Source organism: Capricornis sumatraensis, chromosome 9, assembly GCF_032405125.1.
Source record: "Capricornis sumatraensis isolate serow.1 chromosome 9, serow.2, whole genome shotgun sequence".
NCBI lineage: Eukaryota > Metazoa > Chordata > Mammalia > Artiodactyla > Bovidae > Capricornis > Capricornis sumatraensis.
The window spans coordinates 100,983,901-101,226,330 of NC_091077.1; the positions used below are offsets into that span (position 1 = coordinate 100,983,901).

The window sequence follows — 242,430 nt, forward strand, 5'->3', positions numbered from 1 at the left end:
AGACACAGGTTTGATCTCTGGGTCACGAAGATCCCTTGGAGGAGGGCATGGCAACCCACTCCAGTATTCTTGCCTGGAGAATCTCATGGACAGAGGAGCCTGACGAACTATTCTCTGTGACCAACTATAGTCCATGGGGTCGCACAGAGCCGGACATGACTGAGCGACTGAACTGAACTGAGCTGATAGTCCATGGAGTCGCAAAGAGCCAGACACGACTGAGCGACTGAACTGAACTGAGCTGATAGTCCATAGGCTTGCAGAGAGTCAGAACAACTGAGCGACTGAACTGAACTGAACTGATAGTCCATGGGGTCACAAAGAGCCGGACACGACTGAGCGACTGAACTGAACTGAGCTGATAGTCCATAGGCTTGCAGAGAGTCGGACACAACTGAGTGACTGAATTGAACTGAACTGATAGCCCATGGGGTCACAAAGAGCCGGACACGACTGAGCGACTGAACTGAACTGAACTGATAGTCCATAGGCTTGCAGAGAGTTGGACACAACTGAAGTGACTTAGAAGGCAGGCAGGTGCTTTTAACAGATATTAGATCTCTCAGCTCAGTTCAGTTCAGTTCAGTTGCTCAGTCGTGTCCAACTCTTTGTGACTCCATGAATCTCAGCACACCAGGCCTCCCTGTCCATCACCATCTCCCAGAGTTGACTCAGACGTGATGCCATCCAGCCATCTCATCCTGGGTGGTCCCCTTCTCCTCCTGCCCCCAATCCCTCCCAGCATCAGAGTCTTTTCCAATGACTCAACTCTTCACATGAGGTGGCCAAAGTACTGGAGCTTCAGCTTTAGCATCATTCCTTCCAAAGAAATCCCAGGGTTGATCTCCTTCAGAATGGACTGGTTGGATCTCCTTGCAGTCCAAAGGACTCTCAAGAGTCTTCTCCAACACCACAGTTCAAAAGCATCAATTCTTCGGCACTCAGCCTTCACAGTCCAACTCTCACATCCATACATGACCACTGGAAAAACCATAGCCTTGACTAGACGGACCTTAGTCCGCAAAGTAATGTCTCTGCTTTTGAATATACTATCTAGGTTGGTCATAACTTTCCTTCCAAGGAGTAAATGTCTTTTAATTTCATGGCTGCAGTTACCATCTACAGTGATTTTGGAGCCCCAAAAAATAAAGTCTGCCACTGTTTCCACTGTTTCCCCATCTATTTCCCATGAAGTGATGGGACAAGATGCCATGATCTTCGTTTTCTGAATGTTGAGCTTCAAGCCAACTTTTTCACTCTCCACTTCTTTCATCAAGAGGCTTTTTAGTTCTTCACTTTCTGCCATAAGGGTGATGTCATCTGCATATCTGAGGTGATTGATATTTCTCCCGCCAATCTTGATTCTAGCTTGTGTTTCATCCAGTCCAGCGTTTCTCATGATGTACTCTGCCTATAAGTTAAATAAGCAGGGTGACAGTATACCACCTTGATGTACTCCTTTTCCTATTTGTAACCAGTCTGTTGTTCCAAGTCCAGTTCTAACTGTTGCTTCCTGACCTGCATATAGGTTTCTCAAGAGGCAGGATAGGTGGTCTGGTATTCCCATCTCTTTCATAATTGTCCACAGTTTATTGTGATCCACACAGTCAAAGTGCTGGCATAGTCAATAAAGCAGAAATAGATGTGGTTCTGGAACTCTCTTGCTTTTTCCATGATCCAGCAGATGTTGGAAATTTGATCTCTGGTTCCTCTGCCTTTTCTAAAACCAGCTTGAACATCAGGGAGTTCACGGTTCACGTATTGCTGAAGTCTGGCTTGGAGAATTTTGAGCATGACTTTACTAGCATGTGAGATGAGTGCAATTGTGCAGTAGTTTGAGCATTCTTTGGCATTGCCTTTCTTTGGGAGTGGAATGAAAACTGACCTTTTCCAGTCCTGTGGCCACTGCTGAGTTTTCCAAATTTGCTGGCATATTAAGTGCAGCACTTTCACAGCATCATCTTTCAGGATTTGAAACAGCTCAACTGGAATTCCATCACCTCCACTAGCTTTGTTCGTAGTGATGGTTTCTAAGGCCCACTTGACTTCACATTCCAAAATGTCTGGCTCTAGATTAGTGATCACATCATCATGATTATCTGGGTCGTGAATATCTTTTTTGTACAGTTCTTCCGTGTATTCTTGCCACCTCTTCTTAATATCTTCTGCTTGTTAGGTCCATACCATTTCTGTCCTTTATCGAGCCCATCTTTGCATGAAATGTTCCCTTGGTATCTCTAATTTTCTTGAAGAGGTCTCTAGTCTTTCCCATTCTGTTGTTTTCCTCTATTTCTTTGCATTGATCGCTGAAGAAGGCTTTCTTATCTCTTCTTGCTATTCTTTGGAACTCTGCATTCAGATGCTTATATCTTTCCTTTTCTCCTTTGCTTTTCACCTCTCTTCTTTTCACAGCTATTTGTAAGGCCTCCCCAGACAGCCATTTTGCTTTTTTGCATTTCTTTTCCTAGGGGATGGTCTTGATCCCTGTCTCCTGTACAGTGTCACAAGCCTCATTCCATAGTTCATCAGGCACTCTATCTATCAGATCTAGGCCCTTAAATCTATTTCTCACTTCCACTGTATAATCATAAGGGATTTTATTTAGGTCATACCTGAATGGTCTAGTGGTTTTCCCTACTTTCTTCAATTTAAGTCTGAATTTGGCAATAAAGAGTTCATGATCTGAGCCACAGTCAGCTCCTGGTCTTGTTTTTTGTTGACTGTATAGAGCTTCTCCATCTTTGGCTGCAAAGAATATAATCAATCTGGTTTGGTGTTGGCCATCTGGTGATGTCCATGTGTAGAGTCTTCTCTTGTGTTGTTGGAAGAGGGTGTTTGTTATGACCAGTGCATTTTCTTGGCGAATTAGATCTCTGACTCTGACTTTTTGGTAATCTGAGAGGGTTTGCAAAGTAACTCAGATGCAAGTAACTCTCTTGATTTATAGTTTAGAGAGAGTTCAGCACAGGTAACTTACTAGCCCAGGGATGGATAAGTTTCAACTTCCATGTCAGATATAATCAGTTGGGATTTGGACTTTTGGAAGCAATAGGCTTGATATTCTTCAATTGTATCAAGGTCACATAACTGATCTGTGGTAGTGTCTGAACTGAAATCTAGTTCTTTTGGTTTCTAATCTCATTTTCATTTCTCCTAGTCATTTTATTATAAACCTCATGAAAACCTTTATACTGAATACATTTTTATAACCTTGTAATCCATTGTGCAGGCATGAAAAGTTAAGACTCTGACATTTTTATTATATGCAAAGAAAGTGAAAATTATCTTGTTGAAAATATCATGGTTATTATTCAATTTGGAAAATGCAGAATTAATGTGAGAAAGAAAAATACAGTTTCATATGCACATCTTTTTAAGCATGACCCTTCATTATTAAGCTCTTTTTTTTACAAAATGTGCCATCAGCTTTTTAAAGGACACATTTCAACAAGGATTAAATCTTTGGGGAATTAGCCTGAATTATTTATAAGTACAGGCATTCCTCAGAGATACTGCAGATTCAGTTCCAGACCACCACAGTAAAGTGAATATCACAATAAGGTGAGTCACACAAACTTTTTTGTTTCCCAGTACATAAAAAGATGTTTACACTTTACTGAAGTCTATCAAGTGTGTGATAGCATTATGTCTTTAAAAAGTACATACTTAATTTAAAAAGTGCTATATTGCTAAAATATGGTAACCGTTATCTGAGTCTTCAATGAGTCTTGATCTTTTTGCTATGGTAACTCAAAGATCACTGATTGAATGAAGTAAGTCAGAAAGAGAAAACAAACGTTTATTAATGCAAAGCTATAGAATGCAGAAAAACGGTACTGAGGAACGTATTTGCTGGGGAGGAATAGAGAGACACAGACATAGACGACAGACTTGTAGGCACAGGCTGGGAAGGAGAGGGTGTGATGAATTGAAGTGAGTAGCACTGAAGCACTCGTTACCATGTGTAAAATAGATAGCTAGTGGGAATTTTCTTCATAACGTAAGGAGCTCAGTCTGTTGCTCTGTGACAAACTAGAGGGGTAGGATGGGGTGGAGGTGGGAGGTGGTTCAAGAAGGAGGGGACATGTATACCTGTGGCAGATTCATGCTGATGTATGGCAGAAACCAACACAGCATTGTAAAGCAAGTATCTTCCAATTAAAAATAAATTTTAAAAAATTGACAAGTTAAGGATATCAATTTAAATTTGAATTAAAGTTTTAAAGAACCTAATTCTTGCATCTTAAGCAATAATAAAAACATGAGTTTGATATGCTAAAAAAGATTACTGATCATAGATCATCACAACACATACAATAATTAATAATGAAAAGCTTGAAATATTACAAGAATGATTCCAATGTGACACAGACATGCAAAGTAAGCAAATGCTGTTGGAAAAATGGTGCTGATAGGTTTGCTGGATAGAGGGTTGCCACAAGCTTTCAATCTGTAAAAAATTATCTGCAAATCATGGTAAAACAAGGTAAGCCTATAATTGGCAAAATGCACATATATATGTGTGTGGATAGAAATATATTTATCAATACAGAAGAGAAATGTTTGTATTGTCATGTTATGTATAATACAACTGTATTTCATACCATTTTTAACCCTGTGGATATGGTTTGTGTGTTTCCCTGGATATCACTGTTGGCACACAGCAAATATCTAACGAAAATGATGACTCTTTTCCCATATCGTACTTCTCTTAAGTAGAAAAAATTTTCTGCAGCGCTCACGTGGTAGAATTTTTAAAATCTGTTAAGATGCTATGTGAATTTCATGGCATTCTGCTATGGTATTATCCTTCTTAAAATAGAACTAGTCTCTTCCTCACTGTCCCCCTCTCATATACTCTACACCTTCCTCCAGCCATTTGCCTTTCCTGAGACATACTCTGTTTTCATCTTAGTAACCAGAGGTACCAAAGTCCTACATCCCATTGAAACCCAGGCTTTATGATTATCAGCAGCTGTTCCCTCTTTTTTTGTGGTTCTCTGTAGCTTGAAAAATTGGGAAATGTCCAAATTAACCATGATCACGACTTTCCAAACTTTTCTGTGTCCTGGCATTTGAGTTCTACTTTGTGTCTAGCCCTGAGTTAATTATTTCAGGGATATACAGTAATTCCTTTTAAACAGGAATAGTAAGATATTATTGGAGCTAGCATCCTCTTAAGGCAGGCTTGACACTAACCCTTGCTCACACCTAGGACAAAGTCAAGCCACTGCTGCTAAGTCGCTTCAGTCGTGTCCAACTCTGTGCAACCCCATAGATGGCAGCCCACCAGGCTCCCCTGTCCCTGGGATTCTCCAGGCAAGAACACGAGTGGGTTGCCATTTCCTTCTCCAAAAGTCAAGCTAATCCAGTGTATTTTCAGGGGCTTTCATGTTCTCTTTGTTTCCAAATATTATCTCCAGTTTCTCTTATTCTAATATACTGCCCTTTATTCTGTAATTATATGCCAGCTTTCTTGTATGAACCAGTTGGAGTGCTAAGTCATGGGAAGCTCAATCATATAAAAGTGTATAAGCTGCCCAACTGGACATATAACCAGCTCTAGACAGGCAGGAGACAGAACAGGTACGGGACCAGGGACGTAGGCTTTGCGTCAGTCGGTCCTGACGTGAAGCCTTTTCTTTGAGACACTGTGTCACTGAACAAGTTAAAGTCACATCACTTCAATTAGGCCACTGTGTTCTCATCTATACAATGGAGGTAATACTGTCCCATCAACTGTATTGTCAGATTAAAACAAAAGTCTATGAAAAAAATTGAGCCACTTGCTTAGATTTTAGTCAGTGAGAATGTCAGTTAGTGTCACAACAAAATGGCAGCGCAGTGGAGGACAGGGGGCGGGAAGGTGAAGAAAGGAGCAGATGAGGACTCTGAAGGCAGATGTAACGGGATGGTACCTTTATGCGAAGTCCTTCCTGTTCACCTGCTGTTAGCGGAGGGAGCCTAGCAGCTCTGCCTGTTATTACACTCTGCGGGTGCCTGCAGCTTCCCTTCCCATTATTGATAAACATTTTAGCTTGTTTTTCTTTGATGATATTATAAACAGGGATTCATCCTTGTCAAATTAAGTATTTTTTTTCTTTTTTTTAGTTTTTTATTTTTTTAATTTTAAAATCTTTAATTCTTACATGCGTTCCCAAACATGAACCCCCCTCCCACCTCCCTCCCCATAACATCTCTGTGGGTCATCCCCATGCACCAGCCCCAAGCATGCTGTATCCTGCGTCAGACATAGACTGGCGATTCAATTCTTACATGATAGTATACATGTTAGAATGCCATTCTCCCGAATCATCCCACCCTCTCCCTCTCCCTCTGAGTCCAAAAGTCCGTTATACACATCTGTGTCTTTTTTCCTGTCTTGCATACAGGGTCGTCATTGCCATCTTTCTAAATTCCATATACATGTGTTAGTATACTGTATTGGTGTTTTTCTTTCTGGCTTACTTCACTCTGTATAATCGGCTCAAGTTTCATCCATCTCATCAGAACTGATTCAAATGAATTCTTTTTAACGGCTGAGTTAATACTTCATTGTGTATATGTACCACAGCTTTCTTATCCATTCATCTGCTGATGGACATCTAGGTTGTTTCCATATCCTGGCTATTATAAACAGTGCTGCGATGAACATTGGGGTACATGTGTCTCTTTCAATTCTGGTTTCCTCGGTGTGTATGCCCAGCAGTGGGATTGCTGGGTCATAAGGTAGTTCTATTTGCAATTTTTTAAGGAATCTCCACACTGTTCTCCAAAGTGGCTGTACTAGTTTGCATTCCCACCAACAGTGTAGGAGGGTTCCCTTTTCTCCACACCCTCTCCAGCATTTATTGCTTGCAGATTTTTGGATCGCAGACATTCTGACTGGTGTGAAGTGGTACCTCATTGTGGTTTTGATTTACATTTCTCTGATAATGAGTGATGTTGAGCGTCTTTTCATGTGTTTGTTAGCCATCTGTATGTCTTCTTTGGAGAAATGTCTATTTAGTTCTTTGGCCCATTTTTTGATTGGGTCGTTTATTTTTCTGGAATTGAGCTGCATAAGTTGCTTGTATATTTTTGAGATTAGTTGTTTGTCAGTTGCTTCATTTGCTATTATTTTCTCCCATTCAGAAGGCTGTCTTTTCACCTTGCTTATAGTTTCCTTTGTTGTGCAGAAGCTTTTAATTTTAATCAGATCCCATTTGTTTATTTTTGCTTTTATTTCCAGAATTCTGGGAGGTGGATCATAGAGGATCCTGCTGTGATTTATGTCTGAGAGTGTTTTGCCTATGTTCTCTTCTAGGAGTTTTATAGTTTCTGGTCTTACATTTAGATCTTTAATCCATTTTGAGTTTATTTTTGTGTGCGGTGTTAGAAAGTGATCTAGTTTCATTCTTTTACAAGTGGTTGACCAGTTTTCCCAGCACCACTTGTTAAAGAGATTGTCTTTACTCCATTGTATATTCTTGCCTCCTTTGTCAAAGATAAGGTGTCCATATGTGTGTGGATTTATCTCTGGGCTTTCTATTTTGTTCCATTGATCTATATGTCTGTCTTTGTGCCAGTACCATACTGTTTTGATGACTGTGGCTTTGTAGTAGAGCCTGAAGTCAGGCAAGTTGATTCCTCCAGTTCCATTCTTCTTTCTCAAGATTGCTTTGGCAATTCGACGTTTTTTGTATTTCCATACAAATCTTGAAATTATTTGTTCTAGTTCTGTGAAAAATATGGCTGGAAGCTTGATAGGGATTGCATTGAATTTGTAAATTACTTTGGGTAGTATACTCATTTTCACTATATTGATTCTTCTGATCCATGAACATGGTATATTTCTCCATCTATTAGTGTCCTCTTTGATTTCTTTCATCAGTGTTTTATAGTTTTCTATATATAGGTCTTTAGTTTTTTTAGGTAGATATATTCCTAAGTATTTTATTCTTTTCGTTGCAATGGTGAATGGAATTGTTTCCTTAATTTCTTTTTCTACTTTTTGATTATTAGTGTATAGGAATGCAAGGGATTTCTGTGTGTTGATTTTATATCCTGCAACTTTACTGTATTCATTGGTGAGCTCTAGTAATTTTCTGGTGGAGTCTTTAGGGTTTTCCATGTAGAGGATCATGTCATCTGCAAACAGTGAGAGTTTTACTTCTTCTTTTCCAATTTGCATTCCTTTTATTTCTTTTTCTGCTCTGATTGCTGTGGCCAAAACTTCCAGAACTATGTTGAATAGTAGCGGTGAAAGTGGACACCCTTGTCTTGTTCCTGACTTTAGGGGAAATGCTTTCAATTTTTCACCATTGAGGATAATGTTTGCTGTGGGTTTGTCATATATAGCTTTTCTTATGTTGAGGTATGTTCCTTCTATTCCTGCTTTCTGGAGAGTTTTTATCATAAATGGATGTTGAATTTTGTCAAAGGCCTTCTCTGCATCTATTGAGATAATCATATGGTTTTTATTTTTCAATTTGTTAATGTGGTGAATTACATTGATTGATTTGCGGATATTGAAGAATCCTTGCATCCCTGGGATAAAGCCCACTTGGTCGTGGTGTATGATCTTTTTAATGTGTTGTTGGATTCTGATTGCTAGAATTTTGTTGAGGATTTTTGCATCTATGTTCATCAGTGATACTGGCCTGTAGTTTTCTTTTTTTGTGACATCTTTGTCAGGTTTTGGTATTAGGGTGATGGTGGCCTCATAGAATGAGTTTGGAAGTTTCCCTTCCTCTGCAATTTTCTGGAAGAGTTTGAGTAGGATAGGTGTTAGCTCTTCTCGAAATTTTTGGTAGAATTCAGCTGTGAAGCCGTCTGGACCTGGGCTTTTGTTTGCTGGAAGATTTCTGATTACAGTTTCAATTTCCGTGCTTGTGATGGGTCTGTTAAGATTTTCTATTTCTTCCTGGTTCAGTTTTGGAAAATTGTACTTTTCTAAGAATTTGTCCATTTCTTCCACGTTGTCCATTTTATTGGCCTACAACTGCTGATAGTAGTCTCTTATGATCCTTTGTATTTCTGTGTTGTCTGTTGTGATCTCTCCATTTTCATTTCTAATTTTATTGATTTGATTTTTCTCTCTTTGCTTCTTGATGAGTCTGGCTAATGGTTTGTCAATTTTATTTATCCTTTCAAAGAACCAGCTTTTGGCCTTGTTGATTTTTGCTATGGTCTCTTTTGTTTCTTTAGCATTTATTTCTGCCCTAATTTTTAAGATTTCTTTCCTTCTACTAACTCTGGGGTTCTCCAATTCTTCCTTTTCTAGTTGCTTTAGGTGTAGAGTTAGGTTCTTTATTTGACTTTTTTCTTGTTTCTTGAGGTATACCTGTATTGCTATGAACTTTCCTCTTAGCACTGCTTTTATAGTGTCCCACAGGTTTTGGGTTGTTGTGTTTTCATTTTCATTAGTTTCTATGCATATTTTGATTTCTTTTTTGATTTCTTCTGTGATTTGTTGGTTGTTCAGAAGTGTGTTGTTCAACCTCCATATGTTGGAATTTTATTAATTGACGGTTTCTTCCCTCAAGGAGCTCTTAGGTAGAAATAATATGGACACACAGGAAATGAAGTACAGAGCTTGTTCTCGAAAGATTATCAGTGCTACAGGCTACTGGGGAAGGGAATGAACACACTGTGGAGATCAAACCTTGTACGAATGACAACTCTTTCTTTTCTTGATGTATCCATTGAAAGAAAATGGCATAAAAGTATTTTTGACATAAGGATTCAGTAAGTTTAATCCCGGAACAGCTACTATAGAAGTCATAATTTTGTCAGATCTTGTTTGTGAGATTTTGGTTTCATAGAAAAAAAAAATTTTTTTTTTAAGTGTTTGACTCATTTGCCATCAGTACTTGAAAGGCAGCTAGAGACTTGGCTTCTTCACATTCCAATGAGTGGAGCCCAGAACTATCAAGGTAAAGGCCTCCTGCTCTGGTCCCCCAGAAACCCACATTTTCTGGCAGCAGTTTCTGCCCGGAGCTATTTGTGATCATCTGAAAGTGAAGTCGCTCAGTCATGTTCGACTCTTTGCGACCCCATGGACGGTAACCTACCAGGCTCCGTGGTCCATAGGATTTTCCAGGCAAGAATAGTGGAGTGGGCTGCCATGTCCTTTCCAGGGGATCTTCCCAACCCAGGGATCAAACCCGGGTCTCCTGCATTTCAGACAGACGCTTTACCATCTACTAAGCAGTTATAATACAATGGCTAAAGTACAGTATTTATATGTGTAGGTGTTCATGGGACCAAAATGAAGAGGTACTGTTGTGTCCTTATTTTCATGACAATTCTGATTCCATAAAGAAGAGAATCAAAGGCATATATAACTAATTTAATTACTGAATGTGTTTGGCATTAAAGACTTCTTATTTTTGTTTTTGAAATTTTTGGTCAAAGACAGATTTGAAATCTATTCTTTAATTTCACATTGAGCATTTTGTTAAGCAAAAGATTTTTTGAATATGTGGAAACTCTCCTGAGTTTACTCAACTTACTGATTCACTAGGCATGTGATGATTTTTAAAAAAGAGAAACATCTCATTTCCATTCTACATTATTTAGGCAATCTTTTCCCCTTCGTTTAGGAACATTTGGCTTGAACCTGAGTTTAATAGAGTTTGCTAGAATATCATAGTGTTACTGACGACCTGCTATGTCCTGTGCTAAGTTTTAGAGGTATAATAGTGAATGAAACACAAAAAATCCCTGCTTGCATAGAGCTTCTAGTCAGAAATTAAGGCCTGTTTTTAAAATACTGCAATGAGACTAAGTATTTCGGAGCAGTGAAGGGAGATGGGGAGGCTGAAGCACAGGGCAGTGTGAGATGTGGAGGTCAGCGAAGACCTTGCAGAGAGGTGACAGTTGAACAAAGACCTGAAGGTGAACAAGAGCGGAAACCACTTGTGTGGGGAAAGTCCACGTGTGTGTGAAAGTCCCTCAGTCGTGTCCGACTCTTTGCAACCCCATGAACTATACAGTCCATGGAATTCTCCAGGCCAGAATACTGGGGAGGGTAGCTTTTCCCTTCTCCGGGGGATCTTCCCAACCCAGGGATCGAACCCAGGTCTCCCACATTACAGGTGGATTCTTTACCAGCTGAGCCACCAGGGAAGCCCACTTGGCTCCGTGCAGCAAGAATATTCTAGGCAGAGGAAGCAGCAAGTGCAGAGACCCTGAGCGTGACAGAACAGCAAGGGGCCAGCAAGTGTGGAGGCTGGTGGAGGAGAACCTGATTTTGTAGGGCCCTGCATGCTAGTGGCAACCCACTCCAATGCTCTTGCCTGGAGAATCCCAGGGATGGGGGAGCCTGGTGGGTTGCCGTCTGTGGGGTTGCACAGAGTCGGACATGACTGAAGCGACTTAGCAGCAGCAGCAGCAGCATGCCAGCGGAAGCGTGCTGGCTCTTACTCTGGCCCGAATGAGAGGCTCTGGGGGGTGTTAGGTGGAGGAGTGCTATGGACTGCTATAGCTTCAAAGGCTTACTGTGATTGCTGTGTGTTGAGAACAGATTGCAAGGTGGCAAGGGCAAAAGCAGTGAGATGAGTTACAAGGCAATTACAGTAACCGGGCACCAGAAGATGGTATCCGTCTACTCACCATGCATTTCCTGCTGTGGGTATTGTGTACAGACACTGGGGCAAGAGGCCAGTTTGGTTTACTTTTCAGCCTGTGTTTTTTTTTTTCCCCCTTGTAGTTCAGATCTTACATAAAAGGGAAAGAGAGGAATCAATGACTTCATTTTTCTTTTTTTTTTGGCTATTATTGGTAGTAATATGAATCTTGCATGTTTACGGCAATTGATCGTTTTCATGCCATCCTTATGAGTCTGGTGCTCACTGTGGCCTGTTGAATGGATGCCAGTTTCTAGGTTTATAAGACATGTCAGGGTCACCCAGCTGTCCCTTCTCTTTGGGGGTGTGCATGTTGACCTCAGTGAATACATACAAGCCAAGCAGTGACCATAATCATCTCTTCTAGCAGGATGGGACTCGGGTACATGTAATGAAGTTCAGTCAGCTGCTGCCTCATTAAAGAGTATACCTGTCGTTGGTGGTGGCTGGGTTGTCAAGCTAAAACAAGCTCTTTGTTATTGGAAATGAATCTATAAATTGTTCAAAGGAGATTCTTTATCAATGAGAACACTGATTTTAATTTTCTCCTTTTTAGTGTATCTTTTCTTTGAATAGGATTCACATCTCTAAAGATGAAATAGAAGTATAAGTGTACCCAAACTGGAAGAATATCCCCCCCAATGCAGGGGAATTATAATGCCAAAAGGTATTTAATTTTTGCTGACTAGCAACACTGGGTACAGTGTTTCCTTATATATGTCAACTGAAGATGGTTTTCTTATATGAAATTTAAATAATGAGGCTCATGACATTTTACTTTAACCCACATTGAATACAATTAAAATATTCAAGTTATATCAAAGAAAATGGCATAGATAACTTTCCTGTAATTTAAATTTAAAATGTGTTTTAAGTGTTTCAGAGAAGATGGGAGATTGTAGAAATTGCTATATGTTATGATAGTTGAGAAAGCAGAGTATGTATTTTGTATTCAGAAATATATCATGTACCAGCTGTTGCAAAATTTGAATGGAAAAAAAACTATACGGGCAAACATACCTTTGTAGTCAAAGGGAATAATATATCACTTGAATTGTGTTCTTGAATTACCATTTGTCTACAAGATTGAATTTTTGAATGTAACAGCAGTAAAATGCAAAAAAGGCAGGTTAATACAGCGATGTTTATGGAAAAAACTTTAGTGCTCAGGATAGGAATTTGAACTTATGGTTCACACAATAGTTCTCCATTCCTTTCTAACAAATATGATTATTGAACAGATTAATAGTTTATGTTGAAAACCCTACTTTTTGAATGAGCTCTCAATCATAATATTCCCCATAAAGATGTATTTATTTTTATTTCTTTTGGTTGAAATAGCAGTATGCATAAAGTACAGTTGATGTTCTGGCTTTCAATCTGACAAGCTTTTGCAGTATGTAGACTATGTGGCAACATAGTGCTTTCAAAATATTCTTTTTAAACTTCTGATCGGGAATGATTTCTGGGGCATCTGAGGGATTGGTACCATGGGGAACATTTGAGACGCTGGTTTATTGTTATTATTCTCTATTCCTGTTCATTTTTTTGTGGACCCCACTTCCTGCCCTCCTCTGTACTTTTCCTTTATCTTTTCTTGATGATTTAATTCCTCCTTTCAACTGTATTATCGAGTGCCTACCATATGCCGAGCATTATTCTAAGAGCTAGAAATACACCTCTCCACTCTCTAGAAACTTACTGTCTCATGAGGAGGCTGAACAATGTACAACTTAAATGAGGGAATGTGTTCATTGTGAATAGCTCAAGGCTTGGAGTGGTGACAGAGCAGTGCAATAATGTGTGTGTGTGTGTGTGTGTGTGTGTGTGTGTGTGTGTGTGTGTGTGTGTGCATGTGTGTGTGTGGACGTGTGCATGCTTATTCATGTCCAACTCTTTGTGACCCCATGGACTGTAGCCCACCAGGCTCCTCTGTCCATGGGATTTCCCAGACAAGAATACTGGAGTGGGTTGCCATTTCCTTCTCCAGTTGTACTGGGGGTGCTGGGGGCAGCACAAAGAGGACCACTGACTCCACACAGAAACTGAATCCTGAATGATAAGGAAGAGCAAGCTATTTTTTCCTTCTTGTGTTCTTTTTTTCCTTTACTCTGGCCCATAGATAGATGGGGAAACAATGGAAACAGTGACAGACTTTATTTTCTTGGGCTCCAAAACCACTGAAAATGGTGACTGCAGCCATGAAATTAAAAGATGCTTGCTCCTTGGACGAAAAGCTATGACAAACCTCAACAGCATATTAAAAAGCAGAGACTACTTTGCCAACAAAGGTCCATCGAGTCAAAGCTATGGTTTTTCCAGTAGTCATGTGTGGATGTGAGAGTTGGACCATAAAGAAGGCTGGGCACCAAATAATTGATGCTTTTGAACTGGTGTTGGAGAAGACTCTTGAGAGTCCCTTGGACTGCAGGGAGATCCCACCAGTCCATCCTAAAGGAAATCAGTCCTGGGTATTCATTGGAAGGACTGATGCTGAAAATGAAGCTCCAACACTTTGGCCACCTGATGCGAAGAACTGACTCATTAGAAAAGACCCTGATGCTGGGAAAGAGTGAAGGCAGGAGGAGAAGGGGACAACAGAGGATGAGATGGCTGGATGGCATCACCGACTCGATGAACATGAGTTTGAGTAAACACCCAGAGTTGGTGATGGACAGGGAGGCCTGACATGTTGCATTTCATGGGGTCGCGGAGAGTTGAACACGACTAAGGGGCTGAACTGAACTGAACTGAACCGGCCCCCAGACTCGCAATAGCCTGGCCTCATCCACGGTTTTCCATGTACCTAGAGTTGAGGCCAACGGCAAGCCAGCCCTCTTCTCTCTCCTCAGGGATGTGCTGTGGATACAGATGACTGACTGACTGCCCTTCCTTTATGCACCTTCACGCTCTTACTCCCCGTTAAGAATTCACTGATTATTCTGTATTTTAGAAGGTTGCTTACATCCTCTCCTTCCACTAGCCCCTTGCTCGATCCCCCTAGCAACCACGCAGCATGTTGAATTTGCCTCCGTTGTAGGCCTTCTCACATTGCCTTGTAATATTTGTTTTCCAACCCTTTCTAAAATGCCATCACCTCTTGCCCCATTAAAAACAAGGTAAGCATCACTTCTGTTCATCTTTGTTTTTTCAGAGGCTTACACAGTGTCTGAAACAAATAACATTCAAACGTTGTGTTTTTAACCAAATTAATAGTTTAATTTTATAGTGCTTCCTCTTATAACTTTAACCCACATATATATGCCTTTCCTTCCTAATACCTAGGTGATTAAATGAAAACAAAATGTAAGGGGCTAATTCAAGTAACTTAATGTATTCTTGTCAATTACATAAAATGTAAATGGGGTACCTTAATAACTAGTTTCTTGTCGTTTGCTATTTATATTTTCCTCAAAGAGAGTAGGATGCTGAACCACATTTAGAGTTAATCAGAACAAACATCAGAGACATGTAGAAAACAGCTTAATTACGATGCACTTTAGACTGCACAAGTGAAATTAGATAAGTCATTTGAAGATTTGTATGATTCATTATAATGCAGTTGATTATGTGGCTTACCTTAAGTTATAATGTGAAATGGAGAAGAATGCCATGACCTAAAGAAATCCTTTGTGTGGATAATGCCATCATGCATTTACAACAATCAGTATAGATATTTTCATAGAAAAATTTTGAAGTATTTTAAAGCAACATTTAACAAGAAAATACGGTTTGAGTATTTAGTTGGCCGTGCTTTTGTTTGTCTACTCCTAAGATGGAAAGAAATGAAATCACAAGTTCATTCTTCTGCGCCATCTTTTCCGTTACTTTAAAAAAGTACATGAGTATCAGCAGTTTACAGATTAGAAGTGGTTGCCTTTAAACAACATGGTGTTTTCCCAGTGTTTCTGGTAAAGTCTTACTACATTTGCATTTCATTTCGCTATTTTTAGCCATATAAGTCTTAAAGACTGAGTATTATGTTCTTTGGACCTGAATTGCTCCCTCAAAGGGGGAAGACATAGACAACACAAAGGCTTAAGTTTGTTTTTGTGTGAAAATTGCTACGTTTAAAGACCATTTTCATATTGTTCTTTCTAAAATGTCAGTTATTATTACTAGATACTAAAAAGTTGAATTCAAATGAATGTAATAGAAAAAAGGGAAGGAAGTATGTGAATATGATTTAATAATTTCCTAACTTCCATTTTCTTCATATATGACAACAAAGCTTACTTAAACGCCTAAGGTTTTGGTTGAAAATAATTCTTATTATTTAAAAGAGAAACATACACTATTGTAATTGTACTCTCAAGGTAAATGTCTGGTTTTCTTTTGTTTTTATTTTATTGTTACTTCAAAGAGAATGTTTGCTTAATAATGAATTTCTGTCTGTAAATAAGAGCAGTAAAGAAGAAGAAGAAAATAGTTTGGAGAGGCAGAGACTTGCAGTTTTTACCTCCTATTCTAATTCTTTAGTGATAATACATATATTATGAATGTCCTTTATTCGTGATTTAAAAATCTTGATTAAGATGGAATACTTTCTGATTTTTTACCTTTAAGTATTCTTTAAGATGAAAAGTTGACAGTGATGGATTGACTAATATGTAATAAATATAGAATCAGAGGTCTAGAATAATCCTTGAAATAATCAACTTCAACTCCTTGAATCTCAGAAGAACTACACCTGAGAATTTGAATTCCTAAAGATCTTTAAAGAAAATTCCATTACTTTTTAATTGTGATATATATCATACATACAGATGCACACAGAGAGCTTGGACAGTTTAAAGAATAGCTATAAACACCTATGGAACCACCATCCAGGCCGAGAAACGGAACTTCGCTAGTATCCCAGATACCTGCTCCATGGGAAATGCCACTCAGTTTCTATCAAAACTAGTTCCAGTTGTTTTCAGAGTTTATATTCAAGGATTCCACGTAGAATCACTGGGGTTTTTTTCCCTCTCCCCACTTTCAGAGATTTATCACTGAAAAGAGTTTGGTACATATACACAATGAAGTATTCCTCACCCATTAAAAAGAATACTTTTGAATCAGTTCTAATGAGGTGGATGAAACTGGAGCCAATTATACAGAGTGAAGTAAGCCAGAAAGAAAAACACCAATACAGTATACTAACACATATATATGGAATTTAGAAAGATGGTAATGATAACCCTGTATGCGAGACAGCAAAAGAGACACAGATGTATAGAACAGACTTTTGGACTCTGTGGGGGAGGGAGCGGGAGGGATGATTTGGGAGAATGGCATTGAAACATGTTTACTATCATGTAAGAAACAAATCGCCAGTCTAACTTCGATACAGGATGCAGGATGCTTGGGGCTGGTGCACTGGGATGACCGAGAGAGATGATATGGGGAGGGAGGTGGGGGGGGTGGGTCCAGGATTGGGAACTCATGTACACCCGTGGCGGATTCATGTCAGTGTATGGCAAAACCAATACAGTATTGTAAAGCAAAAAAAAAAAAAAAGAGTTAAATGCCATAGAAAGCCTGTCTAGGCAAGAGGTATTTCCACTCCTGCTTCTTTTGAAATGCGTGTAGTGGCTAAAAGTAAAACTGGGTCAGTTAGGTAATTGTGCTAGTTGATGCGTTTGGTTGGATAAGGTGGGAGAGAGCTTCTTTTTTTTCTGTCTTTAAAATGCAGAGGCTGAAGATGAAAAGCTACAGACGTTTGGGTGGATGGGGTGGAGAAGAGAGTCTTGGATTGACATGAATTAAATCCAAATTTCACGGTGATTTAACAAATCCTGTAGAACTACTATCAGTTGTTGAAATTGCAGAGAGGAAGACAGCTATATACTAGAAGGCAGTTTTCAATTAATCAGACATCAAACAAATGATGTCATAGTAACGCAATCAGGGTTTTTAGAAGGAAAAAATGCCCACTGCCATTCTTGACTAGACACTAGATCTTTAAATATACAGCTCAGTTGCTCAGTGCCCTGCCCATAAAGCATGTTGCTTTTGACAAATACTGCATTGTGTTCAAAACTTATTTCTTATTCTGCTTTCTCACACTGGGCCATTTGTTTGGTCTTCTTTTACTGTATTTTGAATTATTAATCACTGAGCAGATACTTTATTCCCATAAAAGGAATGATAAACATCATTGAAATGGTGCTAAGGATAAAAGAGCAGATGGGTGCTGGTTTTGCAGTTAAAAAAAAAAAAATTATTCCCCCAGGGAGAGCTGTTGGCAAAGTATAACAATCTGTAATTAGATTACTGGAACAGAAAGAAAAAAGGAAGGAAAGAAGTAAATTAGTCATATGCAGGTCTATGAAAATTTTTCTACCGAGAGAAAAAAACATTGCTTTTAAATATATGCATTTATTAAAATTACAGTGTAACCAGTTCTTCCCCTGTTAAATTTAAAATTATGCCACCCCCAAGTCGTTCTCTGTTTCCACTCTCCCTTGCTCACTGCTCTGACTCTGTAGCGGATCTATTTAATAATCATTGCTGCCAGGATAAAGCTGTCATCAGCCAGCGAGGTGACAGTTCACTAAGAGAGATGTTTCGGCATTCCAAGACTTAGAGGACATTAAATATGGTATTAGACAGAACAGGTCTTCTTTCTTTTGACCTATAAAACATAGATGCTATTGTGAAAAATAACACTTCACAAAATATCTTCAGCCAGGAGCTCTCGATAATATCCATCCTCAAGGTTGGTACTGTATTTCATGGCTGTATTTTTTGCCTCCTGTTCTTTACATTTGGAAAAGAGAACCAGGGGGATTCACTGGACTATATATCAATTTTGAAACAACTTGTCTGGCTTCACAGGGTGCTGAAGGAGGTGCTCCATTTTACTGTTGGAGTTCAGTTGCTAACCTGTTCAATAAAGGGTCAGGGGCGTTGCCATCACCTTGTCATCACATGGGGCGAAGAACAAGAACTAATCAGTATTTTTCCTGGTTCCCTCCCTGGATGTCTTACAACCCCATCTGTGTGTCTCTCCTTTACTTTCCCGGGGTGAGGTCTTTGGTTGTTAAATTCTCCCCCATCTCATACGCAATCTGTTAGCATATCCTATTGCTTCTATCTTCAAAATATATCAAGGTTTCAACCACTTGTTATTTTAACCATTCAGCTGTGACCACCTGGATTGCAGCAGAAAGCAATAATTTTACATACTTTCCTTGTCTAAGCAAGAAGGGCGTAAACCCTTCCCTGGCCCTTCCTTTGGATCTATTCTCAATAAAGGGGCTATTCAGTTCAGTTCAGTTCAGTCGCTCAGTCGTGTCCAACTCTTTGCGACCCCACGGACCGCAGCACGCCTTCCTGTCCCTCACCAACTCCCGGAGTTTACTCAAATTCATGTCCATTGAGTCGGTGATGCCATCAACCATCTCATCCTCTGTCGTCCCCTTCTCCTCCTGCCTTAACTCTTTCCCAGGATCAGGGTCTTTTCAAATGTCAGTTCTTTGAATCAGGTGGCCAAAGGACTGGAGTTTCAGCTTCAGCATCAGTCCTTCCAATGAATATCCAGGACTGATTTCCTTTAGGATGGACTGGTTGGATCTCCTTGTAGTCCAAGGGACTAGCAAGAGTCTTCTCCAACACCACAGTTCAAAAGCATCAATGCTTTGGTACTTAGCTTTCTTTCTCACATCCATACATGACTACTGAAAAAACCATAGCTTTGACTAGACGGACCTTAGTGGCCTTAAATGGATCTTAGGGGTCATAGTGAGCCTTTTAAAATGGAAATCCAGTCATGCCATTCTTCCCAGACTCTGCGGTGACTCTCCAGTTGACCCAGGGAACAAACTAAGGTCCTTGCAGAGTGGGTGACCTATGGGGACCTACAATACCTTCTCCATACCTGCCGGACCTGCTCCCCTTTCTTCTTTGACCGCAGTCACCTCCTCGTAGCTGCTTAGCTCCAGCTCTTTTATCTACCTGGAGACACCTGCAGATATCCACCGCGCACATTCCTTGCCTGCCTTTGAGTCTCAAACCGACGCCCCCCTTACCAGCCTGCAGTTTCCTCCTCACCCCGTGGACCCTCTCTCCATTGCCCTTCTTCCCATTTTCTTTTTCCCATGGAGGAGAGTCACCTTTTCACACACCGTGTTAGTGACTTATACGTGTTTAATGTCCATTTTCCTGCTGGCCTGTAAGCTGCACAAGGTCCAAGATCTTTATCTGTTTTGCCACTGATAGATTTTTATTGTTGTTATTTAGTTGCTAAGTATTGCCAGGTGCTTTTGCGACCCCATGGACTGTAGCCCACCCAGCTCCTCTGTCCATGAAGTTTTTCAGGCGAGAATACTGGAGTGGGTTGCCATTTCCTTCTCCAGGGGATCTTCCTGACCCAGGGATCAAACCCGCATCTCGTGCATTTGCAGGCGGATTCTTTACCACTGAGCCACCTGGGAAGCCCTTGGTACATTGTAAACCCCATAAGTTATTTATTGAATAAATGAACATGTATAGGATAAATGATGTCCTTCCCACTTCTGATTACTTTTCTACCTTCCAGAGTCTCACAGCCACCCTTATCTGTAACTGACAAATGAATCTACTGTCTTAGATGTGGCATTCTAAAGCACATACTGCACTGAAGCTTAGAAAGTAAACCTCAAGCATAAGTAACTTTTAACCATTTTAAGTGATCATGACAGCCTGTTTCTGTCTGTCAGAAATATCCACAAATCCTTCATTATCTCTTTTAGCTCCAAAAAGGAATTGCTAAAGGACAAGAAACATTTTCAGTTTAGACTTAATAGCCTTCTTGGTTTGTGTGCAACTCTTGCCTGGAAAATCCCATGGGGGCTGCAGTCCATGGGGTCGCTAAGGGTCGGACACGACTGAGCGACTTCACTTTGACTTTTCACTTTCATGCAGTGGAGAAGGAAATGGCAACCCACTCCAGTGTTCTTGCCTGGAGAATCCCAGGGACGGCGGAGCCTGGTGGGCTGCCGTCTATGGGGTCGCACAGAGTCGGAGACGACTGAAGTGACTTAGCAGCAGCAGCAGCAGCAGCAGCAGCAGTGTAATACAGGTCTCCTTTAAATTATAGATGGGAATGAGAATTTCAGAATAAATGCAAATAGTATAAGAAAATGGACTATAATCCTTTTGTTTCAGTCCAGTTGGTCTGCTACAATGTAATACCATTGATTATGTGGCTTATAAACAACAGAAATTTGTTTCTCACTGTTCTGGAGGCAAGAAGTCCAAGATCAAGGCTCCAGAAGATTTGCTGAGAACCAACTTCCTGATTATAGATGGCCTTCCTCACGTTGCAGCTCACCTGGAGGAAGGGGGGCGGGAGCTCTCTAGTGTGACTCTTTTATAAAAGAGCACTAATCTCATTCTGGGGGACTCTGCTCTCAGTTCAATTCAGTTCAGTCGCTCAGTTGTGTCCAACTCTTTGCGACCCCATGGACTGCAGCACGCCAGGCCTCCCTGTCCATCACCAACTCCCGGAGTTTACTCAAACTCATGTCCAGTGAGTCGGTGATGCCATCCAACCATCTCATCCTCTGTCTTCCCCTTCTCCTCCTGCCCCCAATCCCTCCCAGCATCAGGGTCTTTTCAAATGAGTCAGTTCCTCCCATCAGGTGGCCAAAGTATTGGAGTTTCAGCTTCAGCATCAGTCCTTTCAATGAACACCCAGGACTGATCTCTTTTAGGATGGACTGGTTGGATCTCCTTGCAGTCCAAGGGATTCTCAAGTCTTCTCCAACACCACCAAAAGCACCAATTCTTCGGCACTCAGCATTCTTTATAGTCCAACTCCCATATCCATACATGACTACTGGAAAAACCATAGCCTTGACTAGACGGACCTTTGCTGGCAAAGTAATATCCCTGCTTTTTTTTTTTTTAATATCCCTGCTTTTTAATATGCTGTCTAGGTTGGTCATAACTTTTCTTCCAAGGAGCTAGCATCCTTTAATGTCATGACGACAATCACCATTAGCAATGATTTTGAGTCCCTGAAAAATAAAGTCTGTCACTGTTTCCACTGTTTCCCCATCTATTTGCCATGAAATGATGGGACAAGATGCCATGATCTTAGTTATCTGAATGTTGAGTTTTAAGCCAACTTTTCACTCTCCTCTTTCACTTTCATCAAGAGGCTCTTTAGTTCTTCTTCACTTTCTGCCATAAGGGTGGTGTCATCTGCATATCTGAGGTTATTGATATTTCTCCTGGCAATCTTGATTCCAGCTTGTGCTTCATCCAGCCCAGCATTTCTCATGATGTTCTCTGCATATAAGTTAAAGAAGGAAGGTGACAATATACAGCCTTGACGTACTCCTTTCCCTACTTGGAACCAGTCTGTTGTTCCATGTCCAGTTCTAACTATTGCTTCCTGACCTGCATACAGATTTCTCAAGAGGCAGGTCAGGTGCTCTGGTATTCCCATCTCTTTCAGAATTTTCCACAGTTCATTGTGATCCACACAGTAAAAGGCTTTGGCAGAGTCTAGAAAGCAGAAGTAGATGTTTTTCTGGAACTCTGTTGCTTTTTCGATGATCCAGCAGATGTTGGCAATTTGATCTCTGGTTTCTCTGCCTTTTCTAACTCCAGCTTGAACATATTGAAGTTATTTACCTAGGGCCTCACCTTCAAAATACCATCACATTGGAGATTAGGATTGAAACATGAATTTTGAGGGAGAAAGATGTTTCTGTGTATAGTACCTTTCTATTTCATAGATTTGAAAATAAGATCACAGGATTAAAGAATGAAAGTTTTTAGGAGAGAGTTTGACATTAAGTAATGACCACGAAAATATGGAAAACTGGCCATTATGACAATATTTTTAAGAAAGCAGCAGTTCTATATATCATGGCATAGTTAAGAAGTGTTATTATTTGAGTCAATATACTAGAAGATTTTAAGTGAATTTGCATGATAACATTTGAAGACTGTAAGGATTCTAAATGAGTAAAGATCTCGTAAATTAATGAAAAGATATAGACCAACAGAAAAAATAGTGGATATATATGTTTGTATCCATGGGGGTCCTGAACCAATCCCCCATGGATTCTGAGGGACGACTGGATATTCTTTGTGTTCAGAAGTGTTGATATTGATGGATAAAACAAAGTCTAGAGAAAATCAATATTTTGTTGGAAATTTTAGACATAAAATATATTGACTTGAACATAGTGAATTTTTAAAACTGACAATTGAAGAAGAAATTTCTGTGCAAAGTAGTTTAATACCTGGGGTCTTTGATCTTACTGGACAGTGGTAGTGCTGTGTAATTTGGGATAGGGTTCAGCTGCATATAACAAAACATATGAACTGTCTTGAATAAGAGAGAACTTAATTGCTATCACAAATGAAAGAATTTTGGGGATAGAGTGGTATGGCTTTTCCTTCTGTTTATCAAGGCCCCAGACTCCTTCTGGCTTAGCATTCTTTAATCTTTACATTATAAACCCTGTCATTTTGGTCCAGAACAACTGTTAAGCCTCCAGTCAGCAGATGCTGCTTCTAACTAGCAAGAGTGGAGAAGGGGCAAAAAAGGACAGACAACCAGCAATCTGCCACATGGCTTTACCCATCTGTAGTTGAGGCTGGGGCATGCTGTCCTTTAATTGAGCATCAATACGGCAACTAAAAATTAGATTCTTGTGATGAAGCTGGCAGGGAGAAATGGATATTGTTAGGTTAGTGGTTTTTGTTACAGGAGGACATTTTCACTAAATAATTAAACTGGTTTAATTGTTGGAAAGTTAGAAGAAACACCTTCTTTGCTTGATTTTACCTTGTCCCTTTCAGTATAGGAATAGTGTGTCATTGAGCTGTTTTTAAAAATTATTTTTTAATTGAAGGATAATTGCTTTACAGAATTTTGTTATTTTCTTCCAAATATCAACGTGAATCAGTCTTGGGTATACATACGCCCCCTCCCGCTTAAACCTCCCTCTCATCTCCCTCCCCATCCCACCCACCCTAGGTTGTTTCAGAGAACCTTGTTTGAGACAATTTTGTCATTGTGAATAGTAAACAAACTAGGATAGAAATAAGAAATAACACACATAATAAGCTTCATTAAAATTCAGTTATTTAGAGTGAAATTACCTAATTCTTTCAGGCAACTCATGCTAGCAAATTGTACTTAGCATAATTGCAAGGTTAATACTATCTCTTTTTTTCTGGATTAAATGGCTTCAATTTGCATTTATTATGGCAGTTGTCCTCTGCACTTGGAGTAATAGCACACTACTTATTTATGTATTCTATGGCCCAGAATCGAGCCTTGTTTTCTCACTCTCCACCTGCTCACCGTCAACTCTTGCATGTGCACACACATACACACACACACACACACACACGTTGTTGTATATGTGTGTGTATGGGTGTTCATAATCAGAAACTCACTGGGATTGTGTTTTTGAACCTGAAAATAGAGACTTATTTATTTGTCTTGAAAAATAAACAGAAATAATAGTATGCAACAAAATATTAACAAATAAGACAAGGAGAACTTGAACTATCAGATATCTAAAGTTAAAATCTGATGTTAGAAAGGAGAGTTAAGTCAATGGAAAAGAATAAACATCTGGAAAATATGTTTAAATCTATATAGGTACATAGCATGTGTCAAGACTGTCTAGAAAGAATTTCATTCAGTTATACTCATAATTGAGTAATTATTTGGGATAAATAAAACTTGCCTCCTATTGCATGCAATACAGAAAAATATATTTCTGATGGATTCAAAAGTTATTGACAGAAATTAAATGATGATTCAACTAGCCTCAGGATGGAGGAAGGACTTAAAAATGAGAGGGAAAACATGAAAGCTAAAATATTGATAATTTGATTTCACAAAATACAACTGAAATTTTTCTATATGTGTATATGCATGTACACAAATGCATAGAAAGGAGACTGATGCAAATTTGTTAATAGAAATTACTTTATTTAAGTAAATGGGATTGATGTGGAATGTTGGGTCATGTGGTCTTTCACAGTTTACTCCAAGTATTGCTATGTTAAGTCAACAACAGTGTAATGAATTAATGCATTATTTATTAAATCAAAACAATTACAAATGTGAGAAAAAGCAAGCAATTAATTCACAGGCTTGTTGAATGACTTTTATGAGTCAGGCTCTGAGCCAGACATAATTTCTGCATCAGATCTGCACAGTGTTACCAGGTTTTTAAGTAGCTCTGGTTTCTAGAACTGTGGTTGCTTACATTTGATATGTATATTTAGTGTAATGACTTGATTTTTTTCTCTTTGCAAAGTTACTATTAAGTTGAGGGTGCATCTCAAAATGAATGGTCCAAGCAAATAGGCATTCAAAATTAGTAAAATTAAAAATCTAAACCTCACAGCTTATACAAAAATTAACTCAAAATGGATCACAGAGTTAAATAAAAAACATAAAACTATTAAACTTGGAAAAAACATAGGAGAAAGTCTTCAGCACCTAGGGCTAAGTCAAAAGTTCTTAGACTTGACATTAAAATCAGCATGCATAAAAGAAAAAATTGATACATTAGACCTCATCAAATCGGAGGACTTTTACTCCACACAAGTCCCTGTGAAGATGTAAAAACATACAAGAGACTGGAAGAAAATATCCGTAAACCACATTATCTGACAAGCTCTCGCAGTTGACAAAAGCTCACAAAATTGTTTGTGGTAAAACCAAGCAATCCAGTTAGAGAATGGACAAAAAGGTGTGAATGGACATTTCAGTTAAAAAGATAGATACTCAATTACCACATGAAGAGATACTTAAGAGCACCACCCACTTGGGAAATGCAAATTAAAAGCACAATGATAATTTTTTTTTTAAGGAATAAAAATTCCTACCTTTTTTTAAAAAAAAGCACAATGAGATAATATTACATACCTATCGCACTGGCTAAAACTAAAACTGACTGATAACACCAAATGTTGGCAGAGATGTAGACGACCGGATCCCTCACACTGCTACGGCAAATGCACAGAGGTGTAGCCACTCTGGAAGAGAGCAGGCCATTTGCTCAGCACTATCTTATGACCCTGGCATTCCATTCCTGAGCATTTATTCCAGAGAAATAGAAATTTATGTTCGCACAAAACCCTGTACGTGCCTATTCATAGCAGCATTGTTTGCAGGAGCCTGAAATGGGAAACAACGCAGATGTCCTTCAAAAAGTGAATAGTTGTACAAACTGTGGTACATCTATACTATGAATTAAGACTCAGCAGTTCCAAAGAATGAACTGTTGATACTTGACACAGCTTGGATGAATCCCAAGGGAATTATGCTAAGTGAAAAGCCCATCTCAGAAAATTACCCGCTATAAGATTCTGCTTTTATAACATGCTTGAAATAACAGACTTACAAGAGAGAGAACAGATTTCCTTGTTGTACTATCAGACTAGAGTTCTGCAAGATGTTACCGTCAGGGGAAACGAGGTGAAGGGTATGTGGAAATTTCGAATATGTGAGTCTACAATGATCTTAAAAAAAAAAAAAAGATGAAATCGTAATGGTTTCTTAGCTAAGGCAAGAGGGACAAAGGGTCCCAAGGCCTGTGAGTCACAGAGCTTAGATCTGAACTCAGGTCTCTCTGACTTTCAAGTTTGTCTGTGTTTTCACGGCACCTACCATCTTCCTGGAAAGTCCCACTTAGGGTAAATGGCAGTATTTTTACCTGCAGGCTTTGGAAGCCACTTCTCTAGACTAGCAAACAATTGAGATCAGGTCTTAGATTGTAGACAAACTTCTCAACTGTGTTTTACAAAAAATTTCTGGCAGTGCCTCTCAACACAAGACCACCTGGAGATCTTGATAAAATGCAGATTCTAATTCGGTCAGGCTTGGCTGGGACCTGAGACTGCCCATTTCTAATAAGCTCCCAGGTGATGCTTGAACTGTAATCCATGTTGTAATCCATGGACCACTCACTGAGCAGCAGGGATGAAAGGAGCTTCCATCATACCTATTTGTCACTAAAAGGATGCCTGACAACAAACAGCATTTCAGATGGGGTTAGGATGCTGCATTCCAGTGGCACATGGAGTGAGAGAGGAAAGAATCTATTGTCTGGGTGTAGCTTAGGCCTGGGGATCTCATCCATAAGTGAAGACAGTTGACAGGCGTTTTGCATGGGAAGAGAAAAACTTGAGTCAAAGTCACCCAAAGCGGTGCTTTGTGGTCAGCTGCAAGAATGACAGCAGTTTATTGTGCATGTGGTGTCTACTTTTTTCATTCACGTGGAAGAGAAATTACTGATAAGGTAGGCAGTTTATTGTGTCCACAGCCTAGACTGTCATCCGACCTGACAGCTCCATTTCCATCCGTTTAAGTATTTGGGGATTTGATTTGTTCTGTTATCTAAACTAATTAAGATCAGAACAGCCACAGCTTCCGTTTATTCAGGGGTACGCAGGTTTCCCTTTTGTATTAGTGAATAGAAGAAAAACATTGTACCAAAGAGGTTTCGATGCCCTTCTTTCAAAGTCGTCCTTTAATTATTAATGCTTTCATCAGGCTTTATGAAAGGTGCCATGTTTCCTGAAGTAACTAAAGCTTGATAGGGCTTTATGTTATGATGGGAAATTAATAAATGAGTGATGAGAATGGGGGAAATGAGGTGTGAAATTGCGTGGTATTTCACAGGGTGAGCTGCTTTTGTGATCTGTATTTTATCATGTCCTGGGTCCCATTTGGTGGAGGATTTGCTCCTGGATCAACGAGCCCTTGGGCTGTCATTGTTTCTCTAAAACAACAGGCATGAAGGGTGGAACACTGTCCAGCCCTGCCTCTAGCCAAACTCTCCTTTCTCAGAGGGTTGTGCTGCCTTGCTTCTTAAAGCCAAGTGGTTGCCATTTGCCTTTTCCTTCCCTTTGAATCGTCTCTGAGGGTGGAACAAAAGATACACAAAGCTCTCCTTGAGAAGCTCACTTTCTCTCTAGCCTCCGCCCTCCAGTCTTGTCCCCAGCCTCCTCCTTGTAGCCTCCACTATCACAGCCGGAATGATCTCCTACAACACACCTCTGATCCCATTAGCTACAGGATGCTCAGAGGTTAAAGCGTCTGCCTCCAATGCGGGAGACCTGGGTTCAATCCCTGGGTCAGGAAGATCAGAGAAGGAAATGGCAACCCACTCCAGTATTCTTGCCTGGAGAAAATCCCATGGACGGAGGAGCCTGGTAGGCTGCAGTCCACAGGATCGCAAAGAGTCGGACATGACTGAGCGACTTCACCATCACCACCATCACCAAGGGCTAAACAGCTTGCATGGACCGCATGTCCTTAGCATCCTCTTTTCAGCCTCATTCCCACCGCTTCCCCTTTCGGCGTTCCTGGCTGTCCTTGTAGTCCTTGGAACTCAGCTTTCTCCCGCCTCAAGATCGACCTGTAAGCTGCTTCCTCTGCTTGAGACGCTTCCTCTTCGTTGGCCACCTGGTGAACACCTGAGGTTTTAGCTCAGTTATCACTTCTTCCGTGAAGCTGCCTTAGTCAGAGCTGTTTGGTTTCAGGGGATAGGAACCCACTAAAATGATCACAAATAAAAACATTTACAGAAACGAAAGGGCAGGCCACTCCATGGACATTCCCGAATAAGGCAGCCAGTATAGCTAGGATTTGGGGGCTTCAAAGAGGACAGTCAGGAACCAAGGGTGCCTGTGCGGCGCTGCCTAGCCTCCTCCCGCGTCTGCTCCATTCTTTTGATTTGCAAAGTGATGTTTTGGCTTCTCTACCTTGTGTCGCTTTGGGTCTGATGCTACGTGAATTCCAACAAAGCGAACTTCTCCTTTTCCCAGTTTCAAATTTCCAGGGAGATTTGGATTGGCCCCTGTAGGTCAAGGGGCCAATTAGCTATGGCTTGGGAGTGGGGTCCCACCTCACACAGGGCTCATCTTTCAGAGGCGAAAGGTTTTATTTGGTTTTTCTACTGTGATTCCACCACGAGTAGAAACCTCCTTCTGTCAAGGCCCACTTTACTGAGCTTGTATGTACAGTTTTGCTCATCCTTCACTCAAAAGGTACAAGGTTCCCGGATTGAACGGCACAGCATCTCATTTCATGTGAGGAAGCCCTTCTCCAGATTCTGGGGTGGTTTTCCCTCTCAAGGTTTCCTTGCCGAGTAAGAAGAGCAAGTTGGAATCCCTGCTCTCACTGGGATTATTGTAAAATCTTTTTTTTTCCCCCTTTTGGTTGGTGCAGGGAACTCCATTCTTTGTTTATTTGGAGGAAACTTGCAATAAAATTGAAAGGGAAATTGGATTCTTTTTTATCCCTTGTGCTGTGAAATTTTATCTACTTGAGTAAGCTAAAGATAGTAAAATTACAGTTAGGCTAATATCATTCTGCTCTCTAAACTACTTCCTAAGACTATTCCAGTGAGAGTGCCTCAGATGATAAGGGGCCAGATTTTTCTAGGAAAACTTATTTAAGTAGAAATCCTAAAGAAACTCAATTAAAGCTGAAATCGGTTGGAGAATTATGGAGTTTTTTTTTTTTTTTCTTAAAATACATACCACATCTTACAAATTCTCTCATGATGCCCTATTTTAAGAGTTTATCTTGGAGAATACCAGTTCTGTAATAGGGAGAAGAAAACACAGTGAAGGTTTTTATTGATTATTACCAATGAAAAATACCATTTTTGAGGGGCCTACTCCAAACAGCCTGCATGATCCTCACAACAAACCTCTTATTTCATGCTGGAATTTGCATAACATATAGAGTGATTTCCTGCTGTGGGTGTCAAAAGAAAGCTATCTAGGAAAAAAGAAGAGCGGGATAGATTTTTTGAATTATCATCTCTTTCTCTCCACATAAGCTTTTCTCCTTCTTTTTTAATCTTTCAACCAGGAGCCACAGAAGTTGATTATGTTTACTTTTCCTGCTACAAGAAGATAATGCTGATATCTGTTATGCTTGCTGCTTATGATTATTTTGGGGAATCATGTGAATATACTTTATAAACTGTGGCATTTTAGAAAGATGAGACACTTTTGAGGCCTTGTATGTGCAGTGAAGGGAACAAAGGTGCCTGCCCAACACATGGGTCTCGTCCTAAAGGGTTAACCCTTAGCCTGGGAGTCAGACAGATCCAAGCTTCTTGCTGGGACATCCTGAGTCCAAAGATTTGGAGTAGGGGGATTGCTACTGTTTTAAGCACCCCACCCCCTTCCCCAGTTAATACTGGGCAAACTTGGGATATACAGACCAAAGATTTTACTTTCATTTTCATTTGTGAAATGGAGGATGAAACAAAATATGCCTATAGCCATTAGATCATGACAGGGTATTATGAGTAAGGCAATATTCCTGAATGTACCCACATGGAACTTGGAACTCAAAGTGTAATTAATAAACGGTAGGTCTCCTTCCTTTCAATAAAATGAAGAAGGCATTGACCAGACCCCAAGGGAAGTACTGGAGAAGGAAATGGCAACCCACTCCAGTATTCTTGCCTAGAGAATGCCGTGGACAGAGGAGCCTGGTGGGCTGCTGTCCATGGGGTCGCACAGAGTCGGACACGACTGAAGCTACTTAGCATGCATGCATGCATTGGAGATGGAAATGTCAACCCACTCCAGTGTTCTTGCCTGAAGGATCCCAGGGGCAGAGGAGCCTGGTGGGCTGCCGTCTATGGGGTCGAACAGGGTCGGGCAAGACTGAAGCAGCTTAGCAGCAGCAGCAGCAGCAAGGGAAGTACAAATAAAGTGTCCTGGGGGTTCAGAGCAGTAGGAAGAGGGCTTTCACTTGAGATGAGGAGAAGAGGTGTCCCCTCTGCTGGTCTATCCATGAGAAGTGGAGCGTATGGTGGGTTTAGGGGACTGACGCTGGCATTCTATAGAACTTGGTCCGGCTGTTTCATTTAATAGCCAAGTAACCTGGGAACACATCAGTTAGCCATGTATGCATCCGTTTTCTCATTTGGATAAAAAGGATGATAATCAAACCTAACTGATAGGATGTTGTCAGACAGTAAAGCACTCATCCATCCATCCATTCAACAAATATTTCTGAGGACCTGCTCTCTGTTTGACATTGTTCTGGATGCTGGGGAGATAGCAGCGAATAAAGCAGCAGCAGAGTATTACCATGTGGTCAGTGCTCAAGAAGTGAGAGGTGTTGTTATACTGTAATGAAAGTCTTCCAGTCCTGTAGTGTGATGTGTATGTTATAGCTAAGACAGAGATAGACATTTCTAGAGCTTTCGTTGTTTGACTGGAGCCACAGAATCATCACCAACTCAATGGACCTGAGTTTGAGCAAACTCCAGGAGATAGCAGGGGACAGAGGAGCCTGGAGGACTGCAGACCATGGGGTCACAGAGAGTCAGACACAACTTAGGGGCCACACAGCAACAGGAACAACAGAATGGAAGTCATAGGTCTTAGTTGGAAGGGACCCCAGGGCTCTTAGAGGATATTGTTGATGTTTCCCACTGTTTACACATTTGGCAGCTGTTCATACATAGGGTGTGCCTTTATTTGATTTTCTAGGCCATGGCTTTTAAGTTGATCTTCACCCAACCTGCAACGGAAAAGATGTATTCTAGAGTCTTCACCAAAGTTACTAAATCTGAATCTAACTATGTCCACTAAATGTGAACCCTGGAATCTGTGTTTTAAATTTTGGGTGATTCTAGAGTTGCAACATTGTGTTATGGGATTTCAGGAATTAAACTCAGATTTAGGAAGACCCAAATGGAGCTTCCCTGATAGCTCAGTTGGTAAAGAATCTGCCTGCAATGCAGGAGATCCCAGTTTAATTCCTGGGTGGGGAAGATCTGCTGGAGAAGGGATAGGCAACCCACTCCAGTATTCATGGGCTTCCCTTGTGGCCCAGCTGGTAAAGAATCTGCCTGCAATGTGGGAGACCTGGGTTCAACCCTGGGAAGATCCCCTGGAGAAGGGAAAGGCTACCCATTCCAGTATTCTGGTCTGGAGAATGCCTTGGACTGTATAGTCCATAGGGTCACAAAAGGTCGGATATGACTGAGCGGCTTTCACTTTCACTTTTTACTTTCAAAGTGACCTCAATCCTGAAGATGTTCTGCTATCAACAGCTTCCTGATTTTGCATCTGACCTGGCCCATCTAGACCTGAGCAGAGAGGCTTCAGAGGGAACAGCGACCTGGAGAGCAGAGGTTCTTCAACGCGAAAAACTTTAAAATCATGCATTTCTTGTCTTACTCCCATAGTTTAACTGAGAAGGTCTGGACTCAAGCATTGATATAAGATCTAAGTCAGAGGATTCTTGGGCTAAGAAGCTTTTGGATTTGCTTACCTAGTCTAATTTTGCTTCACAAACATCTTCCAAGATATTCCCATCTCCTAGTTTGCTTTTCAACCTTTCAAAAATGCTTTGGAGTAGCTCACCAGGTTTTGATACTGCAAGACTGCAGTGTGATGCGAGCTCAGTTGTATCCGACTCTTTGCAACCGCTTGGAAGGTAGCCCTGCCAGACTCCTCTGTCCACTGATTCTCCAGCTATGAATACTGGAGTGGGTTGCCATTTTCTTCTTCAGGGGATCTTTCTGACCCAGGAATCAAACCAGCATCTCCTGCACTGGCAGGTGGATTGATGCTACAGTATATTGGACTTTTTAGAGCAGTTTTTTTCTGATTGATCCTCACGGGACTAAGTTTTTGAATATGCAGGGCCCTTTCATGGTTATTGTCTTCCTTTGTCCTCCCAGAATCCCTTTGAGGTAAAGAGGACAAGGGTAGATTTTGTTGTTCTCCTTTAAAAATTTGTAATCAGAGGTAGTCCTGGAAAATCTGTGTCAGAACAAGCTTCAACATGATACACAGACTTGAATTAGCATGCTTCAAGGGGAAATTGAAGAATGTTTCTCTTTTTTTAATACAAATTTATTTATTTTAATTGGAGGTTAATTACCTTACAATATTGTATTGGTTTTGCCATACATTGACATGAATCCGCCACAGGTATACACGTGTTCCCCATCCTGAACCGCCCCCCCCCCCTCCCTGTACCATCCCTCTGGGTTGTCTCAGTGCACCAGCCCCAAGCATCCAGTATCATGCATCGAACCTGGATTGGCGATTCGTTTCATATATGATATTATACGTGTTTCAATGCCATTCTCCCAAATCATCCCACCCTTTCCCTCTCCCACAGAGTCCAAAAGACTGTTCTATACATCTGTGTCTCTTTTGCTGTCTCACATACAGGGTTATCATTACCATCTTTCTAAATTCCATATATATGTGTTAGTATACTGTATTGGTGTTTTTCTTTCTGGTTTATTTCACTGTGTATAATAGGCTCCAGTTTCATCCACCTCATTAGAAGTGATTCTAATGTATTCTTTTTAATGGCTGAGTAATACTCCATTGTGTATATATACCACAGCTTTCTTATCCATTCATCTGCTGATGGACATCTAGGTTGCTTCCATGTCCTGGCTATTATAAACAGTGCTGCGATGAACATTGGGGTACACGTGTCTCTTTCAATTCTGGTTTCCTCGGTGTGTATGCCCAGCAGTGGGATTGCTGGGTCATAAGGCAGTTCTGTTTCCAGTGTTTTAAGGAATCTCCACACTGTTCTCCATAGTGGCTGTACTAGTTTGCATTCCCACCAACAGTGTAAGAGAGTTCCCTTTCCTCCACACCCTCTCCAGCATTTATTGCTTGTAGACTTTTGGATCACAGCCATTCTGACTGGCATGAAGTGGTACCTCATTGTGGTCTTGATTTCCATTTCTCTGATAATGAGCGATGTTGAGCATCTTTTCATGTGTTTGTCTTCTTTGGAGAAATGTCTATTTAGTTCTTTGGCCCATTTTTTGATTGGGTCATTTATTTTTCTGGAATTGAGCTGCAGGAGTTGCTTGTATATTTTTGAGATTAGTTGTTTGTCAGTTGCTTCATTTGCTATTATTTTCTCCCATTCTGAAGGCTGTCTTTTCACCTTGCTTATAGTTTCCTTTGTTGTACAGAAGCTTTTAAGTTTAATTAGGTCCCATTTGTTTATTTTTGCTTTGATTTCCAATATTCTGGGAGGTGGATCATAGAGGATCCTGCTGTGATTTATGTCAGAGAGTGTTTTGCCTATGTTCTCCTCTAGGAGTTTTATAGTTTCTGGCCTTACATTTAGATCTTTAATCCATTTTGAGTTTATTTTTGTGTGTGGTGTTAGAAAGTGTTCTAGTTTCATTCTTTTATAAGTGGTTGACCAGTTTTCCCAGCACCACTTGTTAAAGAGATTGTCTTCTCCATTGTATATTCTTGCTTTTAAAAAATAGTGTCTTTTTTTGTTTTGTTTTTTGTTTTTGCAAAGTAATAGTAGGTTATAAAAGTGAAAATTAAAGGAGTAATAGAGGACTTAAAATTTTTAAAAAATAATAAAAAAGAATGATTGTAAAAATAGTAAAAATATGTCTAGGACTTTCTCTGGTGGTGTTGTGGGTTTTGTGGGGTCAGTTCATCTTCGGCTAGTTCCTTGGTCCGGCTTATATTTCTCCATATCTATAGCCCCCTTCCTGTGTAGTCGGTACTAACGACAGGGTTTTAATCTATTGCACCTGTCACTTCCAAGGCGGTTCCCTCTGTTTTAGCTTCTGTTTGCTGATCTCTTCAGTGTCTGATTTCCACCCTGACACTCAAAGGGGTCGTTGGTGGACACTTATTTTAGGCTCCCTAGTTCAGTTGTGCTGTGGGGAGGGAGAGATGCTGCAAACAAATACCACTGGCGTGTGCTCACAGTGTCTCAGCTGCACTGGGCCCACCCCCGCTCACAGCGCGTGTGCCCTCCCTGCCCACACTGCTCAGGCTCTAGGTTGGTCCGCCGGGAACCATCCGAGGCCGGCCCTGGGCTGCATACACCTCCCAGGTCTGAGCCGCTCAGGTTCAGGCACTCGGGTAGTCCTCAGAGGTGCATACTCAGTTGGGCCTGTGTTTTGAGCCTTTCCCAGGTCCGAGCAGCACAGGTGATGAGGTGTTTGGCGAGCGTGGTCGCTGAGACTTATCGCCTCCCCGGTCCCTGCCTCTCCGTTTTCTGGGTGTACAACTGGCACGCCTTCTCAGGCGGATGTTGACCGTCCAGAACCCCAAGAAGTCTTAGTTAGCAAAGAAGCCTGCTTATAGTTTTGTAGATAGTGTCTCTCTGGGGCTGCGATTGCCCCCTCCCGGCTCTGGCTTTCTGTCACCGGAGGGGGATGGTCTGCAGCCAGCTAGTTCTGTTCAATCCTTTGTTCTGTGCGCCGGCAGTGTCTTAGGGCTTTTCGCATGGTAGCTATCGCACAGTCTGGTTTGCTAGCCCAAGTTAGTTGGCTTAGATTACCCTCGGGGCATTCAGGCCTGGTCCTTACTCTAAGCAGTGCAGCCCGCGCCCCGCTGCCCAGCCCCCGCTTGCTAGTGGCGGGTGCAGGCGTCTGCGCTGCTTCTCTGCTGGGGGAGTTGCTGTTGGGCTCGTAATCTGTGGGTTTTAAGTATTTATTTATTTTTCCTCCCCGTTAAACGTTGCCTCTGTGCCTCCAAGGCTCGCCACAGACTCGGCAGTGAGAGTGTTTCCTGGTGTTTGGAAACTTCTCTCTTTTTAAGACTCCCTTTCCGGGTCGGAGCTCCGTCCCTACCTCTTTTGTCTCTTTTTTGTCTTTTATATTTTTTCCTACCTCCTTTCAAAGATGTCTCCTGCCAGCATTCAGAAGTTGTTTTGTGGAATTTACTCAGCGTTTAAATGTTCTTTGGCTGAATTTGTGGGGGAGAAAGTGGTCACCTGGTCCTATTCCCCCACCATCTTAGGACTGCCCCCCCGAATGTTTCTTGACCACTAGTTGAATCCACAGTTATGGGATACTCAGGTCTACTGCTATTACTAAAGCTAAAGGGATGTGAAAACTCTACCACTTTCCTCCTCTCAATTAAATTATAGTTTCATCAAAATACAGTCTAATTGTATTCTAGGTAACAGGGATTCCCATTGCAATTCTGAACAATTAGTTAAAGCACACATATTTAAATCTCTAAGCAGTCCTACAAGTTCAGTGGATTTAGATAAGCAAAAATCTGAAAGGGGATGTATGGAAATATTTTACCAAAGATTAAGTGTTTTTTATTTATGCCTCACTAATTGAAAGCATTGTTCTATTTTCAAATATCCAGTTATACTTTTATACTTCAGTTCAGTTCAGTTCAGTCGCGCAGTCGTGTCCGACTCTTTGCAACCCCTAGGAATCGTAGCACGCCAGGCCTCCCTGTCCATCACCAACTCCCAGAGTTCACTCAGACTAGCATCCATCAAGTCAGTGATGCCATCCAGCCTTCTCATCCTCTATCGTCCCCTTCTCCTCCTGCTCCTAATCGCTCCCAGCATCAGAGTCTTCTCCAATGAGTCAACTCTTCGCATGAGGTGGCCAAAGTACTGGAGTTTCAGCTTTAGCATCATTCCTTCCAAAGAAATCCCAGGGCTGATCTCCTTCAGAATGGACTTAGATTGACACAATTAAACAGAAACTAGCCCTTTTCCATTGAAAGAGATAGTGCATATGCCCAAGTCAGAAGCAGTGGCACTTTGCTGATACTTTACCTACAAAAGCTGCCCTGAAACACCAACAACAAAGATATGTGGTGCTGCGTTTTACCACTGTCATACTATTTATCGTTAAACATTTAACGATAACGTTGTTTTCCTAAGAAAGATGAGTATTGAAAACATTATTTTAAGCCTTTATTTGATATTAAAAGCTATTCCTTCCTGCCTTCTGCTTTCTTTTGGCAGATGACATGAAAGAAAAGTACCCAAATTGTGGGTGTTCTGGTGCCTTTCAGTTGAATTTTTAAAATCCTACCTCCCCTAGTCCTATTTTTGACCTCTAATTCCTGAGTTCTTAAACACAGTGTCCTCCCTAGAAATATTGAAGCTGAGTCATAAATTTCAAGTTGTATAGTCTGAAAATGGCCATCAGATAATATGGCTGTAATAAAAAACAAACAAATAAAAAACTATCCATTGATTCTACAATACAAACTTCAGAGAGTAAGAGTCAACGTATTTTATTGACTTGTACAGGTGGCAGAATCCAGAAGAGCGAGCGCTGATTCTGGTGGGCTGTGTGTCCGGGGCTCTTGTCAGAAGACTGGGTGGGAGAGGAACTCGTCGCAGAGGCAGTTTCTGCCTTTCATCAGAGCAGCCCTGGGGAAGGTCTCTGAGGTTGAACCATTGAGGTTGAACCATGAACCGTTGCCTCACAGTTCCCAACAAAGGTCCTCTGCCATCACTGCCCTTCATCACCCCTTATCTCGGGCTCCTGCCAAAAGATCACATACAAATCTCAGCTGCTCGTGATGCCTTGTGAAGTCATCCTAACCTTCAGGGACCTCCCCTTCTCTCAGCACTTGCTGCTTATTACTTCGACACACAGCCTTCAGTGTGTGTGCCTTTGGTTATGATTTCCTCTTCAATTATGTTATTCATGGATGGCTCAGTGGTGTATTTCTAGACTCTTATCCAGGACGCCAACAAAATGCTTTTCTCAGAAAGTGGTTATGTTGAGGGGATGTCCCTGGCATTTCCAGTGGTTAGGACTTCACCTTTCAATGCAGGGGGTGTGAGTTCAATCCCTGACCTGGGAGCAATGATCTCATATGTCTCGCAGCCAAAAAAAACCCCAACAAAACACAAACAATATGGTAACAAATTCAATAAAGCCTTTTAAAATCGCCCACATTTTAAAAAAATCTTAAAAGACATTATGTGGGGAGTCAAAGAAACACCTGACTGGTAGACAAGAGATGTGTTACCCCTGGCTCTGCTCTGAATTTGGAGAAGGACCTCTTGAGCGAAGCATTTAACCTAGCTTCATTTCTTTCCTTGGCTATGAAATGAGGAAACTGAACTAGATAATCTCCACGTAATCTACTTTGAAATTGTATTTCTTGGACTTCAGTTTCAATGCAGCAGGTCGAGAACATGATTTTTCATCTTCTTGGCCTCCCCAAATCCCTCCAAAAAGGATGGTAAAAGAGTTTTAAAAGTTATATACCCCTGGGAAGATAAAGGGAAGGGAGAGACTCCACAGCGAGTGAGAGATGAATACATTTTGGGAAAGCGGAGAGGAGAGGATTGATAACAAGCTTAGTATAAGAGAAGCTGTTTCATTTAAGTGCCCTGGAGAGGCAAGACCTGTGAGAAGCAAGCTGATCAACTTCAGCCACCACATGAAGGGCTCAAGCGTTAGTGATTCCAGTGCCATGGAGAGTAGGGATACCACGGGGGCTAAAATCAGGGCTTTAATATGAGAGTTTGCTCCGGGCTCCTCTCCCTGCCTTGCTCCCAGAACATTCACAATGTATTTCATTCTCCCAGAAGATGGCTGACTCTGCTCTAGAAAATTGAAACCCCCAGGGTTGATGGGGAGTTAGGGACATGTCTCACTGGAAAGGGAGAATTTTAAAGAAAAGGAATAAAAGGAAGTCAGCTGGAACAGTGTAGAAAGGAATAGAAAGTAGAAAAAGCTAAAACTAGAAAGTAGGAGAAGTTGAAAATTGAGGAAATCTCTAAGAAGGACAAAAACAGACAATAGAAAGGAAATGGTAGGAAAATTTGAGGGGCGTTCCAACAGGTCCAATATCCAAATAGAGGAATTCAAAAAAAGAGAGAGAGAGAGAGAACTCCGATAATTGAAGAAAAGAGATGGTCAAAGAATATTTAAGAGTATGTATCAATAGAGTAGTTCATAAGTCTTCAGGCTAAAATGACCTAGCAAGATGAATGAGGAGCACCCAGGGAAATGAATGAGAAAAAGACTCATTATACTAGGGAACGGCAATAACATTTCAGAACAGAAAGGTAAAGAGAAAAATTTTAAAGCTCCCAGACTTGGAAGTTATTTAGAGAGATTAATAAAGTATGAAAGATCAGAATGGTACCTGGTTTCTCAACAATAAGATTATAAGAAAGAAGATAGAGAAGTAATATCTTTTACATTTTTAGAAAAAATAATCTTTGTCTTGTAAATCTATATTCAGCCAAATACAATGAAGGATGAAGCTAAAGTAAAGATACTCTGTAGTATCTTACATGCTGTAGTTCCTGCACTGCACAAAAATAAAAAGATATATGAGAAAGTTAACAATCATAAAATAGTTACTTGGTTCAGTGGAGGAGAGTGTTTATATAGCTTTAGCAATTTAAATATTGATTTTACCAAAAATTATGACATGTGTGGAATGAGAAGGGGGCTATAATATCCCCTTCAATCCATATCTTCGAAAGTAGAAAGTCAATAGATAATGAATAGATGTCTCTGTAAACTGGTAAATGAGAACATCAGCACATTTGGAAAAATGAAGATAAATACCAGAATAGTCTGCTAAAAGAGTCCCAAAGTATTATAGCTGATGAGTAGGACTTGCGGTGGTTGGGCCAAAGACTGCTGTTATATTGCAGGTTTTTAGTACCATTTGACTCTTAACTATGTGAGCATACTGCTTTTATTTGAAATTTCTTCTTAAAAAGTTTATATTTTTTTCCTAAAACTTGATGTATATCCCAGTTTGGTATATAAAATTTTTCTTAAACTTGACTGTGAGACCCTGGAGAACTGTGTGATGTATTTCTTCGTATCCCTTGTTCACATTCATTTCCTTAAGGTACATTATGTCATGTTGAAACGGGTAAGATGATGCTTCAGTCTCACTGATTTCTTTTAAGATTTTTCTTACGTATTTTTGCCTGCACTGACTCTCTGTTGCTGAACACAGGCCACTCCCTAGTTGCAGTGCACAGACTTCTCGTAGTGGTGACTTCTCTTCCTGTGGAGCCCAGGCTCCAGTAGTTGTGTACAGGGGCTTAGATGTCTCTTGGCATGTGGGATCTTCCTGCACCAGGGATTGAACCTATGTCCTCTGCATTAGAGGTGGATTCTTAACCACTGGACCACTAGGAAAGCCCTGGATATGAATAAAAAGTAAAAAAGAGCTTTTTACGTAAGTGGAAATGAACATAACACCTTGAGTAGAAGTAGACTGGAGTGTATGTTGAAATTCACAACCTTTGTTCTCTGTAACTCATAAATTTCTTCATTGCCCCCCATCCTGCTGGGTAGCTGGGAAGTAACTAAATTTGCCCATGAGAGTTATGTGAATCTTCTGCTTTAACATTGTCTTTTCATATACATCTTTGGGCAAAAAAGATGAGCTTAAGCTTCTAAACTCAAGTCCCTATGAAGGGGACTCTTCCTTCTTTTGCCTTCTGCCTTCTTCAGGGAGTGTCTGGATTCAGGTGGATGGAAATAGTCTCTCCAAACATTACTGGCCACTGAGTAGAAGGCATAAGGGTAACATAGAAGGAAAATAGGGAAATAGTGTGGTTGAATTAGCAAATGGCTTTCGAAATGTCAGTATGGATTGATTGACGTAACTCACTTCTGTTCTTTCATTGGTTAAAGGAAGACATAGGGCCCTGGGTGCACAGGACTTCTGTACTACCCAGCTTGGGCAAGTGAGCTGTGTTTCTTTCACAACAGATACTGTACCCTACACGAATAATACTCGTGCAAAATTTTGATACGAAGAATAGAGAAAAGAGAAATGTATGGGTAGAAAGAAAAGCAAGAGTAACCACTGAATGCCATTAGTTCTCAGATGCAAATAAATTAGTTTGTGGGGAAAATGTGAGGGGTCAGAAAGCTCAAAATACCTGATTTCATTTGGGGAAAGCAAAAAGCAGAATAACGTACTGACTGCATTGGCGTGGAGCAGTTGGAATGTAGGACTGACAGAAACTGAATCAATGTGTGGGGAGAATTAATTCCCAGTAATCAGATGCTCTTTCCAGTTAGTTTAGGAAATACTACTTTCTGTGCATAGAAGTGTGATTTCCTCTCCTTAGAATTTTTCTGTCGTTTTCTTAAGGCTCACTTTCTCACTAGGAGGAAAATTCAGAAGGTTTCAGGAGTGAGTAAAATGCTTAGGTTGTGTGCATATGTATTTTGATTATGTATTAGAACACACTGAATAATTAAACTTAAATATTTTAATGATATCTCATTTGCTATATCCTTGGAGGATAATTGTAACTCAGAAAAGAATTTCCCCTCTAGTGTGTTCTGTTTTTACATAACAAAGGCTGCCTTAATGAACCTTTATCTACAATGTACCAATGGTAATGTTTTAAATATCAAAATGAAAGGGAGGATTTATCACAGTTTTATTCTTTTAAGCAAATTAATACTACTTAGTCCACTTGTTTTTCTGATTTTATTTTATTTATTTTTTCTTGTTTTTAAAAAATTTTTATTGAAGTATAGTTGATTTACAATGTTGTGTTACTTTCTACTATACAGTGAGGTGAATCCGACATACTTATACATATATCCAATCCTTCTTGACATTCGGTTAAGATAAAACTTACTGATAAAAGTTGATAGCAAACAGTTTTTTCTGATATTTTATTAAAAGAAGATGATATCATTACAAAGTTTCAGAAATAAAGATAGACCATCTTAAAGTCTAAATCAGAATGAAACAGTTAAAAGTATGTTTTTTAAATATCTTAAAACAACTCTGTGGTCTTATTCAAAACAAAGAGCATATGTGAGTACTCGACTATATTTATGGAGGAAAAAGTTTTATTTTTTTTTTACCTGAATTGATCAAAGAATTTAAAGCATATTTTTCTATTATACTGGTGGCTCAGATGGTAAAGAATCCGCCTGCGATGCAGGAGACCTGGGTTCAGTCCCTTAGTCGGGAAGATCCCCTGGAGAAGGAAATGGCAACCAACTCCAGTGTTCTTGCCTGGAGAATCCCAGGGACAAAGGGGCCTGGCGGGTTACAGTTCTGCGGAGTAACAGAGCCTGCGGAGTCACAGAGTCAGACAGACTGGGCGACGAACACTTCCTCACTTCACTTGTATTTAACACTATCATTCTTTCATCCCTGCCATTCAACTTTTCTTTTATCATAGATGAAGAAATCGTGACATAAAATACAACATCCACCATGCCAAAGGAGCGTAATTAGTCCAGTATTTTGCTAGATGTGAGCCAGGGTGACCAGTCTAGAAGCTGCCTTCCCGGTTGGTATCCATCCCTGAATCAGAGTGCTCGTGTGTCGACCATTATGATACTGAAAACGACCAGCCAGTCAAGCATGGGCCATTAATTTTGAATGCGTTGATAGAGACATAAATTTCCCCCAATCATTTTGAAAGATAAAATGGTCAGGTTCCTTAAGGATGTTTTGAAATACTTCCAGACTGGTTATGGGATCCACTGATGATTTTATAATTTTATTTTCTCAAAGGAATTTTAGAAGGTTTAGTGATGACCTTGATATATTTTTACGTAACAATGAATATGATCACTACTAAATCTACACCTTTGTACTTTTATAATAGTATATTTGAAGGCTTATGGTCCCATTTTTTCCTATTTTTACCAAATCTTTAGGAATATGTCACTTCAAAAGAGGCAACAGTCCTTTGGTAGAATTATTGGACTGGAAGTACATTGTTTTCTTTATCCACAGAATTTTGCATGTTGTCATGAAATTCTCATATCATGATCCAAGTTTTTGTATCTTTATGACTTCTTCACTGTTTGAGAGATGCAACTGTATGATAATAGAAAGTTGTCAAAATGTGAAAGAAAAATTTTAAAAATTAATGCATATATACTGACTTAAAAATTCCATTTCAAAAGCTAAACAAATTGCATTTCAAAAGAATCACCTTTCAATAAGGTAATTCACATAATCTGTTTAGAAATAAATATTAAATTCAGCCGAATCAAGTAAATAGCAGTAAGATTGATTACTCATTTAGCAGTTAGTACTTGTGTAATACTAAGTAGTCATATAGCATCTTTCATCTTTAAAATGCTTTAGCAGCAAAAAGTTAAATTTCTTGTCAATACTAATAAGAATCTGTCTCATTTCAGTCCCAGGCACCAAGTTGGGTCTGCCATTTTATATTTGTTTGTTCTCGGAAAATGTCTGGCTGCTTCTGGAATATAAATAGCCTGTTCTTTACCTCCAGGGCCTGGTTTCTTTGGGCTCTTGGTTCCACAGATCTGCCTCTGTGTAGTTTCCTTAAGTCCTGCTTCACAAACTCGAGCCGTGACATAAAGCACCCGTCAGTGCCAGCGTTCAGTAAATATTTCCTAATAATCTTGACGTCACAGTGGTAATTCCCTTAAAATATAAATTGTTATTCATAATAAGTAGTGTGCATTTCAAATGATTTAGGTTAAGAGTTTAGTTCTGTTTTTGCTGAATGACAGAGTTTCTGTTTTTGCTCTTACTTTCTGCATTAGAAAAAGTAAATTTGGGGCTTTTAGCCCTGTTTTTATTTTGTTGTTGTTGTTCCTTACCTATGGCTCAGTGGCACAGAATCTGCCTTCTAGTGCAAGAGATGCAGGTTTGATCCCTGGATCAAGAAGATGCCTTGCAAAAGGAAATGGCAACCCACTCCAGTGTTCTTGCCTGGAGAATCCCAGGGATGGTGGAGCCTGGTGGGCTGCCGTCTATGGGGTTGCACAGGGTTGGGCAAGACTGAAGCGACTCAGCAGCAGTAGCCAGTATTTTTGCCTGGAAAATTACATGGACAAAGAAGCAGGGGCTACAGTCAATAGGGTTGCAAAGAGTGGGGCATGACTGAGCATGCTTTTTTTTTTTTTCCTTGTTTTTCTTAACTCTTCAATGATAATTGTTACTAAAAATTCAACTTTTTGTTATGATATAAAGCAAGGTTAGGGCATATAATTTCAGTAATGGAGACAGAGGCGAATAAGATCAACTGGGCTTGCTTGGGCCTCACTTCCTTGGAGTGATACCCCTGGGATGGCACCCAGTGTCTCTCATGCCCAGAGGATCAGGGCCTCATCTTTTTTTCAGCTCTTATTTCATTTCCAGGGTGTAGTGCAAATCACTGTGGGAAACCTTGTAAAGAAGATTAAAAATGAGGAAGAGCAAGCTAGTCTATAAGCACCTTGTTAAAATAAACCACTTCTTCCTAACCTCAAGACAGCAAGAAACAGTTTAATAGCAGTGAAATAAATTCACCACCTGTTTGTGCAGCAGTATCAAAGACTTCTAGCAAACATAAGAATGCTTTGATCCTTTTCAGCCAGAAGAAAATTATGAAGCTCAGCATTGATAGTTCATGGGGAGTTTGGGGACACTGATCAAAGAAAACTGTTATTATTATAGATGAGAAATTAAAATATCTGAATATAAGCTACTTCAGTACATCATACTTCTTTCAATGGTGAATTTCATATTTAGAAATTCAAATAGTCTTATGATTAAGCTTTATTTTATTGCTTCTGTACCCCAAAATAAAAGACATTAAAATGTTTTTCAGCAATTGTGTTTCTTTTGTTAATGGCTTTCAAATTATATAGTTGAGATGGATTCAGGGGGCAATGTATAGTGTATATTTTATAGAAGCCTCTAGATTACTATAAGCTCAACTGAGCAGAATTATGTAAATGAAAGTTTTGACATTCTTTCATGATCTTTAAGAAAAATTCCAGTAAGTTTTTCGATTATATAATAGTATTATATGATTATAGATTCCACTTTAAGTATTATAATTGTATAGCTGAGAGGCTTAAAGGCAAAGATAACAAAACTTGTATAATAGCAAGGGGTAATTTATTGTAAGGATTTTAACATTTGAAGTGGAAAACATAAGAATCATTTGAAAATTTGTCTGCTATGGGAGAAAAAATGCTTCTGTGTAAATAGCACAAGAAGCAAAAGATAAAGTTAAGTGTTGTTTTTGAATGAAAACGTAGACATTTCCTGTAGTTTTTTTACTTATCAAGAATGAGAATACGGATTTTGTAACTGCGTGTTTTGGATCTGTGCCAGGTTCATGTGCAGTTAATAACCCTTGCCTCTGAAGTCATAGGGAGGCATTTAGCAAAATATGTATTGAAGTGCTGCAGGAAAAACTGTGGCTAAGGACATGGAGGCATAAACAGGAAAAAAACAATTCCTACAAAAAGAGGACATCTCATTTTTAAAATTTATGTTGATTAGTTGCAAGAAAAACCGAAGGAAAGACCGCTCGGCACCTTCTGACCACATCCGTCTAAGCCCAATGCCTGGCACTGAATATTTGCACTTAAATGTGACACCCTCCCACCCTTCATTCTATAGCAACTTCCTCTTAAAAGCAGGAGAAAATAATAATGCAAAAGCCCACAAAGGAAGCATTAACAAAGTAACGGAAAGATCTTTCAATTTTTACATTGGCCAATGACTCATACTTTACTGGAAAAAAAAGAAAAACCAACTTTTGAAATCTGGTAATGTCTTGGATATTTCAAACTAGTGCCTTAAAACCTTCACTGAAGAGGGTTTATTAGTTTTTGAATTGGCACGTTATGGAGACAGCCGATAAGTCCAGGCCCTCGTCCCTTGCTGTGAGTTAGGACAGAAATCCCCACCTTGCTCAGTGACTGTAGGACCGGGTTCCTGGTCTCCCCAGCCAAACAGGAATATTTAAAGGAAAAGTGTTTTGTGCTCTGCTTCTTACGCTGAATTCTTTTTTGCGTTCTGAGCTTATAAATAAGTAAGATATCTGGTGGGCAAATGCGCCTCGTGAAAGGAGCCCCTCTACTGCTCTGACATCGTGAGTTTTGCTCTCCTGTGCTGCGTGATAGTCTCCTGAAAACTTCCAAAGTGCATCCTTAGAACGAGAGGATGCGGGCTGCTGGGAACACAGGGATCTGTTTTCTCTTACATTAAAATATGCCAGCGCTGATTTTAGATACATGTGCTATGAAGTAACACTTGAATTAGTCAAAGCTGAGAAACTTAATTAAGAATAATGTCTCTTGTTTTTCCCCCCACGGAAATATTTACAGGCCTGAGCAATTGGATGACTAATGGACATATTTATAGGGCATCTGGTACAGATCATGGCAACCAAGAAATAAATAAATAAATAGAATTTGTTGCTGTTGGCAAGTTCTTATTGCAGTAGAATCATATGCTGAATGGTACCCTTGAGCTTGTTTAACATATATATTCTAATAGGTACCCAGCCAATTTTGACTTGCTGGAGGAGGATACTTCAAATTGGCTCACATTTTAGAAGAGATGAATTCCAAACAAACCCACAGGCAGAGAATGCCATTCAGTTTCATGTGCCTTGTTAATGAAGCTGGTGCTGTTTAGTTGCTAAGTCGTGTCTGACTCTGACCCCATGGACTGCAGCCCACCAGGCTCCTCTGTCCATGGGATTCTCCAGGCAAGAATCCTGGAGGGGGTTGCCAAGAGGGCCTTAAAAAAAAAATGAACAGAACCTTAACAAAGAAGGAAAAAGACAATTAAAAAAAGAAGAAGGAAAGGGAAAGCAAAAAGAAAGGAAGAAAGAAAAGAAGCAGTTATTTGGTATATCTAAGTGTGGCAAGTGTTACGCTATGTTATGTTATGTGAGAGTGAAGTTGATTTTCTTACGTGAAGAAAGGGTACACCTCTGGGGTCACAACACAAATGACTCTAGGGTAGTTAGTAATGTTAATGAGAAAAATTGGCCAGGTGTAAAAAAAACAAAAAAAACAAATGGACAGGCAGCAAGATTGCACCTCAGGGTTGAGTGGCTGTTAAAATAGCTACTCTTGGCCTTAGGATCTGAGAATAAAGAGGGCGCCGTGGGGACCGTGGGGACCGTGGAGAAGGAGACTCAGATTGCCGACTGTGCCGGGAAGGGAAGACGCTGGGTTTAGCTAACTGTTCCCATGTGGGAGCGCGGGTCCAGGGATGCCGGATTTTACAGCTCTTCAAGAGACACGCTTTATGTGGAATCTTTTCATTTTGAAATGTTTACTCAGAATTCAAATTCAGGGGAAGAGCTAGGAAAAATTCGCTCAAGCCAAACAAAACCTCTTTGGGCACCAGATTTGGACCTTTGTCACAGATCTTCCATTTGTCCTTTCTGAGTTAGCTAAATGAAGTATGTTTGTAAAGTTGTAGAGGAAATGTTCCTGCTTCCTAACATCTGAATTTAAAAAAAAAAAAAAAAAGGCTAGGTAACATTTATAGCTGAATGGCTGTGGCGTCAGATTGCCTGTGGGTTATATTTTGGCTGTGTACCCTGGACAAGTTTACCAGTTCTCTCCATCTCTAGTTTTCACTTTAGCAAAATGGGAATGATAACGGTACAGATTTAACAGAGCTTCTGTCAGGATTCAGATAAGCTCATCTTTATATAGTGCTTATTAGTACAGTGCCTGGCATATAGTAATGGCTCGAAGTCATTATTATTATTATGATGTCACAATAAAATGATATTCAGAGGATGTCCTTTCTGCTGTACTTGAAGAAAGCATCCTCTAGGAATGTGGAGAGGTAGTTTTATGTTAAAGAATATGAGTTAAGTCTGACATAAATCCCAGCAAGATCGTCTATGACCCACCTCCCAGAGTAATGGAAATAAAAACAAAAATAAACAAATGGGACCTAATTAAACTTAAGAAACTTTTGCACAATGAAGGAGACTATAAGCAAGGTGAAAAGACAGCCTTCAGAATGGGAGAAAATAATACCAAAGGAAACAACTGACAATTGATCTCTAAAATATATAAGTAGCTCATGCAACTCAATACCGGAAAAATGAACAGCCCAATCAAAAAGTGAGCCAAAGAACTAAACAGACATTTCTCCAAAGAAGACAAACAGATGGCTAATAAACACATGAAAAGATGCTTAACATCACTTGTTATCAGAGAAATACAAATCAAAGCCACAATGATGTACCATCTCGTGCCGGTCAGAATGCCTGCTATCAAAAAGTCTACAAACAGTAAATGCTGGAGAGAGTGCTGAGAAAAGGGAACCCTCTTACACTGTTGGTGGGAATGCAAACTAGTATAGCCACTATGGAGAACAGTGAGGAGATTCCTTAAAAAACTGGAAATAAAACTGCCATATGATCCAGCAATCCCACTGCTGGGTATACACACCAAGGAAACCAGAATTGAAAGAGACACGTGTACCCCAATGTTCATCGCAGCACTGTTTATAATAGCCAGGACATGGAAGCAACCTAGATGTCCATCAGCAGATGAATGGATAAGAAAGCTGTGGTACATATATACAATGGAATATTACTCAGCTATTAAAGAAAAATGCATTTGAGTCAGTTCTAATGAAGTGGATGAAACTGGAGCCTATTATACGGAGTGAATTAAGTCAGAAAGAAAAACACCGATACACTATATTAATGCATAGATACGGAATTTAGAAAGACAGTAATGACGACCCTGTATGCGAGACAGTGAAAGAGACAGATGTAAAAAACAGACTTTTGGACTCTCTAAGAGAAGGCAAGGGTGGGATGATTTGAGAGAATAACATTGAAACATGTATATTACCATATGTGAAATAGATGAGCAGTGCAAGTTCAATGCATGAAGCAGGGCACCCAAGGCCGGTGCTCTGGGACAACCTAGAGGGATGGGGTGGGAGGGAGGTGGGAGAGGCTTTCATGACGGGGGGACACATGTGCACCTGTGGCTGATTCATGTCGATGTATGGCAGAAACCACCACAATATTACAATATTGTAAAGTAATTAGCCTCCAATTAAAATAATCAATTTTTTAAAAAATGATGTGAGTTAAGAAGATAGATTCTGAAGTCTGCCAGCCAGGATTTGAATCCTTGTTCTACTGCAGTGTAACCAGAGCAAGTTAATTAATTTTCCTAAAGCTTTAGATCTCTTATCTATAAAATGGGAATAATAATTGGTACTTAAAAGTTATAAGAATTCAGTGAGATAATATGCATGAGGTCAGTGGCTCGTGTGTAATCGATAAATGTTACTTTCTGTTATGATTATTCTTTTCAAAATTATTGTATGAAAGGAAATGTATCACTTAAAAAAATTGAGGTGTAGTTGGAGAAGGCAATGGCAACCCACTTGCCTGGAAAATCCCATGGATGGAGGAGCCTGGTAGGGTGCAGTCCATGGGATCGCGAAGAGTCGGACACGACTGAGTGACTTCCCTTTCACTTTTCACTTTCATGCATTGGAGAAGGAAATGGCAACCCACTCCAGTGTTCTTGCCTGGAGAATCCCAGGGACGGGGGAGCCTGGTGGGCTGCTGTCTATGGGGTCACACAGAGTCGGACACAACTGAAGTGACTTAGCAGTAGCAGCAGCAGTTGATTTACAATGATTCAGGTGTAATTATATCATTTTATTTAAAATTAAGCTTTATCTTAATGAACCATTTTATAGCAGTTGTTTTCAACCCGGGTGATTTTTGATTTGACCTTCCAGAAGACATTTAGCAATGTCTGGAGACATTTTTGGTTGTCAGTACTGCAGGAAGTGCAACTGGAATCTAGCGGGTAGAGTCCTGAAATGCTGCTAAATGTCTCAGGATGCACACGACAGTCCCCTGCCACAAACAGTTATTCATTCCGAAATGTTGCTAATGCTGAGCTTGAGAAACTACATTACAGCTGTAACTACCATAAAATTTAGTTTGTAAAGTTCTTGCCAAGCAAAAGGAGTGCTAGTTGTATTTCAAAATATGGCCTAAACTCAGCAATTGACACATAAATTGAAATCTGTAGAATTACATTCAATATTTTAAATATAAATTTGTATGTATATAAATACCCCTATTTCCTTCTGGTTACAAAAATGATATAATCTTGTGAAAGTTAAAAGAATGCAAAAGCATATAAATGGGTAGTGAACAACCCCTCCTTGCCTTTTTTTTTTTTTTAAGTATGGTTAAAAAAAACCTATGATTGAAAACCATCAGAAATCTAATTGAGATATATTACTTCAGAATTTTATTTTAAACTTTTTATTTTGTATTGGGGTATAACTGATTAACAATGTTGTGATAGTTTCAGGTGAACAGTGAAGGGACTGAGCCATACATATGCATGTATCCATTTCCCCTCAAAGTCCCCTCCTATCCAGGCTGCCAAGTACCACTGAGCAGAGTTCCATGTGCTATACTGTAGGCCCTTGTTGGTTATCCATTTTAGACACAATGATGTGTACATGTCCATCCCAGATTCCCTAACTGTTCCTTCCCCCTCTTTAAGTCTACTTCAGCATTTTAAATACATGCGTATACTGTTCTATAATTAGATTTTTTAAAGGTAATATTTTACTTTCCTCTTCCTGAAAAATTCAGTCCTACAGCTGTTATGTGGGGCAGGCAAAGTAGGCATTCAGGACAGATGACCTGGCATGGGGTATAGAGTTCACCTGAAGTAAGGAGGAAATCAGTGTGTTGGAGCTGATGGCCTGGTTGGGGGGCCATGGCCGAACAGGCTGAGGAGGGCACCCATGTGTGTAGGCAGTCCAGTGTAAAGTATCAGCAAAGGCCAAGTGGAATGAAAAACACAAGGCGCTAGCCTAAAGGGGTCACAACTGAGGTAATTCAGGCATCAAAGTAAGTGATGTAAATAAAGTTAGTAACAGATTAAAGCCATTGAATAAAATAGGAAACTTTGTGTGCATTATGAATAACAAATAAATGAATATAATGAAAGTCTGATGAGAAATGGAATATTTGTAAGTCAAAAAATAACCTCTCCATCAAATAAGTATTAATTCAAAAGGAAAAAATGGTAACTTGATAGTGGAAAAGCCTGGAAGCCATCACCTTAATTATATGATCAAAGTTAACATGATCAGTAATGAGACAAATCACAATTGCAAGCCACATAATGAGATGCTCATCTAGTATTCATGCCCTGGAGTAGTCTTCATCCACAATGAGGTCAGCTGACTTGTAGAAGGGATAGCATATTACAGAAGTGGTGGTATGTGCCTTCTGATGTTAAGTCTCAAAAGGTATTGCTTACTTTGGGAGAAGTCATTGTAAAGGCACTCTAGTAGCCCTAGAGAGAGGGCCACATGGTGAGGAGATGTGGTTTTTACCATCATTCAATCAAATCCCCTCCAGCCCCACTCAAGCCTTCAGATGACTGCAGTCTGTGCTAACATCTTGCTTGCATCCTTGTGAGAGAATTACCCAGCTAAGCTACTTCTTCATCCAACGCACAGAAACTTTGCAAAAGAATGTTAATTGTTTTCAACGATTAAGGTTTGGGGTAATTTGATATGCCACAATGGGCAACTAATATAGATGCAGTGAGAAGAGTATAGCGTCACTTCCATGATATTCCTGCCAGAGATGCACAACCTGAATCTAGTCCTAATAAGCAGAAAACACTACTTGAGAGACCTTTTGCAAAATAACTACCCTGCAATCTTCAGTAGAGTCACACACAAAAAAGTTAAAGACAGAAACTGTCCTGGAGTGAAGGAGACGCTATAGAGACTTGACAACGTTACTTGCAATGCTTGATTCTGATCTTGATTCTTTCCCTATGAAAGTGAAAGTGAAGTTGCTCAGTCGTGTCCGACTCTTTGCGACCCCCATGGACTGTAGCCTATCAGGCTCCTCCGTCCATGGGATTTTCCAGGCAAGAGTGCTGGAGTGGATTGCCATTTCCTTCTCCAGGGGACCTTCCTGACCCAGGAATCGAACCCAGGTCTCCTGCATTGCAGGCAGACGCTTTACCGTCTGAGCCACCAGGGAAGCCCATTATTGGGACAGTTGACAAAGTTTGGAGATAAAGGAGCAGATGATAGTAATATGTCACTGTGAATACTTTGATGACTATTGTGGTTATACAGAGGATGTACTTTAGGAAATGTAGACACTAAAGAATTCAGGAGTGATAAGGCCTCAGGTTAGCAATTGATTACTCCCAAATGGTTAAGGAAAAAAAAAAAAAGCTTTTGTACTGTATTTGCAACATTTCGGTAAGTTTGAGATTGCTTAAACATTTTTTATTATGTAGAAAGAAAACAGTGTCATAGAATGTGACCTTGCCTATAAAAAATAGACTCATCTGTCCTTTTCAAAGGGATGTTACAACCCACCCCTCAAATTTTACCAATGTCCTATTGATGGACATTTAAATTGATTCCCGTTCTTTGCTATTATAAACATCCAGTTATCTGTTATTATAAACAATGCTAGTAAATATCCTTATAAATATATTTGTGCCCTTGGTTCAATATTTGCCCAAGAATAAATCTCTGGAGTTGAATTCCTAAGTGAATGGATATGCATACTTTAATCAGTTTAATGATAAGTCATTGTAGGAAACCACATAAAATCTCCTTAAAAGAAAACAAAATTTATAATTTGGTCATTATTTTCATTTGTTCTTCTCCCCACTAGAAAGTAATCTCTGTTGGAGGGGAAACTTTTATCTGTCTTGATTATCACCATTCCCACCATTAAGATAGTCCTAGGCATTAAATAAATGTTAATATTTTTTCCAACAAGAACAATAGCAAACGTTTATTGTGTGTCTGGCATTATTCTAAGGACATAAATTCATTTATTCCTTGTACCAAGCCTATGAGATAAATGGTAGGAGTATTCTCATTTTGCAGATGAGGAAACTGAGGCAAACAGAGGCTAAGTACTTGCCCAGTTTCACCAGGCTAGTCAGCAGTGGAGGCAAGAGTCCAGGCTGTGTTTCTTCAGTTTACAAGTTGTTGTTGTTGAGTCACTAGGTTGTGTCTGACTCTCTGTGACCCCATGAACTGCAGCACGCCAGTCCCATCCTTCACTATCTCCCAGAGTTAGCTCAAATTCCTCGATGATACTATCTGTTAGAGGCTGTTGGCCTCTATGCTGTAATGGTTCTCTCTAGTTGATAAATGAATCAATAAGTGAGTGGCCAATATTTTTATTTGATTCTTTGAACAATTACTCATTTAAACTATTGTTTTGGATTTTCTTTTCTTCGTTTCGAATAAAACTGGAAAAGAATGGACTGCTTACTTTGTAAAAGCCAAATTAGCCTTATGGTCCTCTGTACTAGGCTGTACTTACCACATAACAGTACTGTTCCTGGAATTAATATTTGTAGAAGTATAAACTATACATCATTCTTACTAAGAATTTATTTATAATGTGCAAACAGAATATTTGCTCTGTATTACAAATAAGATAGTAAATCTGGGTCTGCAGCTTAAGTCTAGGAGGCAGAACCTTTCCTACTTGCTTGTCAAATATTCCCTGCTCCCCACTGGAGCTCTGTGCACTGTTCATGAAGTACACACTCCCCATCTCCCATGGCATAAACCCAACCTCACTCCAAGCGCTTGGTCAGAACCACCCTCTTCCACCGAAGACTGTTTTACCTATCTCTTTTCTCCTACCATCCTCTTGAAGGTTGAATTGATCTTTCTTTCCTCAAAATTCTGAGTCTCTATTATAGTAGGGCTTCTCTGGTGGCTCAGATGGTAAAGCATCTGCCTGCAACTCAGGACACCCAGCTTTGATGCCTGGGTTGGGAAGATCTCCTGGAGAAGGGAATGGCAACTCACTCCAGTATTCTCACCTGGAGAATTCCATGGACAGAAGAGCATGGGGGGCTAGAGTCCATGGGGTTGCAAAGAGTTAGACACAACTGAGCGACAAACACTTTCACTTTTATACTACTCTCACAAGAATGCTACATTCTAACTATACTTTATATTATTTGTGTCAAGTCCTCATCTCCCTTCACGTAAGTTCAGTTGCTCAGTCGTGTCTAACTCTTCGCAACCCCATGGACTGCAGCACGCCAGGCCTCCCTGTCCATCACCAACTCCCAGAGTTGACTCAAACTCATGTCCATTGAGTCAAACTCATGTCCATTGAGTCGGTGATGCCATCCAACCATCTCATCCTCTGTCGTCCCCTTCTCCTCTTGCCTTCAATTTTTCCCAGCATCAGGGTCTTTTCAAATGAGTCAGTTCTTCGCATCAGGTGGCCAAAGCATTGGAGTTTCAGCTTCAGCATCAGTCCTTCCAATGAACATTCAGAATTGATTTCCTTTAGGATGGACTGGTTGGATCTCCTTGCAGTCCAAAGGACTCTCAAGAGTCTTCTCCAACACCACAGTTCAAAAGCATCAATTTTTCAGTGCTCAGCTTTCTTTATGGTTCAACTCTTACATCCATACATGATGACTGGAAAAACCATAGCTTTGACTGGACAGACCTTTGTCAGCAAAGTAACGTCTCTGCTGTTTAATATGCTGTCTAGGTTGGTCATAGCTTTTCTTATAAGGAGCAAGTGTGGTTTAATTTTATGGCTGCAGTCACCATCTGCAGTGATTTTGAAGCCCAAGAAAACAAAGGCTGTCACTGTTTCCATTGTTTCCCATCTATTTGCCATGAAGTGATGGGACCGGATGCCATGATCTTAGTTTTTTGAGTGTTGAGTTTTAAGCCATCTTTTTCACTCTCCTCTTTCACTTTCATCAAGAGGCTCTTTAGTTCATCTTCACTTTGTGCCATAAGGGTGATGTCATCTGCATATCTGAGGTTATTTATATTTCTCCCAGCAGTCTTGATTCCAGCTTGTGCTTCATCCAGCCTGGCATTTCGCATGATGTACTCTGCATATATGTTAAATAAGCAGGGTGACAATATATAGCCTTGATGTACTCCTCTTTTCCTATTTGGAACCAGTCTGTTGTTCCATGTTCAGTTCTAACTGTTACTTCTTGACCTGCATACACATTTCTCAGGAGACAAATCAAGTGGTTTGGTATTCCCATCTCTTGAAGAATTTTCGTTTGTTGTCATCCACACAGTCAAAGGCTTTAGCATAATCAGTGAAGCAGAAGTAGATGTAATTCTGGAATTCTCTTGCCTTTTCTATGATCCAAGGGATGGTGGCAACTTGAATTTTGGTTCCTCTGCCTTTCATAAATCCAGCTTGATCATTTGCAAGTCCTCGGTTCATACACTGTTGAAGCCTGGCTTGAAGAATTTTGAGCATTGCTTTGCTAGCGTGTGATGACAGAGGATGAGATGGTTGGATGGCATCACCGATTCAATGGACATGAGTTTGAGTAAACTCCGGGAGTTGGTGATGGACAGAGAGGCCTGGTGTGCTGCAGTACATGGTGTCACAAAGGGTTGGACACAACTGAGCAACTGAACTGAACTGAACTGACATAAGTGCAATTGTGCAGTAGTTTGAAGATTTTTTGGCATTGCCTTTCTTTGGGATTGGAATGAAAACTGACATTTTCCAGTCCTGTGGCCACTGCTGAGTTTTCCAAATTTGCTGGTATATTGAGCACAGCACTTTCACAGCATCATCTTTTAGGATTTGAAATAGCTCAGCTGGAATTGCATCACCTTCACTAGTTTTGTTTATAGTGATACTTCCTAAGGCCCACTTGACTTCACACTCCAGGATGCCTGGCTCTAAGTGAGTGATCACACGATTGTGGTTATCTGGGTCATTAAAATCTTTTTTGTATAGTTCTTCTGTGTATTCTTGCCACCTCTTCTAATATCTTCTGCTTCTTTTAGGTCCATACCATTTCTGTCCTTTATTATGCCCATCTTTGCATGAAATGTTCCCTTGACATCTAATTTTCTTCAAGAGATCTCTGGTCATTCCCATTCTATTATTTTCCTCTATTTCTTTGCATTGATCACTGAGGAAGGCTTTCTTATCTCTCTTTGCTGTTCTTTGGAACTTTGCATTCAGATGCTTCTATCTTTCCTTTTCTCCTTTGCCTTTTGCTTCTCTTTTCTCAGCTATTTGTAAGGCCTCCTCAGACAACCATTTTGCTTTTTTGCATTTCTTTTTCTTGGAGTTGGTTTTGATCACTGCCACCTGTACAATGTTATGAACCTCCATCCATAGTTCTTCAGGCACTCTGTCTATCAGATCTAATCCCTTGAATCTGTTTATCACTTTCACTGTATAATCGTCAGTGATTTGATTTAGGTCATACCTGAATGGTCTAGTAGTTTTCCCTATTTTCTTCAATTTAAGTCTGAATTTTGTAATAAGGAGTTCATGATCTGAGCCACAGTCATCCCCTGGTCTTGTTTTTGCTGACTTTAGAGAACTTCTTCATCTTCAGTTGCAAGGAATACAATTAACCTGACTTTGGTGTTGACCATCTGGTGATATCCATATGTAGAGTCATCACTTCTGTTGTTGGAAGAGGATGTTTGCTATGAATAGTGCATTCTCTTGGGAAAACTCTGTTAGCCTTTGCCCTGCTTACCTGTTACTCCATGTATCTCTTGACTTTTACTTTTGCATTCCAGTCCCTTTTGATGAAGAAGACATCTTTTTTGGGTGTTAGTTCTAGAAGGTCTTGTAGTTCATCATAGAACCATTCAACTGCAGCTTCTTCAGCATTACTGGTCAGGGCATAGACTTGGATTACCATGATATTGAATGGTTTGTCTTGGAAATGAACAGATATCATTTTGTCTTTTTGAGATTGCACCCAAGTACTGCATTTTGGACTCTTTTGTTGACTATAAGGGCTACTCCATTTCTTCTAAGAGATTCTTGCCTGCAGTAGTAAATATAGTGGTCACCTGAATTAAATCCACCCATTCCCATCCATTTTAGTTCACTGTTCCCTACAATGTCGATGTTCAATCTTGCCATCTCCTGTTTGACCACTTCCAATTTACCTTGAGTCATGGAGGTAACATTCAAGGTTCCTGTGCACTACTGTTCTTTACAATATCTGACTACTTCCATCACCAGTCACATCCACAACAGGATGTTGCTTTTGCTTTGGCTCTGTCTCTTCATTCTTTCTGGAGTTATTTCTCCACTGATATCCAGTAGCATATTGGGCACCTTCCAACCTGGGGAGTTCATCTATCAGTGTCATATCTTTTTTTTTTTTTTTTTAGTGTCATATCTTTTTGCCTTTTCATACCATTCATGGGGTTCTCAAGGCAAGAATGCTGAAGTGAATCATCTCCGTTAATAGAACATATTCTTCTTTAGTTTTATTCATTTTCGAAAACCCCAACATATACTATTTTGTACAAAAAATGAAATTAAAGCATTTTTTTGATTGTTGTTTAGTTGTTAAGTCACATCCATCTGTTTTGAGACCTGATAGACTGTAGCCCACTAGGCTTCTCTGTCCATGAGATATCCCAGGCAAGAATACTGGAGTGGATTGCCATTTCCTTTTCCAAGGGGTCTTCTGGACCCAGCAATCACACCCAAGTCTCCTGCATTGGCATGCAAGTTCTTTTCCAGTGAGCTACCTGGGAAGCCCCATGTTTTGATCAGAGAATGAATTATATCAAAGAACTCTATTTTGAATTTTTTTAATCCTAAAAATACTAGGATTTGAATATTATGTATTCATATATATATATTTGTTGTTGTTGATGATACATGCATACACACACACATACATTTCACAGTCATCAGGCATTGTAAAATAAGAAATAGAAAGATTAGACATGTTTTTCATATGATGATTTGTATTTTGTCTTTAGTTTACAAAATGTCAAGAACCAAGAAGCATAATTAGCTTTCATTTCTGTAAGACCTTTTTTTCCATTCATGGCTACCAATACCAACTTTGCTTTTACCCACAACTTCAGTTCCCTTTTCTTTCAGTGGGTGGTTCAGGGACATCAAAGGTAATAAAATCAAAGAGATAAGTGGAATCTTTTTTCAAACACTAGTAGTTAAGGATGTGTTTCTGCTAGAGAATGTTAATACTAAATTTGTTTTCAAGTGTTTGTATAATTCTATATCTCCCTGCCAACTAGAAGAAGGACTGTCCTTGAATCCTGTTCTGCATGAAATAGAAAAAATATAATCCCTTCTTCACATATATTTAAAGAGGAAAAGAACTTGGGGAATGTTAAGCATTGTCATTTCACAGGACTGTATTTCGTTGTAAACAAAAGCAATTGCATAGCCTTCAGGCAGTTGTTTCTCTTCTTTCCTTTACCCACAGGATTGGACAAAGCTAAAGGCTTTTGTTCTGAAAGCTCACACAGCAAGCCAAAGGGAAAGTTCAAACAAATATCATCAGTCTTTTAAAAATGTCATTGCTTATGTAAATTAACTGTGGTCATTGGTTGCTGGGGAGCCTCAAGCATCCTTGCATAGGTTGGATAGTCAATCATGTTTTATTTATAGTTTATGCAACCTATGTTTCTTCTAGAAAGCAATGACCGTGAACTCTTCTAATTTCAAGTTTAGGTCATACTTTCTGTTTGTCTTAGTTTACTTTTTGTTTGATTTTTTTGTTTGTTTTGTTTAGATTAGATTCAGTCTCTTGTGATTTCCAGGGAATGATTTAGATGCTAATTTATTATTGTGGAGCACTTCTGTATGATCTTACTGATTTTTTTTTTTTACCATTATTCATCTGGCCAGTGGATTTATTTGTGACTCAGAACTTTAAGAAATCTTATCCTTTAACGTATTTTCCTATAAAGTATCTTTATATTGTGAATGATACATTTTAAAATAACACCTTGCTAAAATATACATACTTGATACACAGTCTGAAATATATTCAGAATAAGAGTAAAGTCAAAACACACACCTTTTAAAATTTAGCCTAATAGAGTCCTCTTCACAAAATGTTGAGATATTGCATTAGTTCTGTATGGCCCGATGTTTATATTGTTTTAGATCATACTCTCTGTATATAAAATTCATGTGGGGGTCAGCTGAGATTCTCCTTACTGCTTCTAATTGCCTTGCACTGTAAGTCTCCAAACTTTATTCAGGAATGAATATCTTTTGGGAGGCATGCCTTCTAAGTAAGGAATTACTATTTGTATGTTAGATGCAGGATTTTTAAATAGGTGCTTACATTTCATATTTGGTGTTAGCTATAGATGATTTGTTTTAAAAAATGATTCTGAGAACTTCAGTGATTACTTCTGTGACGATCATTCTTGGCAGGGGTTATCTTTCTCCTCAGATCTGTGATGTGTATATATATATATATATATATATACATATATATATATATATGAACATGCCTTTGTTCTCAAAGTCTTCTGATTACTCTCGTATATAAACTCTGCTTTAGTTTCTTTCTTTTTTCTTTTCTTTTGCCTTAGCCTGTCATTTGTATGAAAAACTTCGTTACATTCAAGAACCAAGAAGCATAATTCGCTTTCATGTCTATAAGACCTTTTTCTCCATTCGTGGCTGCCAATAGCAACTTTGCTTTTACCCACAACTTCAGTTCCCTTTTCTTTTAGTGGGTGGTTCAGGGGCATCAAAAGAATACAATGAAAGAGGTATTAAGTGCAGATATTAAAACCAGCAGAGGTATCAAGTGCATTTTCCATTCTAGAAGGGAGTGAGTGACAGCAAGTGAAGAGAAGAAATCCGGAGGCAGGGGTGAATGTGAGGGGAAAGGCGGGGGGAACGAAGTCGCAGAGAAGAGGAGAAGAGCGGGTGTGAGAGAGGAGAAAGCAGGAAAAGGCAGAACTGGGGGGCTAAGGGGGTTTGTGAAATCTGAAGGAGGGCGGGTTTGGGGGCTGGGGGAGGTCAACAGACCCGCATTTTCACCAGGCTTGGGCTCAAGCTTGCGGAGCGACGAACGGATGAAAGCACCTCAGCTGGGATTTGCTGAGGGGACGCACGCCGTCATGTGTTTAGTCATCCATTATCTGCTTCTATTTTCTGCAGGTTCCGGACGATGACTGACGCGGGTTTGTGTGGGAGCCCTCCCCGCCCCTGTCCCGCCCGAGCGATAAGCATCCCGCGCGTCTAACTCGCCGCCCCCCGCCGCCGGCTCTGAGGGGAGGCGCGCTTCCGCTCGCGGACCTGACAGAAGTCCCGGCTTCCCGCGGGCGCTGAACGCGCGCGGCGCTGCTGTGTGGCTGCCGCGGGGACGCCCGCCGCGCCCCGGGCCATGAAGTAGTGGCTGCCGGCGGCGCCGCGGCCCGGTCCTCCCGGCGCTCCTCCCGCCCGCCCGGCGCCGCGCCGTCCGGTCCTGCCGGCCGGGCCGGAGCGCCGAGGACATGGCTGGCTTTCGGAGCCTGCTAGTTCTCCTCTTCGTGTTTCCCAGCGGCTGTGTGGGCTTCCGAAGCCCACTTTCTGTCTTTAAGAGGTGGGTGTTTGTTTTTTTGTTTTTGTTTATTTATTTCTAAACAGGCGACATGTGGTTTGGATGGTTTCTGTGCATGCTGTTGAAAAAAAAAAAAGGAAGAGTGTTGGAGAAATATACGTGGTTGATTCACTTGGCCGCAATCCTTGGGAATTTTGACACAGTTAAACTTCTTGTAAAAGTTCCCCCTTACAGAAAAAAAAAAAAAAAAGCCCCCTCGCCTCCACCCCCCTGTCCCGTATAGCCAAACTGTCCTGGCTTTCAGAACTCCCAATTAGAAGTTGTGATTTCCAGTACTCATCACTCCCTCTTGGGGAGAGAATTTGAGAAAGTATAATATTGTCATTTAGGCTGGAATGCCTTCTCGTTTGTAACGGCCTGAAGAATGAGATATAAAGGTAGGTAACTGGTGGGGAGAAGCAGATCACAGACTGTAAGAGCTCACAAGAAAGCATTGAGCTGTATGTACTCTTCATAATTACCGTGTTAAACATTTATGCACTTGTACATTTGTAATTCACATCACAGGCTACCCCCCCCCCCAGGACCTCCCGCCCCCCGCCGCCCCGCCATCATAAAACTCTGCCTTCTAGCGATGTTATTGTTGGTTTTTTTGTTTCTGATTAGTAATATCGGACACTCATAAAAGGAGTCACAAAATTTTTTACTGGCTTTTAGTAATATTTCTGCCTTGAGAAGATTGACAGGCCTATGATAATTCTGATTGACTAATACTGTACTTTCATTAACAGAAACATATATATTTTGACAGGTTTATATTGAATCAAGTTTTGAATGTAGCCTGCTTGGTTGCTTTGATTATGTTTTGCTCACAAGCTGGGTGCATGTTGCTCTTGGACTATATGATGCAATTCTGAGAATGTTATAGAATATTATGTGGTAATTACATCTTTTCATTGTGTCTAAGTCAACAATATTTAGTCTTAAAGTCATAGAATTCCTTTTTTTTCTCTTCCCATGTCCAGTTAAAATCCCATTGTGTTCAAGGATGTTGAAATTGTCTTCTTTTTTTAAGGTTTAAGGAAACTACCAGATCATTTTCCAATGAATGTCTTGGTACCACCAGACCAGTAATTCCTATTGATTCATCAGATTTTGCATTGGATATTCGCATGCCTGGGGTCACACCCAAACAGGTGAGAGGAAGTCTGTATTTCATTATTTGTGTGTTCTATATACAGACTGTAATTAAAACAAAGAAACTGCATTTACAGCAGGAGTAACTTCTTTGAAAAGTAGGCATTTTGTTTCAAGATTCCTCAAATAGGGCTAAAATAATTAAGTATTGTAAAGAGGACTAAATTTTTTAAGGTAAATCTTTCAGTTAAATTTCTTTTTAAAAATTTTACCTGTATTATTTGTGGTTTGAAATGGAACCTTGAAAATTTAAGTCTCAGTGGAGTAATCGCCTTGGTAATGCAGCATGTAAGTATGTATTAAAATATGAAAAAATATTCTAATAAAGGGAAATGATATTGAGCAGCTGCATCTAAGAGATTAAGTTGTTTAAATACCCCTCTATTGCAGCCACAAATTGAGAAATGAAATCATGTGTTTACTGCCAAGAATTTGGAAAATACATATTCCACACTTTTAAAAGTTAAAAAAAAAAAAAGCTGTTCATACAGGTGGCTGATTGTGAGTTTTCTTTAGCTTAATCTGCTTGTCATAGGAGAGATATCTGACGAAGTAGAAGCAAAACTACCATGGTGACTTACAGAGCATTTTGAGTAGAACTGGATTGTGGCTGTGGCTTTCCCTGTTTTGGGGATTCAGAGGATTCTCAAACCCACAGCTGTCATGTGTGCAAAGTGTTTCAGTAGGCATGAAAAGGCCAGAATTAATTACGCTTTTCAGCCAGGCAGCGCCGGGATTTATGTGTGTCATTAAAAGGTAGGCTTCGTTTATAAAGGGCTGCAGAGAAAGGGGAAGACCTGGGTGTTGTAGAGCTGCCATGGCTGATGACTCATTGCTGCAGATGACATTCTGGTTTTTTAATTTTCTTTCTATTTTAAAGTACAGAGAAAAGAAAAGTGTTCTACAGATTGGGGAGAATTCTTTTGAAATTGATGTTCAGAAGCTCTAAGAAAATACAGGAGGTCTTTTTTGGAGGACTGAGGATTAACGGTCGTTTATTTGAATACCTGTGTATGATTTAAGTATCTGTAAATAACTGCTGTTGTCAAATTGGCCCTCACCCTTCACCCTTGCCCATCCACAAGTGACCAGGCAGGTGACTTTTCTGTATGTTTAGTTATTAGCATCCTGGCCTTTAATTTGGTACGGTCTTTATTTAGTTAGTACTTAATAAAAAGAGATATCATCAGATTGGGAATAGGAGAGAACGGTGATATTTACTCACTTATGAAGTGTGCTTCTTCATGTCTGTTCTCACTTTCAAAAGTGATTTTCCCCCTATATTTGCTTAAAATGACTTTGTAATACTTTTTTAAAATACTCACTAATTAGTCTTTAAGCACTCTTTTCCTACAGGAATATCATTATTTTCTCAAATAATCACTTGTTGTAGTTCATTATTATTCTGTGTTTTTTTTCCTTCTCATTATTTTACAGTAAAAACATTTAAATTATTTAGCAGTAATAAAAATAGGTAACTGTTTGGAGTGAACATTCTCAGAAAGAGTTCCTAGAGGAATTGATTATAAAAGGATGAAAAGGAACTTGATTTGCATAAGATAAAATGTGTTATCTCAGTTTTTATAATCTTACAATTATCAAAATAACTGGAAAAAAAGAGCGTATATTAATGAGTAGAGGACAGCTTGTTATTTTGCACTGTCTGCATTCAGCTTCGCTGTCTGTGTGCAGTGAACATTTGCTGGTTGCCTTTCCAGCATACCATCCCTCATTGCTTCTTCTCTGAAATCATATCCTGCCTACCCAGGATCCAGAGATGGAGCACCTGGACTAGGATTAGCAGATCACTGCATTCCAGTTCCCCTTTCATGGTGACTGATTCAGAAGAAGGTGTGGGACCTAGACCAATCCAGTGAAACCTTAGGACTTTGGCTGGGAATGCATTTTTTTTGTTGCATGTAAGCAAAAGGCATCTATCTAGTCTTAGGGTCTGCTGAGTTCTTGAGAGGAGCCAGGTCTAGAGTAAAACTAACACCATAGATGGCAATGCAGGTTCTCAGTGACATTGCTACTTATGGAGTTATCCCTTGTGTAAGCCTTTTTCGTTTCAACCAGACTGAGTTGGATTTTCTGTGACTTTTAACTGAAACCACCTAGCTGGGCAACTGATTTGATTGTTCTGTTTGGTCAGCTCAGAACTGGTTGTTGACTGTTTCTTCAACTTTCCCTGGCCCTCTCTATTGACCACGTGCCACAAGTATTTACTGACTTGATCTGCCTGATATATATATAGGTCATATGCCTCATACACCTTCATGCGTGCGTGCATGTTAAGTTGTTTCAGTCATATCCGACTCTTTGTGACCCTAAGAACTGTAGCCCTCCTCTGTTCATGGCATTCTCCATGCAAGAACACTGGAGTGGGTTGCCATTTCCTTCTCATGGGATCTTCCTGACCCAGGGATCGAGCCCTTATCTCTTATGTCTCCTGCATTGACAGGCAGATTCTTTACCACTAGTGCCAGCAATGATAATTATACCCATATTGAGTATACCCAAGGAGAGATGGAAACAGAAATGCTTTTCTCCTAAACTTTGTGTTCTTAGTGAGAAAGATCTAGAATTGTGATGAGTACTTTTGGTGCAACAAGTATTCTTTTCTTAAAATGCAAATGAAACTTAATACAGATCCTTAAGAGGAAAGAGATAAGAAGGTGAAGAAAGAAAAAAAAAAGAAAAACTACTAGAGGATGGAAATAAACTATGAAGAGGAGTAAGAACAATTGGCCAAGATACATGGAGAAAATGATAAAGGACAAAAATAAAAGGAGAACGAAATCAAGAAAAACCATAGTATGAAGACTAGAACATACAAGAATCGTATAAGAAAAAATGAGTAAGAAAAATGTGGGAACAAAGAAGGGCCTTGAGAAGTTAAAATGTGTGTGTGTGTGTGTTTGTGTGTGTGTGTGTGTTAATGGCAGAAGATCAAGAAGAGCAACAAATGTTAAGGAAAGAAGAAACTGAGAAGCTAGAAACTGAGTTGGTAACTAGGCAGACCAGGTTGTTTGAAGAGATATATTCACCCAACAGATTTTTTTTTTAACAAAGAAAATCTTAAGTTTTGGCAATAACAAATGATGCATCAGTTAATCTGATTTGAGTGTTTTCCTTGGAGAACTTTAGATTGTTAGGCAGGTTTGGATAGAGAAACAAGCAGATATTGAGTAGAGATGGAAAGAACCTTAGCTATAATACAGGTAGCACATCTAATTAATTCTGTTGATGCAATACAGATCTAGATCAATGTCTTACTAAAGAATATCCAGTTATGTCAGACCTCTGAGATGCAGTCCATTCAACCATTCCAAAGACTTCAGAGCAGCCATAAAAGGCTTAAAAATAGCTTAAAAGGCTTAAAAATTGCTCCCATATAAACCAGCTTCAGAGAATCTAAGTAGTTTATTAGTTATTTCTATGTCAATTTTATATTCAAAGTGGGCTCACTATTTCTTTTTTATGACTTAAAATTTTAAAAAGTAATTTCTTTCTTCTTTAATAAACTTCTTGTTAATCAGTGTTTTTCAGGCATTGGCAAGATGAGGGAGATGAGCAACCAGCTACTAAGTAGCCTAGAACAGAGGTAAAGTGGGGCTTCCCTGATAGCTCACTTGGTAAAGAATCCACCTGCAGTGCAGGAGATCCCAGTTCGATTCCTGGGTTGGGATAATCCTCTGCAGAAGAGAATGGCTACCCACTCCAGTATTCTTGCCTAGACAATTCTATGGACAGAGGAGCCTGGGGGGCTACAGTTCTGTGGTGTCGCAGAGTCGGACACAACTGAGCGACTAACACTTTCAAGTAGAATCTGGTGTCTGATGTCACTGACTTCCAATCCAGATCCTTGAAGTGGTGGTATTTTGAGACTCTTTCTTTTAGCACATTTTCTTCTTCATTTGATTTTCTTTCTACCGAGGGATGCTGTGGGTTTTTGCTGTCACCAGCTCTCATATCAACAAACAAAACAGTTTGATAAACTGCCAGCTCATGATCACTGTAAGGTGCTATCATCAATTTGATGTGTTAACTCTCCCATGGCGGTTTGATTATAAAATAACTAAAGCATAATTACAGTGATTTTACATAAAGTATATCATCTCAATCTAAGCCAAATCTAGTTGGCTAAAATGTAGGCTTTGGAACCAGGCTGACAGCATTTTTGTTACAGCTCTTGTGGTGTCAGTTCAGGAATTTTCTTAACTAGCTGGTCCTGCCCCTTCTTCTATAGACACAATAATAATAGTACCTACCTAGGATAATTCTGAAGACTGAGCAAGGTTGTTCCAGTAGTATTGTTTAGTTGCCCTGTACATGCTAAGTTCTCCCAAAATATGAGTTCATTGTCATTGAAAGAACCTTAAGATGAGAAAGAAATTACCAGCCCTTATACTTCTAGTAATTGTTTCATAGGGTAGATAAGACATCATAATAATAAGAAAGGTGGCCAGTGAAGAAAAATAGGAGGTTTGAACCTGGGTGAGAGAAATCTGGGAAAATAAGCAAAGAAGTAAATCTTTCGGTGTGCTTATTCTTGAGTAATTTCCATTAAAAATGGCCCTTATGATCAGGGAATGAACACTGAGAATGGATGTTTTTCTCAAAGTTCTTATATATCTTTTATGCCTAGGAAAAAAGTTATCAAAAGCAGTTCATCAATATGAAACTTTAATTTTTTTCTGTATTTATTTGAAGTCAGCCTGGATTTCTTCACTCTGCCTGGAACTTTGTACATGGACCTCACTAAAAAATTACTCTTGTCTAAGTCCTTTCAGATCCTGTGTTTACATAGCATTTATTTAATTGTTGTTTGTGCTGCATAGGTTCTCTGAAGTCTTGGTTTAAGGATTCACAAATGTAAATTAATTTGTAAAAAAATATAATTTTATAAAAGTTAAATATTTTCTCTTGAACCTAATAACTCTAAATCATGTGATAATTGAATTTCTTTCCATCAGGATGTGTTAGGCTGTCATTTTCTTCCCTTATTTTGGGAGCGATTTGAGAACTATGAAGGAAAACAATTTTTCCTTTCTGAACTGCTTGCAAATTCTGGTCTCATTCTGTGTTTATCTTTTGAAGAGTCACAGATCATGCTTGAAAATGAGAAGATGGTCTTCCTCTGTGCTCCCGAGCACAAATATCTATCACCAGGAATGAAAGAAAACCAAAGAGTTCTGAATTTAAAAATCAGACACTCTAGAGCAACAAGTTGAAAAACTTGAAATTAGAGCCTTAAATTTTCACTTGTTTCAAAATAATGGTGAAAGAATGTAGTCATTCAAATGGAACCAGAATGAAGAAAATACTTCCTACAAAATTTTCTCAAGAGCTTCTCAAAATCCTTCTCTTTGTTTTTGCTTTTTTTCTCCCCTATGAACAACAAACATTAGAAAATGTTTACTAATATATTTTAACTTATTTATTTTCTAATGGAAGAAAGGAAAAATTTCCCTTGCTGCCACAAGGCATGTGCAATCACATGATAAGCACCTAGCTCTCATACGCTTTTCTTACTGTACTAGCTTAAGAAATCAGTTTTAAAATATCAAGCTGTTATCATAACATCACTTATAAACAGCATTTCCTAAGGATATGTGTTTATCAAAGAGGTAATACATAATACAAGGTAAATGCAGAATTGTGGTGCTTTCATTTTCTTATGTTGAGAATGCTGATTAAACTTTTTCATGTAAAGTCATTTAGTTGTACAGAAGTTTGGCTTATGACTGATTTGGGGGTATATTGTAATAGGTTAAATCTAGGTATTTTAAATTCAGTCATTATAGGGGAAAAGTTTCCCCAGCCAGAGCTTAAAATTGAGGACAAGATAGGAAAGGAGCCCAGAAAAATGAAGCTTTACTGGGATAATTTTTAGTTCTTTGGGGTTTGTAATTTACTTGTCTCCTTTCTAGTTATTATTATGTAATATTTGCATTAAAAAAATAAAAACTCTTGTTTTCTTTTGAGCACAAAAATAAAAGGAAGGGAGACACTCCACCCTTCTGTGTCTCCATTTTTCCCTCACAGGCCAGTTTGACTTTCAGATTAAGCCTTATTGCACAAAAGGAGAAAATTAACGTCAGCCTCTGGGCATCAGCCTTCGGTTAGCTGTTCTCACTGTAGAGAATGGATCCGAAGCAGCTGGGCAGCGCCCAGGGGCGATTCCCACCTGACTTGAGAGCTTGAACGTGCAACCCTGCCGTTGGTTTCCTGACCACCTCTGAGTGTTTGGCAGTCACGTTCCTTTCTACTTTCCATAGTCCTCTGACCTGCCCACCACTACACGGCATCCTCTTCTGACCTAGTCTGTACACTAGAACACACATGGCTGATGGGATTTGACTGAGAGAAGCTGTCTGGACAATATTAAGCATTGTGAGGCCAGGATTGTGAAACACCTCCAGTAGCCCGTCCTGCACCAGGGCATTTCTGTTGCAGTGAAGAAAAGACCATGGGTGAAAACTGGTTGCATTAAGTCATTGTCTTAAAATGAACAGTATTCTTGCCTTTTAGTGTTTCTTTTTCTTCTGTTCTTCGTTATTTCTCTCTTTATGAAAATCTAGAAGCATGGTGATCTTGCTATTGAAGAAGGGAAATCAAGAAATATCCAAATTCTGGACTAGTATGTGTTTTTTATTTAGAAAGACTTAGGCAATGTGTATAAAATGCCAAGATTTGGAAAAAGAGCAGCAAAAGAGATTAAAATGGTATGCCCTTCCCCTTCCCCAAACCAAGGAAGAACTATTACTTCTTTCACCAATAGACAAGCTAATGGCAAAGAAAATTTAGTGATTATTAGAAAGGAAGGTCACCAGGCCCTTGTTTTGTTTGCTTAGCTGTGTCATATTGTTTTTTTCCTCTTTCTTTTTTGGAAGTTCAGGATTGGTATCATGTAGGATGCTAATTGTCAAATTCTTAAATTGTATTTGGACTTCCCTGGTAGCTCAGACGGTAAAGCATCTGCCTACAATGTGGGAGACCTGGGTTCAGTCCCTTGGTCAGGAAGGTCTCTTGGAGAAGGAAATGGCAACCCACTCCAGGATTCTTGCCTGGAAAATCCCATGGACAGAGGAGCCTGGTAGTTATAGTCCATGGGGTTGCAAAGAGTTGGGCACAACTGAGCGACTTCACTTTTCACTTCACTTAAGTTGTATTTATTTATATAATTCACCTCATGCTTTATTAGCAAGCCTCAATTATACAGATAAATAGAATACAAAAAAATGGCTCTTGTAAACAGCTAAAGTCTCATATAGTTCATTCTAATTATGTAAGTTTAAAGTATGATGCTTCCTCCTTATTTTTACTAAAACCTATTTAATGTCCACTTAGGGAAGACTGAACTATTAATGAGGTTTGCTACCATGAAAATAATCTAAACATATCTGAGTTCAGTCTTATAAATATATATATAGATATATATATATACACACATATATATAGAGACAGAGACCATATTTTTTCCTTTTTTTATTAAAAATGAGAAACAGAAAGGAGACTTCTATTTTCAGTTAATGTTTGATATTTTCAAATTAACAGGATACCTTAGGATATTAGAAAAAATAGCTACTGTATAAGACTCTCCCTTATAATCACCTATTTTCTTAATAAGATTTAGAGTCCTTTTTTTTTATTGGTTAATTTTTTTAAAGAGAAAACATTTACTCAGTGCTCATTATGTAACACTACTGTATTAGTCATTTTACAAGCATTGTCTTACTAATTCTCATAAAAACTTTGTGTTCAGGGTACAAATATTCCAGTTCTTTTATATGAGAAATTGAAACTCAAGGAGATTAAATAAGCTGTCCATAGCCAAATAGCCTGTAAATTAAAGAACAAGGATTTAAATAGAGTTTTACTTGAATTTGAGATGCATGCTTGTTTCATAATTCTCTGTTGCTGATCTGTTAATGGCCTCTGTGTCTCTCAGAAAATGTTACCACTATGTATTTTTCTATGTGCATTCATGTGTACACACACGGACGTATTTTTTTATTACACATATATTATAAAATAAAAGCTTTCTTTAGTTAAAAACATCAAAATATAAATTACTGGCTCCATCCTAAATTGTTCAATAACTTTAAAAAAGTATTCTCATGTCTGTCTAGAAAGAAATGATGCTAATCTGAATTCTGATAAAATTCTGTTAAAATATTCCTGATAAAGGCTATTAAAAGACATATTGCCGTTAACCTAGTTCAGTTTAACACAATTTTGAATTATCCCTGTCTAAATCTAAGCCAGAGATTAGAAAATTATTTCTTAAAGTGTCAGATAGTAAATATTTTCAGCTTGCCAGTCAACCATAAGGTCCCAGTTGTAACCTCTGTAGTTAGAAAGCAGCCGCAGACAATATGTAAATGATTAGCTTGGCTTTGTTCCCATAAAAAACTTTATTTACTGAAGCAGGCAGCTACCCATAGACTCTTGTCCTTTGATCCCCGATCGAAACCACTACATATGCCATTTAGGCTAATAAATGGATTTAACCTTCGACATCTCATGAACTGTGTCTTCTGACTTAGAGAACATAGAGAATAAAAATACCGATGTATGGTTAACAGCACTATGATCTTTGTTCCATAGTTAGCTATTCAGTTTTTATAAGTAAATGGTCATAAACAAGAGTTCTCTTATTTGAAATACTGTGTATCTTACTTCTCCATCTCGCTAAGTGGCAATTCCTGTCTTACGGTTTCTCTAGACCGAATAGACTGGGGTCTTTCTTGGCTCCTCTTCCTCACACCACTTAAATCATGTGCCAGAAAATCCTGTTGGTTCTGCCTTCCAAATATGTCCAGAATCCAGCCCTTTGTCCCCATGCCCAGCTTTCCCACCCTGGCCCCTGCCCCAGCCTCTCATTTTTGGATCTTGAAGAGAGCTCTCCTAACTGACCAGCCTTGCGCTCTTATATCCTGAGAGCCTGTGCTCCTTCCTGCAGCCACAGGGATCTTATTAAAACAGAAATCAGACCACACTGCCCTTCTCCAAAGCTCTTTTAAGAGCTTCCCATACCCCTCACATTTAAAAACAAGACTTTATTTTGTTCAGTCGCTCACTCCTGTCTGACTCTTTGCGACCCCATGGACTGCAGCACACCAGGCTTGCTTGTCCATCACCATCTCCCAGAGCTTGCTCAAACTCATGTCCATTGAGTTGGTGATGGCATCCAACCACCTCATCCTGTCGTCCTCTTCTTCTCTTGCCTTCAGTATTTCCCGGCATCAAGAAATCTTTTCCAATAAGTCATCTCTTTGTAGGAGGTGGCCAAAGTATTTCAGCTTCAGCATCAGTCCCTCCAATGAGTATTTAGGGTTGATTTCCTTTAGGATGGACTGGTTTAATCTCCTTGCAGTCCAAGGGACTCTCAAGAGTCTGCTCCAACACCACAGTTCAAAAGCATCAGTTCTTTATGGCAACCTCCAAGGGCTTCCCTGATAGCTCAGTTGGTAAAGAATCCACCTGCAGTGCATAAGACCCTGGTTCGATTCCTGGGTTGGAAAGATCCCCTGGAAAAGGGAAAGGTTACCCACTCCAGTATTCTGGCCTGGAGAATGCAATGGACTGGACTGTATAGTCCATGGGGTTGCAAACAGTCAGACATGACTCAGCGACTTTTACTTTCCAAAGTTCTTTATTTCTCCTGCAGTCTTTTTCCACTCCTATGTCTCTTATCCCTTATTTCTGTTATAATTATTACGGGGATAAGACATGTAACAGAAATAAGGGATGAAAGACTAGAGCTAGATCATAACTCTAGCACTGCAGCTTGCAGCTTGCGAGATCTTAGGTGAGCTGCTTAACCTTTCATTTCAGTTCAGTTCAGTCGCTCAGTCGTGTCCGACTCTGCGACCCCATGAATCGCAGCACGCCAGGCCTTCCTGTCCATCACCAACTCCCAGGTTCACCCAAACTCGTGTCCATTGAGTTGGTGATGCCATCCAGCCATCTCATCCTCTGTGGTACCCTTCTCCTCCTGTCCCCAATCCCTCCCAGCATCAGAGTCTTTTCCAATGAGTCAACTCTTTGCATGAGGTGGCCAAAGTATTGGAGATTTAGCTTCAGTATCAGTCCTTCCAATGAACACCCAGGAATGATCTCCTTTAGGATGGACTGGTTGGATCTCCTTGCAGTCCAGGGACTCTCAAGAGTCTTCTCCAATGCCACAGTTCAAAAGCATCAATTCTTCGGTGCTCAGCTTTCTTCACAGTCCAACTCTCACATCCATACATGACCACAGGAAAAACCATAACCTTGGCTAGACGGACCTTTGTTGACAAAGTAATGTCTCTGCTTTTTAATATGCTGTCTAGGTTGATAATAACTTTCCTTCCAAGGAGTAAGCGTCTTTTAATTTCATGGCTGCAATCAACATCTGCAGTGATTATGGCGCCCCAAAAAATAAAGTCTGACACTGTTTCTACTGTTTCCCCATCTATTTCCCATGAAGTGATGGGACCGGATGCCATGATCTTCGTTTTCTGAATGTTGAGCTTTAAGCCAACTTTTTCACTCTCCACTTTCTCTTTCATCAAGAGGCTTTTTAGTTCCTCTTCACTTTCTGCCATAAGGGTGGTGTCATCTGCATACCTGAGGTTATTGATGTTTCCCCCGGCAATCTTAATTCCAGCTTGTGCCTCTTCCAGTCCAGCGTTTCTCATGATGTACTCTGCATATAAGTTAAATAAGCAGGGTGACAATATACAGCCTTGATGTACTCCTTTTCCTATTTGGAACCAGTCTGTTGTTCCATGTCCAGTTCTAACTGTTGCTTCCTGACCTGCATATAGGTTTCTCAAGAGGCAGGTCAGGTGGTCTGGTATTCCCATCTCTTTCAGAATTTTCCACAGTTTATTGTGATCCACACAGTCAAAGTGCTGGCATAGTCAATAAAGCAGAAATAGATGTGTTTCTGGAACTCTTTTCCTTTTTCCATGATCCAGCAGATGTTGGCAATATGATCTCTGGTTCCTCTGCCTTTTTGAAAACCAGCTTGAACATCAGGAAGTTCACGGTTCATATATTGCTGAAGCCTGGCTTGGAGAATTTTGAGCATTACTTTACTAGCATGTGAGATGAGTGCAGTTATGAGGTAGTTTGAGCATTCTTTGGCATTGCCTTTCTTTGGGATTGGAATGAAAACTGACCTTTTCCAGTCCTGTGGCCACTGCTGAGTTTTCCAAATTTGCTGGCATATTGAATGCAGCACTTTCACAGCATCATCTTTCAGGATTTGAAACAGCTCAACTGGAATTCCATCACCTCCACTAGCTTTGTTCATAGTGATGCTTCCTAAGGCCCACTTGACTTCACATTCTAGGATGTCTGGCTCTAGGTGAGTGATCACACCATCATGATTATCTATTTGGTACAGTTCTTCTGTGTATTCTTAATATCTTCTGCTTCTGTTAGGTCCATACCATTTCTGTCCTTTATCGAGCCCAGCTTTGCATGAAGTGTTCCCTTGGTATCTCTAATTTTCTTGAAGAGATCTCTAGTCTTTCCCATTCTGTCATTTTCCTGTATTTCTTTGCATTGATCACTGAGGAAGGCTTTCTTATCTTTCCTTGTTATTCTTTGGAACTCTGCATTCACATGCTTATATTTTTCCTTTTCTCCTTTGCTTTTCGCTTTTCTTCTTTTCACAGCTAATTGTAAGGCCTCCCCAGACAGCCATTTTGCTTTTTGGCATTTCTTTTCCATGGGGATGGTCTTAAAACCTGTCTCTTGTACAATATCATGAACCTCCATCCATAGTTCTATTTCTATCTATTTCTCACTTCCGCTGTATAATCATAAGAGATTTTTTTAGGTCATACCTGAAACTCCAGTACTTTGGCCACCTCATGCAAAGAGTTGACTCATTGGAAAAGACTCTGATGCTGGGAGGGATTGGGGGCAGGAGGAGAAGGGGACGACCAAGGATGAGATGGCTGGATGGCATCACTGACTCAATGGATGTGAGTTTGAGTGAACTCTGGGAGATGGTGATGGACAGGGAGGCCTGGCGTGCTGCGATTCATGGGGTCGCAAAGAGTCAGACACCACTGAGCGACTGAACTGACTGACTGACTGACTGAATGATCTAGTGGTTTTCCCCACTTTCTTCAGTTTAAGCCTGAATTTGGCAATAAGGAGTTCATGATCTGAGCCGCAGTTGACTCCCAGTCTTGTTTTTGCTGACTGTATAGATCTCCATCTTTGGCTGTGAAGAATATAAACAATCTGATTTTGGTGTTGACCATCTGGTGATGTACGTGTGTAGAGCCCTTCCTTGCATTGTTTGCTATGACCAATGTGTTCTCCTTGTAGAACTCTGTTAGCCTTTGCTCTGCTTCATTCCGTACTCCAAGGCCAAATTTGCCTGTTACTCTAGGTGTTTCTTGACTTCCTACTTAACCTTTAATGAGCTTCAATTTCCTCATCTTAAAATGGGGATAATAACAGTTCTCACCTGACAGGATTGTAGTTAAGTGAATTATCTGTAAAGCTTAATACCACTCAGGAAATTACTAGTTACTGTTACTTTTGCCCTAAATTATATTTACAGAAGATGAGTTAAGGCATGTTATCAAGTAATTACTGCAAGGCACCAAAGTACCTTAGAAGAGTTGAGATAAAGAATTACAAAGGATCAAGCTGAGCATGAAGAAGGTGATTGCAACAATACTTTAGTCAGGACAACAATTAAAATTTTCTAAACTATAGTATATAAACACATGTGTGCTAAGTCGCTTCAGTTATGTCTAACTCTTTGCACCCCTATGGACTGGACCTGCCAGGCTCCTCTGTCCATGTGATTCTCCAGGCAAGAATACTGGAGTGGGTTGCCATGCCCTCCTCCAGGGCATCTTCCTGACCCAGGAATGGAGTCCACGTCTCTTACATCTCCTGCATTTTCAGGGGGATTCTTTGCCACTGGCACCACCTGGGAAGCCCTATACATGCAGATAGAGTCTGCATTTCTTTCTTTCTTCTTCAGGAAATCTTTGTGGAGGTAGTAGAATTTGCAATGGCACCCCACTCCAGTACTCTTGCCTGGAAAATCCCAGGGACGGAGGAACCTGGCAGGCTGCAGTCCATGGGGTCGCTGAGAGTCCAGCATGACTGAGCAACTTCACTTTCCCTTTTCACTTTCATTCATTGGAGCAGGATATGGCAAACCCACTCCAGTATTCTTGCCTGGAGAATCCCAGGGACGGAGGAGCCTGGTAGGCTGCCATCTATGGTGTCGTACAGAGTCGGACACGACTGAAGCGACGCAGCAGCGACAACAGCAGTTCGTGAGTAGAGAGATTTGGAAAGAAACATTTGGAATCTCTATAAAAAGCACCACCCTAGAAATAGTGCTATAAACAGATGACATAATCAGAACGTCAACTTTTATAATTTTGTCTTTAAAAGAATCTGGTAGGTACAGTTTACTAAGAGAAGAGTTACATACCTTTAGGCACCAAAACCATCACTATCAATCATGTAAAACAAATATTCAAAATGAAATTGATCAAAATACATTTATAAAGGAATGTTTGATATATCAAATAGACTCCAAAGAGGAAATGTGTAAAGAAGTTGAATATTTTAGTCAATAGAATAATTTAATATATTTAACACATAGTAAATGTAATTTAACATATATATATATAATTTTACATTGTAGAAAGAGAATATACATTTCTGAATATATATAAAATATCCTAAAAATCACATAGCTAGAATTAAGAAACTTCAGCTTTCTACAGTAGAGTTTTATAGCTCTTATCCTCTCTGTGATAAGCTCTTATCCTCTCTGTGATAACCAATAAAACTAGAATAGACCATGGGGAGATGCTTTGGAAAACAGCTACTTAGAAATTAAGGACCATTATTCTATACAATCCATGAAAAAAGCAGAAAAACAAAACTAAAATTATAAATTATCTATAAAGTGTTGGCAAGGCAAATATTTTAATAACAAAACCCATGAGACCCAGCTAAAGCAGTATGAAGAGAAAAACTGATGGCCTTAAATTCTGCATTGGAGAAGGAAATGGCAACCCACTCCAGTGTTCTTGCCTGGAGAATCCCAGGGACGAGGGAGCCTGGTGGGCTGCCGTCTATGGGGTCGCACAGAGTCGGACACGACTGAAGCGACTTAGCAGCTGCAGCAGCAGCAGCATGAAAGTAAGTTTAAGTAGATAATTCAACTTAAAAAAAGAAAACAGCAGTTAAATCAGCAAAAAGAAAGATTAAAGATAGAAGCTGATATTTATAAAATAGGTCAAATAATAATATAAATGAAATAATAAACCACTTATTTGAATATTCATTAAAATGGATAAGCTCATGGCAAGCCTAACTAAAGACTAAAAACTACAAAAATTATATATTATTTGTAAGTATAAAGAAAACATTTTAGATATTATTTGTACCTCTGTTGGTATGTTTTATAATCTTGAGGAAATGGTGATTTTCTAGAAAATAATTAGCTATCCAGATTGACCTAAAATATATTTAAAAAACTGAACAGACCACTAACTATAGAAGACACTGCTGCTGCTGCTAAGTCGCTTCAGTTGTGTCCGACTGTGCGACCCCAGAGATGGCAGCCTACTAGGCTCTTCTGTCCCTGGGATTCTCCAGGCAAGAACACTGGAGTGGGTCGCCATTTCCTTCTCCAATGCATGAAAGTGAAAAGTGAAAGTGAAGTTGCTCAGTCGTGTCCGACTTCGCGATCCCATGGACTGCAGCCCACCAGGCTCCTCCATCCATGGGATTTTCCAAGCTAGAAAGGTAAAACAAAACAAAACAAACAGAAAAAAAAAAACATATATACATGCACACAAACTTTTAAAGGTAAGAATTATTTAACCAAGAATAGACTGAGAATGAGTAAAAACATGACAGAGAAAAGACTAATATGCCAAATACATAAAGCAGTCCCACAGACTACTGAGAAGGCAAGCCACCCGGAAGCAATGAAGGATATTAGTTTTAAATTAACAGAATGGAAAAGTCTTAAACCCTGTTAATCATCATAAAAAAGAATCATAAAAAACTAAAGAGAAGAAAATACCGTATTTTTTACTCATTAACATGGCAAAATATATTAAAAAAGAGCTATAATAGAGCTTATAAGGTTTAAAAGACATGGGTAGGCTCATACATTGTTGGTGGAGAATGCATTGCCACAATCTTTTTAATAAAATTATCTGGCATTATCTTTTAAAGTAAAAATATTTGTATCCTTATAATTGTGAGAGATCATTCTATAGAATATTATGCAGTAAAGGGAAGTGTTAGTCACTCAGTCGTGTCTGACTCTTTGCGACCCCGTGGACTACAGCCCGCCAGGCTCCTCTGTTCATGAGATTCTCCAGGTAAGAATACTAGAGTGGGTAACCGTTCCCTTCTCCAGGGGATCTTCCTGAGCCAGGGATCGAACCCATGTCTCCTGCACTGTGGGCAGATTCTTTACTGTCTGAGCCACCAGGGAAGCCCTTAGAATATTATGCATTAAGTGTAAAACTAAGATGGGTCTGTTGTCTTATCTTAGAAGAACTGTCATCGTGCATTAAGTGAGAGAAGCAAACTGCAGAGTCATGTGCAGAGTGTGACCCTGTCTTAATAAAAATGAATAATAAAATGTCTATATATATGGGTCTGTTTGGATATACGTTTTTGTACAAGCATGGAGGAAGTTGGAAAAAGGCACTGTAAGCTTGTAAACTCTGGTTCCCTTGGAGAGGCAGTGGAGGAGTCTGACAACAGATTTTTTAGTACATATCCAAATTATCTTATCATTAAGAGCACGTCTATTTTATAGTTGCTAAAATTTAACAGAGAAACAAACAATATCACCAGGAAAAAGAATGCCAACAAAAAGAATCATCTACTTTCTTGGTATAAACCCCTAATATTCCAGAAATCTCTAGAGGGGTTTTCCACACAATGCCTCTAATTGATAAATTTTTAATTCCTATTTCTCTGCTTTGCAACAGTGCTGTTAAGAGAGCCTGATTAATGAAAGAATTTAGGAAATTTGGTAGAAACGTTTAGAAACAAATAGAGCCAGATTTGTAGGGGGTCATTCTTCTATTATAGTCAGTCTGAAGATATTTGCGGAAAGCAACCATGCATATCTTTCCACATTAGCAAGAAAAGTGATGCTCTTTGCACTTATTAGCCCCCAGAAAAAATCCTCTTTCTTCACTTATTTTCAGATTTATGTAGTCTGAATTAATATTTCAGTAACCCTATTGAAGAGGAACATTTGGAGCCATTCCACATGAATGTTGTATTCTTTAAGCAGAAGTGCAGAACATACTCTTTCCAGGCACAGATTGCTTTTCACAGATAAGGTATTCTACTTAATCATGTATAAAGGGACAAATCTGATGTACACCTTTAAGGCATGGCTCTGTCTTAGCATGCAAAAGTCACCGCCTCCAACAAACCTCAGAGCATTTTTGAAGAGGAACATACATAAAAACAGGGAGTGCATTGGCTCTGTATGCTGCATCATCCTCCCAACTCAGCTCATACAGTATTAAATGAAAACACTGGCCATGGCAACGTCGATTTACAAAGGGCAAATGATGTTTCTGCAAGATTAGAGTATTTCCTCTCATGGATCTCAGAGGTGCACACAGTTAACACTTTAACACCCTTATTTAATAATTTTACATAAGACTGAAAAAACTTTACTAGATTATTTTTAAATATTTTAATTCAGAAATAGAATCCAAAACAGAACAACAAACTCTTAACAAAAGCTGAAGTCAAATTCAATGCAGGCAGAAAAATATCACTACAATATTTTAGCCTTTACTGTTTATGGAAATAAAAGTTTTTCATTTTGTGGTAAGCTGTACTGAACTATGGTTAATCATTTGCTTCCAGCTGAATTATTCTTTTGCTATGAGGATGCAAATTCTGTTTACCTTACTGTTTCTACAATTGATATTAGCTATAATATTTAGCTTCCCCATTTTGGACATGTTAAGATACAACCTTCTTTCCTTAATGTATTTTTCATAGATGCTAAGGCAGTATTCACAGATATTTTACTGTTGTGGTTTCATCTACTTGCCTTGGACTTTAAAGGCAGACACAGTAGATGCAAGAAAGAAGATACCGTGGTAGCCTGGGCAAATGCAAGAAAGAAGTGATTGTAGTGTGGTCAAACAAGTTTAGAAGTTAACAAATAGTCTCTGTATTGTTTTTCTGCAGTCATAACCGCTCCATAATACAAAATGGGGAAAATTGTGCTCAAGGGTGAGGAAATTAAGTTCCCGCCCTGAATAGTTCAGAGTTGAGAGTAAAAAATTTATCTTACTCAACATGAATTCAACATGAATTCTTTGACTCTGCTAGAAGTATATAGTGTTCTATCTTCTACCTAGAGTTTAGTTGATCAGCACAGTGAGCTTGGGTCTAGAAGCCCACGGCTGTTAGGCATAAGGGGACTTTTAGTCCTTCAATCAATTGTAGCAGGAGTCAGTTGAAATGAATAAGGTACTCCACACAGTTACTGGCCACAGTATTTTCTTTTCACTTCTGTTTGTGGTGACCTGAAAACCTTCTACAATAGCCAAAGAAATTTGAAGTGCCACTGCAGCAAGTAAAAGCCAAATCTAGCACTCTTTTAATGCTTCCACGTGTGCTGCCATTGGAAGACTCCATGTCACTTATTTCCTCACTTCCCACAACATGTATTCCCCAAGACTAAAAAAAAAAAACATGTCAGTTGTCCAAAAAAATTTGACAAATATATGAGTCCAAGCTCGTTTTCTTGTATTTTTAAAATAAAACGTCTAAAACCTATGTATTATGGTTTAATACATTTGCAAACCTGTGAATCACTATGTTATGAAGGAGGACATTAATTAAATTGAATGATTGAGAGTCTTCATTGTGATGTCAATTCAAGAAATCATTGATTTAGAATGAGTTTTTTAAAGTATATTTGAAGCTAATAATGAAATCCAAGCATATTATTGAAAATATATAAGTATTAGTAGAGTTAACTCAGACATATATAAAATTTTATAGAAATTTTGCTCAAATATTGAAATGTAAACAAGATTGAAATGATTTTTCCAACTCTTCCTTTTCTAAATATCTGTCTGCCAAACCATTTTCTGAGTTCGTTTTTAAACATAAAGTTTTATAAAATAATCTAACCAACATTTTATTATATTTTATAAAATAATCATTGTAATACTCATGTACAGCAGTCACTATAATGCACCTAACCTATTGTGTAATGCAAATGAATAAACGAGCCTTGTTAGCCAGCCATTATTTACAGTATTACTTTTGTGGGCCTGGGGGAGAAATCTGAATTCCATCTGACTATTAATCACTAGAGGAACAAATCTCCATTTCATGACTCTTCACTGAAACATCATCTCCACCTGCATCTTTCTTGAGATAGACTGTCAAGTTCCTTAAGAGGAAAGACTTACCTGTCTTGTTCATCATTCTGTTCCCTGAGCCTAAAAATGATGCTGTGTTCCAAAGATTATTTGATTAATTTTTTTAGAAAGGAGGGAAATTATCTTCGTATCAAGAGTGTTTCCTGTTCTGCCCCAGTATTCCTAAGCATGTGCTTGGACACACACACACACACACACACACCAGTGGCTGTAGCATTTTGGGTGTCTCCGCGTGCGCGCGCACACACACACACCAGTGGCTGTAGCATTTTGGGTGTCTCTGCACACACACACACACACACACACCAGTGGCTGTAGCATTTTGGGTGTCTACACACACACACACACACACACACACACACACACGTGGCTGTAGCCTTTTGGGTGTCTCCGCATGGATCATGACTTAGGAGTCCTCTGCTGCTGTGCTTTTCATATGGAAGAAATATTCTGAGGTTCAATGTTTTCATTTTAACTACTACCTAACTTTTTATTCCTGCATGGTATTTTCATTTCTGTCAGCTTATTTGAGATATAATTTACCTAAAAATTCACCAATTTTAAGTCTACAACTTGATGAATGCTGGCAAATAATATGCAGTTGTGTAACTGCCAGGAAGACATGATAAAGGACGTTTGTTTCACCCCAGGCGTCCCCTCATGCCCCGTCGTTCCCCCTCACATGCCTGTCCTCACCCCCTCCTGTATCCCCTGGGCACTGCTGATGGCCCCATCACTGGTTTAGCCTTTTATAGGCATGCATGTAGATGTAACGCAGCAGTGTGTTTGGTGTCTGGCTTCTCTCGCTTAGCATGCTGCTTTTGTGATTCACCCACGACATTGTGTTTATCAGTAGCTCATTTTTATTGCAAGTCATAGCTGTGGGGAAGTCTGGGCTCGAGTTCAGGCAAGACTGGCTCTAGATCTCGTGCTCTTAAACCATTCCATTATCTTATTGCTGTTTTTCATTCCATGCGATTTTCTTAATCGTCTCTGGTCATGCTGTTCTCCTATTTAGAAATCTTCAACAACTCCTTATTCTAATCAAATACATTTCCTAGTCCTTTTTTTTTTTTTTAAATTCTCTGCCCTGTGGTCCCCATCTGAATCACTTTTCTTCTTATTTCCTGCTTTTCTTTTTTCTGAGTTCCCTATTTTCTACCACACTCAGCCTATTTATTATTCCCACCAATAGATGCCTTTGAATCCCCTGACGTTATTCTTTCTGCTTATTGTAATTTGTTTGCCCTGAATCTTTCACCTATTTTTGTGTGTGTGTAATTTCCATTTTATTGTCCTTTCATAGTAACCAATATTTCTTTCAGTCTTTAAGGACTTGGATCCTTACATGGGCTTTGGTGGAGGACATGGGGCTGCACCCAGAGGTCTAAATCGGGGTGCAGGTGTTCGATCCTTCCGGGCTTCCGAAGAGCGATTCCTGACTACCTTGCTGTGAATGGCACAACTCAGGCAGTAATGTAATTTCACACACAGCTTGGGAAGCACACGGGCATCAAAAACACTCGCTTCAGAAATGTCCCTGATGGCTGCGGCTTCTACGATGTTCCTAATGAGGAACTTCTTAATGGCCCTATCCTTGGGCACGCGTCGGGCACAGCTGGTGCAGCAAGTAGGCTGCACATGGCCGTGGCCCTTTTTGGCATGACCTTTGTTCCTTCTTTTGTTGGTCATCTTGGGAGTGCAGAGGCGAGAGCGGCCTTCTTCACCTAGTGAAATCTTGCCCCATTAAAGTACAGAATCTGGGTCCCTTTCCCCATGAACCTGACTGATCTCCCACTAGAGATCTGGTCTAGTGCTACCATGATTTATACTGTTCTGATAAACCTATTGGATTGTCACTTGCCGTGATTCATTCTCATGTTTTAAATCTGTTCTGCTTAGAGAAAGGCTCTCTGAAACTAATGACTGCATCTGATTCAATCTTGGTGCATATTTTTGTCAGTTAATGCTCATGCTGAGCAAACAAATATAATCTACATTGAAATGAAGCCAGCTCATACCTCTCCTACAGACAAGGTATTATTTTCGCAGTGTTTTATATCATGTCTTGCACAGGAAAGGTACCCAGTGAATATCTGTTGATTAGTAGATCTTCCTTGAATCTGTACCTGTTTTCTTCTGCTCCTGGGGACACGTAGGAAAGCAAGTAGGGTGATGACTCCTATGATATACTAAGTGTTGTCTGCCTAGCTAAGGCTGTATGCCCAATTCCATGCAGAGTGCCTAATAAATATTTATGAAGAATGGGCTGTGTTCTTCAGTCAAGGCACAGAGCGCATTGGCAGGTACAGACTGATTTCGGTAGTTAAATATCTCATCTCCTTGCTTAAAATGGTTGGAACCACATTAGACTGTTTTACCTCCTTAATGGTCTGTATTCTAGGTATGTATGATTCTTTCCATTTCTTCTTTTGCTCTGTCTTCCAGATTTTTGCCTCTTTGTCCTGAGCCAGTGGCTTTCTTTATTCCCTGTCCTTCTCCATTCCTGGCTCCTTGCTGTGTCCTTGCCGTGCTCGCTCTCCCCTCCCTGTTTGCCCTGGGTAACGCCTTCCCAGATTTCAGATCTCAACCTAAGCCTCATTCTCTTGGAGAGCCTTTCCTAACCACCCCCTCTGTCTCCTCCCCACTCCTGCCTTTCAGAGAGCTGTCATAGCTCCCACAGCTCCTCCTGCCTCTGTTTCAGAATATCCTCACAACTGCGATTTTTACCTTTGCTCATGTCGTTATTCCATTCATTCTTTTCTTTCAGACTGAAGACTGTAAGAGAAGGAAACACATCTGTCTTTGCTCACCGTTGTATCCTCCAGGTCTCGTCCAGGTCACTAACGGAAGCCTCAGCATCCATTTGTGGGATAGATAGACTGTGAACGCGTGGCTGGAGAATGAGTGGATTTCCACTGCCACTCCCCCATGAACAGCTGCTGTCTAGTCCCTAAGTCGTGTCTGCCTCTTTTGTGACCTCATGGACTGTAACCCGCCAGGCTCCTCTTTCCATGGAATTTCCAAGGCAATAGTACTGGATCGGTTTGCCATTTTCTGCCCCGGGGGATTTTCCCAACCCAGGGATCGAACCTGCGTCTCCTGCATTGCAGATGGATTCTTTTGCTAGTGAGCCACCAGGGAAGCCCCTTCTTGTTACAGACTTTACCTGATTTGGTAGCAGCTATCTCCTGGTTTGGTTCCAGACTCCACTGGCATCCCCCTCCCACTGTATCCTCATTGCTCATCCTCAGTTCCATCAGTGTTCTTCCTAAATGACTACACTCATGGTTTTATGGCCCACATCTCAACTCATTCACCTTGACCGACGTCACATCTAAACAGATCAAATCTAAGTTCTCATCATCACCCAAGCTCTTTTATTATCTGGCTTAATTCAGATTTATCCAACTTCCTTTTCCAGAATTCCCTAAAATGTCACCTTTGTGCCTGTTTGTCCATTCACCAGCTTATTTCTGCTTCCACCACACTTACTCCCCTCTCTGGGTTTTGTTCAAACGCAATTTTTTTAGCTCAGGTCCTCTTCTTACCTTTGTTTATCTGACGTCTTCCCCTTTGGAGAGACTCTACTTCTCTGCCCAGGGCCTCTCAGATGCTAAGAGAAGACTTGGTCACTTCGTTTTGTTTCTGAGCTTCTGTTTGAGCATTTTTTAACGTGTTAAGAAATGCCGAAGCATGTGCATTGTATACTACATGCTCCACTGGCCTCTCTCAGTGTACTTTCCACTCTAGCCTCCTCCGGGCAACTGACCTTTATGGGTGCCACCCACAGGCTCCTTTGCTCTCTGGCTTCTAGCAGCCTTCAGTCAGTGGGAGGAACTGGCAAAAGATGGAAAAGCAATAGGATGACATCAGAGTATTTATTTTCTTGGTTCCTTTTCTTTATTTGATATTTATTTTTCTTTATTTATTTGTTTGGCTGTGCCTGGTCTTAGTGGTGGCATGTAGGATCTAGTTCCCTGACCAAGGATGGAACTGAGACACTCTGCTTTGACAGCGTGGAATCTTAGCCACTGGACCACCAGGAAAGTCCCCAGTTCCTTCTCTGTTGAGCAAGTGACTAGGGTTCTCTCCCTATGTCATAACTATGTCATCTCCTGCGGTAACAATTTCTGGATTTGGAGACTCTCCTTCTTCTTGACTCATACATCTTTGAGTGGTAACAGCTTCAGTTCAGTTCAGTCACTCAGTCGTGTCCGACTCTGCGACCCCGTGAATCACAGCACACCAGACCTCCCTGCCCATCACCAACTCCCAGAGTTCACCCAAACTCATGTGCATTGAGTCAGTGATGCAATCCAGCCATCTCATCCTGTGTTGTCCCCTTCTCCTCCTGCCCCCAATCCCTCCCAGCATCAGGGTCTTTCCCAATGAGTCAACTCTTCGCATGAGGTGGCCAGAGTATTGGAGTTTCAGCTTCAGCATCAGTCCTTCCAATGAACACCCAGGACTGGTCTCATTTAGGATGAACTAGTTGGATCTCCTTGCAGTCCAAGGGACTCTCAAGAGTCTTCTCCAACACCACAGTACAAAGGCATCAATTCTTCAGTGCTCAGTTTTCTTCACAGTCCAACTCTCACATCCAAACATGACCACTGAAAAAACCATAGCCTTGACTAGACGGACCTTTGTTGGCAAAGTAATCTCTCTGCTTTTTAATATGCTGTCTAGTTTGGTCATAACTTTCCTTCCAAGGAGTAAGCGTCTTTTGAATTTCATGGCTGCAATCACCATCTGCAGTGATTTTGGAGCCCCCAAAAATAAAGTCTGACACTGTTTCCACTGTTTCCCCATCTATTTCCCATGAAATGATGGGTAACAGCTTCAGTTCAGTTCAGTCACTCAATCGTGTCTGACTCTTTGTGACCCCATGAACTGCAGCACACCAGGCCTCCCAGTCCATCACCAACTCCCGGAGTTCACTCAAACTCATCCATCGAGTCGGTGATGCCATCTCATTCTCTGTCATTCTCTTCTCCTCCTGCCCCCAATCCCTCCCAGCATCAGAGTCTTTTCCAGTGAGTCAACTGTTTGCATCAGGTGGCCAGAGTATTGGAGTTTCAGCTTCAGCATCAGTTCTTCCAATGAACACCCAGGACTGGTCTCATTTAGAATGGACTAGCTGGATCTCCTTGCAGTCCCAGGGACTCGCAAGAGTCTTCTCCAGCAGCACAGTTCAAAGGCATCGATTCTTTGGCGCTCAGCTTTTTTCACAGTCCAACTCTCATATCCATACATGACCACTGGAAAAACCACAGCCTTGACTAGACAGACCTTTGTTGGCAAAGTAATATATCTGCTTTTTAATATGCTATCTAGGTTGGTCATAACTTTCCTTCCAAGGAGTAAGCGTCTTTTAATTTCATGGCTGCAATTACCATCTGCAGTGATTTTGGAGCCCCCAGAAATAAAGTCTGACACTGTTTCCACTCTTTCCCCATCTATTTGCCATGAAGTGATAGGACCAGATGCCATGATCTTCGTTTTCTGAATGTTTAACTTTAAGCCAACTTTTTCACTCTCCTCTTTCACGGTCATCAAGCTTAGTGCTTTATAAATCCTAGGGTATTTCAACCTACCTTACATACTTCTCTTCACCTAGCCAGCGGCTGTGTCCTTGGTTCTTTGGCTCTTCAGTTGCTCTCTTAATTTGTACCCTCTGTTTCCTAAGGGGATCTTGGCTGATATATCTTAAGTAGTAAACACAGAAAAGGAATACTTCCATTGTAGAAATGATGCCATGCCACCTGCCCTATACAGTGCCATTCACAAGAAAATGGCAAGATCTGTAAAATATTTTAAGTGTGTGCATTACAAGTGTTAAAATCTGAACATGAGTTAAAAGGTGTAAGATAAGTGTCCTCTTGTTATCTTGTCTGTATCCCCCACTTTCTGCTTAATCTTGTTAGTAGTGAGGAACCTCTCAGTATTAGGCCCAGCCAAGGGACCCATCTGGAACCAGATCGTCCTTTCTTTGAACTATTATCACTCATCAGCCCTTAACCCAAAGCTCAGTTCAGTTCATCACTCAGTCGTGTCCCACTCTTTGCGACCCCATGGACTGCTGCATGCCAGGCTTCCCTGTCCACACCAACTCCTGGAGTTTACTCAGCACTTCACCATTTCCTAGTGGTGAGCTTTGTTTCCTTCATTAGATTCTAAGAAAAGAGCTTTTCCTTTCAAATGTTATCTCCCAGGAGCAAAATATATAGAATCAGTTTGCTGGCTGTTACATTAATTGGTTGGTAGGTTGGTATCCAGGATTCTTGGGGACAAACTGTATCTTCTAGTTTTAAGCATTTAAATAGAAAATTTCTAATATATACAGAATTGTTGAGCTTGTATAATGCGTCCACATGTACCCATCAGTGGTTATCAGCACACGGTCATTCTTGTTTTATCCATAGTCCTCTACTTGATTCCTCCCCAATGTGCGTGCACACACACACACACACACACACACATACTCACACACACACACTGAATTATTTTCAGGTATCTCCTAGACATCATTTCATACTTTGTTATGTATTTTCAAAAGGTGAATACTTCATTTTTAAATGTAATCACAATCACCATTATTACCATTATATCACCAAGTATCTAGTCAGCATCAAGTTTCTTTGATGGTGTATATTTTTAAATGTAGGTTTGTTTGCATCAGAATTCAAATGTAGTCCACATGGTAAATCTTAATCCTGTCTCTTTTAGGAATCTTGAGATTCCATTTGTCTCTTTTTTTTCCTTTAGGGTGCTTGTCCTGAAGGGTTTCCTGCATTCTAGGATTTGCTGACTGCATCACTCAAGTATCATTTAACATGTCCCTCTGACTTTTGTTTGCTTATACTGATACAGCCAAAGGCTTGAGCAGATTTAGGTTAGGGTTTTGGCAAGAATATTTCATAGGTGATGTTATATAGTACCAACAGAAAGCATATAATGTCTGATTGTCCCTCTTCTTACGATGTTATTCTTATTAAGTTAGGAATGGTGAGATTGATTAATTCACTGTAAAGTTACCTATCAACTTTTCATCTATGGTTTTAGCAACCGTGGATATTTATCATTGCCTGGGTTCATTAGAAGTCACATATCATGAGTATTCTAATTCTGTCATTCCTCTGGAATTTGTCATTGGAATATTGCTATAAAAAGAAAGTTTACCCCGTAAACTATTTGATCACTCTTGAATTCAGTTTATATTGTTTATAGTTTATATTCTATAAACTGCTGGATACAGAAGATTAAGTTTTCCTTTCACATCAACTGAGGGCCACTGACTATATAAACCTAATTATACATTGATGATAATTTAGGGTTACTTAATTTTATTGTACTTATCATGCTGTATGTTTATATGAGTATGTGTATCTGAGAAAATATAAGAAAACAAAGCTGAATTTCATTGTAAAACATTGAATTTACTTTTTCATTTGTGTTAAGAAGTTTCCAAACTGGCTTAAAGAAGGATGCACTGAAGTGCTGTCTTTAGGTCTATAATGTAAAATGAACTTATGATAAGTAAAACCATATTTGGAAAATGGACATTTGCAGTTTCTACAGCTATTTGCTTCATTGTAATAATAAGCCCATTAGCTTTATGACAGGTGTTCACCCCAGGGAGTTTCAGTGCAAAGAGAAGTCAACCTTTGTAGCATCATTCCTTGTCTTGAATTAATATTGTCTCTCAATGGAAGTTGGAAAATTACAGTGGTTAAATTGGGTTCAAAAAAGCAGAAATAAAATTTTTGAAGGGAAAAAATGAGTCAATGCTCTGGATCTATTTTTGTAGAAATAGGTCCTTTATGAAAGGTTATTAGTGATGTAGCATGGCAAAATTCAACAAACTAATTCGGCCAACATTCGCTGCAGACCTAGTGCTAATGCCAGGTTGTCTTTGGGAATACAAATAAGAATAAGTCAGGGTTTCAGCTCTGAAACACAGTCCAATAGCAGGAGACAGACTAGCAAACAAGAAGCCTTATTGTAATGGCCTGATGTTGAAATAGATGTTTATGAAGTCAAAGGGAAAAGCAGAGAACATTCCAAAGAATATTTTTATATGTGATTATATAGTTCCTCTTAGCAGTTCAAGGCAAGGATGCAAATCTGTTGTGATGTTTTCTTTATGAGTTGTAAGTCTAAGGAAAATGAATAAGTCACGGAATTGCTACTTGGTGGGGAGAAGCAGAATGGCTTGATCGTTATATTTAAATATATGACTTCATCCATAAACATAAGTACCCTCCGCTGGTTATACCTGTTATTCTGAAGAAAGGAGTTCAGTTTTCAGAAGGCACAGTTGCCTTTATTTAATTTAGATTTGAACTGGCTTTCCATGTCTCATTTCCCTCGAGATCGTCAGGCTTGCCAAACTGGGAATTTGTATTTTATCCATTCGTGATCCCTATATCTAAATGCCTTGTCGCATCTAGTTAAGAGATGTAGCAGAAAATGTCCAATTGAAAATGCAGTTTTGACCTAGTTATTTTATTAGCCAGTAAGACAGGGTTCCAAATATTCTGAACCATTGCAGATTAATATGTTGAAATGGACCAAGTTGCCCACAGATGATCTACTTCTGGTTAAATTTAGAATTTTGAAGGCTTTGTTTTTGCTTTCAGAAATGTGTTTGTCAGGACATATTGGTTGCCTAGCCCACATACATCTCCTCCCTTTCTTGCTAACAGAACCCCAGTTTTGTTCCAGCATTGGCCTCCCTTAGCCCAGAAAATGAATCTTGATTAGGCTTCCTTGCAACCGATTGGTTTAGAGACGGGCCTGTGACACAGTTCTGGCCATTTAGATGTGAAGGGGCTTCTGCTGGAGGTGAAGTGCTTTGGGGAAAGTTTTGCTTTTGAAAAGGACTTTAAGGAAGAGATTCTCCCTCTGCTGGCCTTGGGGAACTGCTCTGTGAGACTGTGATACTGGAAGCTGCTGCAACCCTTCTTGTGACCATGAGGAAAGAATTTTACAGACAGAAAGCAATATATTGAATATGGCAAGGCTGGAAGATGGAAAGAACCTAGCTCCTGGATGATATTGTTGAGCTGCTGCATGAGATAACCATTCTTACATCTGTCCTACTTCTGGACTTAGTACGTGAAAGCCTACATCTCTGTTAGCTTAAGCCATTGGTCTTCTGTCATTTGCAGATTTATTCTTAGTGATGATTAGCATTTGATTAGACCTCCTACATATGACTCAGGTGGCATATATTTGATTTACTGTGACCTTTGTGATATGTCCTGATGACTGTATGCTCAGTTCACTCTAAGGGAAAAACGGTTTTCTCGTGTGTGTGTTGCCGTATTGCTTTCCTAAAAATCTTTGTACCAATTTTAAGTGCCACAATAAAATGAAAAAAACTAATCATCTTTCAGGCCAAAAATTCTGCTGATAGGTAGCATGAGTACATAAAAATACTTGAGCTTTATAAGATAATTTGCATATTTTACATCTTTTCTTCTTCAAGAAACCTATCAGTCAACTTAACACTTTGCTGATACCAGTTATCAATGCATAACAAAAAGTAAAAATACAATTAATACATTAATTTATAAATTATTACTTGCTTATGTGTGAAGCAGTCTCAGTTTGCACTCTAGTCTTCAAGTATGCAAAGAAAATAGAATTTTAATTTTTAAAGTTGATCTTACTTTCTTCAGCCCCTGCCTGACCCTCTGGGTAGCAAGGGAAGAAAGCCTTAATAGTATCAATAGTATCACCCCACTCTCTTTGGGGTCAAGACAATCTGCTCAACTTTTGATTGGGCTGTTTCCCCTCCTCCCTTTTTCATTTGTGAGGGTAATATCTTGAGTGTACAGGAAAGGGGTGATCTTGTATGAATGGCGTTGGACCGTGAGAGATCCCAGATGGACAGGGCCTATGGACTCTGTTCCTTTTATTGGTGTGAACTCTGCCACCTCATCTGTGACTGTGAAATCAATTTCTCCTTAACCAGACACTTTCTTTTATCTCCTCCTCCTGCCTGGAAGGGCAGTCTGCTATGTCATGTTTTCTCTTGTCTTAGCTAGCGTTGGCCCTGCCCTGTTTCTTGGGGCCATGATAACAGAATGGCTGCTAGGGAACCAGATGTGGTTTATTTAGAAGAGGAGTGTGAATCAGTTAGTCGGTTCATTCACTCAGTCGTGTCGAATGCTTTACGACCCCGTGGACCACAGCATGCCAGGCCTCCCTGTCCATCACCAACTCCTGGAGTTTACTCAAACTCGTGTGCATTGAGTCAGTGATGCCATCCAACCATCTCATCCTCTGTCCTCCCCTTCTCCTCCTGCCTTCAATCTTTCCCAGCATCAGGGTTTTTACAGATGAGTCAGTTCTTCACATCAGGTGGCCAAAGTATTGGAGTTTCAGCTTCAGCCTCAGTCGCTCCAATGAATATTTCCGTTGACTAATTTCCTTTAGGATGGACTGGTTGGATCTCCTTGCAGTCCAAGGGACTCTCAAAAGTCTTCTCCAACACCACAGTTCAAAAGCATCAGTTCTTCGGCACTCAGCTGTCTTTATAGTCCAGCTCTCACATCCATACATGACTACTGGAAAAGGTAGGTAAACATTAATGAGATGACTACGGCAAGATGTATGAGAGCAGACGCCAAAAGAACAGAAATTGTGAATACCACTTTGGTATCTGATGGAAACTGTGGATACCACTTTGGTGATTCATTTTAAACTTTAGGAGAGTAGAATACAACTCATTTAATAAATGAGCTGACAGAGCCATCCAAGTCTAGAGCTTCTCTTTCATCTCGCTCTCTTGTCCCCAGATCAGATGTAAACCACTTAGTAAGAAATCCGGTGTTTGGGGGATAGTGATTGGGAAGCCCTTTTTTGTTCCGCAGCATCTCCAAACAGATTGGACAGAGTCAGTTCCCAACCATCTGTGCCAAAGGGGAGAAACATGCAGGGGAGCAGTTAGGTTGGCAGAAGGTTCAGAAAATGGACTGCTTTCGTATTACAGGAAATGTAGTGAAAAGCATGAACCACTGGCTTTAAGCTGGGGGGAGACTGAGTGTTCAGGTCCGCAGCAACGCCTGTTCAGAGCGGGAGTTTCCTCTCACGTAACCCCCTGGCAACCAGGAAGCCAACCAGGATGCAGCCATTGTCACCACCTGTTGTGCTTGGGAGATTAATTATAGCCCATTATTAGTGTGCTCCCTTTGCTTCCTCTTAAATGAAAGCGTGTGAGCACTCCAAGACAGATGTTCCCTCACCAAAATATTTTTTTTTCCTTCCTCGTTTGCTTGCACAGATTTCTAATTCCCACAGAAAAGCTCTTGCCAGGAAAGAAGCTTCCATTGGAACTACTTGGCATTGAGAATCTTGTCATCGTCAGCCCAGTGTGATTATAGTTTAAAAATGCAAATGGGATTCTGGGATAAATCAACTGAAGGATAAAATTCATAAGAAAAAGTGATGCTGTATAAAACCCTAATTAGGTGGCATCTGTAATATAGGTTTCAGTTCAGCCTTTCTTAAACTGTGTGTTTATTGCCAGCCAGCCAAAGAGGAAGGTACATACAGAATCCAACCAGTATTTATTTATAAAGCTTCCAGTGTATGCCAGGTGTTATTCTAAATACTTAGGATGCTAGCAGACATTATTACAACAGATTGTGTTGTAGATTGTTGTGAAATTGAAAGTCGCTCAGTCGTGTCTGACTCTTTGCAACCCCATGGATTATACAGTCCATGGAATTCTCCAGGCCAGATTACTGGAGCGGGTAGCCTCTCCCTTCTCCAGGGGATCTTCCCGACCCAGGGATCGAACCCAGGTCTCATGCACTGCAGGCGGATTCTTCACCAGCAGAGCCACCAAGGGAAGCCCTTTACAATAAGATTGTGTTGTAGATTGAGACAAACATCCAAAAAGTTGGTGAGGATGGAGCATTGCTTAGATGGTAAGGAACAAAGTAGAGAATTTTGGAAAGCACTCTCTTTTTAGTCATTTGGGAGTGTTTTAACATAAACTCTGGTTATTCTGCCAGAGCCTACCAAGTAGAGAACATATATCTCATTTATATGGTAAGAGAAAGACATTAGGAAAAGGAAAATTAGAATAGCCTGCATTCAAAAGTGAGAGTTTAAGGAATTTTATCTGTAATTAAGTGTCTTTAAATTCTGATGTCAGAGAGGTAGATTTTTTTAAGCCTGAATTTTTGACACCAGAACAGTTATACTTGCTTTGCCCACTTTTCTTTTGCCTGAGCTTTCTTTTATTCTAGGAAAACGTTGACAGTACAAACACCACTGAGTCAGTATAAACTTACTTTGCATGTATTAAAATTGCTTTGGGAAATAGCAGTTTGATTCTATTATCTGTCTGGATCAATTAAAAAGAGGCCAGTTAGACAAGAAAGCTTTCTCTTTCTCTCATAACCAAAATTCTTATCTAACAGGCCTGATCACTTTCTGTACTTTTCTCTTGTTGGCCTGACAGCTCTGGTGTCAGCTCCTGAGGTTTTCTCTACTACTTTGCAGAATTCAAGCTATTTGAATGCTAATAGGTACTATGTAAAATATAGGGCTTAATGGGTCCTATGTAGCTTGTCTCGATCAGATTTAAACTGTGCATGGTCTGAGTTAGGAGGGATACTACCTGCTCTGTGGGTAATCACTCTAAGGCAGAGAGTCACCGTTGCCACCATGAGATGGTTGCCCTGCTTTGGTTATTGTCACAAAGGATACCTGAGGAAAGTTACCAGACACCTAGTTCACAGTATAACATTTCTAAGGCCCACTACCAGAGAACAGCCAACTTGCAAATAGCCACAGATACAAGCAAAAGGGCCATATTCAGGTGAAGCTCGGTCGTGTTGTCTGTTTCTACGTCTGTTGTATCATCACAATGCATAGTCTCCTTTAGAAAGTAGTCTGCGGGGATTCTTTAAGCCTGAACAATAAAAGGCGCGTGAGAATATTATCCAAACAGGATCAAGTGATTGTGCTCAACACTCGAATCTGAATGGTACCTCTGGTTTCCCAAAACAAAAATTACTGGTTTTATGTGAATAGTTTTCATGTGCAATAGTATACAGGTGGTTTTGTCTGTCCCATGTAAATTTACATAAGGAGCTAATTTTATTAACTACTTGTTCTGTAGAATTCCCTGCATCTCTGTCTCACAAATGACTAAATCAAAATAAAGAACATTTTGTTCTTAAATGTTGTAAGTGAAGTGTTACTAATCTCTGTTGTCTACGTGAGACCCCTTGGCTTAAGATGGTTAATAATAGAATAGAATGGGAGTTCTTTAGTAATAAGTGTTTTCCTTCTTTTTCATTTCTACCACACTACCCTCTTTTGTCAGGAAAATGTGCTTTTCTTGGATAGTTCCCAACAGCAGCAGTAAAGAGGCATCAGCAATATCATATCCCTCCCGATTCAGATTTGGCTGATGTGCCATAAAAGATAGCAAGGGGAGACATGGCTAGGTACATTCACGTTATCTCTCTCTTTTTGTGCATCTGAGCCTTATGTGAGCAGTCTGAATCTGCAGTATTTTACAGATAGTCCCCTGGCACGGAGCGCAGATACAGCGTTCTTCCTACAGACTGAAAAAGAGGACTCGTGATGATGATGTATGGAAAATTGTGAACGGTTGCACTGGTAGTTTAGGTTGAGTTATAGAAGCATCCTTTCTAGGACAGTGTGTTCAAATGAAAAAAACTATTACAATGGCAGTTAGGTGCTGTATTTGTGTCTCCAGAATGTTAGAAAGTGTTGGAGAGAAACATTGATCTGAATTACGTGTCGGTTTTCAAATTGCTTTACCTTACAAAAACAAAATGATGACAAAATTAAATAGTTGTGGCTGTAGTTCGCCGCAGTTTGTCAATAAGCTCTCATGAAATGTTTGCAGGTACTCTTGAAAATTTAGAGGACTTGGGCTAAAACTTCTTAAATTTTATTTCTTTGATTTCTTTACTTATCCCATTAATCAAATGAACAACGACACTGTGTCTGAGAACTGACATTGCCTTTTCAAACATTAGAGAGATTTGAAAAACAACCTTTTTGATAGCTATCTTTCTATAGCGGAAAGAGAAGTGCTTTAGTAAACTGGGGTCAAATTCTATTTTGTAAGTTTCTTAAGAATTATTGCTTTTTAATTGCAAGTGACCTTCTTGAGCTTCAGTTTTCTCATCTTTATTTATTTACTTGCTGGCCATACTGCATGTCTCGTGGGATCTTAGTTTCCCTACTGTAGATCGAACCCAGGCCCTTGGCAGTGAAAGTACAGAGTCCTAACGACTGGACCACCACAGAATTCCCTCCATCTTTACAGTAATGTCTATAATGCCTACCTGGTGATGCTATCATGATAAATCATTATGATGGAAGTTTCTATTAACAGAATGAAGTTAGAAGGCTCAATAAATGTTCTACCTTTTACAAGGTATCATATGCTAAGTACTGATCATATGTTTAAATCAGTTGAATATTTTGTAATGTTGAATGATAGAGATTGTGGGGTCTGTTTACCTGATCAGAATACTGTTAAATATCGTTTTTGGTGTTCATCCTGAAAAATATCACAATTGGTTACTTTTATCACTGATATAATAATTTTATCACTTTGAGAGATGTATCAATACAGTGTTTTTTTTTAATATTGTTCCCTCACGAGGGTTTGCTTTAAAAAAAAAGTTTCTCATCAGAGAGTTGGTTGTAGGTAACTATGTGATTACATGTCAGTATGGTCTTAAACTGACCACTCACTGCTTACAGCCTAGAATTGAAAGTACTATCCATTCTTGGTGACCTGCTATAGAAATTAACCTATATTGATGAAACAGTATTTTGTAATGACCTAAATAATCTTTCTCATCCCCTTATGATAAGCTTATAGTAGTTTGGCAAAGGCCATTGTCTAATCCATTCTTAAAGAAATTACGTATCTTATAAAAAAGTTACTCATTTATTTAAGAAGAGTCTTAAATTTTATTTAAAATATAGGACTTGCTACTGCTGCTGCTAAGTCACTTCAGTTATGTCTGACTCTGTGCGACCCCATAGACAGCAGCCTACCAGGCTCCTCCCTCCATGGGATTTTCCAGGCAAGAGTACTGGAGTGGGGTGCCATTGCCTTCTCCGAAAATATAGGACTTAGTCTCATAGAAAAATGGAGATATGAAGGTTGAAAGACTCCCCAGAATCACAGTTTAACAGGGTAAAAACTTCATGGCAAGCAAGTGACAAGAAAGATGCGTAGTTATTTCTAATCATCTGGAAGACATACATTTGAAGATTTTTAGTCCTAATTCTGACCCTAATTACTTGGCTTTAGGTGGATCGATAACCTTTCTGTGAAAGTCTTCATTTCTATAAAAAAGGTGCAGTGCCTATTAGACCTCCTCACAGCATAATTGTGAGAAGAAAATAAAGTAACACAAAAGCGTGCTTACTTTTATACTCAGCCACCCTAAGGGAGACAGACCTTGAAGATCTGGCTTCTCCCACTGAACCATGTAAGTGACCCTTAGGAACATTTCTTCAAAGAACTTGAGCTTTCAACTTAATTCTAGGAACCAAACTGTGGCATCAGAATACTTCAGAACAAAATCACTGATACTTTTTATAGTTGCAGAGAGAAGAATAATTATTTTTCTGTTATTCTTTGTTCTATTGAGCTGTGATCTTCAGAGCTTTCAGCTGAAGGCTAATTATTGATCTGATACACATTGTACTTTTTAATGTGCTCATTTTAAAAAAAAGAAGAGTCTTACCTTTTTTCTAACAGAATTATTCTTATCTTGAAAATGGGGCATATGATGGAGCATGGTAGACCATTGATGCAGTGTCTAATATAGACTCTCCAAAAATAATTTTGTAGGGTACTGTTTATCCTGTGGAGGACCTTTGTCATCTTTCCTCTCTTTTAAAAAAAGAAACCTCGCTTTAACACAATAGAAAAGAAACATTTGAAATTTGAACACATTCTTATTATTAGGGAAGCTCTAAGCAAGAAATAAAAATCTATATAAGAAAGACATTCTCGAGTTATTCAGTCATTTAAAATTATGCAACTGATGATAAGGATGATAAGAGCAAGAATTACATGTGGTTCTCATCCATTGTGAGTATAAATAGTAGTTCTGTTTATTCTGCATCAGTCCATCCTAAAGGAAATCAGTCCTGAATATTCATTGGAAGGACTGATGCTGAAGCTGAAACTCCAATACTTTGACTGCCTGATGTGAAGAACTGACTCATTTGGAAAGACCCTGATGCTGGGAAAGATTGAAGGCGGGAGGGGAAGGGGAGGACAGAGGATGAGATGGTTGGATGGCATCACTGACTCTGTGGACATGAGTTTGGGTGGACTCCGGGTGTTGGTGATGGAGAGCGAGGCCTGGCATGCTGCAGTCCATGGGGTTGCAAAGAGTGGGACACGACTGAGCGACTGTACTGAACTGAACTGACTGAACCATTATTAGTTACATCTAATTAGTTTTTTAGTTTTTTGTTTTTAATCGAAAGAACCAACTTGCTGAATTTGACATACCTCTCTACTCCTGTAACTTGTCTATTCCAAAAACAGCTTGAGGGTGGCTTATGATAAAATCAAAGGTAAAATAAAACCCCCAAATTAGAAGTTCAAATTTAAAAGAACTTCTCTTTGGTTTGCTTTTCATTGCAACCTTTGGTTCCTTTCTTGTTATAAGTGTTTACTTAGTGACTTTAAATTTACTTTTGATTGGCATTTGCTTCTAAGTCATTGATTGTTTGTATCGCTTTGAGTGACCTGTAGTGCCTAAGGCACTCTGCTTGTGTTCAGATCCCAGCTTCTTCACTCGTTAATGCACATGGTCACTGGTTAAAGTGGGAAGGATAGTTTCGTTTTGTTTTTCAGTAAAAACTATTGGAGGTCCAGCGTGAGTTGAGTTCAACTTCGCTGCAATGAAAAGGAAAGGCCCTGAGGGGGCTAAGGTAGTTAGTCCAGGTGACTAGGCCATCTGGATTTGTTGATTGGCACTTCTCCAGAGGAAAAGCCAAGTGGTCCGATCGTTATGACAGGAGGCAGTGATGTAAATTAGAGCAAGGCAGCCAGTGGCCAAAAACTGGGGCAGAATTATCTCCTTGATGTGAAAAGACAGTTCTGGGTGGAAGATTTACAATGCACAGAGGCAGAGGAAGGATTTACAGTCGCCAGCCTTCTAAAGTAACTGCACTGAAAGGGGTCCAGGAGTCGATCTGCATACTGCTAGGTTTTGGCTAGAGTGATTGGTAGTTACCTAGACCTTGGTCTGCCTCATCTGTGAAATGAGGATAATAGTAGCACTTGTATCGTGGGAATGTTTTAAGGATGGAAGGAGTTATACAGTACATGTAAAGTGCTTCGAGCAGTCCTTGCTCATAAAGATGCTGGTTACTACTCCTACTATCTTTAAAGGAGTATCTCTGTATCGCATTAGGGCTTCCCAGGTGGCACTCGGGGTAAAGAATCCACCTGCCAATGCAGAGGACCTGGGTTTGATCCCTGGGTCGGGAAGATCCCATGGAGGAGGAAATTGCAACCCATTTCAGTATTCTTGCCTGGAGAAATCCCATGGGCAGAGGAGCTCTGGCGGGCTACAGTCCATGGGGGTTGCACAGAGCCAGAAACAGCTGAGCACGCACACACCTATCGTATTGGATTGTTTTTGTTATTAAATGGTATAATACACATAAACCATTGAGAACCATGCCTGGCACATAAGAAGAATTCAGTAACTGTTGGCTGGAAGTAGTAGCAGCAGCAGCTATGTGTGTGTGTTAGTCGCTCGGCCGTGTCCTACTCTTTGCAATCCTGTGGACTGTAGTCCGCCAGGCTCCTCTGTCCATGGGATTCTCCAGGCAAGAATACTGGAGTGGGTTGCCATTCTCTTCTCCAGGGGATCGTCCCAACCCAGGGATCAAACCCAGGTCTCCCGCATTGTGGGCAGATTCGTTACTGTCTGAGCCACCAGGAAAGCCCACAACAGCAACGATAGTAGCCACTAATATCTTTCAGTCCTGAAATAGTCATAGCTCAGGATGATCAAATAGAAGGGAATCTTGAATTTATTACTATTTCTGTTAGAACAGAATAGGTCTGTTTATAACATCAGTAATTCAAAGATAGGAAAATATTCATGAGTAATCTTGTATGTGATTGTAAGATCTTTAAGCATTATTAATATTTTGCTAGTATATTTCTTAAGTTTTGGATACAGAAGCTACATCTCCAGCATTTATGTGGCTTAACCTTCTTGCTGTGAAGCCTTCAACATCTCCCAGCCTGTTTCCTTCTAACCAAAATAAAAGTGAACCTACGTAATAATAAAGCCTGTTAAGAAATGAAGCAGTTTGTTCAACTAGAAGAAATAGTGTATACAAAAGTAATGATAAAGACTGAATCGTATTTCTGTAATTTTTATAATTTTAAGATATTTGTTTGATGTGTATTTGAATCTCCTTGCAACACAGAAGTGAAAAAAGAGGTTCAAATTTCACAGTTGTGGCGCTGACTAGTAGGTTTAAAGAAACTCAGATGATCTCTGTCCATGTTTGTGGAGTCTCTTGATTCCACCACTGTGCAGTATGAGTTATTAAATGGGTTCAGTCTCTATTTGTATGGGGTATATTACCAATCACAGCACATGCTTCACTGCATATGGATTCATTAAGAAAGTGAATGCACGGATCAACAGATCCCCATTATCCTTACTTTGCAGTTTTTATCAATAAAATCTTATTCTCAGTATATTTAATAGTGGAAAATAGCAACTTAGATAAGAGACTGATAACTGGAAAAGAAAGAATAACTTGAATTAATGTTGATTTCTTCTACGTAAAAATTTTAAAGGGAGAACAACCAAATATATGTATTAAAACCACTCTTTATTCACAGTGTCTTTGAAATTAATATTTTAATTCTGTTAAATTAATAATTTAATAAAATAATTCTGGAAATTAAATATTTAATTATGCATATAGCAAAGAAGGTCAAAATTAATTCCTACATCTTAAAATCAAATGCATTGAAATATTTTACTGTTTCTGGAGAAGTGTTTAAAATGTTGCCTTTTAACTGTGACAGTACTAGAAATATTACTCATAAATTTATTTTAATAGGATTTAGCATCATTTTACAAATAGGATTATATATGGGATTTTATAAGTAGCATTTAGAAGAGAGTCATAGAAAAATGTTTAGAGTACCTAAGTTCTATACTTAGCCCTTGCATTCACCTGGCACTCGACATTTGACAGATAACCTCACCACACTGGACCAGTAGTCCTTTTTCAGTCACAGAGCCCATGCTTTTACAAGTTATTTCTTCTTCATTAGCAGCAGTTTAATTTGAATTTGTGTCCTCCTTTCTTTTACAGTCTGATACGTACTTCTGCATGTCAGTGCGTTTGCCAACGGATGAGGAAGCCTTCGTGAGTAAGTGTGAATCGGATGGTGCAGGGGGGTGGGCCATGGGAGGAAAGGCAGCTATTTGAGATCAGTGAAAACTCCTCTTTGATAGTTATGAGTGCATTAATCTTCTACTGTCAGTTTCTGAAACGCGTTGATAATGCCTAATGCGGAAACACTAGTAGAGAGCCACTGAGGCAAGCCTACGAACTGTATCTGGAGAGACTCAGGAGGAATGGTGGTTACGGGGCTGCATGCAGACGTCAGTGGCCTCAAGTACCACGTGGCCCACTTATAGAGGACTGGCTTTCTGTCTGTGGCTGGATGCTTCATTCCGCGCCACTCAGTGGACCCTCTATTTGCCTGCTGGTTCATGCTGTAAATCGACTGCACTGAGATCAGCATTGGGGGATGTAAGATTTTACCTGTCTGACGGGGGATGGGTAGGAAGGGATGGAAGAAGTAGAGAATAAGGGAAGGAGGAGCAGGAGGGAGGGAGAGGAGGAGGACAGAGTCTGCTGTCTGTAGAGTCAGAGGACACGTAAATGACAGCTCCTTCCCCAGCCGAGCCTTTCAGTCAGGCGGGAAATGTGACAGAGCACCATCTGTTTTCATCTGGGTAGTTTTAATTTAAACATGCTTCATGACAGACTTTCAGCTGTTTGGGGAAGATGTGTGATTGGCAGATTATTCATGGATTTGCTCCCCTTGCCTTACTTTTCTGTTTTGAAAAGTTGATTCTGAAGAGAAAGTGCTGGTAATGAGAGTTTGTACTTTGGTGCCTTGAAACTAACCTTCAAGTGGACTGTCTGAAATGGCGATTATGTGAATCACAAAATGTGTATAGTAGCCTTGGGGCCATCGGAGGATGAACTTTCACGAGGCGTTCTTCACAGAAAAATATATTACAGATCTTCAAAGCCAGAACAATGTGCATCAGTTGTTTTTTTTTTTTTTTTTCACATAATTTAGTGGCAGTCACAACAGAAAATACAGCCTGTATCAACACTCTCTAAACAAAACTTGCTCCATAGTTAATTCCTAGAAATAAGTCAGACCTTGGAAAGCTGAGCATTGCCTGACTGACATTCCTTTGTGTAATCTTTGAATATTATTAGGAAGAAAGTTAAAAAGTTGGTGCTTCTAGATCCTGAACTTTAAAAGGGACAAAAGTAAGTTTCTAATTGTCATGCTTTGAGTAACACTAGGGCTTCCCTGGCGGCTCAGACGGTAAAGAGTCCGCCTACAATGCAGGAGACCTGGGTTCGATCCCTGGATCGGGACGATCCCCTGGAGAAGGAAATGCCAACCCACTCCAGTATTCATGCCTGGAAAATCGCATGGAGCCTGGTGGGCTACAGTCCCTGGAGTTGCAAAGAGTCGGACACGACTGAGTGACTTCACTTCACTTCACTTCACTTCAAAAGTGGTTTAGGATATAAATTCATAATTAAAGTATTAACAGTAAAGCTTTCTTCAATCATATCCACATATTTGACAGCCTAGGAGAAAATAATGTTTGCTAATAAAAAGAAACTGTACCTGAAGTTTTTCTTTACTAATTTTGTATTTTCTTTGTCCGAGTTTGGAGTAGACTTGATTGCTCCTGTTTTTGAGGAGAAGGCCATTCCACACGCCTGTGTAAATATGTTAATTGTGTTTTAGAGCAGTATTACGGGTCTCACATTAATAGGTTCTTGGTTTGTTTCTGGAGGTAGTGGTAAATGATGTCAGAGCTGGTGACTCGAAGGCCTATAAATATATATCCTGGAATGTGTTATTGCACTCCTAATAGAAATGTGTTTACTTTCACGTAACTTAAAGTTGAAAGTACAAGTCAGTATATTCAGTCAAGAAAAATATTCACAGGAAACACATAAAGGGCTATATTAGAACCAGGGCATTAAATGTTTGTCTATTTTTCTTAGGCAACTTGAAGGATCTTATAAGAATTATAACTACCAGGTTGGCCAAAAGGTTCTTTTCGGTTTTCCATCAGGTGTTCATGAAAAACCCAAATGAACATTTTGGACAGTGCAGTATCTTCAGTATTTCTTCTTTATTGCCGGGAGGACTGCATGAAGACTAATCATTTTGTCACCTGTTCAAAACATGATTATCTTCAATGTTAATCCTTTCATTTACCACCCCCAGGAGATTTTTGGTTGCCATTGTTTATATAATTCAGCAACCACAGAAGTTCAGGTGTAGGCAAAATAGTACTGGAAAACTGAAAACCAAAGAGAAGTACCAATTATTTATATATTTGCATGTGTAATCTCATTAATTCTTAGGATGACACTGTCGGCTGTCCTGTTTCTATAGAGAAACGGAGATAGGAACATCTGTGTCTGTGGTTTAATCAGGTCCTGGGACAACAGTGGTCCTGTTAAAGGAATACTTGTTCCTAGAATCAACCCGCCACCAGCCATCATTTACTGAGGACTTGCCAGACACTAAGCCACTGAAAACTACGCATATTTAAGCTATTTTACAGAAGAAGCAAGAGGTCAGAGAGCTTAAGGCCCAAGCTTTTTACTGTATGTGTACTGCTTACCTGTAAGCCATTCAAATCATAACAGATGTAGGTGTGGGGATGATGACGCAGGGAATAAAGGAGAGAAGTTGTCAAGTGGATAGAAGGAGCTGAAATACAGCAGAAGCACATCGCTGTCTTCCTCACACGAGAAACAAGTATTCCGTAATTCCTTACTGGGAACACTCTGGGCAGTTCTGCAAAAAAGGTAAACTGCAAACTGTCTTACAAAATAAAACCCAATACACATGAAGATGTAAAGATTTGCAGAAGGAAAAGGGCTTATATGTTGGAAGGGTAATTATACATAATGTATCCTAATTCCCAAAGTGAAAGGTAATACTTGTGGGGTAACCAAGGCTTTTCCATGAATGAAACTTTGGCCTTTTTGTGGGTTGTCTGAAATTCTCGGTCTCAGGGCACCTTATCATAAGATTAAATGTGGTTAAAAATGAAGATTTGTAAAGACCTATAAAACTTTGTTCATTTAAGACACTTTTAAAAATATTTTGTATTTATATATTTAATATATTTTATTTTTATGTTATATATTTAAAAATATTTTAATGTGAAATAATATTTGGTATTTAAAATTTTATATTATATATATATTATATTTTGTTTTCATTGTGCTATAAAAATGTTTGAATGCTACAGGGCAGGAATAGAGACACAGACATAGATAATGGACTTGCAGACACAGTAGGGGGAGGAGAGGGTGGGACAAGCTGGGGGAGCAGCCTTGACATATATGCACGACCATGTGTAAAACAGCCAGCCAGCAGGAGCTGCCTGCAACACAGGGAGCCCAACCCAGTGCTCTGCAATGACCTAGAGGGGTGAGATGGGGGTGTGTGCGTGAGGGAGCCGCAAGAGGGAGGGTTTATATGTATACTTATAGCTGATTCATGTTGTACAGCAGAAGCTAGCACCTAATTATAAAGCAATTATAGTCCAATTAAAAAATAAATCTAAAAAATTTAAAAGCCAGCAGGCATGGTAAGGACTCAGAAACTGCTTGCCTATTACATGAGTGGATACTAAAAAACGTGTTCTGTTTGCCCGTGTTCTAAGGCAATATATTGAATAGTAGACAGTTTACTCTTCTGTCTTAAACTGTAATTGTTTGAATATAAGGGAGAACTTGGTTTTTTTCTTTTTAAGAAAAACCACTTGTTCATAAATCAGCAAATTTTTAAAAATCCTATTATGTGCTGGATTTATTAAAATCCGGTTATTGGGCTAGCCCTGGGGATGTGGTATGTTACAAATTCAAGGAAATCACGGCTTGGCAGAATTCTAGGAGACAAGAATACAAATGTTACATCATAGGAAAAGGACTTTCTCACTTGCTTTTTAAATTTCTGAAGAAATTCCCAAAAGGCAGACTGTTTATAAGGACTATAACAAACTCTTCTGGTAAAACCCCAAATTACATTTGAGTAATTTTTAATTTTGGCTTTATGCTTATGCAACTAATTATGTAACATGTAAATAAACATATTTCTTAATTTTGAGAGGAGACCATCACAGTTGTCATGGAATTTTATGTGCATATGCCTGTAATATGTACATACAAGCCTATCCAACATGCTTGATGTGTTTATATGTTGGCATTGAATTACTAAATATGAATAAAAGTAGGTGTTTGAGACAATACTCTAATGAAGATAAGTATAATTTTTATATTTTTAAGAAAATCATTGCTTCCCCTAGAACATTGCTTTTGTTTTTGTTTTTTAATAAAGAGCCACAGAATTGGAACGGGTGAGGGTATGAGAAAATCTACATTTGACCACTGAACTGTGATGCTGTCTAAAAGGTGTTTTATAGACACTCAGAAGAATTGGCTCTGACAGCAGCCCACTCAGCCACGAAATTTGACTGTCATCTTCATCCACTTGCTTTCCCTCACATGGATGACCAGTAAATAAATGTGTCTTTTCCTTAGTGAATGATGGCAGGTCCCTATCTATCAAATTGCACTATACAAATGAGACAGAAGCATCGAATTTAGAAATAGACAAAAATTCATCTAATGATGCATTGCTTTTCGTTTTCTTGGGCTTTTCTGTTGAATGTAGAACACGGCAGAATTATACAGTTAGATTGGAATATTTCCAAATGGGAGCTTTCTTAAACAAAGCACTTGTTAAGGTGATATTGGGGTACTTCAAAACTGCAGGCACGGTCTAATTTTGACCATGTTTATGAGTCAGCTACGTAGTATGACGGTAAAGACCAAGGTCTGGCAGGGTGCAGTGCTCATTTACCCATATTTTTTGGCCTTGACAGCAATAAATATTGAATAGAAGGGTGTGTGTGTGTGTGAGTGTCCGTCCCCATACAATTACTGTGTCACCTTTCTGCTCCCAATTAGTTGACTACACATGCCCTCCCTTCTCTCTTCACCTAGGGTTTTCTCCAACATGAATAATTTAGTCTCCGTCTTCCACATGACCATGGGGTACCTTCCAGCAGGCACCCTCGGAGGCTATTCTAGTTTCTTAGTGGAAGCCACTTGGAGAGAGCTGAAATAAGATACAGTGAGAGCGCAAATAAGATACAGTGTACTGGAGGTCTGTTATGACTGGATAAAATCTCATTCGCTTGCTCCTCATCATGAATGAGAAACTGTTGCCATATACTCTGTCTCAGCATATTTCTTGAATGTCTTCTATCATCTGGTTACCCAAATACCCGCATTTCTAACATGACAACCCCCAAACCTCCGGAGTTTTGTCAGGTAATAAAAAAAAAAAATTAGGAGTAGGAACCATTTCATTATAGTTTATGAAACTGAGAGTTAGAAATGTCTTCAATTTGATGCATCTGGAGGTCTCCAAGAAGTAAATGACAGGTTGACAAAGCTGTTTTAATGCTGTAGTGTCAAAATGCCACCCCGCCTCACTCCCCGGAAAATGGCCAATTCTTAAAGCCCAGGGTTGAATCAGGTTTGCTGTGTAAAATGTCTTTCAGTGTCTGCGGCTTCTTGGCATTTTGACAGTTGTTCGAAGAAGCCATTTCAGCTATTGCAGTGGGGACAGTTTCAGTGGCCAACTCTGAAAAGACCAATGTGAACTATTTCAGTCAGAAAAAAAAAGAATCTCATGAGAGAGATGGCAAGGTTTGATGTGGATCTGGGAAGATGGTCTGTTTGGATCTGCAGAGGGAGGAGAATGTTCTAGCTGCCAACCATATGAGTGTTAAATTTTTGGAGCATATTGGGCTCACATATGAGCCTCACCTCTTGCAGGCTGCACGGCCATGGGCGGTCACTCAGCCTCTCTTTCCTCCAGCCTCATCTGTTAAGGGAGGAAGAACCAGACCCACAAGGCCATTGTGAACCGTAAGTGAGCCGTGCACAATGTAGAAAGTGAAAGGGTTAGTCACTCAGTCGTGTCCTACTGTTTGTGACTCCATGGATGTGAGTGTTGGACTATAAAGAAAGCTGAGTGCTAAAGAATTGATTCTTTGGAACTGCGGTGTTGGAGAAGACTCTTGAGAGTCCCTTGGACTGGAAGGAGATCCAACCAGTCCATCCTAAAGGAAATCAGTCCTGAATATTCATTGGACGGACTGATGCTGAAGCTGAAACTCCAATACTTTGGCCACCTGACGCAAAGAACTGACTCATTGGAAAAGATCCTGATGCTGGGAAAGATTGAAGGTAGGAGGAGAAGGGGAGGACAGAGGATGAGATGGTTGGATGGTATCACCGACTCGATGGACATGAGTTTGAGTGAACTCCGGGAATTGGTGATGGACAAGGAGGCCTGGCATGCTGTGGTCCATGGGCTTACAAAGAGTAGGACACAACGGAGCCACTGAACTGAACTGAACTGGACTGTTGCCCACCAGACTCCTCTGTCCATAGCATTTCCCAGGCAAGAACACTGGAGTGGGTTGCCATTCCCATCTCTGGCCGATCTTCCCGATCCAGTGATCGAACCCAGGTCTTCTGCATTGCAAGGAGATTCTTTACTGTCTAAGCTACCAGTGAAGCAGGGTAAGCCTTCAGTCAGGGTTAGTGGGTGTGGTTAGTAGGTAAGAAGGGCAGCCAGTGAGAGCTCAGACTGGATGTTGGAGGTTGTCTTGTTGGAATCATGGCGGGGTGTTGGAGACTGCTGGAGGATTCTGGAAAGGCAATAAGGGGACTGTGAGTTTGCTTTTCTGGGAAATTAATAGGGGGATGTTATAGAGATGACATTACAAAAACAAGACTTAATGAAGCTTATGCTGTTTTATCTTGCATAGCCTGACTGATCAAGTCTATTGATTGTTTAGTTGCTTCTGGCATATACCAGAAAGTGTCCTTTTAAAAGGTATATCATCTAAAAGTTTAATTCTTTTTGGTGCTGAAATTCCTTTATTCGGCGGTAAGGATTGTTTCACTTGAAATTTGCACTTGATTTATAGGCTCTCTCAGGTGTCTTATTTCTTGGTTAATTTGGCAACAATCGCTTAAAGTCCTCATAAAACACGTTAAGGATTCTTTCTGAATTGTACATCATGATCCAGGCTAGCTAGAACTAACGACAACTTTTCTATTAAACTTTCTGATTAAAAATGTTCAAGCAGAGGTCTTTATTTTAGTGTAAAATTGCTTTATGGTTTGCAGGAAGCTGGCAGGCAATAATATAATATGCCATTGCTGTGGGTTTTCAGCAAGCTGCCAAATGGACTCCGCTGCTGTGAGCTTTACAGTTGTCTGAACCTTTCTTGCCCAACTGCAAGATTATGAACATTAAAGCTGATCATATCCTACACTTAAATTACCATTTTTGCATTATCTTCAGTTCCTATGAATGGTTCTTGAAGTATAATCTTTATTTTTTTTGGAAAGCAAATGTTCATGGGAATGATATTAAGGGCCAGGAATTTTAATTATGACAACTTTTGTACATTATTATTTCTTGAACCTTATGCCTATTTTTCTCAATATTGAAAATGGCTTGAAAGCAGTAGGATTATTAGAAAACTGACTCTATCACAGACGTGAATCACCAGGGGCCCCATTTGTATGCTTGCTTCAGACCTGTGCCCTAAAATGAGTTTAGGTGATACAGCTAATTTTGTCTGATGTAATACAGCGTTCCAGTGATCTCAGTGATTAAATCAGTGATCTGATTTAATAAAACAATTCTAAAGGGTCAACTGATTTTTGCCTTCAAATGGTTTTATAAATTTGTTTTAAAAGAAATCTTGTTTTTACTGTTTACCCTGTACATTTGAAAGAGCTAGATAATCCAAGTTAACTAAAATAAGTTAACTAAACTCTTGAGGATGCTCACATAATAGAACATAGTCAGCCACTAAAAGTGTTGACTGCTGTCAGGATCACCTCTCATTCACCTGTGAAATTTTGCAAAGATGTGCTTGCCTGGAACAGCCTCTGTAGATTCAGATAAGATACTGATGGGATAAGAGGCAGAGCTGATCTAGGGTTGACCATGAGCACCTGTATTTTAAATCAGCTCCATAGGGTAATTCTAAAGCATAGCACTAGCTGAAAAGTACTGTTGACGAAAATTGCTTAATAGCATATAGAAATATCCACAGTATGTGAAATAAGCTGTTTACTGTGTATAATATGATTCCACTGGGAGAAAAAAAGAAACAAAGTTAACAGTTTTCTCCCACGATATATACAGGCAATAATTCAGGAATGCCTAATCTCTGGAGATTCAGACTTGCATTTGAGTCAGTTCTTCTTTATATGACAGGTTAATTATCCGTGTCTATAGCATTTCTTAGACATGGATAAGTAGAGTCCCGTGGACTTCAAAGAGATCAAACCAGTCCATCCTAAAGGAAATCAGTCCTGAATGTTCATTGGGAGGGCAGATGCTGAAGCTGAAACTCCAATACTTTGGCCACGTGATGGGAAGAACTGACTCAATGGAAGAGACCCTGATGCTGGGAAAGATTGAAGGCAGGAGGAGAAGGGGACGACAGAGGATGAGATGGTTGGATGGTATCACTGATTCAATGGACATGAGTTTGAGTAAACTCCAGGAGTCGGTGATGGACAGGGAGGCCTGGCGTGCTGCAATCTCAAAGAGTCTGACACAACTGAGCGACTGAACTGAACTGATTGACTGACTGATAGTATTTCTTTACTGCCTTCCTTTGCTCCCATTTCCGGTGGCATTTGGGAGTAGGTTATATGTGTACATTGTTATCTTCTAAATTGCATATTGCTTTACTTGGCTATGTGGGTTCTTTGAAATATTTCCACATCCTGAGTCTGGCAAATACATCAGAATTTGACACGCAGACCTGGATATCCTCTTTGGAAAGGAAAAATGGAGAGAAAGCCAAAGACTAGATGAAATGCTCTCCTAGATCACATTTTTAGCAAATATTATGGCCCTGATTGTAGTCTGATGTGAGCTAAAAGAGGCCATGCATCCTGAACGAGCTCATGCAGTTAGAACAAATTTTGCTTAGAACTCCAGAAAACAGGCCTAGTTCTCTCTCTGCTCGGGATGCCCACACATGTGCTTTCAAGTCTTTTCATTTCAGATGGCACTGTTCTCCCGGAAATCCTCCAGCCTATGCACTTCACAGCATCATCACATTTCCTTTAATTAATGTTCTTGAGTCACTGTTTCTGGAGTCTCAGGCCTTTGAACGTATTTGTTTTCTAGCCCTTACTGACACTTCCTTGCCTGTAAAATTTTCCCTGGTCTTATCCATTAGGCAGTCTGAACTGCTCACACCTACTGGGACTGAAGAACCACTTCCACTTAAGCAGCTGTCATCTTATTATTGAGTTTAGAAGAGTCAGTGGCACTTTTAATCTTACTGGATCTAATCTTCCCTTGCATTCGCACAAGGCTGTGTTTTTGCCTTTTTGTCACCATCTCAGGGCCGCCTTTGTTTATTCTGCCTGTCAGGATCACACACTTAAAGGTGCAGTTGTTTGCGTTGTTACCCTCTACCTCTCTTTCCCTTGGATCCTTTCTTTCTTTCCGTGTATGTTCGGAGAAGAAGAAAGAAGGGGGAATTTAAGATGTGATTTTTAACTTTTTCCATAGTCTTATTTTGTGCAGTGTTAAAATCTCTAGCATAGTTGTCTGTGTATCCTATGCTCACGGACTTTATTCTTATTCCCTTGGGTTGGAGGGTCTTCTCTTGCAAAGTCAGGACTAATAAGTAGGAGTGGGACAAACCTGGGAAATGAACCTGTCAGCCTGATCTTTTCCCAGCTGACCTCTGCCCAGTACTTCCAGCAGGCCCTTCAATGAAATCATCCAACTCTTGCCTTATTTTCGCTCTGTTTTATGGCATCTACTGTTTGATTTAGATTTACACTTGGATATGTTTCCTTTTGCTGGACGTGTGTTTCAACTTGGACTGAGTCTTGCTTCGAGTTTTAATTATATGAATAGTTTGACAATATATTCTTTCTTCAGGAGATGATGAAGATGGCTAGTGGTTTGTTTCCACTCTGTACCAATAATTTTCTTAGCATTTAAATTAGTACCTGTGTTTCTGGAGAATGTATAAGCCAGTGAGAATCAGTTTTTATGAGAGGGAACTCTGAGGGATTTTATTTTCAGTTCAGTTCAGTCGCTCAGTTGTGACCGACTCTTTGGGACCCCATGAATCGCAGCATGCCGGGCTTGCCTGTCCATCACCAACTCCCGGAGTTCACCCAGACTCACGTCCATCGAGTCGGTGATGCCATCCAGCCATCTCATCCTCGGTCGTCCCCTTCTCCTCCTGCCCCCAATCCCTCCCAGCATCAGAGTCTTTTCCAATGAGTCAACTCTTCCCATGAGGTGGCCAAGGTACTGGAGTTTCAGCTTCAGCATCATTCCTTCCAAGGAAATCCCAGGGCTGATCTTCAGAATGGACTGGTTGGATCTCCTTGCAGTCCAAGGGACTCTCAAGAGTCTTCTCCAACACCACAGTTCGAAAGCATCAATTCTTCAGCGCTCAGCCTTCTTCACAGTCCAACTCTCACATCTATACATGACCACAGGAAAAACCATAGCCTTGACTAGACAGACCTTTGTTGGCAAAGTAATGTCTCTGCTTTTGAATATGCTATCTAGGTTGGTCATAACTTTTCTTCCAAGGAGTAAGCGTCTTTTAATTTCATGGCTGCAGTCACCATCTGCAGTGATTTTGGAGCCCCCCAAAATAAAGTCTGACACTGTTTCCACTGTTTCCCCATCTATTTGCCATGAAGTGATGGGACCAGATGCCATGATCTTCGTTTTCTGAATGTTGAGCTTTAGGCCAACTTTTTCACTCTCCTCTTTCACTTTCATCAAGAGGCTTTTTAGTTCCTCTTCCCTTTCTGCCATAAAGGTGGTGTCATCTGCATATCTAAGGTTATTGATATTTCTCCTGGGAATCTTGATTCCAGCTTCTGCTTCTTCCAGCCCAGCATTTCTCATGATGTACTCTGCATATAAGTTAAATAGGCAGGGTGACAATATACAGCCTTGACGTACTCCTTTTCCTATTTGGAACCAGTCTGTTGTTCCATGTCCAGTTCTAACAGTTACTTCCTGACCTGCCTACAGGTTTCTCAAGAGGCAGGTCAGGTGGTCTGGTATTCCTATCTCTTTCAGAATTTTCCACAGTTTTTTGTGATTCACACAGTCAATGGCTTTGGCATAGTCAATAAAGCAGAAATAGATGTTTTTCTGGAACTCTCTTGCTTTTTCGATGATAAGTCAGTGAGAATCAGTTTTTAATGAGAGGAAACTCTGAGGGATTTTCTTTTACTAGCATTAAAGATATTGATTTGTTTCTCATTATAGAAACTGAAATCAAACATATCTAGGAAGAGTTGAGTGTGGAACAAATGAGTGGTTCTGAAGAGAAGAAAAAAAAAATTAGAAAATGGCTCAAGAAGTTGTACTTTGAATAACGTTTGTCCTTTACAAAGGACAGTGAGAAGATCCTCTTCATAAGCAGTGGCCCAGCACAAAACCGGCTTTCCTTGCTAATGAAAAGCTGCAGAGACTGTGTGTTGCTGTCTTCGTGATCTATTCTTCTCCCAGCAAGTCTCCTCTCTGTCCCTCCCTGAATCTTTTGCTTAATATTTCATTTTGTAAATTTAAAGAGAGCCCACTCTTCTTCCAAAAAGGTTTTCGCTTTGTTTCACAACAGTACACACGCTGCATTAATATAAGAAAGAACACAGTTAGGGTCTCCTGCACAGCTCCTAAGAGCTCAGATCTTTCCCTTAAACTATCCTGGACCTTTTCTGTGGTTCCTGCTGTCACCTCTGGTGGTTTTGTCTATCCCCATGGCTTCAGGGCTCAGTTTTTGAGTGGTTTCCAAATATGTAATTCTCTGACCTCTCCCTTGAATAAGAGACATGTAATTCCAATCTTCTACTGGATCATTCCACCTGAATTTTTAGCTGAGACCTCAAACTCACACTTTCATTTTACAGTATAATCCTTGATAAAATGCATGTGGCTGTGTTGGTTTATCACCAAAATTCCCAGAATGACTCAGTCATAAGGAAAGCTATTCATATAATCCACCCATAACCAAAGAATCTAAGGGGACTGGGAACCATGTCATCGTCTACATCGATTCTGAAAAAGCAGAGCAGTCAACCTCTTGTTTGACAACCCATCATAGACTGGCATAGGGATAGATACTGAAAAAAACAAACAGTGAGAGGTAGGTTTAGTCAGACTAAAAAGTTATAGTAACACAGAGAATGATAGAAATCATTTGACAAAAATTAATATAAAATAACAAATTGCATCATATACCAAAATAAGTGTAAGGTGAGTAAAAGACAAAGGCCAGGTATTCCGCAGGGTTTTTAAAATTTGCCTCCTTCGAGGACAGATCCCTTGGGAGAATTCTGGAAGGGAGGAAGGAAACCCTGCAGTCAGCTTGAGAGTGAGCCTGCGGAGGTGGAATCCCGCTTCTGTTTCTCTTGTTAATTTAGGCTTGGTGGTGGTATGATTTTCTGCGGTTTGTGTGAACTGTTGTAATTTCTAATTGCTTCTTTCCGTCCGCAGTATACTCAGTTTCCTAGGCTCGCTGCATTCTTTGGTAAGAGGAAACGCAGCCTCAGTTTACATCAAGTCCATCTCCCCGCGGTCCTGGCTCGGTTGTCTTTTTAGATAGTGGCATGAAAATCTCAAGATGTGAGTTTTAGACTTTAAATTCTTGTTTTCAGGGCAGTAAATGAAAGGCTCTTTATTTCCCATGGAAGTTGTGAGTCGAGGTGGCTCATGGTGGGCACTGTGTGCTTCCTGACCAAGCACCCTGTCCATGCCATTGTGCTCTCGTTGATGTAGAGCAACTCTTATTTTATAAATATACATGTCTCAGATACACGGCTCTGCAGTAAGTGGTATTTCATCAATTCCGTAAGATAGAGAAAAAGAGCTAAGATGCAGCTTTGCACACGCCCAAGACTGGTTAGCATTTGTATCTGTAAAGATGACTTGAAAACTGCCCACTAGGGCAGCATTTGGAATGTGGATGAAAGGGGATAAGCCAACCCCAAACCAGGAAAGAGCTCATGCTGGGCACTGATCGTACTAAATAACTTATCCCTGATTTCTCTGTTTTAGCTCTGAGCTGACTTGTTTATTTTAATGGCCTTCAAGCGCTGTTCTCGGGACAGGATGAGACACAGCACTGTGTCATTTTCAAAACCCAATGCTTTAACAAGTGCACGGTGTTCATTCTGGACATTGTTATTCTTCTGTATTTTTGGAAAGATATATTTTGCCGCTTTTCTTTTCTAGTAACTTGTTTCTCCACGTCACAATCCGGTGACTATTGTTATTCTAAGATGGTAATAAATTTGTGTTGTGGATCCTTCTGCTGATGCTTTGACCGCTCACTGTTTCAGTGCAGTTGCAGCGTTGAATGGTACTCAGAAGTTGGCCAAAATCTGCAAGGAAGTATACTGTGAATATGTAGCCTGGAGCTTTCATCTTGTACCCACATGATCTCTCATCCCTTTAAAAGAGAGCTTTAATAAGTGCGTGTGGGTATATATGTAGTTTCAGCATCTTGTTTTCTCTTTTGCTAACTGATAGTTTACTGTCCTACTAGATTAAATGATCAAATCATGGTCATCTTAAGGAAGAAATAATGTATATAACCAGAGCATTCTGTCATAAGAGCATCAAAACATCTGTATTAGACAGCTTTTCAAAATATTGAGTGCTGGGGTCTCTTGTGACACTTGTGCACAGAAATATAACTTATATTCAAGATCATGTATCATTTTCTCTTAACAGTTGACTTCAAACCCCGTGCCAGCATGGATACTGTCCATCATATGTTACTGTTTGGATGCAATATGCCAGCGTCCACTGGAAGTTACTGGTAAGGGATGGATGGGTTCATAGTACAAAGGTGTGTAGAAAATGTATTTTTTGTTAGTACAGAGTGCATCTTTGCAAATATTTTACAGCTGATTAATAAATAGGCAGAATATTTCTTTTTTAGGAAAGAGTTGTTCCTTTGTAGCTCGTGGTTATCATGGTTCGATTTTCACAGTTCTTCAGTCTGCTGTGGCACAGCCATCAGTCTTTGTCACTGACTTAATGAATATATGCTCATTGTCAGAGATAACGTGTCAAGGTGAAGACAGCTTGTAGAGAAAGACTGAAACCGAGATGATGGATACCCTGATGTTTATTTTTTTAAGTCATGATTCAACCCAAAGAGTACCATGGATCTGTTTGTTGAGTCCTCTTATCCCATATACTGTGCTAGTTGGCCTATATACACCATTTAAAATGGAAACGAAAATTTTGGCTAAGTGTCTCTTCAAGGAGCTGTTACCCTGCTTCAGAGATGAGGAGTCTGAAGCTCAAAGAGTCAGTGACTTGCGCAAGGTAACACGGCTGGCTGGAGTCACACCAGGACTGAACCCTGGGTTGTCTGGTTCCAAATCCAAAGTTATTCCTGTTTTACCACACTGCCTCCCATTTATTCAAGTAACTGTTGCAGTTTTAGAATCTATTTTAATCACTGCGGTGAATCTTAATATCATGTCATGAACAGTCAATAAACATCTATTAAAGTGTCTGTTATATGCCAATACTGCAGCAGGTGCTGGGGGATGTTCTCAGATAAACAGATATATTTTCCGCCCCCAGAAGCTTACAGCATAATTGTGGTGAGATCTTTCCTTTCATTTTATCCTCTGGGAGTTCATGAAGATCGGTGATCTTTGAAAATAGCCGTGCATTTTCAGCCTCATATTTTGCACCTCTAGCCAGAATCACTGTTGCGTATTTAGCAGACCAGAATGACCGGTGTGTCCTGCTTTGCATTTGGAAAGGGACCGCTCTTGCTCCTGCCCCTGCATAGTCACAGAGATTGATAGACCTTTCTCTGCACGCCCTAATAGTCATCAGGCTAATTCAAGGCACACAGCAGCTACTTTCTAGCCACTTTTATAATAAACAATTGTAATATGTATTTGGAACTGTTAAAAACACAGGGCAATTAGTGGAAATCTCCATGGACCAAGTACCATCAGAGCATTTGTTAATAGTCTTAAGTTATTTGAGGAAAGGGGCGTATCGCTTAGGAAGCCAGCTCACATGACTGGGTGTATGGAAAAATGGAGTCAGCAAATCACAGTTAATACCCTGTGATATCAACATTCCAGATTTTGCTGTTTAGTAAATTTTTGTAAATAAAATCCTGGGGATTAAAAGATTATTCTGTGACAGCTTTTTCTGAATCTTGTTCAGCAAATCATGTATTCTGGTTTTTACGTTTTAAAAATATTTCTTGTGAAATGAGCGATATTTACCTTTGAATTAGAATTAGTGAAAATAGCTAGAGGGTATGTAAGCTTTTAAAATCTACTTTAGCTTGACCGTAATTCAAGAGAATGAGTGAAAAAAAGCACTGAAATGTTATCATGGCTTTAATTGTTAAGAAAAATTAAATAAAATGAACGAAGCTTGGTTCACCATTTTCATGTTCAGGGAATATCAAAACAAACATATTATTTTAACTCTTTTAAAATATTAATATCCTTAAATGTACTATTTTGAAATTAAGTTTATAAAATATATTTTCCAAAAGACTTCCAGGCTGGGGAAAAAGTTCAAAGAAAAATGTATGTGAAAGTGAAAACAGCCATTTTGAGAAAAGTAATTGCTGCAGTATTTTTTTGTTTGTTTGTTTGCTAAAATTATTACTTGGAAGGCATCATGTAGAGTAAATGTGTAATGAACTATCTAGATTCTGTTGTTAAATTATTTATTCCATGTGGGCTGGCCTTGATTTTTTCACTGTAGCAAGGGACTGACACTAGATCATTTACAGAATTCCTCTGTGCTCTAAACTTTCATAAATCTATGAATATAAATTGCATGCACATACTGAGTCAAATTGGGAAGGCATCAGTATCAGGAGTTCGAGACATGAATGAGTCATACCGGTTGACTCATCTCAAGCAGGCAGGCCACTGTGTTTTGCCATTGAGTTGCATCACTGAGTAATTAGAATTCTTAACAGCATTATACCCACATCATTTCAAATGGACTTTTAAAATCTGTCTTGCAGCCCATATTCCCTGTGAATCTATAGGTTAGTTATAATTGACGTTCTAACCATATATCATGGACAATAATTGATGCTTTTAACCAGCTCAAAGTGTTCATCTAGCATTTAAAAGTAGGATTTTTTTCCCTTCATAAATGTAGGATCTGTTTAATATGCAAGCTAGGAAATGTACTTTAAGTAAAACTGTTTAGTGACTTTGGCTTTCTCAGTCTAGCCCTATTCTCCATTTAAAAATGAGGTAGACTTTTTATCCTCCAATATTTGGCAAAATCCACGCATCTTTTTGGCTTGCCTGGTGACTCAGATGGTAAAGAATCTGCTTGCAATGCAGGAAACCCCCAGTTTGACCCCTGAGTTGGGAAGAGCCCCTGGAGAAGGGAATGGCAGCCCACTCGAGTATTTTGCCTGGAGAATCCCATGGTCAGAAGATGCTGGTGGGCTACAGTCTGTGAGGTCGAAAAGAATCGGACATGGCTGAGCGACTAACACTACCATTTAGCACATTAGAGCTCACAGCTGAACTTTTCAGTTGCTTCACAGAAACATCCCCTACACCCTACCCCTGATGCCCCTCAGGCTCAGACAGTCAGCAGATATTTTCCAACTGCTTAGCTTCTTATCCTCCCACCTGAATTATAATTCTAATAACAAAAATCTATCAGTGGCAAAAGCCTTGCATTGTTTTTCTGCATTGTCTGAGTCATGGAATTTATCACACTCATTTTACAGTTGCAAATCTATTCTTCAGTTGCTCCAAGATATAGACAGTACTTAAATGAAGATTCCCAAACTTTCACATATATTTTTGGTTATGATACCAGCAGTGGTTTTTAATGTGTAAGAACATCAAGAACTCATTCACACTCTGAGGAAATCAATTTGAGAATACAAAACTGTTTTAGTGAAAGAAGATAAAGTGAAGAGGATATTTAATACCATGATGAGATTAAAAATCCACCTTTTAAGGCAAGAGAAGGAAAATGTAAACAATTGTTTGTTTTCTGGGCCCTTTGGTCTCCCCCCTCCACTCTAGTGTGCATTGTGCACCTGCTTTGTGTATTAATCAGACCTCCCCAGTTGAAATTGGGATTAAAATACCTGGTCAGGGATAAAGACTAGTTTTTCTTCTCCTGGCAGCTGTCATGTACTTCTTTAGAAAATAACTTTCCTTTCTCAGTCCCGTCAGGGCTCACAATGACCCACAACCCACCATGTACCTGCAGACATCTTTGGTGAACTTTATGTCTAATGCCAATATATCATTTCCCTTAAAGACAGAGATTGGTATAGAACTGATGATCAGACAGTCTGGGAGATGCTGGGGCTATACCTAATGGAAATCCTGAAATACTTACTTACGAACCTTATCTATGTCACTAGCAATATTATTTGTGTTCCACCTGTTTTACAAGGTAATTGTTCATTACCCTTCCAGATATGTGCCTGAGCCTCAGATAAAACTAATGATGATTAGGCAACTTGAAACCATTCATCAAATATATAGACCTGTAAGATCAATGGTTGTAATAGTGTCACTCTAGATATGGGAAGAAGCGACAGGAGAAAACCGTTTCCTGGACTGTAACAGACAGACTAGGAAGACAGATGGGCCAGAGGCTCTGGGCTTTGGGTTACAGGGTGAGGCCCAGTAATAGCACCTTGAGAAAATGTTTTCAAGAAAATGTTTCTTGTTATCAAGAAAATGTTTTCCTGATCTGGGAATGAACATTCTGAGCATCATGGGACAAACTGGTCACAGAATGCCTCCCAAACCTTGGTGCAAATTAGGACTGAAAGAGAAGGGCTTGTAAAATAAAGAATATTGCCCACCATCCAGTTCTACGGGATTCAGGTCATTGGCCATTGCAGTCTCTCCCCTGCAGTACACCCTGAAAGGAATTCAGGGCGAAAGTCAGGACCCTTGTGAATGGTCGGGACCCTTGCGAAGTCAGGACCCCAGGAATTCAGGGCGAAAGTCAGGACCCTTGTGAAAGGTTGGGACCCTTGTGAAGTCAGGAAGCCAGGAATTCAGGGTGAAGGTCAGGACCCTTGTGAAGGGTCAAGACCCTTGCGACGTCAGGACCCCAGGCGAAGGCCCCTTGTGCTCTGGGCAAACTGGCACAACTGGCCCTCAGATAGACATTTTGGGGAGGAGGGAACTTTATGACTCAGTTTCTTGCATCCTCCCATACATAGAAAAGCATTTACAGCATTAACTAAGATGTCTGTTCCTCACGACTAGCAGCAACCTTGTCCTGAGTTGTGTGCTTGGTTGCACACACTCCCTGCAGCAAAAGCACGTATGTACTGACTGCCCCACCTACCGTTCCCAAGCAGTTCTCCGAGACTGCTTCCTGGGTTGTAAACCTCAGTGTGGCTCCAAGAATATTTTCCATTGATTTCTTAGGGTCACTACTTTTTCAACTTGTAAAAATAATTTATTTTTACGGTTTGGAAAAAATATTTTGTTCCATTTAGATTGGTTAATTTCATTAATTTAAAAATGTGTTTCTTTATTCTGTCACATATAAAATTATATAAAGAGAAAAAATGTGAAAAGGAGTGCTAAGGATTGAGTCCAACTGGAGGGGTTATAGCAAAAATTAGCGTTTTACACAGTGTCTTAGACCACCTTCTTTTACCTTGAGCCCTGTTAAACTGTTTAATTTCCTCATGGTTCTAAGTTTAATAAAGAACTCCAGTTTTTCTATTTCTTTAAGTTTTATGTGTTACATTTCTCTTTATTTTATATGAAGTTTATTTTTAATTGGAAGATAATTGCTTTACATTGTTGTATTAGGGCTTCCTGGTGGCTCAGATGGTAAAGAATCTGCCTGCAATGCAGGAGACCTGGGTTTGATCCCTGCATTAAGATTCCCTGGAAAAAGGAATGGTTACCCACTCTAGTATTCTTGCCTAGAGAATTCCACGGACAGAGAAGCTTGGTGGGCCACAATCTGTGGGGTTGCCAAGAGTCAGACAGAACTAAGTGACTAACACTTTCACTTTTCTTTAGGGCTAGGGTGAATTGAGAGAGGGACACTGAAACATGTGCGTTACCATATGTAAAATAGATAGCTAACAGGAAGTTGCTGATAACACAAGGGAGTTCATCCTGGTGCTCTGTGACACCCTAGAGGGGTGCACAGGGGGGAGAGGTGGAAGAGAGGTTCAAAGAGGGAGGGGACAAATGTATATTTACGGCTGATTCACACTGTTGTATGGTGGATTCCCTGTGATTCTTTTTTTTTTGTTGATGCCCAAAACATCAAGTTCAGATCTCCTCCCTTCTCTGTTTGTTAGCTAGGATTTCCCCCTGCTTTCACGCTAGTGTTTTATTTTCACTGCCAGCAAGTTGGCAAATAGGTGTGTGTGTGTAATAAACATTTTCCCCCGGAAATTATGAAGTCATAATTCACCCCCTGTCTTCAGGCAGCACTTTTAATATGAGGGCCAAGAGCCATTCTGATGATGTTTCACTGTGGTGCTGCCCTCCTTTGCTCTCTGTAATTGCCTCTTTCTACTGTTCATTAAAATATATTTACAGTTGTATTAAGCTTACATGAAAACAGTAGACACAGCATGAAGCAGTTTTCATTATGTAGTCATTTTAAAGTTTGTTTTTTTCACCTCTGCACATATTTCAGTCTTTTGTGTCTCATTCCAAATTAGCAGCTCACACTGGTAATGTGTCTAGTTAATTATATGCATGTGCATTTAAATTGCATACATTGATGTGAACCTTTTAATATACTGTGGGGTGGTCCCTTTATAGTTAGAGTGGGCCTGGTGCTCAATTGTAAATTAACATACCTCTTGAGGATGCACATAACCAGCTGATGGAAAAGCAGCCGCTCTGCTGGCCCATGGCAGGAAGGCAGCAGTACCTATTAGAGGGAACTCTCATCCCTTCCTTCCTAGACTTTTAAAGGAGGAGACAGCTGCATCTAGGGACCAAGGGGGAGTAATGGCCCCAGGACGAGTAAGCAGAGCAAGAGCTCGATTGGCTGGACCGCATTTGTACTTGCAGGCTTAGGTCAAAGTGCAGCAGTTCCAAGCTCCCCAGACTTGTTGGCTGATTTGGAGCCATAACTGAGCAGATACTGTCTGGGGCTTTTAGAGGTCAGTAAGTGAAAATGAGGTCAGAAAATGAGGTGCTGAAAACTAGGTAGTTTAGATATTAAAAGATGTATTCCCACTCTCCATGAAAATATGGTAAATTTTAGATCTTGGAAATTCTGTGTATCTATTCAATCCATCTAGTCAAAGCCATGGTTTTTCCAGGAGTCATGTATGGATGTGTGAGTTGGACTGTAAAGAAAGCTGAGCACTGAAGAATTGATGCTTTTGAACTGTGGTGTTGGAGAAGACTCTTGAGAGTCCCTCGGACTGCAAGGAGATCCAACCTGTCCATCCTAAAGGAAATCGGTCCTGAATATTCACTGGACGGACTGATGTTGAAACTGAAACTCCCATAGTTTGGCCACCTGATGTGAAGAGCTGACTCATTAGAAAAGACCCTGATGCTGGGAAAGATTGAAGGGGTGAGGAGAAGGGGATGACAGAGGATGAGATGGTTGGATGATGTCACCGACTCAATGGACATGAGTTTGAGTAAGCTCTGGGAGTTCATGATGGACAAGGAAGCCTGGCGTGCTGCAGTCCATGGAGTTGCAAAGAGTCAGACATGACTGAGCAACTGAACTGAACTAAGCACAGGACTTAGGGCTCAAGACAGTTTGTGACTGCAGACCCCAAGATTGTGTGTTCACAATATTGGGTGATTGAAGCAAAGGGGCTTCTTCTGTATTGCGCCTTGTACTTTGACATGATCATCTATGTTGAGTTAAAATGATTGTTTTCAGTCTTAGGAATTAATATTGGATTTGAAAACTCTTTCTAATGACGCTTATGACCAGCTACACTTTACAGATCTAAGGGTGCTTCTACGGGTTGTTAAATCTTTTTTGGAAAGAAGAATTCCGGCTGGTTAAATGAGGCTCTTTCCAGCTGTTCTAATGTGGACTCATTCTCTAGCTGAAGCGGTAGTGCTTTACCATCCTATGAAGCTTTAGCTTAAATTCCTTTCAACTGCTTCTATTTATTAACCACCTGCTGTGTTTTTTTTAAATGCCACTGTCTCCACAAGGTTACAGATGCTGATGAGGGGAGAAAGAAAAGTAGCTAAAATGCAAATATACATATAGAGAATATGTGAGACACTCTGCTTGGATACTCATTTAAATGACTGGTTTCTTTTTTAGGGGGATGTTACTTCCCAGATGAGTATGCAGCTTTGTTGCCTCCCTTATGATGATAATGGGTTTTTGGTCGAGAGTGGTATTTGCCTATGCTGACATTCGGCAGCCTCTCCGCATCCTAGCTACTTGTCATCTATAGGCTACGCAGCAAGATTCACCAGGTGCCCCTCTTTGTTTCTTTTGCCATAGTGTAGCTTCTAAAGTTTAACATACATAATATATTGTCAGTATAAATAAAAATAACAATCTTCAAAATCTGTGCCATCCTTGTTCTAAGTACTATAAAATGTGTCTTTGATTGTAGCAGCAAAGTTAGACATAAGTTGCTGCTGCTGCTGCTGAGTTGCTTCAGTCATGTCTGACTCTGTATGACCCCATTGACTGCAGCCCACCAGGCTCCCTATCCCTGGGATTCTCCAGGCAAGAACACTGGAGTGGGTTGCCATTTCCTTCTCCAGTGCATGAAAGTGAAAAGTGAAAGTCAAGTCGCTCAGTCATGTCCGACTCTTAGTGACCCCATGGACTGCAGCCCACCAGGCTCCTCCGTCCATGGGATTTTCCAGGCAAGAGTACTGGAGTGGGTTGCCACTGCCTTCTCCAGACATAAGTTACTGCTAGGCTAAAATTAATTGTATCCATTTCCTTTTCCTACTTTAAGTTTGTAATAGATTCATGTTATTTTGCACATCCAAATAGTATAAAGAATCTTCATTAAAATATAGTTGGCATCTTGCTCTAAGTTCTAGTCACCAGTGGTCATATTCCTCGGCTACTTTTTAGGTGCCTGTGTTAGAGGTGTCGATAGCAGTTCCTTAGCAACTGGTCACTTCTTAGTGGACTAGTGTCAGTTTTAATAAAATGGAATGGCATGGTTGTAACCATCTTGATGGTTTCAACAGAAACTAACATCACGTGATTTAAAACATTAGTATGTTTTCACAAGATGATTGTTTATGGTCACTAGGGTAGCAGTGTTATGTTGTTGTTCAGTCGCTCAGTCGTGTCTGACTCTTTGCCACCCCGTGGCCTGCAGCACGCCAGGCTTCCTTGTCTTTCACAATCTCCTGGAGCATGCTCAAACTCATGTCCATTGAGTCAGTGATGCCATCCAACCATCTCATCCTCTGTCATCCCCTTCTCCTCCTGCCCTCAATCTTTCCCAACATCAGGGTCTTTTCCAATGAGTCAGCTACTTTGATCCTCCATCAGGTGGCCAAAGTATTGGAGCTTCAGCCTCAGCATCAGTCCCTCCACTGGATACTCAGGATTGATTTTCTTCAGAATTGGACTGGTTTGATCTCCTTTCTGTCCAAGGGACTCTCAAGAGTCTTCTCCAACACCACAGTTCAAAAGCATCAATTCTTTAGTGCTCAGCCTTCTTTATGGTCCAACTCTCACATCCATACATGACTCCTGGGAAAAACCGTAGCTTTGACTAGACGGACCTTTGTTGGCAGAGTGATAGCTCTGCTTTGTAATGTGCTGTCTAGGTTTGTCATGGCTTTTCTTCCAAAGAGCAAGCGTCTTTTAATTTCATGGCTGCAGTCACCATCTGCAGTGATTTTGGAGCCCAAAAAAATAAAGCACAGTACAGTTACATTTAATATAGAGCTGGAACTTTGAAATGAGGGCATCTTGGGTTCAAATCTCAATTCTCCTGCTTGCTAGGTGTAATAAACATTGGTCTGTTTCCTCGTCTATAAAATGGGGCTACTAATCCTGCCTGCTTGGGCCAGCAGGAAGAGTAAGGGAGGGGGTGTAAGTAATATGGCTGGTTCAGTGCCTGGCACATAGAAGTACTTAAAAAGTGGTAACTATTATCATTATTCATTTATTAATATGATATTTGTTAACCACCCACTATGTATCAAGGGCATTCTTAGGCACTGAGAATTTGGTGTGAATAAAACACTTACACGTCTGCTCTTGTAGACTTTATAGCCTCTCTGATCTGATGATGGAGAGGGGTAGGTCAGAGTGGGGAGTGAGAGTGATGCCTGGATATTGTGATGCTATTTTTCAGACTGGTTCCTTTTAAATATTGCTTCTATTTAGCTTCTGCATTAAAATGAAAGTGTTAGTTGCTCAGTCGTGTCCAACTCTTTGCAACCCCATGGACCGTGGCTCCCCTGTCCATTGGATTCTCCAGGCAAGAATACTGGTCCTCTGTCCACGGAATTCTCTAGGCAAGAGTACTGGGGTGGGTTGCCATTTCCTTCTCCAGGGGATCTTCCCATCCCAAGGGTTGAATCCAGGTCTCCCTATTGCAGGCGGATTCTTTACCTTCTGAGAACTATCCTTCCTATTGGGCTTCCCAGGCGGTGCTAGTGGTAAAGAACCCACTTGCCAGTGCGGGATAGGTAAGAGACTCGGGTTCAATCCCTGGGTCAGGAAGATCCCTTGGAGGAGGGCATGGCAACCCATTCCAGTAATCTTGCCTGGAGAATCCCATAGACAGAGGAGCCCTATGGGCTACAGTCCATAGGGTCACAAACAGTCACACACAATGAGCAGGCATGCAGGCATCCTTCTAATTACTGTATTAATGTATACCCTGCATTGCAGGCAGATTCATTACCATCTGAGCCACCTGGAGGATTCCCTGGTTGACGTATACCCATTGCACTGAAATTCACATAGGATTTGTCTAAATTGGGAAATACGTGCTCTGGGTTTATAAAGCAGTTGATGAAATTGAATTCCTGATTCATGCTGGATGCAGTTTTGAAAAGTAAAGACATACCATATAATGTCATTGATTTTATAAGTGTTTCTTAAAGAAGCTTTCTAACTTTGGATTCATTTTCCTGTGATTCTCTTTAATACTTAATGCATTAAAATTGAAATTGAAGACCATACAGACTTAACTTTAGGGCATGCCAATTGTGTTAAAAAAAATTTTTTTTCAGACAAAGGTAGAAATGATTTATCAGTTCTGATTTTCCCTAAATAACTGGATTTTAACTAGTGTTTAACAGATAGAACCAGAGGAGTACTTTAACAGTCATTTGTGCTTTATTAGTGTAATTCAAGATGACAGGCTAGCACTTTTCAGAGCTTGGCATAGTCTGGAAATATTCATGCCATCTGAATGGTTCCCCATGGATTAGAGGTGAAAAAGTTCTACAGCAAAGATCCAAGAATCCAGAGTAGTTTTATTTTCAAATGTTAATTCTTATCATTTTTCCTATGAATACTAAGAAACCACTAGGGAGCTATGAGAATCTTTTCACAATTAATTGGTCTAATCTAGAGGAGCCTTTAGGAGAAGCCCCTAGAATTATAAGAATAAGAAACTTGATCGATGAGGCCTGAAATTACAACAGCCATTGATCAAGGGTTACTTTGCCTCCTAACCTTAATACCCTTCTTCCTCTTAATAAGAATCGTAAAAATTCTCACTAGTTTTATAGGACCCTTTTTGGAAAGTCCACATATGCAATGCTATCTTTATCTTGTTGGTCATTTTATTAATATGTAGAGAAAGTGTGACAACTGTTTTCATTTAAAATGAGAAATGTAAATTTGACCATGAAAAGGTGCAGAGTTTATCCAAACGTTCTGTTACTCTTTTATGTTATCCATTGTAGGACTCATTTCTCTTGGCCTCTTGTTTTTCCTCTTCACTTAGTCCTCTCACACATTAAGTTTTAGAATGAATTTCACTATCCCCAAGCCCTCCAGTGAGACATTCTTTACTCAACCTTGAATTATATATAATTTTTAAAAAATCATAAAATAGGATTTTAAACTCAAATCAAAGTTTGCTTTTGGAGCTCTTCTTTTACCAGACCTGAAAAGGCCATGAAATATAAAATCATTTTGTCATTTTGCAAACAAGTCAGAATTTATTTTATCTAAAATCGATGTCAGGATTACATACTCAAATTGCAACTTAGTTCGGGTACGATAGTAATCATCAAAGCTGATCTTTATAATACCATGAAGTCTCTGTGCGTCAGTCAGTCTCATAACTAGAGATATAAAGGAGGGTGACAGACAGAGCTTTGAGCCATGATGTGGCTGTGTGACCTTTTGACAGTTTCTTAAACTCTCTGAGCTTTTTCAGCTGTAAAGTATAACCTACCTGGAATGTTCTTATGAGAGTATGAGCTGCTTGGTACAAAATACCAGGCAGATGATAATTCAAAATTGCTTTTTCATATCTTAGTTAACTTTTCAACTAAAGATTTTTTAAATGTTATACTTGACAATACAATAAAACTTAGGCCAATTCAATGATCTATGTGTTTGTATATAAAAAGACTTTAGAAATGAAATTCTCCAGACATTTTGTGAATATTTACTAAATGCCTTGCAAGGCTGCAGGTGCTGGGAGTACAGGGTGACAGAGAGGAACAAAACCTCAAAGTCTACACAATCTGGTTGGAGAGGAGATAAGCAAGCCGATACTTAGGAGGCCTGCTGTCCTCAAAGAATGCAAGTTGGCGGGATTCTCATCAGAGGAAGTGTCCTTGAGGAGGAATAGTTTAATTGAATCTTGGATGAGAAAATGAGTACAAGATTGTTAGGCAGAGAGTTGGGGAAGGGGTTTTCCCAGAAGAGAGAACAGTGGGGGAGAGAGATTAGAAACTACCAGAAACTTGGCATGACTGAAAAGGGTTTTGTTTTTTTTTTCCCCCCCCTGGTGATATAACAAGGGCCCAGATCATAAAAGCCTCCTGTGTTATGCTACAATGTTTAATTTTAATTTTGGTGTTATTTTGGGGAAGTATGTGAAAGAATTTATGCCAGCAAATGACTTTAATCAAACACATAGCTTAGATATCTTTGACTTTGCTTAGAAAACTTTACTAAACCAGTTTTTTCTGGTATATTTCATTCTAGTTCTTTCTAGTCATACACTGACCTGACTTTCATATCAGAGGAAACAATTATCTTGTTTAACCTGAGACTGGCATCACATGGATGTTAGGCACTTGCATATTTATGACCTTTCTTGAAAACTGTGAAAATTGCCATGCAGATCTTTAAATTTTAGTAGCTCCCAGCAGTGAAATACCAAGTACACCACATCTGACAATCTCATTTCTTAATCTATTATAGCGTGAGGCCACGGAGGGAAATTCTGCTCTTGGGTACCATCCAACACCCCAAGCGTTTTAGCACAGTTGGCACAAGGCTGTCACAGACACTTGTTCCAATGCACGTCTCATGTGGTGAGGCTGCTTCATCATAAGTATATTGTTCTTGACAGTGAACAGTAAGAAACCACTGGTGGACGTGTTTTACACTGCATGTCACCCAGTTTCTTTCTGCAGCCTGATTTAGAGACGCAAGAACATTTGCTCAACATAGCCTTATGGAGACGTCCTGGTTCTGTGGCCTTGATTCAGACAAGTAACAGTCGTCTGCATGTCCTGCCTGTCGTCTGCCCCCACTTCTGGCTGTAAGCAGGAAGCACGTTAGGAATCTCAGCCACTGAGGATGGCTTGGGTGTTCTCTGGGATTCTAGGCTTAGTTTCTGACCTGTTTAGGAAACCTTCACTTCCCTTCCAGGCCATAGGCAGTGCAATTTTTCTCCTGTGTGAGCCAGCCTCCCAGCCAAGAAGCATTTTCCTCGTCCTTGTCCTTGACAGTCCTCGGATCTGCCTAAATTCCTGACTCTGACCTTGCTTGGTGCCAGTTTCTCAAGACACAAATCTATAAAAGCAACATGAAAGTATCACGTAACAGTGTTTTGAACAAGTCAAATTATATAACAGAACCAACTAAGAGATGTCATGTCATGGGGAAAAAATGTGTGGTTTGGAGTCAAGACAGCCTGCCATTTGTGAAACTGGATCTCCCAGATAGATACCAACGTGCTGGTTACTGCGCTGGTGTCTTACACGTGTCACCGCCACAGCGCATCAGGGAGGTTTCCACGCAGAAACCAGGCCTTTGAGGGCTGGTGCGCGTGTCCCGGGTACATGCCTTTTACGGGGAGGCTGTGGGATTCAGCTCCAGATACATCTTTCTGCTTGTGCTTCTTTGACCGTGCAATGCTGTCTCTCAAAAGTGTCTTTAGATAAAGTGAATGTTTTACTAAATAATGCATTACCCTGGTATAGTGCTTTGAGGTTTATGAAGTACTTTCATTTATGTATCATTTGATTTACAGAACAATTCTGGGGTAAGTATAACGATCCCTGTTTCACAAGACAGAAAACTGAGGCTCTGTAAGGTTAAGTGATTTGAAGCAATTTATAAATGGCGAAACCAGTATTCATAAACTTTAGAAAGAGCCACAAGAACTGTCGGTGGGGTGTGCTTGCATTGTTCCCCCTGCTAAGGGTAGACATTGTGTCCTGCTTGTTTCTGTGGCCAAAAGCCTATTAATTACACTGATCCCCGAATGGGAAGTGCGTATGTTGTTTTAGTCCAGTTCCAGATTTCCACTGCGTTAGCTTTGGTTTACACACTCTTCGTGTAATGCTTACTTTTCTACCTGAGTACCTCGAATACATTCCAAGGATGGACATACTGAATATATATCTGCCTCACAGGACTGTTTCACATTGGGCAACTAACAAACAAATTTCCCTTTATATGTGCTTGTTTTCACATATAAAACTGTTCTTTGCTCCAGCCTTCATTACGATCTTAAAGCTGATGTGGCTATGATGATGGTGTATTGATGGTGTTTAATGATGGTGTATTGTACTTTTCTTGACTTTAGTTACAAATACCTTCCTCTCCCCGCTCCTCCCGTGAGGAGAGATCTATGCATTTTAGTAGCTGACTCTTTCCTTACAGTTACTTTATTTTCTTCTTCAGGTTTTGTGATGAAGGCACCTGTACAGATAAAGCCAATATTCTCTATGCCTGGGCAAGAAATGCTCCCCCAACGAGACTCCCCAAAGGTATACCTGAGGCCTCTTGGATATTCTTATATTAAGCTGCTTAGTTTTTTATTCCAAAGTATTTTTTGTTATATGTTCTTTCCAACAGCTGTTGGCCAAGTTCTATGTTGTAATTTCACACTAAAAAAGTGCCCTTACTACCTGCTTTGTATTGAATAGGTTTCATTTAGGTAGTTATTCTTCCTCTGCCTGTCTTTGGTAAGTAATTTGCTCACACGACAGTTTAGATAGAATTAGAAAATAGCTGAGTATACCTCAGATCACCTTTGGCCGGAGGCACATTGGTTCTTGACAGCAGGAGCATTCCATGAGCCAGGAGAGCCAGGAATTAAGTAAATCGCCATTTCAGCAAACAGATTTTTTTTTAAAATAGTTCTGGAGCCTGGCTACTTAATGTGATGCCAAACCTCAGCTGGCTCCCTGAGTTCCCCTCTAAACTGTTCATAGCATCCAGGATGTGAGAGATTTACCAGAGTCCCCTTTATTACTGAGATCTCTCTTAGGATCAGAGTGAACGTGCAGTCCTGATTCCAGAAGGACTGCCGTGGTTCAGGGATGGAGGGGTAGCATCTTTCAGTGCCTCCCTAACTGCTGCCTGCACTAATTTTTAATTTCTTAAATCTTTTTAGACAGCTTTAAAGGTTACCTTCTATTTATAGTTAGTACAAAATATTGCCTAAATTCCTCTTGTCATGTAAGACTTGAGCCTTGAGCCTCTCTGCAGCCCTACATTTTGATGTCTGTTTTGCTTTACTTCAAATGAGTGCTAGAATCCTCTCTAGAGTTTTTTCAAGCTGCTGCTGCTGCTGCTAAGTCGCTTCAGTCATGTCTGACTCTGCGCGACCCCATAGACGGCAGCCCACCAGGCTCTCCCGTCCCTGGGATTCTCCAGGCAAGAACACTGGAGTGGGTTGCCATTTCCTTCTCCAATGCATGAAAGTGAAAAGTGAAAGTCAAGTCACACAGTCGTGTCCAACTCTTAGCGACCCCATGGACTGCAGCCCACCAGGCTCCTCTGTCCCTGGTATTTTCCAGGCAAGAGTACTGGAATGGGGTGCCGTTGCCTTCTCTGTTTTCCAGACAGCCACTACCAAACAAAGTTCAGAAACTAATAGGTAGGTTTGTCATAAATTTGTTGATGTTTTTAAGATACATTAGCAGAGAAGGTAAGACTCTTTTTTTCTCTATCTGTAAATATTTTCTCTGCAGAGTTTTTTGTTTTTGTTTTTGTTTTTTTTTAGCTTACTAGCAAACTCTGCTAGTAAGACTCTTAAGAACCCTTCAGATTCCAATAATTTATTGACATTGTAATCTAGTAAGTAGTTGGTTTCTTCAGTGATATTTTTGCACAAAAATACAAACATTTTTGTTTTCTCATGGGAAAAAAACAATTCCCCTGAGATGATCTTAAGAAGTCTAATTCCCTGTATCCAAAGTAAAAATGGATATGTAAGTAAGTGAAAGTCACTCAGTCCTGTCCAACTCTTTGCGACCGCATGGACTGTAGCCCACCAGGCTTCTCTGTCCTTGGAATTCTCCAGGCCAGAACACTGGAGTAGGTAGCCGTTCCCTTCTCCAGGGGATCTTCCCAACCTAGGAATCGAACTGGGGTCTCCTGCATTGCAGTCTGTTTCTTTACCAGCTGAGCTACCAGGGAAGCCCAAAAATGTGTATAAGTATATGCAAAACAAAGTGAAATAATAGGTTTGTGCGTGTCTGTTACGTAATCAGCAAGGACAGAATTTCGTTTTCTTTATTTTGTTTTGTTTCTTGAAAAATGAATGAGTTGTCCTCTTAAAGTATAAGTGATTACACTAGTTCTGGAGTAGAGACTACAAATAGACTTCCATCAGAGTTTTGAGGAGAAATAATAGATTATATCAGAGATTTTCATTGAACAGCTAGTTTATTGTTATTTTCATCTAATTGCATATGTTACATACTATTTTCTTTCCATTTGGATTTCATAGATCAGCAACCTTTGACTAGCTCTATTTTAGAGTTCCATTTCTAAAATACAAATTTATCTTCTTTTGAAAATCTTCAGGTGTTGGATTCAGAGTTGGAGGAGAGACTGGAAGCAAATACTTTGTACTCCAGGTACACTATGGGGATATTAGTGCTTTTAGAGGTAAGTTTTGAAATGTTGAAACTAAGCTCAACTTTCATTACTATATTGTTTAAACTATATGCACTAACTATTACCTATGTAATAAAATGAAGAATTAACTATACTCTCTGCCCACTAGGAAACAGTGTCTAGTGCAGCCTAGAAGCTGCTTCTGTGTCCTGGAATTTGGGACTATTGGAGTGAAAAGTGTTAGTCAGTCACTCAGTCGTGTTTGACTCTGCTGCCCCGTGGACTGGGGACCTCCAGGCTGGAATAGTGGAGTGGGTTGCTATTTCCTTCTCCTTGGGATCTTCCCAACCCTGCAGCTCTGCATTGCAGGCAGAGTCTTTACCGTTTGAGCCACCAGACATGAGTTTTGTTTGAAAGTTACAGTCTCTTACACACATTTTCTCTCATTCATCCTACTGTGCTTTCTCTTACACTGACTTCAGGGTTCTCTTCCTTTCCAGAGTATTATCTTATCCACTGTTTCCTACTAAGAGGTTCCTTCTAAGCAGCAGCATCAGAAAGAATAGAGACTAGTAATTAATTTCTGTTCCTAGAAGCAAGTCACTGGAGAGTCACTGGGTTTCGTGATGGCAGGGAAGTTCTCAGACACGCGGGTTCACGTCAGTGCTGTCTGTAATCTACACTTGCCTCTTATCTGTTGTCAACTCCACTGATGTTCAGACCCCTCCCTGTCCACAGAGGCTTCTGAGTATTGCCTGGGACTCTAGTTGGTCCACCTGTATGACTAGGCACTTTGCTTGAGTGCTCCTTTTCTTTCTATAGAATCTTTAACATGAGGATGGGGCCCTGTTGCCAAGGCAGCCGAGACCGTAATTATCACTCCTTCTGCTGCATTTAATCAAACCCCAGCTGCATTCCAGGTTCACACTTTGGTGTTCACAGGAGGGCAAACATTAAGCAGTCTTCTTGGCGTGTCAGCCTTCCCCTTGCCTTGCCGACATACGTGTTTTCTCGAGTTCTCTAATTCAACATTGTATTTCTACTAACTAACCTCATACATTCTGCTCTCTAGATACATTAGCTTTCTATCCATCAACGAAGTGTAGAAGTACTGTGTCCACCTCCGCCTATGAAACACCCCCAAGGCCTTTGCTGAGCTAGCACCCCGTGGTGAGGGTGTCCACAGGTTCACAGCATCAGGGCTGGGACAATAAATACAGTCTTCCTCTGGAAAAGGATGTTGGAAAGAATAAATTTAAATCAACTATGTGCTTCAGTTAAAATTTTTAGAAAGAATAAATTTATATAATAAAATTATAATTAGTATTGCCATCAGATGTATTATCAATTAAACAAGCTCCTGTGGACCAGCTCATGAGCCTAACTTCCAAGTAAAACCCGTTTTATATTTAAAGTATGCTGTGAGTTATATATAAATAGCTTTCCATTTTTGGAACAGAACCTAAAATCTTACGTTGTTAATTATAGCACTGAGCCAAGGTTTTGTTGAAAACAGAGGAATAAATAATGTTTGAGTTTGAGGAACAAACACACAAATTTACTGCTCTAAAATTTGCCAGGTGGGTATCAGGGGAACAGGCTGATTCTAAGACTGCTGACTTCCAAAGCATTGACAAGACTATTATTTTCCCAAAGAAATAGGGAGGGCTTTCCCCAGTCACCACAACTAGAGTAGTTGGTCATACCCCACAGCCCTCCACCCTCAAATCTATCCTCTATAGAACTCTAGACTTTCAGCCTAATTCCTCTGAGCTTCGTAGTACTTCCTTATAGATACTGCACTGATACCCCCAGGGCAAAGGGAAAATACATATTATACTAGTTTTCAAAACATATTACTATAATAATTTAATTTAACTTATTACTGATGAAGAATTACTTTTGTTTTGTAATTTATGTTCAATTTGGGATCATGAAAAAGTACTGATGTTTAATTTATAAATATATCATTATTTACTATAAGGGACTGGAAACTTTTATACTAGTTTTTCATTTTTCACTTTTCTGAGAAACGTTTTTCAAAGAGATAGTACATATGAGGTAGGAAGATTACTGGTCCTATACCTTACAGATCTTATAATAATGTAATAGAAACGTAAACAAAAAATTTCACCCATGTAATTCATTCAGTAGCATTAGATACTATCTTGTGCCTTAAGCTATACATGGATGGCTTAGAATAGCAAGTAAACAACATGAGAAAATACCAAATCTCACTAAAATAACAAGGGAGCATTTTGCATTTATGCTTAATTGGGTGTGAGTGCAGGTTGAATTATAAAACCCAGGGCTGCCAGGGTTTAGATGAATATGCTACAGTTTGGGGAGCTCTGTGAATTAGTGCAGTGTTTTGGAAGGCAGCTTTATCATATTGTATACATTTTATATAAAACATTAAAATCTTGCTTTAGGCTTCTGTCTTCAACTAAAGGAAGGGTTTTGTTGGATTTTTTTGGTTTTGTTTTCTAAGGAGCTACCTACCCACAGTTATTTATATACCATTATCTAGTAATATGAAAACCTGGAAAGTTAATGAAAGACCCTTAATAGGGGACTAATTAAATAAATGGTATAACAACAAAAAATAGCAACTCATAAATTTTTATACAGACTACATAAAGCCATAGATATGCTTGTATGTTTTCAAGGGTTATAAGGAACAGGGAATAAAAGGAAGCCGTCAGTAAGCTGAAAGACAGGATTGTGTGATTTTTTTTCCTCTTTACAATGTTATAATTATCTTCATGTTTTTAAATTCTTCTAATATAAACACTATGTTAAGTATCTGCCAGTTAGCACACTATACTTCTACTCATACCCTCCTAATTTAAAAAAAAGTGTTAAAGTAAATCTCTATGTGCCTGATTAACTATAAGAAGTGACTTATACTTTAAAAAGATTCTGTATAGTGATCTCACAGTTATTGCCAGATGAATCAAGAAGTGGAATTGTAGCATCATATCTTTTAATAATTAAAAATGAATTATATATGTTCTATATATGTATACATATATACATAATCATCTTAGTGAAGATTCGAACTTTATGTTAAAACTATTAATGATATTTTTTAGAATATAAATTATAAATCAAAAGCAGATTAGCACCACAAGGAAATCACTGCACTCTGCTGAAAAGTGAGAAAATGTTTGGTTTAAGCGTATGAGCATTTTTCTACACAAGGAAGGTCTTAGAGACTTGGGAAGCCCTGTGTGTATTAGTCGCTCAGTCGTGCCCGACTCTTTGCAACACCATGGGCTGCAATCCACCAGGTTCCTCTGTCCATGAGATTTTCCAGGAAAGGATACTGGAGTGGGTTGCCATTTCCTTCTCCAGGGGATCTTCCCAACCCAGGGATCGAACCCGGGTCTCCTGCACTGCAGGCAGATTCTTTACCGACTGAGCTACAACACAAGGAAGGTTTTAGAGACTTGGGAAGCCTAGGCCATGTCTTTAATCATGCATCAGCAGTGAAGGTAAAGTGTCTTCTGATGTTTATTGGAGAACATGCCTTGAAGCCAGCTGGGTGCGTCTTGGACTGGGATGTCTAGTAGTGGGAAAAGATTGATCTGCAGGATCGCCTGAAATATTTGTTTTGGTTTGGTTTTTTGTTTTAGAAGTAGAGCAGAATGTGAAGCTGTAAAAGCAACAGTTAAAAGGGCCCAACTTCATTAGATGCTACGCCAGTCTTACGTCAGATCTGGGCTAGTGTGGGGTGTGTTGATCTTCCTGCCCCGAGGAGTCTAGTACATTCTCGCAGGAGAGACCAGCACAGGAGCAGGACGTTTTTAGGCAGAAGTAGAAATGCATCCCAGACACAGGGGCTGTGGGGTGGCCAGCGGGCAGGTCTGCCTGGAAGGGCAGGGGGATGGTGTCTGGGAAAGACTTCTTAGAAGATGGAGCCTTTGCAAGGATTCACACTGCAGATGGGGACTGCAGCCATGAAACTAAAAGACGCTTGCTCCTTGGAAGGAAAGTTATGACCAACCTAGACAGCAAATTAAAAAGCAGAGACATTACTTTACAACAAAGGTCCATCTAGTCAAGGCTATGGTTTTTCCAGTGGTCATGTATGGATGTGAGAGTTGGACTGTGAAGAAAGCTGAGTGCTGAAGAATTGCTGCTTTTGAACTGTGGTGTTGGAGAAGGCTCTTGAGAGTCCCTTGGTCTACAAGGAGATCCAACCAGTCCATCCTAGAGGAGGTCAGTCCTGGGTGTTCATTGGAAGGGCTGATGCTGAAACTGAAACTGCGATACTTTAGCCACCTGATGCGAAGAGCTGACTCATTGGAAAAGACCCTGATGCTGGGAAAGATTGAAGGTGGTAGGAGAAGGGGACAACAGAGGATGAGATGGTTGAATGGCATCACTGACTCAATGGACATGAATTTGAGTAAACTCTGGGAGCTCGTGATGGACAGGGAGGCCTGGCGTGCTGTGGTCCATGGGTCTCAAACAGTTGGACACGACTGAGCAACTGAACTAAACTGAACTGACATGGTAATCAGGAGCCTACAGTCAGGTGGGGGCTGGGAGGAGACGTGTTCCAGATGGAGTAAAAGTGTGTGCATGGATTTGGGGTGAGGAGCCTCAGGCCCACCAGGAATTCTTGGCAACAGCCTTACTGGAGTGTGAAATGCCAAGGGACAAGTGGCAAGAAATGAGGAGAGAGCTGACAGGTGGGGACCCGACCTCACAGATCCTGTTAGGGCTGTTCTGAAACCACTCAGCGTGCTTCCCAGTGGTAACCTGATCAGATTTTCACTTGGGTCCTGGGCTTGAGTGCATGACAAAGCCCCCAGCCTTACAAAGAAAGATTGGGGCGTTAGGAGGCCAGGGCGGGCCTGGATGGGGCTCTGGAAGGCCAGAATGAGTTTTTTTGTTTGTTTGCTTTTTTAATGTAAGCTTTAATTTTTTCTTTTTTTTTTTAGAAAGTAATGTTCTGTAGAAAACAGAATGTAACCCCATTAGAACTGCATGTCCAGTACAAGCATAGTCTTTGGTTACATAATCAAACTCTAAGACCAGATGGCCTGGCAATGATAATAATCATTTTATTATCCTCACCGAGTTTCTAAACCTCTCTGCTTTCCTCGTCTGTAAAGTGGGATCATAGCGTCTGACTGAAGCTATCTGGTAAGCACTCCGTGTTGGCCGCTCTCATAGTTTCTATAACAGGCTTTAAGGTGAGATAAATTCCCGTAAAGGCCACCTTTTGTCCTGATTACCCATAATATAAAGAATATGTGGGTTACTCTTCAAGGGTATCAGCATTTCTTGTTATATTTAGACACAGAACTGTGTTTATGTTGGTCACAGTGCCAGTGGAGGTTTCCTAGCGGAGCCCGCTTCCTGCTCCCCACAGGAGCTCAGTCGTACAGAGGTAATCTACAAGACCGAGTCCCCTGCCCTTAAGGAAATTAAAATAGCGGAAACTAGAGATTCCTCCTGTTCCTCTTTCTTTCTTTAGTTTTTTCATTGCCAAATTTTTTCTAAATAACGTCTTATTCCCACAGAGAAAATTCTCCTGAGATTGTTGCAGAAACTTGCCACTTTTCTTCTAGATGTTTTGGCCCAAGGGAATCTTAAGAGACCTGGGCCTGTTCTTTGCAGAGTTTCTGGCATTAGCTTACTTGTCTCCAACAATAACTCTTCATTTCTCAAATCAGAAAACTCTTGCACTGACCACTCAAGTTGGAGCTGATATAAAAAGGAGGCAAGAATTTATTCCCAGGTGCCTTAACTCTGACTGTCTTTGACTTGACAGAATTTCCAAGCTATAAACTATTCGTCCCTAAGTGCTTGGTGCTTATAAGAAAACTGACAGGTATTATCAGGGATAGAGATCACACACACACACACACACACACACACACACCCAGAGCTTGCTTCTACCCCTTCCTTACAACCCTCAAAGTGCACCTATGTATTAGCATTTTCCTGGGAGCACAGCAGAAAGGTTCATTTTCCTTAGAGTGTTTAATGCTTATTTTCTAAATGAGGTGAATGAAGCCTAGGGCTCCTGTTTTCAATGCTCCATTATATAAGAGTGAGCTCTGAGAAGTTTCATCTCCAAATATCTGAAGTTATATTAATAAAAATCACAAAATCCTAGCTGGAACCCTTAAAAAACAAAGCATTTTCGGTAACCAAGCTTTCCAGAAAAATAAGATTTTAACACTGTAAGTACCATAATCTTGAAACATTTTGGACAGAAATCTTTCCCAAATATATTATGCGTCTCATCAAAGTGAAACAGGTGGCAGATGTTACGTACCTGATGCTCTGCCCAACACAGCAGACTGGCAATAAATGTTAGGTTATTCTTATCCTTTTGGGGGGTATCATCATTCGGGGCTATCACTCTGGATAACTACTGTACAATAATTTCCTCCCACATTTTAGGAGTAGACACAGATTTTTCGTGTTACTGGGCTTCTTGCCTTCTTCTGTCTGTTTCTATTTGATGTAGTCTCCTCAGTTGTCAAGCTACCGCTTCAACTCGTTTTGATTCAGACAGAGCAGTGCATGGAGGCGAAGATGAATGAGAAGGAAAGTCTCCCCTCATCCGGTGAGGGCAAATAAAAATAAAACAGTAACTGTGATCCCCGGAGCTGGTACAGTCAGTGCAGTAAGAGATGGGGGTGAGAAGCAAACAAGACCACACCTTGTTCAGAAAAAGATTCTGTGTTCCCAGACTGATCTCCTCTAGGCATCCTTCTCTCGCGTTCTAAATTGACGATGTGGAATCTCGGCAGCCAAGTTTTATATAATTGTAAATTTAGAGTAAACAGACTCTGAATTGAAACCCTTAGAGGGCATTCTTTGAATAAAATCATGGGAACACCGGTGCCTGGACCTGGTAGCCTTCAGATTTGATTTCTTCTTGCCTTCGTGTGTTGTTCCGTCCTGGCTGTGATCCGTTGCCGTGTGGTTTCCCTGGTGACTCAGATGGTAAAGAATCCGCCTGCAATGTAGGAGACCCAGATTCAATCCCTGGGTTGGGAAGATCCCCTGGAGAAGGGAATGGCTACCCACTCCAGTATTCTTGATAAAAATTCCATGGACAGAGAGGAGCCTGGCACGGTACAGTCCATAGGGTCGCAAAGAGTTGGGCACGACTGCACGACCAACACTTGCACTTTTCTGCGTAGCTTAGTTCCAGACAGGTGGGTGTTATTAGACATAGGCGTTAGTAGACATGCGTCACGCATTTATGAAATGCACACTCTGTGCTCACACGTGCACACACAGAGGCTTCCTTTTCACCACAACCGAGGCAGTGGCAGAGTGAGCATGAGGTACAGGGGACAGTGGCAGGGAGAAGGGAAAACAGAGGACCCTGGAGGAATTCTGATTCCACGGAGACTCCTGCCGTTTATCTGCCTCTTACAAAACTACTGCTGGCAAGCTGTTGGAAAAAGCTTTGAAATTGTGAGCCCAGGAAAAATCCCTTGCTAATGCATTTTTGAACAAGGCGGAGCATAGATCAGTGGCAGGGCAGCTGCACTTCAAATTATGTCATTGCAGTAGAACGCTTTTGAACCGTGGTGTTGGAGAAGTCTCTTGAGAGTCCCTTCGACTGCAAGGAGATCCCACCAGTTCATCCTAAAGGAAATCAGTCCTGAATGTTCATTGGAAGGACTGAGGCTAAAGCTGAAACTACAGTAATTTGGCCACCTGATGCGAAGAGCTGACTCATTTGAAAAGACCCTGATGCTGGGAAAGATTGAAGGTGGGAGAAGGGGACGATAGAGGATGAGATGGTTGGATGGCGTCACCAATTCAATGGACATGGGTTTGAGTAAACTCTGGGAGTTGGTGATGGACAGGGAGGCCTGGCGCTGCAGTCCATGGGGTCGCAGAGAGTCGGACACGACTGAGCGACTGAACTGAACTGAGTAGAAGACTACTCTGGCTTCAGTGGAAGCACTGAAATGCTCTCGACTCCTGTTTCCTGATTGAGGATCTGCTGGGACTCTGGTGGAAGGCCGCTCCCCGTGCTTCCTGCACTGTCTTCTCTCTCAATCTGTTGAAGCAGCTTCCTCCTGTGTGCTTTCCAGGGAGACACACCATGCCTGCTTTTACTCTCTCCCCTGCAAAGTGAGGGTTACTGTGGCTCGGGGTATTTAAACCCACGTATTTTCAAGAGTTCTGGGTGACTTTCCATGTGTAAGAATCTCCCTTGAAATTCCGAATGGGGATAGGGTGATTAAAGCTTCCCCTCCCCAAGGAGAAGCCTGAAAACTGTTGTCTCTATATCGAAGGAGATGGAGATGACCCCTTTCTAGCATTCAGCCTGGCTTTCTCTAAATAAGACCCTGACATGCACATGTTCCAGCAGTCCTGATCCCTTCTGGCATATAGGAGGTTAGTTCTCAATGTGATCTTTTTCCCCAGGGTGCACATGTTTCCAAGTTCAACTCCAGGGACAGCAGCACCCGTGGTTCCAGGAAGGGTGCTCTTGACCTCAGTTTCCCTTTTCACTCTCAACCCTGGGATTCCCATGCCATTCAGCAAGTCTCCTTTCTTCCTTCCCACCTCTCATTTTCTGTTTCTCTAATATTCTTTGAGGTAGGGGCCCAAACTTTCATGCACATGCTTTGGGAAACATGCCATTTGGAATTAAGAACATTAAACCCTTTTGAAAGATATTCAAGCACAGAAATCATATATTACATTATGTCACCTTTGGGAGTCTGAGACCCTGTCCCTAGTCAAATATGCTAAGATTCCTTTAACACAATGTTCAGGTGGTCACACTGCGAGGGTTAAAGACAGACAATAAGTAGCATCACATTCGTTCTGATCAGATTTTGCTACCAAATGTTAGCCAGAAAAACTTTAGGCTTCCAGAGCTTTTCAGGCTTCAGAATTGAAAAAAGTTCCAGTAGGGGGAAAGGGGGATTTCCCTGGTGGCTCAGATGGTAAAGCATCTGCCAGCAATGCAGGAGACCTCAGTTCGATCCCTGGGTCAGGAAGATCCCCTGGAGAAGGCAGTGGCAACCCACTCCAGTACTCTTGCCTGGAAAATCCCATGGACAGAGGAGCCTGGCGGGCTACAGTACATGGGGTCACAAAGAGTCGGACACGACTGAGCGACTTTACTTACTTTCCAGGGGAACAAGAAGCCTTAATTAGTTAAAAGACTAACAAGAATTGAAGGACTCTGGATATATCTGAATATTTTGTCATTAAAATAATCTCTCCCAAACTTTATTGTTCATTTTTTGAAAAATACAGAAGACCATTAAAAAGAAAAGTAAAAAGTCACTCATAGTACGTATTTTAAAATATACACATAATATGAAGTGACATTTGCACATATCTGTATGCTAAAAAGCCATTGAATTATACACTTAAAGGGGTTAATTCTAAGGTATGTAAATTATATCTCGGTAAAACTATTGAAGAGAAGGTATATAGATGAAAAAGAAAAAAAATCTATAATACCTTCTTCAATCCCATCTCCTTTTCTACCCCCCAGCCCTACCTCCAGGTAACTGCTATTTATATCTGCCGGTTTTCTGTATGCTTATCCCTTTTACATTTCTGTATGCACACAGAAACCACAGATATGTGTGTCTGCACTTTTTTTTCTTTTTTGGACAAAATTCAGATCGCACTCTGCACAGGTCTGCATCTGCCGTTGGCTTTAACTTAACAATGTACCCTGGGCGTATTTCTAAGGCAGCACATGTAAGGTGCTTTCATTATTTATAGTGACTGCCTAATATTATGTTGGGTAACTATGTTATCATTTATATATCCTTCTCCCGGCAACCCACTCCAGTACTCTTGCCTAGAAAATTCCATGGATGGAGGAGCCTGGTGGACTACAATCCATGGGGTTGCAAAGAGTAGGACACGACTGAGCAATTTCACTTTTTCCCCATTAAAGACATTTACATACTGAGTTTTTTGTTATCACAAGCAATTCTGAGTTTTGAACGTTAATGTTAGAAATGTTTTAGGTAACCATGTATTGCTACCACAGGGTAGATTTCTAGAAATGGGATTTTAGGGTTATAGAGTATTCAAACCTTAAGGGATTCCACCAAATTACCTGACAGAAGGATTTTTTTAATATACAGTCCATAGTGAATGAGAAGTCCATAGTGAATATCCTTACCTGCACTCAGTTCAGTTCACTCAGTCGTGTCCGACTCTTTGCATCTTCATGGACTGCAGCATACCCGGCTTCCCTGTCCATCACCAACTCCCGGAGCTTGCTCAAACTCACATCCATCGAGTCGGTGATGCCATCCAACCATCTCACCCTCTGTCGTCCCCTTCTCCTCCTGCCTTCAGTCTTTCCCAGCATCAGGGTCTTTTTCAATGAGTCAGTTCTTCGCATCAGGTCGCCAAAGTATTGGAGTTTCAGCTTCAGTATCAGTCTTTCCAATGAATATTCAGGACTTATTTCCTTTAGAATGGACCAGTTTGATTTCCTTGCAGTCCAAGGGACTAACCTGCACCTGATGTTTTCATAGTTGAAACATTTTACCCAGTATTTACTTAAGTCAAGGAACTCTTTTTAATGTTCCATTAAAACAATTAGAATTAGCAAAAAGTTCTTAATAGAATTACCTCTTAAAGTACATAGTACTCTGTGTCAGAATTTCTCAGAATCTTATCTGTCGACTACTTGTGCTAGAATCTCCTTGGGGTGCTTTTTAAAATGAAAATTCCTAGTTCCAACCAGACCTACTGAATCAAATGCACAAGAAGTCAAGGACTGGCAGTTGTATACTGGAACTGTCTCATATTGACCAGAAAGAGGCAGTTGTTAATTTTCAGCTATTTAGTGAGCTCATTGGTAAGTGTGCGTGTGTGCTTAGTTGCCCAGCCGTGTCAGGCTCTTGGACACAACAGGCTCCTCTGTTCGTGGGATTCTCCAGGCAAGAATACTGGAGTGGCTTACCCTTCCCTTCTCCAGGTGACCTCCTGACCCAGGGATCAAATCCAGGTCTCCTGCATTGAAGGTGGAGTCTTTACCAGCTGAGCCACCAAGGAAGTCCATTGTTAAGTATAGCTGTGTTGAAAAACAAAGGCAATAAATACTCAAAGATCATCATCCTCTAATTATCTTACTACATTTTACTATTATCTTCACTCTGGTTGGTGTTTATGTCTATTGATCTGTATGGTGGAAATACTATAGAATGGTGTGTGAATGGCTCATTTTTTCCCAGCCCAGTGCTCAGTAATATCCCATTGATAGCTTGAAATCAGTCATGGTGGGAAAATTTACACCATTGAAATTGACAAGCGCTACAAACCAGTGCTTCATAAATTATCCTGTTGGTTGTTTACATTTAAGAAAATAATGAAAACCATGTTAGTAGTGCAGATTATTGTGACTAGCCAAAATATTTTACGAAATATTTTTTCAATTCAAAAACTACTATCCAACACTGCAAAGGTTTTGCTCATTTTGCTGATGAGCAAGTGCAGTTTCAGCCTATCTCTTTGTCATTTCAATAAAGCAGGATATCAACAAACATTCTTATCTGAAGGCCTCACTCATCATTTATAACCATAGGTGAGCTAAGAAAAGTTCAGCAAAAATTAAGGAAATAATTCTATGAAATCCATCTGGTTATATGCAATTTATGATAAATAGTATTATTTGTTTTATTATTTTTATAAGTTGTGTCCTCCACATCTTTTATGTTAATAAAAATTATAATAAATGTGTATTTACACACACATGTATATTTTTTTCAGACAGCCTGTGTTTTATCAGCACACCCCTGAGTTCAGCATTCTGAAATTTTAATGAGCTCCTCAGTTGACTTTTATGCAAACTATAGTTTGACAACTGAGTCTCAAATTTTCCTAGAGGATTAAATTTACTTCTAGGTTTTTTTTCCCCCTGTACTCCAGGTATGTCAGGGAAATCTCCTGAGGCTTGGGCCATGAGCAGAATAATTTGCATTTATCACAATAAGTATAATTAAATCTCAATTCTCTTAAGAAAAGGGGAGCTCTGAAAGAAGATAATGCATTTAATTACCATTTGGTTATTCTACCACTTTTTTATTTCACTTAGAAATTTGAAGGAGAGTTTATGTTTATTAACATTTTCACAAAATTTGGTGTTTGGATTTTAAGATGCCATTCTAGTAATATAGAGAAGACACTTTGAATGCATGTATGACTTTCTTGGCGACACCCCTTCCTATATAGGGATGCAAATGTTCCTTCTTGACACTTAATCAGGATAAACCTTTTCAAAAAAATGAACAAAAATAAGTTATATCCTTCCATTTTTTACATATTTTTAAATTTTTAAGTGGAATATATGGGGTGTCAGAGACTAGAAAATAAGAGAATGGCAGAGACCATGAGACCAACTGTAAGAGACAAATGATTGGCAAGAAGGTACTGTTCAACCTGCATGAAACTCCGTAGCCTCTTAGGCATTTTCAAAAGGGATGAGATTGGATCATGGCTGGAAAGGCATTGTGGAAAAGGAAACCATGACTTTTACTTTCTTCCATAAAGGGTAAAAACCATAGATCTTATATCTTATGTACTAATTCATTTTTAAAACATTTGCTTTTAACACCAGAGACTGAGCCTTTGGGATGGTAGAAGTGTGACTGGAAGAGACGTCTCCATCTAGCCCAGCCCTTCCAGTTTACAGAAATGGAAATCAATACTCAGAAAGGTTAAGTGGCTTGCCTGAGGTGGTATAGCTACTAGTCCAGTGGTATTAAAAACTAGAAGAATTTAATTTGTGTTGAATTTCTAATTTGTAGTTTGTCAAAGTTCATGTCCTGACTATATAAAACAAATAGTGGAGTCAGTCCTTCTTCACGTCCTTTGAACCACTAGGAACAAAGAGGACATGAACTTTAACAAACTACAAATTAGAAATTCCGCACAAATCATCCTTGCCCAAGAGAATAAATATGAGTAGAGGCTGGAGTGTTCACCTCATCTTATGCCCCTTCTCACTCTAACATATGAAGGAATCCGCTTCCCTTATGGAGGGGTAATTCTGCACCAGGATGCTTGATAATCCCTCTGATTTCAGAAGAATTATAATAGGATGTTCTTCATGTCCTTCTGTAAGCGTCATTATACTCAAACAGCTTGTTGTGAGTCACAGGAATGACTTTAGGACTGTTCGATACCTCTCAAATGATCCAGACGAAGTCTATTTTCCTGCAATATTTTTTTTTTGGCTTTTGTTAGTCTCATCACATAAATGTAAGCTCCCTGATTCTCTAGCTTCCTGAATTTCAATTTTGTTATTCATCTTCAGTTTGGAAGACTAATGGTCCTTATTCATCTCATTCATTCTGTGGAGCACCTGTTTATTTTAATACCTAAATATGGTCATTAAGTTTCAAGACTTGCGTTTTCATTCATTTGGTTATGAGAAGATGCAGAAAGCCCTGCAGTATTATTGCTTTTTAAAGAATGTATTTGGAGTGTTCTTTATTCCTTAAAATGTGTTTTTTAAAGCAATATAATGTTGAACAATATAATATTTAGCTTAAGTAATGTCTTTTAGGAAAAAAAATTTCCCTAATGCTATTTAAGCTTTCATATTTTGCCTTTATTTTCTAGCTGTTTTCGAAGACAGGCCTATACTTTGCCTTCATGTACCACTTTGCAGCTCATGCTGTTTTAATCACCCATAATTATTAACACCTTTTTGAACCAGGTCAGGGGGTACATAGTCACTAATTAATTTCAATTAAATTAATACCAGATAACCTTTCATTTTTAACCAAAATAAATTAAGAGGAGAAATAAAGTTATTTGCCCATGGGCTCACACCAAAATTAGGAGACTCGAGGCATTTTTTCGCGCACTCCGTGAATACTCAGGCTGGTGTCCACGGCCTGTCCCTTACTGGTCCCCTCATTGCCTCGGCATGTTTATGTTTCTTTACTGTGTTATAGGAATTCTGGTAAGAGATGGAAGTCACGAGACAGAAATGCTAGCATCTGTACATTCCGTTTCCTGCTTTCTATTAATTCCTTTCTGGTAGTTGATGGTTTTGCTTATAAAATGCAAGAGATACCCTAAATAAGTACATTACCAAAAAGACATTTAATGAAAGCTATTCAAATATTGCTTTAATGACATTTAAAAATAATCCTGTTAGAAAAATAAAAGTCCAACCTTTCATAGGCCTGGAAGAGACCCTTCTCACCTCCCTCTTTCTGCCAACTGAAACATTCCTCTCCTCTTCATCCAATTTGGAAACCCTTCATCCTGCTCCTTATTTCTTCTCATTCTAAATGAATTCTTCTTCTGTCCCTCTTTGGAAATTTCCAGAGTCTGTCTTCCTGTAGGGATGTCACCCTCCTCCACACTTTTCTAGCTCCATTTCTTTGCAAATATTACGTATCCTTCTTTTTCCAACTAAAGTGTAACACATCACCTATAATGGCAGAAACGAGAATAAAATCTAAGTAGTAACTGCAGATCCTTCCAAACAAAACCTTTATCTTACAGTGTGAAGATTTGCTTATGGGCTCAGGAAATTTTGACTGATAATTTGGGTCACTGAAGGGTTTCAGTGTTTGCCCTACTAGTTCTTAACTCACAAATGCTTTATAAAAATTATTTTAATAATCCTCATGCCACATTACAACTTGAAGATATTGAATGGCTGAAAATTAACACTAAATCAAATATATAAGCTATAATATTCAAAGTATATTTCCTAATTAATACCACAGACTAAAGGCATGCATATTTATATGTAAATTTGGATTTTTTAATTGAAGAACCAAAATACAATGCACAGTATAGTATTTTAAGTTGATGAAGATAATTGCGTTGTAAATACAGCCACTGATTTTAGGTTGAAGTTCAAAAAACATATATTCCAACTAAATTACAGCATTTGGGCCACATGAGCTTCCTGTTTGCGAAAGAAAATAGGATGGTGTTGCTGCTAGGTTACCCTCTCTCTGTTTATCATTTATGAGTACTTAGAGGTTTCAGTTAAATAAAGAAGGGAGAACACATTATTGCAGAAAGTAATTGAGAATTCCAGAGAAGGTGAAAGATAAGCCTTTATGTATAGAAAAACATACCTTCAAGACAATTCAAAAATTCATAATGGAGCACTTTATATGAGATGTAATTTTAGCTTTATATTTCAAATTAAGTTTCTTTGATTAAAACTCTTAAAGTTCCTTTTCATTCCATAACTTATTCTTCCTTTCTGTGGTTCCAAGACTTGTGCAGTTACATTCTGCCCTCAGTGGGGAGAACAGATAATTGAGAGATTGCAAAAAAAAAAAAAAAATTAAGATTTTCCCCTTTAAAGATAAATATATATTTAAAACTGACATATGCATATGAAGTAAAAAGAGTTTGATGTGACTTTTCACTGAGAGAAAGGGGAAATAATAACTATAAGTAACCAGGTATACAGCTTCCCAGGTGGCACAGTGATAAAGGAGAGCCACCTGCCAATTAAGAGATGCAAGAGTCGTGGGTTCAATCCCTGGGTCAGGAAGATCCCCTGGAGGAGGAAATGGCAACCCACTCCAGTATTCTTGTCTGAAAATCTCATGGACAGAAGAACCTGAGGGGCTACAGTCCATGAGGTTGCAAAGAGTCTCACACGACTGAACACACACAGGCAGGTATCATATTTAAAAACTGCCAACCAAAGCCCATGGAGCTAGTGGACAGGCTAGTTAAAGGTGTGAAAAGATAGCATCTTTGGAAAGACAAATGAATGTTTAAATATGCCGTGTACACCAAGTAAAGATTTAAAACTTAATGCCTCAGGAAGGGGCCACAAGTAGAGAGCTTTTTGCTTCTTGATCTGAATGGAGTGTGTTAGTTTTCTTAAAATTCTCAGGCTATACCTTATGATTTGTGCCCTATTTCATATATTATAGTTCAACAAAAAGTTCAAAAAACAATCAATCATTTTTAAAACTCCATGCCATGTTTTTAAAAATTCTGTATTTACTTAGGATTGGGGGGTTTCTTCTTTTAATTTTACTCTCTTAGAAGTATGATTCTAGAGCAGGCTCATCATTCTGAGAGAAGAACCAATGTGAACCCTAAGCTTCGCCATGGAGTCTTTTCTCTGCATTCATAAGAGATGGAAAGAGGAACGTGCTCCGACATTTGTCCTGCCGTAACATCCTCTGCACACACAGCTATTATAAAAGCTCGCTGGTGAGCCTGCCTGCCTGCCTTCCATTTGATCTCTTTTGGGAACAGCACAAGCCATCATTTGTGAAAGTCATCTTCTTGCAGGATGGATAAATGCATTTTCTCTTCTTTGCCACAGGAAAAATGGAAGCTAGTAATTTCTAGTCCCACGGCAGTGAATACAAAATCAAAGGAGGCTGACTCACTGCAGTGACAGCTTCAAAAGGAATTCCTTTTTGAAGATTTTTTTTTTTATTTTTGTAGTGCTGGTTTATTTAGCACCGAAGCTTGTCTCTAAGCCAGCTTTTAGCAGCCTCCAGGAACACCTCTGTGCAGTTTCTGTCACGTAGTAACAGTGCCCCCATTTCGGCTATATTTGTCCACCAGATACACGTTTGCCGTGACAGCTTAAGATGTTAGTGCTTTTTGAGTGGAGACAATTTTATATCAATGTATCTGTAACTGGAGAGTCCTAAGATGATGAAAATATGCTTTCAGTGAATTCTCTAGGAGAAATTTGGTGACTGAGATCTTATTTTGCGGAAACTCTTAACAAAAATCTTTGATATACGCCTGTTTGGGTTACTTTGGAGAGTCATCATTTTACCGAGTACTGTTAAGTGACTGCAGGACCTGCGTTTATAAGTCCAGGAGTACCAAAAACAACAATAAAGGAGTTGTGTCTTATCTTCATTAAAACCAGGGTGCCATTCAACGTGCCTAGGCTCAGAATGAACACAGGACCCCGATCCGCTGTGCCCGCCCTGGCTTCCTCTTTGCTTCTCATTCTTGTGTCATCTCTGCTGCCGCAGGGTTCCAGATGTACAGAAATAACCCTTTCTATGTAACAGCACAGTCCAACTATGTGGAAATAACTTAAAAAAATAAAGTATGGCTCAACCGACAGAAATGACAGCAGTCTGCTCCAGTGCCAAGAAAGCTGGCTGTGTTGCATCTGCTAAGAGACCTCACTCTCCACTCTCCTAAGGGATTCTCCAAGTAATTTTGAGTATATGAAATGTTCCCTGACTATTGAAATGAATCCCCAAGTAATCTATTCCTCGCCACCTTTGGGAGCCATGATTTAGTCTCAGCAAAACAAAACATCATCTGTCCCATTCATTTAATGGTGTTAATTCAGAACAAAGAACCATAAGGTAAAGATCAAGCCAGCATTCAAACTGTTATTAAGAAATCTGTGAACATACATTATTGAAAAATTATTGGTGTGTCTTATACCCTTAAATCATTTTTTTTCTGTTAATTCAAGACAGGCAGAAAAACAGAAAGAGATCATTAAATTCTGTTCCGAACACTCTGAGAGGGTGGGAGGGTATGAGACAGTTTGCTGTTTGCTCACACGTTTTCTAAAATATGCTTTTGATATTAAAGATCTTAGTTCTTTGTTTTTCATAAGACTTGACAGTGCTTCCAGGCATGCTTTTTAGTACTTCCATGAGGAAAGGATCCATCATCTAAAACTGGTAGGGATAGTAGATAATGGGTGTGCTTTATCCCCTACCTTCTGAGGAGAGTGCAGTGAATTGAAATCCATGCTATGACTGTCTTTCTGAAGGACTTTTCCAATTAGTGGGATGTTGTTGTAACAACACATTGGTTCCCTTAGGATCAATGATTAACCTTTTTTTTTTTTAAATTGAAGCAGGAAGTATCCAGGACAAGATGAGCTCATGAAATATATCTCTTGAGGGAAAGATTAGGAGAAGGCAGCAGACTTTTAAGGACCTAAGATGTAGTAGGTTATTATCATGCATTATTCCACATCCTTACTACTTAGCTATGAATCCAAGCAGGAGCTAAAAGCTATTATTAGAAAAGCAAGCTAAATAGTGTGGAATGGAAAACCTCACATCCCATGCATCCACCTCCCATTAAGAGAAATGAACTTCCTACCTAAGTGGGTATCCTTAAGTACCACTGGTTACTTATCCATCCTTGCTTAATTTTTATATCTTAGTTTCAGGCCATTTCATAGATAAAATTCCTTGGACGTCTCTAAGAAATAGAATTCTTTTTTTTTTTTTAAAGTAAATAATGTTTACTAAATACTGACTTTTGAGAATTAGTATCGATTAGTATTGATACCCAGATGTATCACCAGTTAGCTGAATTACTCTGGTCAAGATTCAATCTCAGTTGCTACTTTCCCCCTGTCTATAAAGTGCAAGAGTTGAATTCCATCATCTCCCGGGTGCCTTCCTATTCTGAACTTCAATGAGTCTATATATTTGATAAAATGTCTTGCTGTGGTTTACATCTCTGCCTAAGCAGAGAACAGTTTCCCAAAAAGAGAAGCTGAAACCCTTGTGGAGCAGTCATCCAGTTTTCATCTATCTCAAGATTAGATTCTGATTAAATGTTATTTTCAGTTTTCATCCAGAGCCTGGAAACACTTGTTTCTTTCATTATCAGACAATTCTTTAGAAGTCTTAACCAATGGACCACCAGTACTTCTATGGCTTGATGGGCTTCTAAGACATTAGTAGACTTGATTTTACTTGATTTTCTTTTTAAAACTGACTCTTTAACACTTTCACTGTTAATATCTTCACCATTACAAAGAGTTCCAGTATATACATATGACATTATAATGGACTGTAATGACATAAAATGAAATATACCTCCCAATGTCATCTAATCCCTATTTAGTAAATGAAGTTTCATCACTGTTTCTTTAAATCAATCAAGTTAAAAGTATTTCTGAATGAAAGAGAACAGCAGTCATGAAAGATCCCTTTAACAGGGATATCTTGCATTCAATCTTCTGTAAATACAAATCATTAATAGCTGAAAGTCAGGTGTTCACCAGTGTACCTTGGAGAGAGCATGCACCCACAGCCCAGTACAGTAAAAGAGAGAACAATTTGTTTTTGAAAAAGACTAAAATAAATAAGTAAAAATACCTGGAAAGAAGACCTGTCAAGGTTTTTGCATGATAATGGCTGTACAGGACAAGTGAATAAATGTAAATTAAAAGAACAATTTCAAAATCAGTATAAAAATTGCCTTAATCCTGTTGAACTAACTTCCTCTAGTCCAGAACTTAGAAACAGGTTATCTTGAGTCTGGTCAAGGGGATCTTTATTACTAAAAGTCATGGAAGGACTTTGAAATAGTGCATTATCAACTTCTTCAAGGTCCTATAGTCCCTAACGCAAGACTTTCATTTTAGCCAGACCATGATGTTTTTGTCTCACTGACATTCCACAGTATCACTGATGACTCTGTTCTGTGTCTCCCTAGTTTGTACCTTTATGAATCAGCATCTCTGTTTCCGTTTTCAAAATGCCTATTTTGTGCAATATCTTTAGCATACCATTTCAATTCTAATTCTCTTTGCTCATTTGATATTCCCATCCCCCCCTTTGTTCCGTTCCTGTTATTAAGTTGGAAAAATGTGATGTGCTTCAGTTTCTTCAGTTAAAGAAATTCCTGACCTATAGCTTTGAAAATATATTTCTTAAAAGTAAAATATTCATGTTCTGAAATTTTTTAGAATCTACCAAGTAAAAAAAAAATAATGGTCGTAGTAACTTATATTTATTGGCTATTTTCTGTGATCCAAATAGAGTGCTACATTCTTTACGTAGGTGTCTCATTTATAGTCTGAAGTTTCTTAGTGGTGTCAGTATTGATCATGAATACTAGTCTACCAGATATTAAATAGATAACTTTTCAGATCCTACTCCTTTTAAACAAAGGAACTCAGAGAGGACCTAGTGGAAACTGGTGATGATTTTGTAAGGCGCTGTAGTCAAATAGCTGTGTGTGATGAAACTGTAAAGATTAATTCTAAACTTTCCACCCAACAGACCTTACATATTGTACATTGGAAATGTGCAACATTTATGTTGAAATAGAAGTCAAGAGAATAGTCCTCACTTCCTGTTCTACCTTTCATTCAGACATTCAATCCTGTGATTTCAGGCCATTTCAGTTATTTCACCCATCACTGTTCAATCTTAAGCTGTGGTGTTCCGTTTCCCAGGTCTTCTGGCATGCTCCAATTTTTCCATCTATTCCTCACCTCTCTTCTGTTTACTTTCACCTTAGTCACAGAATTATATTTCTCGGCTAGCTTTTTCAACCAGCATATGATTTGGATACTCAAGTTCATTTTCTGTACCTTTCTTAACTATCAGTCCTGATTGCATTTTTTTCATCGTGTGTGGTAAAATATTAGCAGAAGCACCGATGTGTTTCTTTATGATAATAAACCTTTAAAGCGTCATCCGTTTTAAGAGACAGACTTCATTTATAGCCTAGTGAATTGAAATGAATTAAATCTTATGAGGCTTCATATCTTCTGGCTGAAGTGCCGTGTTACAATAGAAGGGCAAGCAAAGTCAGAGCCCACTGGAAATCATCAGTGAAATACGCAAAACCAGCGGAAGTTTCTGAGTTCAGAAGTAAGATCAGTGTGGAAGTTATAGAAATGATATTGCATAACTGTGGCTAGGATCATGTTGGAGTTAAAAGGTCATAATCTCCACACCAAACGCTAGGCTGAAATATGCTTCTCTCCAAAGCTGCCGCTTGCAGTAGGAATAGCTATGGAACCTGGAGCCATCCAGACCTCCAGACAGCCTTGTTTGAGGGAGTTCAGGTTACTCTTGCTGAAACTTCTCAATGTATGTATATGCAAACACATAGGCTCCTTAGGTCAAACTGGAAAAAGTCAAACTGGAAGAATTCATAATGATTTACAATAATAAAATTTGATTTTGAAGTAATGAATATATTTTCATAGCCATTGATTCAAACAATATCAAAAATGTATATGAATATGTTTTATAAGTATTTTCTTTACTTTGTGATAACTCTTAGCATGTTGCTGAACTAAAATATCATCATTAAAATATTTATCCATTACTAAGTTAAAGAATTTCCTCAAGTTATTCAGCAGGTCTTATGATTGTTACCCCATGGGTAAATAATGATATATATATATCTAAAGTTGATGTTTCTATCTAAAGCATAAAACATAGTATCTAAACACTCATACACATAGGCACACATGCGCACGGCACTTTTTTAGAATGCCTCACTTTTTGCTGGCTCAGTGGATCAAATTCACAAGATAAACTTGATGGAAACAAATTCTTTCATCCATGACTAAGTAACTCTGTTTAGTGTGATTTTTAAGTCTGTTTCTTCATCAGTTTTCCTTCTGTATATTTTGATTTCTGGAGCTTTTTGTTAAACAGGTAAGATTTTCACTTTGTATATTCGCTAGCCTTCTAACCATAAAAGATTTTGTTGTTGTTTAGTCCCTGAGTTGTGTCCAACTCTTTTCTGACCCCATGGACTGTAGCCCGCCAGGCTCCTCTGTCCATGGGATTTCCCAGGCAAGAATACTGGAGTGGGTTTCCATTTCCTGCTCTAGGGGATCTTCACAACCCAGGGATCAAACCCACATCTCCTGCATTGGCAGGTGGATTCTTTACCACTGAGCCACCTAGGAAGCTCTATTCAAGATATACATTCTATAAAACAAAACTTAAAAGTCTCGAGATTCAATTTTCCCTAAAGTCATTATAATACCTAAGTCAGAAGTTCAGGATATTTTTCTCCAGAATGTGTTGAGCTTCGCATATTACTACTTGATTTTTAGCTGATGAGTTATTTTGTGTGATATCCTTGACTGTCTTACAGAATATGGCATTGATTGATCACTTTTAAATCTCTGTAGGGAAGCAAATAGCAATTATATAGAAATTATTTAATTTGCTATCTTTTAATTTGGTGAAAATTTTGATGTGTGCTTAGAAAATGTCTTCAAATTAAAAGTTATTTTTTACTTACTTTCATGCTTTTGAGTAAAAATCTACTCAGTTTAGACAATTCTAATCAAGAATGTTATCTAAGAGGATGGATCAGTTTTTGGCAATAGCTGGCATGTTACTGTTAATAACATTCCTACTGCTTATAATTTGGTGACATATTTCAGCTATAATGATAAATTATTTAATAGTTGCCGAAAGGTGTTAATTAACTGATTTATTTTTCTCACGGAGTTTTTTTGAAGTCATGGTAAAGAATATTAGCCAAGTTGAACATCAAAATGTGATTAACTTGATTCTTTCAAAGCAAGAGTATAATAGAAAACCAAGAGACAGTTCTCATTGCGCTTAGACCCTTTTGCGTGGTTGGACATTAGGGGAGTGGGAGAAATTCTCACCTGGTATTATTAATTAAAATAAAAATTTACAAAACCCGACCACTCAGTAATTAGTGAGTCATCTGTAAGCGCCAGGTAATGTGCTAAGTGGACACCTTCTATGATCCTGTCCTCCGTTGCTTAAAATCTTCCAGCAGCTTCTTGGGAGACCGAAAATGAAACCCAGAATCTTAAGATACTCTGCATGGCCTAGGCAGTCTCCTGCCTCTTGGCCACTGTATCCTTCCTAGACCTCAGCAGGTAAAACAGCTACCCAGGGTCATCTTATCCTGTTGAGCTCGCGCCGTGATTTTATCATGCTTACGTGCTTGGCTGGTATTTTGTTTCTCCGTGTCCCTCCTACCCCATTTCCCTGTGTCTCCACTCCCACTAGAGCGGAAACACCATGAGGGCAGGGGATCTGCACCTGCTGCTTTTCGCTGTATCCCAACCGTGAGGAATATAGCAAAGCTCAGTATATTCACTGAACAGATGATCACCGTTTCTCGAAATACCCTTAGACAATAGATAGTTTTTTATATACAGGATAAATGTTTTCTGAAAACAACTCAGCTATTTAGGTGAGTCTCTGGAGTGTGGAATTCATTTGGTATAAATGAATGATATACTTGCCACTATTCTTTTTTGATCACTGGAGATACTTAGGTAATTCTGAGTGAATCCAATGGCTAATCATTTTGAAAGTAGGACAGAGTAGGTGTATCTACTAAGTCTCAATCAGTGCACTTAGGAAAACTTGTTCTCAACAGTAAACAATTTAAATAAATTAAACAGCAATATTCAATTCTCTTTTCTATATGTATGTATAGATGTATGCCTTTCTGATGTATGGCAAAACCAATACAATATTGTAAAGTAAAAAATAATAATAATAAAATAAAAATAAACACATAACAGATTTAAAAAAAACTCAGTTGAAATTTTTTAAAAAAGAATTCAGTGAAATTATTATGAAAATAGGATGTCACTGAAATTGATTTAGGAGAGTGGACAAAGTCTCTTTGTAAATTGACACTAATGTGGTGTTAAATGTAAAATTAAATATATAATGTTCATCATTGCATTTATTTCTGTACTATATTTGTGAAGATCAGGCTTAATACTGTACAGTGAAGTTTCCTTTGTGTTCTACTACTGAAGTATTAAACATGACTTTTTATACTGTGTCTAAACTTTATCTATAGTAAATCAACATGTCTATCTTACTAGTTAAGTTACCTGTTATTATACATTTTTATGTGAGGTTATCTTTGCTTTTCTTATGAGAATTACAGATGAAAGGAAAATTTTTTCTTAAAAAAATTATATGCTGTTATTTATTAGTATACTTCACTTCCTAATTTCTAATATAAATCTATCATTCTTGTACACACTCAATAGTTATATTAAAATCAACTCAAAGTTGAGATACAAGGTTTTATAATTCCTTAGAACAAAATGCTTAGAAAGAATTTAACATATATAGGAATGGAAGGAATGAGTAAGTCTGAGTTACTATTCATGGTGTCTGTGGTTAAAGATCAGCAAGTTCAAAAGAGTTAAGAATTTGGATGGGTGATTTACATTTCTGTCTTCTTTCTACCTGAGAAAGACAAAGGAAGAAAGAAGAGAGAGGATGTGTAAGAGGTCTCTGAAGTGTCCTTGGCAAAGGTACAGAGATACTCAAACACTTTCCACTAAAGTTAGGGTATAAAAAGAATGAACATCAGGTTCCTATTTAGAAGGTAGGATTGAGTGAGGCTTAGAAAGGTGATTTCTATACAGAAATTTAAGACATTACAGACTAAAAAATGGTAATACCTTGAAAGCCTATATTATGGACTGATTCAGTTTTTGAAAAGTAGAAAAGCTAACTGTTTGGATCCCCATAGAACAAAACCAATTTAGTTCACGAGCTTTATCTGCATGTTTCAACAATACAGATAGTCTATTGAGAGTGGGCATAGTTTTCTTTTGTGAGCTTGTGACTAGAATTTTAGTGTGTCTGCTAGGAAGCAGATAACCGGTCAGTTTGATGAGTCAAGAAAAAGCTACAGACTACTTGAAATGATAGTTCTGTTGTTGCTCTGTGATACATTGGAATTAAATGGATTTTATGAGTATGAAAGTACTCTGTAAACTGTAAAACACCATACAAGTGAAATATGTAGGGTTTTTAAATTTAGTATTGAGTTATTAATTAACATTTTTAGTTTGCAATTCATTATTCATATTTAAGATGTGTATTTTGCGTGTGTATTTTCAGATAATCACAAGGACTGCTCTGGTGTTTCCTTACACCTCACACGCCTGCCGTAAGTACCTCGGTTATCCTAGCTGAGTGATAGCTGTTAAGATCTTCAAGAGCTTAAAAGTGGGAAATCCACCATGCTAGTTATCTACTGCTGTATAACAAATTATTCTAAACTTAGTGGCTTAAAACAGCAAGCATTTATTGTTCCAGTTGCCTGTGGCTAAGGGATTTGGGCACAGCTTAGCTGCGTGCTGGTTGTCTGACACAGAGGCCGCAGTGAGAATCTCGGCCAGGGTCTCAGCCATCTGGAGACTCGACCAGGGCGGATTCGCTTGCGGGCTCTCTCATGCTACTGTTGACAATTTGGTTCCTTGCTGGCCATGGGCTGGAGAACCCCCCTCATTTCCTCCTCGTGTGGGCTCTAAACAGGGCAGCTCCCAACATGGCTGCTGCTGCCTGCCCCTCACCATCAGCCAGGGGAAACGCAAGAGGGTGTCCAAGGTGGGAGCCAGAGCACTTCTGTTTTCTCATCTCAGAAGTTACGAATGTGTGTCCGCTAGGTTGAGAAAGTGGTGACCACGGGTCTTCCTACTCTGAATCCAATGGACAAAAGAAAAATTACTGTTGCTGTATTCTGTTTGTTAGAGATAACACATTACTGGGTCAGGTTACTCAGCCCAACCTGCATCAAGGGAAGACGATTGAACAAGGGCAAGGATGTCAGAGCTGTGGGTCACTGGGAGCTGTATTGTTCGGGGTCCTCCAGAGAAAGTGAACCAATAGAATGTATGAGAGAGAGAGAATGAAAGAGAAAGAGAAACTGAAATGCACCTTAAGGGATTGGCCCACACAGTTGTGAGATCTAGCAAGTCTAAAATAGTCAAGGTAGGATGGAAGGTAGGAAATCCTGGCAGGAACTGATGTTGCAATCTTGGGTCCAAAAGCATAATTCCTTCCTCTTCCGAGAACCTCAGTCTTTTCTCTTAAGACGCTCATCCACATTTTGGACCATAATCTGCTTTACCCAAAGTCAGTGGTTTAAATATTAATTACATCTTCAAAAATACCTTTATAACAACATCTGGGCTAGTGCTTGACCCAATATCTTGGCACTACAGCCTACTGACTTGACATATAACCACTTGACATGTTAACCACTACAGGAGCCATTTAGAGATTGGGATTCCCAGATGGCACTAATGGTAAAGAACCCCCTGGCCAATGCAGGAGACTTATGAGATGCCAGTTCTACCCCTGGGTCAGGAAGATCCTCTGGAGGAGAGTATGGCAACCCACTCCAATATTCTTGCCTGGAGAATTACATGGACAAAAGAGGCTGGCAGGCTACAGTCCATAGGGTCACAAAGAGTCAGACACAACTGAACTGACTTAGCACACACACACATGTAGAAACATTTACCATGCCACAAAAATGTGTATTCAGCTATTTGCCCAAGAAAATAAGTTAGTCTCAGGAAAAATATATATATTCTACCTCATTCCCCACATATTAGTTTAATTTCCACATGAATCATATTTTATAGATCAATGAATTGAAGTATACCTTATTTTTCCAAGGCAATTGTTTTGATGTTTTCCAATAGTTGAAATAAATGTTATTATTTTGTGCAGACAGCCTTTAATTGCTGGCATGTACCTTATGATGTCTGTTGACACTGTTATACCACCAGGAGGGAAAGGTGAGTAATGATCTTTTAGAATTTACCATTACCTCATTACCTAATCTTAAGGATGGATTTACAGAACATCTTTTATAAACACATGAAATGACCAATATTTTTGAGTCCCTGAAAAGTAAACCAGTTCTTTATTATCCTCAAAGTTAAAATAGGTTTTTGTGTTATTCCAAGCCAGCAGTTTATTATTTTCCGGTTTTATGCCAAGAATTGAGGTCTATAGGGAGGTAGTGAGTGATATAAATTAGAATATAATTCTTGAGTATTTTACAAATAAATCATCCATCCTTCAGATGCCAAAAAAAAGTTCCTATCATACCGTGGCATAAACTTATAGAGAATATCAGATTAAGAATCAAAAGCTAGCAAATCCAGTCTGAACAAAGATTTGTAAAATGGGTATAGCTGATTTTTCCTAAATTTCCAAAAAAAAAACCTATTAGAATGAGTATAATATTATTTATTGCTGTAAATATCTTATCCTTTGGTGGGAGTGTCATATTATTCATTTGTTCTTACTGGGATCTGTTAAAGTTAATGACAAGTATGATCTTGTTACTTTTCACTATCTAATTTTAAAAAGGCATTTATTGAAAACTCAACTATGTGTTAGACTATAAGGAAGGAAAAGTATATGAAATGTTTCCTTCTCAACAGGAACTATCAATCTCATTGTCTTAGGTGTTTGAAATAAATTTTTCAAAAATCCTTCTGTTCTAAAAATAAAAACCAATATTTAAGCTTTTTCAGCTGCATAAATTTCATGATGAAGGTATCAAATTAAGCCTGGGTTTTCACTGACAATGTATGTTGATTTGACTCTAGTCATTTTATGAGTGAAACAGAATATAAGGGGTTCTTAGCAACCCACTCCAGTACTCTTGCCTGGAAAGTCCCATGGACAGAGGAGCCTGGTAGGCTGCAGCAGGCCATGGGGTCGCTAGGAGTTGGACGCAACTGAGCGGCTTCACTTTCACTTTTCACTTTCATGCATTGGAGAAGGAAATGGCAACCCACTCCAGTGTTCTTGTCTGGAGAATCCCAGGGACAGGGGAGCCTGGTGGGCTGCCGTCTATGGGGTCGCACAGAGTCGGACACGACTGAAGTGACTTAGCAGTAGCAGTAACTCATTTTAGTAAGAAGCTGGCCTATAATAAGTGCTTAATACCTCTGAGTACATGAGTTTGTGTTTACTCAGAAACCCCATGTTTAACTGCTTGTGGATACTCTGTACATACTTTTAGTCAAGAATAGTATTTTCCAGTTGAATAATGACTTTTTTCTTTGTTTTCATTTCTAACAGTGGTGAATTCTGATATTTCATGCCATTATAAAAAGTATCCAATGCATGTCTTTGCCTACAGAGTTCACACTCACCATTTAGGTAAGAAATTTACATAGTAAATGATATGCCACTGTGCTTGCTAATGCTCTAAATGTAAAATGTGTAGATTATATCTGACGTGAAATCTGTATCATCTGTTTCAGTGGAAGAGGTTTTGTGCAGTACCTTAAAATTCTGCATGTGTTTTCAGCATATTGTTTTCATTAAAATGCCAAGCATTCAGGTTTCTGGAAATATTTATATTTGATTTTGCAATAAGAAAACAAATAATGCCTTTTATCTGTCTAATACCTTATGCAATTATAATTTGTGTTCATTACAGGCAAGGTAGTCAGTGGATACAGAGTAAGAAATGGACAGTGGACCCTGATTGGACGCCAAAGCCCCCAACTGCCACAGGTGTGTGGAATCTAGTACAATTTTGAGAGAAAAAAATTATTAATCAGCAGGTAGTAATTTGTAAAGCCCTTATAGAGCCCTTGAGAATTTCTCTAGAATCTAAACATCTCTAAATCTACCTTAACTCTATGTCTGAGCTGTGTTTAACTTCTTTTTTTTTTAATTGTTTCCAATTGGATGGGTTCCTTATCAGTTCTCTGAGTATTTCTAAGCAAGGTGGTGAAGCGTGTCTGTGAATGCATGTGTATTCATCCTCTCAACCCAGGGTGCCCCAAGCCTCACGTTATTAAGCGTGAGCTTCTGGGTTTTGTTGATAGCTTTAATGAATCATTGTCTTTGTCTTCTTGCAGGCCTTCTACCCAGTAGAGCACCCAGTGGATGTTAGTTTTGGTGACATACTGGCAGCAAGATGTGTGTTCACTGGTGAAGGGAGGACAGAAGTCACACACATTGGGTATGACTCCACAGATTCCATTATTTAAAAATACTTTATTAGGACAAGGCGTGGTTATAAGTGACAGTTATCTTCATGAATGAATGGCGTATTTTTCCTCTATTATAAACAATTACAGCAAACCCTAGCATTTCATGATTTTAGGACTGATTGAGTTGGTCAAACTGCAGAACATGTGCTTAGTTTGTTCATAATTCCTATCTTCCTGCTTATTCAAGACCTTTAGGATCACACCTCTACATATTATAGTTGCCACAGGAGTATATATTACTTCCTGTATATCTTAATAAAGAAAAATGTAATGTTATAATTTTTTTCTCAAGTGTCCTTTTGCCCTAGTTCAAATTTAGGTGAATATATAGGTTTTGCATATAATGGTAGCCATTAATTACTCAGAACCAGGATTTTTTTTCCTACCTGTTAAAACCTTTATGTATTCATTATGAGAATGTTCAACTTTTAAGTAAGCTTCAAAATACTGAGCTGCTTTGAAATAAGTATATTTTATAACACCAAGTACATTTTTCAAAGCACTATGAACTCTTTCAAAAAGGGTTTGCCTAAATTAAAATGAAAGATAAAGTCTCTTATCACGTTTTTAGAAAAGAACCAAGGAGCCTCCTTTCCATTTTAAACTAGGTTATAAAATATTTACTGACACCACCTAGAAAATGGAACTTTAAACCATTTATCTTTTGATCAAAGAGGAGTTACAGAGAGTAGACATCTGAAAATATGCATTAGATGCACAGATGATTCTTATGATGACAACGCTAGCTATTGGTTGTTAGGGGATACAGAAAAGGTACTAAGGCAGGTGGATGAAAAAAAAAAGCATTTGAGATGGTAGAATAGGATTTTTTATGTCAGCCTGAAAGGATTTTTTATTAATAAGCATCAATTTTGAGACTAATGATAAACAGAAAAAAGTTATCAATTTATATTAAACAAGGCAATTTTAACAGATTTGCTTTTAGATGAATTTGCTAAATTTAAGACAGAGATGCGAGGAAAGCAATACAATTACTGAGTTGCATAAAATGGTAACAAAAGGACTGACAAAGTAGATATAATAAGATTTGAAAAAGTCTGATCATTCACTTTACTAACAATCTTCAAATACATGAAGTGTAGTGTCTCTGGAACTTTATTTAAATGCCATTCGTTATTTTATTAACCTTTGAAATAAACAAAGGAGTAAAACAAGTCCCTTTAAACACATTCTTTGTATTAGTTTTCAAGTTCAAGTGTGAAATAAGTAGATTTTTTTTTTTTTTCTTTTTTTGCTTAGAGGTACCTTTACCATTTGGGACAGTTTGTAACTTCTGCCAGATTCTATCTTTTGAGTATCCTCTGTGTAACAATATCAGCCATGGAAATTAATGACTTGTTATAGTACCAGGATGAGAGGCCAAAGTGATCTCTAGGGGCCTCTTTCAGTTTCATGAGTCCGAAATAATTCTAGTCTTTTTTTAAAGTGTGCATTTTGCTTTAAAATAATACCCTAAAATGACTATACCAATCTATCTTTTTATAAATGTCCTATGGGCTAAAGGAAATGCCACTTTGTAATATAAACGAAGTAGAAAGAAATTATAGGTAATTAACTTATGGGTCAATCTGTATTCTGAATATTTAATTTATACTAAGAAAGCAGGAAATTTTGGATAAATTTAAATATGAATGAAACCCTCATAATAATGCATAGCATTCCTATAGCACTTGGTATGCTTTTCAGTAATAACAACAATGCATCCATTTTGTAAAATAAAGAATACCACCTCCATAGGGTACTATAGTATCACAATTGAGAATGTAACCAATAAAAAGAGAAAACTAGTCTATTTATAATGTGTTTTAAATTAAACGTGTTGTGTTTGCTCAATCATATCCGACTGTTTGCGACCTCATGAACTGTAGCCCACCAAGCTTCTCTGTCCATGGAATTTTTCAGGCAAGCATACTAGAGCAGGTTGCCATTTCCTACTCCAGGGGATCTTCTCAACCTAAGGATCGAACCCACGTCTCTTGCGTCTCCTGCATTGGCAGGCAGGTGGATTCTTTACCACTGTGCCCCTTGGGAAGCCCATTTTAAGTAAATGATACTCTGTATATCTCTCTCTCTTCTCTGTTCCCATCTAACCCCCAACCCACATACACAAACATCACTCCCACTAGCACAGATTTGAGCCCTGAGCCTAAAGCATAACTTAAACGCAAGTCTCACTTATCCAGAGGTCTTATGGGGCAAGAAGGTGTCCCCTCCATGCGCTGGAAGAACAGTGGGCTCCCAGTTTTTAACCTGCTTGTTCTGTAGCCACCTGGAAACTAGGTTTACAGGAAAATTGTACCATCAGTGGCCTTACCAGTAAGATTTTCAGTTGAGTGATTCTTCTGCCCAGTCCTAGTTTAACTGTGCATTAAGCTAGAAATTTTAGAACTGGAGGAAGCTTAGGTAGAGCAATCAGAGTTAACTAATCAGAAATAGTTAAATATTAAATATGAGTAATATATCTTAGGCAAATTTCTCTAATGTATATATTAACAATATAGTACTAATTAACCTACATAGAAGCAATATTTTGTGCCTGATACTGCATTGTATATTTTATATTCAACATGAGGCTTCTCTTAGTTCATTTCAAATGATTAGTCAACTTTAACATCCAAAACAGGAATTTAATTGAGTGAGCCAAATAAGCTAATTAAGTCAGTTAATTTGCCTAAAAGTATATATGTGAAAATTTAGAATTAATTCTTGAGAATTGGTAGGTAATATTTACCAATTTGATCAATTTTGTTGGGTCATATTTTTCATTTGGAAGATTTCATATACATTTGAGAAGGTCTAATAAATATTTGTAGTTACCAAGCGCAACACTTTAATCAGCGTTTAAAGTATATTATATGCAAATAAAGTTATATGGTCAATAGCCTCTTAATATACAAGTTTTAGGGCTTCCCAGGTGGCGCTAGTGGTAAAGAATCTGCCTGCCAATGCAGGAAACAAGAGAGATATGGGTTGGCTCCCTGGGTCAGGAAGATCCCCTGGAGAAGGAAATGGCAACCAGCTCCAGTATTCTTGCCTGGAAAATCCCATGGACGGAGGAGCCTGGCGGACTGCCGTCCACAGGTCACAAAGCAGCAGACACGACTGAGCCCGCGTGGGTGCATAGTAGTGTACAAGTTTTAAAGCACCAGGAAACCTTTTAAGGAACAATTCAGAGCTTTGCAAAACAACTTCTTTAAAGTTTCCCTATTTCTTTCCAAAATGAGTCTTTTACTGTCATTGGCTACTTTCAAGTCTAGCATGGCACCTGAAGGCATGTGCAGAGCTAGCCATGAGGGAGTCGCCAGAGTGGTGTGTCACTGTCTGAAATCTAGTCACGGTGTTCTACAGTATTTGGGATTTTATCAAGGATGCGTTTCAGAATACTTGATACTTTCTTAAATGTCTACTACATATGTTTATAATATGAAATTATATATTTGTTTAAAACCCTGATAGATGGATAGATGAAAGAAAGAGAAACAGACATAAATATTTATGAGAAATGCTGTAAATTGAGTTCATAATATTGACCTGATGTGGCAGTATAATGTATAGGGTAACAGGTTATGCTACCTATAATAAATTATAGGCATCTGTTAAGACAAATGACTTATTCTTCATTCAACAGATAGTTATTGAGGACCTACTATTTTCAGGCTAACCACACACTGTCAGAATTAAAGCTAGCTGGTGTAAAAGAAGTAATTGTCACTTACGCACCTTATTATGCATGAAGAGGAGAGAAAAGCAGCCCTGTAGTTTGGGGATCTAGGCGATACCAACCGTCATCGTTCAGGGAATCAACAGTGGCGATAGGGACTGTGGAAAGGGCCATTTGGTGGGGCCAGAGGGGCAGTCAGAACACAGTCCTCCTCCACACTCACTCACGTTAACAAGCATGAGGTTGACAGAGTCGAATTGCATATGTTATTCTCTATGGAAAAGAAGGTGGATGTGTTATAATTCTTCATTAGGAACATAGAAAGCAACTTGGTTTAAAGTCAGATCTTTTGAGTGAAAGAAAGATGAATGTTGAATAATATAGGCAAACTGTGTTGGCTGATACTAAGGATCATTTGAATCCTAACATGTTTAAGATATGTTAGTTTCTCGGATTGGAGCTCAAAGTTCCTTTGACTACAAGTTCAATTATTGATGGAAAGAAAGAAAGTATGGCTTTTCTTTTCCTTCAGCTGTTTAATGAAATTTTCTTTGTGAAGATTCTTATTTAATCAGCTCAATATTGTATCACAGGGTCAGTGCCTCAAATGAGCTATATTTGGTGAACTGATGAGGCAGTTTCACAAAATCACACATGTTTAGAGATGAACATGGGCACAATATTCCCAAGTGGATAAAATATAGAAGGATCGTTCCATGGGTTAATTGCAAGTTTTGTTTATTATTATATAAACCTATTTAGTTTTTTCCTTTCCCTAATTTGGGAAGGTTTCATTTCACTTTCCTGCTCTGCACCATGATTTCAGGGTTTTCTGAACCAGGGCCACATCTTAAACTCCTTTTCCCTCATCTCTCTGTCTTAGTCTATATACCCTTTTCCTCATTTTGAATGGGGGAGGGCAGATAATATAATGAGAGGCTCCAGCTTATTACTTTGGCTCCAGCCCTTCCTTTTATAGCACATAACTTTCTGACCAACTCCTAACCTGCTAAAATATAATTCTTAGCAATGGTGTTTTGACACATGAAGATACGTGTAGGGAACAGGTATTTGTTTGGGATTGCACGTCACCGTTTGCTTATATTTCATGGGAGAGGCATTTACCCTGACAGGTATCAGATTCGGAGGGTGAAAAGCCAAATTATTTTCAAAGCATAAACAGAGCTTCCCATGACCATTCCTGTGGTCTCTCAGGGGCTCTCCATTTTCAGAGCTTAGAGAAACCACATCCCTGTTTGGAAAAGATTTTTCTTCTTTTTTTTCCTTCCCTTGCTGATGTAATTACTGTTGCTATGGAGAGGAAATAAGTGCTGCATGACATTGCTGGAAAAATCAACACTGACATGTTTCTGTACAGCAAATAGTCCATTTCAGAGCTTGTTTTTTATTAGTAGAGGCTTGCTAAAAATTATCAGAACCAGTACCAAAAAGGAAATGTTCCTTTGCCGGAACCACCTTGGTTTATAAAAGCTTTGCGATGGTGTACCTAAACATTTCCTTCCGAATAATAGAAAAGAGTATGAAACACACGATAACCCATGTGAACTGAGGAAGAAGAAAACATGTTTTATAAACTATCAGGCATGATTTATATTATTTGAAACGTTTTTTCTTGGAAATGACCACCCCACTGTTTAAAAATCTATTTTTAACCTTGAATTATTCAGTTGTCTGGCACTACCCCATTCAGATCTGAGCTCTTGGACGAGATTAGGCCTGCTTTCACTTTGTATCATTCCTCAGGCATTCTTTTCTTCCCTACTATAGAAATCAAGGTGCCAAGTCAGATATCAGAGATATGTTTATGATGTCCTAGTATCAATGCATGATTCTTGATTCATCTCACCCTCAGGAATAAGGCAGTAACCAAAAGCGAGATCCCGGACTCTCGTGGTTAAATGGAAAAAGCCATTTTAATATAAGCTCGTAAATAATATATATTTCTGTTGAACTGTTCTGAATTTTATTGTTATAAGTAAATAATTAAATTTCCGCATGAGAAAAATACTTTGCTTTATCAATGAATTTTAACAAATAGAAGAAGAACTAAAAAATAAAAGGCTTTAGAAGAGAAAAGAAAGCCTCTTGTTGCAATTAAAATGTCATTTCCATCTGTAGTATTTGGTGATATCCATGGAGTGACTGCGAAAGGATACTCCATTTTTAAGTGGAAAAATGCCGTTGACAGTATGCTGTTGATGTTGAAAACTGTGATGGGTTTTAATGAAAGCTATAAAATAAATGCACAATATGTCCACCTTTGAATCTACTGCTGGCAGGTTGACCAGTTACATTTTTCTTGCACGAAGAATGTGTTTTATGTGAATGACTAATCTGTTGTGTCTGTGGGGTTTTTGTTTGTTTGGTTGGTTGGTTGTTTTCTTCCTATTTTGTTTTCTGCCTGCAGTGGCACGTCTAGTGATGAAATGTGCAACTTATACATTATGTATTACATGGAAGCCAAGCATGCAGTTTCGTTCATGACCTGTACACAGAATGTAGCTCCGGATATATTCAGAACCATACCAGCAGAGGCCAATATTCCAATTCCTGTGAAATCCGATATGGTTATGATGCATGGACATCACAAAGGTAAAACTGATGCTTAATTTAAAGCAACATATGTTTTTATATTTTTCATTTTCTTATGTGTTTTGTTTGACTATATGATTAATAGTTCAAATCATCCTCCTTCTGTCAGGCAGTTGCACGTGTTCATGTAATCTAATTCTCTCTTTTCCCCCTTTTCTCCTCTTCCTCCCCTCCTTTCCCTATCAAACATCAAACAGTTAAAATGAAAACTCTCAGCTAGTGATGAAACAGATTCGTTTGGGACCAAGTCTGTAAATAAAGATCTTTCTTCATGTAGTTCGTGTTTCTAGTTTCCTCACTTCATTCTTCCCATAACCAGTAATGAATTATGTAATTTGTGAATTTATATACCATGTTCTAAAGAGTGCCACCGTTTATAGATGGAAATGGTTATCATCTCTGATCATACCTGACATTATCTGTTTAATGAGTCTCTTCAAGCTAAGAACAATTCTTGATTTATGAGGCATTACTAGCCTTAGTCTTTTTGAGCACCTTCTCAGAATTGTTCTTTAACTTACTGTTCATCTGCAAAATGGTCATAATTGTCATTTCTTCAGTTTAAAATTGCAGAACCCATACTCTTTTATTGGATGAACTATGATGAGACTTGACTGAGTATTACAAGTTCAGTCTTAATGCCAGAAAAACTCATCTCTTTCTATAGGAAATTTTATAAAAGAAGTTAATGTAGCAAGCAGGTCATTTATTAAAATTCCAATATATTTAAAAAATGTACTTTTACATGTTCTGAAAATATCCTAAGTTCAATTTAGAAAATAATACAAGCAGTTTTATTAGTGCATCTTCAAAATTCTATATCATGTCTATATCACTGCAATGGTTGTTGACTCTGGTGTTAAGCCAGAGTCTGATGCTTGGTAGTCATGATAGAGCTTTTGTGAATCAGGAGGGCATTTCTACCATATGAATTCTTAATACTATTGTTTTTATGAAACACAGGGTCCTGAAAATATTTTTATGTTGATAGTATATTTCCAAAAAACTATTTACAGTATGTGATATATACTGTAAATTTATGCTCAGCTCTTTTGATCCCTTATAGAAACAGAGAACAAAGACAAGACTTCTTTACTACAGCAGCCCAAACAAGAAGAAGAAGGAGTGTTAGAACAGGGTATGTATGCTTTCTGCTATAACTAGTCATATAAGAGTATTCACTATCCAAATAGGCAAACAAAATTTAAAGTTATTGAGATATTTTAGGTCTTTGTTTATCAGCCTAATGCCTCCATATTACTGATTTTATATAATGTATAATTCAGGAGAAAATAATCAACTGTTACACTTTGGCTTTGACAATTCATTAATGTAATTTAGTCCCATTAAATTTTTCTGTCTTTGTTTTATCTTATTCAATATTGGCACTTTTATATAGAGTGTAGTAAGTGCAGATATAATCATTAGAAACAATTAGTGGGCTGCTTTTGAAACCTTATGACCTTTAACATTTAAATTCTTATATGTTTTGTATGGTGTGTCCATTTGCTATATTTGAGGTTCAAGAAGAAAAGAAATTGAGTTAAACCGTATCTTGCCTCTCTTTTAAGTCGTTCTTCTCTCCCAGGTAAGGTAGGAGGGATTATCGTCTTAAGCAATTGTTGTTTTGTGTTAAGTTGCCATCTGATGAGTTAAGAAGGCTACATTCTTCCTCTGTTCTGTTTACTTAAAGTGGTAATATTTGATGTTGTAAGTTGTATACTGCATGTGCTGGCACTGAAAATTTATTCTCCCAAATCTTACTTTCTTGCAGTTGTTTAGAAGATAGTACTTTGTGTTAGGCTGAAGTATGTTATCAAGTCGTTTTTGGCCTAGATGTAATATATTTTAAAACATTAGTTTAATGTTAATGCAAACACACTTCTAATGACAACATAAAGTATATAGGAAATGGGATTTTCCCACTGGCAGTTATAGAAATTTGTGACTCTTTGGATATTGAGAACCACTATAGGAATTATTCAAAATGTATTTTATTAGGTCTAGGTCAAAGATAACCCACTCCAGTGTTCTTGCCTGGGAGGATGGGGGAGCCCAGAGGGCTGCCGTCTCTGGGGTTGCATAGAGTCAGACATGACTGAAGCGACTTAGCAGCAGCAGCAGCAGGTCAAAGATACACTTACAACAGATGTACTATATGCTAATAATATTACACAAATAGCATTTGCAAAATTAAAAACTCAGGCTTTTTAAAGAAAAAATTGCATTCTGAAAGGGGAGTAGGGTAAACTGTAACATAAAAAATTTGAAATTATACAGAGTATGTTCCATAACATCTCATTCTAGCAAAGTGACCTAAAAACTTAGCTCAAAGTTGTTTTTATTTTGTATTAAATAAAAAAAGGAGATGACTTTATACTAAATAATTTATGCTAAATGGTTCATACTGAACTATTGAGTATGACTTAAAATAACCAAGTTTATCAATGCTCTGTATATATTTTGTAAGGAAATCAATAATTGTAGCCTAAACATAATAGCTTTAAGTGTTTACTCTGTCCAGAAATTTAATCAGACTTAAAATGAATTATTTTGACATTGCACACACTGTTTGAACTGTATGTCTTTGAAATAATTGGAGTCATCTTAGAACACATTTCCAAACAGCAACATATTGGTACAGTAAGGAATGAGACTCTCATTTAGTCCAGTCAGCTTGTAAAATATTTCAGTCAAAACTGAGACTGGACTGTGTTTTCTTTTTGAAGTTGAGTTGATCAAGGAAGACTTTGAAACTCCTGAAAGATTAGAAACCTAGAGGTCTTATTAGCAGAGTAACCTTAAATATTAGATTTAACCAGTTCTTTTCAAACAATAAGATTTCAGGAGGTGCCATATATGCCTAAAAACCAAATGCTATGATATACTTTTATATATTGCTATTTGTTTACCCTTTTGAGTTTGATAGCATATACATATAATATTAAGAAGTTTAAATACATGCTTATTATATTTATATTGGGCTTTATACCCAATATAGTCTAAATGGTTTCAGAGAAGAATTCTAAGGATACATAAATTATTTTCCTGTAGTTGCCATTTTATTCTACTTATGAATAAGAATGCTATTAAGTTATTTAACTTGGGAGGAAGAAACCATTAGGCTGACTCAGTTGATACTGCAGGAAAAAAGCTATGGTATTTATATGTTGAAATTAGTGGGTCCATCAGAATGTCACCTCCTAGATTATGTGAAGACAAATACTTCACCAAAAGCCATTTCAGTGGCCAGTGTAGCCTCTCTATTCTTCTGCTGGTCTTTGGGGGATCACCAGCCTGAAGACAATTTAAAGAGAAATATAGAAATATTTCAAATGTATATTTGTACACATCATCCATTTGATTCACTAATGAGATCAATCTATCTCCTTGCAATACACAGGGCAAATCTACTCATTACTGAGAGAGTATCCTATTTTTCTCAGAGATGTTTGTTTGCACAAAATATCTATTTGTATTCATTCCCTGGGGTGTTAAATTGACCAAGTAGCTGATAGGAGGGCTCTAATTATTCAAATAAATTACACCATGTAGGCTGATTTTAAAAGAAAGTCCTCAGACTTAACCCTTTGCCTTATTTTGGTGTTCTGGCTGGAACAATTTATGTTCAAATACTCCTCCTAGTTGTATTGATTCTTTCAATATTTTAAATCTCTGATAAATAAAAGTCCTGAATTATTTCAGTTGTGCTAGCCATAAACTAACAGACAGCATTGATGTTGGTCACATGGATATAAAACTCCCATTGGAAATAGAACAGTTAAGGAGCAGGAAAGAAAAGACCCAAAACATTAGAAGACATGTACCCAAAGGCAAGCTCTGAACCCATCAATGGCTAAATAGAGAAAGTCCTACCTGGATAGTGCAAACAACTTTTTTTCCTGCTTCCTGTCTTAATACGTTGGCAAAGCAGACAGAAAGATAAAGGTCATGATATATAATCTTAAATGCTATGTTGGAAAGAAGGGATGACCTTTATTGAGGTAGTAAAAAAAAAGAGGAGGGGTGAGACAGAGAAATACTCATATGCCATAGGCTGAAAAAAAGAACTGTACCCATGCCAGAAATGGACAGGAAGTGGTAAGTACCCCCAGCATGGAGAGAAAACAAAAAAAAATCAAAGCAAACCAATAATCTGTTTAACACAGGTTTATCTAATACTCTGTTTCCCCAGGAAAAATATAATATTTTTTTTCTTTGAAATTCTAATCACTAAGAATGCTAGCTATTAATTTTTGCCAGAATATTCATCCTGGTTAGAAATTAACTAACAAGGTTGCAAGTTTGAAAGCGACATCTGAGTTGTGTGAGGCCCAGCCTGCTGCAGGATCCTTGTCGGGCTTTGCTCTCTCTTGAACAGAATTTTGACCAAAGGCAAATGTGTCTCAGACTCTATCTCAAAAGGTATAATTATGGAAACACCAGAGGAACCTCATTATATGCACATCTTTATCTATCAGGTTGTCCTGGATCATGCAACAGTGGAAAACATTTTAATGAGGCTTTAATTAAATCTGCAGGGATTTTTTAAAATAATGTTATTTGGCTCAGGGCTGGTGAACTGGGATGACCCAGAGGGTTGGTATGGGGAGGGAACTGGGAGGGGGCTTCAGGATGGGGAACACGTGTACACCCATGGCGGATTCATGTTGATGTATGGCAAAAGCAATACAATATTGTAGTAATTAACCTCCAATTAAAATAAATAAATTTATATTAAAAAAATAAAAAATAAATTAAATAATTTTTAAAAAACAATGGAGAGGTAAGGGATCCTTAAGGGTACTTTCAAGTATACCTAAAATTTATATGTCAACTGTAGATTTGCCACACTCATAAGTTTTTATTCCTGTCTATATACATTTGAATGATATTGCTACATACATGGAAAATACATTTATTGAAACTTTATGTAGATATGTTCATTCCATGTGATACTCCTTGTGTAAAGTGTGGACAAACTGCTTTAATTTTACTGGCTCTGCAAATGTAGTAGAAGTATGATCTCAGTCAAGTTACTTTACATATCTGCGCTGCAGTTTTCTTATCTATAAAATGGCAGTAAATAACTGACTAAAACCTCAAAGTATAGTCAATCAAATAAAACTGTGTGTGCAAAAAAAAATGTAGATTAAAAAATAAAATAAAATAAATCATATTTGTTATAGAAGATATGGAAATTATAGAAAGGTATAAAGAAGTAAATAAAAATCATCCATAATCCCTAGAAATATGGATGTATATGTACACCCTGTATGTGAATTATGTATTATACATATGTACATACATTATTTTTGAAATATTTAGATCATAATGTATGCAGATTTTTATATCTTCTTTTTAAAATACTGTATCTTATGTATTTTTTCCAACTATAAAAATTATTGGCATGCGTGACTTTCAGTGGTTGCAAATTCGTGCCCATAGTGCTTTAAAAATAGCCATTTTGTCCATAGGTAAGCTTATGTGAATGAGTGAATGCAGAAAAGCACTAAGGGATATTCAAAACAAATGAAAATGTCACCATGCCTTGAAAATGTTGTTAGTGAAGAATTCCCTGTGTATGTAATAAGGACAATGAGCTAAACAATAAAACCCATTAGACAGTGATTCTGGGTGGAGGAAATGAATCCTAGATTATACAGAATGAGAAAGGTGTTGAGATTTTCCGGAGCAGACACATAGAAATGTATTCCTTCCTTGTATGTTCCAGTTGGTGCTTTTAGAAAACTGAGGCATGTTTTTCCGCTTTTTTCTTATGCATTATGATTCTTTTCATAAACGTTCTCTATACCAAAGGTACAACCTGAACCTTCTGGCAGTATTGTTTAGGCAGGGAACGTGGGCTGAAACTAAGAAGAATGCCAGTTGTTAAGAATTCTAAATTTTGAGTGTTTCTCTCCTTTAACATTCAAAACATAGTATTGAAACTTATATTGATTGTATTGGGAAGATTTTAGGCCTTAAAAAGAAACTCAAGGCAGAATTGAAAGTCAAATCTACAATAGTGGTGTGTCCTTGTTATAGTACATTATTCTCCGGACAGCATTTCTTTTTCAGCAGAAAGAGCCTTTAGTGTGTTTCATTCAGTTTGCTCCAAACCCTTCTCATTGTAGTCTTCATGCCCTCATATAATCAATCTTTCTACTCAAAGGTCAGCGTGAGCTTCTGTATTCCCAAGACAGGAGGAATATGACAAAAATGCAATTTGTAGAGGGAGACCAGTCCATGGCCCCAGACAGTTAAAGGTCTTCAAACACCTTCTGTGAAGCAGAATAATTTCACAGTGGTTTTATGCTAACAAAAATGAATTACCATTGGCATGTTTTATCAAACAAGCAGAATCAAGGGAACAAGGTTGCAAGTTAAAAAGACAATAGTGTGCTGTGAAGCTTATTAAAGGAACAGTTGATAAACCATTTATGAGAAGAGTGAAATACAGGCTGGGCTTAGTGGTTAAAATTTAATTCCTTTGTTGTTCAAAATAGGACCCTCCTTTCATTCCCTAATAAAGTCCCAATGATTTTAGTAGCATCTTCTTAGATAATCCCCAGCATTCTCAAAGCAGTTTGCTGTTTTAAGGAAAAAACGAGTCTTGTTTCTCTTTCCAGTCACTAAAAATTTATTGGTTTGTTATGATATATGAGCAGCTCACAAATTTTTATTTATTGAACTCATCTATCAAACGCAATTTTAAATACCCCCCAAGGCTCTGGAAAGCTGAGCGGATGCTCTTTTGCGTTGGTTTCCTAATAACAGAATAAGCAGATGTGGATGATCGTTTGTAACCTAGTTGGCGTTTCCAACATAGATCAGTGTGTATGGCGATCACAAAAGTCATCTCCTAACTTCTTTTTTTATATTTGTCTTATTTTCCTAAAAAAACAAAAACAAGGTAAAAAGCCCCTTTCTGCTTCTGATCGTTTCACAATCAGATGAATCCTATAGAAGGAAAATGTAATAAAGTTGACTTCACCTGTGATCCTTGAGCTAGTTGCCGTGATCTTGTGTTTTATGTCTCTGAGGCTAGGAGGACAGATATTGTGGGTTCAGTTCAGTCGCTCAGTCGTGTCCGACTCTCTGCGACCCCATGAACCACAGCACACCAGGCCTCCCTGTCTATCACCAACTCCCAGAGTCCACCCAAACCCATGTCCATTGAGTCGGTGATACCATCCAACCATCTCATCCTCTGTCGTCCCCTTCTCCTCCTGCCCCCAATCCCTTCAGCATCAGGGTCTTTTCCAATGAGTCAGCTCTTCACATCAGGTGGCCAAAGCATTGGAGTTTCAGCTTCAACATCAATCCTTCCAATGAACACCCAGGACTGATTTCCTTTAGGATGGACAGGTTGGATCTCCTTGCAGTCCAAGGGACCCTCAAGAGTCTTCTCCAACACCACAGTTCAAAAGCATCAGTTCTTCGGTGCTCGGCTTTCTTTATAGTCCAACTCTCGCATCCATACATGACCACTGGAAAAACCATAGCCTTGACTCGATGGACCTTTGTTGACAAAGTAATGTTTCTGCTTTTTACTATGCTGTCTAGTTTGGTCATAACTTTCCTTCCAAGGAGTAAGCGTCTTTTAATTTCATGGCTGCAATCACTATCTGTGGGTTAGTAATAAGTAAACAGTCAGTAAGCCAAATCACCTTTAACCAGAAGGGAAAGTGTCAGCTCTGCCTGAGTCATAAACCAAGATATGAAACTCTAAAAAGAAATGCTTTTATTTATCATTCCTTGTATCCCTGTTATTACAGTTGTTGTTGCATTGTTATAATCTCATTAGCTTAGTTACTTGGCATATTTTGTTAAATTGCTAATGAATATCCTATGTATTCTCCATGTACCATAGAAATCACAGAGCAATAAGCAGAAACAAGAACTGTTTGTTTTAGGTAATGAAGTACTAGTGATTTCTGTGGAAAATGGGAGTTTATATTCTGAAAGATTACCAAGAGATTCTTGATCATTTTAAAAATAATCAAATGCCTGCCAGAATTAAGATTCCATGTGTCTAAAAGTAGGGGCACTTATTTTTAATCCAATCATCTTAAAATATTTTTTTAAGTATGGGGTAGTTTTAAAAAGGATGTTTCCCTCTCGTTTACTTTGATCTCACCGTATTTCTCAAAGTAAACCAGAGAAGTTTCCATAGTGGTGGAAGGGAATAGTGAGTGGTCCCAACTAAATAGAAGAATGTCTGTTGAGCTGTGAAAGAGTTAATGCGAGCAAACAGCTAACAGACTTGGAGTTTACCTGGCAGTGCTTTAGATTTCCTTGCATTGTGCTGCATAGTTTCCTGACGCATTAGCTGCTCCTTCTCTTGTGTTTCCCAAATACCAAACCCACTTAGCCAAAGGACTGAAAGACCTAGGGCATTTCTGCGTTTCTTAAGATAAGAATCAAAGTTTGAAGTGAGGAGAAGAAGGAAATGGAACTCACTGCAGTCAAAAATCATCGAGGAAGTATTTTTTATCTTTACTAATGCAGTAGCCGAGAGTGGCATTTTTAAAACATTATTCATTCCAGAATCATTTATTGAATATCTGCTGTGATGGGAACAGTACTAACCACTGGAAATATGATAATGAATAAGAAATGAGAGGGGTTTTTTTTTAATATAAAATCGTATTTGTAGCTTGCCACTTGTCCCTTCTCAGATAATTTAAATGTACAAAAAAGTGTTTTAGAATACCTTAGAGAATTTTATTATACATGTAAGGTATATTGCCAGTGGTAAGTGAAAATTATTAAAAAGAATAAAAATAGAAAACTCATACTTTCTGAAACCAAAAACCAGTCATTATTCTTGAAGCCAGCATTGTGCAAATCACTGTAGTATATGTATGTATTGATTAATTTATTAGAGTCTTATACAGTTGTAAGAAAAAGACAAGGTAGGATAGGACAGAAAATTAACTTCCTCAATTAGAGAATAAATCTTGAGCACCTGTTCTCAGAAGACTACTACTTTAGAAAGAAACAGATTAATATGGTAGGATTGACAGGTCTGAGGTGAATTCACAGAGAAGAGTTTTGGCTGCTACAGATCAGATAGGGGAACCTGGATCCAGTACCCTTAAAAAGCAGGCCCCTCGGCCAGGCTGTCTCCTTCAAAGCCCAGTTCAGCATCCTACAGCAGTGCGCCTTAGTACCGTGCCATTGGTTTCCTCATCTGAAATGAGTACTTCATGGAGGCTAAATGTATTCTGTAGTATGAAGTACCCAGTAAAGTGACCTGGTCATGCTAAGCTCTCAAAAAATATTAGCTGTTATTACTATTACTGTCTTTTGCAGTTTATTAAGTACTTCCTCATATGTTATCTCTGTCAGGAGTAAGTAGGGTAATTATACATCCCAGTTTTTCTAGGACCAGTTTATGGCTAGAATAAATATTAATAACACCCCTTTCTTTCCCAAATGTGTCCCAGTTGGAAATTAAATTATATGGTCCCCTTAGCAGCGGGACCCAGAGTAGAGTTAGGAAATAGTGTCCTGGAACACATTGGTTGACAGAGCTGAGGAAAAGGGTTCATACCCAGGGATTATCGAGGGGAGGCAGGCTACCTTCAATCACAAGTCATTTGCACAAACATAGAGCATTTTTAATACCAAGTCCAAACAGATTTTTCTGTCAAAGGCAGGCTTGAGGATTTGCCCTGAAGAATAAAGGGTAGAGTCTTTCAACATGACAGTTACAGGGTGATAAGCATCTCAGATGAGTAATTGTGGTAGGGAGGGAAAAGGTGATGTTGACATACAGCATCAGTGAATCAAATGACTTCGTGATTCACTGGTGAGAGAAGAATGAATCTAGTTTTCTGGATTGATTGTGCTAAAACATGGTTTAATACTGAGACACTATTTTTTAAAAATGTTAAGTATGGGAAGAAGAGGAAGAGCTCTGGTTTGGTCCTGTTGAGTTCAAAGTCACATTGAAGTGGATATTCAATCCAAGTGGAAATTTCCAGATGACAATTTTATATACTACTAGGATCTCGGTACTAGGAAATCTTCAGATTTCAGAGTCATTTGTCAAATGTAGCAGCTTAAGCTTTGTGAGTATCTGAGACTACTTAACAGAAAGAGGTCTTCAGTTCAGTTCAGTTGCTCGATCGTGTCCGACTCTTTGCGACCCCGTAGACTGCAGCACGCCAGGCCTCCCTGTCTATCACCAACTCCTGGAGTTTACTCAAACTCCTGTCCATAGAGTCGGTGATGCCATCCAATCTCATCCTCTTTCATCCCCTTCTACTCCTGCCTTCAATCTTTCCCAGCATGAGGGTCTTTTCAAATGAGTCAGCTTTTCACATCAGATGGCCAAAGTATTGGAGCCTCAGCTTCAGCATCAGTCCTTCCAGTGAACATTCAGAATTGATTTCCTTTATGATTGACTGGTTGGATCTCCTTGCAGTCCAAGAGACTCTCAAGAGTCTTCTCCAACACCACAGCTCAAAAGCATCTATTTTTCAGCACTCAGCTTTCTTTATAGTTCAACTCTCACATCCACACGTGACTATGGGAAAAACCACAGCTTATGGAAAAAACATACAGACCTTTGTTGGCAAAGTAATGTCTCTGCTTTTTAATATGCTGTCTAGTTTAGTCATAGCTTTTTTTCCAAGGAGCAAGTGTCTCTTAATTTCATGGCTGCAGTCACCATCTGCAGTGATTTTGGAGCCTAAGAAAATAAAGTCTGTCACTGTTTCCATTGTTTCCCCATCTATTTGCCATGGCGTGATGGGACCGGATGCCATGATCTTAGTTTTTCAAATGTTGAGTTTTAAGCCAGCTTTTTCACTTTCCTCTTTCACTTTCATCAAGAGAGTCTTTAGTGCTTCTTCACTTTCTGCCATAAGGGTGGTGTCATCTGCATATCTGAGGTTATTGATATTTCTCCCGGCAATCTTGATTCCAGTCTGTGCTTCATCCAGCCCGGCATTTTGCATGATGTACTCTGCATATAAGTTAAATAAACAAGGTGACAATATACAGCCTTGATGCACTCCTTTCCTGATTTGGAATCAGTCTGTTGTTCCATGTCCAGTTCTAACTGTTGCTTCTTGACCTGGATAGAGATTTCTCAGGAGGCAGGTCAGGTGGTCTGGTATTCCCTTCTCTTGAAGAATTTTCCACAATTTGTTGTGATCCACACAGTCAAAGGCTTTGGTGTAGTCAGTAAAGCAGAAGTATGTCCAGGGTAGAAAACACCAGTGTTTCCATATGTTGGGCAAAATAAGAGGAAGCAAAGATGACAGGTGAAGACCTGGAAAGAACATACTAGAAGGAGAATTTCTGAAGGGACTTTAAAAGTGCTACGTGCCACCAGTAGGTCAGGATGGAGAGTCTGTTGGCTTCAGCAACTAGGAGCTCTTGGGTGATTCTTGCCATACAGGAGTGAAGTAGGGAGTGGAAGCAGATACCTTCAGTTTAGGAAGAAAGAGGACGTGAGGAAGAATGAAGCAGCGCATCATCCCACACTGTCCAATATGGTAGACGCTAACCACGTGTGGTGATTGAAATCTGAATATAAGTGAATTTAAAGTAGGCAAACAAAACTTAAGGCTTCCCTGGTAGCTCAGTTGGTAAAGAATGCGCCTGCAATGCAGGAGACCCCAGTTTGATTCCTGGGTTGGAAAATCCCCTGGAGAAGGGAAAGGCTACCCACTGCAGTATTCTTGGGCTTCCCTAGTGACTCCTCTGGTAAAGAATCTGCCTGCAATGCCGGAGACCTGGGTTCAATCCCTGGGTTGGGAAGATCCCCTGGGGAAGGGAAGGGCTTCCCTCTCCTGTGTTCTGGCCTGGAGAATTCCACGGACTCTATAGTCCATGGGGTTGCAAAGAGTTGGACACAACAACTCTCAATTCAGTCGTATTAGCTGCATTACAAGCACTCCATTGCCCCTTGCGTCTAGGAGCTATCCTATAGCACAGGTAAAGACTGTTTCCATTATCACAGAAAGGTCTTGCTGATGGTGCTCGAACTTGTTGCAGAAAGAGGGAAAATGGAAAAACTTGAAAGACATAGTGTGTCAAAACAGGTCTCTTCTCACCTCCGTGACCACGCGAGATAAACACACATGGAGTGTGTGTGTCTATAGCCTGAGCCAGATCTTTGGCAGAGAAGTTGTGTCAGAGAAGGAAAGAAAGAGCAGATAGGAAAGGCTCTCAAAGGCTCAGAGAGGGCTGGTACCCGGAACACTGGAGTGGGGATGGTTCTTTCTCCAGAAATAGACTGAGAAGCAAAAGAAAGAACAGATACAACCTTTTTTGGCAAAATCAGGAAGCAAATGATGAATGTAGCCTTGATGACTTGTTGAGAAAACAGAGGCTGTAAACGTAACAGGGGACTCTTTTCCATACGACAGTCCCAGTACTTCAATAAGAAATGGAACTGATTCTTTAAAATTTTCGGTAAACCGTAGATTGAAGCAGATGCATGTTGTAACTGGAGTTTATATCTTTGTCATTAATAATTATAATAACTACAGTTTAGTGATATCTACTTTATGATATCCACTGGACTGGGCCTTTTACATTAACTATCTTTGTTAAATCCACAAAACCATTTTAAAGGTAGCTGTTGTTTTCTATTTGTAAAGGTTAAGTAACTGGCTTAAAGGCACAGAGTAGCTATTAAGTGTCAGGGGTTGGATTCGAACACTAGTGTGAAACGCAGACCAGACCCTGAGTAACAACAATACAGAACAAGAGCAGAGAGCTGTGGCTACGCATAGCAGCAACCCCTGATCTCGCTGTCCAGGCAGGCTTCTTGCATACAAGGGACGCCTAAGGAACGTCTGAAGGTTGAGGCCCTGGGGAGAGAAAATGTCTGGGAAGGAGAAACAGCATCTTCTCAGAGTTGACATTCAAGCAAGTAAAGTCCAATGTGGCTATAATATAAACTGAGAAAAAAAAAAAGAGAATATTGAGAGATGACACTGGGGTAGAGACCATGCAATGTTCTCCATTTATAGTCTGTTCCATCCGTTGTACTCAAGGTTAGATAGATTTCATAAGTCAGAATCTTAATATGACTAAGAAAAATGGTTAGCAATTCCAGATTTCATATATTTCAGACACCAGAAGAGAAAAAGGCTGGGGGGAGGGGGGCGGGGGGAACACCTTCCTGGTCTATGTATGAGTGTAGGAGATAGCCATCTAGTGGTCTCCTGCATGTAATCTCTAGAAGTGAGTTGCTGAAGCAGTGTCGTCACAAGGCCAGTGCATTTGTGTGCAGCCAAGCCTATATTACATTGCTAACTTTTTGTTTTCCTAACCCACTGATCATTGTAAATGACCATTCCAAAGGAACCAAGTGCTCTGCATTTGGTATTTTATCACAGCTTTTAGATTTTTGCTGACAAACCTGAATAACCATGCCTAATTCTAAGCCTGTGTTCCTTCGTCAACGTTAGCCTAATGTCATGGATTCAGGTTTTAAAATTGTGTTCTTTATCAGTCCCTGAAATCATCTTGTTTTTAGTCGCTATATAAAATGTTTCATTGCACAATAGCATATTGAGCTATTTATATTTAGTGTGTGGGGCAGGAGAATTTCTCAGTGATAGATTTATTTCTTTTCTGTGAGGCAGAATGCCACTGTGGCCTACCACAATCAGGTGCATTGTGATTTGCTTTGTTCGTTTTACTGATATTGGTCCTAATACGTGGTAATTATTTTCTGATTGAAGATCTCACCTGGGAGAAGTTGCTTTCATGAGCAAGAATTGAAAGCCTACTTTGAATCATTAAACCAAGATTATTTGCAAATATGCACCAATGTATTTTAATAATATATTCTTTAGTAGAATGTATCCTGGTTAAACCAGTTATTATTTTTGTTTTCTGATAATCATAGAAAAGATTTGATAAATGTTATCTGATCGTGCTATAAATGTAATTAAAGCTTAAGCAAAAGGACTCCACAATTATAAGTTTCATTAACAGTACTTAACATAGGGTGAGGAAAAGGAAAAACTGTGGGTTATCTTGGGTTTTGGGTTAGAAAAGCAGCTTTATGATTTCATTGAAAATATAAGTGTTTCCTGTTCACACAATTGACTGAATGGATTGAATGGACTTGAAGCCATAATTGTAAATTATGAAGATTAAAATGCTTCATGAACCTTTCATAGTTGTATTTTGAATCTGTCATAATATTTTATAAATAATTTGTTTTCATGAAGCTATATTATCATATCCACATTGACCTCTTAGTACAGGAAGACATGAAATAACATTGCAGTGATGAATCATTCCAATGATACTAGTTTGTTAAAAATCTTCTCTTTTGCTAGAAACTGATTGAAAAATATTCTTTAGTCACAAAATTATTTACAGGAATTTGTTCATTTCTTGTTTAAAATGGACAACTGGAGCTACTTAGAACAGCAGCAACACAGCTAAGAAAATGATAATAAAACATTGGTTTTCCAGTTGCCAAGTGGATGTTATATTTTTTGTGTTTCATAGCACCTGCTCAAAAATATACATTTTATTTTTGTATATTATGCTTTAAGAGGCTTTTAAAGACAACTTCAAAGGGTTTGCCTGTTTTCTGAGGTAACTGTGATAAGATTTTATTTTGAAAAACTGATGAATTCTGACTTTTAAATCAATCCAACAGCCTTGTGAAAACCATTATTGAAACATGCCATGTAGTCACATATGCATGATTTTATTTCTGCTATTTGCTAATAGAGGTTATTTAGTGTTATTGGCTGCTGAGATAACAGAAGCAAATGGGTGGTTTATGAAATGAAATGTGAAGCATTATTATTTTTTCATTGTTCTGGAAAATCATTTTTTTTTTCTCCCCATGCTTCAACATCTGAGAGCAACCTTCTCTCTCACTTATCATCAGGAATCAAGAGATGATATTTTTAAGGCACAACATTTTATAAATTTTGAAGTCTTATCAACTCCCCACCCCTTCTCTCTTCTCTTTTTTCCACAGGTGATTTCTATTCACTACTTTCCAAGCTGCTAGGAGAAAGGGAAGATGTTGTTCATGTGCATAAATATAATCCTACAGAAAAGGCAGAATCAGAGTCTGACCTGGTAGCTGAGATTGCAAACGTAGTCCAAAAGAAGGATCTTGGTCGGTCCGATTCCAGAGAGAGTGCAGAACATGAGAGGGGCAATGCTATTCTTGTCAGAGACAGAATTCACAAATTTCACAGACTAGTATCTACCTTGAGGCCTGCAGAGAGCAGAGTTCTGTCATTACAGCAGCCCCTACCTGGTGAAGGCACCTGGGAACCAGAACACACAGGAGGTGCGTTTAGGTGCTTCTTTTAAAGAATACAATGTGAGATACTACGATCCACATTAGCAAAATCTGAAGGGAATAAAAATTAATCGGTGAGAAAACTCACCAATGAAAAGGAACTTACCATTAGAAAAACATGATTCTATTTGGATTATCAGATATCACTTTTGTTCGAGTCTTTGTTTTGGTCCAATCCTACGTACATTCCATTTCAGCTCAGTTGATGAGCCAGAATTACCAGGACCCAAACTCTCTGGATCATATGGGGAAGGGCGGCATATGGAATTCAGGAGAACCAATCCTTAACCACCTCAACATTGGGAATGAACCAAAATTTCAAACCTAATACATAAAGTTCCAGTGTGTGAAATGGTTATACACCACCTTCCTTTAAGGTAATTTAATTCCTCTCAGAGGAATCTTACACTTCCAACATTCTCATCCAATTGACTTGTAAAATGTAACCCTTTTTATGACTTTGATTTCTTAAGTTCCATTATCAATTATCATCTTAATTGGAAAGCTGAATGGTTATATCTGAAGGGACCTCCAGCAAGTCAGTAACTATCAGATTCATCTTCTAACCAGGATTGGCTTCTGTAATTAGAGGACAATACCTTATTCCCTTCAGGTTTCTGTGCCAGCAAGCTATGGATGCCTCATCTTTGTCTCTAATTGTGTTGTGGCTTCTGTGATATTGATCATGTTTCATGTTACTTGCTAATGTGGAAAGCCAGATCATACAGCATGTGGAGATAATCTCCAGAAAAGTAACGGGTGTGCGTGCATGGCAGCGGTCCATCCGTGGGCTGGAATGGCACAGGCTGCCAGCATGATGTTTTCAAATACAGCTTTGCAGGAAGCCATAAATTATTCAACACCCAACTGATTTTTATTTATAATTGAAAAACAAATTAGCATGCAGTGCCGTTTTCTCACACACAAGTTTCAAGCATTGTCCATTAGAACTAGCCTAATAGTCTCTATGAGGTGTTAACTGGAACCCAGATTTTTAACCTCTTCATATTTAAATAGGGTCAGCCCTGCTCTAACTCCTTCTAAATTTACCTAATGAAACTGTTTCCAAAGAGGTGGCCGCTGAACCTCCCCTTGCATCAGAATCACCTAGGATGGTTATGAAAAATCTAGACTTCTGAATCCTCCTGAAGAACAACTGAGTTAATATCTCTGAGCACAGGGTCTAGGAGTCTGCAGTTTATGATGCCCTTATCTATTTCATAGACAGACTGGATTGTCTGTCTGAACCTCTGTATTAAGTACAGTAAATTGTAACCCGAACAATGCGTAAATATAAAAGGGCTTCTTTGGTGAGAATACAATTCTGTTCAAGTTTGAAATGTTAGAGTTCCAGCATGCTTTATTTCATGACTTACCTTTTCTAAACGTTTTTACTGAGGTGACATTGGTTTATAACATTATATGTCTCATGTATGCAGCCTTATATTTCTACCTCTGTATACCCTACAGTGTGCCCACTACCAAAAATTTAGTTTCTAGTTGTCTATGACTTGCCTTTGTTACTCTTCAGTTTGAAATAATACCATGATCATTTATAGACACCCTAAGTGTCAGTGTGAAAATCATAATTTGACTTAAGGAATTATATTCCTAAGACCTACTAAGTTTTTCTAAGAAAGAAATACTTAAAACACTCAAAATACAGTTACTGGCCAAGTCTCCACATTCCTTTCGAGGTGGTGAAAATGGCACTCCTTTCGAGTGCCTAGAAGAAAAATATTTCTCCAAGTTTCCTTTCATTTTAAGGATGTGGGCGAATGTCACTGAAATAAAGCAATGAGTTAGAGAAACATACAATACAAATTCTAGTTATAGGAAGAAAATGTGCATGTATTTCCTTTCTGAATGATTTATTTTAGTGTTATTTCACTACTCTGATTCCAAATTTTTATAAAATTAAATGCAAAATAGCAAAGGCCACATTTAGGTAAGCTATTTCTAAAAATCTTTTCAGTTTTCTTTCACTGTTTACTATAGCACAATGTAATATCTGACTTTAATTGAAGAAAGCAATAAGTGGTATAAGTTAACAGTAATTATTATTATACTTGCTATCATTAGTGTCATGTTGGAGTAAGATTTCAAAAATTTAAACACCAAAGTAGTAGAACTGAATATTAATTATTTTAGCTTAAGCAGCATCCATGAGAGAATTTTCTTAACAATATGTAGGAAAGCTGCAAAAATTGACACTCTAAGTTGATTAACAAAATGTAACTTAGCAGTGTTCTATCATAGTGAGAATTTGTGGCTCTTCAACTTACTGGTCACTTACATTGATCTGCCTTTATGTTTTCCTGTAATATATGATATACAGTGTGACAGTGTGCAACCTAGTAAATTGGGAAGCAGATACACTCCTTTTTAGTATACTTTGGTTTCTTCCATTAGTTTGATGTCTGTATTAAGACAGCATTCATAGAGAAGAAAGAAAATCATAGTCTCTTTTCTGGTTGCCTTCTGGAAACTAGACTCTTTGAAAACTAAATTTAAAACTACTGATAGCTATTCTCTTCCTGTTGAATTTAATTGGACTACTATTTGCTAGCATATGGAAGCCTGATTTGACATATGTTGTACACCTTTGGACATCAGAAAATACATCTGCATTTGTGTGATACCTCCCACAAGATGAGAGAATGTGCAGTCTTTAAATATTGTTATGGTGCATTTAAATTTTACTTAATTTCTATGGACAACTTTTTCTTGACTCAGAAGCCATACTTTTAACATATTTCAGTCATGCTGGCTCTAGGTTCAAGTCTTATAGAATTCCCAGGGTTAAATAAAGCATTCACTAGGCTGAATTTTCATTTCTGGAGGAGAGGAGAATAATGAAAACAAAAATCTATGACAAAATCATTTATAGAGGAAGAAACCCATTTATAGAAGCATAGAAAGGATACATGCCGTGTATCCAAAATGCCACAGTTCAGTCAACCAGCATTCAGACCCAGGCAGATTTGCTCAGTCTTGGTTTTTAATTACTTTATTACTCTGTCTCACAATAAAATAATAGACAGATAGATAGGCTGTTTTTTTCCAACCTTCCCATCATCTTATCTACAGTTGTAATAACGCTAGGTGTAGATTGCCTTTGGTCATACTTTCTCAATCAATATCCAAACAATTTGACTAAGGTGAAGATTCACTTGCAGTTAAATTTTTAAAAGAAAAGGAAGTCTGCTAACACTTCTGAGCCTCTGGCTATGTCTTAACTCTCTTACTCACTTCCCTCCCACTAAATAAGACATTATAATTAATCTGGTTTTCTTTCTCACTTAAGTATAAATATTTCTCTTATAGTCTTAGTTAATTATAGTTACTGTTGGCACTTCGGATGAATAACAATCCCTGACCAAAATAAGGCATCTTTTCATCACTAAAAGCAAATCTACTCGTGTAGAAAAAGCAACAATTTTATTTTGTTCTTGTTGAAATCTACTGATTTCTATAGGAGCTTCTCAAGATTAAATATAAAGAGCCTTGTTACAGTAAAGTTAAGTCATACCCTAGGTTTGACATTATATTTTTTCCTCAAATTTTTTTGTCTAATTCTGTTAGTCCTATGTACACAGATAAAGGAATGCCCTTTTAAATGCTTGTTAATAATTTCATATGAAAGCAGCATTGATTGCTAACATTAATCTTTCTGGGGAAGACATAATTCATTAATCTGCTTAGTGATTTATTGATACAGTTTTAGTTTTAATGTTAAATTTTTTCTGAAAGTAACTTTTTAAAAATATATGGTAGAATATGAGGCTGTCCATTTACCTTTATTTATAATGAATGCAGGGATTCTTCTGAAATAACCCTATCATTTGACATCTGAATTTAGCGCAGCTGACACTTGGAGTTGGGAATGGCTTGCCCAAGGTCATATGTAAGAAATCTGTATTTAATTTTCAAATTAGGACTGTCAGTTTACAACATAAGTCATATATGCTAATGAATTACTTCTTAAGTAAAGTCTAAGAGGAATCTGAACTCGAATTTCTAACTTTTCCATGCTTGAAAATGTCAAGTTTAATTTAGAACCCAAATACATTTTATCAGACAGTTTTTAATAAGGATTTGAAATATTTCTGAAGGTTAGAAAATAATCACCCTTGCTATTGATGGTCAGAGTCTAGCCCAAGCCTATCGTTCTTTTATAAATACAGAAAATAACCTGGGGTTCTGTCTGAGCGTCCTATAATTCTCTTGTAAAGATGGGCAGGGCTTGTGAAAGCATTAATATTCATTCCATATGCATACACCACTAGTCCTCCATGACCGCTTTGACTCTTGATCACTTCCTCTTAAAGAGAACAGCCTTTAACTGCGTAATAATGAAAAAAGATGACGACACTGGAAGCAGAAACATCAATTCACAGAGCTAGTGTTCACAGCAAAAACCGTGAACTCAGTTTTCCTTTAACTGTTTGGGAATTTGTAATTAACACAGAGACCTAGGTTTTCAGGTCCTGAAAGTTTTGAGGTCTTAGCTAGGTAATCTTAATGAATGTGCAGTGATGTTTGTAATGAAATTTAAATTTACAGTAATTTAATATAATTTCTCTGAGTGTTCTTGCCATGCACAAAACAGTTCTTCCTTTGCACTGACTCAGTACTGAAAGAGCCAAGTTTCTCACGTTGCTAACCCTCATGTATTTCCTCACGTATCACCTTTACTGTTTTGAAATTTTACCAAAAGTGTATAAATGTGCCCTAGACAGCTATCCTGCTTTCTCATCTTGAAAGTTTCCAACCAAAAGGAATTCTTGTAAGTGACAGAATAGGTTGTTAATAGCCTATCAGTCAGTGCTTTTTGCAGATTTTGAGAGTTTACCAATCTAAAGTCAGTGATAATATGGGATTATTCACAGCTAGATTGAAGTTCTTTACACAGTATTTCATGTATTTTATGAAATCCTCATTTGAACCCAGAACAGTATATTTATTTAGGACAGCGCATATTTTCTATCAGAAGTAGCATCTCTAAATCTTCATGAGCGTCTTGCTTCCAGTCCTTGTTGTAGACCACTGGATAAAAAAGTTCCAGGAAACATGACATTTGTTGATTGCCATCAATGAAAATAATTAGCCAATTAACTTTTTTTTATTGAGTCTCTTCATGGTGTCTTCAGCACAATGCTAGGGGTAAAAAGACGTAGTGCCGGTGAGCTATAAGATGCTAAGGGTGTTTAAATGCTAGTTGACAACATAAGCAAGTAGGAGCATAGAGTTCAGTTTAGTGCATTTCCTAGGCCAGTACCATGGGCCAGGCCCTGAGCAAGACTTAGTGACAAAACAGTGAATAAGACAGGATCTCTGCCCTCACAAAATTTCACCTAGTTGAAGTGGTGTTGGGCTCTGAGAAGCGGATGAAAGCAATTAAATATCTCAGTTGTTATGCGGTTCAAGGTTCAAGATCCAGAATCTTCAGGAGCTGCTGATTGCATGCAGAATGGCCACCAAAAGAACCAGCTGTAACTGAGATGAGAATGAATGAAGTATGGCCTGAGATTCATGCCACTTTAAAATGATTTAAAATAGTTTCTTTGGGGAATCCATCTATACATCTCTAATTATCATCCATAGACCCTGTTTCCTGAGTTCACTTTCAAAAACACACTTTTATCCATGCCACCCCGTGCTTGAAAGCCATTGGTGGCCCCGCAGTTTGCTTCCTTTTCTCCTTCTGTGACAAGCGTGGTAGATGATTAGTGCTATTCATCCAGACAGCCCCACTCATATCCACTGCTGTGCCAATTTAGGCATGCCAGCTGTAAGTCTGCCCCCTTCTCCCCAGCTCAGGAAGACAGCAAAATACACATGATTAAGAATGATATTCTCACGTGCTCTAGTATATTTAAGCTCTGGGCTTTACTTCTATTAATAAAGTACTTGCAGCATACCTCAGAATTAATCATAGTATAGATCAAGACACCACAGCGTAGAGCTACTCTCCTTCATTGTTAAATCCATACTCTTCCTTGTGCTTGACAATATATCTTCCAGTTTACACTAGGTCTTGGGGTCTGTTTAATCCTGCTTCTCACTTCCAAACCCCGACCTGACATACACAGATGTCTTTAAAGATATACAGATTACTTAAAGATTGTGAAACACATTCTGCAGTTATAAACATCCTCACTTTTCATCTTTCTGACTACCCGCTTCTGAATTTGATAAACCGTTAAGTGAGAATCCCTACCCTCTCCCAGCCAAGCCTCAGAAAAGATGATGGGCCCTTTCCCTGTATTCCTGCACCACACTGTGTCATACGTATTTGCTTTCTGGTTTTTTTCCCCTCATTTTATCCTATGAGACCCTGCAGGCTCCATACCATGCTGTATTTGTGTTCCCAGAATCTAGCATAATACCTTACGTAGACAGTACACTTAGGGGTTATTTGTTGAAGATGTATCACCAAAGATTATAGGCAAAACTGTTCTAGTCATCGTATTGATTGTGATATATTTTGTTATTTTTTATTTAAAAAAATTAAACCTACAAAGGTAAGAACATTTGGAGTGGAAAGGTACTATTTCCTTTTCCTGTAGTTAGAGAATTACTTTAAAGTGTTGATTCTCACACTGGCATCCTCTCAAGTTTTCAGAAGCTGATTATATGAGCCCTGGGTGTCCCTTTCTTCCTCCAATCTTGAATGTCCATCTTTGAGAATCACTCCATGTTGCCACATCCTCCAGTGTACGGGCAGGAGAAAGGGACTCAAATTGCTTTTTTACTTCTCAGCCTCTCTCCTGACGCATTGCAGAGAGAAGGAAATGTTGCCATTGATACAGAGGATTTCACAGTATCTTCTTAACTTTCTATCCTGTTAGTAGAGCTCCTCTGTACCTCACACCTCTTTACTCATGAGCATTTTTATGAAAGGGATTAGCACAATTGAACTTAGATATTCTCTTAAGTATAAGTTCATTCTGAACAGAAGTGAGAGTAATTGGTAAATCATTCAGTCATAGAGTGTCTGTTATTTTTTCCTTTCTCATGTTAGGAAACAGTGAAATATAAACCATGAAAAAGTATCTCTCCATTCCCATTGTTACAGGAACACTGAGGCTGGGCGAAATGAAACTGGTATCTTACATAGTTCCTGTACAAGGGATTATCAATGATGGTTTCTTATAGGGTCTAATATATATTGAACACCCACAGTTTACACAGAAGTTAGATAAGAGAGAGAGACAGCTGCGCACACACACACAGACATACACAGGCTTATTGCCCAAGAATGCTATTCATTTAAAGGCTTTGTGTTAAAATAATATTTTCCATATTACCATATTTTCCAAAGATACTAGTTTAAAGTAAGAATCTTGAAGAAGGTAGTCTCCAAATTTGCTCCTTAATGACTGAAGGATAAGCTGGTTTTATAAGGCATCTTATCAACAGGAAAAGAACATTTAGTCCCCAAACAGGTTCACAGTCACTTATTTATTCATCGCCCAGGAAGCTACACTTTGGCACGTGCATGTGGTCTGTGTTATGTAGAGCACGCTTGTATTTGTTTGTTTGTTTGTTTTTTGCATCTAGTGACATAACTGCATGAACTTCTTACAATCATTGTGAATCTTTGTGGAGTTATACTAACTCTTTCTTACACTAAATGTATCGGTTTCTCTTTTAGATTTCCATGTAGAAGAGGCACTGGATTGGCCTGGGGTGTACTTATTACCAGGCCAGGTTTCTGGGGTGGCTGTGGACCCTCAGAATAATCTTGTGATTTTCCACCGAGGTGACCACGTCTGGGATGCAAAGTAAGTAATCATTTTTCCTTCAAGAAGTAAATGAAATTAAAAACAGCATGCGTTGCTTTCCATTAAACTAAGAATAATGGTGAGAGTACTATGAAGGTTCTTTTTGAACAGAATGTTTGTGAACGTGATGTGTTCTTTTAATATATGATTGTGATACACAGGAAAGAGGAGGTCTTGTGCATTTGAAAACGATTAAGATGGTTTCACAAGCTAGTTTACAGAAGGAGGGCAAGAAGTCTGTGATTCTGCCTACTTTCCTGGTGGTTCAGATGGTAAAGCGTCTGTCTGAAATGCAGGAGACCCGAATTCGATCCCTGGGTTGGGAAGATCCCCTGGAGAAGGAAATGGCAACCCACTCTAGTACTTTTGCCTGGAAAATCCCATGGACAGTGGGGCCTGGTAGTGCGACTCTTTCGCAAAGAGTCGAAGATGACTAAGCAACTTCAATTTCACTTTCTGCCTACTTAGCGTTTTGCTCTCGCCTCCTTGAAGCCACCTCCACACTCCTAAGGAGAGAAATATTAAAGAAATTAGGACAGTATGTGGCTGAGGCATTTTAAGACTTCAGAAGAAGTGCATCATGATAAATGATCAACTCAGAAAAGTTACTGGTTGACTGCAGCAAAGCACTTCCTTATCTCCCTGTCTCTGGGTATTGAACTGTCTTGAGGCCACTGGACTCTCGCTTTCCCTGAGGCTGCTCCGTGGCAGTGATAACAGTGCCTCCTGGGGAATTCTGTGGTTGGAGCCGCGTGGCCACCATATGTATAGAAATAGTTAGTACCTTGCCCTCGCATATTCCTGTAGGTCATTTCTATTACACACGTGCACTCTTTTCATGAGCACTGGAGAATTAACAACACCGAGACTCATGCTTCTGCTTTTCCCTTGGAGTTTCTCTTTCCAACCTTTTATTCTGTATTCCAGTTCATCTTATAGGGATTTTTGGTTTAAAACATGTCTAACATTTATTGAGTTGTTTGCCATGCCTCTGTTACTGTTCTAAATGTTTGCGTGAATTAACTCCCAGAAGTTAGGCACGGTTGGTATCATCATGATTCATATTTTACAGGTGAAGAAATCAAGAGAAGATAAGTGTTTTGCCCCGTGTCTCACAGTTAGCCCAGCAAAGTCAGGCTTCAGTTGCTGTCTGTCTGACTCAGAGTTGGCCCACTTACCCACTTTGTCCTACTTGCTTCCTTTTAGAGGATTGTGAACACATTTACGGGATTGTATTTTTCAAAGCTGGCTCCAAAGTTTATCAGTTTATCTTAATTCTCCTAAGTATTGAATATCCATTTATTCATCTATTTTATCACACATTTTCATATAAAGGTGAATTTTTAAATGTCTTATGAGTTTACTGTAATGAATCTTCTTCTTCTTTCAAGTGTACAGCTGACGGCTTTCATTTGGAAAGTGAGGAGCCCCACATACAGTTCAACTGTGTTTTCCCTCCATTTTCAGAGATGCTGATTAAACTTAGGCTAAACCTGCACTGTCACACACAGATGCACGTAGTTTTCTTGGTGCAGCTGAAGATGAAATTCAGTCAGCATTTCAGGGTAGATTGATAGCTTTGATACTGTTTAATTATCCTGTGTAATTGTCACATTTGAGAGTGGAATCTAAGAAAGAGATCACTTCAGAGTTCAAAGCCATCAAGCTCAGCATCCCTGTTTCTACATCTCTGTTACATCATCTTAGTCATTATTGAACATCTAATGATATTTTAACAAGTGCTTTCAAAAGCAAACTGTTACTATTCACTCTAGCATATTCTTCATTTTAATGAATATTACTATATTTTCTGCATGGATTTCTAGCCACATTTTATCAGACGAGAAAATTACAGCACCATTTTCTTCCATTGATACTGTTTCAGCTGGCTAAAGCTAAATTGGACGAAGTCCAATTTTCCATTTTAATGTGATATTCATTCCAAGTAAATAGCAGAGGCTGGAATAGTTTAATAGGGGAAAAAAGGGGATCAATACAGGCCAGCCTGGGGTAAATGACCCAAGACTGAAACAAGAGCCACATAAGAACATTTTCTGGGACATACATGGCAGTCCCAGCAGAAGACCTGAATTTTCTGGCTTTGTGCTTTCATCCAGATAACCTGCCAGTATCGTGGGTAAATAGATTCCAGGTCCGTCGCCAAAGCCCTGGTGTGTTCACGCTGATGAATGGCTCTGACAAAGCGGTCTTGTTAAAAAGTTAAGATTTCAGAGCAGGGGTGCTAATTTACACCATTAAGTCTGGTTCTTCTTTCTTCTTCGTCTTTATCGTTCAGGTGTAAGAATATTTGTCATCTCTCTCCTTTTGCCTCTCTTGTATTTCCTGTTGGCCTCTAGCAGCCTTTGCCATCCATGGAAATTCTCTTCGGGCACTCTGATCTCTGCTTTAAACACTGTCTGCTTCATTACTCACGAAGAGATTTAGAAGTGGATTACTCTGCTAGTAGTTTTGTAGGTAAATAGATTCGAATGTGCTAATCCTGCTCATTGAACAGTTGTGCATGACCATCCTTCCTGTATGTGCAAGTGAATTATATAAAATGGGCAAAGTAATTTTCTTCTCACTCATTGAATATCCAAAGATTGTACAAAGGAAAAGACAGCGCTTCCCTGAGGAATTTCTTACGTGCTGGTGAGAGACAGTGGGAATGGAAACATGGGGAGGAAATTGCATTCTTATTGCGACCACGGTTTGTTGAGAAAGACGAGAAATTCTGTATTAATTTTCCTCAGAATCCCATCCTGAGTCTTCTCATGTGCGCAAAACTGTAAGTTCCATAAGGTCAGTCAGTCAGTCAGTCAGTCAGTCCAGTCACTCAGTCATGTCCGACTCTTTGTGACCCCATGGACTGCAGCACGCCAGGCCTCCCTGTCCGTCACCAACTCCTGGAGCTTGCTGAAACTCATGTCCATCGAGTCAGTGATGCCATCCAACCATCTCATCCTCTGTCATCCCCTTCTCCTCCTGCCTTTAGTCTTTCCCAGCATCAGGGTCTTTCCAAATGAGTCAGTTCTTCACATCAGGTGGCCAAAGTATTGGAGTTTCAGCTTCAGTATCAGTCCTTCCAATGAATATTCAGGACTGATCTCCTTTAGGATGGACTGGTTGGATCTCCTTGCAGTCCAAGGGACACAGAAGAGTCTTTTCCAACACCACAGTTCAAAAGCATCAATTCTTCAGAGCTCAGCTTTCTTTATAGTCCACCTCTCACATCCATACATGACCACTGGAAAAACCATAGCCTTGACTAGACGGACCTTTGTTGGCCAAGTAATGTCTCTGCTTTTTAATATGCTGTCTAATTTGGTCATAGCTTATCTTCCAAGGAGTAAGAGTCTTTTAATTTCATGGCTGCAGTCACAATCTGCAGTGATTTTAGAGCCCCCCAAAATAAAGTCTGTCACTGTTTCCATTGTTTCCCCATCTATTCACCATGAAGTGATGGGACCAGATGCCATGATCTTCGTTTTCTGAATGTTGAGCTTTAAGCCAACTTTTTCACTCTCCTCTTTCACTTTCATCAAGAGGCTCTTTAGTTCTTTGCTTTCTGCCATTAGGGTGGTGTCATCTCCATATCTGCTGTTGTTGATATTTCTCCTGGCAATCTTGATTCCAGCTTGTGCTTCATCCAGTGCAGCATTTCGCATGATGCACTCTCCATAGAAGATAAATAAGCAGGGTAACAGTATAGAGCCTTGACATATTCTTCGATTGTTAAACACTGTTCGTTGAAGAAGGCCTTATTGTCTCTTACAGATATCCTTTGAAACTCTGCATTTAATTGGGTTACCTTTCCCTCTCCCCCTTGCTTTTTGCTTCTCTTTGTTCTTCCACTATTTGTAAAGCCTCCTCAGATAACCACGCTGCCTTCTTGTTTTTCCTTTTATTTGGGCTGGTTTTGTTCGCCATGTCCTGTACAATACTACAGACCTCCGTCCACAGTTCTTCAGGCACACTGTTATCTAAATCTGGTCTCTTGAATCTTTGTCACCTCCACTGAAAATTCATACGGGATTTAAGTCATACTGGCTGGCCTAGTGTTTTTCCCAGTATTCTTTAGTTTGAGCCTGAATTTTGCTATGAGAAGGTGATTATCTGAGCCACAGTCAGCTCCAGGTCTTGTTCTTGCTGATTGTATACAGCTTCTCCGTCTTCGGCTACCGAGAATGCAATCAGTTTGATTTCGGTATTAGTCATTTGGTGATGTCCATGTGTAAAGTCATCTCTTATGTTGTTGAAAAAGAGTATTTGCTATGACTAGTGCATTCTCTTGGCAGAATTCAGTTACCCTTTGCCCTGCTTCATTTTGTACTCCCAGGCCAAACTTGCCTGTTACTCCCGGTATATCTTAACTTCCTACTTTTGCCTTCCAATCCCCAATGATGAATATAACATCTCTTTTAGGTATTAGTTCTAGAAGGTCTTCTAGGTCTTCATAGAACCACTCAACTTTAGCTTCTTCAGCATTAGCAGTTGGGTCATAGACTTGGATTACTGTGATGTTGACGGTTTGCCTTGGAAATGAAATGAGATCATTCTGTTATTTTTGAGGGTACATGTATTATATTTCAGACACTTTTATTGATTATGATGGCTTCTGTATTTCTTGTAAGGGATTCTTGCCCACAGTAGTAGATATAATCAGTTCAGTTCAGTTGAGTCGTGTCCAACTCTTTGCAACTCCATGGACTGCAGCACGCCAGGCCTCCCTGTCCATCACCAACTCCCAGAGCTTACTCAAACTCATGTACATTGAGTCAATGATGCCATCCAACCATCTCATCCTCTGTCGTCCCCTTCTCCTCCTGCCTTTAGTCTTTCCCAGCATCAGGGTCTTTTCAAATGAGCCAGTTCTTCACATCAAGTGACCAAAGTATTGGAGTTTCAGCTTCAGTATCAGTCCTTCCAATGAATATTCAGGACTGATTTCCTTTAGGATGGACTGTTTGGATCTCCTTGCAGTCCAAGGAACTCTCAAGAGTCTTCTCCAACACCACAGTTCAAAAGTATCAATTTTTTGGTGCTCAGCTTTCTTTATAGCCCACCTCTCACATCCATACATGACTACCGAAGAAACGATAGCCTTGAGTAGATGGACCTTTGTTGTCAAAGTAATGTCTCTGCTTTTGAATATGCTGTCTAGGGTGGCCATAACTTTTCTTCAAAGAAACAAGCGTCTTTTAATTTCATGGCTGCAGTCACCATCTGTAGTGATTTTGTAGCCCCCAAAAATAAAGTCTGTCACTGCTTCCATTTCCACTGTTTCCCCATCTATTTGCCATGAAGTGATGGGACAAGATGCCATGATCTTAGTTTTCTGAATGTTGAGTTTTAAGCCAACTTTTTCACTCTCTTCTTTCAACTTCATCAAGAGGCTCTTTAGTTCTTCTTTGCTTTCTGCCATAAGGGTGGTATCATCTGCATATCTGAGGTTATTGATATTTCTCCCAGCAATCTTGATTCTAGCTTGTGCTTCATCCAGCCCAGCATTTCTCATGATGTACTCTTCAATAAATAAGCAGGGTGACAATATACAGCCTTGACATACTCCTTTCCTGATTTGGAACTAGTCTGTTGTTCCGTGTCCAATTCTAACTGTTGTTTCTTCCTGATCTGCATACAGATTTCTCAAGAGACAGGTCAGGTGGTCTGGTATTCCCATTTCTTTAAGAATTTTCCACAGTTTGTTGTGATCCACACAGTCAAAGGCTTTGGCGTAGTCAATAAAGCAGAAGTAGATGTTTTTCTGGAACTCTCTTGCTTTTTCCATGATCAGTGGTCATCTGCATTACATTCGCCCATTCCTGTCCATTTTAGTTCACTGATTCCTAGGATGTCTGTGTTGATTCTTAGCATTTCCTGCTTGACCATGTCTTTTCCTTGATTCATGGACCTAACATTCTAGTCCCTATACAGTACAAAAATTTTTGTACCATCAAATTTTACTTTGATCACCAGACACAGCCACAACTGAGCATCATATCCACTTCGGCCCAGCTGCTTCATTCATTCTGGGGCTGTTGGTAATTCTCTACTCTTCTCCAGTAGCATATTGGACACCTTCAGACCTGCGGGACTCATCTTTTGGTGTCATATCTTTTTGGCCTTTTATACAGTTCATGAGGTTCTCACAGCAAGTATACTGGGGTGGCTTGCGATTCCCTCCTCCAAAAGGAGGAGTTATTATTATTTAGTAATAATCCCTAATTAATACTCCATACTCAAAGCTTTTTTGATATCACATCAATTCTCTTTGCTTCCCTGGTGGCTCAGCTGATAAAGAATCCACCTGCAATGTGGGAGACCTGGGTTCTATCCCTAGGTGGGGAAGATCTCCTGGAGAAGGGAACGGCTACCCACTCCAGTGTTCTGGCCTGGAGAATTCCATGGACTCCATGGGGTCACAAAGAGTTGGACACGACTGTACAGCTTTCACCTTCAGTTCTCTTTATGAGTACTGTTCCTCGTCTTTCCTGCCCAACAGCCTTGATCAGCCCTTACTCTTCTACTTAATTATGCTAAATAAGCATGGCAACAAGAATAACAAGTAAACTGTTATCCCCTTTCTCAATTTGATTTCTGTTTTCCTCCTTGTCAGTCCCTTACTTCAGTGTAGCTGCTCTATGTAGGTGTGCTAATAACTCAGTCATATGCAACTCTTTGCAACCTTGTGCATTATAGCCAACCAGGCTCCTCTGTTCATGGGATTCTCCAGGCAAGAATACTAGAATGAGTTGCTATTCCCTTCTCCAGAGGGTCTTCCCAACCCAGGGATCAAACCCTAGTCTCCTGTATTGCAGGAGGATTGTTTACTGTCTGAGCCATTGGGTAAGCCCGTGGCTACTGTAAGAGACTTCTTCTAGCTGAAAGGAAATTTCAGGGTATAATGAAACTTTAAAGAGCCTCTTGTCTGCCCTAAAGTTAGGGCAGCATGACAGCTAGGGCTTTTTAAAGTTTAAATGCCTCCCAGTTGGAGCTGGGTAGCTCCTGCCTCAGTAACCTTTGTTCCTGGGTGTCTATCTTAAAATCACCACCGTGGTCAGAGGCTTGCTTCCTGGCCTCTCTTTTATTTATCTCAGCTATGGTTGAGGGTCTCCTCTGCAGGCCTCATGTCCCACACCCTCTTCAGTAAATCATGGGTTTTATCCCTTATTTTCAGGCACTAGAAGGTATTTCTATTATACCATTTGTCACTCTTCACATGGAGTTGGAAGGGATTTTTAAAGTTGTATCACTTGGAATTCCATCTGTAACCAATGAAGGCGAAAACCCAATGCATACTAGCTTAGAAAAAGAAGAAATTTATTAGTTTGTATAAATAAAAACTTTCAGGGTATGGTAGCTCAGATGATAGCACCAGGGTCTATTTAACACATCTTCTCCTGGTTAGTTCCATTCTTAGGCTCAGATTATCTTCCTCCTTGTTTGCAACTTCAGAATACCATCCGTGTCCTTGATAGGTCAACAAGAAATCCTTAAATTGAGTCATTTAGTGTTCTCCTACCTGACTTTAGGTAGGTAGCAGAACATGTTTCTTTCATCCTGAACCAGTCACCGTGGGCAAAGGAATGAAATCCACTCTTTGGCTTAGCCTAAGCTTTTTGTTTTTTCTCTGTAATGTGAGAGTAGAGTTGATATTATCAAAAGTAAGTGGGGGTTTGGCAGAAAAACAACAAAATACTGTAAAATAATTATCATTTAATTTAAAAAAATAAATTAAAAAAAAAAAGCAAGTGGACTGAGAGTGAGGCTTAGAATGTTGGGTCAACTCGAGAAAAACAGGTTTCATTGGCACAAAATGGGGCAGTAGACAGTGGGCACCCAGGATAGCAGAGGCTCACCAGAGGGTGCAGCTCCAGGCTCCTGCCAGCACGTCTCCAGGCAAAATCTTCCACCGTCATCTGGTGTTCGAACTCTTTCCTTGATGCGTATTCTAGCTATCTATTAGTGATTGCATTCACTTTTCTTCAACAGTCATATCACCTTGTTACCTTGTGTTGAATGTGTAATCTACTGATATCTCTAATTATATTTCATAAAATTGTGCAGAAGTTTTTACTGGAAATTCATATTTATACAGTGAACACTGAATTCAGCATTTTATTCCAATTATATTTCACTTTGCTAGATTTAGCATTGCTTCCATTTTTACAGATACTGTTTTATTCTTAATTAACCAGAGAATGAGCTGTCCCTTCCAGCCTGATATTAGGTCTGTTTGATGAATTTGCCTTTCATATCTTCATATATATTGTTTCTAAAGTTTGAATAGTTGACTGTTTGGTTTAACAAGTTTTGTCCTTAGAGATGTGGGCTTCTGGGAATCTTCTCCCATTTGCCCCCCAGATAATTCATCCAGAAACCATCTCCTCAACAATGTTTTATGGAATCTTCCCAAGTTTTTTTTTTGTTTCAAAAATCTGCTTCCTAAGTTGCATTAAAAATCAGTTCAAGATTTGCCTCACTAGTTGCCTGAAGTTTCAGTTAAGATATCTGCTTAAGATGCTGCTTCTGTATCTGTAAATTCTTTCATACCTTTAGAATTAATTAGACCTGGAAAATTGAACTTATTATCTTCACATCCAAGAGAAAACTGTAAGTTTACAAAGAGAATGTTTGTCTGTAGTCTACCCTTCTGTTTTACATTGCCGTTTCCTGTTGTACTTAAGCCAGTTTTTCAGTTTTATGCCACTTTCTCTGATTCTTCTTGGCTATGTGACTGTTATTCCTATCTCTTCTACATCTACAGATTAAATTTGATAACTGGAGGGAAGACTCTCCCAGTCCAGTGAGGTTAATCCTAATAAGAAAAAAACATATGTTTTTGTGGACAGGACACCCGGGTTTCAAACTTGGTTTCCGTTTCCTAGCTTTGAGGCCTGTATCGAGACATTTGAGTTTTGTGCCTCTGTTCCCTAGTCCAAAAAAATGAAGGCTTTAAAATCTTCCTCCTTCTCTTGAGTAACAGAAGTCACTTTGTTAAGTAAAATGTTCCCAGTGGCCTTACTGACCAAACAGAGCCTGGTGCTGTGATACCTGGTTCTTTGATATTTTCATCCTTATTTGGGATGTCTGTAGTGCTGGGTCCATCAGGGCATAAGTAGTCATACTGAGTTCTTTGTCTGCCCACCCTTTTTCCTCCTCATAGGGAATTTTTGCAATGTGTATAAGAAGTAATGTTTTACACGTAGTATTAAATTATATTCCATTTAAAGTCTTTATCTTCGTATAGTATGTCTTTGCTTTCCTAACATTGAAGGTATGTTTCCCTTTATTTTCTCACTTGAAAACCTGTGGTCCTTTCTCCAACCTCTTAATTTATATAATTACAACATTATATTTTACTTCTGTCTTCAGTTGCTCTTATTTATTTTGCATTTCCCTTAATTTTGATTGATGGCACAGAAGTTTATTTTCTCTCTATTCTAAATTCTTTTGCGTGTGAATATAGCAGTGCATTTCTTTTCAGCCTTATCTAAACTGTTTGATTAGCTGCTAATGTGCAAAATCATTAATGGGTGATTCAAACTGCTAAAATAAAGAACTGATGAATACCAGCCCGCAGGCCGCCATTCAGCCTTTTCCACTGAGTGCTTTTTCAGAGAAGCGAGCAGAGATCAGCAGTGCTCCAGGCACTGTGTGAAATGTGCAGGGTGTTATTATATTCTGTAAAAAGTTAAATGTGGTTGAAACAAAGACCTCTCTGCAGCATATAATTCGGGGTAGCTGCTTTAGAACACTAAATAAGCAGTTTGCTATAGCAACGGTGTATCCAGCTCTATAATCTGACATCCATTTGTGAACTGTTCAAGGGTTACTTTTCTTTGAATTACAAGAGAGTTTATAAATTACTTTATTTGGCAGATTTAATGTGAGTATGTGTGTTGTGTGTGTGTGTGTGTGTGTGTGATTTTTCCCATTTCAGAATTAAAAAAAAAATCAATTCCTTTTATTACTTGCCCTGTGTATTTACCAGGGGTCAGCTGTTAGTTGTATGAAGCTCCAGCTATCCCAAGTGAAAGGATTAAGACTCATCAACCAATCTATTGAATGACTGAATATCCCTTGACGCTGCCAATTTAAACATACAGACATCTGGTAAAGGGTATCACAAAAGATTCTCAATGAAATAGTTGGACCTATGGTGTTGTGGTTAATTCCTTTAAAGCTCTGGTCTCCCTAAGAATTCTAGAATGTTATTGTTATTTATGTTACTAAAGTAAATGAAAATACTCAAATGATGCTAATATCAGTAAATTCAAAATCTTGCCTAGTCACTGAGATCCTTAATGGATATGGGAGAAATATAGTAATATTATTATTAATAACCATAGAACTGCATTCCACAGGAAGAGTAGTTAGTTTGAAGCATCACAAAGAATGCCCTCTGTACATGCTAATGACATGGGGCTCATTTGTGATCATTTAAAAACCCTAAAAGATAAATGATATTACTAGTTGTTACATTGTGTATATATAAGATACTAAGAAAAAAACTTGCTAATTTAAGAGATCTGATATTTTCATACATCTAATATTTAATTATAAAAATCTGATTTATTTACTCCAAAATCTGATTTATTTACTCCATGGCTTAGTTATATTGTTACTTATTTTTCTTTTGGCTCTTTCATTTGCTGTTTCACATTTATTATAACATCACCAAAAAATGAATAACAAAAGGGTATGATCCCCAAATTAGTTAATTTTGCATTTTTCCCACCACTAGAAATTTGACATTTCTAGGTTGTGAATATAGATGCCCATACACAGTTTGGGTTTGTGACAGCAGAAGATCAACTCCTTTTTTTCTGTATTCATGATCAGTGTAGATCAGTTCCATTGATAAAGGATATTTTATCACTTAGCTGTGCATTAGCTACATGTCATTTGATATGACTCACATAAGCAGTGAGTCTGGGTTTATTTATATTTTTCCTTGACATAGCTTGTTCTCTTAGAAGCCAAGCCAGCATTACAGGTCCTTGACTTTGAGCTTACATGACTACCAGAGAATAATTTAAACTAGAATTTACATTTTTAAATACTTAAGTGTCTGGAAAAATAAACTAGAGCTATAAAAAAGCATAATTTAAGTTAGAGGAATTCAGCATATGCTTCTGAAGGTGTTGGGGTGGGGGAAATCTGCTTTCTCTCCACCAAGAAGTTGTAAAATGTTATTTCCTAAAATAGTAGGACCAGAGATGGAAGACTGATGGTGAATGTTTAAGTGAATGACAAGACAGACCAAAGAATACTGCAGCCTATTGCTTGGGGGAATCACAAACAAGTAACTATGTCAGACTTCCTATCTGGTTTGTCATTTTGCAAATAAGAGGTGTGGAATTAGGAATGCCAGGTTCCAGTTTTATCAGGATATACAATAGGCAATTGGACTGTCACTATTATTAGCTATCATTAGTGGGCCAGAACACTGCATGTCACGTGGACAGCATTTGGTATGAATTATGAGGACATGGTAACTTTGCATATTACTAACTCCTAGGTGGAGAAGTAATACAGTAGTGTATTCCATGCCCAAGTAAATAAACTGTAAGAATAAATGAAAATTTTAGGAAATACAAAATGGAAAAGGGTGTCTAAATATAATCATTGGCTTTTCCCAGTATCAATATCCCGGTTATGATATTGTAGTCTAGTTGCTCAGAATGCTACCATTGAGGAAACCAGGTAAAGTGTACCTAGAATCTCTCTGTGAGCCACCAGGGAAGCCCTATTGTGTGTGTGTGTGTGTGTGTGTGTGTGTGTGTGTGTGAAGTCATGTCCGGCTCTCTGCAACCCCATGGACTGTAGCCCTCCAGCCTCTTCTGGAGAATACTCCAAGAATACTGAAATGGATTGCCATTTGCTTCTCCAGGGATTATTTCTTGTAGCCGCATATAAATCTACAGTTACCTCAAATTTCCATGAAAAAGGTGAAAACAAATTTTAACTCCTTAAAGTCAGAGAAAACATTCTCACGTTGTTTAGATTAAAATTATGCCATTATAAATCATGAAATGTTTCTGAATAATGAGGAGTATGACTTCAGCCTTAAATAATGAATGAAGAGACTTCATCCTACTGTGTGTGTGCATACATGCTAAGTCACTTCAGTCGTGTCCAACTCTTTGCAAACCTATGGACTGTAGTCTGCCAGGCTCCTCTGTCCATGGGATTCTCCAGGTAAGAATACTGGAGTGGGTCGCCCTCCTCCTCCAGGGGATCTTCCCAACCCAGGGATCAAACCCATGTCTCCTGTGCCTCCTGCACTGCAGGTGGATTCTTTACCACTGAGCCACCAGAGCTCATGCTACTACATCTGAACGTAAAGCTGTAGCATGCTATGAGTGTTAGACATGCTGCACTTACGTTATCCAGTATCCTAGACAAGTGGGAAAAATTATCATCGATGGTTGAATTCAGTACCTTTGTTTTCTATGAGAATGGTTATGATTTTTTAGTACAGAAAGTCACACCAAAAAGAGACACATATATATGAAATCTAGAAAAATGGTACTGATGAACTTATCTGCAGGACAGCAATACAGACACAGAGAACAGACTGTGGACGCAGCAGGGGGCGGAGAGGATGGGACAGATTGAGAGAATAACATTGTCTGTGCTCAGGCGCTCACTCATGTCCGACCCTTTGTGACCCCGTGGCTGCAGCCCAGCAGGCTCCTCTGTCCATGGAATTCTCCAGGCAAGAACACTGGAGTGGGTTGCCATGCCCTTCTTTATGGGATCTTCCCAACCCAGGGATTGAACCCAGGTCTCCCACATTGCGGGCAGATTCTTTACCGCCTGAGCCACCAGGGAAGCCCAAGAATACTGGAGTAGGTAGCCTGTCTTTTCTTCAGGGAATCTTCCTGATCCAAGAATTGAACTAGGGTCGCCTGCTTTGCAGGCGGATTCTTTTCCAGCTGAGCTACCCTGGAAGCCCAAACTTATACTATGGCCAGAGGGAATTTGCTGTGTGTCACAGGGAGCTCAACTCCCTGCTTGGAGACAGCCTGGAAGGGTGGGATGGGGTGGGAGGTGGGAGGGAGGAGGTTCAAGAGGGAGGGGGACATATGTATACCTATGACTGATTCATGTTGATATACAGCAAAAACCAACACAACATTGTAAAGCAATTATCCTCCAATTAAAAGTAAATAAAAATACATTGAGAGAGAGGATAAACTGTTTGGTGTTTCATAGTACTAAGAAAGAGTTACTTGTGTTTGCCCATTATTGGTGTCTCCTGATTTATTAATATCTTGCGTATTCTTACATTCTAACTAATAAAATTGTATGTTTTAATTTAATAATGATGTCATAATTGTCTTACAAAATATGCTTTGTTGGTGATGTTACTTCCATTTCGTCAACTTATGTATGTTTTTTCTGCTGTGTGGTTTTAACTACACATAATAGCATATGTAAGCAGTATTACTTAAGTTTTAGTTGACAAAGCTGAATCAATATTTTTTATTCAATTGAATGCATCATTAATAAGAACTACTTCAGGGACTTATTGTTATCTTTCAGGGAAAATGTACCCAAAGAATATGACAGTCAAGAAGCTCAAATAGCTATGTGGTGTTTATTTTTAATGGCAAGAGAGTATAATTTTGAAATTTTTGTTCTCCTACTGGGTCTCTCCATAAGTTCCATAAAAATACCAACCAGCTAATCACTAGGAGTATGATAGATTTGAGCAGTCTATCGCCTTCCAAATTAAAAATATTTCTCCATAAATACTTAATGTTGTTCAGATTCTTTTTTTGCTTATATGGTTGAACTATAAAGTATTAGTAGTTTCTCTTTCACAACCTTGTCTGATTTTATAAAGGAAATTGTATTTTACAGGAATATTTATTGATCTATATACAGTGACTTCATCTGGCAAAATATATATTTTATATTTTTATGCTCCCTACCCTACATGTCTCAACTATGTGCTAATCAGTTAGTTCTTTGCTCTTGACACATAAGTTGATCTGTTGGTGCTTCATATATTTTTCTCTCTGTCACGTAAGCTTAGATTGGAAGGACTTGTCTTTGTGATATATCACAAATAATTTTCGAAACAGGAATTTAAATAGGTACAATGTCTGTGATAACTATCAGTTTAAAGAAATATTACTAATAATTCAGGTAGAAATAGAAATGTTCACAATATTTTATGATAATAAAAAGTATAAAGTTAAAAAGCAGAAATTGTCATTCATTTTAGTGTTTTGATTAATTATTACATAGAGGTCCATTTTTACTTACAGAAAAACTCTTATATGGAAACAGTTTTATGTCTCTAAACACATTTTTGTTTCAAGAATCGTGTTTTGTATTTTTGAAATATTTTGAACACTCTGTTCTGTGTCCTTGTGACATGTATTTGCATGTTGTACCTACAGCAAGTAAAATAGCAAACACAGTGTTAATCACACGCTTCATCCTATTGTGTACACTTTCCTTACCGTTACACAGAAAGTTAAACTAAGTTAGACCCTCATTTGTAGCGTGAAAGAAAATAGTTACTGAATTTAAACATTTTGAGGAACTTTTGAGAAAAAATTAGCTTCTTTGAGTTCTAGGCAGTGTTTCTCAAACTCTTATTGGCCATGACTCACCTGGAGATCTTGTCAAAGTGTGGATTCAGATTTGGTGGGTCAGAAACCTTGCCCCTCCAGGCGGTTCCCAGTCTGCTGCCCCACTAACCTTGTCTAGTTCCTCAGGCGATGGTATATCTGTGATCCAAGATACTGAAGCATGAAGGGCAAAGAGTGCAGTCAGACATGTCTGAGCCCTTCTCTTGATTCCATGTTTAAAACCTCAAGTGAATGGTCTGCAGTTGACTTCGTCGTGAAGTCGCTCAGTCATGTCCGACTCTTCATGACCCCATGGACTGTAGCCCACCAGACTCCTCCATCCGTGGAATTTTCTAGGAAAGAGTACTAGAGTGGGTTCCCATTTCCTTCTCCAGGGGATCTTCCCAACCCAGGGATCGAACCCGGGTCTTCCGCATTGCGGGCAGACGCTTTACCATCTGAGCCACCAGGGAATCTGATTGGCTTATTCCCATTCTAATGCCTTTTTTTTTTTTTTTTTACTAGCTCTTTTGATAGCAAGTTTGTTTACCAGCAAAGAGGCCTCGGACCAATTGAAGAAGACACTATTCTTGTCATAGACCCAAATAATGCTGCAGTACTCCAGTCCAGTGGAAAAAATCTGTGAGTTACATTGCGTGTGTTGTTATTAATGCTTGTGCTATTTGGTACAAAGTGTATCATTGGGTCTAGCCTTAGAAAGAGTATATTTTGCAGCAGTGGTGAGAAGACACAGCTTAAGAAAGCAGGAGACTGATAGAGCCATCCTTTCATTTTCTAAAGAGGTGGTTTTAAACCCTGACTGAACATTAGAATCACCTGGGAAGCTTCCAAAATTTAGATTCATATTTAGTCTGGGATGGGGCCCAGGTATCAAAATAGTAGTGTGAAAGCTCCCTCGGTGATTCTAATGGTAGTCAAGCTTCAGATAAAATTGATACACATGGCTAATGAAGTGAGTTGCTGCTCAACTAGATCTGAAGATTAAAAAAAATTTCTTAAGTGGAGAAGTTACATAACCAAACTCAGCAGCTAGTCACCATTAAGAAAAAAGGCTTCTCTCTTCCCATCTCAAAATGAAGATTAAACAAATGTCATTTTCAACTTTCCATGGCATGCAATTTGGCTTTGAAAGCTGCTCATTATTTGGTCTTATTCCTAGATTTGGCTTCTGGCAGCCAAAAAAAAAAAAAAATTGGCTGATATTCATTGTCTTTGAAAGAAAGGGGCACCTGCTTACAGAGTGTCCACAACCATTGTGGCCTGGCAGCTTCGGGAGCTAGACCCTACTTTGTCTTCTTAGGCACAGGCAGAGCCAGCTTCTTTAAAAGGAGGGGAGCCATCCACTTTGAATACAGCTGATTATGGGGATGCTAACAATTAGCTTTTTGTAGGATCCTGAGATGGTGAGTCAAGGGCCAAGTTCTAATACCAGCCCCACCACTCACTGCGTTTGCACCTGGCTCTTCAGTACTCTGGCCATCAGTCAGAAGTATTCTCATTCCAGATAGGAGTTAAAGAGGAAGGCAGAGCAACTGCTGCTAAATCAACGTGGCCAACAGTGGTGTGTCTGTGTTGAAAGCAAGTCATAACCCTCGCATTTGATGACCAAAAGCGAGATCTAGTTCAGTGTATCAGTCAAGATCAAGGTGTTACCTTCTTGGCTCCTGAAAACAAAAATCTGTGATGCCAGTACTTTGCACAGGCTAGAAGCTGACACATGTGGCTTGTGGATTGTCGGATTTGACCCCAAAAACATTCAGACATTGTCCATGTGTTTGTTAGCTCTGTCCAAATTCCTTAAGTCTCTGTTCACATTGGTTTATGATTCTCTTATCCAGGTCATCCCAATTGACTTGTTAAATAGATTAACTTTCTCTTATTATTATCTAGCATACCGCTTAACTTTGCTTAGCTGATCACAACTCATGTCTGCTGGAAGGTGTTTTCTTTGTGTTTTACTGTTTTTAGTATTAATAATCACTCAAAGCTTTTCAGCCATATATTTAATATTTTATATTAATACAATGCTATATTATTTTGCAGCATACTTGAACTATTCAAACCATATAAATCCACATTTATATTTGTTTTATACACATTTCTTAATGATTTTAGAACTTGTTTTCAAATTGATATTGTTACTTAATATACCATACTTTATAATAAATATTTGTAATTGATATGTATGCTTCATTTACATACTGTTAGAAGATTAAATACAAATTAAATTTTTTCACAAGGCAGTCTATTAAAATGGGTATTTTGATTTAACAATTCATTTTGGCCTTTTCTAGAGTCATACAGGTATACATTTATCAGTATATAAATTTATATTGCTGTTACAAATTAATTAGCAGAAAACTTTCATCTCATGTGTACTTTGGGAGTAATTATATAATTAGGATGGTTATTTGTTTTTTGCAGGTTTTACTTGCCGCATGGCTTGAGTATAGATAAAGATGGAAATTATTGGGTCACAGATGTGGCTCTTCATCAGGTAATCTTCCATTTGGCATTTCAAATAGAAATTCCACTTGGTTATTCAAATAGAAGCTGGGCTTCTTTGGTGGCTAAACAGCAGTAAACAGTCAGCCTGCAACGCAGAAGATGCAAGAGACTCGGGTTCGATCCCTGGATTAGGAAGATCCCCTGGAGGAGGGCATGGCAACCCACTCCAGTGCTCTTGCCTGGAGACTCCCATGGACGGAGGAGCCTGGAGAGCTACAGTCCATGGGGTCTACTGAGTGCACTACTGACCACGCACCTACGGGCATAGAAGTTAATGAGGCTGTGCTTTCAGAATGCTCTGGAGTTGTCTGGGTCTTTTTCTGTGACCCAGAAAGTTTATAACAAACGAATGGAATGGCCAGGTCTGAAATGGTTCATTTAGCACTCAGTGCTCAGGAAAACTTGCACATAAATGATTCAGTCACCCTCCTGTGTGGGGCTGCCAGGAATCTTAGGGCAAGAGGTGAAGCTGCCCCCTACCAAATGTGTAGCTCCCCCAGCCTCCTTCTGAGCTTTCTGTATTTCTTTCCTCTGTCCCCAGGTCTTAGTTCTGTTGTATTTCTTTATGTGTTTTATGTATTTTTCATACGCCACCTTAATCTTCTATAAATCGAGGCAAGATCTCTAGTGCATACATGTTTATATGTAAAACAGCAGTTTTTTGTTCTTTTTAAAGGAAGTTAATACGTACATCAGAGTATAGTCATAATGTTTAATCCTTAAAGGATAAGCTCATGTTTAAAACCTGTTTGATGAATAGGTGGGAAAGAACTAGGAAAATTAGTATAAGAAACTAGAACTCAGTAGGCACTGCTAGCCTTCAAGCATCCTCTCAGTGGACGTTTATTGCTCTTGCATTGTCTGGGGTGCACCGAACTGGTAGCTGAGGAAGAAGTCGGAGAGGGTGGAAGGGCATCCACGTGCTAGTCTCTGCTCACCAGTAGTGACCTGAAAGACCTTGGGCAGGTCCCTTAATCTCTGTGAGCCTCACTCATCAAATGAAAGAAGCAGACCAGATCATTTCCAGAGTCCCATCCAGTTCTGAAAAGTACCTGCTTGTAAATACGTCTCTTGAGAGCTGACCCTCGAATTGCCTGAGTCAGGTAGGTGGGCGTCAATAAGTAGCCGTGCAAAGTGAGTGAGGCTTTCGTTCTTTTTTTGAAAAGGTGTTCAAACTAGATCCAAAGAGTCAAGAAGGCCCTCTGCTAACCCTGGGAAGGAGCATGCAACCAGGCAGTGACCAGAATCACTTCTGTCAGCCCACCGATGTGGCTGTGGATCCAGACACTGGAACCATCTATGTGTCAGATGGCTACTGCAACAGTCGCCTTGTGCAGTTTTCACCAAGTGGAAAATTCATCACACAGTGGGGAGAAGGTACTCAGTTAGACTCTTGATCTCGGCTTCTCATTCTTGGCCTGCATCACAAGGAATAAGAGGCTGGCCATCCCTCCTTTGGGAGGGAATGGGCATGGCCATCCCATTCTTTGGGATATAATTATCCCTTGAGTGAGGAAAACAGGGCTTCCAAATGCATCCAGCTGGTTGCCCACTCTCTCTTTCTCACTCACACATACACACAGAGTCTTATAGGAGGAAAGGAATGCTTCTACCCAAAAGCTTTAAACTTTATCCAAACAGGGAGAAAATCTGTCATGTATTCGTGGGCAAAGATACTAACTGCTTCACCTTATTTTCCCCCTGGTTCCAGATATTTAGTGGCTTACTGTAACGAATTTTGAAGTTTAGGAGACTTCAGAGTCAGAGTCTGGGTGATTTTACACATTGTAAGTCTGAGGTTTTTCTTCATTCTGTAGCGTCTCTGGAGAGCAGTCCTAAACCAGGCCAGTTCAGAGTTCCTCACAGCTTGGCCCTGGTGCCTCCCCTGGGCCAGCTGTGTGTGGCAGACAGGGAAAACGGTCGGATCCAGTGTTTCAAAATCGACACCAAAGAATTTGTGCGCGAGATTAAGCACCCATCGTTTGGAAGAAATGTGTTTGCAATTTCATACATACCAGGTATTTCATTTTTATTTTCTGTGTTTTTTCATACTGCTCTCCATCCTTAAAAAGTGTCTGCGTGATCTTCATATGCTCGTATGGTAAACCATTTTAAACTCAAGCACCACTGTTCTTTATACAGAAATAATGAACTCAAAAGATTTAGCAGCTGTTTGTGATGGATTAAAAAAGCATCCCCATATATTAATTTTCAGTTTTTTGTTAATTTTGATCATTTGCTCTAGTTATTAAATGATTAATATTTTGTCTTCATCATCAACAGATGGTGTATGTTGATAAACTCAGTATTCAAAATACTTCTGCTTCACATTTTTTAAAAGAGTGATGGCCAATTTTTTAAAGATAAATAGGTGAAGTAAGTAGGGGCTTATGTGTAAATGTTAGGAGAAATGATCAGTGAAATCTGTAGTTTTTTCTCATTTTCAAAATAGATTTTCTTGACTTAAAGAAAACCAGAAAAATAATTCAAACTTACAAAATAGGGTTTATTTAATTTATATTTTAAAAACTTAGCATTTCTTTATATCATGAATACTGAACAATTGAAAATATATTTCTAGAATTTATATATGATTTTTGCAATACATTCAATAAATAAATCTATACAGGTATTAAAGATGCATTACTACATAGTTATCACAATATTTCTATTTCTCATGCTATTAAAGTTGCATATGGCTGCTATCAGGGTTTCCTTGGGGGCTCAGGTAGTGAAGAATCTGCCTGCAATGCAAGAAACTGGTTCAATCCCTGGGTCAGGAAGATTCCTAGAGAAGGAAATGGCAACCCACTCCAGCATTCTTGCCTGGAGAATTGCATGGACAGAGTAGTCTGGCTGGCTACTGCTCATGGGTTCTCAAAGCATTGGACACAACTGAACAACTAACGCACACATGGCTAATATCTTCTCAGGCAGCCCCCAATTTATTTAAGACATGGAATAAAGGGACTCAAGTGACTGAAATAGGAACGAGTTGGCTTCCCTAAGGAATAAGTAATTAAAAAGTAATAAAAGACTCATTAATGTTAATCAAAGATAAATTCTCATGTTGGTTTTTACCTCCTATTTAAAGAATAAGTTTGGTAAGACCATTTACTTAATCAACAAAAGACCATATAGTAAAAGCTATGGTGTTTCCATTAGTCATGTATGGATGTGAGAGTTGGACCATAAAGAAGGCTGAGCACTGAAGAACTGATGCTTTTGAACTGTGGTGTTGGAGAATACTCTTGCGAGTCTCTTGGATTGCAAGGAGATCAAACCAGTCTATCCTGAAGAAAATCAATCATGAGTATCCATTGGAGGGACTGATGCTGAGGCTGAAGCTCCAGTATTTTGGCCACCTGACGCCAAGAACTGACTCACTGGAAAAGACCCTGATGCTGGGAGAGATTGAAGGCAGGAAGAGAAGGGGACGATGGAGGATAAGATTGTTGGATGGCATCACCAACTCGATGGACATGAGTTTGAGAAAGCTCCGGGAGATGGTGAAGGGCAGGGAAGCCTGGAGTACTATATAGTCCATGGGTCACAGAGTTGGACATGACTGAGAGACTGAACAACAACAAATTAACTCAAGAAAGAGGGTGATCAAGTTGATAGTGAATAAAAATAAACCAATATGAGAAGAAAAACATCAGGAGAAGAGATGAGAGGAAATCTGGTTAAAAAGAGAATCTCAGCAAAAGACAAAGTGTATTATAACTGGAATTCTCTCTACAATGTTACACAGTAGTAATTGACATTGATAGTGTTGATATTTTTTAGTATGATGTGCTAAAGAACCCTATCCTGAAATCCTTAAATAAGATGAAAAAACCTTCAATACTGGTTTAGTATTCTGTATATTTTATTGTTTTAACTCTTTAACATGTAATATTCAATCATCTGCAGTACTAATCAAAGGATCAGTTTCCATTTTTTTGGATAAACACTACTAAACTAAGAAATATGATTTACTGTAAAGAGTATTCATTGAATTAGTATAAAAATTGGTCTAATTTTTTTAAATTAGGAAAAAATGTCTTTGATAATTTGAAATAGTTGCTTAAAATCAGATCATTCGTCTATTTATACTATGACTTCACTTTCTTTGCCTATTTTTCTCTGATTCTACTTGTAGCTATAGTAGATATTACATATTTTTTTAAAAGATCTGATACCCTAAAGTGATTGCTTTCAATAACCTGACTCTTCCCATACCTATTTAATATATCTACATATATATTCCTCTAGCTATGTCATCTCCTCTATAACTGTGGGTTACTGATTTCATAACTATGAATTACTGATTTCTACTGGCTTCCTCAGTGGGACAGGCCTTGCAGTTCTTGGTTTTCCTATTCCAAGGTTAGCCTCCTAACCTGTCTGCTCCTAATCTTATTACTCAGAGACATCTACTAAGTATTTTGTTTTCCACGTTTGTTGCCAAATGTAGGGTTGACCCCACGTTTCTTGTTTGTGCAACGTGCACACATGTATGTAAAAGCCAGTCTTATCCATATTTTAAAGGAAGGTTAACTGGATATGTTGTCACAGGTTTGCTCTTTGCGGTGAATGGAAAGCCTTACTTTGATGACCAAGAACCCGTGCAAGGATTTGTGATGAACTTTTCCAGCGGGGAGATTATAGATGTCTTCAAGCCAGTACGCAAGGTATTCACATACACTAACTATGTATCAGTTTTCTTGAGGATAAAACTAAAATGTGAATCTTGGAACTCAATTTATACTTCAGTCACTTTTTTAAAATTTAAAGGCGACGTGATGGTTTTCTGGCTAGGTTGATGGGAATGCTGTATACTGTGTTTTATTTAGAAACAATGCCCTTGTCTATTCCTAGATAAATTTCTTCAGATGCAAGTTAGCACTATATGCAGTTCTAAGGTCCTTAGTAGACTTTTGTACATGATAGCAGGCTTAAATTCACTGCAGTTAGAATATTGCAAATGTAAGATATTTTACATTTTAGATATTCCTGGTTTCATCCAAGTAGAAAAGACACCACAATATGTTAAACTCTATAGTTCTCTTAGATTCAGTAAAAATCTTGCTTGCTTTTTTTAATGTTATTTTAATGTTACTACACTGAGCACCAAGACTTGAAAACAGCACTCCTGGAATCAAGTTCTAGAGACTTGGTTTCTGTAAAAGACTCAAGTCTAGTTCTGGCCTCACAGTGGCATACCGTGGTTCATTCTAACAGTGCTTTATGCCAACATGGTGACGACGGTGCGGTGTGCCCAGAGCCCTCTGTCTCCTCACTTAACTTCCCTGCAGAATAATTGTCAGAATGACCAGAATATTCACATGTACCACCTGAATGTGCTCGTGGTACAGAAATTTTAGCTAAAATGCTGCAGATAAGAGCTATTTTTCAAAATTTGTAAAGATTTATCAGCTTCAGTGGGTCAAAATGCAACTTTTCATAAGCCACTGGATAATTATCTCCAAACTCAATTTCTTACAGTATTCTCTAAGACACCAAATTTGCTAGCTTAAAAAAAAAAAAAAAAAAAGCTTTACAATACCAGTGTTAGAACACTGACAGCCTGTCTGGGATTTACTAAGCTTCATTCTTAAGGTATCTATTAAGCACCTATCTATGTCAGGCATTATACTAGATACTAAGGCTATGATAGTGAACAGGACAGGGCACAGCCTTTCCTTCAAATGGAGTTTTAGCAAAACTTACAGGACCCACGTTGAACCAAACTAAATCTGAAGTAAAGATTCCAGTACCAATTTCTTTATTTTTTTTTTTAGTTTCTTTTGATAAATTGATATAACAAGCAAGACTTTTCATGCAAGTATTTCACCTAAAAAGCAATAAACAATCAAATGCCCGATCATAATAGCCCTTCAGAAACAAATTCATTAGACTGATAATAGATGTTTTATTTCAGTAGTGTTTCAGATCCTTATTGATTATCTGATCTTCATTGCTTTGCCACTTTGAGCTTCTTCATATCTGTTGATAAAGTGAGGGATACTTCACTTCCTGTCAGAACTTCACTTTGTTTTCAGTGTTTGCTTGATTGTTCTTTAAATAATAAAATACTGTGTCAATTGGGATATTAACTTTTAATTCAACTGTGCATCTAGAGAGCAACACCAAGTGCTAAGCTAGAGGCTAGATTCTTAATAAGCTTTACTGTCATAAAAATATAAGCATCCCTGAATGAAGGTTTCAGGAAGCCTTGTGCCTGAACATCAGTATTCATCAGACATCCCATGATGAGGAAGTCACAATATACGGGTCAGTACAGCAAACTGGAAAAGAGACTCTGACTCCAAGGCAAAATTTGCTTTTCCTTTCAATAAACAAGACTTGCTACTATACCGAAACATAGAAATGTATTCTGTGTTGACTCAGTAAGTTGAAACCCATCTGTGAATCGCTCAGACTTTTCATTTAGATTATCATCACAAAGATTAAGTTTGGGTGAGGAGACTAATATGGTGCAATATTATTACTTACTCTTATGGGGCTTCCCTGGTGGCTTAGAGGTTAAAGCACCTGCCTCCAATGTGAGAGACCTGGGTTCGATTCCTGGGTCGGGAAGATCCCCTGGAGAAGGAAATGGTAACCCACTCCAGCATTCTTGCCTGGAAAATCCCATGGACGGAGAAGCCTGGTAGGCTACAGTCCATGGGGTCGCAAAGAGTCGGACACGACTGAGCGACTTCACTTCACTTCACTTCACTTCACTTCACTCTTATGTAAGAAGTGCTTTTTCCTTCAAGTCAAAAGTCAAGTTTTACATACTGAGTCTGTGCCACTGTTTGCTCCTGTCCACTGCTCGTGCCTTTATGTAGTTCAGACCTCCCTCTTCCATGACATTCTTTAGGAATGTTTATGTTGGAATATACAATCTCCATCTTTATCCCTGTGCAGCCGAACCGAGATGGTAGGACAGTAGGGAAGATGATTCTACCAAACGGTGTCAGAAAGTTCTGAGGGCAAAAGATGTATCGTTGCTCTCCACATTCTTCCCCCCATAATCACAGCAAAGCCTGTGGTCCTGCCGTCTGCCTTCACACACACCCTTCAGGCTCTAATTTTTTTGTCTTCTTTATTTGCAAGGCTGCTCATGTGGAAGAGGAAGGAAATAATCCCCACTGCGCAATACTAAAAAAAGAAAGAAAAAAGGGAACAGTAACCCCAGATTCATGCTATTTCTCCGACCCTAACTATGGAGATTAAAATCACAGTATTTGACAGTATTTGAGCCTGAGGTTCACACAAGGGAAGTTACCTATCCAAAGCCACACAGGACGTAGCACACCTGGATCTTAAACACAGATGTTTTATACTTTAAAATGTGTTTAATATTGAGGCCAGGGGACGTATTAAATCATAACATGAACCAATTTCTTAGAGAATGATTTTGCTTAAGTAAGTTTCAACTTGTCTTGTTTAAAGCACACGTAGTTAAGCTATGGAGAACACAAATTCCTTATGAATTTTTAAAACAAAATACAAGCTGTTGAGGGCAGATTGCTCTGGGCTGTGTCACCAGATGCCCAGGAGGATGCTAGCATTCTTTCCTCTATAATTTGATTTTGTTAGGGAGAAGTACCTCAAGAGAAGATGTCAAAGCATAGAGTAGAAGATCTTTAAATCTTTTCGACTCTGAAGTCGTAAAACTTAGGCCTAAATCTGACAATGTAATGTTGTTTCAGTTGACACCAACAGTGAAATAATGCATTGAAAAGATGGTGCCTGTGACTGCAGTAGGAATAGGGGTCTCAAAGTCCCTTTCACTAAGCTTCCCCTGAACCCCTCCTGTGGCCCCAAGAAATTTCCACTGAACTCCTGTTACCCTGGATCAGTGTGAGAACCACAGATAGAGGTTCACTGTTGTTATAGCCTTGAACTGATGGCCCTTCCAATGAACAGTTCAGACATTACCCCCCCACCTTTGTTCCTCCACCTATTATAATATTTTTCCCATCAGAAAATGTGAAGTACTTTACAACCATATTGTTGTTGTTCACTCCTAAGTCACGTCCAACTTTTTGTGACCCTATGGACTGCAGCACACCAGGCTTCCCTGTTTTTCACTATCTCCTGGAATTTGTTCAAACTCATGTCCATCGATGATGTCATCCAACCATCTCGTCCTCTATCGTCCCCTTCTCCTCCCATCTTCAATCTTTCCAGCATCAGAGTCTTTTCCACTGGGTCAGTTCTTCACATCAGGTGGCCAAAGTACTGGAGCGTCATCATCAGTCCTTCCAATGAATATTCAGGGTTGATTTCCTTTAGGATGGACTGGTTTGATCTCCTTGTTTGCAAACCGGTTTTTTAAAACATGTTTTTGTAGAGAAGAGGAACTCCCTGTGATTTTCCAGCCTTTTTGCCACCAATCAGGTGAACCCCGAATGAAGATGAACATTTCCTGACTGGCTGAGGAGACTGCAATAAGGCAGCGTTTGGATTCCTGGCTCTCTGTCCTTCTCCTGCTCTTTTGTCAAGCTCATTTGATAGTCTGAAGGAAGGCGCCTCCTTGGCGTGGGCTGTCTCATGTTTTTCTTTTCAATGTGACCAATTGTTGCTGATTTTAAAAGACAGTAGTTTCACCAGAGCATGTATTCTGGCCCTTTCTCGGTGAGCTAAGAACAGAAGCTTGCCTCCTTAGCACCCTTTACACTCAGCAAACCAAAGTGGACAGAGGCTGGCTGATAAGCCCACAGTCAGGATAGTGTTCCCGTTCATACTCACTGATCATATTTTTTAGAATGGTGTACTCATTCTAAGCAGGCCTCCTGGCCTCAAAGGTGAAAATACCATCCATCTCCTGCCAACTGGTGGACACGTGGCACCTTTGAAAGCTTCGGTAGAAAGATGGAAATGTCAGCTACCCAGCATTTTCAGCCTGCTTTTCCAGGAACTAGCCTGGTGACCCTGAGAAAGTCACATAAGAGAGCTGCCCTTTCTGCTGTGTCCTCGTGAGTGAGATGGCATGATGTTGAAATGAAAATGTGTGGTGCAGAAAGACATCGTAAAACACCAGTGTAGCTGCAGTAGGCACAAAAGCCAGCAAATACTGGAGGGAACACTCCATTTGTGTCCTTTGCTGAAAGAAAATATTGTCAACACTGAGCTTCAGAGTAGGAGTATGCCATATTACTGCAGAGCTCTTAATATGCATTTCAGAAATAATCAGAATGCCCTGAATCTTTAAAATGATTCCTCTTCTCAGTAACACATAAATACTTTTTAAGGAAGTGTATCATAGCTTGATGGGAATTAAAAAAAAAAAAAAACTAATGCCTGGTCCTTTTTGGGAGAAGGCAATGGCACCCTACTCCAGCACTCTTGCCTGGAAAATCCCATGGATGGAGGAGCCTGGAAGGCTGCAGTCCATGGGGTCGCTGAGGGGTCCTTTTCAGTTGTCTTAAATAAAGCCAGCAAATTTGACAATGGTCAAAGTTAGAAAAACTATGAGGGCAAAAGGGAAAAGTGAAAGTCGCTCAGTTGTGTCAGACTCTTTTGCAACCCCATGGACTATATAATCCATGGAATTCTCCAGGCCAGAATACTGGAGTGGGTAGCCTTTCCCTTCTCCAGGGAACTTTCCTGACCCAGGGATCAAACCCAGATCTCCCTCATTGCAGGCGGATTCTTTACCAGCTAAGCCACAAGGGAAAACCAAGAATACTGGAGTGGGTAGCCTTTCCCTTCTTCAGCGAATCTTCCAGAACCAGGTCTCCTGCATTGCAGGTAGATTCTTTACTAACTGAGCTATGAAGAAAGCCTGAAGGCAAAAATAAATATAAATAATTAGACAAATATAAACAATTAGATAAATGGCATAACACCAACTCAACAACACTGTAAAAAAGTAATCCTTTTGTAAATGTTCGCTTTTTCACATCTTTGGTCTTGAGCTGCTTCCATCGCTGTTTCTTTGGTTTGAGTCACATGCGTATGGTTCTCTCGTGTGCTCTGCTGTGCCCTTCCGCCTCTTCATGAAGAACCGGGCTCAGGCTCGCCCTTACCGTGTGCTTCTTGTTCCGGCAGCACTTCGACATGCCCCACGACATCGCTGCATCCGAGGACGGGACCGTGTACGTCGGAGACGCTCACACCAACACCGTGTGGAAGTTCACCTCAACCGAAAGTACGGCTTTTACAGCGTGATTGTCCACACTTTCCACTCAGGTTTATTGCTTAAAAACATGTGAAAAGAAATGTGCTTGTCCTTCTCTTTTTATGGTTAGCAGCGTAGGAAGTCAAGGTATGATTCAGTTCACTTCAGTTCAGTTCAGTCGCTCAGTAGTGTCCGACTCTTTGCAGCCCCAAGGTATGATTGGCAGTTGTTAAAAGACCTCTTTGGTAGTCATTTCAGGGATTAAATGTCTCTAAAGTGGGAAGCAACATTTTTTTTTTTTCCTGCTGGAAGTTATCCCCTTGTTTCCACAGATAGATTCCACAGGAAATTCTTGATGCCTGAAGTAATGTCTATTACGTTGAAAGCCCACATTAATTCCTACTTAGCTCTACAGGGAGGAGCTGGCTCTGGCAAAGCAGAGAGGCTGAGGGAGGCATCACTTCCCAAGTGGCTCTTCGGCTCTCAGTAGCTGAGGAGCATCTCAGAAGACCAGTATCTGAGTCAGACATGTTTCATCCCAAACAGGAGGCACTCTGCATTTTCCCTTCAGACTTCACATTGTTCAAAATACTGAACTGCCTTTTCATGAATTCACAAATCATGTCTGGGGACAGAAGAGCGTCTCGATCAGGATCAGGCCCAGCTAGTTTGGGGATTTCCAATTGTACTTTGGACACTATTTCTAATTCTTACAGGGTATTCTAAACTAGCCTCTAAACTAGCCTTTTTCTACTAAAACACTTAAGCTTTCTAACTTGAACAATACCAAATACTTAAGAGGCCATAAAACTCAGTGTCCAGAAATGCTTTTAAAATATGTCAGGGTACAAACAGGAAGAGAAGATGAGGTTAAGGAGAAGAATTGAGGATATTAAATTTGAGGTATTGGGAGTTACAACAGATTTCTTTAAATAGAGAAAAAATAAAGACTGGTGGCCTTGATGAAGGTAAGAAATACTACTTATAATAAGGACAAATGAAAATTATAACAAGGAAAAAATACAAGATATAACAAAGAAAAGTAAAACAATGAATCCAAAAACTTTAATCATATAGCATACAGGTCTTGGGCAAGAATCCCTTAGAAGAAATGGAGTAGCCCTCATAGTCAAAAAAAGAATCTGAAATGCAGTACTTGGATGCAGTCTCAAAAACGACAGAATGATCTCTATTCATTTCCAAGGCAAACCATTCAATATCAAGGTAATTGAAGTCTATGCCCCGAACAGTAATGCTGAAGAAGCTGAAGTTGAACAGTTCTATGAAGACCTACAAGACCTTCTAGAACTAACACCCAAAAAAGATGTCCTTTTCATTATAAGGGACTAGGTTCACTAGAATGTGAAAGTAGGGAGTCAAGAGATACCTGGAGTAACAGGCAAGTTTGGCCTTGGAGTACAGAATGAAGCAGGGCAAAGGCTAACAGAGTTTTGCCAAGAGAATGCACTGGTCATAGCAAACACTCTCTTCCAACAACACAAGAAAAGACTCTACACATGTTCATCACCAGATGTTCAATGCCGAAATCAGATTGATTATATTTTCTGCAGCCAAAGATGGAGAAGCTCTATACAGTCAGCAAAAACAAGATCAGGAGCTGACTGTGGCTCAGGTCATGAACTCCTTATTGTAAAATTCAGACTTAAATTGAAAAAAGTGGGGAAAACCACAAGATCATTCAGGTATGACCTAAATCAAACCCCTTACAATTATACAGTGGAAGTGAGAAATAGATTCAAGGGATTAGATCTGATAGAATGCCTGAAGAACTATGGATGGAGGTTTATGACACTGTACAGGAGGTGGTGATCAAGACCATCCCCAAGAAAAAGAAATAGAAAAAGGCAAAATGGTTGTCTGAGGAGACCTTACAAATACCTGTGAATAGAGGCGAAGCAAAAAGCAAAGGAGAAAAGGAAAGATATATTCATCTGAATTTAGAGTTCCAGAGAATATCAAGGAGAGATAAGAAAGCCTTCCTCAGTGACCAGTGCCAAGAAATAGAGGAAAACAATAGAATGGGAAAGACCAGAGATCTCTTCAAGAAAATCAGAGATACCAAGGGAACATTTTATGCAAAGATGGGCACAATAAAGGACAGAAAGGGTATGGACCAAACAGAAGCAGAAGGTATTAAGAAGAGATGGCAAGAATACATGGAAAAACTGTACAAAAAGATCTTCATGACCCAGATAATCACGATGCTGTGATCATTCACCTAGAGCCAGACATCCAGGAGTTCAAAGTGAAGTGGGCCTTAGGAAGCGAACTACGAACAAAGCTAGTGGACATGATAGAATTCCAGTTGAGCTATTTCAAGTCCTAAAGTGTGATGCTGTAAAAGTGCTGCACTCAATATGCCAGCAAATTTGGAAAACTCAGCAGTGGCCGCAGGTCTGGAAAAGGTCAGTTTTCATTCCAATCCCAAAGAAAGACAATGCCAAAGAATGTTCAAACTATCACATCAGGTGGCCAAAGTATTGGAGTTTCAGCTCATCTCACACATTGGCAAAGTAATGCACAAAATTGTCCAAGGCAGGATTCAACAGTATGTAAACAGTGAACTTTCATATGTTCAAGCTGGATTTAGAAAAGGCAGAGGAACCAGAGATCAAATTGCCAACATCTGGTGGATCATTGAAAAAGCAAGAAAGTTCCAGAAAAACATCTACTTCTGCTTTATTGGCTAGGCCAAAGCCTTTGACTCTGTGGATCACAATAAACTGTGGAAAATTCTTAAAGAGATGGGAATACCAGACCATCTGACCTGCCTCCTGAGAAATCTGTATGCAGATCAAGAAGCAACAGTTAGAACTGGACATGGAACAACAGACTGGTTCCAAATAGGGAAAGGAGTACTTCAAGGCTGTATATTGTCACCCTGCTTATTTAACTTATATGCAGAATAATAAAATGCCAGGCTGGATGAAGCACAAGCTGGAATCAGGATTGCTGGGTGAAATATCAATAACCTCAGATACGCAGACAATACCACCCTTATGGCAGAAAGCTAGGAAGAACTAAAGAGCCTCTTGATGAAGGTGAAAGAAGAGAGTGAAAAAGGTGGCTTAAAACTCAACATTCAGAAAACTAAGATTATGACATCTGGTCCCATCACTTCATGGCAATTAAATGGGAAAACAATGGAAACAGTGATAGATTTTATTTTGTTGGGCTCTAAACTCACTTCAGACAGTGACTGCAGCCATGAAATTTAAAGATGCTTGCTCCTTGGAAGAAAAGCTGTGACCAACCTAGACAGCATATTAAAAAGCAGAGACATTACTTTGCCAACAAAGGTCCATCTAGTCAAACCTATGGTTTTTCCAATAGTCAGGTGTGGGTGTGAGAGTTGGACTATAAGGAAAGCTGAGCACCAAAGAATTGATGCTTTTGAACTGTGGTGTTGGAGAAGATGCTTGAGAATCCCTTAGACTGCAAGGAGATCAAACAAGTCCATCCTAAAGGAAATCAGTCCTGAATATTCACTGGAAGGACTGGGCCTGAAGCTGAAACTCCAATACTTTGGCCACCTGATGCGAAGAACTGACTCATTTGAAAAGACCCTGATGCTCGGAAAGATTGAAGGCGGGAGGAGAAGGGGACAACAGAGGATGAGATGGTTGGATGGCACCACAACTCCATGGACATGAGTTTGAGCAAGCTCCAGGAGTTGGTGATGGACAGGGAAGCCTGGTGTGCTGCAGTGCATGGGGTTGCAGAGAGTCGGACATGAATGAGTGACTGAACTGAACTGAACTGAATAAAGTCCTAGTTAGGGCTGAGTGCACAGAGGTGCCTGAGGACTGATGCCCTTCGGCAGTGGCTGTAGACTCCCCTGTCAGCGCGCCGGTCCCACCACCTGTCTCCACAAAGAGAAACCAGAGGGTTTGGGCAGATAAGAAAGCAAGGAGAGATGTATAATTCTCAGTTGCATGACTGAAGTCAGGCTTTTCAGAATAAAAATAAATGATTAAATACCCTTAAAGATGGAAAAAAATTTCAGAAGTCTAATTAGTATCTTCATTTTACACATAGGAACATGATACTTGAACTCATTAAGACTTCTGTCTAAGCCACTTTAATTCCAGTATTCCAGTTCCACTCCAGGGGTTGGTACTAAACAGAGATGCATATCCGAGTCAGCTGGGGAAGGTTTTCAGAGCACACATGGCCAGACCTCACTCACAATCTGTAGGAAAAAGAGGGGTTATAATATGAGTATCTTGGAAAGACTTCCCAAGTTGGTTTGAAATATCCCGATTGAGAAGCACTGCAGTACAGCATTCAGCTTTGAGAGAGAAGCCTTCTGCATAGTCCAGAAGGCAACCAAATCATAAATCTGGAAAACAGTACCTTGGGAACGGTAACGCTGCCATGGGAGGCTGAACAATAGTCTTGTGTATTTATGTTGTAGTATTTAATTAGGCAAATCAGTTTGTCAACTAGAAGACTGATAATCAAACGTGACAGATCCAGTGATCAGTCTGAGATGTCCACATGAAAACAGGGCTCCTTGATATTTCAGAAATAATACAGGATTATAGACTTCACATGGAAAATCTCGTTTTATAGACAAAGATGTTAGAGATATTATTTCAGCTTTCCATAGGAGGATTTTATTCAGGATTCTAGGACCTGGCACCTAATTAGTGATTTGTAATATTAAAATTTTTTCTAGTATAAAAATGTATTTGATGAATTAAAGAAATTTTTCTGCTGAGAAAAATGAATATCAAAATTAAGGTTTCAAATTTTTGTGGGTGGGAATTCTGATTTTTCTCTCTACTTGCTGTGCTGTGTTACAGAAATGGAGCATCGATCAGTTAAGAAGGCTGGCATTGAGGTTCAGGAAATCAGAGGTTGGTCAGATTTCTCTTATGCCTGTGAAACCCAGGGCGGTTTGTATTGAATGCATTTATGGCTCTTGATTGTACTTAAAATTTTTCAGGTAAAAATATAATACAACACAGTAAATTATCTATTAACTTCTACTATGTACTTGAGCCTTTAAGCCTACATGTTGCCACTGCTTTTTCTGATAAACTGGAATAGTAATAATGAGCTCAAATTCACCAATTTCAAGTGATGAAAAGTGATCGGGGATGTAAGAAATCTACAACAAGTGGGCCAGAGACGTTTAGAGAGGGAAAAGGCCAGGTGGTCACTTCTGGAAGTATTTCAACCTCAGCCAATTAGAAAAATAACCTCCAGCACACTGGGAAAGGTCTTCGTTTATGGGCTCTAATCATTAGAGTGAAAAATATCTTTGGTGAGTTAATAATATAGGGGCCTGAAAAGATTAGCTGCTCCCTAAGCTCTAGTCTTACTACCATTCAGTCCCCAACATTTACTGTGGGCCATCTGTGTGTAAGACACAGCAGGTTTAAGGGAAATGAAACTGTGCCTGACTTCAAGACGCTTGTAGCCTGTAAGGACTCTACATGTATGCACACACACTTATATGCATATGCGAAAGTGTTAGTTGCTCAGTCATGTCCCACTCTGTTGGACCCCATGGACTGTAGCCCACCAGGCTCCTCTGTCCATGGGATTCTCCAGGCAAGAATACTCCAATGGGTAGCCTTTCCCTACGTCAAGGGATCTTCCTGACCCAGGGATCAAATCCAGGTCTCCTGCATTGCAGGCAGATTCTTTCCTATCTGAGCCTCTTTCTCTTTGGTGTATATTGGAAGGCATGGGGAAATAGAATGTGGTACTGGTAAAACTATCAGATTCATTTGGAATCCCAGTCAAATTATTTTCTCCCTTTCTTAGGTTCAGTTTATATTTATACATTTTCACTATTTGCAGGGGTTTGACATGGTTATGTGTAGTTAAGAACTCACTAGAGGTGTTCCTAATGTTTAAGTAGCCAAGTGGCTTATTTCTTAGTTACTTTATAAATTATTCTCCTAGATATTAAGACTTAACCGCAGGCTTACTTGTTTTCCTTTCTCATGAAAGCAGGTGGAAAAGACATGAAAAGAAGCGAGAAGCAAGAGGGAGTTTAGGGATTTTATATAGGCAGATAAGAAAATATAGCCGGCTCAAGGTTGAAAGGGGTAAGACAATATTATAAAATAAGTAAATAGCAACTGTTTGGCATTTGTAGAGATTATACCCAGGTGACACTACTGAGTGACATTCATACAACACTCATATTGAAGAAGTTTCTATCTTCTGTTACTGTTATATATAGAATTATTGATAAGTTCTGTTTGCCCTGAAATAGAGATGTTGGAAAAGATACTATTATAAATAATAGCCATCACTTATGGAGCACAAAAAGGAGCTATACAAAAATTAAGTTTAATCTTTACACCAACCAAATGATAATTGCTCTTATCCTCATTTTACGTATGTGAGGAAATAGAGGAACAGAATTAATACTAAGATTAAATGGTAGAATGCCATTCTCCAAAATCATCCCACCCTCTCCCTCTCCCTCTGAGTCCAAAAGTCCGTTATACACAGCTGTGTCTTTTTTCCTGTCTTGCATACAGGGTCGTCATTGCCATCTTTCTAAATTCCATATATATGTGATTTTGGAGAATGGCATTCTATCATGTATACTATCATGTAAGAATTGAATTGCCAGTCTATGTCTGACGCAGGATACAGCATGCTTGGGGTTGGTGCATGGGGATGATTCACTGAGATGTTATGGGGAGGGAGGTGGGAGGGGGGTTCATGTTTGGGAACACATGTAAAAATTAAAGATTTTAAAATTAAAAAAAAATAAAATAAAATAAAATAAAGATTAAATGGTAAAGCCAGAATTTAAGCCAGTCTGGCACCAAAGCTATGTTCTGAACCACTGTTACTGTCCTGTTGAGGAGAAATGAGTACCACCAATTCATTCACCTTAAGTTCTTCCAAGAATTACAGATTGGTGATAGTTGTAGTTTATTTGGAAATTGCTGGATTTCAAAGTAGCCTCACACCATTTCTATTTAAATCAGTCAGTTCAGTTGCTCAGTCGTGTCCAACTCTTTGTGACCCCATGGACTGCAGGACGACAGGCTTCCCTGTCCATCACCAACTCCCAGACCTTGATCCAAACTCATGTCTATTGAGTCGGTAACACCATCCAATCATCTCATCCTCTATTGTCCCTTTCTCCTCCTGTCTTCAATCTTTCCTAGCATCCAGATCTTTTCTAATGAGTCAGTTCTTCACATCATGTGCCCAAAGGCCAAAGTATTGGAGCATCAGCTTCAGCATCAGTCCTTCCAATGAATATTCAGGACTGATTTCCTTTAGGATGGACTGGCTTGATCTCCTTGCAGTCCAAGGAACTCTCAAGAGTCTTCTCCAACACTGCAGTACAAGAGCGTCAGTTCTTGGGTGCTGAGCTTTCTTTATGGTCCAACTATCACGTGCATTCATGACTACTGAAAAAACCATAACTTTGACTATACAGAGCTTTGTTGGCAAAGTGATATCTCTGCTTTTGAATATGCTGTATAGGTTGGTCATAACTTTTCTTCCAAGTGGCAAGCATCTTTTAATCTCATGGCTGCAATCACCATCTGCAGTGATTCTGGAGCCCTGGAAAATAAAGGCTGTCACTGTTTGCATTGTTTCCCCATCTATTTGCCATGAAGTGATGGGCCAGATGCCTGATCTTCATTTTTTGAATGTTGAGCTTTAAGCCAGCTTTTTCACTCTCCTCTTTCACTTTCATCAAGAGGCTCTTTAGTTCCTCTTCACTTTCTGCCATAAAGGTGCTGTCATCTGCATATCTGAGGTTATTGATATTTCTCCCAGCAATCTTGATTCCAGCTCGTGCTTCACCCATCGCAGCATTTCACCTAATGTACTCTGCATATAAGTTAAATAAGTAGGGTGACAATATACAGCCTTGGTGTATCCTTTCCCAGTGTGGAGACAGTCCATTGTTCCATGTCCAGTTTCAACTGTTGCTTCCTGACCTGCATATAGATTCCTTAGGAGGCAGGTAAGGTGGTCTGGTATTCCCATCTCTTGTAGGATTTTCCACAGTTTGTTGTGATTTACACAGTCAAAGGCTTTAGTTAGTCAATGAAGCAGAAGTAGATGTTTTTCTGGAATTCTCTTGCTTTTTTTTATGATCCAGTGGATGTTGGCAATTTGATCTCTGGTTCCTCTGCCTTTTCTAAATCCAGCTTGAACATTGGGAAGTTCACGGTTCACGTACTGTTGAAGCCTAGGTTGGAGAATTTTGAGAATTACTTCGCTAACACGCAAGATGAGTATAATTGTGTGGTAGTTTGAACATTTTTGGCATTGCCTTTCTTTGGGATTAGAATGAAAACTGACCTTTTCCAGTCCTGTTGCCACTGCTGAGTTTTCCAAATTTGCTGGCATATTGAGTGTAGCACTTTCACAGCATCATCTTTTAGGATTTGAAATAGCTCAGCTTGAATTCCATCACCTCCACTAACTTTGTTTGTAGCGATGCTTCCTGAGGCCTACTTGACTTTGCACTCCAAGATGTCTGGCTCTAGGTGAGTGATCACAGCGTCGTGGTTATCTGGGTCATTAAGATCTTTTTTGTATAGTTCTTCTGTGTGTCCTTGCCACCTCTTCTAAATATTTTCTGCTTCTCTTAGGTCCATACCATTTCTGTCCTTTATTGTGAAATGTTCCCTTGGTATCTCTGATTTTCTTGAAGAGATCTCTAGTCTTTCCCATCCTATTGTTTTCCTCTATTTCCTGGCATTGATCACTTAGGAGGGGTTTCTTACCTCTTCTTGCTATTCTTTGGAAGTCTGCATTCAGATGAATATATCTTTCCTTTTATCTTTTGCCTTTCACTTCTCTTCTTTTCTCAGCTATTTGTAAGGCCTCCTCAGACAACCATTTTGCCTTTTTCTATTTCTTTTTCTTGGGGATGATCTTGACCACTGCCTCCTGGACAATATCACAAACCTCCATCCATAGTTTTTCAGGCACTCTGTCTATCAGGTCTAATCCCTTGAATCTATTCCTCACTTCCACTGTATAATTATAAGGGATTTGATTTATGTCATACCTGAATGGCCTAGTGGTTTTCCTTACTTTCTTCAATTTAAGTCTGAATTTGTCAATAAGGAGTTCATGATCTGAACCACAGTCAGCTCCTGATCTTGTTTTTGCTGACTGGATAGAGTGTCTCCATCTTCGGCTGCAAAGAATATAATCAGTCTGATTTCGGTATTGACCATCTGGTGATATCCATGTGTAGAGTCTTCTCTTGTGTTGTTGAAAGAGGGTGTTTGCTATGACCAGTGCATTCTCTTGGCAAAACTGTTAGCTTTTGCCTTGCTTCATTTTGTACTCCAAGGCCAAACTGGCTGTTACTCAGGTTTTCTTGACTCCCTACTTTTGCATTCCATTGCCCTGTGCTGAAAAGGACATCTTTTTTCGTGTCAGTTCTAGAATGTCTTGTAGGTCATCAAAGAACTGTTCAACTTCAGCTTCTTCGACATTAGTGGTTGGGGCATAGATTGGATTACTGTGATATTGAATGGTTTGCCTCGGAAGTGAACAGAGGCCATTCTGTTGTTTTTGAAATTGTTCCCAAGAATGGCATTTTGGAGTCTTTTCTTAACTACGAGGGCTACTCCATTTCTGAGGGATTCTTGCCCACAGTAGTAGATATAATGGTCATCTGAGTTAAATTCACCCATTCCAGTCCATTTTATTTCACTCATTCCTAAAATGTCAATGTTCACTCTTGCCGTCTCCTGTTTGACCACTTCCAATTTACCTTTAAATAGTTCCCACCAAAACTCTGAGACTATACTGGTTGGTATGCTGTGAACAGCCCAGCCGCCTTGTCTCACCCTGGTTGGCCAGTCACGGGGACCCGTGCTCACCCATTGACCACGTTCTCTCTCCCTCTGCACACCGCAGAGTCCATTTGGTCATGGAACTTCCCAGCAGTTCAAATAGTAAACTCAGCTAAAATCTCTTGTCATGACAGGCCTGTTTTAATAGTTAGGAATACCCAAACCCAAATGAACTTGTTCTAGTCCTCTTTGAACCCATATGAGTCTCATTAAACTTTTTTTTTTAAGATTATTTTCTTACTACAGAAAGGAATATAAATCATGCTGGATCGCCAAGAGTTTTGTCTTTTATCACAACCTGTAAGCTTGGTTTCAACCAGCTCTTACAAAAGAGAGAGAGAAACATCTTCCCAGATTAACAACCCTGTAGATACATGGTAATTGTAGATTTTGAAATTCCACTAACCTTTCATGACACTCATCCCCACTGAATAGTTACACAACTGATCAGTAATAGCAGAGTTTCTGAACCAGTATTTTGCTCTCAGGCAGTTTCAGGGATAAGAGAATTTGTGATGCTAAGAAACATAGGAAAGGGATTGAAACTTTCAAATGAAGTTCCTAAGGGTAAAACAGACACACCAGTATCCCTCCAAAAGCATAGCCCCCCCACCCCACCCCACAGTGAAAGATGATGATGGTGAATCTGTCTTTAGAAAATAGAAATGAATTCTCTAATGCCGTTGGCATCTTAGACCTTATGGAGAGCAACACGTCGTAGAGGAAGCACAGTGCATCAAACAAACCAACCCAGAAAGGTGTAGAGGAAGACCTTGCTTTGTCGCACTTTGCTTTATTGTGTCTTCCGCAAGTGAAAGCTTATGCAGCCCTGCATTGAGCAAGTCTGCCGGCACCACTTGCCAACAGCATTTGCTCACTTCCTGTCTCCGTGTCACATTTTGGTAATTCCTGAAATATTTCAAACGTTTTCAATGTTATTTGTTATGGTGACCTGTGATCACCATCTTTGATGTTACTGACTTGCTGAAGGCTCAGATAATAGCATTTGTTGCAAGAAACTTTTTTTTTTAATTAAAGCATGTACATTTTTTAAGACAATGCTATTGTATGCTTAATAGACTATGGTATAGTATAAACATAACTTTCATTTGCAATGGGAACCAAAAACATTTATGTGAGTTGCCTTAATTGCAGTATGTGCTTTATTGCAATGGTCCAAAACTGAACCTCAGTGGCTCCAAAATAAGCCCAGGATCTTATTAATGCTGTATGGACTTTCCATGCCTTCTCACATGTTACTTGCCATTATGCCATCTAAAACCTTCAGCCTTCAGTTCCATCTGTGATGAATGGGGTAGTAATTGTTGTGTTGGTGTATTTAGAATGTCTCTCCTTCCTGTCCCAGTTATTTCCATTCCAAAGGTCTCTGGGCTTCTCCCCTTCTGTAAAGGGGGAGAGACGCGCATGTGCTTGTGTGTGTCAGCTCACACGAGAGTGCACTTCCCTTTCTAAATGCGTTGCTTAAAAGAAGAAAGAGAACACCTCTTATGCATCAGTCTTCAGGATTATTTTTATTTCCAGGTATCTGCAGAGATGCTGGAAAAGCTTGTTTGAAGATACTTTTGTTGTTGATTTAATCTGTCTGGAGTCATGTATGACAGGAAAATGTCAATGAGTAACCCCCACCTTCTAGTAGCGCCAGGTCCTGGCTAATCTTAGAGCTTCTCCATTCCATCTTCATCAAGGATGCTCTGAATTACTGGGGGGTTTTAGTGAAAGAATTTAGGATAAAGAGTAAAAGTGACAGAATTTAGATTGTTCTTCATGCTTTGAGTGAAGTTCTTAGACTCTTAAGTGATAACTATTTTTTAGGCTTTTTACTCCCCTTATAAAGTCATCTAAGAGCAACATATTGCTTTTTTAACAGTAGGAAATTAAAATTTTTTTATCCTCATTCTTTAAAATGTAGAGCATCATTTAAAATCTAAACATACTGCACCTGGTTCCAAAAGTTAGAATGTTCCAGTATTTTTAGTAGATGACATGCAGAGTACAGAAGAGGTGTGGATATCAAGGATTTCTAAAGTACAGTGTGGGCATCTTAGCAAGTTCACCACCTTATTCTCAGCACACTTTCTGTGAAAGGTAAAATGATTCTTTTAGTCTGTCACCTACATCATAGTTCTTCTTTCCTTTTATTGGAGCTCTGTCCTAGCTCAGGCTTACAAATGAAATTACATATGAGTTGGCACAGCCAACATCCACGGCCTAGGTAGATGCACTAAGTGACAGGTAGAAAGTGCTATGTAATTACTCTGATTATAGTCACTTTCAAATAGGCACAAATCCTTCTGCCAAGGCAGCAATTTCGTGTCCTCCAATCTCCACCTCTTTGCCTATATTTTGTAATCCTATCATCACTTTATTGTTATTTTTTGCTTAAACATAGAACAATTTGTATACCTTTTCAACAATAATGAAGAAAAAGACAAAACAGCTAGTAGCCAGGAAAAATAAGGATCATACTCTTATTCCTCCTGGAAACTGAGACTTAGATTAAATTTGAACCATTTAGATCTATGAACCAATCCCTTTCCTCCTTTCCCACTCAAGTTTGAAGACCCACTTCCATGGATAAAAGAAGAGAAACAATGGTCTCCCCTTAATGACAGTGCAGGGAAGGGAAGGAGAACTCTGAGGCCATCTGTGAAGTGGTGATCACAATAGCGCCCACTCATTGGCTTGGTGTGATGATTAAATGAGAAGAGTGCCTGAAACAGTGTATGTGTGCCCTAGATATCACTGAGACCGGTCAGGAAGCTTGCTCTGAATATTGAGGCAAAAATCTGGAACCTAGCAGTGTGTATCGTAAACGGTGTTTACAATGTCTTAAGTAATTTGAGAAATGCTTCCTTGGAGAAGTATTTCCAATATGTCTACACATATTAAACTTTGATCATGTTAAAACACTAATCCTTGCCACTTTGTCAAAATTACCATGAGGCCATCTGATACAATTTGTATCATAGGGCAAAAGGGCACACCAAGAAGCTGAAGTTCAGAAACCTTGTAAGCCTTTGGGCAAACACGGTTGTAACTTCTAGCTTCACACACAGGGTTCTGGGCAGACGCATGTATGTGTTCTTGGGGGCAAGAACATCTCAAGGTTCAACCTCATTCTACATCAGTAGTTGTTAAGATTCCTACAGTCCCTTACTTAGTTTTGTTGTTATCAGTTTCCCAAGTAGTACTTTAGGCCTGATATCTACCCAGTATCTGCCAGTATCACAGTACAGCTGTGTAAGTTATTTTCCTCAACAACAAACGGACATACAGTGCATCCAGGTACACTTATAACTTGCTGGAAACTGCAGAAAAGAACCTGGAAAGGACCCAGTTCCCTTTTTCCAATTCTGGAATTAATGCATGCAACTATGCATGTGAGGCACCAGTGATTCAGTGAACACGAAAGAGGCTCATAAACTAAAATCACAAGGAGATAAGTACTTACGAAGCACCTTAGGATAAACATTTATGCTCAGTAATTTCATGAAGGAGGTCGTTGTCATCCTCACAGTTATACAGAGGAGGTGTCTAAGGCCCACATCACTTAAGTAACTTGCCCAAAGTTACACAAGCTGGCTCTATAGGAGAACTGGGATTCGAACTCAGATTCATCTGACTCCAGTATGCACACCAATTCTGGTCCCTTATACCATGTCGCCTGTTCATTTTAACTTTGCAAAAATGCAAAAGGAGGATACATCTTCTGTGGAATTATGCCTAAAGAGGAAACAAAGGGTAGAACCAAATAAAACCAATTTAAAGGTTTTAAAAACCATTCCATGGGAATTTGCCAGTCACAGGTACCAGCTCGGTAGCTACAGATATTGAAGCCTGAACCCCACATGCATTGAGCTCAACAAGTTCTTCGTGAGCAGCTGTTAATCTGACTGGGCAGGGGCGGGTGGGAGGGTTACAGAGTCTTTGAGTCAGTTGAATATTGTCAACTCTTCTTTCCCTGAAGAATCCGAGGCAGTTGTTGAAACCAAAATGGAGAACAAACCCGCCTCCTCAGAATTGCAGAAGATACAAGAGAAACAGAAGCTGGTCAAAGAGCCGGGCTCCGGAGTGCCGGCTGTTCTCATTACAACCCTTCTGGTTATTCCTGTGGTTGTCCTGCTGGCCACTGCCTTATTTATTCGGTGGAAAAAATCAAGGGCCTTTGGAGGCAAGTAAAACGAGCCCCTTGAATTTGGAACCTCCCTGCGAAAGAGTGTTTGACCTGATTATCAAAGTTTGGTTGTGACCTTTTTTTCAGTGTGTTTTTTTTTCAAGTGTTCTATACCTCTTTCAGTGTGATTGTCTGTGTTCCAAATATTGTCTATAGTTAGTATCAAAGTGGAAAAATGTACCTGGAGCTTCAGAATTTGGATAGATAAAAGCCCAACCCCCTATTACAGCTTTTTAGCATTGGTGTAAAGCCATTAGATGTCTCCATATGAAACTGTGTAGATGAGTAGAGTCTTTATAAATTAGCTGAAGCGTCAGGAAGGAGGAGATCCCTGCTGTTAGAAACAGGCCCAGTCCTCAAAACGCCTGGGTCAGTTTTTAGGAGTTGTCTGTTTTCCCTAGTCGTGGCTCTAGCCCCTAGCTCTGTGACCTTGGGCAAGTTACTTAACCACTCTAAGCCAGAGGTTTTTCATCTGTAAAGTGGGGGTACAATACTCACAAGGTTGTGTAGGGATTAAATGAAATAATGTACATACAGCATTTATCACAGAACCTGGCACCTATAAGTGCTCAATTAATAACACCAGTGATTATAAGGAATAATCATTAGTAATAAACTAATAAAAAGTCATAAAAGATACTTGTCTTAAACCTCACCTCTCTCAGGAAACCAATTATTTCCAAAGAAAACCATTTGACAGTTAAAAGAGTGGAGTGAAGGAGGGGAGAGTCCAATACTGGTGTCAGTGTTTTGTCCAATCATCATCATAGTATCAGACTGAGTAGCTGAGTTCCCTTCAAGGTATCCACATAAGTAAATAATCCAACTCGTGATTCTCACCTCTCAGAAACAGTCCCTTGGCAGGGTCCCCAGGTCCCGAGGCAGGAGGCTACAGCTGCATCTGGGAAGGTATTAATGGACCAGAATGGTGGACAGCATTCGATCAAGAAACAGCATGTGATCCAATTTCAGGCCAAGGCGACTGGCAGGGATTCAGTGCCCTCGGCAAAGCCCTGACACAGAAAAGGACACCGAAAACAAAACCAAAGGATTTAAATTAATAATTTTTGAAAGGGAGTTTTTCTAGGACTTCTTGCTTTTCACCTGCAGTCAATAAAGCTCTTCAAAAATACAGCTAACTCTTCCCAACAAGGGCTGAGCAGAGGCAAAGATAAGTAGATATAGTCGTTGTCTTCATGGAATTAGATGGAAGCTTCAAAAGAGCAAGAATCTTGTGTGTTTGCTTGTTTCCTGATATATCTCCAGCATAAATAACAGTTCCTGGCCCTGAGGATTTGATAAATAGTCGCTGGGAAAAGGATGGAATAAATAATTGGAGCTCACAGAATAGATAAGACATAAAAAAGAAATGACATATAAAGGTATTAATAGATGGTACGTACAGTGATAAATATGTGGAGTATCAGAAATACATGAGGCCAGGGGGCGGGGTATAGCAGGAATATTGCTAATCAGTCCACTTAAAGGAGGAGTGGCTGGGGTGTCAAGAAGGTTTGGTATCTACCTCTTTGCTGTTAGCACATGTGCGTGGTGCTGCTACCAGAATATTGTTCACAGGAGTATGTTGGGAAGACTGAGGGACCCAGGTCGAACCATATGAAATTGCCATTCATGTTCAGTCATGTTTTAAAAATTACAGCTTTATATGGTTCAGTTGAATACATTTAATTCTCTTTTAATCCTAAAAGTATACCAGCCTCTCACGTTTTTTCCATTCATGTTCAATCATGTTTTGTTTAAGAAATTACAGCTTTATATGGTTTAGTCTAATACATTTAATTCTAAAAGCATACCAGCCTCTCACCTCTTTTCAACATTTGTTCCTGATAGATCTTATCCAGTCTATGAGGGTTTTAATAACCCTCGTGAAAGGCCTTCCACTTACTCAGCACACCCATATAGCTTGTCAGCATCACATCAGACACTGTGCTGGGCACACGGGATGCAAAACTGAGGACCAGCCCGCATCCTTGTGCAGTTTGCAGTCTTCGTTTGTCGGCTTGCTAACCGTCTTATCAAATTCTCCTTCCCTCCTTGCTTGTTTCTCTCCCCACCTCCCCTTCTGCCTTTGCTCTGTGCTCCACCATGCCGCCCCCACTCCTGTTAGAGGCTTCGTGGGAGAACCCTGAGCCTTATTTTCCTGACCATAGTCCGGAAGGGAGTGTTGGAAGCAGGGCAGAGAGCGCAGTAAGACACACAGCACTCGGAGAAACCAAGTCTGTCTGGAGTTCAGCCTCCGCCTAAGGAGAGAAAGTCAGTTTTTCATGGAACAAGAATTTGGGTCACCATGTATGGCTACAGATACTCAGGGTTTCAGAAGTTTTTTGCCTTCAGCCTTATGTAAAAAGCAAATGCTGTACATTGGGATCCAAAGCTTCCTTAATCAGGACATGTACTGTTGTTAATAGTAAGCCTAAAACCTCAGACCAATATTCCTAAATTGTAGTAACCAAAGCTTCCAAGGTTTTACAAATTATGGGTAATTTTTAAGTTTGTCATAATAAAGGTAACTAATATTTACCGAGCATTTCCTGTGTATATACCAAACACTGCTTGTAAACATGTCACATGCTTACGGAGAGGTAGGGATTGTCATTGGTCCTGTCTTTTCTTCAGAAGAGAAAACTGAGGCTCAGAGAAGTAATTTGAGATTGCACAGCCTATGAGAGACCTAGGTAAACTGAGGCTCAGAGAAGTGATTTGAGATTGCACAGCCTATAAGAGACCTAGGTAGGAGTCAAACCCAGCTCTGGCCCTGGTATGCATGACAATGATACGTTGCCTTTTGCCCCCTTAGAATTCTAAGAATACATACAGACAGGAGCCAGGCCTTGTTATTAATCATTTAGGAATTCCTTATTTTGTGTTGAAAGCTGGGCCCATGGATTGAGGAGGGTGATTGGGACTTATTTTGAAATATGCCCTCTTTCTCTAGCAGATTCTGAACGTAAACTTGAGGCCAGTTCGGGAAGAGTTCTGGGAAGACTTAGAGGTATGCGTGTGACCTTTTAGAATCCTTCCCATTTGATTCACAGTCAACAAGATCATGTCTTTTAAAAAGCAAGGAGATACTTTGTATTTTCTCTCTGGAAATTAGGCTCCTCCTGTGTAACACAGCATCCCCCGCAAATGCCAAATGCAAACCATGCACCAACCAAAAGTGTGTGACTAAGGCCGCAGGTTCCCCAGCTTCGTTTTCGCACCTTGCCATTCTGTGCCATCGACTTCTTCTCCCTGCCTTTTTATGTCCCCCCATTTGTCTTCAGCGAATTTTCTGTCACCCCTGTTGGTGTGTCAGTGCGTGTCGTAGTGAGGATGACCTTTTCATAAAGTCATCGTAATGAAGAGCTGCTCAAGGGGACAGCCATTCCCGAGAGCCTGGAAAAAGCAGGAGCTGAAATAAATCCTGCAGAAATACATAATCCTGGGGAGCTTTGGGGTGTTTTGTTTGTTTTTTCCTTATTTATTTTAATGAACCTGTGGAGTTGTATCTTTCTGACTCTGACGGATCAGTGTCTCTATGTCATTTTTCCCCCCTCTCTAATACCTGCCCTTTCCCATCCCCAGAAGAATTTATAAGGAAACTGAAAATCATTTGTGCAGACCTTACCTCAATCCTCTGTCCCTGTTCGCTTTCTCCAGGAAAGGGAGGCGGAGGCCTAAACCTGGGCAACTTCTTCGCCAGCCGGAAGGGCTACAGCCGAAAGGGGTTCGACCGCCTCAGCACGGAAGGAAGCGACCAGGAGAAAGATGAGGACGCAAGCGAGTCCGAAGAAGAGTACTCGGCCCCGCCGCCCGCCCCCACCCCTTCCTCCTGAGAAACAGGGTTTTCTTTTAGGCTGACGAGATTTACCAAGGATGCCAGGTTCCTTTCCCCTTGAGCACGTTGAGCGTTTTGCGTATTTAATTGTAAACTGTACCCGTCTGTGTGGGACCGTACACCTTTTATTTACTTCCTTTGGGATTAGTTGGCTTCTGTTTCTAGTTGAGGAGTTTCCTGAAAGTTCATTCACCATGCCATTGTCTTTATATGAACATAGGATAGAGAAGCGATCCTCTTCTTCCATCACACTAGTCGTTCAGGGATGGAAGGTTTGCTCATCTGCATTTTTGAGACTTTTCTGTAGTTTGTAAATAACTCCGTTCTCTGCTTGAACACAGTATTCTCCCAATAGCACTTCCATTGCCAGTGTCTTTCTTTGGTGCCTTTCCTGTTCAGCATTCTCAGCCTGTGGCAGTGAAGAGAAACTTTGTGCTACATGACGACAAAGCTGCTAAATCTCCTATTTTTTTAAAATCACTAACATTATATTGCAACAAGGGAAAGAAAAAAGTCTCTATTTAAATTGTTTTTTTTTTTAAATTTCCTTCCTCAGTTGGTGTGTTTTGGGGATGTCTTATTTTTAGATGGTTACACTGTTAGATCACTATTTTCAGAATCTGAATGTAATTTGTGTAATAAAGTGTTTTCAGCGCATTAGCTGTCAGAGTGTATTTTGCAGTTTTTGCATATTTGCAGGGCTTGTATACAACTTTTGTAATAATTACACAAACCTAAGCTATAGTGAAACCTGTGAAACCTTTTCAATGTTTCAAAAGAAGTGCATTGTATTAAAATTAAGAAACCATTTTATTATGTAGCACATATAAATTAAAAACCAGCCCGAGTTTACATATATGTGAAAACCAGGCTTTCTCTAAAAATTCAAAGAGGATTTTTGCTTGTATAACAATCAGAAGGTAAATAATAAAAGGTGATTGTAGCTAAGAGGAAACCTGTGTCTCAAATTACATATATAAATTAATCCATCAGTGTAGGTTACTACTAATGGTTTTCTTTTTTAAAGAATCATTTTACTCCAAATATCCTTGTATTTTATAGGAATATTCCATCTTACAGTGACTACAAATTACTTTTAAAACATATTTTTCATAATCTGTCAGTTGAGTTTAGTAAGAACCTGGTAGCTTTTCTTTTTATAATAATCAGACTCTAGAACCCTTTCTTCAGAATGCCTACTGGCAATTCAGACATCTCAGTAGTGGCCTATTAGAGATTAAAACAATATGGACTAACTCGCAAAAAAAACTGGAAATGTCTTCTAGCTAAGTTATTTAAAATATCTAACGACCTAGATTCTTTTCCCTCATAATTGACACACAGTTGATCTAACTGGAAGATTTCTTTCCTTGTCGAGTGAAAACACACTTTTGCTCCCTTTGACCACTCTTTTATACCCCTTTCACCACATTAGTAAGTGTAGACTCACAACAGCACTGTCCTGACATATTGGGTAGCCAAGATGTTCCTAACGTTTCTTCCATAAGCTCTCATTAATAGACTCAGCAAACGTGTCGGCCAATCCAGTTTGGGTGCCTGTTCTCTATATCTTACATGTTTGTATTTCAACATCAGTGTTAGTACAGTGCCCAAGAGGCGTAAGTTGACTTTGATGCTGTTCAAGTTTTCTTACATTGAGGAAATTAGTTGACTTGCACGAAAGCCATCTTTTCTGGTGCACTATTTGATCATCAGCTCTGTTAACTACATATCTTTTAATGTTATGTATGCCCAGTTTTGTTCCTGAACAGCTTTACAGTGGCTCATGGATGGGGGGGGGGGGGGGGCGGGAATCAAAATGATGTTATATAAAAGCAGGAAAGAAAAAAGGGAAAACAAAGATAAAAATGGAAAAATTTATAGAAGAATAATTCTTCTTATAGTTGTTCATTAGAAGAATTTGGCTCTAAACTTTCTAGCAGCTCATTAAATAAAACTGGATTAGTTACATGATTCATGAGCCAATTAAACTTTTAGAGTTGCTAATAATAAGATCAGAAAAATTTGTTCCCAAGTAGCTTCTGAAAGATAGCACCTTGTTGGGTAATTAAAAGTCTTCAACAATATCCATAGAGTAGACAAAAACATTTTTCAGGGCTCTTCTTACGTGCTGGTGCATGCTAAGTCTCTTCAGTCACATCTCACTCTTTGCGACCCTATGGACTGTAGCCCGCCAGGCTCCTCTGTCCATGGGATTCTCCAGGCAAGAATACTGGAGTGGGTTGCTGTGCCTTCCTCCAAGGGATCTTCCCAACCCAGGGATCAAACACACATCTCTGTCTCCTGCATTGGTAGGCAAGTTCATGCCACTAGCACCACTTGGGAAGCCCAAAATGAAAGTGGTGCTGAACTGAGAGTCTTGCTTCCAGTAGAAAACCTAAGGATATCTTACAATTCTGTGCTGCACAGGGGACCGTGAACAGCCCAGCTGAGTGTATAGTCAGGACAGTCAAGATGGCCGTCCCCTTGCTCTCTGTGCGTCACGAGCTCGAGCACCTCACGGACTTCCCGACAGCCTTGCCCCAGGCCCAGCGAATGCTAGTTCTAATCAAAGAGGCCGTGTTTCCCTGGTAACTGACTTTATTCCCTGCTAGAATTGGCAACTGCCCCTTGCACCCAGAGCGAAGCCTGGCCGGCCGCCATGTTTTGTCTGACGTTTGCTGAGGTGTCGCTCCAGAACCTTCCTTGCTTCAGACATGTAAGCTCCCTCATCCATTAAACCTGTGGTCCCCAACATTTTTGGCACCAGGGACCAGTTTCGTGGAAGACAATCTTTCCACAGACCGGGGAAGAGGTGGGACGGTGGTTTCAATTTCAACCTCTGCTCACGACCTGCCATTTGGCCGGGTTCCTCACAGGCCACTGACCGATACCCGTCCTTGGCCGTGGTTAGGGGACCCCTGCATTGAGCCATTGACGTGTGCCTGGGCCCTTACATATGTCCCTTATTATAACACATGGCATTATATTGCTGAATATAAGCAAACAGCCTTATAAAAAGGAAAACTGAGAAAAGAGAAAACCTGCATGCCCATCCTGTCCTGGAACACCACACCTATTCTACCAACCTGGCTTAATTAGAGGGCAGACTAGAAATGAATGAACTCTGCTGACTTCAGGCACTCTCCACTGACTTTTGTCCTGAGCTGAACTTCAGTTATTGAGTTAGAGATTGCACTACCTGGGAAGTGCCTAAAGGAAGTGATTCCGTCACAGTAGAAGCACTGGGGAATTTAAGGAAAAACTGATTGAACGCTACCTTCAGAGATTCAGATTTGATTTGCTTACTATAGTATGTTGCTATGGGTCATATTTTTAAATTTCTCCAGGTAATTCTAATGTGCAGCCAGAATTGAAAACCACTGTCTTTAAGAATGACTGTTTTATTGATACTTTGCCAGTTGCTTCAAGTGGATAGCTATATTTTCATATAAATTATAGCTTGCAGATGTTTGGGAAAAGAAGATGAGGTCTGAGGTGTTTTGATATGACCATTAGTACTAAGATCCGAATGCCTCAATTTTTAAATGTTTTAAATTGGATAACTAGAATAGGCATAATGACTTATTAATAAGGCAAAGGGAAGCAACTGGGCTTGATCGTTTTTCTTTACAATAAATTATCCGGAGAATATTATTTGGGGGAGCTAAAAGAATAGCTTTGTCATTCATTGAGTTGGCCCTGAATGATCATATGCATAAAATCTTTCATTCTAAGCTTTCTTCTTAGTTTATTAACTCAGCATATTCTTTTTCAAAGTTCTCATACATCTTTAAAGTCTCACTCAGATGTTACATAAATAGTTAAGTAGCTGAAGGACAAAAGAAGCCACAGGCTTGGTATTGAACTTATTCCCCAGACTGTCACCTACCTAGTAGCTCCAAGTTAATTTAAGTCAAATTTGATGTAGCCTACATAGAGTACTTCTCACACATCAATGAATCTAAGAACCAACCAAGTACTTATTTTAAGAGGACTGACTGTTGGTCCCATTCCCAGACTTTTTGATTCAATCTATTAGGTGCAGCTTAGACAGCTGCATTTTTAAAAAGCATTCCTGGTGATTTGGATCCAGGTGTTCCATGGACTATATCCAAGAAATACAGTCCTCCAGAGAGTAGCTGAGCTGTAAAACAAAGTATTAGGTATACAAAACCATTTTCTCGAATAATGTGGTCTCTGTAGAATGATGGTTAGGCCCAGAAGTCATCCACCCCAGTCCCTCAAACCTAGACCACAGAAAGCTCAGTTGCAAATTATCTTCAGGGCCAGAACTTATCTACCAGAAGCTTCTTTCTGTCATTCCCTAACACTGATTGTCCCAGCATGGGAAATAACTTAGATGCACAGAAAGGCTTCTAGGGGCCTTCTTAGAACCTTCTTTAAAACAACATGAAAGATACAAATGATGTCTTCAGCAGGTTGCTATGCTATACTTTGTGTATTTGGTTTTGTGTGGGTTTTTTGTTTTTTGTTTGCAGCAGTGAGGGACGTGGGAATAGGTGCAATCACATTTAAAGGAGGCAAGAATCAACCAAACACATTTGGTGTGTTTTTTTAACATCATGATTTAATTAAGGGAGCATATTCATTGTCGGAGAAGGCAATGGCACCCCACTCCAGCTCTCTTGCCTGGAAAATCCCATGGACGGAGGAGCCTGATGAGCTGCAGTCCATGGGGTCGCTAAGAGTCGGGCAGGACTGAGCGACTTCACTTTCGCTTTTCACTTTCATGCATTGGAGAAGGAAATGGCAACCCACTCTGGTATTCTTGCCTGGAGAATCCCAGGGACAGAGGAGCCTAGTAGGCTGCCATCTGTGGGGTCGCGCAGAGTCGGACACGACTGCAGCAACTCAGCAGCAGCAGCATATTCATTGTAGAGAATATATTGATGATGCTAAATATGATTCCTCAGTACAGCCTTAAAATGGTTGAAGCACCAAAGCACAAAGATGTCAATTATATATCCAAACTACAGGTACAAAACAAGGGCACATATTTTCCATGCTCCAAAACTGCGTACACACAGTACTGTCACAGGGGAGGGGTTTAGCAGTGAAGACCTGGCAGTGAAGTTGTACGGGTTGATATACCAAAGTTAGCATATGAAATAGGAGTTTATAAAAACAAGTTTGACAATAGCTAAGAGGACCCTTTCCATTTCTGAGCAAAAATGCATTTCATTATTCAACATATACTAAGTGAAAACACCAATATCACTTGAGAATGCTCCACTCATTAATATTTCCTCTATTATACTGCAACCTTCTCCATATCTTTTGAAAAAAATATTGTGTGGGAGCCATGGGATAAGCATGCGTGTGGATGGAGTGGCACAATTGCACTGGTTCTTACAACTCACTTCCAGATAAGGAGAAAGTGATATTCATTAGTATGGCCCAGTCTTAGACAATATGGAAAGACACTGAATTAAGATCAGAGAGATCTGAAAGTCCAGGTTCTAGAATCGATGATTTTTTTATGCCATTGCATTAGTCAGACTTCTTTTCTTTGATCATTTTTTTGGAGTATAGTTCATCTGCAGTGTTGTGTTAGTTTCTACTGTCTACCAAATAAATCAGCCACGTATACACATACTGTCCACTCTGCTTTAGATTCCTCACCCATTACAGAGAAGAGCTGTGCGAGCTGCACAGCAGATCCCTGTTCGTCATCTCCTCTTACGTGCAGTAGGGTGCGTATGCAGGTCCAGTCTGCCAGTCTATCACACGCTCCCCTGTGCATTCCCCCCTCCACTCCCTCCAACCACAAGTCTGCCCTCCACGTCTGTGACTCTACTTCTGCTCTGCAAGCAAAGTCTAGTCAGACTTCTTCAGTCATTAATTACAGCTCAATTCAAATAGCCAGCAACATATGAATGTTATACACACGGCTATACATAAAATAGACAACAGAAAAGGACCTACAGTGTAGCACAGGGAACCAAACTCAGTGTTTTGTAAAAACCTATAAGGGAAAGTAATGTGGAAAAGAACACATGGATCACTTTGATGCATGCCTGCAACTAACACAATGTTGTAGATTCTGCATGCATACATGCATGCTCAGTCAGTCGTGTCCAACTCTTTGTGACCCCCTGGATTGTCGTCCACCAGGCTCCTCTGTCCGTGGGATTATCCTGGCAAGAATACTGGAGTTGGTTACCATTTCCTCCTCCAGGGGATCTTCCCTACTCAGGGACCGTGCCCGCATCTCCTGCAGCTCCTGCATTGTCAGGCAGATTCTTTACCACTGAGCCACCTTGGATCAAAACAACTGTACTTCAGTTCAGTTCAGTTCAGTCACTCAGTCGTGTCTGACTCTTTGCGACCTCGTGAACCACAGCACGCCAGGCCTCCCCGTCCGTCACCAACTCCCAGAGTTTACTCAAACTCATGTGCATTGAGTCAGTGATACAATCCAACCATCTCATCCTCTGTTGTCCCTTCTCCTCCCACCTTCAATCTTTCCCAGCATCAGGGTCTTTTCAAATGAGTCAACTAAAAAAACAAAAAAAACACCTAAGAAATAGGCTGAAGAATAACTCATGTTTATTAAGAATTAATAATGATATAATATATAATAATCAAGAATTAATGTGTCAAGAAAAAGAATTATCACTGATAGATTCAGGTAACAAAAAAGGCCAAGCATGGCTAGAGGCCAAGACTCAGCTGATGCCATCAGGATTCTGTCTCCCTCCATCCCTCATGGATGACTGCCTCGGTTTGGCTGTCTTCCTTCTAGGATTCACTTTCATGCAGACTCTCCATGTACGTGGTAATGAAAGTGGCAATCAGCAGCTCTAAGTCTAAACCCTACCAGCAGTAACTCTGAGACAGATAGCTTCTCTTTCTACAGAGTTTCAACACATTAACTGGCCTGATTGCTTCATGCATCAACCTCAGAACCAGTCACTCTGGACAAGGAAAGTATGATGCATCAAATCTAGATAAGGTCACGTCTCACAGTAACCACACTACTTATTTATAAGGGATTCGTTTCCCTAGGAAAATTTCTTATACTATTGCCAGTTGAATCGGGTAGATTCTGGGAAGAAAAAAATAGCAGATAAGCATTATTATTATCTTAAGACCATAACCACTTAAAACATATTTATCAGACCAGAGGGTTTACTGAAGTAGCTGTGTGTGTGGTGGTTAAACTATTACATCAAAAAGGGACATTGAGTGATTAAGTCTACACCAATGTATTCATGAAGACAGTCTCAAAGGCTCACAAACAATATTGAATACAAGGAAAATCTTCAACGTTGGCTTGTCACGATAACGATGACAATAACAAATATACACAGGACCAGGAGCAGAGGTTTGAGGTCTCAAATCCATATTTACATGATGATTTCTACTCAACCAAGGTTTATGGAAACAACTTCCAATCAATAAGAGAGATGGTTTCTTTAGTTATAAAAAAATGAATTATTGGTGTTCACTCAGTCCTTTTCATTCCGAAACAAACAAAGCAAATCATGATGTTCTTTTTGTCTCCACTTTTTCCTCCAAAAATGTCAAAGCTGCAGAAATACTGAAGCCTATTACAAGGAACATGCACATACCCTTCACTCAGACTCACCAGGGGGTAACATTTCGCCATGCTTGTTTCCCTTTCTCACGTGTACATGCATACACGTGTTTGCCTGCACACACACACATACACACACACACACACCCCGATAAAACTTCTGCTGAACCATTTGAAAAAAAGTTGAGGAGATCATAACCTTTAAACATTTCAACCATATCACCTAAGAACCAGGCATCCTTCTCCATAATCACAAAAGCACTATTACAATCAAGAATTTAACAGATTCCCTAATATCAACCAACATGTAGTCAACATTCGAACCCCCAATGTCCCCTAAATGCCCCACAGAACTCTCTGGTTTTGACCCAGAATCCTATTAAGATTCAGATAATATACATTTATTATATCTCTGCTGTCTCCTTTAAAGTGACTTTTCTTGTCATTTTTTTCTTCCAAAACATGGATATTTTTAAAAGTCCAGGCCAATTGTCTTTAGACAGTGTTTCTGAGAGAAAACACTTTAAGACATCTGAAGATGGTATTCCCCGACAGCTTTTAGCCAATGGTAAACCTCCAATACAAGAACATTCAGTTTAGAAAATTTAGAGAAATAGCATATTTTACATATTACACTGGTAAATATGTATTTTATTATTTATATACGTTTGGTAAAAGGTAAACATAATAAATATTAGTTATGAAAAAAGAGCAATGGGTTTAAATAAATAAATATTTTTTTAAAATATAATTCCAGAGTAACAAGAATCTAAGTTCCAAAACAAAAAGGTTCTAGTTGAAAGATAAAGGTATGCTCTGAAAACAAAGGCTGCAAAACATTGCATTAGTCCCAAAGGTCCTGGGGTAAAAGAACCTGAATTACAGGCCAAAGTTGAGAAAACGTTTTTAGTGAAGTTTTCAAGTTTTCAAGAACTAGGCATCCTATGTACATATACATGTACTAAGAAGTACTTTTGTAGATGTACATAGTTACACTCTTTATTGTGTTACTTTCCTTAAAATAACTAGTATAGCCCTTTTATTATTTAGATAAATTAGAATAAATATGTACCTTTCAAGTAAATAAATTGATGATCAACCTATAGATGATGGGTTTCCAAAGTGGCCCTAGTAGTAAAGAACCCGCCTGCCAGTGAAGGAGACTTAGGAGACGCAGGTTCAATCCCTAGGTCGGGAAGATCCATGGCAACCCGCTCCAGTCTTCTTGCCTGGAGAATCCCCATGGGTAAATGAGCCTGGCAGGCTACAGTCCATGGGGTCGCAAAGACTTGGACATGAAGGAAGCAACTAAGCACGCACACTGTAAATGATTGGTTGATAGAGTGACAGTCATAGCCGGAAGGAGTGAAAGAGAAATAGAGGGAAAGAAAGATGAAAGAGATCCACATTTATAGATTGCTCATAAGGATCGCTTCAGGGTAATTGTTACCAGCGCAGTGAATGGCTGACATCTGGTGGTAAAACAGCAAAAACTCTGCATGGATTTTTGTCCTCAAAAAAGCGGTGCTGCTCAGTGAATGCTGGCTCTGTCTTCAAGAAGAATAATGTAAAGTGCTCCTAGTGACCTGCCTTGTATGAATACATCATGCTGTGTGATCAGGCCTCTCAAGACGGTCGTTCTCGCGCTCTCTCTGCATCCCCTGCTGGACCAGGGCCTGCTCCATCTACACCCTGCTCATCAGTGTTATTGCCCCTCAGTGTGATAGCCCCTCGGCCGTCAGTGTGATTGCCCCTCAGCCGTCAGTGTGATTGCCCCTCAGCTGTCAGTGTGATTGCCCCTCGGCCGAGCTGGTAATCGTGCTAATCCTTGGGCAAGAATGGCTCCAGCTGCTAGCTTATTAAAGGGAAATGTCTGCCCTTGTGATGCGCGTTAACCTGGGGGGGCTACGAGGTACACACCCCAGCTGCTGATTTTCTTAGTAACTGATGAGCCAACCTGACATCAGTTCCCCTGTAAATGGTAACCTCCTTCTTCCCAGGTAGTATTGATTGCTGCTATATCCTGCTGGCCATTGGCCGTCCACGGTAAGGGTGTGAATCTTTTTAGACAAATAGAATCCTCCTGGCTGGACAACCACAAGGCTTGCAGGCCTGTGGGGTGTAGCCCAACACCCCAGTGGACAAGCCTGGCAGGAGGCTGGGGGAGACTCCTGTGAGCTCTAGGATGTCAGGAAATAAGGATGGAGAATGGAAAGTTACAGGGGTAATTCCAAGGCGGCTGCCCACTAGCTTGTGGGGGCCTGTGACAGCTATATCTGCCATGAGAAATGTCTTTCTCTTCCATTATGTTGGTGACATCCTGTTAACCTCAGAGCCTCACATACAGGGCTCATCTGACTGTAGTGCGATGCCTGGCAAATGGAGACAAAATTCAAGGACCTGGATTATCTACAAAATATAGGCACAGCCCAAATCCACCACCCCTAAACAATTACAGACACAGGTTCTAGAAATATTAATTCAGGGACAGGCTTGTGTATTGGACATGATCAGTTTTCCTGAGGGGTTTGGTTGAGGTCTGCGCCAAAAGCAAAATAATAAAAACAGTACTCTTGGACTTCTGATCCGAGCCCTGGAAGGGGACAAAGCAAGCGTCTAGTGTCTTGGAACAACAGGCCTACGCACTCTGCACTGTGATATAACAGGTGGAAGACATTATAAAAAGCCGAGGGTGGGATGATTTGAAAGAATAGCATTGAAATGTGTATATTATCATGTGTGAAGTGGATCACTGGTCCAGGTTCTATGCATGAGATAGGGCGCTCAGGGCCGGTGAACTGGGATGACCCTGAGGGATGGGATGGGGAGGAAGGTGGGAGGGGGGTTCAGGATGGGGAACACATGTACACCCATGGCTAATTCATGTCAATGTATGGCAAAAACCACTACAACATTGTAAAGTAATGAGCCTCCAATTTCAATAAATATATTAATTGAAACAAACAAACAAAAAAAGCCCCATGAA

General features: G+C 39.4%; 1 protein-coding gene across 13 annotated transcripts; it reads left to right on the forward strand.

Moving 5' to 3' along the window:
* Positions 1–59,381: 59,381 nt before the first annotated feature.
* On the forward strand, positions 59,382–232,692 carry PAM (peptidylglycine alpha-amidating monooxygenase). Of its 13 annotated transcripts, none has more exons than XM_068980041.1 (25): positions 59,382–59,509; positions 60,543–60,663; positions 98,512–98,569; positions 112,328–112,415; positions 126,662–126,747; positions 128,795–128,878; positions 153,445–153,493; positions 155,065–155,132; positions 156,433–156,513; positions 156,797–156,873; positions 157,224–157,327; positions 163,469–163,653; positions 164,720–164,791; positions 178,670–178,686; positions 182,575–182,614; positions 186,630–186,759; positions 201,882–201,998; positions 203,802–203,874; positions 205,052–205,262; positions 205,703–205,903; positions 208,446–208,561; positions 213,936–214,035; positions 218,835–218,888; positions 230,996–231,052; positions 231,703–232,691. In XM_068980041.1, exons 1-25 carry the CDS (start codon positions 59,421–59,423, stop codon positions 231,876–231,878), a joined length of 2,454 nt encoding a protein of 817 aa, XP_068836142.1. In that variant the 5' UTR covers positions 59,382–59,420; the 3' UTR covers positions 231,879–232,691. The 13 variants fall into 13 exon arrangements, with proteins under 13 accessions (XP_068836142.1, XP_068836133.1, XP_068836134.1 ...); XM_068980029.1 differs by lacking the exon at positions 182,575–182,614 and adding an exon at positions 227,833–228,036 and having other exon boundaries at positions 59,383–59,509; positions 178,637–178,957; XM_068980042.1 differs by having other exon boundaries at positions 59,383–59,509; positions 230,999–231,052.
* The last annotated feature ends 9,738 nt before the right edge of the window (positions 232,693–242,430 follow it).

Coding starts and splice junctions, on each gene's coding strand:
- PAM (XM_068980029.1), top strand. CDS start 59,421: ATGGCTGGCTTTCGGAGCCTGCTAGTTCTCCTCTTCGTGTTTCCCAGC. Junction 155,133..156,432: donor TATACCACCAGGAGGGAAAG/GTGAGTAATGAT, acceptor CATTTCTAACAG/TGGTGAATTCTGATATTTCA. Junction 156,874..157,223: donor AAAGCCCCCAACTGCCACAG/GTGTGTGGAATC, acceptor GTCTTCTTGCAG/GCCTTCTACCCAGTAGAGCA.